Source organism: Emydura macquarii, unplaced genomic scaffold (genome assembly GCF_026122565.2).
Source record: "Emydura macquarii macquarii isolate MOO-44397 ecotype Brisbane River unplaced genomic scaffold, CSIRO-AGI_Emac_v2 contig_1477, whole genome shotgun sequence".
NCBI lineage: Eukaryota > Metazoa > Chordata > Testudines > Chelidae > Emydura > Emydura macquarii.
Window position 1 is genome coordinate 13138801 of NW_027131614.1, and position 257814 is coordinate 13396614.

At 40.9% G+C, this 257814-nt stretch overlaps 5 protein-coding genes, 1 long non-coding RNA gene and 4 other non-coding genes across 24 annotated transcripts; 8 read left to right on the forward strand and 2 right to left on the reverse strand.

Annotated features, from left to right (window-relative positions):
• Positions 1-554: 554 nt before the first annotated feature.
• Positions 555-14449, forward strand: TCF24 (transcription factor 24). Its single transcript, XM_067553848.1, has 4 exons — positions 555-693; positions 5617-5737; positions 8392-8795; positions 13319-14449. Exons 3-4 carry the CDS (start codon positions 8418-8420, stop codon positions 13430-13432), a joined length of 492 nt encoding a protein of 163 aa, XP_067409949.1. The 5' UTR covers positions 555-693; positions 5617-5737; positions 8392-8417; the 3' UTR covers positions 13433-14449.
• Positions 14450-27581: 13132 nt separating this feature from the next.
• On the forward strand, positions 27582-37475 carry LOC137156721 (uncharacterized). 4 transcript variants are annotated; one of them, XR_010920868.1, is made up of 7 exons: positions 27582-27713; positions 31343-31388; positions 33160-33272; positions 34760-34871; positions 35561-35660; positions 36810-36906; positions 37168-37475. It is a non-coding gene; the product is annotated as an uncharacterized lncRNA (long non-coding RNA). The 4 variants fall into 4 exon arrangements; XR_010920870.1 differs by having other exon boundaries at positions 27661-27744; XR_010920869.1 differs by lacking the exon at positions 27582-27713 and adding an exon at positions 27785-27930.
• Positions 32967-33049, forward strand: LOC137156883 (small nucleolar RNA SNORD87). The gene has a single exon (XR_010920939.1). It is a non-coding gene; the product is annotated as a small nucleolar RNA SNORD87 (small nucleolar RNA).
• LOC137156882 (small nucleolar RNA SNORD87) lies at positions 34606-34688 on the forward strand. The gene has a single exon (XR_010920938.1). It is a non-coding gene; the product is annotated as a small nucleolar RNA SNORD87 (small nucleolar RNA).
• Positions 35393-35475, forward strand: LOC137156884 (small nucleolar RNA SNORD87). Its single transcript, XR_010920940.1, has one exon. It is a non-coding gene; the product is annotated as a small nucleolar RNA SNORD87 (small nucleolar RNA).
• A 231-nt stretch (positions 37476-37706) lies between the features above and the next one.
• MCMDC2 (minichromosome maintenance domain containing 2) lies at positions 37707-64807 on the reverse strand. Its single transcript, XM_067553659.1, has 14 exons — positions 64499-64807; positions 64249-64379; positions 64095-64154; positions 63545-63740; positions 55364-55486; positions 55120-55227; positions 53778-53906; positions 52126-52363; positions 49160-49365; positions 47841-48007; positions 47217-47393; positions 40335-40477; positions 39355-39464; positions 37707-38265 (listed from the first exon to the last, which is right to left on the reverse strand). Exons 1-14 carry the CDS (start codon positions 64596-64598, stop codon positions 38099-38101), a joined length of 2055 nt encoding a protein of 684 aa, XP_067409760.1. The 5' UTR covers positions 64599-64807; the 3' UTR covers positions 37707-38098.
• Positions 64808-69820: 5013 nt separating this feature from the next.
• SGK3 (serum/glucocorticoid regulated kinase family member 3) lies at positions 69821-143983 on the reverse strand. 11 transcript variants are annotated; one of them, XM_067553661.1, is made up of 19 exons: positions 143683-143982; positions 107167-107261; positions 101707-101915; positions 98090-98173; positions 97003-97071; positions 95763-95835; positions 93625-93700; positions 88035-88122; positions 85353-85402; positions 83163-83221; positions 82257-82339; positions 82045-82176; positions 77756-77868; positions 77448-77484; positions 77214-77300; positions 75482-75577; positions 74367-74522; positions 73142-73231; positions 69821-71948 (listed from the first exon to the last, which is right to left on the reverse strand). In XM_067553661.1, exons 3-19 carry the CDS (start codon positions 101788-101790, stop codon positions 71778-71780), a joined length of 1548 nt encoding a protein of 515 aa, XP_067409762.1. In that variant the 5' UTR covers positions 101791-101915; positions 107167-107261; positions 143683-143982; the 3' UTR covers positions 69821-71777. The 11 variants fall into 11 exon arrangements, with proteins under 11 accessions (XP_067409762.1, XP_067409761.1, XP_067409766.1 ...); XM_067553660.1 differs by lacking the exon at positions 143683-143982 and adding an exon at positions 143403-143553; XM_067553665.1 differs by lacking the exon at positions 107167-107261 and having other exon boundaries at positions 143683-143983.
• Positions 143984-173133: 29150 nt separating this feature from the next.
• On the forward strand, positions 173134-192498 carry VCPIP1 (valosin containing protein interacting protein 1). 2 transcript variants are annotated; one of them, XM_067553674.1, is made up of 4 exons: positions 173134-175980; positions 184885-184971; positions 191023-191064; positions 191577-191811. In XM_067553674.1, the coding sequence occupies exons 1-4, from the start codon at positions 173307-173309 to the stop codon at positions 191672-191674; spliced, it is 2901 nt and encodes a 966-aa protein (XP_067409775.1). In that variant the 5' UTR covers positions 173134-173306; the 3' UTR covers positions 191675-191811. The 2 variants fall into 2 exon arrangements, with proteins under 2 accessions (XP_067409775.1, XP_067409773.1); XM_067553672.1 differs by having other exon boundaries at positions 191023-192498.
• Positions 192499-211072: 18574 nt separating this feature from the next.
• On the forward strand, positions 211073-211156 carry TRNAY-GUA (transfer RNA tyrosine (anticodon GUA)). Its single transcript is given in 2 exon segments — positions 211073-211109; positions 211121-211156. It is a non-coding gene; the product is annotated as a tRNA-Tyr (tRNA).
• Positions 211157-211794: 638 nt separating this feature from the next.
• Positions 211795-247368, forward strand: MYBL1 (MYB proto-oncogene like 1). The gene is made up of 16 exons (XM_067553849.1): positions 211795-212200; positions 218164-218269; positions 218347-218418; positions 227133-227225; positions 228371-228591; positions 229922-230105; positions 230798-230872; positions 237631-237735; positions 239835-240047; positions 240758-241123; positions 241636-241778; positions 242111-242225; positions 244241-244357; positions 244462-244566; positions 245713-245892; positions 247083-247368. The coding sequence occupies exons 1-16, from the start codon at positions 212181-212183 to the stop codon at positions 247209-247211; spliced, it is 2244 nt and encodes a 747-aa protein (XP_067409950.1). The 5' UTR covers positions 211795-212180; the 3' UTR covers positions 247212-247368.
• The last annotated feature ends 10446 nt before the right edge of the window (positions 247369-257814 follow it).

Consider the following 257814-nt stretch of genomic DNA (forward strand, 5'->3'; position numbering starts at 1 on the left):
TGGGGCTGGGAAGAAGCTGCCCAGCGATCCGGCCGGCTGCGCTCAAATCCTCCAGCGGGCTCCCCGGGGGAAGGGAGAGGATCTCGGCTGCTGTGCTGGGCTCGAGGGTGCCCCCAACTTCCAGCTCGTACCGAAACTCCCCCTACCCCCCATTGCAGCCCCGGAAGAAGCGAAGCAGCGCCCTTGGCCGAGATTTCCCAGGCAAAAAGCCCCTTTCCGTTCAAATGGCCACTCCTCTCAGGTCACACTGTCGTTCGTGGGTAGTGGGGGGAGGGCGGCTGCCCCCCGGAGGGGAGGAGGGTGCGGTATGGTAGGAGAGGACAGGCACCCCCGCCCCACTCCACTGGTGCTGGGACAGCAGCTTGATTAATGACTGTCCCGCGGGGCAGTGGACTGCCGTTCCCGTAAGCGGCGGGCTGCGGAGGGAAGGAGACGGACGCTCAGGTGAGCCGCTGGTTCCCCACTCCGGACAGCCACACCCGCCTAGCAGCATCACCACGCCCCGCGCCTTATAAAAGGCTCAGCCGGCAGCTGCCACCCGGAGAGTCCGGCGCCGCGGGCGGGACAATGAGAGCGGAGAAGGAGGAAGGCAGCTCGCTCCGCGCAGAGTAGGCAGAGCTCCGCTCCTCCCAGCCCGGACTAGATCGGCCCAGCTCTGCTCAGCTGTGCCCCGAGCAGCACCAGGAGGAAAAAGTAAGTCACCCTTCAGCAGCGTGCTGAGATTACCCTCTCAGCACTGGCTCTGTGATCAAGCTCCACGAGGGGGTTTGCTTTACGAATCCCAGCTATTGTATTATATAATGTAGTACACCGAATATCCTGTTCCATTTAAAAGAGTTAGACCTAATTTACCAGTCACTCCCGTTCAGACAATTCCGTGAGGCTCCCAAAGGCTTCCATCCTTGGACTCTCCTCGAAGTTTCTGTTCTTGAGAGTCTGAAATAAAGAGAAAGAGGAAAATACTTTGTTTAAAGTTTCACTGCTGAAAATCCTGTACAATAAGAAACAGTGCAAGTTCTGAAAATAGCACAATTTGCTATCAAAGTCTTTCTATTTAGTGCAAGGGACAGGGAATGATGCCGTGGGCCGGCCCAACTTTGATGAAAAGGGAAATATATAAACGTTTTTGGGGGTCTCTCTTACTTGAACGAACTAAAAATAAAAGCCAAGCTTTTCAGAAGGGAAAGTGGCATTGAGGAAAGCGGATCTCTTTAGTGGAATGCAATCAGTCCAATAAAAATATCACTCTCCATTTTGTTTTTTATATAACACTTTATATTAAATTAAATAGACTTTCCGGCAAGAGTAAATGTAAAACCAAAACATTCCTCTAGTAAAACTCTTCCTAATTCATACATTCAATGGAAGTCTACCTTTAATCAACTTAAATTCTATAGCATTTATTGTAACAGAACAGATAAAACTGTATTAAACAGTAAAATCGCACGTTTTTTAGTCAGTTTAAATAGCCCGCTTTAATATATATTTGATTCTTTGATGACTAACGGACACTCCCGAGAAGGGGTAAAGCTGTTGGGCAGAAGTTTGGGGTGGAGGTAGATAATACAGAGAAAGATCCCAATTATTTAACATTGAATAGAATCCCTTCTTATTACTTTACCATTTTCCATTTGTAACCCTCTCCCCCCCTCAAGGTTCAAATCAATGTCCAAAGCTAGAAAAAAATTGCCACAGCTGTCCATCCAAGAATTTGTTGTGTGTAACACTTTTGAATACTTGTATGTCATTTTGTTTGATGATGAACCAGAAATAAATGAAATCATTAGCATCTGAAACATAAAATTCCCACAGAAATGGAGTTGTCAAAAGTGAACTTGTCTAAAATGTTGATTTAAATAGAAAATACTTGGTATGTAGAACTGGGACACATCTATTTGCACACACAGAGAGAGAGATTTTGAAAGGAAAGAATTGAGATATAATGATAACACATTAGACACAATTTGTATTTTTTTAAAGACATAATTTTTTTTTAAATATTTAACTTTTTTTCTGAATATGCAGTAAACGTCATTGCTAAATATTTTACATATATTGCTGTTTGTGTGTATTTCTTTGTATACTTAATGTGCAAGACATATGTGTTTATATATATATGTGTGTGTGTAACATTTCATTCACACATGCAAGTACTTCATGTTTCATTGTGTAAGAGTAAAATATTTCCATGTAAATGGTCACAGCCAGTTGAAAGGGACACTGTCAATTTTAAAAAAAAAAAAATCAATCTGATATTTTTGTACCTATTGTTGCAAAGAACACCTACAAATTGTATAAATCAATTACCAAAATGTTCTCTCTATATTTTTTCAGTTTGTTTACTTTGTACACTCATTTTTACTGTTTTTCTTGTACAGTTAACTTGATAATCAGATTTCCTTGATGTCTCTGTTTCTCTCGAACAGGAAGAAGGGAGAGAAATATTTTACAAATAAGAAAAACACACACACACACACACACACACACACACACACACAAAAAGTGGGCAAGGGGATTTAGGGATGGTGTAATACCTGAAACTACTTTTAAATCTTTGTTTTTGTAAATTGACTAGATTTCAATTGATGATGTCCATGTAACATCATATTTTAAAAATATATATTTCTCTGCATATGTTACAAGTAACACCTTAGACTATTAAAACAGAAAGATTTTTTTCTAATTTACTTTCACTTATGCCATTTTCAGATCCTTCAGTACACAATGCTGTAATGTTTGGGTTTGCAAATACCTGTATGGCAAAGGAATGTTTTATTTGTTTAAAACTAAAAAAAACAAAAAAAATGCTGTTTCCAGTGGAATTTTAAAAACAAATTAAACTGAATTTTTTTGCTAGCCATTGGCTTTATACATTTTTGTTTTCAAAACAACTGTATTTTTGGAACATGTCTCTTTAAGAGGCCCATTAAGGAAGTCAATATGCAAAGTGCTGGGTGCGCAGAAAATGCAGGATCAGGTTCAAAATATGAAATTTGAGCACACATATTTGAACCTCTTTGGAAACAATTAATCTACTGAGCAACACTTCATAACAAATACAATACTAGTTCAGGGTTCAGAAAGATCTAACTCACTGATTGTGGATGCTACCATAAACAAATATTTTATATTTTATTTTATATTCCCATTTACACTTTTTTGGATCTACAAGGTACTGTGTTACGCATTTGATCTAAAATCTAGAATCAGTGCACAGGTAAAATCCTGACCCCATTGAAGTCAATGGGAGTTCTGCCATTGACTCTGATGGAGTCAGGATTTCATCCAATGTACTTTGTGGAACTTCTAAACAATAAACTCAGAGCATGCCCTATGTCAGAGAGGCGTATGAGGAAACAAGGTCTGTAGATATAAGCTCCATTACAACTCTGTCTATGCTATGGGGTTGTACTGCTATGTCTGTTTCTAGATAAAGCGGTATAAAAACTATGGAGACCAGACCAGCCCTTATTCACATGAGTAGTCCCATTCAAGTTAAAGGGACTATGTACATGCCTCAGTATTATTCATGTGATTAGGATCTTCCAGTTATTGGGCCCTAAACAAGCTATCCAATACCCACTTGAAGTAAATGGAAAGACTCCCCTTGTTTAAAAAGGGATTTGGATTGGATCCTAAATTAGAAATTCTATTGATAATGAATTAACCAGAAAAAAATCAATCTCCCTCTCCTACTCCTCCCCCCATAGTTCAATGACTCTGCAGTTCCAACAGAGACGAAGATAGCACAAAAATTATTTTTATGACTGAAATCAGCTGATCTGATTCATAGAATCATAGAATATTAGAGTTGGAAGGTACCTCAGGAGGTCATTTAGTCCAACCCCCTGCTCAAAGCAGGACTAACCTCAACTATATCATCCCAACCAGGGTTTTGTCAAGCCTCAGCTTAAAAACCTCTAAGGATGGAGATTCTACTACCTCCCTAGGTAACCCATTCCAGTGCTTCACCACCCTCCTAGTAAAAAACTTTTTCCTAATGTCCAACCTAGACCTCCCGCCCTGCAACTTGAGACCGTTGCTCCTTGTTCTGTCATCTGCCACCACCGAGAACAGCCTAGCTCCATCCTCTGTGGAACCCCCTTTCAGGTAGTTAAAGGCTGCTATCAAATCCCGCCTCACTCTTCTCTTTTGCAGACTAAACAAGCCCAGTTCCCTCAGCCTCTCCTCATAAGTCCTGTGCTCCAGCCCCCTAATCATTTTTGTTGCCCTCCGCTGGACTCTCTCCAACTTGTCCACATCCTTTTTGTAGTGGGGGGCCCAAAACTGGACACAATATTATAAATGCGGCATCACCAACGCCGAATAGAGGGGAATAATCACTTCCCGTAACCTGCTGGCAATGCCCCTCCTAATGCAGCCCAATATGCTATTAGCCTTCTTGACAACCAGGGCACACTGCTGACTCATATCCAGCCTTTTATCCACTGTTACCCCCAGGACCTTTTCTGCAGAGCTGCTGCCCAGCTCGTCGGTCCCCAGTCTATAGCTGTACATGGGATTCTTCCTTCCTAAGTGGAGGACTCTGCACTTTTCTTTGTTGAACCTCATTAGATTTCTTTTGGCCCAATCCTCCAGTTTGTTTAGGTCACTCTGTATTCTATCCCTACCTTGCAGGGTATCTACCACTCTCCCCAGCTTAGTGTCGTCCGCAAACTTGCTGAGGGTGCAATCTACCCCATCCTCCAGATCATTAATAAAGATGTTGAACAAAACCGGCCCCAGGACCGACCCCTGGGGAACTCCGCTTGTGACTGTTTGCCAGCTAGACATGGAGCCATTGATCACTACTCATTGAGCCCTATGCTCTAGCCATTGATTCTGAATATACAGGAGAAAGATTGTTGAGAATGTGTCATTTTTGTGTGTCACTCTTCTGATAATTACTGCATTTTAAGTTCAAAGAAAATAGAATTAATTTAGACATCAATCCTCAAGTCTTTACTCAGGAAAAGATCACAGACTCTATTTTACATAATTAAAATTTTATTAATTTTCACAATGAAAGATCAACACCTAAAGAGAGATTTTCCTCTGGATTATAAACAAATTACAACACAAGGAAAAGTATTTTGTAATTAATAAATATTATCACACTTTAAATAAAAATGTAAATGAACAAGTATATTCAAACATATTAGTTGATATATTCTTTTGAGCCAAACTAATTCCAAATCAGTCACAGCAAAATAAAAAAAATAACATTCACGTGTGCATGCACAGACACCATCATCAAATTAGAGAGGACAATGTAAAAGCAATTAATCATAAACCTCATTCTTCTCTTTCCACCCCTTTTTTTTCTTTTCTGCCTTTTTCTCTGCCTCTTCCCTCCCACCTTTTTAACTTTGTTCAATACTCTCATCTCCATCCTATAATATGATGATTTCAATGGGATTTAAGCACATGCTTAAATGCTTTGCAGAATCAGGGCCTAAATAATTTTCCTTATCCTATGTGTCTATTAGAAACCTTCATCATTCATTGGATATATTATATTTATTTTGTTTCCAGAACTTCATTATAGTATTTGTGGCTTTAATTAAAATAAGGTTTATTAACTTTTTGTTTGTTTGTTTGTTTTTGTTTACCCAGGAGAGCACTAATGACAGCAGATCTCCAACTTGGGTGAACCAGCCCCTGACATATATGAACTATTTGGCATACATTCAGTGTTTTGGCTGAGCAAAGACTGCAGGATCAGGTTCTTCAGGAGGTATTAACTTACAGAGAGAGTGATAAATGGTGACAAGGACTGCCAGCTGAGATGGTGACATCAAATATAGTAGTAATGTAGTTAAGCAAAACTTGGGTTACTACATGGAATTGAATAAATTAAAGGACTATTAGTCAGTTTTGTGATTGGGATTAGTTGACAGTCCTTTCTGAAAGTCAGGAAGGAATTTTTCAATGGTGGTTCTCAGCTTTTCTCCTAATGTTTTTTGTTGCTCTCTAAGGAAGGTTTTATGTTGTCCTCCGGTACAAAGAGAAAAAAACCTAACTGGAATAAAGTTTACATTTAAAAAAAAATTAAAATGTAGAGGACAGAACTAGCATAATGATCCTTAAACAGTTCCAGAGGGGTAGCCATGTTAGTCTGTATACAGCAAAAACAACAAGAGTTCTGTGGCACTTTAAAGACTAACAAATTTAATTTTTGTAGGCATAAGCTTTCGTGAGACTCATCTCACTTCGTCAGATGCAGAGGTAGAATGAAACAGTAAATAGGAAACATAGATATACAAATGCATAAAGAATAATGGGGGAGGTGGATGAAAGCCGGGTATTTGAGGGCTAATGACAGTCATTGAGTAGGAGGTGAGAATGGGTGAGCAAAGCAATTTACCTCTTGTAATGAGAGAGCCATTCCAAATCTCTGTTTAAACCCAGTTTGAATGTGTTTCTATGAAACATTCCTAAAACTACAATACCCACCTGGAGAAGTAAAGAAACAAATTGACAGAGCCAGACCAGTATCCAGAAGTCACCTACTACAGGACAGACGCAACAAAGAAAACAACAAAACCCCACTGGTCATCACCTACAGTCCCCAACTAAAATCTCTCCAACACATCATTAAAGATCTACAACCTATCCTAGCAGATGATCCGTCTCTCACCGAGGCAGTGGGCGACAGACCCATCCTAGCTTACAGACAGCCCCCCAACCTGAAGCAAATACTCACCAGCAATCATACACCCTACAAAAAGTCCAACCCAGGAACCTATCCCTGCAACAAACCCCGTTCTCAGCTCTGCCCACACATTGACTCTAGTGACAACATTACTGGTCCTAACCACATCAATCACACGCTAAGGGGCTCATTCACCTGCATATCCACTAATGTTATATATGCCATCATGTGCCAGCAATGCCCCTCTGCCATGTACATTGGCCAAACTGGACTATCACTACACAAAAGCATAAATGAACACAAATCAGACATAAAAAATAACATCCATAAACCAGTGGGAGAACACTTTAATCTCCCAGGGCACACTGTCACTGACCTGAAAGTCGCAGTATTTCTACAAAAAAACTCCAAAAACAGACTTCAAAGAGAAACTGCTGAGCTACAAATGATCTGCAAACTTGACACATTCAAACTGGGTTTAAACGGAGATTTGGAATGGCTCTCTCATTACAAGAGGTAAATTGCTTTGCTCACCCATTCTCACCTCCTACTCAATGACTGTCATTAGCCCTCAAATACCCAGCTTTCATCCACCTCCCCCATTATTCTTTATGCATTTGTATATCTATGTTTCCTATTTACTGTTTCATTCTACCTCTGCATCTGACGAAATGAGATGAGTCTCACGAAAGCTTATGCCTACAAAAATTAAATTTGTTAGTCTTTAAAGTGCCACAGAACTCTCGTTGTTTTTGATCCTTAAACAGTTTCAGACATGAAAAGATTCATGGCGTGCTTCTGATCTTACACAATAATGGATCAATTTCTGCCCTCAGATGAATCCATTGCTTTCTGTTGGCTCTCTACCATTACACTGAAAACAGAGTATGTCCCTATGAGGTTATAAAATAGATTAGAAATGGAATCTTTCATGAGATGTGTTTTTTAAATATCAGTGTTGCTGTAGCCATGTCCGTCCCAGGATATTAGAGACAAGGTGGGTGAGGTAATATCTTTTATTGGCCCAACTTGCCTCTCTCACAAACAGAAGTTGGTCCAATAAAAGATATTACCTCATCCCTCTTGTCTCTCTAATAACTATAACAACACTGCATACTACAGCAGTGATCCAGAGTTCTGTGGGTAGGAATCCTGATGTTTGCTCTTGCTGACAACTTTGGGGGTTTCTATTCTATTCTATTCCTTATACAGCAACCAAGTAAACACCTTCCAATAGTACAAGTGACATTATTGGCATCAGTCAAATGTGGTCTTTTCTTCTTTCTGTCTTCCCTTCCTCAGGGAGAAAATTGTATGAGAATTTATATAATATATCATGTGTTTATATTAGCAATGACAAGGCTGAAGAAGTGAATCTTCCAGGTGAATGGAAGGTGTCGAGGTTTTTAGTAGTTCTTTGACCCTGTAGAAGTTGTTTCCACAATCTTGGACTGGTTCCTAAGAAAGCTCTCTTGTCTACACAAAGAGTAAAGTTTATGTACAGTTCCATTGTGCTAGAGGAATGATGTTGTCATCCACAGTTCTTGTCCCAGCATTTTAGGCGACTTATGTTATGCTTGAGTATATGCATGTGGGTTTGGGACAGAAAGGTGTTGCACCTCAGGTGAAGAAGGTCTATTTGTTCTCTTGCTGACCTTTTGAGCTTTATCGTGGGTTGCAGCATTGTGACTGTTGGAGAGGTTGGATGGTTTCAGAGCTGCTCTTGTTGATTGCAGGTCCCTGCCCACCTGGGAAGTCACCAATGGACTGTCGAAACATATCTGAGAACAGCAAGGAGATCTCCAGCTCTTCTTTGGAGCCTGACTCACTGCTGCCCTCAGCATCTGGACGTGATTCCTGCTCCTCAACTGGACAACGGGCTGGGGCAACTGCTGGAAGACCAGCAGCTGCAAATGCTGCCCGGGAGCGCAGTCGGGTGCAGACCCTGCGCCATGCCTTCCTGGAGTTGCAGAGGACCCTGCCCTCTGTGCCACCTGACACCAAGCTCTCCAAATTGGATGTGCTGCTCCTGGCCACCACCTACATTGCACACCTCACCCGTAGCCTACAGGATGAGGAAGAGTTGCCTGGGGAGGGCTTGGGCACCCTGAGAGGGGATGGCTACTTGCACCCTGTCAAGGTAAGGCAGCTGAGGGACAGCCAGTATCTTATTTACCTTGCTAAATAAAAAATTGTGTCTAATCTGAGTATTTCCAGAGTGCCTTTCACCACAGTATTTAGGCACCAATGCCCAGATCCTCAAAAGCTATTTAGGTACCCAACTCCCATTGATTTCAATAGGCTTGATCCAAAACACATTGGAGGTAAAGAGAGTCTTTCCACTAACTTCAAAGGGCTTTGGATTAGGGTTTAAAATATGAAAGCCCAAGCTCTGTTGCATGGTTAGAGCTGGCACAACTGAACGAGATGGGCAGCAGTAGAACACTGGAGCCTAGCACAAAGGCTCACTATTAAGGTAGGAATGGAAGCCCAGAGTATGGCTCACAAAATCCTTTAGTACCAATTCTACTGAATATACCTGGGGATGAGATGATCCAGTTTTAAAACAATGATTCCAAACAGTATAGTGCTTGGAACTATAGGTAAGGTTGTTCCCTTTCTCTCTCTGATCCAGTTGCAGCTTTAGGTCAAGATGTTAGGTGAGGCATTAATTCTTGTTGGCTGCAAATGCATTTATTATATAAGGGCACTTTAAGATCTCTTTGTTAAGCATTCACTCTAGTTTGAAGCCATAGTATTAGTTCTCCTTCAGAAAAAACTTGTGAGGATGCAGGTGGGGGAAAAGCACTACCAGGAAAGAGTAGTTTGGGATAAAAATGTTCTCAAATGCATTGAACAGATGAATTTGTTATATATCTTTAGATATTTTCCTTCAACTCTATTTTCATGCCTTTTATTATTTTTTTAAAGAATACTTTGGTTTTGTTTTACATGTAAAATTCAGCTGAATTCACGATGATTCAATTAGGATTAATCTTGAAATGTTCTCTGATTTCCCACAAGTTGTTTGAATATTGGTTCCCAATACAATCAAGGAGAGTTCATTGTTCATAGTTCATTGTTCATAGTACTGAAATAGTGATTGGTGTGATTAGTGATTAAAGTAAATGTACATTTTCAGAGATGCAGGTTACCTGTTCACATGACATTATAAGCACAAGAGATTCCCTTAAATCAGTTAGAAAAAGTAGAGACTCGTTAAGAAAACAAAACATCTAATATTTCATCTATTAAATCAAGTTTTAGCTTGAAGTTGGCTGTATTCATTGAACAGGCAATATTTTTTATGTATTTCAGGACAAATTCTGCCCCTTACTCACATAACTCACCCCACAGACTTCAATGGGACTATTTGACTGAGCGCAGTGAGCAGGTTTGGCCCCTGTAATAACTGGAAACCGTTAAAAAAGAGACAGAAGCCAGGGAAGTATTTAACTAGTAAATATAGGGAGTCAAACTATGCAGATGAACAATTCTCTGGCTACTGGAATAAACTGAATAGATGGCTCATTTTGCAATTATTTTTTCTAATCTTAATCATGTGTCATTTACTTGTCTTTAGGTTTGACAAATTACAGGTTGAATTTAAGATACTAGCAGTCAAGTTAATGTTTTTAATACTCGCAATAGTAATTTTGTTTTTAAATTGGTGTTGGTAATACAAAAAAGTATATTGTGGTCAAATCACAGTATTCACTTTAAATAAAGCTCTAGATGTGAATATTAGAGATTATGAAATGTACAGACAACACAAATATTTACCACACACAAATGTATGAAAGTTCAAATAAAAATGCAAGTATAATTTATGTATACTGAAATATATATATATTTAAGATGCTAACATACATAAATCTCAGATACCTTATTATCCTTTCATATCTCAGAATATCAGATGTGTTGTAATAAAATTTTTGGGACAGATATTTTATTGCCTTTCAAAGTGAGCCAAATATCTGTTTTTATTTTATTATTTTAAAATTAATACACAATTGTAGGCCTGGCTTAACGTAAGTAATTAAACATGGGTAAATCCTCATTTCTTGGCAGACAAGATTAGGAAGGTAAATAAATCAGCAGGCTTAAAAACAAAATATCTGTGCTAACTAAAATAGGTAAATGGGTCAATAAACTAAAAACAAAATGTCTGAACTAACTACAATAAAGGAAAACACCTGCAAAAAATTTACAATAAACAAAATAAGCCTAAAACACAAAATAAGGTAAAGAGTAAGTTATACATGAACAGTGCATCAGCAAAGCATGATGAACAAAAATTGGTTCTTATGAGATAACTAAGCCAGTCCCAAAACATGTAATGCAATGTATAGTAAATGCAATGTAATGTGTGTGTGTGTGTGTGTGTGTGTGTGTGTATATGCATACATAAATACAAACCTATATAAAGGTTTTCTATGTAACTTTGGATTTGTGGTACACACTATACTCACCCCTTACACTTGAGTCTAATTAACTCAGCATATCTTTACTGTATGCCAAATAAAAAATACTTAAGTAACAAATTATCGATTGTAATCAATTGTAACTGCAGACAAAAAAATCTACTTTAAATCATTTAATTATAAACGATATAGTCAAAATCACTAAGGAAAAAGTGGAGGGAGTTTCCACTTAAACATAATTGCCTCCAAAAATACAAGTAAAAAATGTAACCTGGGTATAGTTTTCTAAAAAATAATTAGAGCAACACAAGAGGTATCAAGCAAAATATTTTAAACAAATGTAAAATACATTTGTGTAATTATGCACGGTTTTAAAAACCTAAAACACCATTTGAGATGTTTAAAATTCCACTAAAAATCCATTTAAGTCTTTCATTCAAAGTTACAAAAACTAACCAAAGCACTTTTTAAGCAGCTGCCAATATTTACTGGCAATCTTTGCTGAATTATTGTTTTTCCTTCCAAGCCAAACACAAATAGCTGGTGTTATCTGGCTTTATTACCTCAATGTTTTTATAAAATTCAACATAAAAACTAAAAAGCATAATTATAGCTATATCAAAAACAGACAAAATGAAAATAGTAAAAAATCCCTCTAAATCTTTTTATAATAATAAAACAGCAATTACAAAAGCTGAAGAAAAATAAATTAAAAAAACAATGCACCTCTACAGTAACAAGGGAGAGTTGGGGAGGGAGGTTGCCACAAAAGTAGCAATGTTAAAAATATTAAGTCATAATGTTGCTATAAATAAATATCCCAACAACATGTATCTAAATCCCCTAAACTGCTTTGAAATCTCAATCACTAACTTTTAATATAAAAATAGTATATGGGCATTGTATATGTGACAATGGTAACTCAATTTTGAAGATGAAAATACATACACATTTTAAAATTGTAAGATGAATGGTTAAATGCCCTGCACTACTTTGAAATTTCAATCAGTATGTCTGATATTACAAAAACAGGACATACTGGTATCAGATATGTGACAATAGAAATTCAATTTTGGGATTAAGATATGGGAGTGCTACTCTCACAGTACATTCTCACATCAGAACTCCTCAGTGAAATTAGGCATATATATATATATATACGTTTGTTTATTTTTCCTTTTAGTATAGTGATATTATGGAGACTCTGGTAGCAACTCCATAGTTAAACCTGAGTTCTGTTGTTGGGTTCTGGTGCCATTATAAACCATGGGTAAAATCCTGGGCCTATTGAAGTCAACCTCATGAGAATGGCACTAAAGATACAGGTCTACTCTGTAAAGTGTCATTGTACAAATAGCATTGTGGGATGCCATATTTATCGTGTCTCAGCTATATCAAACGTATTATAAAAGGTTGGCTTTCCTAATTCCCAGCCCTACAGAATCAACCTAGAATCCGTAAGCCAAGCTGAGTTCTTTCCTTCTCATGCATCCTAAATACTGCCCTCATTTGAACCTATGTAATTACAGTACCTCAAGTTATGCTCTCAATGCCAACTGTGCAGCCACAGTGCCGTCAGTGCATTTGTACAATGTAACTGATTTACCTTGTAATTGGAAATAAGTAAACTGTTCTGATAATGAACAAGAAGGAATATATTCCAGTTTCCACTGCTACAACAGTATTGGGTCTGCAAGAGCTAAGAGAAATAAAAAATCATGAGTGATGAGATATGACTCAATATGTGGTCAGTTTTCAGCCCCAATCTGGCAATTGATAAAAACTGAAGTCAATTGGGTTCTGCATGGATGTAGCAGTCCGCCCAAACACAAGCATGATGGCCTAAGTGATTTGTCACCACGAGTTCAAAATAGAATTCCCATTGTCATATACAGGAATGTTCTATTTTTTCCTAATATAAAGCTAGAACATTTGTTTACATGCTGCACATGAATGCAATTTACCATATTTTTTCTGCTGTTTTATTGGAATTTTCAGTAACTCTACCTTATAATACAGTGAGTTTTCATTAGACAGTTTTCAATAATTTGGTTCATTATTATTTAAGCACAGACACGAAAACCAAACATTTTTTGGGATAACCATAGATTTTTGTATCTTATTTTATTGTGACTTCATTACTATTTAAAGTTTTGCATTCATTTATATTTCAGAAATCATATTGCATGTTTTAGAGAGACTCACTTTTTGGAAATCTTGTTTGTATCCTGTCTTTCAGAAATGGCCAATGCGATCCAGATTATACATTGGAGCTACAGGACAGTTTTTGAATCATTCAGTGCAAGCAGAAAATGCAAACCAAGGAGAAACATCAGGAAATTCACAAATATAATCTACCTTGTCCTTTTTGAAAATTATTATATTTATTACACCAGATATATTTAAATTAAAACACATTTTCAGACAAACTATAATTTCTGATATATTGTTAATGGATGAGAGAGAACTGATTATTAAATGTATGTAAAACTGCATCAAGTAAATGTGAAATTTAATTTGTCCCTAACAGTGATGGAGATTACTGATGTCCAAAATGGGTGGGCAAAACTGACATAACAATTGCACTCAGAGCCAACTTAAAGCAGCAGGCAAAGCAGTGATACTCTTAGTGAGTCAATACAGAGTAGGTACTTTATCCTGCTCATAGCAAAGGACCCACAGAATATGGCATGTGGGAACAAATGCAATATAAACTATACAGTGCAATGCAAGTTTCAACTAAAAACTAAAATACAAGGATGTCTAAAGAAATACAAAAAGCAAACACAAGGATGTCTAAAGAAATACAAACAAGTCCAAAGAGAATACACTTTCTATACTGTGGATGAAATCCTGGGCCCACTGAAGGCAATGGCAGAACTTCCACTGATGTCCATACGATCAGGATTTTAACCTAATAATCTCAGATGATCTTCAATTTCTGAATCTTCCAAAAATGTGAATGTATGTTCATTGTCAAGTGAAAGGTGTCCTGTAATCCACGCTCCAACATAAACAAATTCAAACCACTTTGTAGGTTAAATGTAGCAGTAATATATGTTTACAATATAAAATATTGCTTGTACTGGTCTATATTACGGTGTTGCATGTTATATGGTTTAAAATGTGTTTTGGCATTATTTCAAAGCTATAACTTGTTTGCTTAAATAGCAGGAATTATTTACTCTGTCTTTAAGTGATGTAGTCAAGGAATCTGAGTCTTAATGTTAAGATGATTCATAACCCTGTTCAAATAAAACGTTTGCTGTAAATAGGCAATGGTATCAGAAATTAAATGCACAGTGTGATATCATCCAATAGTTTCCATTATGAAAAACTTTGTAAATGGTTTACAGTTTATTGTTGATGCTACAACTAACATATTATTAAATACTATTAATTAGAAACTTCTATATAAATTAATCTGGGCTGCAAACTAATTTTTTTAAATCTGCATCAGCTTAATTTGCCATTGCACAGGAAACAACAAATTTTTACAATAATAATATGTAGCACTTCTATAGCAACTTCCATCTGAGGATTTCTTAATGATTTAGGCCACACAACTCCATTTCACCAATGAATAAAATGAAGCACTGAAGGGTCAAGTTTTGTAAAAGTGCCCACTAATTTTGGTGCTTCAATTTTTGAGTGTCCCACTTAGGACAGTTATGGTCTCACTTTCAGAGGGCTGAGCACTTCAGTGGGAGTTCAGAACGCTCAGCCACTCAGTAAATCAGGTCCTACGTGTCTCAAAGTGGACATCTAAAATCAGTAGATACTGTACATCTGTAATATTGGTCTAACCGACTTGCCCAAGGTCATATAGGAAGCATGCAGCAAACCAGGGACAGAACACAGCTCTCTTGATTCCCAGTTCTGTGCTTTAACTACATGATCACGCTTTTCCTTTAAAATATTTTGTTACAAAATATTTTTTGCAAATGTGTATAATTTAAAGATGGTACATTAAGAAATTAATAACTACTGAACTTGACTGATAATATAACAAAGATGAGAATTTCTCTGCCATAGATGGAAAGTTCTTCCAACAACACAAATCCTGAAAAATGGCCTTTCACATTCAAGTGCTCTCTGAGACGTGTAACTCTTCTCATACTGATGAGAAAAAATAGTGGAACTTCTCTCCATGATACATAACAGAACTTACTAATGATATAGTCCTTTACAAGCATTAACTCTTACAACACTCACATCAGACAGGAAAGTATTATTATTATTATTAATTGGAATTACCAGAATGCCTAGGAGCCCTAGACATAGGCCAAGACCCCACTGTGCTAGGCACTGAACAAACACAGAAAAGATGGTACCTCAGAAATCTTACAATCTAAGTAAAACACAAGGGATAACAAATGAATACAGATAGGCCAACAGGGGAGTACAAGGAAACAATGAGACAATCCTGGTCAGCATTAAAGGCAGTGGTTGCAGCACACAAATGGTCTGTTGTCAAATTTTTATAGGTCTGATGGAAAAGGAGAGCTTTGAGGAGGGACTTGAAGGAGGCTAATGAGGGAGCTTTGCCAATGTTTTTGGGGAGTGCCTCCCAAGCATGAAGGGTAACAGGCGAAAACATGAAGGTTCTTGTTTGAAAATTTAACAAGTGGGAAATGGAGGGTGGCATCATAGGTAGATGGGAGAGGTAGGGTGGTGATAGATCATTAAGAGTGTTGAAAGTGAGGACAAGTATCTTTTGATGGATGCAGTAGAGAAGCGGGAAGCAGCGGAAGGATGCAACAAGAGGAGTGACATGATCAAAGCAATGTAAGGTCTGATTGGTTAAAGGATTGTTTCGTAATGGGCTGGGATTGGTGTTTTGTAGTTCTTTAGTTTAAAATGATTGGTTAAGGTATAGCTAAGTAGGACCCAAGTTTTACCTATATAAACTAAGGTCCAATAGGAAGTTCTTTGGAACCTTAGTCAAGGACATAGTCGAAGAAGAATTTAGAGCTGCCAGACCTCAATACCTTGCCAACCATACTGTGCAGAAGCTGGAGTCCCCAGATGATCTAATCCTGACTGGTCACCAGGAGAAGTTTCTCTGCCTTATTGGGAGTGGTGAGCATTGTATGCTTAGCATATGTATTCTGTTTTGGTAATTGTTAATAAATAGCGAATAAGGATATTACTGTATAATGCTCTTTCACTGGTAAAAGATACTGCAAACCCGCAGAGAATTACACCCGGAGCCCTACAAATTGGAAAAGGGTGGATACTTCAATTAACCAAGTTACACCCAGAGCCCTATGGCCTGGGAATGGGTGACCCTGAGTTCTAGAGTGTGAATTGGATACGGGTAGGTGTCTTTCCCCTGGAGCCCTACAGATTGGGAAAGGGTGGGAGTGCCTTATCTGGTTTATGCTTTGAGTCTTACGGATTGGGGTGAAGATGGGGTGCCCTAGTGTACATGTAACAGCAAAGGACTAGAAAAATTATATTTGTAGCAGCATTCTGAATGGAAATGAGTGGGATATGATTGCATTTGTCAAGGCTAGAGAAAAGGATGCTGCAGTAACTGAAATGTGAGATGATGAGTGGCTGGACTAGAGTTTTAGCTGTGATGGATAGGAAACAGTGTATATTAGAGTTGTTATGCAGAAAGAATCAGCAAGATTTAGACAAAGCCTGGATGTGAACAGACACAAAGAGAATGAAGTGACTTGCCCAGGGCCACACAGCAAATCAGTGACAGAGTTGAGAAGTGGATTCAGGAGCCCTTAGCTCCCAGTCCCACACTCAACTCTCTATAGTAAATTGCCCTTCCAGAATAAGTTAAAAATTTATTTCCAACATGCCTTGTGATAAAAAACACACAAAATGATAGTTTTACATATCTATCTATCCATACAGTAAAAAATATTTATTTTTTATTGTTTTTTATTTGTTTTTTTTTTCAATGAAAATAACAAAGACATCTTCATACTTCTAGAAGAGAAACAAAAGCTCCACAATGAGTGAGTTTCCAAGCAGACATCTACTTCTTAATCCAAGCTAAAGAAAATCAAAGCAGAAGTGCAAAGAAAAATAAAAGACATGAGGGACAAATGGTGGAGTAACAAAGCTGAGGAAATAGAAGCACTAACTGGTAAAAATGACTCCAAGGGGCTTTACGATGCTCTCAAGAAGTGTACAGACCAAGAAGTGACTCCGTCACCCCAATAAAGAGCGCTGATGGAAACCAACTACTGATGGATAAGCAAGACATCCCCAATAGATGGAAAGAACATTTTGCCACCTTGCTGAACCCAAGCAGGAAATGTGGATCCTGATGTAACAAAAACTCTGAACCAACTACCTACCCAATATGACCTCAATTGTCCAGTTAATATGGATGAACTGGAGAAAACTATCAAGAGCATGCGGGGTGGTAAGCCACCAGGACAAGACGGGATTCCTTCCGATGTGTATAGGCATGGAGGACAAGAACTGAAGTCCCAACTACTCAATCTATATAACATGGGTTGGGAGAAAGAAGAATTTCCCCAGGATTTCAAAGACACACTAATTGTCACTATATACAAGTGCAAAGGTGACAGATCAGATTGTGGAAACCATCGTGGTATTGCTCTTCTATCAATAGCAGGAAAAATCCTTGCCAAAATACTACTAAATAGACTCAATATAATATCAGAACAAGGGCTATCTGAGAATCAGTATGATTTCAGAGCAGAAAGATCAACAAATGACATGATTTTCTCTCTAAGACAACTACAGAGAAATATATAGAGCAGCACAATGACCTTTCCGTGGTTTTTGTCGATTTCTCAAAAGCTTTGGACAGGGCTGATAGGAACACTCTCTGGAAAGTTCTAATAGCCTTTGAATGTCCTGAGCACTTTGTTAATATCATCAGGCAGTTTCATGACAACATGACCGGCAGAAGATCAGTGGAAGGAATTGTGACCGAAGCCTTCCCCATCTGCCACGGATTGAAGCTGCGGTGCGTGCTTGCTCCAACCCTCTTCATGTTATTCCTTGCAGCAGTGTTCTCAAACATGAATGCAAATCTCAGCACTGACGTCTACATACGTACAAGACATGATGGCAAGCTATTCAATCTGGCTATTTTACCTGCTAACACCAGGGTGAGAGAAGAGTGTGCTAGGAAGCGTCTCTTTGCAGATGACTCAGCCTTGGCTGCTCAGACCCAAAAAGTTATGCAAAAAATCACAATGTTTTTGCTGATACAGCACGCAAGTTTGGGTTGAAGATCAACATAAGTAAGACTAAATAACTGTTCCAACCAGCCAACAGACAAACTGGTAACAACATTAGACCAGATATTGTCATCAATGGTGAAGCTCTTGAGAGTGTTAACTCCTTCACTTACCTGGGTAGCACAGTGACAAATGATAACTCTGCAGATGCTGAGATAACTTCACGTCTTCAAGCTGCAACCAGGATTTTTGGAAGCATCAAAAAGCAACTTTGGTCTCACCATGGGATCAAACTGGCTACTAAGGTCAAAGTCTACAGAGCAATGTTGATACCGTCTATGGTCTACTTTGTGGAAACACTGATACTGTACAGAAGACATCTGAAAAAACTGACAATCCTCCAACTGAGAAACTTGCAGCAAATTATGAACATCAAGTGGCAAGACCAAATTCCTAACACTGAAGTATTAGCAAGAGCTGAAATGCCCTGTGTAGAAGCAATAGTTACTTCCTCACAGTTGAGGCAGTCAGGACATGTCACCCGTATGCCAGAACACCGGCTTCCGAAAATCCTCTTTTATGGTGAACTGAAGGAAGGTAATCAAGCTACGGGTGGTCAGAAGCTATGCTACAAAGATGTCCTTAAGAGACATATCAAGACAGCAGACACTGATGTGGACACATGGGAGACATTGACAGAAAACCATGTACAATGGAGAAATGCTGTATGTGAGGCCGTTGAAAAGGTAGAAGAAAAACTATTAGTACAACATGGCTCGAAACCAATAGAGAGGTATCTCCTGCCCTCAATGTGGCTGATGTTTCAAGAGCTGGACTTGCATCTCATCAGTATGTGGGAAAGTGCCAGTTGCTCTCTACAGTCATCATTGTTTGCAATGGACAGCCAAAGAATTTGTTTTTTTATCAATTTTCAACACGTCAAAAGGTTAGAAATGTGGAGTGCCACTGATTCTGTACCAAGAGTGGTAGCGGTTAATGTATTTATCAATGATCTAGAAGCAGGATTGAGACTTAAGATGACAAAATTTGCAGATGGCACAACGTTAGTTAGGTTGGTAAAGTCTGTAGAAGATTGTGAGGAACTTCAGAAGTACTTAATCAAACTAGTCAAATGGGTAACACAATGATAGATGAAATTCTATATTCAAAAAAGGCAAGGTAGTGTCCATTGAACAGAATGATTTGAAATACTCACACACTTTATGGGGTTCTAAATTAATGCCATCAACTAAGGAAAAAAACCTAGAGTGAAATCTTGGCCCTATTGAAGTCAATGGCAAAATTCCCATTGATTTCAGTGGACCCAGGATTTCATCTCTGGCCCTCACTGTGAAGAGTCCAATGAAGACCTCTATTCAATATGCAGCAAAGGTCAAAAAAGTAAACAAAACAAGAGGATGCATAAGCAGCAGGATGGAAAATAATATGAAAATATTATAATGTCATTATATAAATCATGGTATGCCCTTATCTTGAATATTGTGTGCAGTATTGGTCCCCCATCTCAAAAAAAAAAAAAAATATATATATATATATATAGCGGAAAAAGGGAATTCAGATAAAGGCAACAAGAATGATTAGGGGCACAGAAAAACTCTCATATAAAAAGCAACTGAAAGGTTTAGACTGTTTATTGTAGAAAGCAGATGAACAAGAGGGCACATGAAAAGATATACAAAATAACGAATGCTTGAGGGGACTAGATTGGGAATTTCTATTCAGCCTTAGAATATAAAAACAAGGAGACAATCAATGAAATTAGAAAGTGGAAAATTCAAAACTGATAAAAGGAAATATTTTTTCAGCACAATGCTCAATAAGCCAGTGGAACTCATTACCACAATATATAATTGAGGTCAAGAGCTTAGCAGGATTTTTAAAAGGATTTGATATTTCTATGGGTAATAAGAATATCCAATGTTATAACAGTAAATATTAAAAAATTAATAGGATTCAGGACATAAGTCCACTTCTGCATATATTGGGGTCAGAAGAAAACTTTTTCCCATGGCAGGTTATTCCATAATTACTTTTTGCAGGGTTTTATGCACCTTTCTATGAAGCAATTGGGGCTGGCCATTGTCAGAGACAAGATGGACCTTGGTCTAATCCAGTATGGCAATTCCTAGGTTCCAGTATTCCTAAATGAAACTTAATGCTTGGATCAGAACAGTTTTGGTAAATATACAAATTTAAAGTCAAAATTAAATGATGGTTTGGTGATTAAAATATATATAACTCAATGAATGCTATTTTACAAAATGGTTTTACAGTTAACTATTTGCTATTTTATTTGCTTTGATTTTTACCATGAATCTCAAAATGTTTAATTTTTAATTAACTCTGTAAGTGTGGAGTAATTTAAAGGTTTTAAAAAACCTTTACTGTCATCATCAGAGTTTCTCATTCAGTACAATATCAAATTTAAACTAATCTTATACACACACACAAATGAGCTGGATATTCAAAACATTCTACATAATCTTTTTTGCCGATACATACAGCTGTAACCACAACACTATGCCCCCCCAGTTAAATGTTTCTCCCTCTTAATATATGTCAATCACCATTTCTTCCTGCAGAGACCACAAAGAAGAACAAAACATTAACTGTATTTGTGTGAACTGAAGAATGGCAAAATTAAAACAAAAAAGATGAATTTGCTATGGTGTTTAATTATATAAGATAAGACTGATGACTCACTGAAAATTGCTCAGTGTTGTTAGTTTGACATAAAAACACAGTCTTGGACTAGATATTACACTGAGTAAACAGAGCAACTTCATAGCTATTCCTCTTACAACTACAGGTTCAGACATCCTTAAATTAGAAGTGTGCAAATAATTAATTTTTTTGTTTGGGGGCCAAACTGAAAAATAAATACATTAATTAAAAATTGGGTCAGTTTGAACAGAAACGGATTTTTTCTTGCCAAAATAAATAAATCAATAAATCATTTCGATTGAATGAAATGTTTTGTTTAATCCAAAATTAAATGTATTTCTTTTTTGGTTTTTCATTTAGTTTTGGGTTGTTTACAGATGATTTTCAACCTTTTTGTTTGGCTATGTTTAAATATTAGCTAAATTTAGAAATTAAATGCTGTTTTGAAATAAAAAGTCTAAACTATCTTTTGAAATGGTCAAGATGAAAAGTCAAAATATTTCTATTTGAATGGCCAAAATGAACGATTTAGATTTTTTTAAATAAAAAAACAAAGCTTTTTTTGGTTGAAATTATTTGCCAAATTTGATCCAAATTCGCAAATAGTTCTCATGCCCGGAAAAATGCATTTTTCAGAGAGTTTACTACTCGCCAAAAAAAATTTCACCCAGCTCTAAAATTACTTTCACTTTCTCAAACTCCTGGATGAATTTTTCAGGGAACCATTGCATTTCCAGCTAAGGCCAATATCCTGCATGTTGTTCCATGCAGGTGGCTCTATCCATTAATAAAAAGCTCCACAGAAGCCAGTGGGGCTGTGCATTGACACATGAGACCACCCACACAGATCAGCTTGCAAGATTCAAGCCTAAAGTCCAATCCTGCAACCCTTATTTACAGTAGTTCCACTGAGTTCAACAGTACTTGTAGCAAGTACCAAATACACACATGAACAAATGTTGCATGCTCAAGCCTGTTTCATGGACTGAATTAGATTTTATCATGGACTGAATCGGATTTTATTAGCCTTAAAGTATTTATTTCACATTAAAATTCAGTTGTCTAAGCTCAACAGCTATTATTACAACAGTTATTATTAAAATCCCCATGGCTATCGATCCAGTTAGTAATAAAATGCCAGTCAGAAATCATCAGTAATTTGATAATTTGCACAGAAATTATTTTAATAAAATACATGTGTTCCTCATTTTGGGGGATTAACTTTCCATTTGATCAGAGTCAAAGTTTCTGGCATATACATGACAGACTTTTCACAGATTTGGAACTTTGATTTTGAACACATTATATGCTATTATTGTTTAAATGTGTGGTAAAATAAATAAAATTCCCATCTGAAGTAAGAAGGATCCAGACACAATGTATTTAAGCTTTGGGTCATTTCTACTGCTCAGGCATTAACTCCATTTTGACATGGACAAGGGATAATTCTACTCCATCATGTCATCATAGGCAACTTCCTTCCTGTTACACCCTAACTTTCTAATATAAGCTCCTTGGACTGGAGACTGTAGCGGCCGGGAGATGTGGACTCCCTCAAAGACTGACAACAAGGGGGGGCTAACCCCCCTCTGGGGGTGGAACCCAGAAGTCCACCCCCACCTGACAGGAAGCAGAGAGGCAGGACAGGAAGGGAAAGTATAAAGGGCAGGCCTTCCAGCTCCATTGGGAGACGGTGGCTGAGGGAGAAAAATGTCTTTCTTTTGGTGTTAGGGCCTGAGCCTGATTGCTGCCCCGAGGAGAGGCTGCCAGGGCTCCAGCCGGTTGGCAGCCCTGAGGACCTCCCAGAGCTGTCTGGGCCCCGCGAACCAGAGGAGATACCTGGGCCCCGTGACCTTGAGGAGCTGCTGGACCTGCCGCTGGTTGATGGCGTTGAGGGGCTGTGGAACCTACACCTGGCTGTATATTCTGAAACCCTCTGAGACTGAGGGTGACTCTGAGAGTCAGGTACTCCACGGAAAGGGGGGGAAGAAAGGAGCCCAGGGAAGCCAGATGACAGTCTGGTTGTGTTGTGGCCTGCAGCCAAGTCAGTGAGTTTTGGCTGGAGCACTGCTGACTCAGTGGTGGGACACCCTGCCAGTGCCAAGGCCCTGGGCTGGGATGCAGTGGAGTTGGCTGGGCCTGCATCCCCGTCTCCTTCCTACCACAACCTTGGAGTGATTGCCCTGCCTAGGTCTTTAGGCTATTTACATTGCTTGTCCTGCTCTGCCTGAGGATCTGGGCCTTAGACTGCTGGCTTGCCCTACATCGGGCTAGAGACAATTTGCTTTGCTGGCCCTGCCCTGCCTTAGACTGTCCTTTACCTTAGACTGTCTTCTTGACCTGCATAGGACTCGAAGCTGGGTACTCTGTCTGCCCTGCCCTGCCTGAGGGACAGGGCTATAGACTGTGTGCTCACCCTGTCTTGGGCTAGAGACTATTTACTTAGCCTGCCTGGCCCTGACTGAGGCCCTGAGCCATAGACTGCTTGATTGCTTCACCTGAGGGTTGGAGCCCAGAGTTGTGGGATTGCTCAACTAGGCAGAAGAGGTTCAGAACCGCTAACAATCCCCCCTCTAGATTAAGTCTCTCCACAGGACATAACGGCCAGGAGGTGTGGCCTCTCTGACACTGACAGCGAGGGAGGGTCACCTCCCCCGCCCCACTGGTAAACATTTACAGAGACCTAGAAGATTTTCAGAAGATCAGAACTATTCACCACTCTTAAAAAGGACTCTTGAATGGGGGGGACAACATATTACTTTAGTAATAAGATTTAAAGGTGTAAGTACTGTTCCTATATCTTGACAGCTCAGAAGAAAAATTATATAATATAAACAAATTAATAAATGTTAAGGTTGCTAAGTCAAACACTAAAAAGCTAGGAAATGTCACAATTAAAACTGCACATGCAATATTAATGCAGCCCACTTGTGTATATTCATTACAACAGTCTTGCCTAACATCCCATAAGAAGCTTATGGCAGAGCTAAAGAATAGAACCCAACACTCCTGTGTCCTGCCCCACTGTCTTAAAACAAGAGTTTGTCCCTTTTTTTCTTGAAGCCCTCTGCCTCATTCATGGTCTAGTCTATGTATTGAATCAGGAACTTAGGAAACTTGTTTTATTCCTGGCTCTGAAAAGGTGTGTGAGCTGCCAACTCTAGTTGGATGCATTCCAGCAGGTTTCTTGATTGACATTGTATTTAATTCCTGGAGACTCCAGGACAATCCTGGAGGGTTGCAACCTTTAGCCATTGCAATTACAGCCATGCACAGATTCAACATTCATTCTGAAAGGCAGTATGCTAAGTGGGTGAGACATGGATCTACCATACTTAAGGCCAGATTCTAGGTCCAGCAGTGAACAAGGCCATAAAGAAAGCAGAACCCCCTTGAGGGGAATTCCCCCAACACAGAGACAGTGTAGGGCCACATTCACATCTGCATGTTTTATGGGCATAATGGTATACAGACAGTGGGATGAAGCACACATCTCTGCAGTAATTCTAGACTGAAGAGAAGCTCATAGGCAGTTATGTAAGTCTGCTATATGTTAGAGCATTTTGGGGGACTGAAAATTTCAGCCTGAATGTTTGGCAAATTTATAAGTAAATGAAAACAGGGGCCTACAATGGAAAGCGGTAGGCAATCTTGACCATAGGTACTGTTACCCCAAAAAATGGGTTTTAGGACGCCTCTACAATAACCTGCCTATCACCCTCTTAGTCTGTTCTTCATGAGGTATAAGTTTCCGAGATTCTTAAGGAAACACTAAAGGACACAGATATAACCTTCTGATAAAGCGTTTGACACAGGCTGTATATCTTCCAAAACAAAGTATCTTTTTATTAAAGTAACTAAAAATCCCTAATACAGAGAAATCTAAATAAGACACACATCCCTTATTGCAAATTAAAAAAGAGAATTCAAACCACAATAGCATACAGTTTAAATGATTCTAAGTGAAACACTTTACTACAAATGGCCAGTTTGTAACAAAATTGCTGACAGCAGTTTTTAAATTATAAGTTTTACATAAGGAAAATACGATTAAAATAAACAGATTTCAAGCATACTAAATACTATGCTATACTACACTACATTAGAATTATATTTAAAAACTGGCAGGCTTACTTTATAAAAAAACATCCTTTTAATTGCTGTTGCTGCTTTATAAATCCTTTAGTATTCATCTTTAATCGCTGTTGCTGCTCAGCTTTGGTCAGTCAGCTCCGTTTTGCTCCAGTCTTCTCTCTTTTCAGTTTTTGATTCTTCTTTAGCAGCTCTTCCTGCTAGCCTCCAATTTCTTCATCCATCTTCTCCTGATTATATTCATCGCCAGCTCCTGACTGTCTGATGGCAGCTGACCTTTTATACTCACAAACACAGATTCCCTCATCTTCAGCTACCTAAAGAAGCAGCCCCAAAGTAGCCCAAGTCAATTCAGGCAGTGCTGCTTGACCTTTGTCACGCCTTTCATTCTGCACATGTTCACTGTTGCTCTTTACTTCAGAGTTATGATTCTGCTGTCCCCCTCATCTACTATGGCCTTTGCCAGGGCACTGTCTTAGCACTTCTGGGCTCTCTGACCTTTTCACCCTACCTCAATATTGAGCATGCTCAGGGCCTGCAACATCCATTTTAGGGCAGACTACTGTGGAGTGACTTCTGCTTATTCAGAATAGTTTAGATCAGACAAAGGGGAGGCTAGAGAATTTCTCTAGTAACAGCATTGCTACCAGCCAACCAGTTTTACCTAATTAGTGGATAAACATAGGGCATTATTTTCCTGGATTTTCAGTCAGGGACTCCTCTCCTCCCCAACTTCATGTTCAATACTTCCTTTAAATTTTACAGTGTAAAAGTTTTAGTGTGAAGGCTCAGTAGTGAACTTGAGGTGGATCTGGGCCATGTTGCTGTAAAGAACTGCTGCACACCAAACTCCAGAAATCAGCAATTCATTTGATGGCTAAACAACTATCTGCATTCTAGGCCTTTCAGAGATACTGCTTACTCCTACAATGCTGAAGTATTGGGATGGCTAAGCAAGAAAATGGGGAACTTCAGGTCAGGAGATACATCCGATAAAGTGGGTTTCTGCCCACGAAAGCTTATGCCCAAATAAATGTTAGTTTTTAAGGTGCCACAGGACTCTAGCTGTTTTGCTAAAAACAGACTAACACGACTACCCCTCTGGAACTTAACTTTTGCATTTCCTAACTTTTTAAAGTACAATCTTAATATTGCATTAACAGTTTTTAATTTAAAAAAGAAAAATAAGGGGGAAGAGAAAAATAAAAGGGGGGAGTGATAGGAAAATGGAATGAATTGTTGAATTCCATTTTTCAAAATTCCACAAAATGCATCCCCACTTTGTTTATCAAAACAGCTTCAGAACTATGAATTCAGTGGTTTTTCTTCAATTCTACATCTGTTGATCAGTAGTTCTCAACCAGTGAGATGCAACCTGAAAGTGGGTTACCCCCAAGTCTGCCGAAGGAGTAAAATCCCCTGAGTATGATGGTAGGGCTCAATGGGGTGACTGATTGGACAGGAAGGAAGTAGTGTGTTTCTTAATCTTTCTTCCTACTGGTCAGGGCTTCCTATCTAGTCCCAGGGCAGCTCTCTCTCTATATAGCCTTGTTTATAGAGCACTCATTGGAGGGCAAGGAAAAGGAGCTGGCTCCCCAGCTTCTTGAATCAGTGCTGCCTCAGAACCAAGTGCTGTGAAGATGTGAGGAGAGACAGGACACCTCACTCACATCTACAAACCACATTGTTCATGTCCATAACCCAAAACTCTCCATCTCCCACAGGTGTGATGAATGGATGTTATGGGATGATTTGGGGCTGCTGGTGGGGTGACAGACCCCCAACGTTTGGGCACCACTGCTATAAATCCCTTTATATGAACAATGGTTAAAGCGATGTGTGGCACAATGCAGGGGAGTGCTAGAAAGGCCTGCAAGCCTTTAGCACCGCCCCACTAATTTGAAGGCTTCTTAAGTGCATGTGTCCGTGTGAATTTTTAATACCCACTTACTTTCTTTGTACATGACTTGCCTGGACAGCTCTCCCAAGGGCCTGGTCCTCTCCGCACCGCAGCCTGAGCAGCCGCTGTGAGGATGGACGCTCCGCTCTTTAGAGCCCGCTTGGCAACAGCGGCCTGGCTGCTCCAAGCTCTATTCCAAACAAGGGGGTAACGGGATTTCCCTTCAAACTTTGGCCCACGTGACGTCCCGAGCCAAACTAGCCAACCCGGGCGCCGCGCCCGAAGGCAGCGGGGCGTCAGGAGCAGGCTGGGCCCGTCCCCCGCGCTGGGGGCTGGCCCAGCTGGGGCGCGTTAGCTTGCCTGAGCGGCTCCTGGGTGGGACTCTCGCGGCCTGCACTGTCCCGGGGATGTCGGTAGGCACGGTGCGAGCCCAGCGCTGCTCTCCACAGACGGGTCTCGCGCGTCGCGCCCGCTCCCGGGTAACCCAAAAGAGGGCGCCTCATGCAGTACACCGCTGCGGCGCGAGCCCGCTCCTGTAACGGTCATCACGCAGCCTGATCCCACCCACCTGGCCGCGCCTATGCACAATAGAGGGGATGTGTGGGAGCGCGCGCCGGCCGTAGAGCAGCGGGGCGGGTGCGCGTGCGTGCGTGCAGAGTACTCTCGAGGGGCGCTGGGAAAGCGGTGAAGCTCGGCACCGCGCAGGCGCATCGATGAGGTCCAGTACTTTCATGGGAGCGGTTGAAGATACCGGTGCCTCGGCTCGAGGATGGACGGTTATTATCAGACAACAGGGTGGAGCCTCAGGTGGCGAGGCTCTGCCAATAATTCTGATTGGGGGGGGGGGGCGAATGGAAGCGCGGCGTTTGTATCACGTGGCCCTGCTTGGTGTCGTTTCATTGGGGCTTTCACTTCCTCCTTTCGTTTCTTTTGTAGGCGCGCGCGCGTGCGTACTGCAAGGCACCGCGAGGTAGCTGGGCAGCGGCCCACGAGGTGCGGGACTGGGGGAGCAGGGACCGGCGGGGCGGGGATCTGTGTCGGGACAGACCGGTGGTCGGGGCTGAGGGGATCCTGTAGGTGGGCGGTAAATGGAGGCGGGTGCCGGCGGGGAGAGGGATTGGAGAAGTGGATGGGCGGGGGTTGGAGGGGCGACGGGGTCTGTGCTGGGGAAGAGGGATTAGAGAAGGAAGGGACTGTGCCTGGGCAAGGGCAGTGTGGAAAGCGAGGTGGGGGTGGGTGGCAGCGTGGGAGGAGGAATTGGGGCTGTGCGGGCGGAAAGAGGGTTTGAAAGCAGGGGTGGGTTGTCTCTGTCGCGGGGGGGGGGTGGGGGAAAGGGCGTGTGAAAGCAGAGATGGCCGGGCGGGTTGGGGAGATCCGCCTGTGCTGTCTGGCTGCGCACTCATTGAAGGCGGTTGGGTGCCTTGGTTAGGCTGCTGACTCGTCACAGCCGCAGCTCTTGGCAGAGCTGCTAATGCTCTATGAGGCGTTGGCTGAACGTGCTGCCACTGAGACCATCTCCATAGGGCTGGAGCGTTGCAGAGCGGAGGGAGCAGTTTCCAGCTCTGGCTGAGGTATACCTGTCCTGGATATACTTCTAAGGTCTCTGACATGGGAAGCACTGTTAGCTGTGAGGGCCTAGAGAGCCTCATAGTGGATGCCAAATAAAAATGTAACTGGATTCATAGTTAGTTGTCCCTGTGCTAATACGGAATTGCGAACTCTTGCAATTCTATTGGGAGTCTTGTGCTATTTGATTTTTTTTCTTAATACCTGGATGCTGGAGGCAAGAAATTACATGAGATTGTCAGCTTCCATTTAGAAAAGGAAGGGTTTGTCTGTAGAGGAGACTTTTCCAGTTATTTCACTATAATGTTCCATTGAGTTTAACTGCTGTAATTACACCGATGTAACTTGCTGTGTGGACCCTAGCCCTCCATAAGGGTTTTTTTTTTTTTTTTGCCTTAGCTTTACTGCTCTCAAAGCAACCTAAGATAAACTACTTAAATGCATTCATGCTGTAATAAGTGTCCACGGACGGGCGGGGGAGAGAGTATATCTGTATAATTAAAGTGGTCTAAATTCACCAACTATATTATACTGGTATAACTTTCTCATGTAGACAAGCCTTTAGTTTCTAGCCCTCATGGTTGCAGAGAAAAGCTAAAAAACAGGCTACAACTGCATCCTAACATCTCAGAAGCTAAAAGGCAAATAAACAAAAGCTGCTGCTGCTGGGAAGTATTGGTACAGTGACAGCTGGCAGACTATTTGGTGATCACAGAGAATTTGTAGTTTCTTAGGCTTGGTCTATATTTAAGCTTTGCTAGCACAAATGTCAGTTGGGAGTGGGTGACTTTTTCACACCCCTAACCAACATAGCTGTGCTGGCAAAATTCTGATGTAGACATAGTTACACTGGTAGAAAGTTCTTTTGCTTGTGTGGTTTCTTTTGCTTAGGGAACTGGCATAAAATAATCTGCAAAAGAATTCTTGCCAGTGTAAACTAGTTCTACACTAGGAGTGTTTTGCCGATATAGTAACAGCAAGAGCTACAATAGCCAAGCTTGCATTAAGAAAATTTCTACTGTAACACTGCTAGTTGCAAAGAGCTTTCATAGGCTTGGTCACATCCCTCACAGATGTAACTATGCTGACATACCCCTCAGTGTAGATGCTGCTATGTAGACAGAAGAGTGCTTCTGTCAATACAGCTAATGTTCAGGGAGGTAGTGTTCTACAGCAACAATGTTCAGAGAGGTGTACCTGTCTCTGCTGTAATTCATTTTAATGGGCTTTTAATCTTGTGGTCACAAGTGTTAACATGCACCTGTTCAGAACTGTTCATACCAGAAATATCCAGCCACAGTTTGTCAAGTGTCATTCCAGTTTTGTCTACACACCCACTTGCACTGATTTAACTGAACATGTTATTTTTAACTGATTCAGCGCTGGTCTACACTACAAAGTTAGGTTTGCTTAACTACATTGCTCAGGGAGCTGTAAAAAATTTCATGGCCTGTGGAATGTAATTAAGCTGACATATGCCCTATTGTAGGCACCACTAGGTTAATGGATGAATTCTTCCATTGAGCTAACTACTGCCCCTCAAGGTGAATTTACTACAGTGACGGAAGAACCCCTTCCGATGCTGTAAAAAGTGTCTACGCTGTAGCACTACATCAGTGCTGCTGTAGCATTTCTAGTGTAGACATACCTTAAAGTGGTGCAAGTTGTGTGTAGATGGGATCTGTATCTTGATCTATTCATTTGGATGATTGTTTGGCAGACATCAAACACAGTCCTAAAACAATCTTTTGATTTTTAAAATGAGGTTTTTTTTCCCCTCAAGGATTTTTTTTGTAGGATTTAAAAAAAAAAAAAATCACACTCCAGATCCGATGGTTATGGTAGCAGCTAAACAAATTGAACTCAGGTTGGATGGATTATTGTTTAGCAAACCAGTCTTGGTGTAGCTGTGCAATATTTTTCAGTGATCCTTATCATTTTTGTAATGCTACCATTTTGTGGTATTTAAAATATGAATAGGGAAAAGCAAAATAGGAAATAAAATTAAAATGTGTGCAAACTTCTGTTGTCTCAGCTCAGGAGTACCAAGCAATTAGAGTAAATATTTCAAGAACAATCCTTTGTTTTATTACTTCCAAATTCGAAATCTAATTTGGGCAAAAAATCAAAACCAACCTGTTAAATCCCTGACTACAAAGGAGGAATCAGTACTATACTATTGCTTTAAGGATAAATTATACAGCAAAAATATCTACAAGCCATAGGGAAGATGAAGGAAATTGGCTTTGGAACTAGCTAGTAAACCGCCCTCAATATTCCACATAAGCGACCAGTGTACTCTTCTATAATGAGAGAACAAATTTTGAGTGAGAAGATCTTCAAATTCCTAAAAAAAAGGATTATAAATGATCATATGGGGTTATTAAAATAACTCTACTCCCTCACATATTGTTTATTATTAATAAATATTTAAGTTGCAGTAGCACCTAAAGACCACAGTGTGGTTGAATCCCATTGTGGTAGGCACAAAAAGTTGACAAAAGTACAATTCCTGAATAGGGCATGGGAGCATATAGCACAAATAGTATTGGCCGCCTTGTTTGTTGGGGATCTGTAGAGTTGGGGAAAGTGCTTGCTAGCACTGGTGGAGAAAGGAACCATCAAGACTAACAAATGTTTTACAGATAACCAACTTCTGTTGTGAAGTGAAGAAAGTTGATGTGATTGTTTTAAAAATTGGAAAAGTATTTTTAAAAACACCATGTTAAAGTTCTGAGAGATGAGCTGCATTTTCATGGTTTCTCTTTGAATGACTAATACCACAAGTATTGACAATTATAATGAAAATGAGAATTTAGAAATGGCTTGATTCTTTCAGATCTCTGGGACCTTGTGAAGTGTCACTCTGGCAGAGAAACCAGGAGGTATGTAATTTTAACTAGAACTTAAATTCTAATGTAAAATCTTAATCTTGATACATTTTTTAAAATGGAGTGAATGTAATTTGCACTTTAGAAATAAAAAACAGGTTAGATGACCTGCTAACATGTTTTTATATACACTGATTTGAAAGGATAGAGTTTCTAGTGGAAATGAACAGAGGTCATTTCCTGTTATGTAATCATCATAACTACATCTTCCATCAAATATGATTATAGTTGCACTAGCACATTATTTTGAACAAACTGCTTTATTTGATTACAAATTAAATCATTAATTTCTTATTTTGAGACTGCTTTAAGACACCTAATTTATTTTGCTACAATTTGCATATGTTTTGTGAAATTGAGCTGGATTTAATTAGGCAATATATAGAAGACGTTTACTATTGGCAAATCATCTTTATTGATTATTTTGAGTTATTTTCAGTCTTTCAAGTCTTTCAAATAATGATAAATTGGACAGCTAAAGAACCTAACTGCTGTTGATATGTCTTCATAAATCATTTTCATCAGCAGCTGAGTGTCCTAATTCTAATGATAAATTGCCTCTTTGTCATTGGGGAGTTTGCCTAGAGAGCTGTCCAGTAGTCCTGACCATGCCCTTTCCATAGAGTAGTGACATAAGAGCAGTTGTCTTGGGACTCCATTGTAGTGGGATCTTGGTTTGGTAATCCAGAGGCAGCATAATCTTGGTAAGAGTTCTGACCCTGAATTGAACCCTCAGGGAATGTGCCATTGTGCTTACATGGAGACCTGTGCTCCCAAAGTGAGATACATATAACCTTTAACCTTAGTTCATCTTTCATACTTGTCAAACCCAACTGGACAAAAAAAGCAATGGCTACTAATTAGGAACATGATACTCTTGTAAAATCAATAATTCTGCATAGTGGAGCATGTGTAGACACTTAGACTTAGCCACACACATTCTTTTTATGAGCAACATAGTGATGCCTTCTGTTTAGCCTCTTTGTCTCTTTAAAAAAAGTGAAATTTTACTAACTTCTCCCAGGACTCTCCTAATGAAAATGGTTTAATATTAAATTGTCACTGGGGGTCAGTGTTGCTTTGCTGATATAATTATCTTTTCAGCCCATTCTCCAGGTGAGTGATGAGAATTCTTGTTACTGAGGTTGCAGTACAATTCTGAATAAGCCAGATAATTTGACTCAGTATCAACTGTTTGAAATGTCTGAAACTTTTTTCTTTAAGGTGATGAGAATCGAGTCAACTGTTGGTATTTGTTTCTGATGGTATTGCAAGTTTCCTGTTTACACTCTACACTATACTGCTTTATAATCGGCAAGGTGTCACACGAACTGTTAAACTATATACTCCACAGCCTTATTTCTTTTTCTTTATCTTACTGTAAATACTCTGCGCTTGGAGAGCTTCTGCAAGCTAGCAACCAGGAAGCTGTTTTTTGTTAAAGCCATGTTGGCAAACTGCCCTGACTAGCTGAGATGCTGGGCAAAGTGCCCAGGTGCATGTGTCTTCATAGCTTGAAGTTAGCCTTCTTCCATGCACTAATAACTCTTATCACAGATGAGAAATTGTTTCACTGGCATAATGATGATTTCCTTTTTGCCGTTTACCCAACTGAATGTTTTGTTGATGTCTATTTCTCGATCTGAGATGTCAGCACATCTGTTAAATAAACCAAATAATGAGGAATTTGTATAGAATCCAGTGGTCTGTGTGGATTTCTGATTTTTTTAATTTTATTTTGTTTTTCTTTTCCCTAACACCACAGGTGACATTGGCCTCAGAGATTTTGTTGCTCTGTCCCAGAGATCCCTATATTGTAAGATGGGCTTTCAAATGCTGCTTACCTGCAACCTGCTGTCTCTTACCTGAACTGCTGAGGTAATTAAAATGTTTATCTTTTGCATTTCAGTATTTCAGCTGTATGATACTAGAGGATTTGTTGAGAAGCTTATTGCAAGTTATAAATTAATCACATAAGAGTTCACTGTGGTTCTCTTAAAGAAAGAGAATACATCCCAGAATACTCAAGTACCAGCTGTTCCCTTGAGAAACCAGAGAGCAAACCACCCACCCATGCATCCCCATCTGATGCCAGTGGAGTCAACTCAGTGGCCAAGTAATAATTACCACACCTCTGACTAAAAATGTGGAGGAAACTCATTTCTTAAATGGTTCTGAAGCCAATAGGCAATCTGAACCTTTTTAATATTCTAATAGAGATTTATGTAATATCTTAATGTGGCTTGTTTTTTGCACTTACAATGAATTGCTGGAAAAAGAGTGATTAATTTTTGTGGATGCAAACTTAAATCCCAGTTTGAAGGCTGGGTTTAATTTAGACAGTTCTAGAATGCTAATTTTATACATCTAAAGAGCCGTGTCATTATATTAATATTTTCTTTGTGATCAAATATTTAGTTTTAGTCTCATAGTATTTAATGTTCATCATCATCGATGGGAAGTTGCTTTGCTGGCATAAGGATTTATTTTTGCCATTTACCTAACTGATTGTTTTGATGTATCTGAAATGCCAGCCAAACACTGAATAAGCCAAAAGGTTCCTGTGGATCAAATTTATTAACGTTTCTGGTAGTAACATTTTCTCTAAAACAGTGAGAATTGAGTCAGCTGTGACGCTTATTTCAAATATTTTTACAAGTCCCATGTACTTCATGTACAGCCAGCAAAATGTCCCTATCAACTTGTAAGGTAATAAGAATGTCTGTTGCTTTTCTCTGATATCAATACCAGAAATCATAATCTAATAAGAGAGCCAAATCTTCAGCTGGTGAAAATCTGCACAGAATAGATTCATGATGTCCCTGGAACTATGTGGATTTAGACAAGCTGAGGATCTGGCTTGGTGGTCAAGGGCTTCTTTAGGCCAACAGTTGGGAAGCTTTTACTATTTTTATCCAGCCCCTGTCATTGTAGTGATCTTACTTATTTTTGTTACAGCAATCTAAAAGAGAAGTTTGGAGAGTGGAAGGGGAGAAGGGGACAAAAAATTACATTAGTTTTGTGCTCTGCTTTTCTATTGCAGTAAATAATTGAAATTTAAGTCCTTTAAAATATATGCATTTCATGGGGCAAAATGACATAATGTAGAAATATAGTTTTTGTCCAGATTATCATGTCATGTGTACTGCAGGAAGAAAATTTCTCATCTTGAAATTAACCACCTTTCATTAAATCAGCATCTTAGATTACAACTGGCATAATGATGATTTCCTTTTGCCGTTTACCCATCTGAATGTAATTTGATGTGTATATGTTCAAATCTGAGATGCCAGTAAAGGTTTGGATAAGCTGCATAACTTAGTTTGTTCAGTTTTGTACATTTTTATTTCTGCAATTTTTTTCAGTGAGAAATATCTGGGTTATGTGATTTGCTGAGCTCAGATACATTCAGAAATGACATTTGTCTGACTTTGTCCTGCTCTTTGCAGCCAGCAAAACGTTGTTTGAATTCTCAAGGTAAGTTGGGTTGGGGGTGAGGGGAGGGAGTCTTTTTTTGTGATGCCTTTGTATATATCTATGCACTGAAAAGAACGAAACCTAGCACAGCTAAACTAGGTAGAAGTCTAGGTTAAAATATGTGAACCAGCTTAACAAATTACTCAGGAAGAGCAGTCCTTCTTTTTAAAAGTTGTGAGGAAGTAGCACTCTGGCTGTTCTGGGTCACAACTGAGTAGTTCGAAAAGCTTATCAATCTTATGATTCAGCCCAATTAAAATTAATTTCAGAAACTTTCATGTGAATATAAAAGGGAAAATATAATGGTTGATTTTTAAAGACAGCCAGACATCTCAAGTTCCAAATGTTTGGGTTATATGTGATCATATTAATAGTTCTTTGAGAACAGAAAGGTTTAAATAATAACAGATCTAATTTTGTGGATCTGAACTTCTTAAATTGTATTGTGATAGCCTCTTGCCCATATTATCCATGAGACAAAGCTCAGTTTTAGTCTTGGATGGATGGCAGACTGTTGCTTTGATGGCCTAATGATGATGATCTTTTGCCGTTTACCCAACTGATTGTCTCTTTTGATGAGAACATCTGAATCTGATGTGCCATCTTAATTTTGAGTTAGATAGATTATATAAACTGTGAATCCAATTTAAATGTATTTCTTATGGTTTTTTTTTTCTTTTTGGAACAAGAATTTACGTCAGCTGTGGTGTTTGAAATGTATTTTGTGTTAAATGCAAGTTTACCACACACTGGACGACCTATAACTACCAAGAAGTTGTACAGTTTAAGGTATTTAGAATGTTTCAGGAACTAATTTTTCTGATATATTATGGTCTGTTTTGATATTTTAACTGTATCCTAAAGTGATTATCTGTCAATTTTCTTTATATCAATTCGATCAGAACATTCTTGAGGGCAGGTTCCTTATTGTAATTAAACAACATTGCTCAGTACTTGTTGTTGAAAGAATTCTTAATATTAGTCTTCACCTCAATACATGGTTACACTGTCTGATTTCTGATTTAAAAGCAGTTACTTTTAATCTGCTGACCCAAGCTTATTAAAACAGTCTTTTAAAGGTAAATTGATAGCTGTAGTGCTTGAAGTCTTTTAATCCAGAGGCCAGGCCTAATGTAGGTCATGGAAATATGAGCTTTCCTGATACCAGCCTGAGTTGAAGGGGACACCACTAGGGATGAGGAGGGTAATTCTGTGTTCAAGCTCATTCAGACTTGTCCTTTGCTTTGCCTGGCAGCAAGGATGTAGCATGTGATGGTGGTTTTGGAATGCAGACTGCTGTCTGCAAGAAAGGATCATGAAAATCAAAATTGTGTGATGCTGACTTTGGATTTGCTTTTGAAATTTTTGTTTACTTTATATCATAACTATCACAAAGAAAATCTTCATTGCAGAACACTTTTTTTCTCTCCAAAGGCATTATATTTACTCAGTTATAGCTACCTTCTTTCATAGTGAGAATAACCTTCTGTGCCCTCCCAAAAAGGCCCAACTTTGACTTTTTATTTAAAAAAATAAAAAAGCTTTTCATTTACACTAACATGCTGGCAACAACTCCACACTTCTATATGAATGAACTTTTTTACATCAAATAAAAAATTCACTAGTCTTAGCTAGTCCCTCAATATTACATCGGTTTCCAGTTTCCTCAACATCATTGTGTCCATCTTTGCATCTCATTTTCTTCAATCTTGCAATATTTCTGGCCACTTGGGCTTCAGCAATGACCATCAAGCTCAGCTGCTTGCTATCACCATCTCTGCAAAGAGTCTATTTCACACAGTATTCTCAGATCTACAGTTCACTTCTTTTATAGTGCATAACTTTTTGTTTCAATTTTTGTTTCATTGTATCTATATAATTCAGTTCTCATTCCTTCTGAGTTTGAAATTGATTCCCTTCACCACATCTATTTCACAGGCATGTTGTGGGAGGCAGCCCTGTGAACCAAGAGAAAAGATGATGTCTTTCTGCACCAGAGAATCTGCTGGAGTATATGCATGTACAGTCCACACAGGCAAGCACTAATCTGAAAAGCATAAATTTAATTAGCTTTTTGTGGTCAAATGTGGAAGTGAGCTTCAGTTTTCATCTAAGTGAAAGTCCTCAATAGACTAATAATTTATCATTTTTGATTATCATAGGCAGCACGGTCTAGTGGCTAAGGCACTGGATAGGGAGTCAGGAGACCTGGCTTCTGTTCCTGCCCTGTTTGACCATAGGCAAGTTACTTCACTCACCTCTGTTTCTCCTCCCATCCTTTGTATCCTCTGTTTAGACTAGAGCAGGGGGGCCAACCTGCAGCTCGCGAGCCACATGCGGCTCTTTGCTCAGACAAATGCGGCCCTCAGGAGAAGAGGGAGTGAAATTGACATGCTGCCCGAGGACAAGGTAACTGCGGCTCTTTGTGTCTCACTGGTTGGCCACCCCGGGACTAGAGTATGAGCTCTTCAGTGCAAGGATTCTCATTATACTAGGTGCTGTACAAACAATGGAGCCCTAATTTCACTTTACAGCCTCTAGCTGCTACTGGAATACAAATAATAAAATAGCTATCATACCTCAAGTGTCTGTCTGAATAAAATGAGTTATTAAACATTTAGTACCTACATCCACATATGCAGTTTTTATGAACTACTTTTGCCATCGTGTGTAGTTGAAAGAACTGCAGCAGCAAAAAAAGCCCTCAGAATACAGACTAAGTTGGTAAAGTTTAATCACTAGACTCCAAATAAATTGTTCTACGAACTATCTTTTAGTTTTTGAAACAATTTTACAGCAGTGAGTTTTTAAAACCATTTTTATTAAAACTTTTGGTTTACTCCATTTCCATTATACTTTACCATCCACTAGTACATTTTTAATATTTGGGGGGGCATGAACATTGCCACCTGCTTGGTATTACCAGCTGCATGAATATGGTACTTCGATTTTCTTCTCTGGGTCATCTTATCTTTAGAGGCCACAGCTTTGAGAGGCCACCAGTCTAGTGGTATGCTCAGACTGAGAAACTTAATGTGCACAATTGTTTAATTTTATGTTGGCAACAATAAACTTATCTATACGAGCAGCAATTTCATTAAAAAAATCAACTTTCATATACACTTTGCAACAGCATCATTGTAAAACTTTAACTTAGATTACATTTTCCAAAAAAATCAAATCTATATTTTGAAATAGGAACAAGTTCTGCTTTCACAGAGGGTTCTTTATTCTTCACTAGTAGTAATGTGTGTTCCAGGGCCATATGTGGCAATAAACTGTAACAGCTGCTGATGGCACTGCATCAGATAAACATCTCTTTGCTGCAGAGAGTTTTCATCATCGAGGTCAAATGGAAACACTGCATTTGGAGCGACACAAAATATAGAGGCACCTACAAAAGAAGAATTCAATTGAAAATGTTAATAGATTCCATGTGCACTACTGGAAAATGCTCTTGACCAACGGTTCTGCTTCATCTGAGTGACATTTGAAAGTGTAAAGTTCATATGCCATACCAAATCCCCTAGAGCATTTTTAGAGACAAATTTTGAGAACAAGGTAGAAATATTATATAATGTGGTTAGTGTTCTTTTCATAAGTCATCCTTTGAAATCTGTTGGAGCAAGGCTGTAGTGTAGACACTCCTATAATTTGGTCAACGTAAGCTGCCTTACGTTGACATAACTGTGCTGTAGATCAGGCTATAGAATTGTAAGACTGGAAGGGACCTCGAGAGATCTTCCAGTCCAGTCCTCTGCACTCGAGGCAGGATTAAGTATTAATGATATCTAAAGTGTCTTTGGGAAATCCACTTTTCTAATAAGGGAAGGAGTAGAAGAAAAGCTGTAAAATGTCTGAGAAGCCAAGTACAGCCTAAATACCTGCTTCTCAGACTGGTGTTTGCACTTCAGCATTCTCTCTCCTATCAAGTTAACTTCGCTACTTTAGTCTTAGCATGGAAACAGGGCTTTAACTAAGGCCTTGTCTGCACTACCACTTCTGTCTGCAAAACTTTTGTCACTTGGAGGGAGTTGCGGGGTGTGGAAAAAGTCACCCCTCTGAGCGACATAAGCTTTTCTGGCATGAGTGCTTGAGTAACCATGTTATGTTGACGGGAGAGAGTTCTGCTGACATCATAAAACTACCTAAATAAGCAGCAGTAGCTATGTTGGCAGGAGAGGGTCTTTTGCCAACATAGTGCTGTCCACACAAGTGCTTATGCTGGCAAAACTTATGTTGCTCAGGAGGATGTTTTTTCACACCCCTGAGTGACAAAAGTTTTGCTGGCATAAGTTCTAGTGGAGACAAGACTAGGTATTTATATCCAAATTTAAGATGCTGTAATTAAAACTTGAGTGTATCTTTCATCTAGTTTTAATTGTTTAAATTTAATGTTAAAATTGACCAAATATAAAGAATCTATTTAGACCGAATACTCACCTAACAAACATCTAGTCGGTTAAAACTTATTTGTTCTTACCCTGTTTTAAAGTGAGAGATGATTCAAATAATAAGACAGCAATCAACACATCTGCCTCAAGTACTTTCCTCCTTAAACTCAGTTTAGCATGTGCTTCAGACAATGAAACCCTAAGACAAAATGTCAGTGTTTCAGAAAAATATATTACACAAAATCCATTGGTGTACACTGCACTGCAATGACTAAATAAAAAGCTAACCATGAGGGCAATCAATAGCACCATTGTAGTTTATTCAAGGTGGCTTTTTCATACAATAGAGTGCTCAAGTTTTACAGGTTTAAATGCTGTGGGGGTACACAAATGATTTCTAGTGGGCAATGTAACACCATTTATTCCATCACAGCCAAATATGTACACAACTATTTTGTGCATCACTTATCACAGTATTCTGAGAATACACATATAACTTCCTCACATATGACACTAGTAGGGGACCATAATTATTGCATTGACATTTGTTTCAATATTAGTTACTTTAATAGCCATTATTTTTAAGGCCTGGCAAATGAACAAAAACATTTCTGGAGCTACTCCAAAACAAATTCAGGAAATACAAACATCCTAGAATTATAAATACTAAGTAAACTACTGTACCAAGGATGGCCAAACTGTGGCTCGTGAGCTGCATGCAGCTCTTTTACACTTACGTGTCTTGCAGAGCCCCCTGTGCCCCTTCACCCCCCCATACCCCACCCACCAGACGGGTTAGGAGCTCAGAGCTTCTGCCTTGAGGCAGGGTGGTGGGGCTAGAGGATTCTGCCCAGTGGGGAAAGAGGTCTCGGTCAGTAAGTTTGGCCACCCCTGACCATGGACTATGAAAACTTGAAGGCCCTGGCATCCAAAGAGCTCCATGTTTTCATATTTAAAAAAACCAAACCTTTATAACCCCAAAGTAGGCAAGTATTATTACCAGTTTTATAGATAGAGAATTTGAGGCATGGAGAAGTTAAACAATTTAATTAGGAAAATTAAAACGTACAGGATTTTCAGTGCAGATGCTGATAGTTTTGATCCATGAACAGAATCTGTTCTGACTCTGCGACTTGCTAGGTAGTAGCCGTGAATGAGTCTTTCTGCTTCTGAACTGAGTTCTACGTGCAAATTCTTAGCAAATACAATAAGCTAAAGACAGCATAAATTTTAAATATTTAAGGAATATTGTTGAAAACATACATCCAAAGCTCATTTTGCTACTCATATAACATCAGTTGCATAGTATTAATATATATATATATATATATATATATATATATAGACAACATTTTCCACATTAACACAATTTTTAGAAAAGATTATGACCATTTACGCATCAATACGATGGCTATGTCTCATGTAGAAACAAGTAATTGTTCACTAATCTATTAATTTTAAATAAAAGTGCTGGACCCTCCCTCAATCATTTTAAATATTCTCTAGTCTACTGAAATATTAATTAGAAATAAGCATGCACTAAACTAATAGGTGCCAATCTTGTTGAAACTGCATATTGGAGATCTACTTTTTTTTAAATTACATTTACCAACACTATTGTGTTTCAGAAATCAGGAGAACAAATGGAGTTTAGTAGGAGAGTATATACATGATTTCAAATGTGTATGAAATAGATTACTTTTAGTATTAAAAGGGTTTAGAACTCTGAACATAATAGGTGTTTTGTGACTGTCAATACTCAGATTTGCATGCTATCCTTATTTTTAATCTATACATGTAATTTAGGACATTACAGTTGGTGCATATTTGTGGAGATTACTGCATTTTTGAGATAGTCGTTTTGTTTGTTAGCCTATAATTATGAAACCCTGGGCCAAATTCAGCTGTAATGGCTGGGGTAAGGTCACTGGAAATGAATTTGCTTGCCCCATACCTGAATTCGGATGACTTTTCAGGATTAAACTTTTAAAATCCAATTTCTGATTTAAAAATTGTTCCTTACATTCACTGTCTTGAGATACGGGTTGGTGATTTCATTGCACTGGACAGTGAGATAACATCTAGTTTAAATTTTAAATACAAGCTGTCAGTCAGATAGTAAGTAACTGTTCAACTGGCCACTGAGCATCTGCTGTCACTGGAACTTCTGCTGCTACTATGAGAATCTGACTCCACAACAAAGGAGCTGGTAGCTCCTTGTGCCAGTGGTAGCCTGTGATATGTCGCTAATGTTTAAAAATTAATGTAGAATCCCAAAAAAGCAACCTCGTGCAGAGAAGATACAAAATGAAGTTGCTTGTTAGAACATCCATTCTTCGAGAGCTTGCTCATGTTGATTCCAAGCAGGTTTGCGCGTGCTGCGTGCACAATTGTCGGAAGGTTCTTCCCCCAGCCATACCTGTTGGGTCGGTGCAGGCATCCCTTGGAATATAGGGCTGAATATAGGGCTCTGTCGCCCCGCCACCCCTTCAGTGCCTTCTTATCGCCAATGACGGTTGTCGAAGCTTCCTCGCCTTGCAAGCGAATTAGTTAAGGGAGTTCATCCCCATTCATGGTATTTCCCTTCCTGGAGCACTGGGGCATGCCGGGGGCCCAAGGTTTTAAGCCCTGCGAAAATCTGTAAAGGGTTCTGGACCTCATGGGTGTACCACCAGGTCCAGGGAACACAGTCAAGAGGCCCTTACTCGGGCGTGTCAGAGATACAGACGTCCCACGTCTTGGAGCGCAGAGCCCCTCCCAGTACTGAGGTCCGTGATCGCAGGAAGAAGGAGCCTGCGGCAAGGGTCAGTGAAGAGCACGGTGCCAGGGAAGGCGCTGGCACTGAGGAGCGCCCTGAAGGGGATGTGGAGGAACCAGACCAGGAGATACTGGAGGCTGGCATCAGGCCAAGAGCCTCATTCTCCTCTTCCCCAGACGAAGCGGTGGCGGGCTCGTCAACCACACGTGTCCCAATGCACAACAGAGCCCATCAGCAGCTGCTAAGACGGATGGCTCAGAACTTGGGGTTGCAAGTGGAGGAGGTTAAAGAGTCAGTGGGACCTGATGGTGAATATCCTGATGCCAGGAGGGCCTTCAAAGGTAGCCTTGCCGCTCATTAAGAAAATTCAGGCCACAACAAAGACCTTGTGGCAGATTCCCACCTTGATTCCCTCAACAGTGAGGGGCATAGAGAGGAAGTATTTCATGCCCTCCAAGGGAAACGAATGCTTGTTTCACACACTCTTAGCTAGCTCATTGGTGGTTTCAGCTGCAAATGAGAAAGAAAGACAAGGGCAGCAGGGTCCAATGCCCAAGTCCAAGGAGCCCAAAGGACAGGACCTGTTTGGAAGAAAGGTCTACCCACCAGGGGGCTCCAGCTGAGGATCGCCAACCAGCAGGCGATCCTCAGCAGGTATAACTTCAACTCATGGGAGGTGATGTTGAAGTTTAAAAACCTTCTCCCACCTGACTCCAAGTCAGAATATGGAGCTATGATAGATGAAGGCAAGGTGGTGGCCCGGACGTCGCTGCAGGCTGTGCTCAATGCGGCGGACTCAGCGACACGCATCATGATGTCAGGGTTAGTGATGAGATGTAGCTCCTGTTTACAGGTGTCGGGCCTCCTGCCGGAAGTTCAGTCCACAATTCAGGACTTATCATTTGAAGGAGGGGGTCTGTTTTCAGAGCAGACGGATTCAAAGCTCCATAGTCTCAAGGACTCCAGGGCAACTCTTAAATCCCCGGGGCTCCACACGCCCTCTACCAAGCAGAAGCATTTTAAGTCTCAGCCGAGCCAAGATTCTACTCCTCACAGCCAAGGCAGGACTTCTCAAGGAGGAGGGGTAGAAATAGCAGACGCAAAACCCCTTAGCTGCATAACCAGGGCAGGGGCTCAGGCAAATAACTCGGTACCGAAGCAGAACATTTGAAGCCATGCCCAAGGGCGACACTCCAGCTCAGTACCTGGATCCTCATCCTCCTTTCCTGGACTGGCTATTCCATTTCTACTGGGCGTGGGCCAGTATAACATTGGACAGATGGGTCCTACACAAAGTGAAGCTGGGATACTCCCTTCAGTTTTCTTCTTCCCCACCTTCCCACTCCCCTTCCCTGTCCCTCTTTAGGGACTCCTCATTAGCAACTTCTCATACAAGATGTGCATCAACTGTTGCCGGGGCAGTGGAGGAAGTCCCTCTGGACATGAGGGGAAAGGGTTTTTACTCCAGATACTTTCTGATCCCCAAAACAAAAGGGGGACTCAGACCTATCCTGGACCTATGGAACCTCAATAAGTTAATAAAGAAGCTAAAATCCCACATGGTTTCCCTTGCCTCCATCGTTCCCTCTCTGGATCCAGGGGACTGGTATGCCACCCTTGACCTAAAAGATGCCTACTTTCATATTTCAATATTCCCCCCTCACAGGAGAGTCCTCAGATTCGTAGTGGGGCACATACATTACCAGTTCACAGCCCTCCCGTTAGGCCTCTCGTCAGCCCCGAGGGTCTTCACCAAGTGCATGGCCATCCTTTCAGCTTTCCTGAGAAGGAACCACGTTCAGGTGTACTCCTACCTGGACAATTGGTTAGTCACGGGGCATTCCAGGGAGCAAGTGCGTGCCCATGTCGTGTTGGTGAGATCGACCTTCGCCAGTTTAGGGCTCCAGCTGAACAAGAGCAAATCCACATGGGAACCGGTACAAAGAATAGAGTTCATTGGGGCAGTTTTGGATTCAGGCCAGGGCGTAGCTCCTGGAGGCTCGTTTCCAGACCATGGAAGCATTGATAAGGGGCTTCAGAAGCTTTCCCACCACCACAGCTCGGAGTTGTCTCATTCTTCCAGGTTGCATGGCCTCATGTACCTTCATGGTTAGACATGCGAGGCTAAGACTCAGACCTTTCCAGTTGTGACTCGCATCAGTCTATCGTCCCCACAGGGACAAACTGAACAAGATGATATTCATTCCACGTCAAGTGCTGGAAGCCCTGGGTTGGTGGCTAGACCCACAGCTGGTTTGCAGGGGAGTCCCATTTGCCGCTCCGCAGCCATCAGTGGTGCTGGTCACAGATGTCTCGGCTCCGGGTTGGGGGGGCACACCTCGGTTCACTCACAATGCAACATCTGTGATCTGCGGATGAGCCATCACTCCATATAAATGTCTGGGAGCTTTGGGTGGTCCGGCTGGCATGTCAGGCTTTTCTGCCTCAGCTTCAGGGGACAGTCATATTGGTGATGACAGACAACACCACAGCAATGTTCTATATAAACAGGCAGAGAGGAGCATACTCCTCTCTCCTGTGCTGAGAAGCCTTCAGCTTGTGGGACTTCTGCATAGCCCACTCCATCCACTTGGAGGCGTCATATCTGCCTGGAGTCCAGAACGAACTAGCGGAACACCTCAGCCACTCCTTCACTCCCCATGAGTGATTTCTCTGCCTGGATATAGTAAAAGACATTTTCTGAAAGTGGGGATTTCCCCAAGTTAACCTCTTTGTGACGCACTCCAACAGGAAGTGTTATCGATTCTGTTCTTATCAGAACCACAACTGAGGTTCCTTAGTGGATGCATTCCTTCTCCCGTGGGGCTTGTTCCTGTCATATGCCTTCCTGCAGTTCCCTCTGATTCACAAGGTCCTCTTGAAAGTGAGGAGAGACAGGGTCTCAGTCATCCTCATAGCTCCAGCTTGGCCCAGGCTCTGCAGTGTCGCTGCAGCTGTCCATAGACACTCGGATCACTCTGCCTTTGGTCCCAGACCTTATCACTGAGAACCACAGACAGCTCTGCTATCCCAACCTGGGCTCACTCCACCTCACAGCGTGGAGGCTGCATGGCTGAGCTCTAGGGAAGCCATGTGCTCACAGCAGGTGCTGGAGGTTCTCCTTGGTAGCCGGAAGCCATCCACCAGGGCGACATACTCGGTGAAATGGAAAAGATTCTCTATCTGGTCGTCTCAAACGGTACTCCTCCAGACCGGGCTCCGTTGCCCCTTATCCTGGACTACCTGCTGCACCTGAAAACAGCTAGGGATAGCTACCTCATCAATTAAGGTGCATCTAGCAGCAATTTCTGCATTCCATCCTGGAGAAGGAGGCAGATCGGTCTTTGCCAACCCCATGGTGTCAGATTTTCTTAAAGGTCTAAAACGACTTTACCCTATGGTTTGTCGCCCCATCCCGGCTTGGGACTTGAATTTGGTGCTTAGTAAGCTAATGGGGCCCCCGTTTGAGCCTCTGGCTATTTGCTCCCTCCTGTACTTGTCCTGAAAGGTAGACTTCCTAGTGGCAATCATCTCAGCAAGGAGAGTGTCAGAACTTAAGGCATTGACCTCGGACCCACCATATACGGTGTTCACAAGGACAAGGTGCAACTGTGCCCTCACCCAGCTTTCCTCCCCAGGGTGGTCTCCCACTTCCATACAAGTCAGGACATCTTTTTGACGGTGTTCTGCCCTAAGCCACGTGCTAGCAGCAGGGAGTGTGCCCTCCATTCGCTTGATGTTAGGCGAGCGTTAGCATTCTATCTGGAGTGTACCAAGCCGTTTCGGAAGTCGAACCAGCTTTTCATCGCAGTGGCAGACAGGGTGAAGGGCAATCCGGTGTCATCCCAACGAATTTCGTCATGGATTACTTCTTGTATCAGAACCTACTATGACTTGTCTAAGATTCCAGCCCAACCCTTGACAGCACATTCAACCAGAGAACAGGCAACTTCGGCAGCATTATTGGTGCAAATTCTCACGCAGGAGATTTGTAGGGCTGCTACGTGGTCCTCCATCCATATGTTCACTTCACATTATGCCATCACCCAGCAGGCTAGGAATGATGCGGGATTCGGTAGGGTTGTGCTGCAGACAGCCATCTCGTGAGCTCTGACCCCGCCTCCTAAGGTCAACTTGGGAGTCACCTGCTTAGGATGGACATGAGCAAGCACTCAAAGAAGAAAAAATGGTTGCTCACCTTTTATAACTTGTTCTTCGAGATGTGTTGCTCATGTCCATTCCAAGACCCACTTGCCTACCCCCTTTGTCGGAGCTGAATGGCAAAAAGGAACTGGCGGGGCGGCAGGGCCCTACATATGGTGCCACTCCAGGGGGCACCTGCACCGACCCGACGGGGACTGCTGGGGGGAAAAAATTTCCAACAATCATGCAAACGGCGCACGCATACCTGCTTGGAATGGACACGAGCAACACATCTCGAAGAACAACAGTTACAAAAGGTAACTGTTTTTTGCACTTTTTGAAAGTGTAAAAGCTATTTTTCTTGCTAACAGACATTTTCTCACTGTGCTTTAGGATGAAATCAGATTAATTCCAAGTCAAAGTTTTACAATTTGAAGTGACTTCAATGGTGGAGGAACATGAATATTGTATTAGTATCAAATGTGCATCAGGCTAGTATGGGATTGGACCATGTTGAATTCAATAACTATATTGTCCATCCTGCACAAATAGGCTGCTGTAAATTTTAGTAAATGAGCCTCTCTTTGATGTGTGGTTTTTTTTTTTTTTGGAAATGTATTAAATGGGAGTAGCTGTTTTGCTTATGCATTATCTTTGTACTCCAATAATATATACCTGCATTCTCCTTCCTGGAAGAGGCACCCTTCTTCCCTCCACTCTCCCAGAAAGTGGATTTTCTGGAAATAACATGATTAAATCTGTTGTATTATAGTAAGTCTGTGCTTTGTGGGACAGATACTGAGAGAGTGCTACCTCCACTAGATAAATGTTCAGAAAACACCCACTATTTTATAGATAGGCAAATTGATTTTATCAACGTAATTAATTGCAAACTCCTACTGACTTCAGTGAGAGCAGAATGGGGCATGGAATAGTAAGTTAATATCTGCATGTCCAGAAGTATACAAGTCATCTCCGGAAAATTGTATCATGCCAAGTATTAGTACTAGATTATCAAATACAATTTTGTTCTGAACTGTAGCCAGTTACCTCTTCATAATCTTGTGTTCTGAACTTCTGGGAGTTGGTATAAGGTAATTCTTTTGGATCAATAGCTGTCTTCAAGATATGATCCAAAAGAGGAAGAGCTGGTTGGCAAGATAATTCGTTGCAGTGTATCAAAATCCCAAAAGCATCTATAAGGTTAGCAGATATTGATCTCAAGTCCTAAACAGAATAAGACACAAAGCAATATGACTGAAAAGCTCAACTCTTTATTTTTCAATCAACTGAAAAAATCAATTTACTTCTGGTTATACTGTATAGAACGTGTCGGGGTCTTGTCCTCTCTTATAGGTGAGCAAATGCAAATGTATTTTGAATGAAATTACTATTTGGGGGAGGGGGAAAATCTAATGTTACAATGGACACATTCTACAATCCTGTTTATTCAGAGGCTGAAGGAACAGCATAAAACCCTTGAATAAATAAAGACTTTGTGTTTAGAAAAGCTGGCCTATTTTAGAGGGTATGGGCTTTAAAGTGACTTCTCTGTGGCTTGTGCTTAGATGCCACCTATTTGTTTTCACCTCTATTGTTTTACATGTAGAATCGTCTGCAACTGCAAACTGTTGTTATAGTGCAATTATTGCCATAACAAAGTATACGTCTTACCAGCTTGCCAATTAGAGTGTTATCCTTTTGTACATATTTTTTGGAAGAAGAATCCACATCTACAAAAGACCAGAAACTGGTCTGAATTGGAAGAATAACTTGTTGGTCAACATCTTCTCCATACTTCTTTCCAGGAATGAATACTGTAGTAGTTCTGCTCTCCAGCACTATCAGGTCAAACAATACATTTATTACTTATTTAAATTAAACTACTGTAGTATTTAACATTATATCTCTAATCCCAATTACAGGATCTGAGGATAATTACAATTATATACTGTACTTTTTTATGGGAAAGTCAGGATCTCGTCAAAGCAACTGATGCAAAAATGTGAAAGTAATCAATGCATTTAGTGTAGGCGGATGAAGAAAATATTCATGCATGCAAGAACCTGTGTACTCTCCAGGTTAAGATTATCATATCCCTGGGGAAAGAACATGCCACAGCGGGAGCTATTTATTTAAAGCCAGCACTTGGTTCCATATTCAAAAACAGAAGATTCAGAATAGCATATAAGTAAGCATACTACACTTAAGTTACATCTGTGTTTCAGAAAAGCAGAGTAATATCAATAGCCAAGGCTATATCTTTTGAAAGCATGTCTAGTCCACTTTGCAAAAACTTTCTCAGATAAAAACCAGTTCAGTTAGATAGGTGTATACAAGGCACTGTAATGTGCTTGCAGTCTGTTGGTAAACTAACTAGCCCTAAGATGCCACCCTTGCTCTGTATGTATGTTAAACAAATACAGATAGGGTTATGTTGTCCTGCTTTGTTCAAATTACTATAGCTGTGATACAGACAAAGGTGTGCCCATTTGAAAAACAGGCTCGTTCTCTACAACAAACATACCACACCATGCAAAAATGTGCTTAGTTTGCATCAACTCCTAAATATAATTTGAGGGCTCTTTGTTGCTGGGGCTTGTATCCTGCATAAGCTAGTTTTCTATCATTTAAATAGTTAATGTAGTAAGTCTGTGTGATCCTGTCATGCCTTTCTTTAAGTTCAATTCATGTAAAAATCTTATTAACCTTCCCCAGTACTATATGGGGACTATATGAGGTTTTCTAAGGATACAGAATGTTATTTTCTCAGCAGTTAGGGAGAAATAACATTTCTGTCAAGAGTGCACAAGAGTAGGATTGCAGTTAGGATTTAAAGAGCCCTGGACAAATTGTAGAAACTAGCTTTCTTAAGACCTGGTGGTCCCAACTCTCCCAATGTCTAGCCATGGTTCTACTTGTCTATCCTCTTGCACTGATTTCTCCCCTCTTCTGATTGCTCAGTATAGGCAAAATGGCTTTATGCTGGTTACCTGACTGCAGAAGTTCAAGTTTATCCTTTTTATGTGACAACAAGTCTCCTATGAAGCAGATACCACCTTTGGACAGCAGAGCACTGCAAGCCTGAATGCTAGCAGTTCCAGTTCCATGCTTATCTTTGGACACAGTAGGAAAAATGTCACTAGATGCTGGGTGCCGTATGCCACGGGCCACAAGACAAACACTGTAATTCAAAAGCCTAGGGAAAAAATAATTGTCAGCAATTTGCAACACCTGCAAAAATATAGTTAAATTATTTCCCTTTACAAAAACTAGTGGTATTTATACAATCAGTATTAAAAGCACACAGGTAGGAACATAATTTAAATAAGGTAGAAAGAAAAAAATTATCAAAATCAAATCCTTTTATAGGAGTATAAAATATTTCTGAATACTAAGGTAAAACCCAGGTTTCTCATAGACAATCACAAAAGGGGCACTATTTGTAAATAGTTGCTCCTTTTATTTTTAATAGTTTCCTTCTAGTACCACTAACTACTTGAAGAAGCATACATTTTCAGCTGTATTCTAATTTAATATTCTTAAATTGGTCTAGCATACAAGGCAAAATTCTGAGTTGGGTCAGAGGAGGGATTGAATTATTGTCCCACATTGCTAATGCATGATTCTGCCCCATTGAAGGCAATGGCCTGGGAGCTTTACCATTGACTTTAAAGGATGTAGGATCAAGCCTTTACTGCAGTAGTCCTGTCATTTTGCCTCCTGTATGGGGACTAGAGAAAGGTCTATTGATCCACACAGTAGTGGACCCAAAGACTCAGACAGGGATGCAGGGACTTCCACTATTGAACTGTGTTCTAGGGCATGCAGATTGGGGAGCCAAATTTTGCTTCCCATATGCAATGGAACCACATTGGTTCCATTGTGGTGAGAGTCCCTCATGCTTGCAAAAGATGGAGGTGGATTTTGTCCCAATATAAATATGGAGGAATATGCCATCATCTTGGCAGTCTAATGGATTCCAAGCCAGTCAAAGCTCAGCCTCCTAAAGCATGAGAGGCAGGAGAGTTTGAGAAGAAGGCTGGTCCAGTGTTAGGGTGTTGTTGGAGACCCAGGTTCAACTTCCTGCTCTGCCAAAAATTTCCTGTGTGATTTTGGACAAGTCACTTAACGGCCTGATTTTAAAGGTATTTAGACACCTAAATACCTTTGGAAATTTAGTCCTTAGTCTTTCTGTGCCTCAATTCTCCATCTGCAAAATGCGGACAAAGGTACTTCCCTACTCACAAGACTGTTGTGAGGATTAAAGACGTTTAAATATTGTGAGATTCTTCAATATTACATGAAGTTGGTAGATTTCCATTTCATACAGCTAAATTTAGTGTCTTCCATGGTGAAACATTCCAAAGGGGTAGCCGTGTAGTCTGCACACAGCAAAAACAACGAGAGTCCTATAGCACTTTAAAGACTAACAAATTTAATTTCTGCAGGCACAAGCTTTCGTGGGCTGTAACCCACTTCATCAGAAATTAAATTTGTTAGTCTTTAAAGTGCAATAGGACTCTCGTTTTTTTCGATATTACAGTAAAGGGAACCATATAAGTACCTTAGATTAGATTTGTAAGTTACTTTGTTATCCTATATATATATTTTTAAGTTACTGTAAATAGTAAAGTCCTCAGCAGGAGATTGTAAAGTGCTATGTGTACTTATAAGATTCTATAGATAACAATAATTAAGCATGTATAGGGTGCAACACATTGTTTTGTTAAGCAGGTGTTTCCATTCTCTCATTTCTCTTCGTTGTTTATAACTTTAAAAAAATTTTTTTTTTGTTTTAATCTTTTCATGCGTGGCTTCAACCCAAGGTAATTTTAAAAAAATCTGAACAAAACATGTTCAGTTAATATTCATTTGTGAAAGGGTGGGATAGTGAGAAAAGCATTTCTCCCATTGCATGTATATTTTTCTGACTTTTGTTACAGTCATAAAACTCAAATGGCCGAAAACAAAGTTCTTTGCCATGTTTATAGTCCTTTTTGAGGAAAGATAATGAAGTCATATTTGTGAAAAAAATTAGAGATTTAAAATTGTATCTAAGCATGCATAGTTGAAAAGTTGTATTTATTTTCTGCATGATTACTATGGTATTATAGGTGTCTCAGAGTCCAATCGTGACTGTGTGAGGGGGTGACTATGCTAAACTTTTTTATCAAAGATTTCCCATAATTGCTATTATCAGTTCAGCTCCACCATCAGTAGCAAGAGTGGGTGCACTGGTGTGGGTGCACAGTCATCAATGTTTTATGACTGCCAATTATCCCTGCTCAGATCAAATAAACACATGGACAAAAATACTAGCAGCCATTCAGACCTTGTTAATCACTGATGGAGCTGAACTGGAGATCACAACCGTGGGACATTTTTGACCAAAAAAACTTAGTTTAGAAAGACTAAAGGGCTATATCAGAGTGACTTAAGGCCTGAGAGGGGCAAATCTTTGCTTTAATAGCCACAAATTGTAGTCCCTTCAATACCAACTTTAGAAGGACTATGATTAGGCATCTGCTAAACTGGACTGAGGTAAAAACTCAGCAAGTTAATTAGAAGATTGTCCATTAAAAGCTTTACTTGTTAAAAGCAAAACCTTAAATTTCACCATGGACATAAGCAACAGGTTAGTTAATGCCACTGGATTGCACCTGCCCGACACGACCATCATGTGGTTTGCTTCCCTCTCAGCAGTATGATAACAAAGACATGGCACACTGGCAACAAAAGAAAGGAGAATTCAGAAATAAAAAAATTATATCCTTTATTTAAAAAAAAAAGAAAAAAAAAAAAAGGTGCTGAATAAAAACCCAGGATATACTTTAAACTCTGAACTCTGTTTTCCTTTATTAAGCCTTTGTATAAAAAAACTTGGCAAATCTTTTATTTAAAGTTGTGTGTGTGTGTGTGTGTGTGAGAGAGAGAGAAAATACAGGTGTCAGTTTACCTTTCTGCTATTAGACTGTCACTGGTCACAATCAAAAGATCCAGGTAATCTGCTGTCTCACTGTCTCTGTCACATGTCTGGACTAGACTCATCAATATGGCCAGTTTGAGAGTATTGTAAGTGCCTGGTGGGACAACTTGAGAAGCAAAGATGTTGGCAAGTATGGCTGTAAACCTCCAACATGAACTTGAAGTCAAAGATAGCAGATACTTAAAATTGTCACTGATACAAGGAATACCTAATATAAACAAAGGATACCTTAATAAACATTTTTTTAACAGAGCTATTCATTAAATTAAAACAAATCAGCATTTTCTGATTATTATCAGAAAAATGAATGAAAAACTAGGTATATTTGGAATTTATCTTAGCCTAACACAAAAATTCAGACTCTGAACAGCTTAAAATTGTAGTTTTGCTATTATTAAACAGGTAAAGGACACTGTGTCCACTAATATGTATTGAGTGAGAGAGACTGCATTAATTGAAATTGTATGCCCACCTAAAATACAATCTAAATATACTTCTGACAAACTGATTATCTGTATCACCCTGGACAAACCTTATGGAATTAAGGTAAACCTTATTGAATTAAGTTATCTCTTACTGAGTTAGGTTTGATATCTTTGGGGTGTGATATTAAAAATGCAATTCTGTATGTGTTATTGTGGAGTTGTATGTAACTCCTTTAGAAGGAGGGGGATGCTAATGTAATTCTTTCAGTTATCAGCCCCTTTGAAGCCACCCTCTGGTAAGTTCCTCGTATACTAGTTCAAACTGGATTCTCCAGAGACCAACAGAAAAAGAAAGGCTTTTTGGTTAAATAGCCTGTTTTAAACAGGCTCAGTGCCTTTTTCCAGATCCAGCAAACAGACAGGCTCTAATCCTTAGGGGAGGATTGGAAGGATGTGGCCTACTGAAGCCCCATTAGACTGTGTGCTTGTTCTTAGATAAAGTTTTGATGAACTTGAAACCACCTTTGGTGGGATACAGAAGGACTGCTACTGCCAGAGGGCATATAAGGGATGGAGTGATCTCTGGTAAGCTTATTAGCATGCATATAGGTTCTTTTATTGTTTTGAATATGTTTTTTCGGTAATGCTTTTTACCTTAAGAATAAAATAGACTAACTTAGAAAGAACTGTGTGGTACTTGTAACTGTGGGCAGTCACACTGTTAACCATCTCTGAAGAGAAAACAAGCAGTCAACCTGTCTCTACTGGGAATAACACAGTGAAGGCAGGGAACTGTGCAGACCGGAAACACCCGTCAGCAGAAGGGAGTGAGACAAAGGTCTTCAACCAAGAAAAGCCAGAGCTGAGAAGCTGGAAGCCTGAGGAGAAATACAGGTGCAGCTGCCCTTAAATAAGATAACTGGAAAAGCACAGCAATAAATAATGTTCTGTAGTTTCCCAAATGGATAGACAGAAGTGATCAATTGTATTGTGTTTGGTTCTTGTGTGACAGCAATATCAGGGGCAAAAAAACAATTAGGACAAGCCCATATTCAGGGTTATTGGAGGGAAAGCACCAACGTAGTTTCCAAACCTGTATCTCCATGTACTAGCAGACTGCACTAACTGTCAAGCCTTTAATCTAACAAGAATATCATTTATTTTTAGTCATTTTAATTTACTATACAGCTTTCTTACCTTCTGGACTACAGAGCTGTATATTGTAGACTTCTATACAAACTGTAGCTTGTGAGCAGGTTTGTACGCAGGCTGGAATTCCTATAAACCTATACCTGTTTCCTATTTTCATTTTGTTTGACAATTCATCTAGAAATAATAAATATACATGGAAATATGGAGATGAGAAAATCCAAAACTTAGATTAGAAGATTTATATGTTAAACCAATGGTACAGATTAGAAAATATAATTTAGGGGAAGCAGCATACAACAGTTTGATTTCAGTGCAGCCTTAAAGATGGGAACTGAACTATGCATGTGGACAATTTTTAACTCTGGGCACCAGGTGAGGGAGGTGGGTGGGATGGGCCATTGGATTATTTTCTATTGAGAAAATGGAGAATGCAGTTAGTTTTTAATTGAAACACAAAAGACAATGCTTGCACTCTCTGCTATCTGCTCTGGCATTTGCAGTGATCTCATGGTCATATATAGTCATCTAATATAAGGTATGTGCAACCTATTATGGGCCTGAGCCTGTGAGATGCTATGTCCTGTCAATGTCCACTGAAGCTAGTGGAAATTGAGGGCATTCATTACCTCATAGTATTCATCAAAAGCTTTGTAATTATACATATACAACATCACTATTTAGATGTGTTGCTCATTATTTTGGAGTACATGGATTAATATACAATTTTCAGTAAGTATAAAGAAATACATGAATGTTATAGGCATATTAGATAAAAAGCATCAAAGCAGAACTAATGAATTTAAAAAATGGAAAAGGGTTAAAGTACTGAAAAAATATTTGGTGATAAAAATAGATTAGTGTTTTGGTGCCTGTAGTTGACGTTTCACATTAGTTATACTTTACTGTTTGCAATGGAAGTTAGAAACCTCAGAAGCCAGAGAGAATCAGGAAAATGGCAAGACTGAGGAAGGATGTTATAAAAACGTCACACTACTGCAAAACAATATGACCAGAGGAAGCAGAAAGGAGGAAGAAAAAAGTTACACAGGAAGTGAGATGCTGAACTGGCTAGGACATTTTAATTAAATACATCAAAATAAATACGAATTAACCCATTTTGTCATGTGTTCTCTAACAGCCTGGCTTACAAGATGTGGGTTCCTATCCAGATAAAAATGACATACACCACCAACTAAATATGAACTATGATTATTTTCACCATTTTGTCCAGAGAAATGAGTATATAATGAAACTGCAAGGATTTGTTCCAATTAAAAAGCTGTTTCACAAGAATACCATTCCATTCTAAAACATTTCTGGTTAAATAGATCTCATTCGGTTTTATCATTTATTTATATGAGGATAGATGAACACACAGCCTACTCACCTCTTAGGAAAACTGTAAAAGACTGAATCCTGAAATGAGGTTTATTGTTGGAATATCCTTGAAAAGCACTCAGAGCTTTTGCATCCATCATTTCAACTAGCTGTTTATCTTACAAAGTAAACAAATATAGAATGTTGTATTTCCTAAGAGTGGTACTTTACTATTTAAAGAATAAGCTAAATAAATAACAGAACAGAAGTAGAAAGATATTTTTATTATAAAAATAAAACTACATAATTCTTACCACCAAGTACTCTAAATTTCATATCTTCTTGCAGTGGTGAAGCACATAAACTGCACATAAAATCATTCCTCACTGTTGTAGACTCTGTAGCTCCAGGTATATGCACTCTTATATAGTTAAACCCTATTAAAAAGCATTACATAGACTATATAGCCAAATATTTCTTCACATTTAGTCATAATTTGTAATGGACTTTAAATTACTTAAAATATATAATTAGTTTCAAATGCAGTTTATTCCAGTTTACTTTCTGGTAAAAAGTACAAGCTCAGAAAACTTCCTAACTTCTTAAAAATAGCATACAGTCTTCATTTTAAATCCCCAATCAGAGTGGTAGAGTGATTAAAACATTGGATTGAGAATCAGGAATTCTCAAGTGTCATATATTTCTGTTCTTAAGGTGAATACCTTTATCACATGTTGTATATTTCTCTTATGACTTGGGAGCTTCTCCCCGTCACCAAATAAAAATAAACAATTATGGTGTACTAAATTTATTAGATTATACTTTTACCACTGGATGGCAGAATTGCTTATTATAGATTCTTAACCTCATGTTAGCCTGGTTTTGTGAGAAGCAGTCAGAGATATCATGTCCCTATGTGCTCCATACAACACTTACATGACATGAGGACTGTGTATTTATTATTATGTCTTCATGATTAAAAACATAATTAAAATGTGTTCCACAATCAATATTCTAATACTGAGATTTAGCTTCTGTTTTACACCTTCACAGTCACTATTATTGTAAAAAACAATTTTAGGGGTTAATCCTGCAAAAGCTTAAGCACTGGAATAATTTTACTCATGGGAGCAGTCCTATAGAAATCAAAGTTATTAAATTTAAGAAGTCCTAGACTGCTGTGAAGGAATCAATCCTAATCTAGTCCTGCTGTATAGGTAGGAGTCTGACATGACCAGGTCTTCACTAGAAACTTTTGCTGGTATAATAATGTTGGTGAGGGTGTGAGTCTTTACAACATTTTTATATAGGCAAAAAAGCCCTAGGGTAAATAGTTTACCAGCAAAAAAAAAAAAATTTCTTTTATCAGTGTATTTTATTTTGTTTGGGGGACTGTTATAAGTAAGATTAAGATTTTCTCATGGGTATTTTTAGTAAATGTCATAGATCACAGGCAATAAACAAAAATTAATGGATGCCTGCAACCTGTGACTTACTAAAACGACAGGGGGGGGTGGAGGGGGAGGAAATAACAATCCGAGCTCCACTGCTGCTCCTGCCATGGGGACTGACAGCCGCTGTTCCAGCCCCTCCACTGCAGTGGGAGCGGCAGAAGCCATGGAGTTTCATTAGTCATTAAATCTGTGACCTCCCTGACAAAATCTTATCCTGAGTTAAAAACTATATAGGCAAAAGAACTCTTGCCAGTATAGGATGTCTCCACTAGGGAGTGTTGCTGGTATACAGGCAAACCTTTTGTAGTATAGATAAGGCGACTGAGAAGAATAAATCAGAAAATTGTGATGCTCTTACTATATCAAAAAGTATCCTGGGAGTGCAGTTCCCTTGTGTAAATTACATAAAAATGTATACAGGAAAATGCCAAATTTGTGTTAGATTTTTAATGAAAAAACAAGGTTACTTACCAGTAACTGTTGTTCTTCGAGATGTGTTGCTCATATCCATTCCATCATAGGTGAGTGCGCGCCCCGTGCACGAGCCTCTGGAAGCTTTTCTGCCCTAGCAACCCCCTGCGGGTCGGCTCCTGCGCCCCCTGGAGTGCCGCGCTCATGTCGCGGTATATAGGGAGCCTGCCGACCCCGTGGCCACCAGTCCCTTCTTTCTGCCGACTCCGACAGCAGGGACGGAGGGTGGGTTTGGAATGGATATGAGCAACACATCTCGAAGAACAACAGTTACTGGTAAGTAACCTTGTTTTCTCTCTTCGAGTGTTTGCTCATATGCATTCCATCATAGGTGATTATGTAGCCATACCATGGAGGCGGGTAGGAGTCACTGTTGAGTAGCCCTTCTTAGGACGGCTCTGCCTACGGCCGCGTCTTCTCTTGCCTGTTGTACAATGGCGTAATGGGAAGAGAAGGTATGGACAGATGACCAGGTTGCTGCCCTGCAAATGTCCGTCAGGGGCACCCGTTCCAGGAAGGCCGCTGACGAGGCCTGGGCTCTGGTCGAGTGTGCCGTCACTGAGCTGGGAAGCGGCACCTTCGCCTGCTCGTAACAAGTGCGGATACATGCGGTAATCCATGTAGAGATGCGTTGAGAAGACACAGGTAAACCCTTCATTCTCTCAGCAACCGCGACGAACAGTTGGGTTGTCTTTCTGAAAGGCCTTGTCCGATCGATGTAAAAGGCCAGGGCCCTCCTGACATCTAAGGAGTGCCATCTCTGCTCCGCCTCCGATCCGTGGGGTTTGGGAAAGAATACGGGGAGGAAAATGTCTTGGTTACAGTGGAACTGGGACACCACCTTGGGTAAGAAGGCTGGGTGGGGTCTCAGTCCCACTTTGTCCTTATAGAAGACAGTGTAAGGGGGCTCCGAGGTCAAGGCTTTTAACTCGGAGACCCGTCTGGCCGAAGTAATGGCTACTAGGAAAGCCACCTTCCAGGACAGGACCAGCAAAGGGCATGTAGCCATGGGTTCGAATGGGTGTCCGGTTAACATGGAGAGAACCAAGTTCAGGTCCCAGAGAGGTACCGGGTCGCGAACTTGCGGGTATAATCTCTCTATCCCCTTCAGGAACCTACAGGACATAGGATGAGAGAAGATAGATCTCCCTTCCATCGGCCGGTGGAAGGCCGAGATGGCCGCCAGGTGCACCCTCAGGGAAGCCAGTGCGAGGCCCTGCATCTTTAGGTGAAGGAGGTATTCTAGGATTGCCTGTATGGGCGATGAACTAGGTAAGATCCCCCGGGACTCTGCCCAAAGGGTAAAGCGCTTCCACTTAGCCTTATACAGCATCTGAGTGGAAGGTTTCCTGCTCCCTAAGAGAACCTGCTGTACTTGTGTTGAGCAGGCTCTCTCCCCTTCAGTTAACCACAAAGCCTCCATGCCGTCAAGTGGAGGGAGTCCAGGTCCGGGTGAAGGAGGCGGCCCCGGTCCTGGGAGAGGAGGTCGTATCGCCTCGGCAGCGGTATCGGCTCGGCAATGGACATGTCCAATAGCATAGTGAACCAGTGCTGCCGGGGCCAGGCTGGTGCAACGAGGATGACATTCGCCTTGTCCCTCTTGAGTTTCAGGAGCACTCTGGGGAGTAATGGAACGGGGGAAACGCATACATCAGGGGCCCCGTCCAGTTGATTAGAAAGGCGTCCGAGAGGGAGCCCTGCTCTCGTCCCCGGAGTGAGCAGAACCTCTGGCACTTCTTGTTCCACGCAGAGGCGAACAGGTCCAGTTGGGGAGTGCCCCACTTGTGGAAGAGAAAAGACACCACCTCCTTGTGGAGTGACCAGTCGTGGCGGGGTACGAACGACCTGCTGAGGCGGTCCGCCTCGTCGTTCCTGACCCCGGGGAGGTGAGAGGCAGAGAGGTGAAAATCGTGCCTCACCGCAAGGTCCCATAGCTGTATGGCTTCCTGGCACAGAGTGGAGGAGCGTGCCCCCCTTGCCTGTTTATATAAAACATGGCTGCTGTATTGTCCGTGAGGACATGTACTGCTCTGCCCGTTATGAACCTGAGGAAGACCTTGCAGGCGAGACGAACTGCACGTAGCTCCCTGACATTGATGTGCAGGTGCCGTTCGTGAGGCGACCATAGACCTTGTGTGCTGAGGTCGTTGCTCATGTGGGCTCCCCAACCCACATCTGAAGCGTCTGTTATCAGCGTCACCGATGGGGTTAAGTCTGCAAAGGGAACCCCCGAAGAACCTCGCTTGGGTCCGTCCACCAGATGAGGGAGGTTAGGACCTGGGCTGGGATGGTGACCACCCTGGAAAGTGAATGTCTGGCTGGGGTGTACACCGAGGTTAGCCAACCTTGTAGGGGCCTGAGTTTGAGGCGAGCTAGTCTCACCACATATGTGCATGCCGCCATGTGACCCAACAGCTGAAGGCAGCGCCTGGCTGTCGTCGTGGGAAAACTGAAGAGTTCCTGAATGATGGCGGTCATGGCCTGGAATCTGGGCAGCGGGAGGAAGGCCCTGGCTTGGACTGCATCCAGGGTGGCCCCTATAAAGTCTATCCGCTGTACTGGAGTAAGTGTGGACTTCTGCTCGTTGACGAGCAGGCCCAGCCTGGTACAGGTTGTGCAGGTCAGGGCTAGACTGTTCTGTACGTGAACCCTGGATCTTCCCCGTATTAACCAATCGTCGAGATAGGGGAAGATCTGGACGCCTCTGCGGCGGAGGTGGGCCGCTACCACCGCCATACACTTCGTGAAGACCCTGGGTGCTGAGGAGAGGCCAAATGGTAGGGCCGAAAATTGGTAGTGGACACCTGCTACCATAAAACGAAGAAAACGTCTGTGCCCAGGGAGGATAGAAATATGGAAGTAAGCATCCTGTAAATCGAGGGCAGCATACCAATCCCCTGGATCTAGTGCGGGAATGATGGAGGCTAGGGAGAGCATCCGGAACTTGAGGCGTCTGATAAATCTGTTCAGACGACGAAGGTCCAGAATAGGTCTGAGGCCTCCCTTTGCCTTGGGGATAAGGAAATAGCGGGAATAGAACCCCCTGCCCCTCTCCGAAGGAGGAACTTCCTCTACCGCCCCAAGGCGGAGAAGAGAGTGAACCTCTTGGACGAGGAGTAGCTCGTGAGATGGGTCCCTGAAGAGGGACGGGGTAGGGGGAGAGTCTGGAGGAAATGCCGAGAGTTGGAGAGCATAGCCTCGTCTCACTATGCTGAGTACCCAGCAGTCCGAGGTTATTCCCTGCCACTCTCGGAGGAAGGGATGTAGTCTGTTCATAAAGGGGGGGGTGGAAACCAGTGGGATGGTGATGGTTACTGGGCTGCCCTCGAGCGTCCCGTCAAAAGGACCGCTTGGTATTTTTCTGCTGGCCCTGCTGGGAGCCCCCTGCAGGGCCTTGGCGGTCTCTTCTGTTCGACTGCCTGAAGCGGTCTCGACCTCGCCTGGATGGAGTTGGTCGAGGAGGCAGTCGAGGGGCAGGCTGCTGTTGTTGCTGCCGTTGGGGTCGTTGTCTGCCCTGGCGCCTCGTGGCCTGTGGCATATAGAGGCCTAAGGACTTAAGGGTGGCTCGAGAGTCCTTGAGGGCGTGTAATTTACTGTCTGTTCTATCCGAGAACAGGCCCACGCCCTCAAAAGGCAGATCCTGGATGGCCTGTTGCACCTCCAATGACAGACCCGAAGACTGCAACCACGCGGCCCGGCGCATCACGATGCCCGATGCCATAGCCCTTCCCGCTGCGTCGGTGGCATCGCTTGAGGATTGGAGGGCCGCTCCGGCGACTGTAGCTCCCTCCTGCAGGATGGTGTTGAAGTCCTCCGCCATGTCAGGTGGCAAGGCGCGGAGGAACCGTTGGAGGGAAGCCCACAGGTTCAAATTGTACCTGCCGAGGAGCGCTTGGTGATTCGCAATGCGGAGTTGTAATGCCGCAGTCGAATAAATTTTTCTACCAAATAAGTCCAGTTTTTTATTTTCTTTGTTCTTTGGTGTACTGGACTGGGCCCCTGTCTGTCCCTCTGATTAACCGCATCTACAACCAACGACCCGGGGGGGGGGTGGTTGTAGAGGTATTCAAACCCTTGGGCGGGAACGTAATATTTGCGTTCCGCAGTCTTAGAAGTGGCCGACACTGACGCTGGGGTCTCCCACAGGGGCTTGACCACCTTTAACACCCTATCGTGGACAGGGAGCGCGACGCGGGAGGGGCCTGCTGAGCTAGAGGTCCCGAAAAGAGGATCCTCCTCCTCCGAAAGTTCTTTTAGGTCGAGCTGCAGATTGTCAGCTAGCCTCCTGAGCAGTTCCTGATGGGTCTTATAATCAGGCAGGGGTGTTCTCTGGTCCCTGGAGGTGGTGTCAGGAGGAGAGGAGGAGGAGGACTGGTGCAGGGGACCCGTAGATGGACCCTCCATCGGGTCGGACTCCTCATCCGAGGAGTCCGGTCTGTCCTGACTAGGAGGTGGGGGAGGGGGCTGGACCGCCACTGAGGGGACCGACGCCGCACCCTGGGTCTGTTGTTGAGGCCATGGTCCCCAATATGGCCATTGCCAGGGCCCATGCATCCATGCTGGCACCGGTCCCGGTGCCGTGGATGTTGCAGGCCTGGAAGGTGCCGGGCTACGGGACTTCGGGCGCTTCCCCTTGTCCTTGCCCCGATCCTGCAGTGATCTGCTCCTGGAGGAGCGGGAGCAGCTACGGCGGTATCTGTGACGCCGGCGGGGCGGGGAGCGGCTATAAGTAGACGAGTGGCCCCGGGACCGTCTGGCTCTACCGTGGTCAGGCGACCTAGAGCGGTCTCTCCCTCGGCTGCGTCTTCTCCGGTGCTCCGGAGAGTCTCCGAGTGGCCGGGCGTGCGGCACCGGGGACCGCCTCGGGGTAACTCTGGGGGCCCTCGCCGACGGCGACCGGTGGTAGGGTTCCGGGGCAGGTGACCCCGACGGCTGCCAGCGGATGGGGAGCGATGGCTGTCCTGGGAACGCTCACGGGCCCGGACCGGAGATCGTGACCGGTGACGAGGGCTGTAGCGGCGCCGAGAGTCCGACCGGTGCCGAGAGTCCGACCGGTGCCGTATAGCTCGGCGCCGAGAGCCCGAACGGTGCCGAGAGGCTGACCGGTGCCGAGAGTCCGACCGGTGCCGTATAGCTCGGTGCCTAGAGCCCGACCGGTGCCGAGAGTCCGACCGGTGCCGGTCATCGCCAGGAGAGGGCGTTCGGTGCCAGGAGCTGCGCACCGGGGAGCGAGAGTGGCGCCCGCGCGGATGTTCAGAGCGCCTCTGCTCCGCTTGTGAACCAGATCGGTGCCGAGAGGTACGCACCGAAGTGCGAGGATGGTCAGTCTCTCTCGGTGCCGGCAGGCTCTCCTGACGATGGAGGGATGCCGAGGATCTGGTGGGCGATGGAGAGTGGCCGCTCTCGGAACCTCGGGACCGCTCCAGTTGCTGCGGTACCGAGGTGCTCAACGACATAAGGTCGGAGCGAGGAGGGGGGGATCCCGCTTCCCCCGTCCTCGACCGTCTGGGGGGAGACGATGGTTCCTGTCTCCGCTGCCCACCGGGGTAACCCAGCACGGATCTACCCCGAGACGCCAACCCTGACTCCCTCGGCCGAGGGGGGGATGGAGGCGTTGGCATGGCCATGAGGGCTCGTGCCGCTACAAACGCCTCCGGGGTCGACGGCCCTTGCAGGAGAGGTCCCCCACCCCCCAGGGTCGGGGGAGGCTCTCTGCGTGGCGACGCCGGTGTCGGCTCTAATCGTACCCCCTGCTGTACCGGTAGCAGGGGGGAGTCCATAGGCACCGGGTCCAGCCGCTTCTTCTTCTTCGGCACCTTTAGCGCCGGTGCCGCTGTCGGTGCCGGGGGCGCGCTGTGCACCGATGAGACGCTCGGTGCCGATGGAGATCCCGAGGGCTCGGAGACCGGGCGAAGCGCCGACTCCATTAGGATCGTCCGAAGGCGGGCATCTCGCTCCTTCTGTGTCCTGGGTTTGAAGGACTTGCAGATGCGGCACTTGTCCTTCCTGTGGAGCTCGCCCAGGCAGCGAAGACAGCGATCGTGCGGGTCGCTGATGGGGAAAGCCTTCGAACATTCTGCGCAGGCTTTAAACCCCGAAGTGCCCGGCATGGCGCCAGGAGCCCGTAAGGGCTAACTAAGTACTTAAACTACTAAAACTACTACTACTTTTTTTTTTTTTAACTATACAGGTTAAAACTATGAACTTTTAACAACTAACTACAACTATAAAACTATAACTAGAACAGGTTGAGGAGATTGCTACTTGCGATAAAGCAAGGGGCAGCGTTCCAAAAGACCGTCACGGGCGGAAAGAAGGAACTGGTGGCCACGGGGTCGGCAGGCTCCCTATATACCGCGACATGAGCGTGGCACTCCAGGGGGCGCAGGAGCCGACCCGCAGGGGGTTGCTAGGGCAGAAAAGCTTCCGGAGGCTCGTGCACGGGGCGCGCACTCACCTATGATGGAATGGATATGAGCAAACACTCGAAGAGAGAATAATGAGTTAGAGTTAATGGGCTAATCAGTCAAAGAACTTTGAGTCTAGAACATTCCTCATTTTTTTTCTTACCTTCAGAAAATGGACAGGTTTCCTCAGAACAAAGGAATCTTGCTCCTTGTGTGTATTTCATAACAGTTCCCATTGCGATCACTATTCCCTCTGACATATAAAATCTCTGTGACATGTAATCAAGTGGAAACTCACAGAGGCTGAGAACATAACTTGGCAGAGGAGGCAAGTGTGTTGGTTTCAGCACTATATTAATCTCATGAGAGAAAAAGGATTACATTAAAACAACACAAAACATTTTTATTTAAAATGTTTAGTATAAATGACAAATACTCATGCACAAAACTCAATGTGGTGCAGTTACAAAAACATTCTAGTGACATGCCAAATAATGTGAAAATAGCTCATAGTCACATTTATCCGCTTTGTCATACCCAGAGTATGTCTGGGTAAAAATGTCCAACTGTTTTTTGTTTAGATTGATAGGAGTATTGAATGAAAATGAAAATGAAAACTGAAAAATTAACACTGAAAAGTTCTCTAACTACAACTTAACATTGCTTGAAAATTACTTTATTTTATCTAAACTGGAAAAAAAGTGTAAACTCACTTGGGCCTCTGTCTGTAATTGTTCAATTAATGACAGTGTTTTAATAGCTATGAAACAGACCTGTAATTAAAAAATAAAATGATTTTGCAAAGAAAATTTTGACTTAAAATGTTGAGTACATTTTGGCCTGCTGTAAACATGCAGATTTAATTACCGCCTGAAAAATCTGTGCAGCTTTCATCGGTTTGTGCAGAATGTGATTTCCAAGAACTGCATCCAACTCAGCAATATCAGAAGGATTTACTGAAATAATGAATCGATAGACAGCATAACTTTGCTTTGAGTCTGTAAGAGCAGAGAGTCAATGAGCAAGTGTCTCTGAGCACACACATTGGAAATAATTATATTTTTGTTTAAACCAAGTTTGTTTGTCAATATTAACATGTTTACTGAACAAACAGTACCATTATATCGTTTGCAATCATCCACAAATTTCTGAAGACCACCACTCCTGTCAAGATAAATAAGAGCAACCTCTTTCATTTTCAGAAGATCTGGTCTCATCGTCCAGTGAAGCTCTTTGCTCTCTCTTATCAAAATGTTAGAATATATTAATATAAACAATAGGTGGTGGAACTAGTGTCAGCACTCAGGAAATCTGTGATAATAAAATAAGTAAGGATAATATATATATCATACACAAAGACATCACATCTATAAAAAGTGAAACCAGGAGCCAGCAAACTAAACTAAGACAAATATTGCCTTCTTCTAGAACATTACAAACAATTCCAGAGGGGTAGCCATGTTAGTCTGTATACAGCAAAAACAACGAGAGTTCTGTGGCACGTTAAAGACTAACAAATTTAATTTTTGTAGGCATAAGCTTACAAAGGTAGGGCATACGGTAGACCTCTGCATCTGACGAAGTGAGCTGAGTCTCATGAAAGCTTATTGCTACAAAAATTAAATTTGTTAGTCTTCGAGAGTTCTGTGGCATTTTAAACAGCTGATTACCATTTAACTGGTGGGGGGCAACTGGGCTCAGCTCTTCCCAAGTGAGAATAGCTGGACAGCTCTTGCTTTTGGGGAGGCGCGAATCCCAGCGTGGCTTCCCCCATACGTGCAGTGGGGTGGGGGCACCACAGCTAGGCTTGACTCCCTGTGAGTGAGAGCTGCCCAGCTGCTCTTGTTCATGGGGAGGCATGGAGCCCAGTGGGGGGAGGGAGCTGCAGCTGGGCTCTGCTCAGCTCCTTGCAAGCGAGCGCTGCCCAGCTACGGCTCTGCATGTGTGGCGGGGAAGCCGCAGCTAAGCACTGCTTGCTTGGCAGTGAGGAGTCAAGCCCAGCATGGCTCCCCACCCCCATGTATTTAACTGTTCTATTTTTAGAATGTTTATTTTTAGTTTATTAAACTAATTTTTATATCCCTAGTCCTGACCTGAAGAGTTAATACTGCTGGAAGCATGTGGTGAGAAACTGTGCTTGAATCTAATATAGTTTGGTAAAGTAGGCACTAGAAAGTGTTTTATCTTTATTTTTCTTGTAACCATTTCTGACGTTTATGCCTCATTACTTGTACTCACTTAACATCTCTCTTTGTAGTTAATAAACTTGTTTTATCTAATCCAGTCTGTTTAAATCAGAGTGTCTGGGTAACTCTATTTAAGGTAATAAGATGTTGTATATTTATTTCCTTAAAGGAATAATGGATTTAATATGTTTGGACTGTCCAGGAGAGGGCTGGGCAGTACAAGACATACATTGCTGGGGGAAAAATCCAGGAGTAGGAGTGTGTTGGGATCATACTACAGCATAACCAAGACTGGTGACACCCAGAGAATGACGGGCAGGCTGTAGTTACACAAATACAGCTGGGAGTGACCTGTATGCTAGTGACTGTGAGTGAGCAGTCCAGGTGGGAGTCTGCAGCAACAAAGCATTGCCAAGGACCCCAGGTTACAGTGTGGGGATGACACAGCCCTCCCTGGTCTGGATAGCACTTGGGTATATCACATTCACCCTGTGCAGATAGCCAACACAAGACACCACCTAAGTCTTCAAAAATAATTCTGGCCATCCACTGCAGTTGAGGAGGCAGAATTGATGGGCTTTTCAGGAAGATCCTCCTTAGTATCTGTGGACTTGAATGTGAAGGAAAAATGCCGTTACATAAACATCTCAATGAAATAACTCTATACTTATGGAGAACTGTCTGTAAGCTGGGATAAGGCAAAACTATATATTCTTTGTGTGTCTTGTGGGCATAAGGGATTGGAAATAAGGACCAGAAGTGTTAATATGAGAAACTGTAACCGCAACATGAGGAATGATTATATTAGAGCTTTCTCTGACTCCAGGGAATTGCTCCCACATGTGCTGGAGATTCTTTCATAAATGCTGCTCTGTTCCTTAAAAACCTCAAGGAAAACAGATCACATTCAATTAAATTCAAAGCCAGGCACATCCAACGTAACCACACCGGCACAGCCGGACAGTCACCACACACAGACCGATCCAGCTCCCCGGAGTTTCTGCCCTCCCTCACCCCACCTGACACTACACTACCGCAGAGAGAAAAGATAGGCCTGCTGCGGCTTACAACGCTGTTCATGCTGTTCCTAGGTACACATGGCTCGAACACTAGCTGTGCCCCGCACACGGAGCCATCTAGCCAGGCAGACCCACACTAGCCCCTTCTGCCGGCACCACTGCAAACCCCACCTTCGCTGACCCACTATCCCCCCCACCTGCCGGCACCACTACAGCCCCCCATCACCCACTAGCCCCACGGCACAGTCCCACTGACACCCCCCGCTGACACACCGCCCACTCGCGGCCAGGCGTGGGCAGCTCCTGCTGCGGCCGCTCCGGGCACTGTAAGTCGGGGCCGGGGAAGCCGCCCCGAGCAGGCGAGTGGCTGGGAGGGGGAAATCTGGAGCAGCCTCAGGCAGGGGGAGCCCTCCACGCGGCAGGCGCTGAGGCGCGGGCTCCGCGAGGCTAGGAGCAGCGGGCCGGAGAGAGGCGGCGCGAGCGGGCTCCGCAGTCCGGGCTCAGCAGCGGCCCCAAGCGGCCGAGGGGTGTCATTGCTCCTGACACGTTCCTAGCACGCCGGGTGGGGGGGAGGCGTGAGCCCCGCTCCCCGCCTGCAGGGGGCACCCGGCTCGTGCCTTACCTCGCCGCACGCGGACACCTGCTGGGTTCCGGGCAGGAGACGCCCAAGCCACCGCCCGTCTGGACCCAGGCCCAGCAGGAGCCAACTGACCCCGCTCTGCCTGGGTGGGGACGGGGCCTACCTGCCCCAGCGCGGCCACGCTGATGGACACCCCCCCACACGCAGAGAAGCACCTGCTCTGGGAAGCCCTAGCCCTCCACCATGGGCAGGGGTCTGCAAACTCATACTCCTTCCTCCCGGCCCTACCTAGGGGAACATGCAGCCCAAAGTGTGCCGGGTGCAGGCTACTTGCTCCAGTGCTGCCTCTCCCCCCCACCCCCAGAGGCATTCCTGTCTGGACCCCCGAGATTGATGCATGAGGCACATGCACTGTGACCGCCCCCCCAAGGCTTTTCTGTCCCCCAACATGGAGCCCCCCTCTCCCCCTACTCTGGCACGACTCTGCTATCCTCCCTATCACCCATGGAGGTATTCCCACCCCAAAGTGGGGATACCTCCTGACCTTAAGACACCCAGCCCAACCAGCCCTATACACTGGTTCATGGGCTACATGCTGAGTAAGCACATGGGAGGACTCCCAGTTTCTAAAAACTAACTTGGCTCTTTATTAAGAGCACTCTTTGCAGAGGTGCTGCAAGTGCAGCCAGTGTTCCAGCCATGGGCACACAGACAGACTTTCTGGTGCTTCCTCTAAACCAGTGTTTCTCAATTAAATTTGGGCAAGGAACCCTTTTGAACTCGATAAATAATTGCAGAACCCCCTAAACTCTTAACAGTATTTTTACATATGGGGCCAAAAAAAATGTTAAAATAAGCAAATTATATACAAACAACTAGGTCAGCATTTCTCAATTAAATTACACTTACACTCTACTGGAGTGTAGCAGATTATCCCTCATGAAAAAGCAGAATCTTGATTTTCCAGCCCATTTTCCTGAACTGGGCTACTATCTAGTCTACGGGAAGGTGTTTTGTACTGTGGCCCATTGTCTGAGCACAGCATATCACGTATGATAGGACTTGCAAAATATGCCTTTAGTCTCCTGATCACAGTTCTTGCCTGAGTGTCCTCTAGCTAGTCCACCTCCCAGAAATTGTAGTCTCTACAGTGACCCTCTAGTTCCTGTCATTAAAAGTGAACAGGTCTCTGCAGACCTTTTCCCAGGGCCAGGTTGGGATTTCATGAAGCTGTAGTTTCAGAGTACTTCGACACAGCAAACACCCAGAGGTAGGCCAGCTCAGCTAACTCAAGCTCGCAGGGCTGTAAAATCCAGCCCAAGCCTCGTGAGCCTGAGTCTGTTGACTTGGGCCAGCTGTGGCCATGCCAGGGTCCTTTATTCCAATGCAGATTTACCCTGTCTGTTGTTGGTCACCTCATGCTGTTCCATACACTTTCTCAACAGGTCATTCACACCTGGCCAGTAAAGAGGCTACCTGGCTCATCTCAGCATGAAGCATGTATCAGTCTCATGTCATGAGCTCTTAAATGTGTCTGCTTTCCCCCTTGATAGTTCAGCTACCCTTGCAATTTAGATATATTTCTCTAGGGTGAGAGTTGTTTCTCTAAACCATCTCATCTGGAATGTATCCCACAAGTGATCGTGTGTCTAATTAGGAAATAATTTACATAGCCAAAGTTACATGTGGATACCAGAATTCTCAGGTCTGTAATTCTCATCTCTATTCCCTCTTCTGCTTCTTGGTTTTCAGTAAAACAAAACAGTGTATCTATAACATAGCACATAGTGCTCCCCATCATTACTCAGGCCTTTGGGCAATACAAATAAATAAGAGTCCCTCTGCCCCACATCACATTCAGTGTAGCTGAGGGAACAAAACCAATCCAACTATCACATTGGCAAAGTAGGGCAAATATCTAAACAGTTTTTCTGGACCAACCTATTTAAAAAAAAAAAAAAAAAAAGCCAACTGGAGCACAGAACCATGAATGGTTGGCTGTATTGTCACTACTGCCACCATCACTACCCTCCATCCCTTAGTTACACTAAAGGAGATTCTGTTATGAAAACTTTACAAAAAGGGTAGGCAGCAAGCCAGCAGTACCCTCCTTTAGTAGCAGTAACTGCTAGTATTACTGCTAACGTTGTCATTCTAAGTATTTTCCTCTTATAAATCAGTCCTTTAGCTAGGAAAATGTTCAGAGGCAAGCTACAGCAACCAACTGGACTATCCCCCCCCATATATTCTTACAAAACAACCAAAAAAACACCCCACATCTGATTGGCCCTACAAAAGGAAGTATCCAAATTCTGTCCTTGGGTATTTGTTTGAAATTCAGATTTTAAATCAATGAAAAAGCTACTTGAGAGTTAGAGGATAGCATTTGGGCAGCAGTAAGGCGTGCATAATGGTTTTTGTGTTCTGCTAATGCTTTCATAAGATGTGGCACTTTATATAGTGAATTACATATTAAATTCAGTAAATGAATTAGTTTTAAAAGCGGTGAAGAAATTCTGGTGGAGGGGGAGTAGCTTTCTGTCTTATGGTGTAGAGAAGAGGTGCAAAAAGCAGGAATGAATTCGTTACTATTGGGTTCAGCCATAGATGCTGGATACTAAGAAAGTTCAGTCTCAGCAAAAACCTGAGTGGCTATATAATTTTTGACATTTCACTGCTTTGAAAAGGGCTTAAACTGGCAAATTCCTCTCCCAGGTAAAGCAATGCTATCACAACCCATTTAAAATTAGAACATTTATGATACAAGTAACCAAGGAGAGAATCTTTACAAAGCCAACTTTATTGAAAAGAGGCCAATGGAGGTTGAAGCTAGCAGAATTATGTCCCTTTCATTCTCTCTCTCTTTTTATTATGACTTTAGCAGAGACAGATGAGCAAACTAAGTGATATCTTGGGTCAATTCTTCCATGTTACATTTAATCATTGGGCAGGTGAGATACAGAGGATGATTGCATTCACATGAGAAAGTTGTTTTGCTCCAAACGTCTGAGAGAATATTCAACTGATGTACAACTTTCTAGCCATATTTTTTTTTCAAACTTACAGCTGTCCTATTAGAAATGCTACTTTTCCTACTCTTCACAATGGATTCTATTCTGCTGCAATAAGATCAGTCTACAGCTTAGTGTTTATTTTAATTACTTGTTTTGTTTTATATGATACAAAAGATGCATTTTTGTGGAAACTTTTGTGTTTTGTGGAAACAGAAACTTAAATGCTTTAAATTGCTGATATTGCTTGTTGCCCTTTTTTTTTTTGGCGCATTTCCTTCAAGGAGTTAAGTTCTCATGGTGATTTAGATAAAGGCACTGAAATGCATGTGCCTGCTCGCCCACTAATGAAGTGCCAGACAAACCTGTTATTTATAGGCACAGTGGATCACAAGCATTATTACGGCTATAGGGAAGTCACATTAAAACTGCAGCCAACTTTCAGGATGACATTTTGGTTATGTGTCTGTTACAAGAGGCACATCTTATGTCCAGTCTCTCTCTTCATATTCTTAAAAAGAATTGAAAGGTAGTTTAATAGTTATTTTTCCTAACCAACAAGTGAAGATGATTTACCAGCTGATACATTAGAATACAGAAAGACAAGAAACTATGAATTTTGATATAATTAATTTAGAATATATTAGTATTGCACACACAATCATATGAAATAACCCTAACTTTTGGCACCATCTCCCCTTTATAGGGCCACAGCAAAATTGCCTTTAAAAGTAGCAATGATTATTGCCCTCCAAATCTTTGGAAAAATAGAGTTTTAATGCAAGAATTTTTAGTGCAGTTGAGATTGCGATAAACTTGTCAACAGATATTTCTCCATCAGAAAAGAAAATTATAGACAATGTGATTAGTAGTGTTACCAAGTCTTTTGGGCTAGTTTGTGCTACCCTTACTCACTTTGAGTAGTACTTTATTTCTCAAATTGGCCAGTGGAAATCAAAAGGAATACCTCAGGAGTAAGGTACTTATGAAGAGGAGTAAGGATAGCAATCTGGTCCTAAATGAGGAACTTTTCAGCTTGCAGTTCCTTAAAGCATCTACTTATTCTTAAATGAGGAATTAAATTTTAGAGTAAGCACTGTCAAGTAATTACCTTGTATTTCAAAAGGTAATATAACAGAGAAAAAACACATTTATCTTTCTTTAAACAATGATATACAAAAGACAATTGCATAGTTACAATTCAAGCACAAAGTCACTGTAAATAGTTACAAAAGCATTTATAAATGTGCTAAATTTGCTGCTGCTGAAAGACAGCCAAATCCTGGATAGGTATTAATGTAAACCTGGAGGAAAAACAGTCAGTGTTTGCGCTAAAAAACAGATTAATGTAAATGAATAGCTTTTAAAGATCTTCATTTTAAAAATATTTTTATGCAGCAGGAATAACAGTTTAAATCCCCAAGAAAGCCATCTGAAATGCCCAATTTCCTCATATACAGCAGAAAAAAGTTTGTTCATTGGTTTCCACCCTATATATAAAATGAGGCACTAGTTATACATATTCTGGACTATGTTCACACTCTTGTTTCAGTCCATCTTCAGATTTGTGGTTGTGCAGCATTTGTTGGCTCCTAACCTCCTAGGGAAACAAGTCTTCAGAAGGTGGTGCATAAGAAAATCCGACAAATGCATCATCTGCCTCCAGTACACTGGCATTTACAATGTTATAATCAGAGGAAATGCAAACTGAATAAGGAACCATTTCTTCTGTAAAAGCTGCATCAAAATTCCTTATATCATCTGGGCCAACCTAAGAAAGACACAAACTATCATTAATCATATTTTGTCTGTTAACTTTTGAGTTAAATGAAAAATATTTATCTATGTTAGGAAGTTCTCCCTTTCATAAGGACAGCAGTTAAGAAAATCCCATCACTCTGTCCCTGAAAACAGCAACTGAAGCTGTTTGTTATGGGATGTAATTCAGGCCAAAAGATAAAAAATGGAGGAAGTAAATTTGCCAAATCCATGTATGCTGTGCAGTATTTCCAGAAGGAAAAAGACAAAAGTGTTTCTTCTTAAGAGATGATGAAAAGAGATACAAAACCAAGAAACCAACACCTCCTTTTTCTTCTCTTCACCCTCCTTCCTAGTCATGCATTCTTCCCTTAATTCTTTTTTAATGTCTCCTATCCTCCAGTCACCCTTCTTTTCATATTCCTATTTGTTTTTCTCCCCAATTTCTCTTTCTGCCTCCCCTCCCCTGAGGTTTCGACTGTATTAGTATTGTTCTAACAGCAACTGAAACTCAACTATCTGTATGTTGAATGGCAGCTCTCCTGGAATCAGCTTAGTGACTGACACTAAGCACTGCTTCCACTAGGACAATTCTGACAGCAGTTGGATAGGATACCACCCTCATGCACTTAACCAGCAATTTCAATATGCAAACAACTAGGCAAATGGTACCTCTTGCACCTCTTAGTGGGGCCTCAAATTTAAAGAATGAAACTCAGAGGAGTGCCACCCTCACTGCCTAAGCACACACAAGGCATCAGACCTACTGTGTAGGAGCTGCCCATCCCCCAGACAGTTGGAGGTGTAGGGGAAAAGAAAGATCTCCCCTTCCCAGTAGCCAGGAGTGGAAGAACAGGAGGAGGAGGAAGGTCTCAGAGATTTCTAAAACACATCTCAGTGCAGTATTCTGATGCTGTGCCATGACATGCAAATGACGAAAGCACAACTTTACCACATTTTGATCCAACACTATGCCAAAATCACAATGCACTGTCAGGATGGCACATTGCTGACTTCATTCAATAACAAAATGGCTCTAGCTCTTCTAATTTAAGTACCACTGCTCTACATAGCTCAGAAATGGTCACCAACACTGTTTGAGAGGTGCTGGGGTTGCCATTCTCTGCAGTATTTAGATATAGATGTTCTCACCCCATAGATGAAGAGATCTGGGAGATATAATCTAAACGGACATATTGAACCTACCACATTAGGATTAAATGGTGGTGGAATCTTCTTCTGGAGAAGGTCAGCCCAGCTGAGTGATTCAAAGAAAGGATGCCTTTGAATTTCAAGCTGCAACAGGGAGCAAAGATAACTTATTTCCATGACATACCCTACAGAGCACTGGAACACAATGTTGTTTCAGAGATTCCAGATGATAGAGTAAAAAAGTTTCCTGGATTTGGTACAGTAACAAGGCAGCAATAAAAATTTCAAGCCCATTATTTGATTAGTTTGTTTCGCAATTTATATCACTGATGGAAGGAGTGGCTAACATTAAATGGGAAACATTTTTGAAAAGGCTGGTCATTACATTTTATTTTCTCCTTAAATCAACATCTTAAGCAAAACACCAAGTATCAAGAGAGTTTTCCAGTAGTATTTATCCTGCTCCAGCTAACAAAACTTGCTAATTATGAGCATTATCCCAGATGGAACAGCTCCCAGAACTCTGCAATATGTTTTCTGTTTATGTCTATAGTAAAGTTATGTCCTCCTGGACATAACTATCTTTCATTTACTGTGTGCTGGAAAAACGTAACTATATTGTAGCAATCTAACAGAACTTTTAAGTTTGCTTGACTAGATCAAAACATTACAGAACATTAATAAGATACACGTCCTCAAGACATCAGTTGGGGGTAAAACTGCAAGATCATTTGATATCCCATCTGCACAATTCTGTGACAACTTCTCTATGTATCTTTACAGAAACTTAAGGAACACTGTCAAAATGTTATTTGATAGAAAATTTGCAAAACACTTGCTATTATTTGTAAAGTCATTTTGAAAGCCTGAACAAATAATTATTTCCTTGCCTTTTTCCCATTTGACAAATAGTATTTTTCTCACTGTTGAAGCTGAAGTTACCAAACTGTAGTTCTTTTTGTTCTGGTAACTTCCTTGTTTAAGTACTAGCATCATCAATTATATCAGCAGAGCTCAGGGAATATGATGTTAGGAAATGTGTTTCCTTTGCTGGCAGTCAAGTTCAACATATTGTAAGTTCTACATCATAAATGTGTCTTCACCTGCCCTTCAGGGTTTCGGTGATAACTAGGGTATTTTGTTTTAAAGTTGCTATTTAGAATTCAGAGGACATTCTCTACCTGTTTCTTACAAATAACGTTGAATTGTGATCTTAAATTTGACAAGATCCCTTTAATAACTTAGTGCCAGATTAATTCATTGTCAGGAAATTACATACAAAGTCTTCCCTTGCTCCAAGTCTGTTTTGCCTGTCTTTCTCCAAGAGTTCTTCCAGAATAGACCAGGCTGTAAGACTAACTCCTGGGCGCACATATAGAGGTTTGTGAAGAATGTTTTCATACATCTCAGCAACATCACGGCAGTAAAATGGAGGCTGAACAAAAACAAAACGAAGAATTGAAATGTGATAGTGAAACTACTGTTCTGAAAAAACTTTTTTCAGATGTGAGAGTAAAGCTGTTCCATCACAAATGCCAATGACCAACAGTGAAAAATAGATTTATTCAGTGGCAGTCTGATCTCTGGATAGATTAGATAGAAATTTCATTTTTTAACCTGATTCCCACCCCATCTCCTCCTCCTCCCCCAAAATAACCTGCCATATTTTCATTAATGGACCAACTCCTTTAACCCCACATAAGACATGCAGTGACACCAGTTCTGTATTCCTCTATTAGCTCTTTCCTACATCTCCTGTTCTCTGGTCAGGTTCTCTCTAATTCACTGGCAGCTGTAGAAGCTATCCACATTTTAAAATCCTATTGAATGTGAGCAAAAGAGCACAAGTGGGTGAATTGCACATCTTCCCAGCTGATGTGAGGAAGCTCATTTGCATGTGAGAAGGGAATGTAGAGTGTGAAAACACAAAACAAGCTGTTTTTAGGAAGCTTACAAAATAATAAACCCTAGCTGAAGCATGGTAAAAAAAAATTTTATTGCTGTATTAATCTGGGGGAAACTGGAAATGTTAAGGTTAAAAATATTTTGCTAACATTTTTGGTACCACTTTTGGCTGGCAGCAGTTTACTTTTTTTTTTTTTTTTTTTTAATTGGGCAGCACCACTGCTGCTTCAATAGACTCTTGCATTTATTCTGGATTATATCTTCTTATCTTCACTGGATAAGGATTATTAACGTCACCTCAGTTTGGAGAGCAGAATTTTAGATGTCAAAAAGCAAAACAAAATACAAGAGACAAAACCAGATGATACGTTGAGAGTTACAAAACAAGTTATTCACCCGTTAAAGTGTGTTTTAACAGTTTTGAAAAGTTATATATTACTAACTATAGTATTCAAGTAGCGTTTGAAAGGAAAAAAGTAGAATACTTACCAACCCATAAAGCATTTCATACAGAACTGCACCAAGGCACCACCAGTCTACTGTGTTGTCATAGGGCTGTTTTCTGATCACTTCTGGTGCAAGATACTAAGGAATAAAAATTAGGCTCGGTTATGTTAAAATCTAGCCTTTATTCAAGAAGTATTTTACAATACATCTTTAGGAAAGTTACTGTATAGATTGCTAAAGATTTCTCTTGTCCTTTAACAAACTTGGTAAATATCTATGACATCTGGCTGTTTAAATGGACAGCTGTTGTTTCCCAGCTCAAATGATCTTTTATGCCCATTGATAATTTGCCAAATTACTGTGCCACCTCTAATCTGACAATTCTTTCAAGTTTCAGGGAAAGGTCACTGCACTGTAGCTTCACAGACAATTAAGTGGCAGCTTTGACTTAAACCTGAAACTAGTGTGGGAATCTGTAAAGAAGCAGCTTCCCTCTGCCAATGTGGCATCTCTTTCTCTCAAGGGCAAGTTGTTCATTAGCCAGTCCAGCTACCCTTTTGGTCTTGAATACTGCATGAGGGCTTTAAAAAGGAGGAAATAAGTGCAAGCATCTCATTCTACCTCAAACCGAGAAAATGCTTCTTACTCTTCCCTACTGTTAAAATATATAGATCTTTTAACTATGCAATAAGTTTGAATAAAGCTTCAGACAAATAATAAATTATCAGTTGTGAAATTATCCAGAGATTTTCTGCCACAACACAGTCAGGGGACACAGATTTGAGGGACACATTACATACTATGGTTTATGCCATCCTTTTACATCAATTACTGGATGCGGAGACAACACTAACTGGTTTCTGCGCGCCTCGCAAAAAGTTTATTCAGGATTTAGGCACTCAGATGGTTTCCAGCACCATAATATCTGAGTAGATACATTTGATACAGAGTCTTCTAAGCTCACCAAGCTATTCTGTACAGATACACAGTCATTTAGAATTTTAATGCTATGGCTGGGTCATTGCTGTTCTCACAGCCCTGATCTGCAAGGGTTTTGCTCCTTCAGTCCTTGCGTCTCCTCCCTCTTGAGCAGAGATTGCTGACTGTGCTTTATAGTCGGTTAGGTTTTTGTGATATGGACAAATATAGGAAACAGAGATCCCACTAGGCACGCAGATACCATTATAAGAGTGGAGTTTAAAATATTAAGCTATATCTTGAATAGCAGCTCTTGAATGATTTGAATCCAAGTCCCAGAGCAGACAGACTAGTACACAACCCACAAGACTCAAACTTAGTATTTTAAAAGTTTTTTATTAGCGGTGTGGGGCCTCAGGCCATAGTGTTGTGATCCTCTTGTGTAAATCTAATATGAATTGCAACGACGGTGTACAAAAACTTGCTCTTAGCACTAGACTACGTTTTTTCTTCCTAATCCATTTCTCAAGTGGTCATAACAAATATTTAACCACAGAAATGCTTTATATTTTGGCATTCAAATTTTCCAACAATGTTCAACAGACACCATTTCTTTTCAGGCTTGATTACTACATACTTGATTTTATGGACTCATTGATAGATTATAGTAAATCATCACCACAAGAGTTTTGCCTGACACTTCACCATTTGTACAATCCTCGTCAACAACAAAATGATGCTAACCCACGCAAGATTATCTATCCATCCATCAAAACCCCTCAAAAATGAAACCCTCTCTTCCAGTTTGTTGTAGCAATTTGATGGCGCTGGCTAAAACTCAAGGAAGTTAGCTTACTTCTGGTGTCCCACAAAAGGTTGCGGTGGTGTCAGAGATAGCAATCCCTTCTTTACAAAGTCCAAAATCTGTTAAAACAACATGTCCCTGTAGAGAGAGAAGAGAAAACAAAACAAAACAGATCCTATTGTAAAATAAAATCAATTTTAGACTGTATTGTAATATTTTGCATTTACACAAAAGTAAGTGGTCATGTAAAGAGACAGTTCTGGACATCAGATAGGATATGCTTACCAGTGAGTCTAAGAGAATGTTTTCTGGTTTCAAATCCCTATTAAAAAAAAAGTCTTATGTTAATCCTCCTAGGAGTGTAATCAAAAAATGCTGAGATATAGTTTTATACTAATGAGTAGTCACTTATTTTTACACAAACTTTAAAAAAGTTGGGTCAGGCTTCTATTTATAAAACAAAAAAATTGTAAGATTAGAGTCATAAGTCTACATATGTAAATAGGCAGAATAAAAAACAGCTAATACAGTTTTTCTTTATTTGCTACTTTTATATTTATGCAGAATAAAAGTAAGTTTTAGGAAATGGTTACCTGTATACAATATTTATGGAGTGCAAGTAGCCCAATGCACTGGCTATTTCAGCAGCATAAAATCTGGCTCTGTGTTCAGAAAAGGAACGTTCTCTTTGTAAATGAAAGAACAGCTGTAAATATGTGAAGATGCAAATGATAAGATGAACCGGCAAAAAACATCAGTTACCAGGTGTAATTCTTTTCAGTAACATGAAAGTCACTTTCAGTTAGCTTTTCTATGACAAGCTATCAAAACTGTGAAACGAATTAAAATTTTCCCTTTTACATAACCATTTATATCCTTCTTTTAGTCACTTCTCTCTTACTTGTGTAGCCCCAGTAACCCTCAGAGTGTGATGCGTTAATAGGTAGGAGTACTGGATGTTTCCCAGAAACTCAAGTTCAGCCAGTACAAACTATTACACTGATGACAAATAGCAAACTGGGCTGTATCCTGTAGTCAGCTCTCTAGCCTCTTCTATTTTGGAAGATAAATAGCATAATACTAATTTGACAATTGTCTATGTGCAGGGAGCTTCAATACAAGAACTCGCATGACAGTCTAATGATATTACAGTCCATTCTGAGACCACTTTGAGGAATTTTATATTAAGAGACTACATTCTTCAATCCTACAAGTTACTTGGTGCAGGTGGAGCACTGTGTCCACAGGCTTCCACTGGTGTCTGAACGGGTACTGGAGCCTACTCACATGGAGTTACTTGTAGGGCTGGAGATGATGTTGCCATGCACAGAACTGAAAAATTTACTACTGAAATATTTTCTTTTCACTTACATGCTTTTTCTAAAGTCCTCTATTTGAAATAAATAAATAAATAAGCAAGATTCCAAGCATTCCAACTTGACTGCAAGGAAAAGTTTTATATTGTATTTATTTCTATTAGTTTTAGTGTTAGATTTGCATACTTCCTAATGAGTCTAAGTTGTTGTACAGAGTTCAGAATCCAGCATTGTCTGGCCACGCCGGGGGCAGGGGAGACACACACCAGGAGGCAATGGACATGGTTTAATTAGGCCCCAACTATTCATTTAAAAAATATCTGGAAGTACCCAGCAACAAGTTGAACAGTTCAAGTCATCATCCTTTCCTTAATCGTTTCTAAATAATCCTCATCCAGGTCCCAACTGTTCCACTGCTGGGACCTGCAACCCTCCCCTCACATGAAAAGAAAGGGGCTATGCAAGGAGAGAGGAGTCAGCTCCCCACTGTACAAGACATTGGAGTCCCAACTCCCCCTTACTCAGCCCCTTTAAGGAATGCTTTTCTTTAAATCCTCTTCTAATTCATTTTATCTGATAACTATACCCTTCCACATTGAGTACCTGCACTGGACACCTGCCACAAGTTTTACATATTAAGTTGTAACATTATAACCTAACCCCCCCTACTCTACCCCATCTGGTCCCAGCATCAGCATGGGGGAATGTGAAAAAAAATCACTCTACATTGGCCAATCTGGTGATGAGGGAAAAATTCCTCCCCAGCCCCCCAAGGAAAAGGGCAACTAGTGTAATGCCCACAGCAAGTCAAGAGGGAACCCAGTTCTTTTGCTAAGTTAATGGGTGAGTGGGTGGTTGCTGCCAGTCCTGGTAAAAGAGGGCCTACTCACATGGAGTTACTTGTAGGGTTGGAGATGACATTGCCATGCACAGAACTGACAAGAGGGGATGCATGGGGTATAAATCCCTCCCCACTGTTCAAGTCAAGGAGGAAGGGCAGTGCAGTGACCTTCTCCTGATCTTGCTCCAACTGCTTCCTGCCTTTCCTGTCCATCCCGGTCATCTTTTCCCCATCTTCCCACCAGTTATAAGGCAGCCCTTAAAGGGGCAGCATCCATTTTCTTCCAGATTTTCTACCACCCCCACATGAAAGCTCTCCTGCGCACACTGAATAGGAAGGGGACAAACGCTAAACAAAAATAGAAGAACATAGGACATAGGAACTACCATCCTGGATCAGGCCAAGCTCCATCTAGGCCAATATCCCATCTCCAACGATGGCCAGCACTAGATGCTTCAGAGGAAGGCATAAGAACCCAGGAATAGGCAGATGCGAGATAATTTTCCCCCAACACTAAGTCTCATCCTGATCTCTTAACAGTTAGAGATTAAACTTCATGCTTTTGGGCTAAGCCAAAGTACATTCCACTCAAAATTTTGCTCTCATTAATTACAACTCTAGATACTGCTATACATATAAATTACCAGTCCTTTTTTATGGAAGTTTTTGGCCTCAATGACTTCCTATAGCACGGAGTTCCAGAGTTTACATGTTATGTGAAACAGTATTTCCTTTTATCAATTTCCCACATTTTAATTTAATTGAATGTCCCCTTGTTTGTGTGTTATGGGACAGGTGGAACAAAAGTTCCTCATCTACCTACTCTATACCATTATTTTATACATGCTTGTATTATGTCCCCTTACTCATTTGAAGAGAGGCTGAAAGGATTGGGATTGTTTACCATAGAAAGGAAATGAGTGAGTGTTTTCATGCCTTTGATTATTCTTACCACCTTGCTCTGGGCCCCTCTTTATTTCTGCAGTATTCTTTTAGAGACGGGGTAACCAGTACTGCACATCATAAAAACTGATCTACATAAAAACGTATTGTTATATTTCCTTTTTATTTGCCATCCCATTCTTTATTAAACGTAATATCGTTTGCTTTTCTGCCTGCAGCTGCACACTGAGCAGAGGTTTTCACTGAGCTGTTTACAGCGACGCCCAGGTCCCCTTCTTGAGTTGATGGTAAATTCAAAACTACGGAAGGTGTATGAGTAGCTTTAATATTCCCCCCTAAAGTGCATTAGTTTGCATTTGTCAACATGAAATTCAGTTTTCCATCACACTGCCCAGTCACTGAGCTTGTCTGGGTTTCTCTAGTCATAACTAACCTAAATAACTTTGTCTCACCTGCAAGTTTTGCAACCTCACTCTCCATCACTTTCTAAATTATTAATATATTGACTTATACAGGATCTAGAACAGAACCTTGAGGCACCCCATTGCTAACTTTCTGCCGCATAATGAAAATCAACCATTTAAACTCAACTCTTCTCCTAATCCTCTCTCCTCCCATCCCAAGCCAGTTTTTTGATCCATAATGATCTTTTGTCTCTCAACCCATGACTACTTAGCTTCTTTAGTAGCCTCGTGGGGAATCTTGTCAAAGGCCTTTTGGAAATCTAAATTATGTCAGCTGGTTCTTTTTCATCTAGTACTTTACTGCTATGTTCAAAGAATTCTAAGAGATTAGTGAGACATGATTTTCCTTTGCAAGAAGTGCATTGGTCAGATGTTATGCTATCATGATTTTCCAGGTGTTCTGTATTTTTTAAATAATAATTTCAACCACATTTCCAGGGAAAGATGTAAAGCATAATGGTCTATAATTCCCCATATTACTCCTACAGCCTCCTAAAAATAAATTATATATATATATAAATATAAATAAATATTTGCTATCCTCAATCCTCTGGATCAGTGGCTGCTAATAAAATACTATGTACATTTATTAGCAGCTCAGCCTTGTCATACTTGAGCTCCTCCAGAACTCTTGGGGGTATACGTTATCTGGGCCTGGTGACATACTGCTCACTAAATAATCAGTTTATTCCAGCAAGTCTTATTAAAATGTACAGACTTCATCCATCTCTTGCACCAGTTCTTTCCCAAGTTACTTATGGCTTCCTCAGCTTCAGTGTTGGTGCTCAGAGTAAAGAATGCTGCAGATAAGGCTATTTTAGCAAGAAGTAACTATGGCATTTGATGCTATAATATAGAAACAGAAGCACAGTAACTCTAAAGAAGTCAATTCAATTGTCTAAGTCTGCCAAAAAACACCTTCTTCCTACTGCTTCTAGAGCTTGGCATCTAGGCTCTTGTTTACATCACAGAAAAGGGAGAAACAGCTTTAAGTGCTAACGGCAACATCAGTATACAATGAATTCATATTAGAGGTATGCTTTATTTACAGCCATGTCCAGGAAAACAGGATATATAAGGCTGGTGAGAATTTCTGCATTACAACTGGGTATTAAGGTTTATATTAAGAGTTTAATCAAATTATTTTTTATAAGAAAGGAAGAAACTCTTCAATAGCTGCAAAGAAGTTATTGAATATAAGTCTACAGCAACATCTTCAAAACTCTAATCAGTAAGGAAAGTCAATAGGATTTTAATTTACAGAAATATTAAAATTAGCACATTTTACAGAGGATAATTTTCTCTGTAAATTAGCAGAACAGGAGACAAAAAGCTAAGCAGATATGAAAACTACTTACCTCCCCTCCATTAACAAAATCCAGAACAAAGTAAAGCTTTTCTGTTGTTTGGAATGAGTAATGTAATCCAACCAAAAATGGATGTTTCACATTTTTCAACAGTACATTACGTTCAGCCATAATATGTTTTTGCTGCAAGGAAGTAAAGGTCAGTAAGTAAATAGGAACAATTTTGTAATTTAAGGGGAAGAGAAAGATGTATTTCCCCTCACCTCTTTCCTGTTGAGAACAACTTTTTTCTGCAGTACTTTGACAGCATAAAATTTCCCATCCAGTTTTCGTTTTGCAAGAAGAACCTGTGAAATTTAAGATGAGAGAGGAGACATGATCAGTGTAGCTCTCATTAAAATACTGGTAATGGTGGTGAACTGTCATCAGCAAAAGGAGAATGTTACCAGAATATGGAATCTAAAGATCTTGCAGCTTCTGCTGAATTATAATGTCACTATGGAGAGCTCATGCAAGGCCAAATTATGGCAGAGGCACTATAGGTCCCGGCCTAGGACCTGAGCTCCTGGAATCACATGATGAGGGTGGAATCTTGGTTCTTTTTAAAATATACATTCCTAGTTTTCATGGTTGTGGAGAAATGCTTGGAAATACAACTAAAGAGCCTCAAACAATAATGCCGAGATAGGTGAACTGCTCCATCTATCTTAATAGGATGTTGCCACAAAGACCCACTGATTTGGAGAATCCAGCCAACACCACCTCAACAGAGAACTGGATGCGTGGCAGGAGGTGTTGAGTAAGCCCAGCACACCCACTCAGCGAATAACGCAGCAGCAGGAGTGCAAGTACTGAGGTGCCTCCCTGTTGCCACCTCTGCCTCTCCGTGGGGAAGAGGGGGGGGCCCCCACTACCCCAATGATAGAGAAACCCTTGCTGCTGCTCTTGGTCAGAAGTTGAGGGGATTGAGCCACTGCTACTCCAGGTGAAAAGGACAGCGCATGGCATGAAAGTGGGGCTGTAGTGGTGGAGCCACAGGAGGCCTTGTGTGCTGTGGGCCCCAGGTTGCCTTAATCCAGCCCTGAATTTGTGTGCACCACTTCCCAGTATTCACCAAATCTAGTGGCACTGTGGAGTTCAGTCAGGATGAGAAAGGATAAGAAAGCTCCCCTTGCCAAAGCTGCCTTTCCCAATAACTTTCAAGAAGTCAAAGTCTGTTGGTTTAGCGCTGAAAGTGATTCAGAAAGGAGGAAGGTTATTTGGAGTAGAAAATATCAACTTTACAATTTTACATAGTGACGAGCATTACATTTAAACAAGTGCTTGAACTGCAAACAAAGAGCACTGATGTGTGCCACTATTTCCCTGCACACCATGTCCCACTTAAGGCCTACCATTAGCTTGAAGGCTCTCCACCCCAGCTCCTCTTTTATGGCCCCGAATCAAACCCTTCCTTCTTTTCACTTCCTATTTTCTGCCAGGTAAATACAATATAAGTGTTAGAATTTAAATAAAACAACACTGACGAAACAGACTCAACTTGAAGGTTATTTTCCACATTTCTCTGCTCTTTGTTCTCTTTTCCTCCTCCCCACATCTCATGTTCATTCTAGTCCCTTTTTCTTTTTGTAAGTCTAGATTTCCCCTTCATCTCTCCCTCTTTTCTCCTTGGGCTCCCCCTGCTTGAAAAAGGCCATTTGACTCTTAAAATAGTTTGTTCCTTGTCCTTCCTCCATTCTCAAGTCTATCTCCCCTCTCTCCCATCCTTCCCCCCCATTATGTTCTTTGCCTCCCCTTTTTCGGGCATCTCTTCCTTCGTCTTGTTCTATTGTCTTTTGTCTGCCTCAGCACTGCGCATCCATCTTTCCTCACTGAATTTTCTAGCCCTCAGATTTCTCCTCCTATTCTCTGACCTCTGCATCTCTTTGCCCACCTCACTTTCTCTCTGGGAGGCACATGTATTCAGAACCATTTGGCTTTCACTCTCTCTCTTGCCCTCCAACCCCACAATTACCTTACAAGGACCACCACCGCACTCTATTTGTTGCCCTTTTATTGACTGCACTACCAGAGGGGATCTGGGGTACAATATATAAAGCCCTACACTTTCTCCCAGTGGCGTGGTACAACCAATGAGGAGAGCAGCAAACACGGGGAGCAGTGCCTTACACAGAAAGAGGAAAGGTGAAAAGGATGAGGGAGTTGGAGACACAAGGATGAGAACAGGAGCCACATAGAGTGTGTCAGAAGGAATGGAAAGGCATACTGACTGCATGAGCAAATTTATCGTATCAACATAATATAGCTTATACTATATTGGTACAGAGCTCTATTTAAAAATTTTTCTGTAGAAGTTTGACATTAAGACAAGTTTATACTAATGGAAAATAGGCTCACATAGGGTGACTTGTTTTGATAGTGATTCTACATGCATCTTCAGACCAAAATCTGTTGTTCTTGAAGTAACGAAATAGCCCTATTGCTCTCCAGGCTCTGATAAGTGGGTATTTTTTCCTTTTCAGGGGCCATGGCTCCAATTCTTTTGGGCAATTAGGCAAGCCATGGAGAGACTCCAAAGTGAGTTTTTCCAGTGAAGAAGAATGGGAAGTAGTAACAATTGCAAATCAGGACCTCAAAGAAGGGAAAGGGAGACAGTAGGGCTCCTCATGACTGCATGAAGGTTGCCAAGGACAAATTCTGTCCCCACACCTCTTCCCTCAGCTATATAATAGGGGGATGGGAGAGAGGGAACAAACTGAGATTTTGTACAAGATTGGGGTTTGGTGACCTCAAGAACCTTGTTTGTTGGAGTATGTTTTAAAACGGCTGCCATGGAATTCCAAGGAGGAGGAGTCATCTTGCCTGCATAACCTTATCTGTCCCACCAGTATTTGAAACTTAGCAGGTTACAAAATCGTTAGACAAGAGAACGGGGGCAGAAGAATAAGAAGGAAAAAGATCTGTAAAAGGAGTCTGCCTCTTCAGGATCTCAGCAGCCTTCCTAGTAGTTCCGTGAGGTGGAAGGGGAGAGGCACTTCATTTGCATATTTAAAGATACTCTCTCCCACCCTAAGAACATTTATATATTCCTTCTACTGTTTAAATGGAAACTATTTATATAGACATTGCTACACATTTCTCAGATTTGATTGGTGTACATTATTGGTAAAGATTCCACTGACTACTAAAATCACACAGCATATAACTAATGTGCATGATAATATTTACTTAATGCTGAGTTAGAACCTTTGCTTCCTCTCAAGTTGCACAAAGCAGCAATAAAGGCACGTATCTGGAAGGCATTTCATATAGTTAGCAATTAAAGTCTAACTTTTGGTTTATATTTAACTAAAACCTACTGAGGATTTCCAGATGGTCCCAGGTTGATATTCTGTGAGGTAGAATTTAGCTGTAGGAAGGGGAAAAAAAGCAAGACTTAGATCAGTTTAGATTTGTTTATCCATTAAAAGGAAATCCCATCTCTTATCCTTCAGCTAATACTCATTGCAAAATATTCAGTTCAAACTCTCTCTACATTTATATTTCTCATTATTTTCTGTGTTATTTTTAAATATATTTATAAAGCGCCCAATCACAGTAATATTTTCCTTTTAACGGGAAGGGTTATACAGACAGTGTCAAAATATAAAGGTAATACAAACATGCTCAAATACAAACGGCAGGGTTATGAACAGAATTTTAAGTCTCAGTCCTTTTAAACAACTAACTTACGTCCAAAATTAATCAATTTTGAAATTGTTTTACTGCAAGAGAATTCTGTTGATATTTATTTTTTTTAAATCCACTACACTCTTGCCAATATATTATCAAAATAAACATTGTCTATGCAGGGACAAGTTAAAGACATTGTGTTAAAAAGCTGTTGCCAAACTTTGATAATCTGACACAAAAAGTTAATTATTCCAATTCCAGTAACTACAGGGATGCTGCAAATGCTAGGTACACACCCAGCATACACATTTTGGGGAGAGGAAGAAGCTGTCCCCATTTCAAATCCCCCCCACAATTTGTTTCCTTGGTTTTGAATAAAGGTGAGAGCAAAGTCTGTACCTTGCACACAGTTTGGGTGCTGACCAGAGGAAAATCCTACTTAGTTTGAGATAAGTTTTCAAGGGGTTTGTGGGGATGGGGGAGATAAGAGTCACAAAAATCAGAGGTACTATAGGAATGGAGAAATTCTGAAGACGACTCTGAAAATAACTTCCATCTAGCACCGCATTATACAAATAAAAATAATAATATATTGTACTGAACAACTTTGTATGCCAACTGATGCCATTCGTACAAATTAGTATTTTTTCAAAAAATTGCTACATATATTTTACGTTTTTGAGAGCTTTTTTCTTATTTGTTGGTCAGATTCATCTAGTAGGCAGACTAGATACTGGGGAGCTTTTATTTCTACCACAGGATTGGTCCAAATTGCTCTGAAATATTTGTTTTTTGTTGTGAGCATGACCATTCAACAGGGTCATAAAGCGATTTCAGAGATTTCAACAACATATTGCTTTAAACTAAATTATGATGCCTGAAACTTGCTTCAAGGAAGCAAAGGGAAAATGTTACACGGAATTATGGTATATGATTAAATACATACATATACCGAGACAGTGATGCAGGATATTTTCAGAAAAAGATTAAATGAGTGTTGCAGGAAGTCACACTTTCACTACCAATCTGTTCTGATCAGAAATGTTTCCCAAAATTTTATTTTATTTTAGTTTTTTAAATGCATAGGACATCTGCACCATGACAAAGCAGAATAATGTTAACTAGGAATATGATGAACATTTAAAGAGAAAAAATAAGATATTCTATTTATGGTTAGTGCCCATTACTGTATTTTATGATGGATGAAAAATTAAGTTGAAAACATACATTCATTATTGAGAATTTAATATACATTTGTCTTCACAACTTTTACTGATTTTAAGATTTCTACTGAAGTCTAAAAAATAATTTTTTAAATGGAACCCCTCACTTCTATTGAGAAACACAACGAATGTGAATGAGTGTGTAAATTTAATTCCTCTACCTCCAAAGAAGTGAAAGGTAAAGAGTCTAACTGCAAGGAATAGTGTACAAAGAAAATATTATACAAGGTTTATTTGTAGGTTTAGAAAACTGTCACTTTAAATGTGCAGCACTCAAAACTGCATCAGGAAACTAATCTCATCAATTAGGGCCCAGGAAAGTTTATTTATTAATGAACAGTGTTGTTATTGCACAACAGTAGAATCAGTGCTCAGTGAAGTGCATGGGAACATTGACTTTTGTGGGTATTTGATCAGGCCGCAGGAGTGTTAAATGACTTTTCCATGCCAAGAATCCTTTGCTATTAGTACAGTAGACACACAGAACGGATGAAAATAAATTATTCTATTACTCTACCCAACAAGACAATTTTTTCCCATCAATTCTTAAAGCGGGACATTGTAAGTAGAAGTTCTTAAGACAGAGGCTCCTAAATGGCTTGAGAGACATAGAACAATTCTAAACCCAATATGGTGGCTTTAGTAAAAGACCGAGGTTTGAAACCTCACAATGTTAAAGGTGAGCTGTGAACCAAGTTAATTTTTTTTGCTCTACCATAATATATTAAAATGGCTTCAAACATTTTTGAAGTTTGATTCTCCTTTTTAGTTATTAAACATTTAAATATCTGATCCTCCTATCCCTCTTTCCTCAATGTCTTTGGAGGACCTAAACAATGATGTTACATGAACTGTAACCTAAGCTGCAGCTCTCCCAGCTCCTTAACAAATGGGGAAAAATGAGATTAACACCACTTGTCTTATCTAACAATGACATCAGCTCCCGTCAGTGGTACTTGTCTTTGCAGTTCATATTTTAGGTAAAAACTGAGTAACCTTATTGGAAAGGAACAAGGAGGACCCTGGTGTAGAACAACTTATTTTGTTGAAAGTTATAATACACATGAAGATCACCCTAATGTAGTTACAGTTTGTCCAAAAGTGCATGATTACTGTTCTTCTCTGCATTCTAGCTGGCTTCATTACCTTCTGATTGCTCCTTTCATCCTCATCTTCAGACGGATCTGACTGATGCTTTGGATTGTCCATCTGAAGAAAAGCTCTGACATCCGGACTAGAAATATAATTAAACCTATTAGGACACTAGTAACCTAGATGAATTTGCAACCCATTACTACAGAAGTAGAATTTTCTTCATATTCATCACAAGTTTGTATTATGCATCTGATAAATAAAAAAACCCTTCCAACAAATTGGTTTTATGGGGACTTATAATGCAGGTAGTTCATTCTCTACATCTACACTACAAGTTACGAGAGTGATTCCTAGCTCATACTTGTGCTAGCTCCCATCTGCGCTAGCACACTACGAATAGCAAAGCTGGGGGTAGCATGGAAAGTGGCAGCAGAGGTTAGCTTTGCCAAATACATGCCCACGGGATTCAGGCAGGTTTGTACTCAGCACAGCTAGCCCCATGCTGCTGCTGCCCATGCTATCATTGCTATGATATTATTTTAGCACACAGGCTCAGATGAGTGGTAGCACAGGTATGTCTATGCAAACAGGGAAATGCACCCCTAGCTCATAGTGTAAATGTAGCTGCTGCGTAACTAAGCATATACCTCAACATATGCAGGGTATACAAGTTTTCCACTTGCAATGACTTGTCATATTAAAATATAGGTGAACGTGAAGAGATTGCAGGAGGTGTTCAGTGAGATTATTTCAACAATGCTAATTGGAATTAAACTTTCCACTTCCTCCACCAGTATTTGTAATTGGTTTTCCGGTGGTGTTTCACAGGATAACAACCAATTTCCTTTCTAACACCTTCAGTATCAGTGAGAGACATTTTCAGTTTTAATAAAATTAATGAGAACTTGTTACCTAATATAGAATGAACTGACATTATCTGTATTCTAAAGCACATCCTGAGCGATAAGTGGTATACAATTTCCAACCTCCTTCCCCCTGCTTCATGCATAGTGGTAGAATCATGCATTTTAACTGCATTTGTTCTTTGGTACTGGCAAGCCTCAATGAAAATAAATCCTTTTGCTAAGCAGTAGAATGGGAATGCTATTTTCATACACTGTCAAGGCAGATCCAATACTCCTCTCAACAGTCTGTACTGAATGCAGATAGTCACATGTACACAGTGTTGAATGCATTACATCTGCACCAAGATACCAGCAGCATTTCCATTTAGTTTATAGATAGATTATAAATTCTACCGCATATATGTTAGGATGCATTTTATGTATTCTGATCAGTCCAGGAAAAATTAGTGCATATGTATGTGTATATGTGGGGTGTCATTTTCATTTTAAAAAGTGACAAATAAGTTACTGCACATTCTATCTATTTGATGTGAGCTTGTTTTAATATGAAGTCTCAGAACTCTTTCATTATTGATTTTATGCCACCCAAAAGTGTGCTTGGCATTTCATACAGATATGGAATGATGAAGTCCCCACTTGAAAAAAATGCATCTTAATGTGCCAATACTATAATGTCCTTTACTGTTTTAGACAACTGAAAGCTTGTTACAATGCATTGTGAGCAATTCATATTAACATTATCTACGTATGAACACATAGCAAATAGTGCATTCTCTTATGTCACAGTGAATCCATATTATGCACTTCTGTAGTTCCATGGTATTTCACAATTGCTCCACAGTAATAGTGTGTGTTGGTGACCAGAGGTTTAATGGACCCACGTTATATAGTCACGAGACCGTAACAACTCCAGAACTGTTACTGCATGTTATTTATTAGTTGTATTCCAGCAGCACCTACAGTCCCCAAGCAAGACTGAGGCCCATTGTGCTAGGTACTGTACAAACATGCAGTAAGTCTTCTACAATACATGAATTCATAGACGGTCACAAAATAAATACACAAGCTGCTCCTACAATATGCTCAGACACCTAGATTGATAAAAAAAATAAACACTGTATTTAAAAAGGGGACACTGAATATATTTAACATATGATACACCAGCAGAATTTCTCTCTGGACTTTAAAAGAGGTTAAGGTAAAAATAACTTCATCCAAAGATGGCTCCCTTATGCTAGTGGTTCTGGAGAGGTTCCATACACTATCTCTATCTCCTCTGCTTGTTTTGCATCAGTCTTCTGCCTAAATTCATTACGTCTCCCTAGTCACTGGCCTTCTGCTACTTAAGTGTCAAGTGCAATACCTATGAAAAAGTGTCTTGCAGAAAAAACATTACTTTTACGGCCAATGATGAGATTCCACAGCTTGAAATAAACCCTATTTGAATATGAAGCACAGTGAAAAAGTGGTATGCCACCTTGTGGTGTTCCAGAAAGCACAGGCCTGAAGCAATAAGACTTAGAGGCGTAGAAGATGACGACAGACCACAATTACGTGAGCGCAGGGAAAAACCCAAAGACTGGGATCCTGTGATCTAGTGGTGTTATATTTGTCTCTCTCTCAGCTGGTTTTGGAACCATGAGGACCCAATGATTCATTTCTTTTCTAGAATTACTGTTGTTCATGCCGCTCACTGCAGAAATTGGTAGCTTATTTCACATAGAGGACACTGCCATCATAAAGTCATCTAGTGGAGTTATGCTGTGTTCTAGTTTTCCTGGAGGAGCTACTAGAATTATTTTTAAATTATGCTAAACCTTTAATGCATTCTATTTTATGCACCTGGTTTTAAAACTGCTTCTTAAAAGAGTATTTTCTGATAGACAATTGAACATATTATCTTTTCAGTAAAGGTCGAAAGCTGAGGGGGAGGACAGCCTAATTTAAAAAGCTGCTCAACAGATTAGGGCTCAAGTATATTAACATGAGAAGAATTCCTAGCCTCCTATTCTAGATTAGGAATCAGCAAAGCAGAAATGTTAGTTCATATTCTCCATCTTTTCTGAAGCTTTTTTGCAAGGTACCTATAGTCTATGGATGAAAGAAAACTCTCTCTAAAATAAAGCGAACAGTAAAAATTGGAAGGCTGAAGCTAATCCACATAGGGACTACCATACTGGCTCAACTCAATGGTCCATCTAGCTAGGTATCCCATCTTTGACAGTGGTGGCCAGTACCTGATATTTCAGAGGAAGATCCATAATTGACCACTATGAAATTTCTTGCAAATATCCTTCAAACCCACTTTAGAGTAGTTGGTTGGCACCTATGCTGAAGCATGAGGGTTTGCTTTTTGTACAAGAGTCAAAGGACTAACTACAGACCCAAGATAAGCAGCCACTGAAACAGACATAATTCTCTGTATTTCCCAGCAACACCAGTAATATTGTTTCCTAATATGTATATTCATCCCTTGAACATATCAAGACTGCTAGTGGCAAAGAAGCTAAGGCCAGCATTTGGACTGCCTTGCTTCCCCAGAAGTAAGTGGGCAATCCACGTATGCACACACATATGCTTGTAGTATAGAGGTTTGTCAAAGCAGGATAGGAAGTAGAATACCCTGGTACTTGTCTTAATGCATAATGTGGTGTAAGAGATAAGAGCTACAGAAAGTTTATTGGAGTGCACACGCAGTACTCAACATTTTTCTATATTCCCTCTCCCATACTAATTCAATTAACGTTACTAATCTACTTAGTTCAGTGTACACGTAGCAGGTTAAGGTAAAATTTTCTAGAAAATAAATGTGCATGTTTAGTAATCCATTTACAAGGAGACAGTGGTCTTTCTTCCTTTTAATAGTCAGTTAGTTCTAATGGGAATGGATTTTACAAGAATGTCATTAAAGGCTTGATTTTTGTCTCTTACTAACTTTGACTGGTAGACAAAAAACTAAAGGCTGTGGGCTTTTATATAAATCAGTATGATTTGTCATGGTCATTCACAAAGAGGATGCTGGCTTCTTAAAGTGTATTTTAAAATCACAACAAATAGTGATATAGTGAAATATTTTAAAATTAAATATTTTAATAATCAAAGCATTGCAAGAAAAAAAAAAAACCTGGAACAAATGCATTTCAATCCCATTCTATACTTAACTACAAAGTCAAAGGCTTGATCCTTTTCCTCACAGAAGTTGTCATTTATTTTAATGAGAGCAGGACTCTGCCTTTATTCTTTGTTTGCTCGTTAAATAAGAAGCTTCTAATTAGACAAAACTCTAACTATTAGGGGAGGAGAGGAATAGCAAACCTTAAAATTCTCAGTTTCTAATACTGGTTTACACTGGTCTTCATGGGACTAGAATGGTTAAGCACTAGATTAAAGTATTTAAAATAGATTAAAAATCTAATTTATGTACTGTTAAATCTTCTTGAGCTTTTCAGATCAGATTCAAGGAAAAAAGTCTGTTCCTGTACTCAAAGAAAAGTATATGACCTCATGTTCAAATATTCAGTGTTTGGCTTTGGAAAAAGGTACATATAAACAGCTATGAATTGAAATGTTTCAAGATGAGGGTTTAAAGAACCAAGAGTAGGAAAAGTCTGTGGATTATTAAAAATAATTTAAAGAACTTGTCCCATTAAATACATTAGAAAGACAGATTATGTTCCAACAATTGGTTATTTGAAAACTGCTCTTCACTGTTTCACAGCTGAAATACAGTGGTACAATCACTATTCCAAAACTATTTCCTTTACTGGAAAATTGTACCATCACAAAGATTTTCTGTTACGTTTAAAAGATTTTTCCATTTGTCACTAGGAAGCATATACAGAATGCTTTTGATAAAAGGAAGTATGTGTTTCAGGGTTATGAGGCTTCATAAAGTAGTTCAACTAAGCAGAAAGGGCTTCTGATGCATGCTGCAAATTGTGGCAATGTTCCCTATTTAAGAACGTTCTGCTTTTAGCTAGGAAACAAACAATACCACTGGTATTGCGATTGGCAAATTAAGTAGAGTAAGTGACAAAGCATAAGTCTAAATGTACTCAATACTAAGGGTTTGTTTACATTCGGATTTGCATCATCATTTTGCCTAAAGGTATGATTTTACACAAACTTAATTAAAGCAACACAAAAGGCTGGGTGGACACATTTATTTTGGTTTAACTTAAATTGATGAGGAGTAGGTTTAAGCTAAACTGAAATGCCACTCTTAAACCAAAGTAAGTGTTCTCATGGGGTTTGCATTGGTTTAAATAAATCCCATTTTTAATTAAAAGGGGGCAAATCAGTAGATAGAAAAGGCTTAAGAAAGCAAGCCAAGAGTTTACATTACAATTGCATCTTCCTGGATCTTTCTTAAAAAGAAAAATATTGTCATCTTAGAGATAATTTAGTACTATAGTATTTGTTTGCCATGTAGTTGTTTGTTCCCAGAAATAAGAGACACAAGGTGGGTGAGGTAATAGCTTTTAATGGACCACCTTCTGGTTGGGAAGAGACCAGCTTTCAAGCTGCACAGAACTGTTCTTCAGGTGACTTCTGTTCAGCTCAAAAGCTTGTCTCCCTCTCCCCCCAACCAGAAGGTGGTTCATTAAAAGCTATTATCTCACCCACTGTGTCTCTATTATAACATTTTACATTTACCATGGATAACACATTTTGTACCCAACTAAAGAGTATTTAACATCAATCAATCAGATATTTTTGGAATGTATCCCATGTCATTTAAATAGCCCTTACAAAACAGAAGAGAAACTACTTACTGGTTGCATAGTTCTGACTGCCTAACTAAATTTTGAATGAATTCATTCAGTCCTGCTCTTCTCTGTTTAATAAAATCTGGGGGGAAAAAAGAATAGTTAGAAAGAATCATTCAATGAATTCATGACAAAACAAGTTTTTAATTTTGCATTGTTTTACATTACTTTAATGGACGTTAGTTAACAGAAGAAAGTGTCTGAATATAATTAGTCTTTCACATGAGGATTTTATATAGAAAAAGATGAGCTGAGAAAGAACAGGCACTCCATTTTCTATATAACTTTTTCAATATTTCATGTATTTTAAAAAGCAAAAATGTACTCAGCCAGATAGATCTGAACTGTACCTGTGCATGCTTCAAGAATGCAAAGTGTGCAGTCACAATGGGCTAGATTGTGCATCCTTACTCATATTGGAGAGCACACAGGCCCTCAAGTCAGTGACATTCTTACGGACTTCAATTATGCAGGATCAAGTCCTTAATCCCCAGAGTTGTCTACCCATTCAGATTAGAAGGACCATGCTAGTGAGCCCTCACCCACGTGAATAAAGGTTGCATAATCCAACCCAAACAGCTACAGAGCTACTCTATCAGCAGGCACCAAAACATGTAACCACTACCAAAGTTATTTTAAAAATCTTTATTTCTCTCTCCACTTTCATTGTAGTTTGTCTTGTAAAAAAGAGCTAACCTAACTGGAAACGTAACAAATTTTAACTTTGGTTCAACAGCCAGGAAAGACCCTTATGGGGTCCTTGTTAGATCTGTTTAAATTTAATATAATCGCAAAAACTGAAAGGTGTTTGAATACTTCACTGTTACACTCATAAGGAACCTCTTCTGTCCTGAAGGGGATTGATGTCACCATTGTCAGGTTTAAGATATTTATAACAGGTAGTTATTTTTAAAATTATGTTTTCAAATATTGGAAAGTGTAAGTAAAAGTTATTTCAGGGATATTGCGTCCAAATTCCTACTATGATATTAGGAACGTACCCTGAATTACTGATATTAAACAGAGAAACAAGTCAATTTAGAATCCTTGTGACAGCTGCCAATAATGGTATCTCAGCATTATGGCTGCAAAAACCCATACCCAACTATCAGAAGTGTAGGTGACAAGAATGTAGAGAACCAAAGTAAAAAAGCCTGTAGCTTAACAACTGAATTTTGAGGAAAGATGCAAGTAGTGAGATGAACTGAAAAAGTATCCATGGTGTTTAAGTTAAACCATAATTTGTCACCTCAACTCTGCTGGGTTCCCTAAGCCTCCAATTCTAATTCCATTAAGATCTAATTTTCTTTATAATTTAAGCATAATCACTGAAACCCACCAATACTGTTTATAATACAATTATTTCAGAATTCTGTGTTAGTAACCTATTGATGCTGTATATATTTTTAGCAATTCTCTCAGCATAGACAATAGCCGTGGCACTTCATATTATGGAGATTCTGGGCCACACTACTACAGGGCAGCCCAAGATAGGCAACTTTGAGTTAGATCAATGCTGGGAATGGCTTCATACTTATGTGGGAGGCCATGTTGGCCCCTACACCAGTCTAGACTCCAGGCAGCACAATAGAAGTGGCATAAAATCACCTTTGTCCCAGGTCCGTGCCTTCCATACTGCATCTCTCAGAAGCAGCAGCTCAGAATATACCCCAGAACATTTATAAAGCTTGCATGGCACACAAGAGATACATTTCCATAGCATGAAGTGATCTGTGTGCCCATTACATTAACTGCTGGCCGTTTGTAGAACAGCATGGCAAGAAGAAAAGAACTCAAACATTATCCTCACTAAAAACTAGTATTAAAAGAAAGAGAAAGAAAAAAGCTTCTTTAGGTCAAGATGAAGCAGTGCATTGCATTCTAGCACCTGTATCCCCTGTGACCCTTTCTCCATACTCAAGATCAAGTGAGCAATAAGCCATTACCCTTTCATGCAATTAAATGCAGCCCACATGGCTGCGGGCAAGTTGCCAACATGGTCTTTTTTTGAGCAAAGTTTGGCTACACTTTGGAGTATGCAATATCTGATATGTTGTAATCCTTTTATAAAGGCAGCTTTGTATTCTGTGCAAGCAAAATAAATTAAATCCCAAATAAAGAATAATAACCAAGTCATAGTTTACCTGGATCAAAATTGTCCCCAAATATTCTTTTAGCTGGAATCTTCAGGTTCATAGTGGGAAATTGTTTCTTCAGCTAAAAAACATTAACACCGTATGCATACTTAGATATTTGGACGCCAAAGCAAAACTCAAACAACTGTTTGATGTAGGTGTATTTTACTCTCAATTTGCATAAAATTTGGACTCCAGCTTACTAGTATCACTTTTTCTGCCCTCAGTATTGTCTTTGCTGCGATTAGTACAAAGAGGAATGTGGAGGCAGAAGGCTGATCTGCATATACACAAAAAGTGTCTAGGCCTCATTTACCCATATGTTACAATTTGTAACCTGGCTAGGAGACAAGTTCTACCCTGCTGTAAGCAAGGCTTTTAGCTTCTATTGTTATTAGAAATGTTCTTTATTACACTGCCTCCTCTCGTCCAGTTTGCTTTTGACTCTCCGCACTTTTCCCCCGCAGCTGTCTTCTGGCTAGGAAAATAGGTGTTGACAAACTCAGTGCATAAGTCTATTATGATAGAAGCCATTGGAGTCTAATGCATTTTCAAACACCTACAGCCTTCCATGGCTTAGATGTTGTTACTGCAGTAGACAGACACTACTGAAAGAAGAGACTGACTTGTGAGAGTGAATCCTTGTTCCTCAATTAAAACTACAATGACCTAAAAAACAAAGCAAAAACCTCCACCCACTCAATGTTGCAGAATAACCCGCAGAAGAAAATTCCATGTTTCTCAATCACTCCTCCTTGTATATGTATAGCCTGAAAGCCAGCAGATCCAGGTTTACACCAAAGCAAAGCAATTTCCCTAGCTGCTCTTAAGCTTTAGAGAAAGTAGCCTCTAGGCATGATGGCTGCAAGAGCAAACTAACCCACCAGTAAAGGACACACAATGGTAACATGCCCCTGAGAGGCACTGAATGAACTTAGTTGAAAAGTGCATCCAGAAAGGATTGCAGACACAGAATTTATTCAGACTACATAGAACATAGTTTCTCAACCTGTGGTACACATATCCCTTGGGGTATGCGAGACACAGGCAGGGGGTATGCGGCGAAAAACCCAGTGAAGGGAGGTGAGCAGCAGCTGCCAACTTCTAGGGAAGCCAGCTAGGGGCTGGGAGGCAGGCGGCCCACAGTGTGATTTGCCCCAGGCCCGCACCCCCCTCAGACGGCCATGGGGAGTGCTGCTATCCACTCTGGTGGGTCGCTTGTGCCTGCTCATACCTCACAAGTTCCCACCTGTGCGAGGAGAACACCATGTGACCCCGCCATCAGGCCATAGTGATTGGCTGGCGTTGACCTTTTCTCCTATATGGAGGAAGAGGAGGAGGAAGGAGGAGAGAAACAGCAGGGGGTTTTGTGATCTGCCACAGCCACACAGCACTGCAGAACTCAGAACTCTCCTGTTTTACGAGAAATACAGTCATCCAGTGGTAAAGGGGAAAGACTATTTCTCAGAGTGGAAAATTCAGTGTTCGGGTACTTATTAAAATTTTCAGAAGTTAGGGGGTACTTGGTACCTAAAAGGTTGAGAAACACTGACCTAGGCAAAACAAGATGTGTAGACAGAGAGGAAAAGAGTGCTTGTCACTGTGGGTGCCAGAGAGGATGGTTTCAGCAGCTGATCAGGGATTTGGCTCAGAACAGTTGTCTTTGACGGGCCATGAAGGGTTAGTTCATCTTATATGATCAGGAGGCAGTGACTGTACGTGTGTACACACTAGGAAGGAGTGCAGACAGTAGGGGCCCCAGAAGCGCAGGGCCATGGATGACAACAAAATTGGCACATGCCTAGGACTGGCCTTGCTTGCTCTTCCCTAAGCAGGTATAGTAGCAGACTCTGCCAGCAATGAACTTAAGAGGTCCACTGAACTTCCACAAGTCTGCAACTGCAAAGGCTTATTTTAGCTGGATCAAGTCTTCCCCTCCATGAAATCATGACAACTCCTAACTGACCTTCCAGGTATTTGAAGAAAAGTTTTTCTAGGAAGCAATACACTAGTTTCCTTTATTTTCTCACAACATAAATTCTGAAGTGATTACTTTTTTTTAAACCAAGACTGATACAAAATACCCCCCCCACACACACACACACACCCACCTACCCCTATTTAATAGTATCCCTCCCCCTCCTCAAAAACAAACAAATAAACCCCACATCTCTAAAACCTATTAAAGTGGAAAATATTGAAAAACTGTCTTTTGACAGTTTGGTGTTGAACAAGTTGTACCTACACTGTGAAGGAATGAATTCAAGCCTCAATATAGCAAACAATCATTCTGTTTTGTGCTTTCATTGTGACTCTTTAGCATGCATCTTACTCACTGTGTTGTACAGTTTATCAAACTCAGCATATCGCCTGAAGACAAACCATTCATGTCTACCAACAGAGACCAATACTTTGTAAACCTGTGGGGACACAAAGGCAGAGTAAATGCCAAAAATCAGTTAAAGAAAAGCCATCTGATTTGTTTCTGAGGAAGCTTATAAAAAACCAGAATTAGACAACTCCCAAAAGGAGACGACATGATGCACCCAGTTACTATTTATAGTTAAGTGATTATTCTTCTAAAGTATTATCTATGGATTCGCACTTACAGTGCCATGACTAATGAAAGCATATGAGCTAGTGTAATGGGGTATAAATACTCCCCTGTAAGTCAGGTAGGGAGGAGGTAGTTACTTTCCAAAAGGAGCCAGGCAATGCACCTACTCAAGTCCAGAGAAGCTGGCTGGCCTGCCAGCTGGAAAAGGGAGGATCCCCATATACACTCACCAAAGCACAGAAAAACAGGAAGGGAAAATAGAGAGAGAGTTCTGAGAGAGATGGAGGAAACGCACAGTCTCATTCCTCCCAGATGTGGTACTGCTGTTGGAGCCTGAAGATTCTAGAAAGCAGCTGCTCTATCCAAACCCAGGACTGCTCTTTTCTCTGCCAACTGCAGGAACGTAATCAAGTCAAGAGACTCTCAGATCAAGGTATAACCAGGAGATCCAAATAAACATGCATGAAGAACTATTCCCTCCCTCCCCAGATTAAGGGTAGAGAGCGCAGAGCCAGTGACTCCTGCATTCAGCCTAGGGTGGTGGCATGAACCTTGGAAACAGACTGATTTAATCATGTCAGCTAGAACTATTTTTTTCCTTTGATTTCCTACAGCTGATGTGAGCCTGGTTGGGCTCAGACAGACTCGTCCTGGGGAACCAAGCTGAGACAAGTCTTGGTTTACACATCTATAAATGGGCCAAAGCTGGGAGGCCGGTGTTTTAAAGGGACAGTATTCTTTTTCTTTTGTTTGCTGGCATCTGCCACTACAGACAGGGCTACCTTCTTACAGCAAAGCACAAAAATAATGGCTGCGCAAATGGATTATCCAGGTCTCTTCCCAGGAATCCAAATAATTTTTTTTTTTTTTTAAATAAATAGGAGCATATGCAGATCTCTGTTCCCACTGGGATGAAGTCAGAAGCTGACTTGAACATTACTCTTAAAATGAAAAGTCAAAGCCCTTTTTAAGAATTATTAATCATGGTAGAGAACACACACCAGGACCCTCATATACAAAGGACCCTGTTTTAGATTACTCCACCATGCAATTCCCAGACATCAGTTCTGGAGTGGAGGCCTCACATGGGATTATGACTATCAACTGTAGGCTGTTTCTTTTTCTTCTGAATAGACATCTCCTGCCTTCCCTACTAAGGAGACAACTCCTGTATCTTACCACAAAAGCCAAAACACTCAAACTACAAATATGTGGTAGTTTAGTGTAGCGTTAAGCATTACCAATTGGTACAGCCTTCTTACTTGAGAGGACACTTCCACCATATTCTGCAGACATCCACTTTTGTCCACAGTATTGGCAACTCCACTATTCAACTCTTGTGGGATGGATGAGAATAGAATGGAGGTGACATCCCTCAAGGTTAAGAGTCCGAGACATTGTCCTCTGACCTGCTGGGTGTTCAGGCAGTTCAAGAGAAGTGACACATCTAAAATGCAAGAATCCTCCACATCTTTCCTATGATTTTTGCAATAACGCTAGTCTCATGTGGGTCTGTCTCTCCTTTTAGCAATACCCTCCTGCAGGCTCAAGGAGCAGTGCCCTTGGGCTCCAGAGAGTCATTACAATATGAGTTCACAAGAAGAGAAAATAAATGCAGTGTAATACCCATAAAAATGCTCTGGAGGATGCAAGTCTACTATTGAAAGTAGTGTGCCCATCACTTCTTGGCTATAGTGTTATTAAATCCTAAAATATACATGACAAGCCCACAAGTTTTTCTGTGAAAAAGTGTAATTTGTCAGGCTGCTAATTATTCCTTGATATAAAGTGCAAGAGGCCAAAACTGAGTAATGTGATTCCATAGGGAACATTCACCTGGTTAGACTGTGCCTACTGTCACCTCTTCTCTAAAATTTCTATTGCTAATGTTGATGCAGCTCCACACGTAGAAGTGCCCAGGGAGACAGAACTCTAGGCTACAGCTGGCTGTCTGATTAAAAAGATCTACATGACCTGGTACTTAAAACTCTGGGGCTGCCATTGCCTTGTCTGCTCTAGTGCTCCCACGATTGCTGCTGTCACTGGTGAACTTATCACAGCAAGAAATTTCAGGAGAAATATCCAACCACTGACAAGGCTGTAAAGAATTAACATTTAGGCTATACAATGTGCTGTTTTTGTTGTAGGAAGATCAGAGACTTTCGAGAGAGCAACTTCTCACAAACTTGTATGAAATACCCTTTCAGCATATATCCACCCCCACGCATTCTCAAATGTTAGTTTTCAATCTGCAAATTAAGCAAACACTCTTTTTCTTCTGCCCATTTCCTCACACTCCCTCCCCCCCACAAAAAAAATAGTGGCTTCATGATATACTTGAATATTTACATTGCCTACATCAAGTAGTATTATTTTCATTCCAAATATAAAGAGAGCAACCAACGCAACTGTAGCCTGAAAACAGACCTAAACCTTGCACTGGTTTTCATCAGTGGAATGTAAACACCCTTGGATTTACTAATTCTCTAGAAAAATAGAACAAGCTAGTCAGCATCTTTCAGCTTCAGGAGGAAATTGCACAAGAGAGCAATGAATCAGATCACATTTTTGAAAGGAAACATTAGGATTCATTCTTTATACCCTGACATAGAAGCAAAGACAAAACTCCTTTACTTCCTGTTTTAAGAAAGCTTCTTTGCACCATTAACCAAAAAACAAATAAGTACTGACTGATACCAAAGTTAAAACAAAAGAAGCCTGCATGATGCACAAAATATGTCAATCAGGAGGCCATAAGGGAACAAAATGGGGGAAAAATAAAGCCCTCCAAGAGCATGAGTCAGAGAAAATGAGAGAGAGGGAATAAGTAGTGATGAGGTATTTTTTAAAAACATATAAAAATATTAAGAAAATAACTGTAAAGATGTAGAATAAAATGTGGAATGTCTATACTAATAAGCTCACCTTTTCCCTTCTCTTTTAAAAAGACACTTCACTTTTGGGGGATTTTATATTTTTTACATAAAAGATATGACTATCAACATTTGGATCCGATATGCTAGGGCAAAAAAAAAAAAAAATTCTCCCTCCTACTTACATACTAAATGCCAAGTATGAAAAAAAAATGCTGCAACTGTGTTTAAAGGGGTATTAAGAATTTATAAAACTAGACCTATATCTATAAAAAGTGACAAATCTTAGAATAAAAATCCTCTGAGGTACACAGCTAGAAACTATTCTGCATGAAGATTCACTGAGTAAAGTTCTTTGTTCATTATGTCCAGTACATATCATTTGCATTTGAGCAAACACTGATTTGTGTAATCAGTCTTGTGGAGAGCACAATACTCAAATATGTAAGATGTGTGCTAAAGTACAAAACAAAACACAGTAGTAACCAAAGTAGTCTGTCTAGTGACATGCTTACATACTTACAGTAAACCTCTTTTTCTTCTCTCTATGTTCATCGGAGCTGGGAATGCTAACACTTGGGCAGCTTTCTTTGAGATCCATTTTCATGTGCTCTTTGGGCAAGCTTATGTCACGAGAGTCCACTCAGTGTATAGCAAACAGGAGACAGCCTCAGCGATACTGATCCAAAATGTGCAGCTTTTCTTGGGAAAATTTAAATTCCATCATGCAACCTTGAAATGTAATTAAAAGGCAAGATTAAGACAGGAACCTTATTGATTTGCATGTGTAGAACTAGGTTGTGAGCCCCTTCTCTGGGCAGGGATCATTGTTTCCTATGAATGTACACACGGCAAAAGGGCCTGATCCTGACTGGGGCCTTTGGACAGTGGGGACAACAGACACTGCTCATCTCTGCAACATATACTCAGGCCCTGATCCTACAAACTGTTCCATGCTGGTGGGCTTTGCCCCCTCACAGTGCACCACTGACTTCAAAGGGGACTCTGTGGGGGATCAAGGCCCCGCCGCACAAACTAGCTTGCAGGATCAGGGCCACAGCATATAATGCACAATTAGGGACAACAGGGCTACAGGCAGATATTTAACATCAGAGTCAAGTCAGTTTCACAGTCACATCTGAGTCAAGTCAAGTCAGTTACTCAGCCAACAGAGGTTTTATTTAGGTAGAAATAGTTTATTCAAGAAGATTTCTAAATGTTTTCAGGTGTGTAAGTCTGCACCCGAGGGCACTGAATACCTGTGTGAGCACAGCATATTTAACTATATCACATCACAGGTAGAAAAGGAAAGATGAAATGAGAAAAAGCTTTCAAGTGAAGTTTAAAGGGACACAGCTAATTTTAAATGGTTATTTTTGCCTGAACATTTACCTGCTGTTATTACAAGTGAAGCATATAATGACAGTAACTGACAGATTAGGGAGATTTTCCCCCGTTTTGCTTACTTTGTGCTTTTGACAGCACATTGTCTAGAGAGTTTCACCATTTCCCCTGCAGAAACTGTTAGTCAACTTCTGTTTGTGTAGGCCTTTCACACAAAAGGGGCACATTTTAAAAGACAAGAAAATGAAAATGTAAATGCACCAAAATAGGTAGGGGGCAGTTTAGTATTTAACTCGTTTTCTGACATTTATATTTCAAGTTGACAGTGTCTCCCTTCACTCACCATCTCTGGGGCAGGGACAATCTTTTTGCTGTGCGTGTGTCTAGCACAAAGGAGCCTAATCGCCAACTGGGGCCTCTAAATGTTGCCACAATATAAATATGAACTTTTAAGTAGCACACAACGGCCATAAATAGATGCTCAAATTTAACAAGACTCCTGTTCAGGAATATATGGATATTTCAGTTCATGGATCTGTTTTTAAACCAAACAATTCAACCCTAAGACAATCAGAAAAGTAGGTAACACTAAAATATTAGATATCTAGCTTGTTTCATGTTTAGCTCTAAGGAGAGAAAACTTTTGGGATTGCACAGCTCAATATTAACTGCCATTTTTCGAAATAGGGAAGTTGAATATGAACTGCATATTTCAGGGCAAGAATTTTTTTTTTAAAGCACCAACTAATTTGACGTAATTCTGCTGTTACAAAGACACCCATGTTTGTGTTGGCAGAAGTGACAAAGCCCCTGGAACCCAATTGAAGAGATTCATTTTTAATACCCAACTAATCCATCTTAGGTGGTTCTAGTTTACTTCTTGTGCTCAAAATCCAAATCAACTTGGTCTCTTCCAAATCTCTAGTTTCTCCTCAGATTTAAAGAAATTGGTCATTCATTTAATTGTAAATTATATAATTAAAAATAAATATTAATATGGTGAAATTATTAAAAATTGCAGAAACAGCTATAATCACAATGAAATGAAGATCATTCACTCATCAGCTATATAGTCAGTCAAATTTTATTTTATTTTAAAAATTTGACTCCCATTTGCCTTAATGTTTGATTATCTCTTACTTACTGGTTACCCACAGAGTAATAGTTTCCTAGTTTAATTCATATATGTTAATAAGTTACATATTAGAATGTTATCTTATACACACCAAATCAGCCAGGAACTTATGCCTTTGATGAGCCATTGTTAAAATTTGTGTTATACGGTGAACTATAACTACTACTATTTTATAAATATTTGGGCATGTAACCAGTAAGAAAACTGCTCACCTTCTCTCCACACCTAGTTTAAAAAAAAAAAAAAAAAAGAACTGCAATATTTTTAGTTTAAATATTATATGCCAGTCCTTCCCCATTACGCCAAATATGTATTATTTGTACAGGAGGCCCCTTAAAGTCAAAGTGGTATAATATTTTCAGTCATTTGTTTTACTAGCTACATGATTTATAAAACATTTATGCCCATTTATGGAGCTAGAAGTTACACATATACTGCATTTTTTTCATATGGTTTACTTATTTTCATGGGCATCACATGACACACATTAGAATGGCAAGCTTTTTCTGTCTTTCCTTCCCTCACTAACACCATCCTCTGAGCACCGTCCACCTCTCACAGATTGACAAGGTGTCTAATCTGACAGTCTAATCTGGAGTTTTTGCATTTACCCTCGTGTCAATTCCACTTAATGTATGCAGGGTAAAGATACAGGCCATCCCCTCTCACATTCTTTAGATTTCAGAGCCGCAGCAGAATGTCAGAACACTAAGAGTTGCAGTTCTACTGGAGAAAAGGCACAGATTAAAAGAAGTCGTAGTCCAAAGGGCAGTACAGTGTAGATTTGATATACAGCTCATTCTCAAGAGTAGAAAGTCCCAGAAAGTTAAAGAGTAAAATCACCAGGTATGAGACAGGATAAATTTACTCATCCTGAAGTAGTGGAAAAGAATGAGCAGCTGCTGAAGACTTGAAAAACAGGAAACAAAAACATTTATACTCTAAGTTTCTTGGGAGTTTTGCATGATGCAGTTTGCGTTTGTTTCCCTGAGGATTATACTTACAGTGTTCTTGCACCACAATGCTAAAATTAGGTGGCAATTGCAGCTTGCCTATGAAACTCCTGAAGGTGAAAGCCTTCTTCATGCAGTTTCCATTTATTGGCAGCACTCAACTATCATGGGAATGCCTCAGCTGTCACATATAGAACTTCATTTCAAAAAAAGTTTCTCAATTTTTTTTGATTTCTCCATCACTACAACAGTGCAGGTTATCAGGATTATTTACTAATTTCAGCAGTGCCTGGCACCATGGCAGCTAGGTGATGCAATAAGGAACACAGGTTGGATGGATCACTCACAATAAAATAAAATAAAAAAGAGAGAGAGAGACAGACAGACAGACTAACCGACCAACAAGACAAAACAAGCATTGCATTTTGTGTATAAGGTTGCCAGGCTCTGGCAGATCATCAGAGAGGAATTTTAAAGAGGAGCTGTCAGCTGAGAAAACTCTAGAGTGCTCCCCTATTAGAAACAAGCACCTTCCTGCTGGCCTCAACTCCCGTGACAGGTAGAGGGAAAGAGTAAAGACTCAGATAACCAGGCCATACACCTTGAATTGCACCCAAGTACATACAGGAATCCACTGCAGAGACTTCAAGATACATGTCTCTACAGGTGGCAGCCCTCAGCAGTCAAGAGACATTCAGCATCAACTGGAGCTTCCAAAGTTATTACAGCATTCAAGTCTGAAGGGATGAAAGGTGCAAATGATTGTTGCACAGAGCTCGGCAATGCTTTTCCAGACAAAAAACTTTTTTCACTGAAAAATACAGATTTGAGTTGACCAAATGTTTTGTGAACTAGTATTGATTTCAGCAAATTGGTTTAAATGAAAAACAAAAAAGTTCAGAGGGGGGTGGAAGTTTCCCCCTTATAAACTTTAGCCCAGTGGTTAGGGGACTCATCTGGGATGTGGGAGACCCAGGTTTGAATCCCCCCTCTGTAGCAGGGACTTGAACCTATGTTTCTCCTTTCCTAAGTGACTGCCCTAGCCACCCGGCTATAGGGTATTACAGAGTGGGGAAAATCTCAGTCTCTCCTGTTGAAGCTGTTCCATCTTGTATAAAGTACTGAAATAGCCATTGGACCAGACAGTGAGAGAGAAAATGACTCTAAAGCCCTCTGCTTAGGGCTCTCCTTTGGGAGGGGGAACACCTGGGTTCCAGTCCCTGCTCCAGTGACAATGTAATTATTTATACAAAGTGGAACAGCCTCAACAGGAGAGACAGAGCAATCCATGACTGAATACCCTATCCCCTGATGATTAGGACACTCACCTGGTTTAAGTCCCTGCTCCAGAGCAAGGATTCAAACCTGGGTCTCCCATATCTCAGCTGAGTGCTTCAACCACCAGGATAAGAGTTATAAGAGGTGGCACCCACCACCATCACCTTGGTTTTGTGAATCAAGCCTTTCATTTTCTTTGCTAAAACAGAATACAAAACAAAAGTTTAGTGTGACCTGAAACGAAAAATTACCCCACTTTTCCCTGCTGAAATTCCCCCAAAAATTTGATTATGGTACAACCTAAATTTGAAAAAGGAAAAAAAAAAGTTTAGGAACTGCCACTGAAATAAAAACAGTTATTTGTACAGGTTTGAATTAGAAAAAAAATGGGGCACAGTTTCCCTGAAAAAATCATCAAAAGCAAATGCCCATATCTGTCACAAGAGCAGCAATGGATCCAAAGAGACCATAGACCATTAATCATTTTGACACCCTCTTTCGACAGTGAAACACCCGTTGTCCCCTACTGTTGTCTTTTGCCAAAAAGCATGCCTTTTGTTCTTTTCTGGGTTGAACTACAGCCATTTTAATTTTATCCAGATCCCTGTCTCTCTCAGGAACTGTGAATGCAAAAACAGAACGTGGATGTTACAAAAAGCAGACACACCGCTAACAAACTCCATACTAATACAACACATCTGACAATCTCCTCAAGCAACCTATTATAAAAACTAAGCAAGATCACTCAGTAACCAAACACCATCAGCATACCCATATGATTTTAATTCCATATTTGGATCTGAATCCTGACTGACAGGAATCCAAGAAATCTTTTCAATCCACCGCTGAAGTTGGCTCATCTCCACCTTCTTGAGAAACCTCCCCAAAACTGGAAGATTTGTGAGAGGATAGTAACTAGTGAAGTTTTAATGTCCAAATATAACTCCATAAGCGAAGTCCTAAACACTTGTCAACCATGGCTAGCTGCTAGCACTTTTGGAGGGAGGAATTAAAAAAGCTTCATCAGTGCCACCTGCCCAATGATTCTCCCACTGACTTTTATCCTTCACCATGGACAGGGTCCCTCTGGAGAGCAGCTGGATGATACTCCAAGCATCCCCAAAATGCTCTGTAAATGAAGAGTGGGAGTATTTGGAATGTATTTGGAAAAAAGAGAGCAGCAGGAAAAGAATCTGATATTACCTTTTAAGACAGTGATCTAAACAAACGACCACAAGGAGAAAGATATTTGATGGATACACTATCCTTTTACCTCTGGAGAGCTAAATCCAAATCCAGGGCTGGGTCACAAGAGAAATCAAGAGCTATCAAGCTCCAGCTGAGATTGATTCTGGCTGCAGAAGGGACCTGCAAGAAATAATGCTGGTTAAATAGGAGATATTTCAATTATTTGTTGTGGTTAAGAGCTAAAAATAGGCTTCACATTCTCACTTTAAATTTGTCCATAGTATCTGTTTCAGTACATCAAGATAGGATATTCACAGGAAGAAGAGAGCCAGGGACTATCAGAGGATCATGAGGCTTATAAAAATGTATTAGTTTGTCCATCACTAGCCTAATCCTAACACAGCTACCTGAATTTCAAAAGGGACCCAAGTCAACTTGGATTTGTTGAATGATTAACTTCAAAATAATTCAAGTTTCAAACAGACCACCCTTTAACAGCATGTACATATTGGTTTTATGCACTTTTTTTTTTTTTTTTTAAGTTTTAAAAGGAGTTCTCAATTCCCCTGCTGATGTTTACAAATGTTTGTCCGGCAAAGGAGCCTGAGAAGACTTCCCTACACTCCTCGGGCCCACCCCTCCTCAGCTCTCCACACATTCCTGCTGGTTACCACTAATAGCAGCAGAATTGAAATGGTAAATACTCTAAGGAACAGCTTGCACTTGGAGTGCCTTCAGGTAAGAGATGATGGAAGCAATGCTAGTTCATGAAACAGGAAGTGCAACATTAGCTCTCTGCAAAATAGTAAAACCGAATTAAGACAAACTGGAAAAAAGAAAATGTGTGGATTGTGTCTCCCCCTCCACAAGCACACACACACTCCTACGTTAACTTGTAAGAGTGCTACTGTAAAAACCAAATAAAAAACACCTACCCCCACCAGAGGGGAAACCATCACTCTGCAATAATATGGTCAAGGTACAATTTAACTCTTTCATCATTCTCCCTACTGTGAAAGGAAGAGGTTAGAGGTGAGTGAGAAAGGTTAAAAGAGAAAGAAGAACAGGAAAAACAGACAATTGCCTACTCTGCATTCACTGGCTTAGTCTCCTTGGGAGAAAGAGGAAGGGGAAAATATACTATTTATAATCCCACTGGCACTGGAGAGTATGCCTCCCCTAGGACAGCAACACTTAATGCTTGTCCCAGGACAGATAAAGTAACTGCAATATGTGAAATTTCAACATTTGTAGCTCAGGTTGGATCAGTCAGGATTCTTGTTTATTGCAAGATAGAATGCTGAGAACTGAAGGCTCCACCACTATCATGAATGACTGTTGTGTGGATCATTATTAAAAGCTGAGCATGCACTTAGCAAGCTCCTAGATCTGCCTTAAGAGCAGCCCTCTAGAATTGCTAGTGAAGACTTATTTCCCCACATCTAGTCCTTAATGATTAATCTCTAGCTGTATCCAGAGAATCTAGAAGAAGGGATACAACAACTGCAAGTGCATTAAGTGATGATTAGTTTCAGTGATGAACAATGAGCAGTTAAGTCAGTTGGCATTGGCCATATGCCAACGTTTGTTTTCTGGCTTGCTTCCTCAACCTTCCTGTGCAGCAGCTCCAATTAATTTAGGCAAAAGTTTTCAAAATGTGGGTGCCTAAGCCCAAGCTCACAAATATGGATTGAAACTTTTGGCCATAGTGCCTTGTGCTGCCTCTGACAGGACTAGATGTGGGTAAATAAGAAGTCTCCACTAGCAATTCTAGAGGGCTGCTTTTATGATAAAGCCTATCCCATTTCCTTTTCTCCAGTCACTTAATGTGTGCCCAATTATGCTTCAGAAGGCAGTCAGGCTTTTGTAAACATAGACCAGAAGGCTGTGATCCCCTTTTTACTCCCTTAACACACACCCAGTCTATCCAGTCACATCATCTGGAAAAGAAGGATCATCTAGAATAATGAGTATGGGATTAGGAGTCAAATAATCCCAAACTCCAATTCTGGCTGTGCTACTGACTTCTTTGTGGCTTTGGACAAGTCACTTTACCTACATTTCCCATTCGTAAAATCATAGAAATGTAAGGCTGCAAGGGACGTCAAGAGGCCATCTAGCTCAGCCCCTGCACTGAGGAAGGACCAGGTATACCTCCTACACAATTGAGAACACTGATCTATTTCAGGGGGGTGTTGTGATTAGTCAATATTTGCAGAGCATTCCTTATAAAGTATACACCAAAATGTAATAACCAACAAGGCAAGAGGTCTAGGAAATGGAATGTCTCCAGAACAAAAAGCTGATGGGATATGCAACACCGAATCTAAGCATATTCTTCAAATTTAGGTATCCCTCGTTCTGCAGAAGTCAATGGAAAGTTAACACTGTCAAATTCCAACAATGACAAGGTGGGTGAGATAATATCTTTTATTGGACCAAAGCTTGTCTCTTTCTTCAACAGAAGTTGATCCAATAAAAATATATTACCTTACCCATCTTGGCTCTCTCATATCCTGGGACCAACATGGCTACAACAAAATTCTAAGAATGTAGCACGGTTAAGTGTAACAGATTCCAAGGCAAACTAAGAAGAGAATTAAGAAACTTGCACTAAAAACCAGCTAGTGAAGGGCCCAGTTCACCCACACTCCACCCTTTGTGTAGTCATTTACACCAGTGCAAAGTATTAATAACCTCAGAATGGTAGCATTTTACACCCACTCTGCACCGATCCAAATGACTACATGGCAATGGTGAATCAATAATCTTACCTCACAGACAAAGTCACAATAGATAGCATTATTTTATGCCTATACCACAAATTGGTGTTGCAATTTCAAATGTGGCAAGATTGTGATTCATAGTCAAAGGTGCTAAAAGAAGCTAGGCAACAATTAGACACCACACATTAAAGGTACCATCAAACAAGATATAGCTGAAGGTAATGTATACAGCTTTAAAGAGTAGTAAAAATAGCAATCCTTTACTGCTGTATACAAATTAAACTTAACAAAATACTGATCTAACACTTCTCTATTGCTTTCTTTTTTAAAAAGCAATACAAAAAACAATTTTGAAAAACACTACAAACACAAGAAGCTAATATAAAAAAAAATACTGAAAACATTAAGGTTGGAATAAGCCTACAAGAAAAGTTCCAGTTAAAGAGTTAATGGTATTTCTTCGTTAGTCCCAAAAGGATCTTCGAGAAAAGTTACAGGGAATTATGATCTTCCCTAAATTTCAATTTTCTTGTTTTTATTAACTCCTGTTACAAGCTTATAAGAAGTATTTTATTAAAATATCTCATTTAAGAGTAGTAAATCACGGTCATCTGAAAGATCAGATTAGTGCTCCAGTCAACACTATTTAAACAACCACCACCAACCAACCCCCCCCATATATTTAGGTACTCCTAAGACCAGAACAGTTTATTTGGAGTTTTTCTAGTCTATTAAGTAAATGGCATTTTCAGTTTAAACAACTGAAACATATCGGGTCTGCATAACACAACAGTCTCTGTAAACCCAAACTTAGGTGTCTCAGTGTATAATCATGTTACGTGTACATCAACTGAAAGCTCTAAAGCACCTGGCTGCATGAAAAATGCAGCTAGGTGATTTACCTGTGAAATTCCTGGGAATGTGGTGGTGGCTGAAAGAAGCACAAAGGTCTTGAAACTACAGACAGAAGTAAACAGTGTGTTGTAATAAGTTGAGCAAATGATAACACAAACCTCAAAAATAGAGAAGTGAGTGACAACCACATTCCATGTTGAGAAGTTACCACATGTTTAGAACCAGAGAACAGAAGGGTATCTTTTGGAGGAGTAGCGGGAGAATTTCCAGCTTCTCCTGACATTTACATGAAAATAAATTTAAAAAGCCCTCACGTTCACTGCAGCAAATCTTCAAACATTAATACCTTACAATTTTGTATTATTGTACATAAGTTACATTCCCACAGGAAACCCAAATTCATATCATGCAGTAAAGGGATGGGGGTGTGTGCAAAGAATTTTTTTTTTTTGAGGGAGCCTTAATGGAGTTCAAACACATCAACTCCTGTACAACTGTTGGTTTTCCCCTATATTTGTAAGTTTTCCACAAAATTAATAGTTCAGACATAAGCAATTTTGTACAACAAGACACAAAGAAATCTCCTGAAGATAAGAGTTTTATATCATTACACAGCAGGTGGCTGCACCTTTTCCCCATCCCAGGGAGTTTGCACAGAAGAGAAGTGTACCTACTGAGTGGCAGGCCCCATTCCCACCCTCAAAACCTTGTAGCAGGGGCTAGGAAAATCACTGCATCTTGCTACAAGGTGATGAAATGACACTGATCTGTTCACCTTAACAGGAAAAAAATCTAGATACTATTCAGAAAATACTTTAGTTTGTCTCTTTCATTTTAGGAGGGGAGTGCCTCTTCCACCTCCATCCCCCTTAACCCTGGCAGCCCCATAGCAGCACCAAAGCAGAGTACATGGCTCCAAAACCCATTCCCAAGCTGTATCAAAGACACAGATACCTGACAGCTTGCAAGAAAGTGCTCAGCTTCCTCTCCCTAGGCATGCCCATCTGGAGAGCTCTGTAAGAAGCAAGTTGTGTGTGCACACTGGAACCCTTCCAACAACGACTGCAGAGAAAGAAGAGGAACCGTCCCCATTCTGATCATCACACAAAACAAAAACAGAAGAATGTTCCGCTCTCGGGGCTCTCAGCCACAGCAGCTCACACTTCCCGTATCACAGGACACTACAGGACCAAAACCAGACGCCCAAACAATGAAAAGCACGATCCAGTCCTACCTAGCGTCTGTCCCAGGCCTCAACAATACTAACCTCAAGGAACAAACCACCATATTCAGAGCGGCACCAGTACAAGACCTTGGACCAACCCTAAAGAGACAAGACACCGCCCACCGGGGACAGCAGAGCAGAACTGAACCACAGCGAGCTAGAGCCTCGGCAACAGCGGCTCCCTGTCCCCGAGTCCCCCGTCCGGCCCGTCCCCCCCGGGATCACAGCGAGGCAAACCAGGCAGCAGAGCAGCGGACTGGCGCGGACCCCGCCAGCTGGAGCGCGAGGCCAGGACCAGCCCGGAGCCGGAGGAGCTGCTCCCAGCACCGCGGCGGCTGGGTCAGGCGCATCCTCGGCTCCGAAAGCCGAGCACACCTGCTGCGAGAAACACGGGCTCGGCTCCAGAAGAGCCTCGCGGCGGCAGGCCGCCCGCGGGAGCGGAGAAGGCTGGCGATCCTGGGGCGGGCTGGGGTGTCTCAATGATATTTTAAAGGGGAAAAGAAAAACTGGGCGCGACCCCGCCCCCGCGTGACTCAAAGCCCTCCGCCCGCTATGGCTGAACCCCACCCTGCTGTCTGTGCAGCGTGTCGGGCCCCTGCAGCGCTGGGCGGGCACCCAATTAACCCCCCACCTCCACCTCCGCCGGGCGCGGCAGCCCCCAGGCCAGGGCAGCGCTCCTCCACGCACCTGGTTCCCCCGCGGGTCCCGGCCCTCGGGGAGGCAGCGCGACCCGCCCGAGCCACCTCGCGGCCCGCCGCTTTCCCGGCCCACACATGCCGCCCGCAGCCGCGGCCCCGCCAATCAGGGCCCGCGGCGCCAGGTGGCCCCCGCCAGGTGGAGGGCGGGGCCGGTCGCCGGCAGAGCTGTCGGGGAGGGGCGGGACGGCTCGGCTCGGCTCGGCTGGGCTGGGCGGGCGGTAGCTGCCTGCTAGCCGGGGATGTGCTGGGCCGGCCCTACCCTTCACAGCCTGCCTGAGCCGCCCTTCCCGGCTGCTTCCCAGCAGGCACCGCTAGGCGGGGCGGCCTCTCTCCCGGGAGAGCTCGGAGCAGCACGCTTCCACCACCTCCAGCCCCGTCTCTCGTCCCCCCTGGAGCGATGCCTTCCCTTACGGTGGCAGCTGTAGCGAAAGGCTCACCCTCCAGGGCAGGACCAGCCCCGCCAGCGGCAGGCAGCCCTGCAGTTGTCCTCTCTCTAGAGCAGGTGGCATAGGAGCAGCACGAGCGGGGCTCCCACGACTTTGTGGAGCAAAGGGAGAGGAGCTCTTCGGGGAGACTGTACTCGTTGCGCGTGGAGAGCCTTGTTTGCATTCAAGTATAAAAGCAGGAAACATAACCTATAGCTACAGGGAAATCGATAGGAAAAAGCCTATAGCCTAAACTGAGCCTCCCATTTTGCTGTGTGATGATCCCCAAAATCCAGATAGTAGGTGCGAACTTTTACACACACACACACACACACACACACACACACACACACACACACACACGCCAAGACAACTAGGCAAACAAATATAGATGGAAAATGACATTTTTTCAGTTTAATCTTTTGTATGCTTTTGTGTACACACCTACTTTTACCAACACAAGTTGTGCGATTTAATATCTAGGATAGCAGGCAGGATAATCATCCATCCTATTAATTATTTTAAACTAAACAGTCTTCTGTGACAGTGTTAACAAAGAACTAATGTAGGAAAATCAGAGTTTGATGTAAATCTGGCAGCAGTTTAGGGCCCGCTGTTTCTTGTCCTTCTGGTTCTTTACATCTTCCATGCCAAACAACCCAAGAAGCATGGCTGAAGACAATGTACTCAGACACAATTTTATACCTCCCCCACTTAAGGAACAGATTCCAATATCCTACTCAAAATAAGTTGCACTAAAATCAAAGTGTCACTCATGAATAAGGATATCAGAATCTGGGCCTAAGGGTACATCTGCTTTAAATCAGATTCAATGCAGACCTTCACTTTAGCAATACCAACCATTATTCTGATTTATTTTGTTTGCTAGATCTAGAAATGCAAGTGAGGATAGGCTAAAACCAGAAATTGTAATTTTACAAATTTACAAAAGATTACAATTATAAAAGGGAATAAGAATTAGGAAGGGACTGAGCCATGTATGTAGCCAACATAAACAATGAGGACTGGTCTATATGAGAAAGTTGTAGGAGAATGTTACCAATTTAACTATGATTATTGACTTAAGCTAAATTGCTATAAGAGAAACACATCTGAGATATAGTCTACACTTACCTGGAAATTCGGCGGCAGTTGCCGGGAGTTATGCAAGCTATTCTGCGTAGCTTGCATAACTCCCGTCTACTTCATAACTTTCCTTTAGCACGCCGTCTCCACAGTGCTGCGCTGACGGGAAATGCGTTCCCATCAATGCAGCACTATGCCTTTTGGAGGAGGTGGTTTAATTTAATCGACTTCCGGATCCATTGAGCAGGTCTTCACTTCTGCTCAATTGATCCGGATAGATCGATCTGATGGCAGCGAATCTGCCGCCATCACTGTGTACATACCCTAAATGTAGTTTCAGCCAATTGAGTTAAATCGGTACAGTTAGTTTCCTCGCCAGTGTAAATACCTCAGAGTGCTCAATTAATAAATCAGCTGTTATTCTTTATAATTTATACGGTAATATACTCTTTACATTATACTTGGCTTGGATGTGAAAATAATCTCATCTATTTCACTTTCTGTATCTCACACACTAAACAGAATGATGCAATATTTGAGTTCCAGAAACACTTCAGGGAAATAGTTAACTACCAAACAAAACTTTCCATCAGAACTTAAGTCTCAAATGTTTCTCTTGATCCTAGCCTTTTTTTTTTTTTTTTTTAAACAAAAACAAAAACACCTTTGTTTTTAAGCAAACCTAGATTTTGGGTCTGACTAGACATGACATTCCTTTAACTGGAGTCAACATAATCTTATCATTGAGTACATAGCAAATATGTCAATTTATGAGATCCTGTTTTTGAATCTGTCTGCTGTCAGTATTTCTCTAATCTGTCATTCATTGACAGCCATCCAAAAATCATCCAAAACACAGAGAAACAGTCTGGCATTGTTTAAATACAACATGTTAATCAAAACACTGAAGTAAATGCATGCACACAAAAGCTACAAATCGACTCATTAGACAACTGTTTCTCTACCCTTGTTAGATGCAGTGTAGTAAACAATTATGGAACAACTTTTTTTTTTCCCCTTTCTTTTCTCAATGTTAAATTTTAAAGTGGACATTACTATATATATATTGATTCTACTCCTTAGAAACTGTTTTTTGTTTATTCTTAACTGGCAAGGTTTTAATTCCATGTCACATGTTCATAAAGAATACCTACACAAACTGGGCTATCATCATTCTAATTCTGAAGTCCTTTTGCCAAAAAGGACTTTTGAATTTAAGTCAGTTAAAATAAACTTGTTACTTGGCAATCCCAAGGGTGTAATTCAGTTGGATTAGACAGGGTTATCAGACATAACATAGTTTAGTAGTACTGCTCTTCTAGCTGGCCAGTGTTTTTTAAGTTAATTATTTACTGGCTAGCAAAAACAGGATCATGGGGCTGACCTACAGCTCAGGAAGTCTGGTACTACAACATAACTGGGGTGGGGAGAGGCAGAAGACCCTGGGTTGCACAGGACTGGAAACTATTTGCTCCCTCAATTGCAGTAATGAAAACAGGCTCTAACATCTCTTCCAAGATACATCAAAAATGCAGTCTACAGAGGGCCATTGCACCAGCCAGAGCGACCATGGTTGATAGCGTCACACCAGGCATTGTGTAGTGAAGTTTCTACATCTGGCTCAATCCTGCAAAGCCATGAATCTGTGAGGCGGCCCCATAGGGAGTGCCACGTATAATCAGGGTGCATACACCCTGTGAATAAATGATTAAGGCTAAGATTTTGTCACAATTATTTTTAATAAAAAGGCATGGACAGGTCACAGGCAATACACAAAAATTCATGGAAGCCTGTGACATGTCTGTGCCTTTTACGAAAAAAAACAGGAGTGGGATGAAGGCATGACTGAAGCTTGAGGGGGGGATGAAAGCCCTAGCCCCACTGCGGAAGGGGGAAGGTCCAGAAATCACTGCCAGCCCAGTCTCCCCAGCCAGAGCTGTCCTTAGGATAGGGTGGATTGGGGTGACTACCCCAGGCCCTGCGCTTTGGTGGGCCCCACTCCACACCTGTGGGAGGCGGGCGGCTGCAGCCCTCCCGTCTGGGAACAGGAACCAGGCAGGAGGCTGCAGTCCGCCTCCCGGCTGCGCACTGAACAGGGCGGGAGCTGGGCAGTGGTGTACCAAGGGGGCCAGGCCCCCCCGAGGCCGGGAGATGAGGCCGCCCCATTCAAGCTGGCCGCAGGCTGTGGGACTGGAGTGGAAGAGGCAGGCACCGCTGCCCCATGCAGGAGGAGGTAAGCGGTGTATTCTCCCCCACTCGCAGCTACAGACACTCTCCCTTCCTGGGACAGCGCTGTCTTGTGGGAGCCGGGAAACCCTCCAGCCCTGCACGGGGCGGGGGTGGCCTGAGGGGGCCCAAATGCAGGTGTGGCCCCCAGGCACTGGAGACCCAGGGTATGCCACTGGAGCCGGGCAGGGTGCCCCATACAGTGTGGATGGTCCTGCCCCCAGCACTGGGGCTGAGCTCCCTCTTGGTGTCTTGGGGCTCTGGGGTCCATTCCTGCCCGTGGCTAGAGGCTGCAGGGTCCACCAGGTGAGGCTGGACACTGCAGGGTTGTCCAAATCAGCTGAAGGCTGTAGGGTCCCGTCATCTGTGGTGGGTCTGGGCTGCAGAGTCTCCCTGGAGCTGGCAGGGCCCCTGTTGGCAGCGGCTCAGAGCTGCAGGCTCCTCACTGTGGCTGAATGCAGCCCCCCCTCATTGTGAGCTCTGGGACTCTCCCAGTCTGTGACAGCTGAGAGCTCCCAGATCCCTGCAGCCTCCAGAAGCAGACAGTTTCAGCCCCATTGCCCCAGGGGACAGAACAGAAGCTGGAGAAGATAATTTCACAGAGGTCTCTGGAAGTCACAGTATATGTGACTTCCACGACCTCCGTGACAGACTTGCAGGCTTATGTATGATTAAAATATGACCATGCATATAAAATTGTGGCTACCACTGTTCTATAATTGCAATAAATAAATCTTACACAAAGTAGGTCCTGTAACTTTTCCATTGGTACCTTACAATACACCAAATAGGATTATCCTGTTTACATGCATGTATCATCTTTGCATCTGAAGTATAAATATGACTATCCATCTGGATTTCAAATGTGTTTGCTCATGGGGTAATGGCCTGTTTGTATTCAGTCTAGCTACGCTGTGAATGAACAATGCCAGTTCATGGCTCATCAAAGGACGCTTAACTCTCACAATGAGCCATAGAAGGATCTTATCCCCATCCGGTGAGCCTTCCCTATGGACCTTTTAGCCAGAATGTGGATAATGGCTGCTCCTCTGACTCAACAAAGTACTCAAGGACATGTGACTTGCTCATGTGACCCTGGATTCCATCTTGTGCCTGTAAATTTCCACAAGTTAGAACAAAGAGCATCCACCCACAGGGCAGAAGTGACTTAAAGAAGGCCAGAACTCTGCAAGATTATAATATTTGGCACAAGGTGAAACTATTTTGGTGCTGACAGCCCATATGGAATGTCTCTAGCCACTTCAAGTCTGCCTATAAGAGAATCCAGGTTTCTGACTCATATGGCAATACAGGTAGTACACAGGTCTGATAGATCCTGAACTTTGTCTCAACATAAAGATGTTTTTGCATCCATAAACAGTACATGAACTTCATGCAGGAGGTGGTGCGACCTATTCGGCAAAGAACAGCCAGTTTGCTGCAACCGTTTAAACTCTGCTTGCAGCCTAGGTCGGTGAGCTTGTCAATATTCTTCACGGTACTCGAATCTACATGCACTAGAGGTTCTGGTGACCCAGCTCCAAGGTTCTGGACCTTGGTCTTCTTCAATGAGATGTTCAACTCCATAATGTGAGCAGCATCCTGGAGCCCTTGGAGGGGGAACTGAAGTTCTTCGACTTCTTCACGAACAGGTCAGCATCATTGTTCTAGTGGTGGTTGGTGAACACTTCTTGACCATCCTTGATTCCGATATGTGGAGTGGAAAGTTCAAATATCCAGTCAATAGCTTGACAAAAATAGTACCAGGGCAAGAACACATCCTTGCCACACCTGAGGGTATATAGAAATGCAGCAAAAACCATGAGCCAGCACATATTCTCACACTGATACCAGTGTGAAGATCATACATCAGATTAAGCAGAACATCTGGGAATGTCAATGCATTTCAGCATGAGCTAAAGTGCTGACTTGTTGAACAAATCAAAAGTCACTTTGATGTCATTACAGCATATGGCATGTGAAGTGGACAGTGTTGGACTGTCCAACAGTGAAACATGATTGCTGTGGACAATGATGTCTGTTAAGGAGCAGTTGCATCTTACCAAGCAGATGATGAATGAAGACCTTTCCAGGGACAGATAACAAGATTAGCCTGCAGGTGCCACGCTCAGTTTGAGACCCTTTGCCCTTTCACATGGATGCTTTCTTTTCTGCTAGTATTTGCCAGATGCCCACACTTTTAAGAACAGTTTATGCAGGCTGATGCTCGCTCGCTCCACAAACACCTTTCAGCAGTTCAGGTGGAACACCATCAGGTCCAGCCGCATGTCCATTCTGTAACTTTTGGATTGCATTTTGTACTTCCTCAAGCGATGAAGGATGGGTGTTTGTCACTAGGTCTGCAGCTGCGTGATGTGCCAGGTTACGTCGCTATTAATCATCAGCAGGTGCATGGTTCAACATACCTTCATAATGTGTTTTTCCATCTATTCAGAACCTTGTTCGTTAACGAGCAGGGAGAGGTGTCTGTTTTCATGATGGGATGTTGGCTGTTTTTGGCTGCCAGCCTGGTGATTGACGGCTCAGTAGACAGGACGCAGATTGTCGTACTTTAGGCCGTTCTCTACTTCGTCATCCAAGGAGGTGATGCATCTCTCGTGGTCACATTTTGCCATGGCCCAGAAACTACTTTTCAGCCACTTGCGTTCTTGGATGTCTCCCTGCTTGCGTGCTTCTGTCTGTTTTGCTAATAGATCAAAGTTCTCTTTAAAACGTCAAGGTTTCGTGCGTGACGGTGTGAAGTTGCTTGTTCCAGTGGCAGCATGTAATACTGCATTATTTATACCACTCCAGGCGATCTCCACATCATTCAGTAGCAAACCAATGTTACGTATGTGATCCATGCCAGCCTGTGCTTATTTCACAGCTTCAGCAGGACCTTCGTCTAGATACTGAACATTATATTGTTGGTGGTTATCTGGCATGCACTTGTCCTATGCCTTCAGAATGTGCTGCTCCTCCTGGAGTCAGTAATAGTAGGGGCTTTAGCCATGGTGCTATTGTCATGGCGGGTTCCTGCCTCATTTCACTCTGCCTTCTTGGAACTGGAGAGGGAGATGTAGAGAGGTCTTATTTTGGGAGACACCATCCCCTTTCCCAAGAGCTCTTCTGCCAGATGCTGCTGGTTCCTAAGGGCATGGATGACCATTACAAAGATCTAGTTCTTCTTCTGCCCTATGCAGTCCACGCATCCACAGTTGTGGCTCACGTTTACTACCATTGGGGAACTTGGCCCTCATCCACTGGTCTGTTGTTGGTCTTCACTTCTTACCCTAAGTGAGGGCCCTTATTGGGTACCACCTACTCAGTCCATTTGGACACAAGGCTTGCATAAGCGTGGACAGCCACACTCTGAATTAGAGCAGTTCGCACCACAAGTACCCACTTCTCATATAAGGCAGCGTCAATCTTATTTTAAGTAGACCCTCTCTCATCATACTGAAACCATATTTCTGTGCTAGATAGTTTAGCATTGGCACTTCACATGTCTGTACAATTAAATTTGCCCAAAGTGAATTACATAGAATATTTAGCTATCTGTTGTAGGATACTGTGCAGCAACACTCCTGGGAATTTTCCAGTTAAAATTTTTACTTATGGACATTATTCAACAAGCTCTTTCAGAGGGAGTACTGTGATTTTAAGTCTATTCAGGATATCTGTAACAGTTTCAGGATATCTGTAACAGATCCAGACATACGTAAAGCTGAATTTGACTTTTTAATGTGGATTAGATTTCAGCACTCATTTGTCTTTGTCCATAGTAACTCCCTCAAACTTTTTGTGAGCTCCCTATTTATGTTTCCCTACTTACCCAGTTAGATACTCTGTAATATATACCAACAATGACTGGTGTATATTCTAGACTGCACTGCAGCCATGAACCCTCTACAATGTACTAAAAACCCACTATCAGGGATTATCTCTCATTTTCAGTTTTTGCCTAGTTTTACATGTTGCCAGAAGGAAAATCAGTATACAAGAAAAAAAAAAGTAAAATGAAACTACTTCCATGATACGTCTCCAACCCCAGCAAGAAAGTAATAGTTTAAATATTATTTCTCCTTCACATTTACTTTTTAGACAATATGTGCTTAAATTAGTCCCAAAAGGCTGCTGCTATTGACTGAGCTAAAACAAGCAGCAGAGGAACTAAATGGCAGCAATACATTTTTAAGAGTATCTCAGAAGCAGAAATTAGAGATGCAGAGGATTTAGGACATAATTCATCCTTTTCTCAATGAAAAGTTATTCCCCATATGTTTTCTAATATTTTATGGTATTGTCAAAAATCAGCAACTAAAAAACCCCACATGTAACCTAAATTTTTTTAGTTTATATGGACGCAAACTGCTTTTTGGACTGAATGACAGTCTTGAGATCATTATCCCATCTGTCAGTCATTTTCAACGGTCAGTACAGTACCTTTCCTTTTAACCCCCATCTTTGGTGTACATGTGTTTTATTGCTACATCACATATTGAGTACAAAGGATTTCTATGTTTATCCTATGTTCTAAGTATGTTTCACACTTATTAATTTACCCTGCCCCCCACAAAAAATCAAGTTTCACCTTAAAACAACAGGCTTTCAAAGATCACTGAAGCCTCCCAAAAAAAGCATATTATCCTATCCTTTCCCACACTGACTCAGTCTCCAACCTCAGCTCTTCCCCAGGAAAAATGGAAGACAAGACAGTCTTGCCTTACTGATATGGGCCCAGATTAACAAGTGAGAATTATGGCCCTCTCTGAGAATACCCTATGTACCAGCTTCTTTCTGATTATGCCAGAGGGACGGTTACATTTGAGAGCCTCAAAAGATCACAACTGCTGCTGTATCACACAGAGGCAAACTCTCAAGCAGCGAGAACTAAATTATTTAGGGCTTTATAAATCAAGACTGACATCTTACTTTATTTGGAAAGCAGCTGGTAGCCATTATAGTTTGTTCAGTATTACACTAGATCATCTTGGGAACACCACTAAATAAGCAAGGCTATGCATCCCATGCTAGCTGCAATTTCTGACTTGTTTGAAAGCACATTCCCAGGTAGAGCATAAATGTTGCAATAATCTATCCTCGTGGTGACAAAGGCATGGATAATCAAGGTGAAGTCTGCATCTGATGAGAAAGAGCACAACCCTTTTCTCAAACAACAGATAAAAACCCCACCACTTGGCAACCACAGATACATGGACATCTAGGAACAAGTGGGAAATCCAACAAACCCCCAGATTGTACAGGAACAAACCCCATAAATCAATAGTGCCAAATGAGTGCCACCATTTCTTCTGGGTGCCTCTTGTAAGTCCCCACGGTCTTGTCTGGCTTGGGCTTCAACTGGCTAGCCCAAATATAAGGCCAGTCTCTGCTAGACACTGCATAAGCCACTCCAAATTCTGGAAGGATCAGAAAAGATGGAAAAACAAAAACTCAGTGTCTCTCATGCTGAAGGTATCCCAAATTGTGTACACAGAGAAGCAGCTACAACTCTACTTTGAGACTGCTCTCAAGGAGATGATCAGTTGCCCAATACTACCCCATTTGGAATACCCCCCCGAAACAACAGATCAGGGCACTCAGAATAATCAATGATTAAGATAAATAAATCTTCATTGTCACTCTGACTCAAGTGAGTAAACATTTGCTTTCCCTAGCTTCCAACAGCAGATAATTAGAACAGATTTGCCCTGACAAGAAAAGAGCACATGGAGAAGATAATGGTCAGTCTGTGACAAAGACATAATTTTCCCTCCTGTTACGTCTAATCTCATCCAAAACAAGGTCCAAAATGTGGCCAGCTATGTAAAAAGGTGCTAAGTCACCTGTCTCAGTCCCATGGATGTCATGACGGCCACAAGATCTTGAGCAGGCCCATAGGAGATATCATCCACATGGGAATTAAGTCCTCCAAAATTAATCTAGACAGGGTCAATACCACTGTAGAGAATAGCTCCATGAGTTTAAGCAGCTACTCTAAAATGCAATGAAATGATCTGTACTCATCTTTCACATTCCCGCACACACCTATAAAATCAATGAGATAGCAAATCTAATTTTGACTGGAGTACTGAGTCAATAATGGGCCCACAGCTTCCTCTAGCCAGGTCTATGTCAAGCATGCCAATTCAAGTGTCTCATCCTAAACCAAATAATGGATAGTAGATACAAGGTCAGAGGTTAGTAAAGTATTTAACAACACAAATCAAAGAGCACAGTCATTTGCCAACATGCCAAACCCCCGAGATGAGATCCTAGATATGGCCTGTGGGCCGTACATTAAAATGCTGCACAATTTGCTGATGTCGCCTCTATAGGCACCCTCCCTCCCACTGTATCCACCATAGAGGCCAAGGGGCCCAGTCCTCCAAAGCCTGTCCTTGGATCACCATGTTCCTCAGCTCACAGCAGCAATGTTCCACAGTCTCAGCTACCTGAAAATGGCCATTTAAATGTCACAAATGGCATAACTGAATACCCTAACAGGAGGGTTCAGAACAGGCTGCCCACCCATCCACCTACCCTTGTTCCAAGCCTCCTTGTATCACAACCAAGACAACACCACTCTGACCACTCCAATATACGCTGTATAACCCCATAGCTTAGTTCCTCACTCTCTCCTGTCCCTCCAGTCTCTTGGAGATCTTTAAACCTCTCCTCCCCAAGAATGGGTAAATTTACCACTTGTCGGCCAATCCCACCCTAATCCAGCCTCCAGAGCACTCAGTCACCACCTAAAAATAGATGTGCTGACTAGGACTCAGCCGTCCTCTCACTAATATGCCTTTCATACATCGAACACTGTTTTTTCCCCACAGAACTTTTATATCCTAAAATGGAGTGATCACTATATTTCAAACTGTTCTCTTACAAGGTCAGGTGATTGTACTTCATACACTACTTCTTTCATAGAGGCAGCTTTCCCAATAAGAGTTACAGGCAATGACCTTTTCAGGAGAAAGATTATAAAATCTGTAACTATCTGTTTATATATCCATGCATACGAAGAGTCATACTATGTAGAGACAGGCACATGGAAACAATGGTGTGAGCACAGGAAAACCCTAGAAAACTGAAGTAAAATGTAAGTTTGTGATTACATGCACAAAATATAGCAGATGTACCTGATTACCTTAATTCTGGACTAGAGAAAGCTGAGAAGACGGTTTCCTAAATGGTTACAGTTCTTTCAAATGGCGTAATAGTAAATTGGCTATTTTATTCAAAATTAATAACATTTGAAAAAGAGCTAGAGAGAAGAAAACAATTTGCTATCAAAAGCATTAAATAGGTCTTGATTTTCATACATTAAAAAGTTAAACAAGAACAGTAGTTTATGTGGCTTCCATTTCTTGTAATGTAATTGTTCTAGTTCCTTGATTTTGCAATATTTATGCATAATCTCAGTACATTTTTGTACACTCATTTAGGGAAGCTATTATAGCTTTTGCATACCTCACATGTTATAATTGAGGAACTTTCCAGTAGTTTGATATATGCAGTTAGTGCCAAAAATTCATATCCATAAGTACTATGTGACAAAGACAAAAATATCCCAGATTGTGCAATATCTCACTATTGACCGTCATATTTTGCATTTAAACATATGCATCTCAATGTATTTCCTCACTTAAAAACCTGTTTTAGTGCAATTATCGACCTTTAAACAGTACCCTAAAAATCTCTCTCTCTCTCTCTCGTCTAGTTTCTATGAATAAAAAAAAGTGTTAAGATTAGGTTCCAATATGATCTGTTAAAACAAGGTGTTTACAGTGAATGCTGAGACAAGATAATAGAAGCAGTGTTTCACAAAGCTCATTGCTGGTCAATAACCAGTCTTTCAGTGCATCCTCCCATTTTCATCATCACTGCAACGGCATAGGGTCATTTGGTTATATATGGGCATTAGAAACAATGAGCCCAGTTCTTCCCTGCCTTGCACCTTACATATTCATTTACACCCATGTAATCTGAACGTCAAAGTCTCCACCCATGTGCATTGTTGGTAGCATCTTATACCTTCTTTGCTCAGGTATAAAAGTACCACACAGGGTTTCAGGCAGAAGATAATCAGGCCCAATGCATTTTATAAAGTGCTAAAACACCTTTTATAGGCTCTACATAGATGGACACATGGTGGGTATACACATTGCAAAACAAAAATCAGATTTATTTTAGCCATAAAATAAAATGTAATTGAATGATAAGTTATACAAAACAAAAATTTTGTACCATACACTGGGCCTGCTTCACTACACAGGTACAAGACAGTGCTAATTTACTTCTGGACAGAGTGGTCTTTTTTTTGCCACTATTGATGCAAATGAGTGGAGATCTCAGTGGAGCTGTGGCCCCTCATTTATATTAGCCCAGTGAACACACATATGCTGTAGTAATTATTACTTTATTAATCCCTTGAAATTTGAAATTGAAAATTGAAACCAACAAACAGAAAAGTGCTGCTATGCCAGTGTATTATCTTGACTTTGGAATATGATCTGCTATTCATTCTCATAACTGAAAGACTCTCTCTCCTTAGTATTCATTTCATAAACACACTTTAACTCAGTTTGAAGATCTGAGCAGGGCAGAACACAGCTAGGTCTACTCAGATTAAACATATATATATGACAGAGCTTGTTCAATTAGACTTTGCTCTTAAGGTAAATATTTCAACTTCTGCTCAGAACGTTATGAACTCTGCTCCCAAGATCTCAGCTGTATTGTCGTTTTAACAGAACTGCAAATCTGGACTGGATAAACCTATACCCTTTCACATTGCTGTTTTACATTATGGAGGGAGAGCCCACCCCAAAATGCCTACCAGGCCTCAGTGCAGAGGAAATGTGTGGTTCTCCACTCCCTTAGGAAAAAAACCCAACCCTTTGTGTATATTTTTGAAGTAAACTAACAGACTTTATTGTGCATCATTTGCATAGATGCTGTACCTATAAACAAATCTATGGTGCACTGGTGTCTACTGGCAGTACTTACAGGGTTTACAGGGTCAGAGATGTGGATCTGCTTATCAGTCCAGGTTTCTTCTTTCTCTGGACTAGTAGAGTCTTGGCGTGTGGTAGCAGCATGCTTAGCCCCTCGAGAGAAGGAATTATTTTGTGGTGGCCAGTTAAAGCATGGCTCTACCAAAAGAAAGGAACTGCAAAGTCCCAAGTTTATCAATTATCTTAATATCAAATTCGCTCCATTACAAAAACCCTTTTTCCCCCCAAGCTATCACATCTGCAAATTCAGCTTGCAAACTCAGTGTGAGATAGTCACACTATGTTCTGGTCTCGCCAGCAGCAAACACATGTGTAATCGTAACTCCATTAACAATTTGGCTAAACAGTCGAAGCCAGAAAAGAATCCAGATCGTTCTCCTATAGCTCTGCAGAATCCATATACCTAATGGGAGTAAACAGCAGTGATTTTAAAAAAAAAATCCATCACTAAAGCAAACAACTATGTCTCTGAAGACACTGGGCAGCGAGGAGCAGATCTTTTGATTAAGACGATACCATTTTTATATTTTATATTATAGGCACTTTACCCACCATACTTATGTAATCTAATGGTCAGTGCAAGTTATCCTCTGTGTCCAGTCCATGGAAGATGTAAATGTACTACCTCTCAGTTTCAGAGTCTGGCTCTTTAACTCAAGTTATAGAGACTCGTGCATTTAACTCTGGAAGGTCCTGGTTCAACCACTAGTGTTGGCCAACATGGTGACCATCATAACTACGTTTTAAGGAACTTCAGAGACAGATTTTAAAGATACTCCCCATACAATCCTCCTAAACGAAAAAGGAGACAGATATGATGCAGGACCTTTGAGAACAGGAGGGGATAAAGGAAAGAAATGAGATCTGACGGAGATGACAGGCATTCCCCATTGTATTAAGAGCATATACTAAGATTAAAATACAGCCTTATCAAAAGATCCTTGGTGATCATAGAAAAACCAAGAAAACTGAACTTGGTTTTAACATATCGCTATTTTCCTTTTGTTACATAGTTGTATTTTTATTTCTTAATATAAAAAGTTAGAATGTTCCCTTTAGCATTATATATATTATTTAGCATTATATATATATTCCATATTCTACAAAGTGATAACTCAATAGTTAAACACTACTATGAGCAAAATAACTACCATTTTGTTGTCCGGTGCTTTCTTATGAAATTTTCAGCAAGTGGGACACAAAGAAACATACTGTACATGTGGATGTGTGTGTTAATGTTTTGACAGACATGTTTGTGTTTCATAATTGACATACAATTTCAGAAGCGAAGGAGTGCTAGCATACTTTAAAAAAAAAAGGGATAGGAATATTTTTTTTTCTAGTCAACACCACTTGTCCTGCTTCCAAATATTGTATCACAAAACGTCTCTCTCAGCTACTTTTAGTTTTGGTGTAAATGCATACAAATAATTTGAGAGAGAGACTTAAGCTGAATAGATTTTTTCTTTTAGCAAAATCATTTAACATTATTATACCCTCCTACAGTCAATAGTCAAGTCAATTTTGCAAATCCCTGGTTCATCTCAAGATCCCGCTGCATGCAAATCAGACAAGCTATTCAGTTTTCCTTCAATAAGTAGTGAGAACAAGAATTTTCCTATATTCCAGCTAGAATTTTCTTCAACAAATAGGTACAGATTAAAGCAATTTGTGTGTGTGATAGAGCAATTGTTCTTGTGTTTTTACACAAACAATTTCAATGCTTCATAACTTCAAGGCAATCTTTTAGTCTGGATCAAATTGATCACTCTTCAAAATTTACAATCCAAACATCCTCAGCATTTTATGAAAACAATTAAACATTTTTGTTTGAAAAGCAAAACAGTACATCTGTTTTTCATGAATTTTGCATATTGTACTTTAGCTCTTATGAGCTGAGAAACTGAACTAGCCATATTTTGTGTTTTATTAATATATCCTTATTACATTAATTGGACAATATGGGAGCTCTCCAGTGGCTTGTGGAATGTCCAGAGAAATATAGGTTATTAACCAAAGACTGTGTAACCTAATGGAGAGGGTATATGTTTCACATTTAAACTGCTGAGGGTTCAAATTCTAGTAAGGTGGGACTACTGAAGTGCTATCTTTTCCCAGTAATGGAATTAATTACCCCAGATTGCTAAAGCAACCAACTACCAATCGAAGACATTTGATGCATATAAAAAAAAACCTCTACAAGATCCTATGAAATAGCCATGTCAGAACGTTAGTCATTTCAATGGTAAAATTAAATAAGACACAGACAACGTTCTCCTAGCCTTTCCATCACTGTAGTAAGTGTCTACACAATGGCATAGCTGTAGTGTTTATAGTGAAGACATACCCTCTGTTCCTTCCCCCTTCTTAACCCCCCTCCCCCCACACAATACCCTTCTCTCCCCCCTCACACCTATCCCTTACCATTCTTTTCCAAACAATCAATTCTTGTGTATTAACCCTCCGGAGAAACAACCAGCTTCCTCCAGGTTAAGAGGAGTCATTTACGCATAGCACCTCTTCTAACCTGGGTTGGTGTACAGGAATTTTTAAAACTATAAAAAGTTTATAGTCAGAAAGTACAAACACTTCCTTTTTGCTCTTACAAGAATGGTTCCTTTAACTTTGGGACAACAACTGCTTAAGTACTGAGAAATAAAGAGGTGCTTGGAATGATCCATAGTGCTCACATACAGCAAGACAGTATGACAGTTTGGAGGTTGGTCTTGTCTTTACCACTTCTGAACTGTGGATGATTTTATTAAATTGATTCATGAAATTACTGCCAGGGAAAGCCGATATGGATCCACCAAGAGTTGGGAGGATAGTGTTACATCTTTGCCAGGTCAGAGACGATGATGAGCAACCTGCACTCAACAATAAGCTTGTATCTTCCACCAACAGAAGTTGGTCCAATGAAAGATATTACCCCTCACCTACCTGGTCTCTCTCATTCAAAATAAAACACCTTGGGACAATGGGTTTGCTGTAGCTGGGAGAAGACATTTCATCCTCTTGTCTGAAAGGAGGAGGGTTTGAGAGTAATGGAAAGTTACCAAGAGAAGAACAAAAGAAGCAGGCGACCCCAGCAGGAATCTATAAAAGGACCGGGGGGGGGCAGAGAAGACTGGGAGGAGAGCCATTTTGTTTCTGACTAAGATGAGGGAGGCTGCTGCAGGGCCAGGATAGGCAGAGGACCCTGACTGCCTACCTGCTGGAACACAGGTGGTCCCTAGGGTTGCCAACCCTCCAGGATTATCCTGGCATCTCAAGGAATTAAAGATTAATCTTTAATTAAAGATTGTCATGTGATGAAACTCCAGGAATACCTCCAACAAAAACTGGCAACCTTACCGGTCTCCCAAGCGAAAGGTGAGCTAGTGAGAGACATGGTGTTTAGTATGTTTTATGGTTTTGTATGATCAGTACTCTGCTGTATATGATACAGGATAAACGAGCATAACGATGTTAAACTGTACAAAGTATATGCATGCTGATTGCTTCACAACCACTGTATGATCCTGGGAGAATTAAAATGTAAGCCAGAAGTGTCACATCTTCTGGGTGGAGTTCTGGGAGAGGGATGTGTTTAAGTATTGGGGAGTCTGAAGGGTCAGTGCTGTGCCCAGAGGGGCTAGGCAGCTGGACTGGGGGCTCTAGCACTCAGAGGAAGGTGCCAGACAAGTGGTCTATGTCCTGAGAGTGTATATAGGGAACCTGAGATTGGGGCAGTGGCTGGACTCCATCCAGGGTCCAAAGCTTAACACACCCCAAGGGATTCAGAGCAGAGAAGCTTGGATTCCCCTCACAGCAGTTTTAGTAGGTGGCCAAGAAGGGACACTTGCTAGGAGCTGTGAAAGACAATCCTTATACTTTATGAAATTAAAAAGAACATTAAGAAAAGTAAACAGAAGGAAAGGAATAGATACCTTAACAAACAAGAAAAAAAAACCACCAACCACCACCACTTGACTCAATTTTCCCTAAACAATTCTGTAAGAATTTTCTCACCTGTTTTTCCTGTTGATTCATGCCCTACTCTGCACCTTTGCTACAAAAAAGCAGATTGCCTGAGGATAAGCTTTTTAGTGTGACGTTTGCAGTATAATTATTAGACTTCAATGGTATACTTGTCAAATTTAAAATTAAATGTGTGGCTTTTGGAGGCAGTTCACTTAAAAAAAATAAATAAATAAAATAAAAACACCTCAGGCATGTAACTAACTCAGCTGCAACCTTGACCATGCAACGACTAGTATCATTCCATTATCCTACAGAGATGCCTATTAAAAAGCAGGATAGGAGTCTGAGCTATAATGACCAGACCAACACTACATCAACTGATCTGTGTTCATGAGGGCTCCTGTTCAACGTGTTGAAATCAAATGAAGTCATATTTAACTTCAAATTTGATCTCAAAAGTGCTGATGGGACCAACTAGGGTGCTGAACTTAACTATGAAAGTAATGGTTAACACAGTATCTACAGAACAATGTAATAATCTTGGACACAGATGAGGCCCATTCAGCAAAGTTGATGGCTCATTTTAGAGATGAATATACAAGTTGCTGTAAAATGGTTACTGATCCACACTTTGTGTGAGGAATGAAGTTTTTGGTGTGTGTGTGTTGGGGGGTTGTATTTCTACAGGGGGAGGAAGGGAAGAGATCCCATAATCAGAAACATTTCTGATTCATAGGAAAACCTGGATCCTGTACAGCACAAAGAAAGCCCCTTTTTAAAGAATCCTTATTATAGCAAAAGGCCTCAGTCTACAAAGAGGGGATGAAAGTAATGAGTAATTGAGAGCAAAAGAAATTTTGCAGCTTCTAGGAAAGATTTCAAATAGAACTGTAGAATCTTAATCAGCCCAGACTTGAACTCGAGAAGGCAAACAGTCATTTACTGAAGAGAATGCAGAAACAGCAATCCTATATCCTGCTAAACTTGTGATGTTCAATGGCAAAACTGATCTTTCTGGATGCATCAATGGCACCTGCTTCACATTTAATAAGCATCCTGGTGGAGAATACAGATGTAGAACCAGTCACATTTCAGAAGGATAACTGGCTATTATATGCTTGGGGGAATTATGGCTAGTGAATGAAACAAGGTCTAATTTTACTCTGTTGAAGAGAATTAGGAGTAATTGGTGAAGCAGGAAAAAAGTACTCAAAGCTTAAATAGCAATTTCTTGTGCTTCAGCAGTGGAATAGTGTGTTAGAAAGTCAGGACAGAAGAAGAGTTATTAATTTGTATTATAGTAGCTCCGACAGACCCCAACTAAGATCAGAGCCCCCCCTGCTAGGTACTTACGGAAACATAGCAAGAGAATTCCTGCCTTAAAATGCAATCAATTTAGATAGACAAATCAGACAAACAAACAGAGTATCATCCTCCTTTTACAAATTAGGGAAGTGAAGCACAGAGAGACTAAGGGCTGGTCTACATGTAAAATTTAGATTGACCTAGTGACCTTGCTCAATGTTTTGAAAAATTCACACCTGAGTCATGTAATTAAGCCAATCAAATCCCCCCATTTCTAGTTCTGTTGACCTAGCTACTGTTTCTTGGAGAGGTGGATTAACTACAGCAATGGAAAAAACCCTTCTGTGATTGTAGGAAATGTCATCTCTATGACACTATAGCAGCACAGCTGCAGAGCTGTAGCTGTGCTGCTGTAACACTTGTAGATATAGCCTAAGTGATTTAAATCAAGCCACACAGGTAGTTTGCAGCATAGCTGGGAATGGATCCAACATCACCCAGTCCTAGTCCAATGCTATAATCACAGACCCACTTAAATAAAGGTAAGACTTTGCCCTCACACACCAATCAAAAGTTTAAAGTAAGCAAAAACCAAGTATTTTGTTCCAAGCAAGGAACCAAGCCTGCCATTTCCATTTAAAAGCACCACAGTGCTAACCCCCTGTAGTGACGCCTCATCATTTTTGGCTATCCTACTCTCATATGGAAGAGCAAGACTAGAAGTGCAACAAACAAAAGAACCACAGTTGATGTATGGATGACGGGTGATATCACAGCAGGTGTGCCTGCATGGTCACCAAATTTATTCTATATCATCTACAGTATGAGCGAGGGCAGTGATTCTTCAGCTTGCACACACACTCAAGCTAGCTCTTATCGAGCTAGCACAAGTATAAAACAGCAGTGCAGCCATGACAGCATGGGTAGCAGCAGCAGCAAACCTGCCTAAAATCAATGGCTACAAAGCCTACTTAGCCTAGCTAAGCTGTGCCTGCACTGTCACCACTCATGCTACCTACTGTGGCTATGCTGCTATTTATATCATGCTAGCTCAAAGAGAGCTAGCACCAAGCATACGTTATGTGAGCAGGGTAATCACACCCTTCGCTTGTAGTGTAGATACAGGCTTAGATCCAGCCTGCTTGGTTGACAGTGAATGTGCACCTATTTATATATCAAACATTTTTTAAATCAGCCTCGTACAAGTCAGGTGGACATGAAGTACCTGCAACCTTAGATAAACAGTTTTCTCATCTTTGCACCCACATTCCTCTCTCCCCCGCCCCCAAATAATAAGATCAACTCAAATTATACATAGAAGTGCAGTAACATGACTTCTGCTATATTTTGTTTTATTGTTACCTCATCTTCCCAACTCACTTGCACCCAGTTTGTTTTGTCCACGTGCTGCACCCTGCCTTTCAAGTAGATTGAGAGCTTCCTGGCGCAGGGATGATCCTCTTTATTACTTTTACTATTAATGCTGCTGCTAAAGAAGGCCCTGATCCTTGATTGGATTGCTAGATTCTACCATATAAACAAAACATGGACATTATGGTACTACTTCAGTACTTTTTTTGGTCATTTGTTTTAAATGGGGGAATTGCCTTAAAACATTTTATGACTAAATATTTAGAAAGATAGTCAGTGTGGAAGTTTTTGGTGGAAGAAACTTTGGAAGTTTACCATTTCATTATGAATTTTTTCAATTCCAGTTTATTGGATTCAACTCAAGAAAACCAGTCCCCTTTTAGGAAGGTGGCATTTGTTACAGCTTACATTCAAAGGGGAACGTGGAACAAAAAACCAACCTGACTTTCCAAGCTGAAAGAATGAAAAAATCCTCAGTGTTTGCTTGACTCATTTTGGATTCAAACAACAATTTTAGTGTCATCACCTTCCTTCAGGCTGAATTTACAAGAGGCCAGTTTGATTTTGGGATTGGAATGCAGCACAGTGTTCTCTTTTGAACAGGAGCAGTGTAAAGTACTTAAGTTAATTGCTAAGGTCACCTAAACCAAAGAACAGTTGATTCTAATAAAGTGCTTTTGTAAATCTTTTGCCTTTTTATGCAGCCACGAGTATTGGAGCTAGGTCTGAACCAAAACCCCAGAGCTCAGACACTGTGACTTTGGAAAAGGCTGAAGGCTGTACCCAACCTTTAACTCATGTCTATCTATGGTTGTTAGCAATTACATCAACTTGTCGTAAGACATAGCACAAGTACTACAGGGGATATGCCTACAATATTAAGTATGTGTCTACACGGGTTTTTTTTTGGATTAATCTCCCACCGTGGCAGATCTACTAGTACTAGCAACAGTGGCGAGCGCAGGTGCCGACAGGCAGTCCAAGTTGGCACATCAGGAACTAGCACAGCATTTTGAGGAATGATGCATTATTATTTGCCTAGAAACACACTCAGTGCCTCACAAAGATGTGGGCCCTGTCATGAAGGGTTAACTTAAAACTTAGACAAAACACAACAAGGGGTATATAAAGAAGGGGTAGGATAAGGGGAACCCATGGAGCAGCTTTATTAGGCCATATACACATCTGGAAGGTGCAGGAGGCTTGTTTTTTATTAAATGGTTATAGGTAAAGTTACAGTTGATGGCAATTTTATTTTCCATTTAGAATGACGATGGTGGTGGCAGACAAGGAGTAGGCAATAGAGGACAGAGGTGGTGGTGTGGTAGAAAAGTATGTGGGCGTGAAGGCAGTGGGAGAGGCCAAGCAGGTGGGCGGGAAGGTAGAGGGAGATGAAAAATAAAAAATGTTCATAAAGAGCACATGACACCTGGTGGAAGTATTGCCAGCCAGCTTACAAAGTTCTCGTTAGGGAGTTCTGATGACATACATCCTGTAGAACCTGAAGTGAGGGTGGGAGAAAAGTGTCTAAGGCTCTTGCGTGGCTCTTGATAGAACTTCTGGAGAGCCAAAGGCTGCTACAACTGCTCCAGATCAATTCTGGGCCTAGTAGCGAGATCCATGTGGGAAGGGAAGGAGGACCCAAAGCAGGCTGGGTAAGCTACAATATTATGTGGAGAAACACTGCTACCTTGTCAGAATAGATGTTGCTATGCATGAGTGGATCAGCAACTAGAACCAACCTCTGAAATGTACCGTGCACTAGACATTGACCTTGTTAGTCTACATATTGACATTTCCAATTAGCAGCCTTTTGTGTAAACTATCTCTTAGGCCTATCAGATAATGTATGGGTTTTTAAAGAGGTCCTTAATATATGCATCCACAACAAACTATCATGACACACAACCATCATACAACAGCGACATTTGTTTTAAATAAAATTGTTTAAAATAACATTGTTACATATTTTGTTTTCTTTTAATCTGGAACTTTAAAAAGAGTCAGAAAGATTGTTTACTATAAACACACTGTGTATGCAAACAAAACAAAAAAACCAAAGACTCCTCACCCCATAAATTTTGCTCCTATTCTGACACATACCAAAAATCCAGATTAGGCAGTTCCCTTCAGCTCCCCTTATGTAGTGTAGCTCATGAGGTCTTCTGTCTAGAGGCCTCAGAGTATTTTACATAATATGAGCTGAAATATCTAAATGGCTATAGTCAAGAACAACGGGTCAACTTGATTTCAAGGATAATGATTCTATCTGGCTTTTATAGTTTATATCAAGCCTTTACATTTATATTCAGCATAGTAGTTGTGTGTCTAAAGTTTTGCATGTAACCTAGCATTCAAATAGCAATCACACAGAGTGCGTTTTAAGGACTTAGGAGAGCTCAAGTTCACTCCTTTTTTGTCTAGCCTCAGATTTTAGTAAAAAACAAAGCTATTGTGGGGCTCTTAAATTACCGTAGATATCAAATATATAGATAATGTTTCTAAATGTTATATTTCACATACTCACACACTAAGATATTGCTCACCCCCTCCATATAGCACCTTAGACACCCTAGAACAACACTGAATATAAGCTCATAGTCTGAATGCTGTAGTTATGGTTTTAGCTGAGAAAGTGTTCTCTTGGCTTCTGTACTTAATCACAAATTGCAGGGATCAACTTGCAAATCCCTAACAGCTTGGCAATTTCTAGCATAGGTTAGTACAATTTATAGCATCTTCCAGGCTTGCTTTTCATTACCTACCTATTGTGAGAAGAGTAGACTTGGAAACTTTTTGCAAGCGAATTTAGAGAGACTTGCCCACTAGAGCTTGAAATCTCTCTCTGGTGAACAGTTCTCTGCAGCACTAAAAGTAAGTACAAGTACATCACTGTTCTCTCATTTAAATGTAGAATAATTCTAGGATTCATGGCAATGCCAGCCTAAACTTTGCTCTAAAGAACTCTTTGTTTTCAAATAAATCAATGCCTGTCTTTAGATAATTCTATAAAGAATCCTATTCATCCAGCACACAGCATACCAGTTAACATGAGAACAACCTCCCGCCCGCCGGAAAAAAAAAATTAATCTACCTTAATTTTTCTTCTACATAGCTGGTATAAACACTTATGAGATGTAGGATATCACTATAGCTAGAATACAGTTTGCTTTCGACACATAAAGCCTTTATACAAGGCATCTGTACACTGATTAATTAGCCAATGTAATTTACCATTTTCTTCATTACTATTGCAAGTATTGTTGTGGCAATACATGCCATTATCACCATCTGATTTTGCAGTCTCTTGTGCATAGAGGTCCCATCAGTTTTCATTGGAAACTCTGAACATAGAAGAACTGCAGGAGGAAGTCATTTAGGCCCAAGTCTAGGTTCTGTAAAACCCAGTATGTTAAGAAGTGTTTTCATGAATTGTTTTTGTACATTGAAATTTAAACTTTTAATATTAAATGTTCAAACATCTCCCTGGTGTCCTGAGAACCCAAGTCACATGGTAGTGTTGAATTAGTCTGGTCAGTTTCACTTTGTGGTTTTAATTTAACTACTCACAGGGGAGTAAAATGCAAAAACAATCCAGCCAGTGAAAGTAAATTAGATTAACGATTTTTAAAGAAATCGATGGTGTTTTAGTGAGACTGCACTATTTAGTAGTTAGCATTAACAAAGGGAGTCAGGAGAATCAACTTTGATTATAGAGTGCCAGTATCTCACTATGTGGCTTCGGGCAAACCACTTAATCTCTGTGCCTTATTTCTTAAAGCACCTTTACCCCACCTGCCATAAAATGGTACCACCTAGTTATTTAAGTTTATTAAAGAAAACCCACATAATTTATACATGAGATGCTCAAATGGAAACATTTCTCTCAAGTGCTTCTCTTTCTTTTGCTACCTCTTCTTTTAAACTTCAGTCCCTTTCCTTATTTATATTCAACTATACAATTACTACTTTTCAACCAAAATGGTAGAAAAACAAGCTCCTTACAGGTTTGCTTTACTGATCTTCAGGCATTCAGCTGCCCTGCTATTTTTTGTCATTTAGTTTTTTCTTCTGAACCACTCTCATTTTGTCCTGAGAAGTAGTTTTGGTAGTGATACAAACTTCTGTGCTTTAATCTGACCTTGTGAAAGCAATATAAATTTTAAATCCCATCTGTAAACCCAGTACAGCAGTTATATAGATGTTTGGTAGCTAATGTTGAGAGAGGGAAAAAAAAATCTAAGACAAAACACAGACCATAAAATGGAAGCTCCAGAGGCTGTTTATGTAACAGCATTCATTTTCTGGAAGTTCAGTCCCTAATTTACTAAAGAGAATAAAATAATTAAGGGCTTGATTATGATCCCAGAACCCTACATGTGTAATACCAAGAAGCTAAACAGACTACATTTGAAGCACTAACAACAGTCTCTGAATACAACTGTTGCTCTGTCTGGCTACTGCAGACTAAGACTGCATTAGGACAGATACGTATGTTCAAGGTGCCTATGCTTGAAGAGAATGAAAACAAGGCATGAGGGGATCAAAAGGATGAGGTCTTAGGCCCAAACAGCTGTTATTCATTAGACCATTCACCTCTCTGAATCCAGAAGCACATTTCAGTGCATTACTACTACAAAGTCTGGGATATAAACAGTGCTTATGAGGCTCCTTTGCTGTTTACAGCCAAGTTTTCAGAAGTGTTCACAATTTTTGTTTGCCCACCTGACACCGGTGCCTAATTTTTAGAGATACTAAGGATGCAGATCAGCTATTGATAGCAAATTGGGGAGCAGGGGGAGAGAGGGAGGCAGGAGGACACCAGTTGGTCACCCAAAAATAAAGTGGCTCAGTAGTGAAGCAGTGGCTCTTCCTCGGTTTCCCTCTGGGCCTTTCAGCTGATCCGCACAGCCTCCAACACCTTCTGGGTTGAGGTGACTCAGTCCTCTGGCTAGATCACATAGAAGTTCAACGCCTTACAGGGTACCCAAAGCCCAAACCAAAAATGAATGAATGAATGAATGAATGAATGAACGAACGAACGAACACACAAAAAAACCCTTTTCCCTCCTTCCAGGGAAGCACCAACAGGCATAGATTTTCCCTGGTTCATGGTGCCAGCCAGCCTTGTCCCCCCACAAGGGAAACTCAAGGTCTTTTCTCTCTCCTAGCCAGGCTGCCAGGCAGCAACTGAACTGATTCTCCTTTTTTTAAAACTTCTCCCTCAAATTGTAAGGCTTGCTTCAGGCATCACAAGACAGAGCTGATTTTGGGCCCCCCCCAGCTGACCATTAGCCTTTCCTGACTCATGTTGAATTTGTACTCACAAAGGGAACACAAAATTAGGGAACACTTCTGAAAAATCTGAACTTAATCTGTAGGAAGCCATTTATATTTATTTACATAACATATGTAAAACCTGGTATGCAAAACCAAAATCCAACAACAGGATTTTACGCTCTTGGTAGCTACCTGATTATGCCTATCTACATGAAGCTGTCTCCCCTCTGTTATACCTCACATTCTTCAGTTATAATTTAATACAAGTTAAAAAATAATGACTATTATTCAGCTGTTTCAGAGCAATAAATGATAGATGAAGAACACAACAGAATGGAAATTGATTATACCAATGGTTCTCAACCTTTCTAGACTACTGTGCCCCTTTAAGGAGGCTGATTTGTCTTGTGTACTCCGAGTTTCACCTCACTTAAAAACTACTTGCTTACAAAAATCAGACATAAAAATGCAAAAAAGTGTCTCTGCACACCATTACTGAAAAATTGCTTACTTTCTCATTTTTACCCCAAGGTTGAGAAACACGGATATAGTATATAGAGCAGTATTAAGCCATTGTCTGTATGAAATTTTAGTTTGTACTGACTTTGTTAGCGCTTTTCATGTACCCTGTTGTAAAACTAGGCAAATATCTAAATGAGCTGATGTACCCTGCGGAAGACCTCTGCACACCCCTGGATTACACACAATGGGAGAGAGGACTGCAACACTGTGGCATGCAGAATGCCTCATGGGCCGAGAGATGGGTCACTCCTGCTTCTTAGCTGAGGCTTGCAGTAGCCTCGGTGGCCCATCATATCCAGAGAACCAGATTCTGATATCCCTTTCACTTTTCCGAGAGGAATGCAGTATTCCCAGAAATTATGCAATTTTTGAAACAGCCAATTTTCCACTACAGTTTGGCCAGGCATATAGTACTGCTGGATTATCTGAAATTGCAAAGGTGAACTCCTACATGGGGGAGATGGAGCACAATTTTATCCTTTAATGTTCCTTTATTCAAATGAACATAAACGCCAATTCCTCCTCACCTTCCCTGTCCCACCCCTTTAAAAAAAGATTTCTCTGCTTTTTAAAAAATATTTAAAATATCAGGACTATCAGGTGTCCTTTTTGTTAGAGGATCTTGTCACCATGTTTGGAGGACATGAATACTTTCAGGTTGTAACCTGAGTGGCAGCTTTTCTTGCTCCCCAGGAGTGGTGGGAAGTGGATGATCGGTTTAGACAGTCTAAAGATGGGGAGAGGTACTACTCAGGTTACAGTCTCTTGTGATGAAATATCATAGGCAAAATGAGGACCTGAAGGGAGCTTATTTAAAATAAATTAAGCACTAAGATATTATTTAACCCTTAACTACTACTTTATGATGAATAAAGAGTTTTTGTTTTGCAGGCCATTTTCACATACCAAGATAAGCAAGCATCCTGCATTTTAACTGAAAAAAAATCATTATGTGCTATAACTTTCAGATTTAAGGATAGGTAACCCTACATATATGTAAACAAAAAGTTCTTTGTTTAGATCATCTGCACCAGTTCTACTAGCCTATAAACAAAATTCACAGTGGTCAAGATTTTTAGAGTTATTCATGATTTTGGGTGCTCCAGTTTTTGGATGTTCTGTTTTTGGTTTTCAGAAAGTGCTGAGCTTCTGCCCTTTGAAAAGTCAGGCTCCTGTAACGGCATCTCAGATTGGGCACCCAAAAATCAAGACATCCCAGAATCACTAATCACTTTTGAAAATCTTGGCCAGTAATTGTTAACTAGAGCTCTGCCCTCCATGAGCTGTAACTTGATATCATTTCACATGCAGAGCTCCCGTTGACATCAGAGCTCCATGGAGAAATCAAGGACGCAACAGACCCCAAGAAAATGTAAACTACAGTATCAGGCCTTCAATTTGATCCATGTGGGTAGACTCATGCACCCACACACAAGTATGTCTAACTGAGCAGTCAGTGCACAACAAACTGGGGTGTAAATCTACAGCACTCCAACACGCCACAGTCCCTTGCTACTGTGCGCTAAAAGTTTTCTAGTGTGTTTTGACACACTGCAGTTAGTATGTCAATATGTGCTACTGAACTCTAGTGTGAGGTAACAAGATCCATATGAACAGTACATACATGGCACACTACAGCGCTCTAGATTTACACCCCAGCATTAAATGAGCAGCTATTACTGTGTGTCAACAAGTCATGCTAAAAAGGGCCACCTATGTGGATCAGATTGCAGGATCATGGTCTATGTTAAAAGCTAGTATAAATAGAAAATAAGGTTTGAGGTGTTCCCTTATAAAGTAATTCTGAACATGAACCTGCAATTAGTCTGCTTTGGAATCTTAAAATTAGAGACGACAAGTTATTCATGTCTTAAGTCCTAGATCCTAAGGGAGACAGGAGACACCATGCATCTTTTTTTTTTTTTTTAAACCAATACCTTATATTTTCAGTTAAATATACTTTACTTCATTGTGCTAAACCTGTGCTAGTAAAAGCCTCTTTGTCAGGTCAGACCAATTGTGGAGGTTGGCCTGGATAGTTACACTAGTTACCTACAAGGTCACAGAAAATCCGCATATTAAAACCCAGGAGTCACTGACTAAAATAATGGTGGAAATTAACACATACCATCATATTCAAATTATCCACCCACCTATAGTTTGACTTTAAACAAGCTGAAAATGAACAGATTCAGTAATTTTAAAGTGTTCACATTCATACTTTAAATAAACTAGCTCTTAAAATATGGCTTACTAGTAAATAACTTGCAGCAGATTTCACCAATGGACTGTCAAACTGATTTACCCAGATACATACACAGACTGGGATTTTCACAGGACCTAAAGTAGTTCAGTAGTATTTGGGCACTTAACTTCTTTAGACTCCTTTGAAAACTATCTATACATCCAACTATAGCACTTGCATACCACAATGACAGATAGATGCCTTAGGAAAAACCTGAAGTATGGAATAGACTACTTTTGATTACTGACCGCATTCTTCAACATTCTGAAAATAATCAGGGCTCAGATTCAGCCAGTATGAACTGGTACAGCCTACCAGCACCTCTTTCATGCTGTCCTCTTTATTCTCCAGAATCTAAGCTTTCATTTTTTAAAATTAAATCTCTAGCTGTTCTAGTTGCTGAGAAGGCCTCAAAAACATGAACTAAGTGTAACCGAGACAGTGATGTCTGCCTTTGTTCGCAAAAATTGAAATGAGTGAACAGCCACATTCATCTCAGTGGGGGCCAACTCAGATGCCCAATGAGAACAGTGTTGACATTTAAAGGATTAGTTAGTCCACAGCTCAAAGCATGCAAGAAAGAAAAGTGAGGATTTTACTACAAAGAGGCACACAGTCTACTGAGTGACAGGTCATTCTGGTAGCACAAATGAATGGGCTTGGCAGAGTACCTCCACTTTTCCCCATATCCCCCAAATCAAGGAGTCAAACCCAAGGAGCTTAGCAGAGTCCAGTCAGCCACCTGAGGCCCATCAAAGGGGAGCCAAGCTCAAAAAGCGCAGTGGGTCGTAGGAGCCTCATTGAGGGGAAGCCAAGCGTGAGAAGCTCAGCAAGACCCATGGGCATATTCAGACCACACTGAGGGGGAGCTGAGCCATTGTACCCCAGAATGTGCATGGTTATATTTTGAATAGCTGCACTATCTGCTCTGAGCAGCATCTCATGTGAGTGAGGCTTGTTTTGTGGATGGAGTTTGGAAGAGTATCACCACTCCCACTATTTCCCCAATCTGACCCCTAGACAATGTTAATCTCAATGTTCATCTTCGATAATTCCCTACCACATCTGCACAGAAAGGAATCCCCCGCATGTGGATTTCCCCTTCTGTACAGAAGGGAGGCTTAGCCATCTCAGTAGTACTGTCTTGTCTCCACTCCTCCCCAACCTGGTGCAGCCAAGGTCTTCATGGGGGAAAAAAAGGAGCTGTAGAGAGCCAGAGAGATATAAAGACTTCTCCCTCTAGCCCTGTGGTTACCTAAGAAAGATAATACAGCCCGAGTTGTATTAACTTGCTTAGTATCTTTGAGAGGGAAGGTAATGAAAGCGAGGTAGCGGCCCACTCTTCTCTTATGGATTTGAGGAAATCCTTGGTCAGTCCCTTTCAATTGCCCTAAATTTAGTCACTCCCTACCTCCCAAATGTCTGTTGCTTTCACTAGGCACCAGTATTTATTTAGGATCATGTAGTGGAATCATAACACTGGAGTTGTCTACAGTTGCAATTCACACCCCAAAATCCTCCCAACCAGCCAAGCTAAACATTGGATATATGGGACAAAGATCCACTAAAGTACATAAATAGTAGGCCAAGAAATGTAAAGGGAGCAAAAGACACTGTCAGCTGGGGGAGGGAGGGATGGGGAAAGTTTACACTCTCTGAAAGGTACCTACTATTATTACAACAAAAACCATCTAAAATTACACTAACTGAAAGAATAAGCAGAAAATGTCTCCATTTTTTGTTTACTCTAAGCATTTGACAGCACTTTGGCCCCAATCTTGTAAGCAGATCCTTTATAAAGATACTTCCAGTTTCTCCCTTGGTAACAGAGTATGCAGAGTAGGAGGAACTGAAACTTTCCATACACACACTTTGATCCTGCAAGACTCTGCCTTCATGGATCTGATTACAAGATTGGGGCCAAAGTGCTGTCAAATGCACAGAGTAAATGAAGAGAAAAATGGCGACCATTTTCTGCTCATTAACTTCTTTCAGTTAGTATAACTTTAGGTGGGTTTTGTAATAATAGTAGGTACATTTCAAAGAAATTAGGCTTCCCCCACCTCCAAGATGACAGTGTCCTTGCTCCCTTTAAGTTTCTTGTCCTACTAGAGACCATTAAGGGATTTAACAATTCAGGACAAACTGTTTTAAAAAAAAAATAGATTTTTTTTTCCTGTTACTGAATTTTGTTAAAGTTGACAGTCTTCTTTTAAAATGCATGTCTCTTCCTTTAAGCATACTATATGAATTATAGATGCCATATCACAGATGGCGGACTTTCATCTGGGAACCAATCATCTTATATTTAAGGCAGTGCCAGAACACCCACTGGCTATAAGAACAGGATCAGGCCCTGAAGAGACTCAGTCTGGTTTTAAAAAAGTTATTAAACAAAAATGCTTTAGTTGCCTCATTAAAACTGAAATAATTTTAGAAGCATACTTTCCTTTTCACTGTATAGTTTACTTTTTTGCATTCCTTTCACTTTCAATCAGCTTTTAACTGATTTATCTTAAGCAAAGTGCTGCAGCCTTTAGACTACAAACGCTGCAAGAGAATTTTAATAAAAGTGCAAGTAACAAAACAAAACCTACTTTTCCTAAAGCTGTGCCCCTGTCAAGAATCAGATTAACTGTTGCTTGCAAACAACCATAGCACTGAAGAATAAGAACAGGACAGCCTCACGTTTATACTCCGGAGGAAAAATATCTGAGATTTTCTCCTCCTTGTTCCCTCCCTTCACCCATCAACTTATTTCTTCAACAGGCGCAGACACGCGAGGAACCTGCAGACAAGCTCATCTGACCAGTCACTACAACTCCTCGAAATAACCCAAAGCCAGACATGGGAAGCTGAGCGCAAGCATTGCTTTCCAATGCTGGGGACAGACCACGGTACACACCACACTGCTGTACAGGGCGTTTCTCCCCGGCAACTTCCTCCTCGCAATATTCTTTGCAAAGATTAAATAACCGAGGCAACTTCCCCCCATATCCAGGCACGCTCAGCAAGTTCCTTGACCCAGACGCGAGCGTTATTATTTATTGTGCATCCGAGCAGCTCGGGCTTCCTGCGGAAGAGGGAGGCAGGATTTTTTAAAAGCCTAATTATTTCTGAGCACTGCCAAAGAACCCCGAGCAGGGTGTGGAAGGCCCGGCCCGGCCCGGCCCGGCCCGGCTTCCCTCCCCCCACCCCGGCACCTCCCGTCCCGGGCGGCAGGTTAGTTAGTGCCGCGCCGAGCAGAGTCCCAGCGGCAAGCTTCAGTTCCGCGGCCAGAGCCACAGGTCCAGCCTTGCAACGCGCCACGTGCGGCTGGATCACACAAGCCCCCGCCCGGCTTCCCCCGCCGCCGCGGCTGCACCTACCCCAGAGCCTCGCGCCGCGCTGAGCGAGCCTCCGCCACTTTCTCTTCCTTTTTCCTGGAGCCCGCTGCCTGCCGGGGTTAAATGCTTCTTCCCTGACGTGTCAGCAGCGGAGCTCCTCCCGGAGCCCCCGCCCGCCAGACACGCACGCAGCCGGCCAGCGCTGCCCCCTTCCCCGCCCTAACCTCCCAGTCCCAGTCCCGGCCCCGCCCGAGGCTCGTGCCGCGGAGCGCTTACATGCCTCCGGAGCGCTCGCCGCCCGCCCGCGCTCCCAGCCACCCACCGGCCGGTGCGGGCTGCAGGTTGCTGGCCCCGCGGGATCCTCACTGGTCTCCGCACAGCCGCCCCGAGCCGCCTCCCAGGGCGGCAGGAGCCGTGGCCAGGTGCAGTTGAGCCGCTACTGGCCCTGCCTCGGCCGGCCAAGCCCACCCCCCCTGCTAACCCCGGCTCTTCCTGACGCGCCTCCGCCCAGAGGCCAGGCCAGGCCAGTCACCCGCTTGGCTGAGGCGCCCGGCCGCTCTCCGGGGAGGGTCATTTGAGGACTCGCTGAAATGTGAGTTTCATGTGACACCGAGCGGGGCGCCGCGGCCTCTAGCGGGCCCAGGGGCAACTGCAGGCCGCTGCCGCGTTGCGCGAGCCAATGAAAGCAGCCGGCGGAACATTCCGAACCCTTCTCTCCCCAGAGAGCTGCTAGGCCCCCTTGGGGGAGTCCGATTTAACTCACTCGAGGTCCGTTCTGCTGGGCGGGGAGACTGTCTTGTAATTGGGAGACAAGGTGGTGGGTGAGGTATTGTGCTTGATTGGACCAGCTTCGGTGAGTGAGAGAGAAAAGCTCACAGACCAACACTACTTCAAGAACACTGCAAACAGCAACTGAAATGGAAAGTAAGACTTAAAACTGTGTGTGTAGGGAGACCCCACCTATGCCAAACATGAACCAGCAGAGCCATGAATCACACTGACAGCTCATCTCTACATAAATCTCTTCAGCTATCAGGGTTGTGAAAAATTAAGTCAAAATTAAGTATTAACATGACATTTGCAGCTTTGTATAAATTTGAGAGTGGGAAATAGGGCCCGCCCTTAATCAAATGACACACCAGGCAAGGAGCATCTTAGGTGCCCTCTCCCTCCATTTGTTAAATTTTTTAATACTTTTTTCATGATTTTGATGCACGATTTGCATGCATGATTTATCCCTGTCATATAAGATGAGAAGTTTGCATGTGAGGATCTGTAAATCTGTATTCAACAACAAAAACAGCACCCTGAGATTGGTGCCCCCCAAGCTTGGCACCTCAGATAGTCGCCAGCGTCGCCTGCCCATAAATTTGGCCCTGGTGGGAAACAATCTACCAGAATATGAGAAATATGCTTTTATTTAGCAAGATGAGAGGAGCCACTTGTTTTGTGCCATTTTTAAGCTTATTAAAATTAGTGTATGTTCTATGTCCTGTGGAACTGCCATGTTTAAGAGCATTAAGGTTTTTATCCTCTGAAAGCTGCAGCCACTTAATATGATATACTATATTTGTGTTTGTTTTCTACAAAGCTTTAGAACTACTATCTTTAACAGCCAAGAAAAATCTAAAGTGTACTGATGGTTTAGATACAGCTTGTGTATAAAGACTAGTGTAGTAGCCAGTCTAAGAAGCATGAATAAGACATTTCTATAGAGAGATTCTTTGTAAACTAATACCATTCTGACAAACCTATCGAAATATATGTTGGCCTGTATGGAGTGATCAAACACCAAGGACCTAGGTAAATTCTGAGACCCAACTGCAAATCTACTGGAAACTACCATTTGAGTACCATGTAGTATAATCTTCAGCTCCCGATAGCCTAGGAGGAGTTCAGCTCTCTCTCTTCAATATATTTAAACATAAGTAAAATGTAACTGACTCATCAATTGTGTACTTGCCAGCCTATACAACAACATGAGCATATCACTAGCACCCTTCTCTTGTTTATTAAACCTACTTGTTTAGTTCCTGTCTTCAGGCTGGATTGTAAACTCTTCAGAACAGGAACTATTCTGTATGTTTGTACTGCACTTAGTATAGGGGGCCACCGTGTAGACTGGGGCTGCTAGACCCTACCATGATATTAATAAGTAATTCAGAATGCTCATATTGTTTCACCTGTGCCTGCAGACTGACATCAGCCATGTTTACACCTAAATCCCAGTGTGATGCATGTACCAGGGGAAGAAAGCTGTTCCTCTGCCTAATTTACCTGTGGGGCCCAATCTGGCAAGCATGTGATCAGAGCCCACCTATCAGATCAGCACTCTATAGGCAAGCTTACACAAACTAGCCCAAAGAGAGGAGGGGGAAGGAATAGCTTCAACAGGACAGACTGAGGTATTCCCCACATCAGACTATCCCAAAGCCCAGATGGCTAGGGTACTCACCTGAGAGGTGTCAGATCCCTGTTTAAATCCCATCTCTTCTTCAGAGAGAGGGGGGATTTGAATCAGAGACCTGCTACATCCCCTGTTAGCACCATAACCACTAGGCTACAAGTTATGAGGGAGTGCTTTCTCACTCTTCCTCCCTTCTTGCAAAGAGAGCATATGTGCCTAAGCCCAAGAGAGGGTTTGTAGCTGAGAACCCCAAGCAGAGGGCGGCACCTCACTACAGTTTGGTGCCAAACTCCCTAAGAAGGGTGGGACTTAGCACACACCCTTGCCTTGGTATTTTCCATTGGTTAGTTTAGGCAAAGAGTCATCTAGCATTCTGGCTTTGGAGAAGTGCATTCCGAGGTGCCTATCTCTCCCTATTCATTGTATAAGGTGCCTAACTCAAGCTTTGTGAATCCCAATGATCTTCTAGGCACCTGCAAGTTAAGGGTGATGATGCTCAGTGTCACCAGGCTTAAGTTTCTATGTGACTCTAGCCTTAGTGATCTTTTTCTCCCCCCTTAGGTGCTGGATATTTGCTCCTATTGACTTCATTGGGAGCTGTAAGTATTCGGCATCTTTGGAAATAAACAACCAACCCCCCTCACCCCACCCCAAAACAGGCCACTTATTACTTAGATATCTAACTTAAGGCTCTGAAGTTTGAAAAAATTTGGCCTGGTAGGTCTCAGTGAGGACCCATGAAAGGTTATATTTCCCCCTCTCTTTTCCAGGCATTGCTTTACCTTTTGGTCTTTGCTAGCCATTTTCTGTGGGAGTGTTTTTTTTTGGGTTTTTTTTTGGGGGGGGAGGGGGAGGGGGGCAGAATGATGAATGTGTCTCAAAACAATGTTGCTGTTCTGTGCTCTTGTTTTCTATTGATCAGCACACTGCAATTCCCCTTTCTCTTTTGTTATCTCAGCATACAGCAACACACACACACATACACTCTACAAAGACCCTGCCTTGAGAAGCATGCAATCTAATTCACAGAGCCATACTGAGAACATCAAATCACATACACACAAGCTAAGACAGTGATACTCAGACTGAGGCTCTCGAGCCGCAAGTGGCTCTTTAATGTCTCTCCTGCAGCTCTTTACAGCACATGATATTAAAACACCATGTGATTGAATATATAGCACTATAGTAAATGAAACAATGGGTTCCTACTGCTATGGCTTTTTTGGGTAATGTCAAAAGCTAATTTGGCTCTTGAACCACTGAGGTCTGAGTATTGCTGAGCTAAGAAAACACATTGGTGAGGAGATAAAAGTTTTGAGACTTCACAAAATAATTAGGTTTTAAGGAGGTGGAAGAGGGCACTTGACATACAAGATGTAAGAATTTGATCTGAGCAGAGGGCTGGCACAAGAGAAGGTGCAAAAATGAGTGTCAGAAAGGTGAAGGGAACAGTTAAGAGATGATTGAGATCTGGTTTACACTTGAAAATTATATTGGCTGAGCTACATTGTTCAGGGCTGTAAGAAACTTAAGCAATTTAATAGGCTTGTTTGTTGGTGTCCTCTTATTTCCTCATTGTCTTGCTACTCCTTTGCTCTTACTCTTTCTGCCTGTATGTGTCTTTAAAAAGAGGGAGGAAAGTTCAAGCAATAACACAACCCTTTACAGGGAACTGAGCCAGTCCTCAGTTTGCCAACTCTGTGTCTAATACTTTCTAATTTAAGAAATGGAGTGAATTTAGTACTGGCAAATGAAGCAGGAGCAATGGAGACTGAAATTCTTCATTCATCCACAGAACAGGCAAAATATAAGTAGTAGCAATGCAAGATACTGCCTTAGTGACGTGCCACACCCCTGACCTGAAAAGGACTATACCTATCCGTAAGAGAGTACCTTTTCTCTATACTCATGAATTCTTGGCATCTCTGCTGAGAATACTGGTGGTTAATTCAGTAGCTAGTCACACCACGTAAAATAAACCTGTAAAAGTTTAGCCCTAATGGTTCAAAAGGCCAAAGGCTAGGATATATGCACATTAAGCCTACTACCTGTCTATCAAACACACTCCAACCACTGGAGAATCAAGTGCCTACTGAAGAAGAGCTCTCTGTAAGCTCAAAATCTTGTTTCTCTCACCTACAGACATTGATTAGTCTACTAAAAGATATCACCCACTTTGTCTTGCCAATCAGTTAGGCATTTAAAGTCCTCTTCTCTCTTCATTAGCTTAATTGATACATTGTTGTCAGCCAACCTGGCCTGAGGTGATTGCTTCTCTCTGTAACACCAAGGGTAGCTGCAAAGCCTTCTAGCTACATGTGGAAGGATTTAAGTGGTGAAATATGAGCGTCCTATATAACAGGGTTGCAAACTATTGATTTGACAACCCTCTCTTGTCGTCAACCCCTTCTTGATAACCTGCAGGATTTAAACCCATTTTTCTAAAGGAGTTTAGATATTTTGAGGGCTGGGGGGGGAACCTTCCCCTTACATTTGATTTGTATCAGAAATAGGCCCAAGCAACCCCAAAGCAACACTGATATGACTGGGTACTTTTTATGTAGTGTATATATATTCTATTTTTGTCCCCACCCAAACACCTTTGTACGCTCATTGCTCCTTTTTCACATTCTTTCTTTCATGTAGAATTTAACAGTTATGACAGTCACATTAATGTTGAACTTTTAAATCTAGGATATCAAGTGTGGGTTCAAAGTTAGGCAACGGGGTTTAACCCACCCCTAATTTAATTCCTTCCTTGTCAGGTGCTCTGTAGATTTCATCCAGTCTCATTACAAGCCCATTCAATATTTACATTTAGAAACAAAATTTATTTTCCATTCAGATTATGGTACTCGTACTCAGGACTGATTACTTATAGTCTAAGATATTATTCAATAAGAATGCTTGTAGAATAAGATACCACTCAGTGTGATACAAGTATAGCAATCTGACCCTCAGTAAGTTGAATCCTAAGGAAATAATGGAAAACTACATATTTTACTTCTGTGGTAAGATTGTTGCATTATTTAAAACCATGCACCTTTAAATATGTTAAATATTTTCTTAAATACCCAGGCAAGGTTCAAAGCTTCTTTCCGTAAAATATTTATGGTGGTGGAGATGGTGGGGAGGTGTTACTGTGGCAGGTGTTACTATTTCTGTTGATAGAATCATGTCCATAGCTGACTACACCCTAATTTAGAAGACACAGGATTACAAGATAGGGAGAGTATTAAGGACTTCCTGGGGACTCTGTGAAGTTAAGACTATTATCCTATCTACCAGGAAGTATAATATTTGAAGGACCTAGTAAATTACAGGCTCTAAGTGAAAGACAAATTCCCTCTTTGTTCCCTGGAATATCTATACAAGGGGAAAGAGATTAGATACTACAGGCAAGGAAAACCTAAATTTACCTGGCACAGTGGTGGAAATCTCTAAGAATGCTCAGGAATTGACTTAGTTTATCAGGGGTCCAGAATAAAAGAACATCTCCATTAGGGAAAACATTTCATCCAGTGCCACAGAGACTTTTTCGTCCTATCAATTTTAGTGCAACTGCGGCAGCCAGTTGGGATGGGGGTGGAGGAAAGAAGAACTCAGGTCATGTCTACACTACAGAGTGAAGTTGACTTAAGTTACGTTGACAATCATAAGCCGCTTTAATTACATGGGTTGTGCACATCCACACAACGCTCCTTGTGTTGGTGGGGCACGTCCACAGTCGTTGCTCTTGCATTGACAGAGAGCACTGCATTGTGGGTAGCTATTCCACTGTGCAACTCACCACCCTCTATCACTCTCTGCTCCTGATTGGGATTGAGAGATGTTAAATGGTCTGTTGGGAGAGATTTAGGTTGTGAACAGATCCTTTTCTCTGTAATTGGTTTATATGCTGTTGCAATGTATGGTTTTGGACTCCATATTGAAGCAGGCCTAAGTTAGCAGTGCACCAGGACTTAAACTCTGCCCAGCAACGCAGTGAGCAGGGCTAAGGTGGGAAAATCATAGTCGACTGATTGGCAGAGTTTAGGCTCGGACAGGCTATTTAAGACAGCACGCCTTGAGGCTCAGTGCTGTCTGTACGAGTGACAGTGTGGCACGGTTACGTCTATTTGCATGGGCTTCAGGACCATGACGAGAAGCAGACAGACAAGCCAGAGGACGCCTTACCCACGTGCAAGAGAAAAGGAGGAAGGACCACTTATCTGTGTGGGATCCAGTCATCGGCTCCGGGCAATCCAGATCGTGAACAGCATTCCCTGGGAGGGAAAGAAGAACAACTGTGACGTACTATCACTGACTTGGGACCTAGGGTTATGTTAAGGTAGTGGGGCCTGGAGTACATCTCCCATACCATCTTAACCTGAGTGATTTTGGGCATATGGTAATGTTATTTATTCTCTAATTATCCCACATGTTAATCAGTTCATAAATAAATTCGTTACTGGTTCACTTATAACTGTCATTGGTCATTTCAAACCACACTGGTGATAGATATGGATTCAGGAGTGGACAATTGCACACAGTTTTTTGTGAAATGGGAGAGGTTGAGTGTGCCTATCGAGATTAGATCAATTACCCTTTTTAACAGGTCAAAGCAACTGGATACATACAAATGACTTTAAAGTCCATATATATCAGATTCTCAGCAGAATTGTGAAGTTTGTAGGCTTGTACAGTTCCTCTGGTGTACATCTAGTACCTGGATGAGTCTCAGTCCTTTGTTTCACAGCTTCAGTTTTAGATTAGTTGATCCAGAAGGAGGAAGCAGGAATGAAGACAAGATGGAGATGGAGCAGTTGCCTTTTGTGTCCCTTTGCCACGTGGCTTGTCCCAGACACAGCCACACAGCACATAGCATGGAAAAGCCTCAGAGTCCCCATCCATAGGCAAGTTCTTACATGTGCTGGTGACTCATAAAGTGCAGCCCCTTGTTCCTTTCACTGGTTTCATTGAACATTTGAGTTACCTTGATGGGCCATTAAGCAGGCCTAGTTTTGCTGCCAGCCTGTCTGAGGGTGTCACCCAGAAACATTGCACAAGTTTGAAATACAGATATATCATACATATTTAGAACTCATAATACAAAACTAATACATACATATAAACATGCTTATCAATCTTAGCAAATCATGATTTTTCCATTGGTACTTTACATGGCATATCCTATATGATATTTATTGCAGTTCTGTAATATTGGTTTCAGTAATAATATTTCTGGTCATTCATAGCCCACCCGGCATCACACCAGGAACCTAGACAGCAGCAAGGAGTGCTTCAGCAACAGGCTCAGCAGGTGCTGAATGACTGTTGAATGTGCCTTCGGCTGATTAAAAAGTTACTGGCTCTGCCTTTTTGGCCGGTTAGACCTCAACGAGGAAAATATTCCAATGGTCATTTCGGCCTGCTGTACTCTGCATAATGTTTGTGAAGCGAAGGGGAAAAAGTTTCCCCAGGGGTGGAGCACTGAAGTTGATTGGCTGGCTGCTGATTTTGAGTAGCCAGATACAGGGCAATTAGAGGGGCATAGTGGGTGACTATTTGAATCAGGGAGGCTTTGAAGGAGCATTTTGACAATGATTCCCAGTAATTTGTCCTTATATGATGCATTCGACCAGGCAATGTTTACTTGCCACCTTGAATGACCCCTTTAGTGCTTGCTTCCTCAGATTAATTGTACTGAGCAAATATTCCTGCCTGTAGCCACTGTGTTTGAATGTTAGCACTGGCCAACGTGTGTGACACACATAAAGACTCATTTTAATTCAAAGACTCAAGTTTAATAACAGGACAAAACACACATTTTCGGTTAAACAGAGGACATTGCAATGAGGAACAGTCTCTCAGTTAGGGCTCTCACAGATGTGTGTTAACTCCAGTGTTCATTGTGAAACCAGTCCTTAGGTGTGGAGTGCATGCGGTATGGTGAGGAACCGGGAACACACGAGGAATGTGATAATCGCAGTTTGGGAGTTTGGGGAGGGCATAGAGCAGAGTTCTATATTGGCTGCAGGGGGAGTCTTGCACGGATGTGCTCAGACTGCAGCGTAATGAGGGACTTCAGCATCTTTGTCTGGGCCGCCAGGAGCTTTATCATCTGCTTCTGCATCCTGCTTGTGTCTTTCATTAATTGTCTCCCTCCACACTCTTGTTTCACTATGTGCTGTATCTGTTGACTGCAGCACTTCGCGAAACATATTCTCCTTACTCTTCCTGGTTCGCTCCCTTGTCTGATGGTGGTGCTCCACTGGTGTGGAGGAGTGGGTCCTCAAGGGCACATCTACAGAAGCCAAAGAAACAATGAACAGAGACAATATTGTGAGTGCACTCACAGCCATGAATCACAAAACTTACACACCTCTTTCTGACTGTCCCTTGGCTAGCCCACAGCTTGGCGCGAGTCCCAAATATGCTGAGTTCATCGGGGGGTTAGGCGAGGGTGAGAAGGCGGAATTGGCAAGAAAGGACAAAGGTTCTGGGTGGTTTGTGAAGGGGGGTACTACAAGCGCCTAGGGAGACTATTCTGATTATTGGTAGCCTTTTTCACAAACTAGGGTAATCGAACCCAATATCTCACTCCTAAGGGTAACTCAGGATCCAAAGGTGCATCTCCTGCATGCGTGTGGTTTCAGTCTGGCTCTGTATGCTGCTTGCCTATGTGCCGCTCTGGTTCCTGCAGAAATAATTGCTGGGCGACACAGCAGAGTTTCCTACAGTAGGGGGAGAAACAAGGCAGCTCTGCCAAGGAACCTTCAGCAGAGGATTGCAGAATACCTATAGGAAAGTTTTCTAGAGAACTCTATAGAGGATTCCCAGGACATTCCCTAGTGTACATTAACAAACTTTTCTTCCAGGCCCTGCATAGATGTACAGGCTCTGTTGTTAATTTCTGTCCCTCACCTCTCTACTATATAACATTCCCCTTTCCTCACCATACTCCTATTCCCCTCTTCCCCAAATGCCAGGGCTCTGTCTGCCCCCCATTTCTCTTTCTGCCCCATGCCAGGGACTCTGTGTGTTCCCCTGACTTCCTCTTCCATTTTCTTTCTTTTTGTTTGGGAGCAAGTCTTTCAGGGTGTCAGCATTTTAAACTTTATTGAATGATGGGCAGAGCTGAGATGGGGTGGTTCTTCTGCTGGAAAATATTAATGGCTATCATCCACCAGTTCTTTGATCTAGACCATTACAGAAGTGGCTGAAGCTGGTAGCACTGCCAACCAGATGCCAGGGGGCTACATGTACTCCCCCTTTCCCTCTTTCATTTTTTTTCTGATTTTCACTATAATCAGTGGGGTTCTACTCATTGTTGCCTTGAACATTATTAGTATGCAGCTTGATAGCATTCATCATCATGTATTTTTGACAGGTTTCCATGCCCCATAGTGCCTTATATCCTGCCCTCTGCTTCTCGTTTTTGGTCTCGTATACATGTGGTGCCATTGGCCATTTTAAAAAATATGCACATTTTAAACTCACGACAATTTGTACAATTTTCTAATTTTGCCTCCTTTTTGTCTAGAAATATGGGACCAGATTTTGTAACTTACTAAGGTAAAATTAGAAAATTGTACAAATGATTTACCAGATAATGACCATATGGCGAGGCAAAAGGAAAAAGGTCAGGCATGTCCAGACTTGTCCCAAACATGTTTCAGCATGTCCAGACATGCCTGTCTTGTCGTGAGTTTAAAATGCACATCAATAAAGCACTCACTGGTTTTTGTTCAAGTCTTTTCTTTTTCACCTTTAATCAGTCAGGCCTTGGTTTTTAGCAGGTGCATTTCTAAGAAGGAAAGATTAAAAAGCGATTATCCTTGTTTATTTTGTTGCTTATAGTTGTAGCCTGCAAGGTACCTTTTATCATATAACATGTTTTAATTTGGGTTTTATTCCTGTAAGAGAACCAACTCGGGCAAATAAGGTATAAAAATAATACAAAACTAAAGGTGAAATAGTGCCCATCCTCCTAACCCTTTAAATAAAAGTTCCTCCTTGCTTAGGGAGGGAGACCAACAGCCTTCTGAAACATTAGCCCGACATTACTGGCTAAAAGTATCACGTAGCTGTTGTATGAAGGAGGATGAACTGCTTAAACAGAGCTGAAAAGATCCAGAGGGGTAGCTGTGTTAGTCTGTATACAGCAAAAACGAGAGTCCTATAGCACTTTAAAGACTAACAAATTTAATTTCTGCAGACATAAGCTTTCGTGGGCTGTAACCCACTTTGTCAGATGCAAGACGTCAGATGCATCTGACGAAGTGGGTTGCAGCCCACGAAAGCTTATGCCTGCAGAAATTAAATTTGTTAGTCTTTAAAGTGCTACAGGACTCTAGTTGTTTAAACAGGGCTGTTGATTAAAGATGGCAACACCTAGAAGTCCCCAGCCAACATCAGCAGCCAAGTGGCTCATGAAGAGGTGTTATATGGGCGATGTTGTGGGAGCTAAAGAATCAAGCTCACCCTGACACAAATGGCGTTTGAGACCGGTCATGGGAGCAGGGAAATGGGGATAGCTGACGATGACTGTGACCACAAGAATGATGTGGAGGAGAAACACAAGGTCATACCACTGAGCCAAGTTTTCTTTGAGACACCGGACCCCGACCAGTAGAACCCAAATGATTCAAACAAAGGGTTGTACAAAGACAAGGCACAGGTACTTTGTATGTATGACTGTTCAGGGGGTTGGGAGCCAGCCACAGGAGCTCAGTGGGCTAGAGCCTTTTGGATCAAACCTGTACGCGGACAATTTATTTTGATTTTTTGCTTTTTTAAGCTGCTGGCTGATGTCTCTTGACACACAATATAAAAGGTTTTAAAAGCACATATGAAAAGGTACAAAGCTGTCTTCCATGTATTTCTTACTGATATTTTTTCAGCAGATGAGTGATGGTTCTTCAGAGGATTTTGAGATTCTGGACTCCAATAGTTCTGAAGGGGCAAAGAGACTGGGCCTGATCTGCTTTTGCCCAGATCCAAAACCAGATGCTCAACAGGATGCTGAAAGAGAGGGAGATCCTTATTCTATAGGCCTGTGCTATCTAACATTGAAGGTGGAAGAAATATGGTATTGAGCCTGTGCGAGTTCATAATCGTAAAACTGTCATGTGTGCAATTGTATGAGCTGCTGTGCATGGAATCATCCAGCATTGCCTGAGAGAGAAACAATTTGAGGATTGCCTGGTGTGGGGTATAGATGCCTCTGATAAGAGGAGTCACAACTGCTTGAACTGGTCTGAAGATGATGTGATCTGTAAAATTAAAGAAGTTAGTGGTAGTTTGTGTATGGAGAGTGTTTTAAATATCATCATCACATTGGGATATGCACTGCAATGCCTCTGTTTAACCCAGGAACATCTAGCTCTTGGGGCAGCGCTGGTGAACAAAGTGATGGAGGCAGAGGACCCAGATAGATCATTAAATGAAATAATCAAACCAATGGATAAATGTTTAATGCGAAATGTTGATGTCCTCTTGGTTCAACAAATTGCAAAATCCTGCAGAGAAAAAACACTAAATGTTAGAGCATGGTTTGGGGACAAAACAGGATGTGTTGTAAAAATAATAATAATAATAATAATAATAAATGCGTATTTTAAATAAAATGTCATTTGACAATGATGGTCTGGAGCGTGCTTTTATGGAGTTTGAGGAGTGGATGGGTAGGTTCATAGACCCATAGCCTTTAAGGTCAGAAGGGACCATTATGATCAGAAGGGAAATAGATTGGACCCCGTAGTGTACTTGTAGTTAGGTTACAGATTGTCAACAACAACAACAACAAGAGGTATGTGGACAGCTTTTTCCTCAAACATGGGCCCCCTGGATTCTTGTGCATGCAGTATAAAGGCTGTTGGGACATCTGGGTCATTGCAAAGTAGCCCCAGAACTCTTCTTAAATCATACCATCTTTCGCTTCAGCTGTGCCTTTTAATTTTCCCCAAGCCCTCTGCATTAGGACTTTAATGATCGTGACACTTCTGTTTTCAGCACTATTTCAGGTCTCTGTCTACCGGTTCATATTATTTAATGCTGTAAAATACCTAAGGTTACAGTTTGTATAAAAGTATTATATAAAAACAAACAAAAAATCTCTAGAGTCTCTCTAAACAAGGTAATAATAAACAAAATGGTAATTGTTGCTTTGCATTCCCTGCTATAAAACATCTCCAAGTATGTAATCCTGAAATGTTTTGTTAATCTATTTATTGTTTCTGACAGCCTGTTGGATGTGGGGAGATTATACCTCATAAAGTGGGAAAGTGTTTATGAATGACAAATGCCTGCCTGTGCTAAAGCATAACCACTAACAAAGAACAGCTGCCTACACCAAAAAAGATTTCAGACAGTTAGCAATATTCTCCTGAAACTCAGGACAGCTCTCTCCCAGTGTCCTGTTCTCTAGGTCCACGGCTTTTGTCTTTTTTATTTTTTAACTGTAAAACCTATCACTTGTGATTGTTTTAACTGTACCCTGGACTTTTAAAATTTTCTTTACAATTTACACTCCTGTAAACAGGTTTTGATCTTGCTAGATAAGTTATTTAGACTAAAATCTTTGTGTAATTATTTAGTTTTGAAAATTAAGTCGACTTAACATCTCTTTAAGCTTACACGGGGTGTGTGTGTCTGCGGGCCCATTTCCCACTCTCCCCCATTTCTCCCCCCGGCTCTGGGGGTGGCGGGTGCGGCAGGGAGCGGGAGTGACAGGGACAGATGCCCCTGGGCCACCAGGCGATGGCGGGGGGAAGCAGCGTGATGGGCTCTGCCCCGGATCCCCGCCTTTGGCTGCCTGGCCCGTGTGGCTGGGGTCCCCGTGGCTTCCTCCTTGCGTCCAGCATGGGGGCGGAGGGGCCATTCCGCTTGTTTCTCCTGCACTAGGAGCCCTCGGCCGCTGACAGGCCTGTGCTGGGACTGGTGCGGCCGACGGGGATGTTAAAGCCCGGCGGCCCCTGGCTGCCTATGACAGCGGGGGATGGTATCTCTGAGGAAGGCCCAACCCTTATTTTTTCTCATTAAGTCCCAGGCTCTGTAACACAGGCTTTCTTGCTGCTTTCTTTCAAACTAACCTCTTTTTTCTCTAATTTTTCCTCTTTTCTTTAATTTCATTTTCTTCTCTCCAAACACAAGCTTCAGATCTCCAAACATAAGCACCCCTCACAGGACCCAACACACAAAATTTTTAAAAAAATGTTCAAAATGGTCAACAGTGCTAAATGTGTACAAGTCCAGAAATGGGAAGTGTAGGGCAGGATATAAGGCACTATGGGGCGTGGAAACCTATAAAAATACTTGGTGATGAATGCTATCAAGCTGTATACAACTAACATTACTTTACATTTTTTAATTGATTGGATGTGGCACTCCAAAATTATTATGTTACATACAGACAGAAATATCACCGAGTTGAGTGTCAGTCTCCTTTCATGTTCCCTCCTATCTTACCACTGATTTGATGCCAGCCTCAGTTCTCCCCTTTTTTGATCATACGAAGTTATGACTATGTCAGAAACATTAGCAAGTGTAGTATAGGCTTTTGAAGGCAAGGACAAGAAATTTTGAATTTGACTCCTGTCACCCTCTTCAACCACTAAACAAACTCCTCCTGGCTAGCTGGAATAGGTAGATTATTCCCAGGAGAACTGAACTTGGATTTTTCACATGGTATCATTGGACCAAACTTTAGTACAATGCTTGAAAATCTTAGCAGTCACCTGTTAGCCAGAAGACTTGATTTACCAACAACACACCAATACAAACGTTTAGAGAGAGAGCACCAGTGTGGGCTAGCGGAAACAGCTGCAGAGCCATGGGCGTTTCCCTTATTTTTCCCAAGGAGAAGCAATGGTTGCAAGCACACAAACTTTTTTCTCTTTCTGTGATTATACTGTCGGATTTGCTCTTATACAAACTTGTCATTAATCAGACACATTTGTTGTGAAATAGATTAGGAAGTCTGTATCAAGGCTATTTCTAGAATCTGAAATAATCAGCGTTAAGATTTAATTGGCTGGATTCTGCTGACACCTAGCGCTGTTGCTAAAGTCTTGCCAAATGTTACAAGATAAGCTTTTCCTATTGTAATATCTTATGTCCCAAATAACTATCCATGCAGTGCTTTGGAGTCAAATTAGAGAGTTAACTAAATACTTAACAACTGCTGAGATCACTGATTCTGTGTCCAGTATGAACATACAAAGCCACATGGGAATGGGTGTGCCAGTGATTCAAGCTATTTTCATTTTAGGAGTGAATCTCACAGTATATTGACAATGCACCAGTCCCTCACTCTGCATATAGGAGAGCAATATGGATGTCAGATAACATTTACTGTGAATATTTACTGGGGCTTTATACCTGATCATTCTACACATTGCAAATCCCTAACATTTATATTGATTTTAAAAAGTAACTGTCAAGGTTGATAGCCTTAGAAAGTTATTTACCTTGACATTTGTATCATACCGAAAACCTTGAGGAGTCCATATTATCAATTGCTTTTTTATAGTGCCTTTCACAAGCCCCATAGGACATTTCAGGATTAAAAACTATGGCCCTAACTTTGCAAAGGGATCTCTTATGTCCATTCTAGTAGCTGAAAGCTAGTGCTGTCTCACGGGTATAATTCATACAATCATGTGTAAAAGAGCCAAAAATGGGGAGCTCTTAATTCTGTGTGCTGTGTTGTAGTGAGCAATGTCCCTGTTTGTATGTGTTCCCCCCCCAAGTTTGTGCACAATGGCTACCTGTCTGGATACCTCTTTGTTACCCCATGTAGCTGTTCCTCCCACCTTCTCTGATTCACTGTCATATTCTAGCCAGCACTGACCCTTTGGGCCCCAGCATTTCATCTGGTTCTCACATGGCCAGTGACAATTGAACCTGGTGAGATTCTGAACAAAAAGAGCTCTCAACCATGTTGTAGCTGCTACCATCACTTCACGCAGACTCAACAGATATTCTAGGCTTCAGAGCGACACAGACATTCACAGTCCTGGAAGTTTTGTGTGGATGGTAAATAAGGGGTTGTGTGTGTTTTGGGTTATTGTGTACACTGCTTGTGTTGTGTGTGGGTTGTGTTGATTTGCATCTGGGGATATTGCGCTAGAAGTTTTGTATTGATTTGTGGAGGTGGCAGTTGTGCACATGAGTGGGGCAGTTGGGCCAAGTAATCTACCATCTGTGCAGTCTCCCTCATACAATCAATGAAATTGTTACATGCAAATTAGCTGCAAAATAAGGGTGGTAATTGGTTGAGTAACCTCTGATATCACAATGGTCTAGGATCCTTGGCATGACATCCACACATGCCTTACTGTAGCTGTACACTGCACAGGTGTAACTTTTAAAGGCCAAATGGCTGAGAATGTAAAAATCGGACAGTAACGGACTGTGAATCCCAGTGATGATTGAACCTGGTGATATTCTGAACAAAAAGCACTCTCAGCCACTCTTGTAGCCGCTTCCACTGCTTCAACTGATGCTACAGACATTTTAGGCTTCAGTGATACACAGCATGAAATTCCTGGAATCTTTTTATATAGATTTTTATGGTGTTCAACTGAAGCCAATGGAACTCTGTTGGAGCATCAGGGCCTATGAACTAACTTTTGGCCTAGCACATAAATGGTCCCAGAACAGGTTAAATTAATACTTGCTGTGTTCCCCATCCACAGCCCTCTTCCATCTTAAATACAGAGTTTATCCCTGTTCTAAGCAGGAATAATCTGTGGAGATGGGGATTGGAGGCTAGGGATGCATGTGCACCAGTATACAGTCAGTTTCCTCCACAGCTGTAACCCTCTGAATAGGTTCTTCTGGGGATTCAGATTCAGAGTGTGAAATCCCATCTACCCTTCCATTCCCCTTCTGTATGTTATTTTTCTGACATGCACATATATAAAGCATTCAAAATTTGGCCCTTGATACCTACAGGGATCAGATCCATTGTCACCAAAATGTCATTGCCACTGGTGTGGAATGCAGCAGCCATTATAATGGCAACAGTGGCACATAGTGCTTTTGGAGAGGAACTGAAGAAAGAAACCTTATCCTTTGGAAATTATTGGAGATGGGGAATTTGACCAAGATACTGAGGTTAACATTGAACCTCTTAATAAAAGTGCCAGGTGATTTTTACTGATTGCAAGTGGTCATCTTTGGTATTAATTGTCCCATGACTTTATTAACACTGAGTTAAGGCTGCCTGGTGATGTCTTGTGTCCTTTCAGAATGTTGGATTCAGCTATAGTCAAACCTCAGAAAACCAGGAAATTAAGAATTAAGGTATATGCCTTCCCTGCAATGCACCATAGTAAACATAATTATCATTCATAATCATAATAAGGGCCCAAACCAACTCCTATCAAAGTCAATGGCATTCTTTCCTAAAACCCTTAACAACTAAAGTTAAAGTTAAAAGTTGGAGGTTAATGGCATTACTGCATTCACAGCACAATTCACATGAGTGTTCTGAAGAATATTTTAAAATCGCAGAAAAGTATTGTTCAGGAGCATGATTACAAGCAGAGGAAAAAATAGGAATTATTTTGGTTTTTGTCCCATTGTGATGATTTTTTTTTTAACTTTTTATCTGCCTCTTAGTGCTCGGAGTTGATATATGATTTGAATATTGACTAATACTTACTGCTAGCACCTTTGGGTTAGTAAATTAATAGCCCAAATAAGCTGTACAAATTAGCTTTTTAATGACAGGAAAAGAATGCTTAATTATTCAGAATGGGCTAAAATGACATGGGAGCTATATAGAAACATTTTTTTGAGACTGCTGTTGAGATTTAAAAATTCAAAGGTAATCATCTAGGTTCAGTACATAACCTGGGAATTCAATCCAGGTTCCAGAGTACTTGATGGTGTCATCTCAGGAAGTTAAATCACTGAAGATTGCGGTCTTGAATGTTTGCAATGCAGTGAATTTGTCAATCCATTTAAATGTAAGGAGACCAAAGAAACTGGAATGCTCTGGCCCAAAATGCTTGGGTTATTTTGTTTACTGTCATTTCTAAACTCCCTACATTTGTATGATTTATTGATAGGAAAATAGATAGCATGTCAGAGGCTACTAGATTCTTGTGGAAATAACAGACTTCTCTTGCAAATAATAATATTGCTGCTGAACTGTGCTCCTCAAATATTAAAATCTGGTTCCCACAGGTAGATCATGTATTGCAACAAACATTCAGTCTGACTTGTTGATTATCATTTTGCATGTACATAGCCTTCATTCACAGGTCTCAAAGTACTTCTACAAATCTTAAAGGTGAACCATTTTCTTATGGTAAGAGCCATGCTAGGTGATGGAGTGGAGTGACACATTAATTACAAGAGCCAACATTACACAGGGCTGGCAGCTACACCACATGGTAGGATACACACTACTAGTCCTTTGTAAAGAAACAGTGTACCCCTGGCTATTCCTTGTGGCAAATGGCACTGTCACAGTTCAGGGCAACTGCACCTGTATTCCCCCTCTATGGTCCAGGTAGGGCACCCATTCTCAGGCTCCCGGCTCTTCAGCTGTCATCTTTCTTTGGCAGAGATCTGTGTCTCTCTCCCTCCTGAGTGGGTTATTTCCAGACTGCACTGTTCCTTGCCTATACTGTGGCTGCCTAAGATGGCCTGTCTTGCTTTTCTCCTCTGAGATGATAAACAGTGTAGTTGTCACAGTTAAGTTACCACCCACCTCTTTCTAAGCAAGCACATTTATTCTTAAGGTAAAAACATTACAGAGAAAATATATTAAAAACAAAGAACCTACATGCATGCTAATAAGCTTACCAGCAGTCATTCTCCAACTCCAACAAGGGCTCTGGTTGATGATTAGGCCTTCAAGCCCCACAAAAGGATTTTTCCTGTGGTCACAAGTTCATCACAGCTTCAGCTCAGAACAAGCATACTCATGAATTAGTCCCTCCTTTATCCAGTTTGGGTCTTTGAAATGACTGTGAATAGTCAATCAGCCAGAAAATGGGTTTCCCCCTCAGGGCAAAGCTTCAAAAAGCCAAATTCTTGCATAATTGGAGCAGGTGCATTTGCATACTCCTTAAAAGAAGTTACATACAGTCCCACAGTAGTATATCAACATTTGCATTTTTAATACAATGAATTCCTAAAATACTTAAACTTAATTCAATAAGGTTTGCCCAGGATATTGTCATATCTGTCATAGGCACCATCTGTGTTAGCCAGTCAGGATCCTAGTTATGCTCCTTTTAGACACTCAAACACCATGATGATGAGACATTATAAATACCTAGACAGCCTGATATGGTAGAGTTCAGGGTGACAATGTACCCTCCTACTGCTCTCTCAGGTTCTAAACTGGAATCTACCCTGCTGCTATGGCCAATTCAGACAACGCTGCCAAACCTTCAGGCCATATAGGACCACAACCCTACCAGAGATTGGGAGAAAAACTTTATTCATCATGTTTCCATGCTGCATGGTGTAGAGTACATTTTGTTTGTGCACACAAATATCTCTAGGGTGGTGATAACTTGCACCTCCTGGCAAATCAGGACATCTCCCTATCCTTCACAGCTTGCTCTGTGGCACGCTGCAGGTTCCCCCTGCTATTTTTTAACAGAAAACCTCTATCCATTATTCCCCTAACTCTTTCCAAAGATACACAAATCTCTTTCAAGTACTACTGTATTTCCTGGAATTAACCCTTCCCCCAGTTTGCATGACATAATAGTTTGGGAAAGGTGATGAACAGATCAGACTTTGATTCTTAGGTCTTGCAGCCAGGCCATGAAATTAAAGATTTTGTGGAGGTGTATGCAGATTTACTTAAACCACCACTGCCTGATGCTGCTCAAAGAGCAAAATGCTCCTTAAATTCTCTTCTCCCATGTAGCACAGGATAGAATTTATCCTGCTGCTGATAATTAACTACTTTTTTGAGCTGTCAAGAAAAGAATTAATTTATATAAGCGTCATATTCAAGTATATGGTACATTTGAAAGTAACATTAAATTTCCTAGCTGTAATGTTCCTGTTAACCATTGAGAATGGTGAGGCTATTGCTATGATCTCTTCTAGGACTTGTCTTTTCATTTATGTAAGCACTCTAATAATAAGTGAGGTAATGTGTTGCTATAGAGTTTGCCTCTAAGAAATCTATCAGATTTTGTTACTCACAGGACCATTTAATCAGTGCTGTTACACAGAATTTTCTCATCCTGGGTTTCCAACTATACTGTATAAAGCCTATATATAAATATGCATCTCAATTAACTTGCTAGAAAGTTGCCATTGTTATCAAGGACTCTGTGATTACAGTTTAATGTTGCAGAAATTGTCTGGGTAATTATTTATGATGGGAAGTCTGCATGCAGTTGGAATACTTATAAATGTCATTCATTTACAGCCTTCATGTTAATTAGGTTTAAGTTGCCAGAAAAGTAAAGTTCTTGCATTGAATATAAATTATAATTGAAAACAACAATCCTGCAGCCCTATCTCTATGGGCCTGATTCTGCAGCCCTAGCTCATGTGGACACCTATTCACTAGGCACTGGACTGAAACAATTAATTCATTTTTCATAGGGCACCATACACTCATTGCTATGGCCCTAGACTGGATTTAAATCCCTGACTCAAAATATGTTGTTTAGCCTTTTACTGACTTTCTAAGCCAGTAATTCTTAACTTTTCACTCCAAGAACCTCATGTTACAACAGAAAAAAATGTCAGCATTGCCTCCACCTAGGATGCCCAGATTGAGAATTCCTGATCTAATTAATTCAGTCCCTTGTATATGTACTTTTCTTTTCAGCTAATATGCGGCAGTGCAAACTATAGGTTTGATCCAATACCCATTGAAATTAATAGAAGGGCTCCCATTTGACTTCAGTAGTCATTTTATAAGGCCCCGTGGACCAGATCCTGCAATGAAATGCACCCAGCTGGTGCCCTGGAGCTCAATGTGGGCACAAGATCTGCCTATGTTTTACTGCAAGATTGGGGCCATAGTTTACATTGCTGCATATCAGCTCAAAACAAAAACACATAGTAGAAAGAACTGAATAGCTTAGGTGACTGACAAAGGGCTATTCAAACTTTCGCATCTTGTTGCTGACACAAATCCAATCCAGGGCCACTGTCATCAGTTTTTGTTTGCACTATGAAAAGTGAAAAAATGAATATGAAAAAAAATGGTGGTCTCAGTCCAATTTTTAGTGAACAGGTGCCCATGTTACATGCGCTATCACATAAGTAGACCTACAGAACTGCTCATGAGGTATGACTGCAAGACTGGGCCCATCGACTACCCCTCAGTCTGTGCACACTACTTGATTCCATTGGCCTTTGCCTTGATGGTAAAGGCTGCTGGTGGTTACTTTGAAAATCACATGACAGTTTCATGCCTGTGGTAGGAAATATGCCTCTTAATTAAATAGTCTATAGCCCCAAATTTATCTGAACCACTTAAAAAATAGTTATTTCACCTTTACCATTGCATATTATTTACATCCGAAATGTAAAACTGTGGACTACAGTTTACAGAGAATAATTCTTCTTCGCCTTGTCCCATCAATTGGGGTTGGTGGCTCTTGTTCCTCATCTCCAAATGTTCCTGTCAAGTGCATCTTGCTGATACCTATCTTCTTCATGTCCTTCTTCAGCATCTTGAACCCCCTTTTTCTAGGTCTTCCTTGTGGTCTTTGTCCTGTAACTACTAGCTCTTGTATTCTCTGGTCAACATATCCCACATCTTGTGGTTTCTGAAAATACTATACTAAAGAAATTGACCCTACATCGTTAATCTGTTATTATCCCCATTTTACAGTTAGAGAAACTAAGACATGGTGAGTAAGGCTTTGTCTACACTAGCACTTTTGTTGGTCAGGGGTGTGAAAAAAACACACCTTTGACCGACATAACTTTCACCGACAAAAGTGCTGGTGTGGACAGTGCCATGTTGGCGGTAGATGCTCTCCCACCAACATAGCTACCACTGCACATTGGGGGTGGTTTAATTATGCTGTAGGAAGAGTTCTCTCCCGCTGGCACAAAGTGGCTACATGGAGAACTGACAGTGGTACAGCTGTGCTGCTGTAAGGTCTGTAGTGTAGACACATCCTAAGGCCTTGTTTATACTACAAAGTTTTGGTGAGACAAGCCAGCTTTCGTCAACAAACAGTGTACACACTACAATGCTCCTTCTCCAACAAAACTCTCCTGTTTTGCCGACAAAATAAAACCACCTTGATGAGAGGCGCAGAGCTTTTTGCAGCAAAGTTATATTGTACAGTGCAGACACTGTGCTTGGTTATGTTTCCGTAAATGGCCTCCAGAAGGTGACCAATAATGCCCATCTTGTCTGCTCAGGTCAGCAGCTCAAACTGCACTGCCCTGCACCCAGGTACACAGGCATTCGCCCTTCCTCCTTTTAAAGGCCCAGGAATTTTTGAAATTCCACTTCCTGTTTGCTTGGCATGGAGAACTCACATCGCATCTTCCCAGCTAACCATGGCAGCTCCTGCGGCAAACACTCTCCTGCTTGCAACACACCAGAGATGTTGGATTTACTGAGTATATGAGGAGAAGAGGGTGTGCAGTCCAAGCTTTGTTCCAGCTGTAGGAACTTAAATACCTACGGTCAGATTTCTCAAGGCATGTTGGAGAAAGGCTATGAACAGGACATGCATCAGTGTAGTGCAAAGAAAAAGGAGCTGAGGTAGGCATATCAGAAGGCAAGGGAGTCAAACTGTTGCTCTGGTGCTGTGCCGAAGACCTGCTGTTTCTATAAGGAGCTGGAAACCATCCTTGGTGGTGACCCAACCTCCACCGCCAAGAGCTCCATGGATACTTCAGTGGGGATGGAGACAGTGGACTCAAACCCAATAAAGAAGTCATGAATGAGGAGGTCGAGTTGGAGGATGAGATGGGACAGGCAGCAGGATTGTCTGGTATCGTGGAAAGCCAGGACCTCTTCTCAATCCCAGAGGATTTGAGTCAGTCCCAGCACTCTGTCTCTGGTGCACAGGATGCAGGAGAAGGGAGCTCTGGTAAGTGATCTTTTTGAGTTGATGCTGCCTGGTTATATGAGAGAGAGCTGTCCTTTGCTTTGTTATATTCTACAAGTGGGTGAAGGGATAGAAATGTACAAGACTAGCTGTGTTTGTGTGCTTTACATTTCCCTGTTCAGCTAAGCAGTGTGGCAGAAAAGTGTGTTAATGCACACCAAGATTTCCTGGGAATCCTCCAGAGAGATCTTTAGAAAACTTTCCTGGAAGTACTCACCAATCCTCTGCTGAAGGTTCCTTAGCAGAGCTATTTTATTCCTTCCCCCATTGTAGGAAACTTTCCTGCAACAATTTGCAATCACATGTGCAGGAACCAAAGCAGCACAGAGGCGAGCAGCACATGGGCCTGGTCTGAAGCCCCTTGCATGCAGGAGATGCACCCTTGCATACACTCAGGAGTGAGATATCGACTTCTATGACCCTCACCTGTGGAAAATGGTGGCAGAATTTACAATTTTATCCATAGCTGCCTGCAGTGATCTCCTTAGAAAACCATCAAGACCCTTTAGCCCATCTTGAGTGCACCCGTCCCCCTGTCCCCACCAGGCTGAACTCATCATGTGTGGGGCATTCACCAAGCTGTGTGCTTGCCTGAGGACAGTGAGAAAGTGGTGTATTTTACTATAATGATTTCAAGCTGTGAGTGCACTAACAATCATGCTTTTGTTTCTTGTTTCTGCAAATCTGGCCTTTAGGGGAATCCCCCTCACAGTGGTGCCGCACCTTCGCCAGATAAGGAAGCAACCAAGGAGAAGCAAGGAGAACATGTTTCAAGAGGTGCTCCAATTCTCAGAGGAAAAGAAACAAGAATATAGGGTGTTGAGAGAGACTTTAAATGAAAATTATAAATTAGACAGGCAGGACAGAAAGGAGAGCCAGGAGTGAATTTTAATGGACCAGGAGCAGATGACAAAAGTGATGGAGAACCAGATGGAGATGTTGAAGTCCCTAATCACACTGTAGACAGAATTCATGTGTGCTCAACCTCCCACCCCCTACAGCTGATACAGAACTGCTTACCATGCCCTCCTCAAACTCCTCCCACACATTCCTTCCAACCTCCTGGCTTGTCTCGGTACCCCATTCACTCCACCCCCTCGGACAGCTTCCAAAATGATAGCTGGATTTACACACATTTATGAGAGTCCACACTGCCCTTCTCTGTTATCTCCCTTCCCACCAAGAGTTTTGTGTGTGTTGTTAATTGGTATTTAATAAAAATATACTCTCTGAAAGATAATCCATCTTTATTTGTCTCCTACGCACAGTGGTTGCTACTGCAATTAATACACAGCGGCAACTGGATGATTTGCAGGCTACAAATCATGGTCAGGAATTATCAAAATTTTCATGCAAGGTGGAAAGTTAACAAACCATGGCCCAGTGCTGTATAGAAAGACACATTACTGGTGCTCATTGTCAGAAAGTTGCCTCAAGGCCTCCCTGATTTGAATAGCCCCCAGTTGTGCCCCTCTAATAGTCCTGATATTTGGCTACTCAAAATCAGCTGTCAGGCGGTTCATCTCTGTGCTCAACCCTGAGGGAAACTTTTCACCCTTGGCCTCTCAAATGTTATGGAGCGCACAACAGGCTGCTATGACCATGGGAATATTTTCCTCATTTAGGTCTATCCTGCCATAAAGGCAGCACCAACGTGTTTTAATCTGCCAAACACACATACTATGGTCATTCAGCACCTGCTTAGCCTGTTATTGAAGCTCTCCTTGCTGCTGTCCAGGTTTCCCATATAAGGGTTCATGAGCCATGGAAGTAAGGGGAAAGCTGGGTCTCCCAGGATCATTATGGGCATTTCAACATCCCCCCCTTTGGAATCTTCTTATCTGGAAAGAAAGTCCCAGCATGTAGCTTTCTATACAGCCCTGTGTTCCAAAAGATGCGTGTGTCATGCACCTTCCCTGACTACCCTGCACTGATGTCAGTGAAATGACTCTGGTGATCCACAAGCACTTTCAATACCAAAGAGAAGTATCCCTTTCTACTGATGTACTCCACTGTAAAATGATCAAGGGCCAAAATTAGGATATGCGTAGCATCTATCGCATCGTTGCAGTTAGGAAATCCCATTGCTGCAAAGCCATCCGCTATTTCATGCACATTTTCAAGAGTCACAGTTCTTCATAGCAGAATGCAATTAATGGCCCTGCACACTTGCATTAAGGCAGCCCCAACAGTGGACATCCCGAACTCCAAACTGATTCACGACCGACTAGTAGCAGTCTGGAGTTGCCAGCTTCCACACAGAGATTGCCAGGCACTTCTCCACTGAGAGGGCAGGTCTCATTTTGGTGTCCTTGTGCTATAGTGCTGGGGCAAGCTCTGCACACAGTTCCAGGAAGGTGGCTTTCCACATTCAAAAATTCTGCAGCCACTGCTCTTTATCTCAGACCAACATAAAAACGTGATCCCACCACTTAGTGCTTATTTCCTGCACCCAAAACGATGGTCCACCGTGTGCATCTGCTCCGTGAATGCCAAAAGTAATCTGGTGTTGTTTCTTTCCATGGCACAGAAAAGGTTAGGCACCTCTGATTCCTGTTCAGATTGGGAGTTCATGTTATGATATACTGCATGACCATCTGCAATCTGTTCATAATAGTGACCACCACAGTGAAGAGCAATGCAGGATCCATCCTTTCAGACAGAGATGGTGGGCGCACACTAAACAGGTGCCATTAAAAATGACATGAAATGCATTCGGAAACCCAGGGAATGATGGGATGGAAAAAACTGCCTCACGGGACATTGAGCCCGCACCCATGATGCCGCTGTCTGTTTTTTTTGCCTCTGTCTTCAGAGACGAGGTCAGCTCCCAGACTACTGGACTGGGCAGCACAGAATGGGGAGGAGATGAGCAGCCCTCAGTGTTGAAAGAACAGGTTCAGGACTATTTAGAAAGGTTGGACATGCACAAGGCCATGGGGCCAGATGCAATACATCCAAGGGTGCTGAGAGAGTTGGCTGAGGTGATTGCAGAGCTATTGGCCATTATCTTTTAAATCCTTAGGCCCGGCTTCAAAAAGCCCTAGCTGGGATGGTTTAGTTGGGGGTGGTCCTGCTTTAAGCAGGGGGTTGGATTAAATGACATCCTGAGGTCCCTTCCAAACCTAATCTTCCGTGATTCTATGATGCACTGTGATCAGCTCCGCCTTGCTACAATTTCTAGCTTCAGAAGGTGGCGAATTGCACAATGAGATAGCTACCCACAGTGCACTGCTCTCACTGTCGATGCTAGAGCACCAACTCTGGATGTGCTCCGCTGATAGAAGGAGTATTGTGTAAACATGCCCAAGCAATGTAATTATAGCGCTTTTTGAACGTTGGCGTAACTTGCATCAACAAAACTCTGTAGTGTAGACAAGGCCTTAGTGACTTCCTGAAGTCACATATTGAGTCAGTGTTAGAGTCAGGATTAAAACTCAGGAATTTCTGGATAAACTGCTGTGCAAACATTAAATAATTAATTGAATAATTAATCCAATTAATTTGTTGTGAGAATTAATGTAGCAAGTTATATAAATGCTAAGTATTAATTATTAATTGAGCTTCCTTCTTGTGCCAATTATTTTGTCCCATATTTGAGCTTTGAGAAATTGGAAGTTATAACAGGAATCATTTAAAAAATGGGAGTTTCACCTTCCCCTGCATCTAGGATAGTTTACTTCTAAAAGTTAGGATGTAATCCTGAGAGCAGCTGGCTTCTCATTGACTTCAATGGGAATTGGAAAAGTTCAGCACTTCCAAGGATCAGAATTGAAGCCAGCTCTATAAAGTTTTTGGGGTTTTTTTGGTGTTTTTTTTCTGGTCCCAGTTTGTTTTTCAAAAGACTGTGATAAAACACATATTAAGAAATCCTGCTTATGAATTAATCATCTAAGTCTTTATCATTTAAACATCAGCTGCATGCATTGTTTTTATCAAAATCTGAAATACATTTCATAGACTCTTAGAAATGAAATCAGCTAGCCTATTTGCCCTGGGAAATCTGAGGAGAGTTTTGTACTTTTTCTATTATTTTGTCTTGTCCGGTTTTAAATGTGAAGATTACTAGGGGAATACCTATCACAGTTTCAGGGGAACTGCATCTGTATTCTCCCTCTGTGGTCCACTCCAGGAGCTTTCACACAGGTTTCTAAGTAGGAACCCTTGTTCCACTCCTTTCTGAACAGAGGTTTTTAAGGCTGCACCAGCTTTCTTCCTGCCTTACATTGTGATATCCCCAGCAAGCCAGTCTGCCTAATGACCAGTGCCTGTGCGTTGCTTTCTCTCCAAGGCCATGAACAGTGCATTGCCAGCCATTACAAGTTCCCACACAGCTCTTTCTCAGCTGAATATATTTATTTTAAAGGACAAAAACATCTAAGTAAACATATAAAAAGTAATAAAAGTTCCTACATGGTTACTGATAAATAGGAATCACCCATCTTCTTTATGGGGCCCTGGTAGGTCAGTGTCCCTTCCAACCTTTCTGAAAGGGTTGAGGCTGCCCTTGGACAGGAGGTCCTGTCCATTTGCTGAATCCAAATGAAGGCACTGTGTCAGTTCAAGCTCAGCTTTTTATACCAAAAGCCCTTTCTTTGTCTGGGTCTCTTAGAAAATCCAGTCTGAATCAGAATACGCAAACACCCCAAGGGATGCTGCTACTCTGGAATTGTTTTAGTTCCTGGAGGAGCTGTGGTAACCCTCCTCCAAGGAGCAGGACACCATCATACAGAAAACATCCATAAATTTAATACAATAATCCCCAAAGGTACTGCATAGAGTTGCAATATCTGTCACAATACCAAACTGAGTGAGATAATAGGAAATGAATCAAGTGGACCAAGGAGGGACTGACACCAGTTGTTTATGCTGGAGAGTCGGGGAAGAGTAGTAATGGTGGAGGCAGGATGGGGGACAGGTGTAGATCAGTGGGAAAGATGGACACTTTTGCCCACTCATGAGTAGAACTTGGGCTGGGCTGGTACGCAGCAGTCAGGGTTGGCAATTTCCTGGAAAAATCTAGTTTAGGACAGGGCCCTGGCTTAAACTGTTTAAATTGGGAAACTGGGAAAAATAATTGCATCAGTGTCCAGCAAGTTCAGCAAGCATAGAACACATTTTTTCAAACTTTGGATACATCCCTTCAAAACAGAAGAATAGGCTCAGTCTATCCAATACATCAAAATTGCCCTTCTGCTACAGAATGCGGAATGGTCAAATAGATCTGGACTGGCAATCTACATCTCTGCATGCTTGATTGTTTAATGCTTCAAGCCTGCATTATTGTCATTTTCATATAATCAAATGTTTTCAACTTCTGTTTATATAATATTGAAAACTGAAATGAGTCGTGACATGCATAACTTCCTTGAGAAAACACCAAACCAAAATGTACAGACATTCCGATGTTCAGCATTATAGTTACATATATAAGTATTATGCCCACTGCAGTTTTACTTTTTATTTATACAACCCTACATTAATCTCTGAATCTACTGCCTTATGTAACAATGTGAACATGTAACTAAGTGTAATGTGGTGTGAATTAATGAAACAGTTTTTAAAATAGAAAAGGCCTTAAATTAGGACTAACTAGTTTTTCCCAGGGCAGTAAAAAACATGATTTTACATGGAAAAACTACTTCCGGTAAATACCATGCTATCCCTGACAGCAGTACCATGTAATACTACCTCACTTAAACTGTTATCTTGATCATCAAAATCTCAACTTTCATTTAAAAAAAAATAGATCTCTAGCTTTTTATGAAGAAAATTAAAAAAATGTGAACCAATCAAGTGTAACTCTTGCAGAGAAGTACACATGAATCTGCAGAAAGCCAATAACAATAGCTCAGAGAGGGCTGAACTACCCCTTTCATCTCAGTGGTATTATATCAGATGTCCAGTGATGATAATTTAAATGTCAGTACTGTTAACTATTTCATTTCTCATGTAAGAATGCAGAGAGAGAATCACAGATCTGAATTATTTACTGTGATATCTTATTTTGGTGCCACAAGTAAGTGGCATTTGGGAGATACCACCTTTTATTTGTTAACCCCTCACCCCTAGTCAAAAAGAAGCTAAGCCCAAGGAGTCCATCATGACACTTGATGCGGTTTGAATATGCCTGAAGGGGAGACAACCTACAGGAGCCCAGTGGATCTCACAAAACATGCACCATTATATTTTGAATATCTGCCCAATCTACTATGAGCAGATTCTCATTTTGGTGACTCGCGTGACTAGAACTCCTCTCAGTGTGTGGGAGAGCACAATTTGGAAGAGTACAAACCATTTCCCTCTCCCCCACCCCCCATATAAGTCCTGCCTGTGAGGCCACATCTATCCTTTTAAAATACTAATTGTAGCTTTTACTAGCATCCAGAAAACTCTGCCCCAGCTCTAAGCCTGAAGTGACTCTCATCTCCTGCCAAACCAGTTCACCTGCCTGTCCTCTGCCATACCATGTCTGGATTGTGGGGGTGCCCTGTACACCTCCTGAGATTCTTGGCCATTTCTCAGTCTAGCTCCTTATCTCTCTGGCTCACCTTGTTCCCTCCCTTGCCTTGTCCCTCAAGTATTGCATTAAGTCCCCATGATGCCCAGTGGCTTACTGGGGCGTGTGGAAGGACAAGTACTGAGGATTCAGTCCAGTTTCTTCCAAGTGCACCTCCTTTTTAGTGTCTTCTCCCCTGCTCCACATCTATCATTACTGCACCAGGCTTTAGAACATTGGCCCTACAGTGCCTTTATCTCTTCATGGCTCAGCTTCGCTGGGGCTCATCAGCGCCAGACAGGCAGAGGCAGAAAGAAAGCGAGCCAGACACTCCTGGGTGTCAGCGATAAGGAGCTGCCAATTGGGAGCACCACGCCCCACTACCTTTGCTGCTACTTACACATGGGGGACGTGCATCATCATGGATGTGTCACCTTAAGGGCAGCACCGACCCTTGCCCCACTCACTGAAAACAGGAAGCAAACAGGATGCCGCGAAGCATTCTGGGAATCGTGTACTCTTCCGCTAGCCTCCTCCCGGGCCGACCCAGTAACCAAAAAAAGAAAAGACTCAATCTCCCAGAAACCATTGGGAGCTAACCCCGCCTTCCTCCCCTCTCTCCCGTCCCCCCTTCCAACGCATTGCATGACGGCACTCGTAGTTCTGGAACCGCCCAATCTCCAATTCCCGACAGGCTGGCCCCGGTCGTGGAGAAGACTACAATTCCCGGCTGGCGGAGCAGCGTCGCGCCTGCGCCGTCTGCGTGGAGGAAGGCCGTTGCGTTGCGGGCAACGGCCGGGGCAGTGAAGAAGCAGTAAGCGGCCGTGCCGGTGGCTTCCGCGTTCCGTGGCGGTGGGGGGGTTGGTGCGCCGCGGTTGGGGAAGGGGGCGGAATCCGTCGGGCTCCGGCCGTTACCCGAGCGAGGGGATGAGCCTGTGAGGGGAGAGAAGCGAGGGGGGGAGACTGGCCACTGCGGAGCGATGTCCCAACCGCCGCCGCCTCCTCCGCCTCTTCAGCAGCAGCCGCCGCCGCCGGTCTCGAAGAAGCGGGACCGGCGCATCTTCTCGGGAACCTGTCCGGACCCCAGCTGCCAGGCCCGCCTGTTCTTCCCAGCCCACGGGCCGCTGAGCAGCGGCAGCATCGAGTGCACGGACTGCGGGCAGCGCCACGAGCAGCGGCAGCTGCTGGGGGTGGAGGAGGTGACGGACCCGGACCTGGTGCTGCACAACCTGCTGCGGAACGCGCTGTTGGGGGTGAGCGGCGGGGGGCCTCCCAGGAAGAACACGGAGCTGGTCAAAGTCATGGGCCTGTCCAACTACCACTGCAAGCTGCTCTCCCCCATCCTGGCCCGCTACGGCATGGACAAGCAAACGGGCAAGGCCAAGCTTCTCACCGAGATGAACCAGGGGGACGTCTTTGACTGCGCCCTCCTGGGCGACCGTGCCTTCCTCATCGAGCCTGAGCATGTCGATACGATGGGCTATGGCAAGGACCGCTCCGGCAGCCTCCTCTACCTGCACGACACCCTGGAGGACATCAAGAAAGCCAACAATAGCCAGGAGTGCCTGATCCCTGTTCACGTGGATGGTGATGGCCACTGCCTGGTCCACGCTGTCTCACGGGCGCTGGTGGGAAGGGAGCTGTTCTGGCATGCGCTCCGGGAGAACCTGAAGAAGCACTTCAAGGAGAACCTGAGCCGCTACAAGGCTCTCTTCCATGATTTCATTGATGCAGTAGAGTGGGAGGACATAATCAGTGAGTGTGACCCTTTGTTTGTCCCTCCAGAAGGTGTGCCACTGGGCCTGCGAAACATTCACATCTTTGGTTTGGCCAATGTGCTTCACCGGCCGATCATCCTGCTGGATTCTTTGAGTGGAATGCGTAGTTCTGGAGATTACTCAGCCACTTTCCTGCCTGGGTTGATACCCGTAGAGAAATGCATGGGAAAAGATGGCATGTTGAACAAACCTATCTGTATTGCGTGGAGTAGTTCTGGACGTAACCATTATATTCCTCTGGTTGGAATAAAAGGTGCTGCTTTACCTAAACTGCCTCTGAAATTACTTCCTAAAGCTTGGGGAGTTCCTCAGGATCTCATAAAAAAATACATCAAACTGGAGGAGGATGGTTGTGTGATTGGAGGAGATAGAAGTTTGCAAGACAAATACTTACTGAGGCTAGTTGCTGCAATGGAGGAAGTTTTCATGAGTAAACATGGTATTCACCCCAGTTTAGTAGCTGATGTACATCAGTATTTCTATAGAAGGACTGGTGTAATAGGAGTTCAGCCTGAAGATGTTACTGCAGCTGCCAAAAAAGCAGTAATGGACAACCGCCTTCACAAGTGTCTAATCTGTGGTGCTCTTTCAGAACTTCATGTTCCTCCAGAGTGGCTGGCTCCAGGAGGGAAACTCTATAACCTGGCCAAAAGTACCCATGGCCAACTGAGGCCTGATAAAAATTATAGCTTCCCTCTGAACAGTTTAGTGTGCTCTTATAATTCTGCGAAAGATGTCCTGGTACCGGACTACATTCTGAGTAGTTTGACTGCTTGTAACTGGTGTCATGGTACCTTGGTGCGTCGTGTCAGAGGAGATGGATCTGTTGTGTATCTGGATGGGGACAGAACTAATACTAGATCCACTGGTGGCAAATGTGGCTGTGGATTCAAGCACTATTGGGATGGTAAAGAGTATGACAATCTCCCTGAAGCCTTTCCTATTACTTTAGAATGGGGTGGAAGAGTGGTGAGAGAGACGGTATATTGGTTCCAGTATGAAAGCGATACAACTCTTAACAGTAACGTGTATGATGTTGCAATGAAACTTGTTACCAAACATTTTCCTGGTGAATTTGGTAGTGAGATTCTTGTTCAAAAAGTTGTCAATACAATATTGCATCAGACTGCTAAAAAGAACCCTGATGATTATACTCCTGTGAATATTGATGGTGCTCATGCACAAAGAGTTGATGATATACAACAAGGACAAGACTTAGATTCGCAACTTCCAACCAAAATTATTCTTACTGGACAGAAGATGAAAACTTTGCACAAGGAAGAGTTAAATATGAGTAAAACTGAAAGAACTATTCAACAGAACATTGCAGACCAGGCTTCTGTAATGCAGAAACGGAAAACTGAAAAATTAAAACAAGAACAAAAGAGGCAACCTAGGACAACTTCCCCTGGCGCAGTTCATGATGGGCCGTCATCTGCTCCTGCTACGCCTACAAAAACCCCTTATTCTCCAACTTCTACAAAAGAAAAGAAGATCCGAATAACAACAAATGATGGGCGACAGTCTATGCTTACATTGAAGTCCACAACCACATTCGTGGAGCTGCAGGAAAGTATAGCCAGGGAATTTAATATTCCTCCATACTTGCAATGTATTCGCTATGGCTTTCCTCCCAAAGAGCTTCTGCCACCCAAGGAAGGAATGGAAAATGAACCTGTTCCCTTGCAGCATGGTGACAAAATAACTATAGAGATCTTCAAAGGTAAGGAAGAAGGCAGTCAGCCTACTTCAGCACCCTCAGCACATGCTGTGAAACATGAAGATGTTGCAGTAACCAGTAAAATATCATCTAAAGAGTTGCAAGAGCAGGTTGATAAAGAAATGTACTCCTTGTGTCTTCTAGCAACATTAATGGGTAAGACTAACTTTAATTTGTATTTAATTTGTCTTGTGAGGTATCGCTACCTCAACTTTTTTAACACAATACAGAAAATACCTTCTACTCTGTCTTTGTGGAGCCCTCTTAGTTCATTCTGTTTTTTCCCCCAGTCCCTCCTGAAATAAGATATAGTGTGTGCACAAGTTACACTCTTCCTGCCCCCACCCTGATTGCAGAGGATGCAGAGTAAAGAGATCAGAAGAAAATAATTATATAGTTTTTGTTTAATTGGCAGTTTGGATGCTACCTAACTCTTAATTTTGTACAGAGATAAAGCCTTAAGGCTTGTCACACACAAGCATTGGTTAGTTAACTCAATGCAACATTGCACTTTGGCTAAGTTGCTTTAACTTTATATGTAAATCTCAGGCATAGTGAGGAACAGTAGTTCGGTATTGCAATTGGCTTAGTGTAAGCAAAGGAGAAGCAGTAGATACCAAAGATACCAATTGCTGTTTGCCAGAATCTGGGAATGAGCAATGAGATGGATCACTTGATGATTGTTCATTCCCTCTGAAGCACCTGGCATTGGCCACTGTTGGAAGACAGGATACTGGGCCAGATGGACCATTAGTCTGACCCAGTATGGCTGTTCTTATGTAAAGGAAGAAGCTGAATATATTTGAGTCCCAAATCAACAGGTTGGAGAAGCTTCACTTGAAAACAATTGAAAAATGTGAATTTGAAGTAGTTGTAATACCGAAACAAGGGACTCTTCTTAGCTTCCTTTTTTCTTTTAATTTTTCCTACCTTGGCTCAGCTGACTCAAGCTTTTTTCAGTGCTTCTTTCACTTCCTGAGGTCTAAATTTACTCCTCTGGTGGCTAACGAGACTATTCTAGTACTGTTGGTTTTTATTTTTCCTTTTTTTTTTTTCTGTTTTTCTCTTCTGTTCTGTCTCTCTTTCCCATTTGTCTCTGCTCTGTTTCTGTCTCACTAATATACTGGTGTGCTAAACTGAAATGGCTTTGCATTACTCAGTACAACAATTCCTTTCCCTTATTGTCAGGAAGTACAACATTCATTGTAGTACATTAGCTGGACAAGCATGCTGAATAATAATATTTAGATTGTTTTGTTGGACTGGGCCTTCTCCTTTGCCTGAAGGAATTAGTATGGTTAAAACAAACTAAAATGTGATATTTAAAAACAAAACAATTTCATAAGCAGAGAGTGCAATGTCAGAGGCTCATAACTTCTTATTTTGATTTCTTATGAGTCTGTCTCCACCCAGGTTCTCCTGTATGATAAACATTTTGAACTACCAGTCAAGACATTAGCTTGGCATATGTGCTACAGTCTCAAGGGCCCATTTTGGAATAATCTAGGTTTAAAATTTCCTTTCCTTTAAGATGAATCCCTAAAATACACACTCAGAATGTATAACAGGATCCGCAGAAAATACTTGCGAAAATGCAGTGGTAACTGATACTGAAAAAGCATGCTGGGGTTCTGTATGGTTTTTTCAATGATTTCTGTATCAAACTTACTTTGTTTAGAAGTAAATATTGTTAAATTTGAACACTGCAAAATCAGCCTGAGATCTGAGACTCATTATGCTTTGACTCTTGCATCACTAGTTTAAGATTCTGCATTTGGAGCTTGGTTAACAATTTTGGTGATGTACAAGCTAGAAAAAGAGTCTAACTCATGTTCATATGGCTGTATCAGCTCTTCGGTGTTAATAGGAATAAATGGTACCACGCACTTTTATTTTTTCTCTAAAACAAAGCAGCTATGACAGATTACATAAAACAGAACCATTGAGTAAGATGCTATTTTTACATAGTCACTCTTCTGATCAAAACCATACTTCGGTCTAATTACTTGCGGAGAAAACTTATGCTGACAACTGGCTTCTTACTACTGTATTATTACAGCTGAGTTTAGTTCCATTCATTAATTGATCAAGCAGCCAAGATTTCAAACAATTTTATGAAAATTCTTTTAATTTCTTTTAATGATACTTTCAGCCATCATGCTGCATGAGGCTATATAGACTCATAGACTTGAAAGTCAGAAAGGACCATCGTGATCATGTAGTCTGACCTCCTGCACATTGCAAGCCACAGAACCTCATTAACTCCTGAAATAGACCTCTAACCTCTGGCTGAGTTACTGAAGTCCTCAAAGACTTCAAGTTACAGAGAATTCACCATTTACACTAGTTTAAACCTGCAAGTGATCCGGACCCCGTGCTGCAGAGGAAGGCGAAAATTCCCCAGAATCTCAGCCAATCTGACCTGGGGAAAAATGCCTTCCTGACTCCGAATATGGCAATCAGTTAGAACTTGAGCATGTGGGCAAGAGCCACCAGACAGATACCTGGAAAAGAATTATCTGTAGCAATGCAGAGTCCTCCCCAGATGTGTCCCTTCTCCAGAAGTTGGAGATTTTTGCTACTGGAAGTAACTGATGGGCCATATAAGTGATTCTCAGTTGCCACCTAGCTACTGACCCAAGAACAGTGTTACTAAGTCTGAAGAGTCTATGTGCCTCTTATTTCAGAGTGAGAGAATAGCATAGTATTTGCTATTGCCAATAAAACCATAAACTTGGATTAGAAGAGGTAGAGAGAAAAGACATATCTGAATATCGTTTAACCTTTTTATGCCTACAACGAAAATCCATCTTTGAAAATTTGTTGCTGGTAATTCTGGATGCTGGAAAACTTTTCTTTGACACTGGGGAAAACCGTGTCCGGGCTTTTTAATTGAAGGAACACCAGTTCAGCCTATTTGACTGACTAAAAGCTCTCTTTCTGGTACAAATATTTCTAGATCAACAAGCTAACTAAAGATCTTGATAAGTTCTCTCCTGACCATTTATGCCATGTTCCTCTAACTTCTAAATGATGTTGTTTTTACAGAGCTTTAAGATGGACACTTCACGTTTTGTTTTTGGACTTTTGCTTTACGCTTTAGATCTGACCTGTGTAAAATTGACTCTATCTCCCCAGTTTTTGCTGTGCTCAAAATTTAGTCCCCCATCCCCCCCAAGGATCTACTTTCCATTCCTTAAGACCTATTCTAAACACAGGGTTGGACGAGTTTAACTAAAGGTGTTTTTTTTAAACCAATTTAGTTAAACCAGTGCAAAACCCTTTGTGGACACTCACCAGCCAGGTCTAAAACTGTTCAAATCAGTTTGGCATGTGCTGGTAAATTAGCAGGTGTAGGATAAACTGATATAACCAGATTTAAACTGCTGTGTGTGTCAAAATAGGGACTTGCACTGGTTTAACTAAACTGATTTTAAAACTGATTTTAGTTAAAACAGTACAACAGACCTAAACTGAAAGCTCAGATATCTGATTTTGTTTAGTGTCTCTTCTCTCCTCCTCCTCCCGCCAAATTCATGATCTGACCGTGTAGGGTTGTAATTGAAATATACATAAAATAAATACAGGTTAGGCTGTTTCATTCATGTTGTTGAAAGAAAGCAGGTGCGTATGCTTCCTGTGAATACAACACTGCCCCTCTTTTAGCCATATCTGAAGTTAAAGTGCACAAGCCTGCTCTTAAGGAATCCATGACCATTGTGTAATCAACATAGTCAACCATATTATTAAGAGTATCATCTCTGACTTGTGGAGTCCTGAGGTGGTTGCTAAATCCTACTGCATGATCTACCAGATTAATAGACCAACAGTCTTATTAAATCTATCTTCTGAGCATTTAAGAAAACCCAATCCAGCAACACAGGACAAATTTGTAGACCCCAAAGGTAACTTACTAATACTTGAGTTGCACACAGCATTACAGTGCCACTAAAAGAAATCTGACTGTCCAGATATGATTCCCCCCCCCTCTATTTTCTCATCTGAGATCTCTTCATTAAAACATCACAATCCATTCATATGTTTTTCAATGGCTGACATTACTATGTTGTGTGCTCTCATCTTCATTCTTGTTTTACATAAAAGAGCATATAAGTTAGGATGCTCCTCTGTTGCAGTGCTTGAAAAATCCACTTGCTTGGGGCAAACAGGAATCTGTCCTAGGTAAATGTCATTTCATTCTGCAAAATCAAAGCTTTTAGTTCAAAAAGTTTCTAGTCCTTTTGGCTTGAGAGACTGTGGAAATAAGAGAACCTTCCATATATGAACAGGATGTAAAATGATGCAGTACCATCTGTCTGAAGCCTTACACAGCTCCAATGCCTTCATTGATGCTGGTCATAGATTTCCCAAGCTGCAGCAGAGTCAAAATGATATTTCATTAGTTATCAGTGTATTGGTTACTTAGAACCCCGTGAGCAGTGGTGAAACTTCAGCTTGCTGTTGCTTGGGGAAGCTCTGAGCAGCAGAAGGGTGCTCTGGAGCCATAAAGGGTATGTCTACACTGCAATTGAATATCCATAGCTGGCCCATTTCTGCTGACTTGGGCTCTCAGAACTAGGGCTTAAGGGGCTGTTTAATGGTAGTGTAGGTGTTTGGGCTCGGGCTGGAGTCCAAGCTCTGTGCTCCACCCCTTCAAAGAACCCTAGAGCCTGGGCTCTAGCCTGAGCCTGGATGTCTATACTGTACTTAAACAGTCTGTAAGCCTAACCCCTGCGAGTCCGTGTCACCTGACATGGGCCAGCTGCAGGTGTTCAATTGCAGGGTAGGCAATACCCTAAGAGGGGAGGAGGACACAAAAAATGTAGGCTGGTGTGGGAGGTAAGATAGCACAAAGAACCCCTCTGAAATAGCCAGAAAGCTGAGAGAGAAGAGTAGCATAGATTAGTAGAGAAACCTCCTGCCCATGAGCCGTATGTGTGGTAGTGATGGTTGGACAGTGGGAGAACGGAGAGAAGGCTTTTTGACTTGTTCAGTAGCCAAAGGGTGTTGGCAGGGCAACTTGAAATTTATCAGACATCTACTAGTTGAAGGCTGATAAGAATAAATTCAGGAATAAGTTCCTGGTAAGAATTGCAGTACTTTCCTCTTCTCCAACAAGTTTGGATATAGGAGAAGAATGATTGGTTTGTCACTTGGGCATTGCTGCTGGACAGTGATCTCCTCTTCATGTTGATCTGTGACTATTAGGTTTAGTCCCCTGTCAGTTGGTTATCTGGTCAGATTTTCAAACTCTCTAGGTAAGTGAATAGGAGTGGACAGGTTTGTGTATGGAAGGGCAAATGGGATAAATTTTAAAAAGAAGCATGGTATGAGTATCTATAAAGATTTTAAGGGAGATGAAAGCGACAGAAAACAGAGAGGAAAAGAAGAAACAATACTAAAGATAAACTAGTCTCTACTGCACAAAAGAGGGGTCAGGAAAGAATAAATCAGAAAAATATAACAAAAGGAAGAGGTATTGTAGTAATTGGTTGCTTGAATAGTATTTGATAAAGGACAAATTTTACCAGTTTTGGAGTAACTTTTTCAAAAAACACTTAGATATTTGACCCAGGTCTATGGAATAAAGTATATGTCAACAGATACCAGTGAAATTAATTTGACTTGTTAACTAAGCCCTCTCTCTACTGTTGACCAACATTAGAAGTAGGCTGTATTTTAAGATAATGAAACAAAGTTGATTGTATATAATTGTGTCAGAGCCAATTAGGCTTGCAAGAGTTGGATTATTTTATCAGTAAATGTTGATTTCATCATACATACACAAATCAATGGAAAAAAAAGATCTAGATCTTTTAAAAAAGAAATAAAAAGGTTGCTAAGTTTAACAAGAGCAGAATTGCTAGGACCACATCTTAATTAGATGGAAACAAGTTTTATTTCCTGGTAGTGTTGTGAACTCACCAAGAGTGCTATAGTGTGTAACAGCTGAGAAATGAAACTCATGAGAAACAAAGTGAAACTGTTGGGAGTTTTTTGCTGACAAAGATGATTAATATGCTGCTTTTACTGTTTGCATATCATAAGGGCGAAAAGTAAATTAAAACATTAGTTTTCTCTTTTAATAATGAATTACTGTTAGTAACACAGTTAAAGGAACACTTAAATGTCCCTGTAATATGCTTTTTATAACGCAAAGAGCACCTATCTCAATTTATTTTTGCTTTTTTTTATAAAGCTGTGTTAGGTAAAACACTAGTCTGTAGCTTAATGCTTGGTGATTTTCAAAGGCACTTATGGGAATTACATTCAAATCCTTTCAATGGGATTTGGGTTTCAAACTCCCTTATTTTCCTTTAAAAATCCCAGCCTAAATGAAAATAAGTATATATAAAACAAGAATGTTCACTCTTTTTTTTAAACCTTTCCAAGATTTGGGGTGTACTTAGAGAGGTGACCAACCATCTATGAGATGGGTCCATGTTCTTTTATGATTGTCAATGGGCCCAAAGTCTCTTTGGCTGTTTTTTTACCAATCTCCATCAGTACTCCACTTGTGGAAGACTAGATACTTGCTGGCTTTGAACAGGTATTTAGAATCAAGAAACAATCTTCTTTAATTGGAAACCTCTTCAACTACCAGCTCTTCTTAAACTTCCTCTTGCCTTTTTTTAGGGGAAGCTTTTTATAGATGGAATATACTAAGACCTATAGTTAAGGTTACATAAGTATTTTAATTGTAAATGGCAATTTACAATTGTGGGTTGCATATAGCTTTTGCCTACCAGGTTGAAATTTGTGAGTCCTGGTCTCAGCCAGAGGATGAATGTTTTGGAAAGTTTGTGCAAAAAAACACAGTTTAGTCTTTGATTACAAAAAGTGTGGAAAATACACTTTTTTTTAGTGAGCTTGTTTGAGAAGTGCAGTGGAATTTGTTGAAGTGTGAAAACTACTTGATTCCAAACCATCATAAAAGCTGATGAATATGGAAGTGTGGTATTAATGCCATTTTAGCTGGTCACAGTCTATATTAGTTCATATACATTTTGCAACATTATTTGTTAAAATTTGGAACTTTGTCTTTAGAATATCTTTATAGTTTATTTGTATCATCATAGCATCTAGGAGTCTGTCGTGGACCAGGACCCCAGTGTGCTAGGTGCTGTACAAACAGAATAAAAAGACAGTACCTATCCCAAAGAGCTTACAGTGTCATGTTGCATGATCATAGCAAAGCTGTGAGTTGTAAATATCAGATGATCTTTTTTTCTACTAGCTGTTAGCATTTTTGTTAGGATAATTTAAGACGCACCTAGATCTGGCTATATATTGTGTTAGCACTTAAGTGTGGCAGATATATGGAGCTTGCATTGCAGGAAACGTGAATCTTATCATATGACTGCTTTTGAAAGGGTAGTGGCAGCTTCTCTGATTGAAGTGATTGAAAGTATTTTTTTAAGAAGTGGGGGAGAAAATATTTGAATAGAAGCAACAGTATGTTGTCCTATTTGTTGGATGGGAGAAACCAGGCTTTCTGCTCTATTCAATGGCATTTCTATCTGTTTGTAACTTGATAACTTTTGATCAGTACATTTGTTTAATTCCAAAATTTCAGGGAATATTCTAGGCATCAATCAGCAGACATAGCCATTTGATTATTGTTAAAATTAGAAAAACTCAATGCGGGACACATTGAGCCTCTGGCATCAGCTTCAACCACCTCTATAATGGATCTATAGATCAAAAATCTGGTTGATGACAGCCATTAACACTTTCCAGCATAACATTACCTCCCCATCTCAATTCTGCCTACCTTGCCAATACAATTTTAAAATGCTGATGTCCTGAATGACTTCTCTCCCAGACAGAAAGAAAAAAATAAAAATTGGAGTGGGGGAGAAAATGGGAACATGCGTGGAGACCCTGGCTTGGGGGGTGGGATAGTGGGGGATATAGAGAACACCTGCCATGTGGTGAAAAGGGGAACCCCTAGCATGGGTAGGTTGGGAGGGAGTTGCAGGAAGTCTCTGAAATTAAGGGAGATGGGAGAGTGGCACAAATAGAGCTTGTGGAGAAGGGGGGAAATGGAGGGATGCAATGAAGCCCCTGGTGTGTGTAATGAGCTCAGCCTATAGAAGCTATGAAGTGTGCGACTCTCTAGTTTACCTTACTTGGTGTTTTAACTCTTATCTCACACTGACTGAAAAAATACAGAAGGGTGATATTTTATGGCATCCTTCGTACAAACAGCAAATACAGTTAACTTATTTCCTTTGTGCTACTTATAGATTTTTTCAATTGACAAGTTGAGTGTTAAACAGCCATCTATTTCTCAGTCTTAGGTTGCAAGATCTGCAGAAGGCTCTTAAAATACTTCCTTTTTAAGTCTGGAATACTTTTCCATTTCACTTTTTCAGAATGTTCAGTACCAAATGAAAAAGTAAATTAGTTCTCTTAAAAAAAAAAAAAAAAAAATTGTCCAGTAAAGTTTGTTTCTGGGCCAGAAGATTGGGTTCAAGTTCCACTCCAGAACTGGAGCTGATACTAAATGTTGATAGTGCCGTAATGTCTGTTGACCCAATTGGTCACAATACAATGTTAAATAAATTGCTTCTCACTCCTGTGAGGCAGGTAAATGATTAGCATTTTCCTTATTTTGCCGATGGGAAATAGAAGCAGAGATATTAACTGACTTGCCAGGTCCTCATAGTAAATCATTGGCACAGCTGGGGCCAAAAGCTAGGTTTCTGAGATTCCAGACCCTGGCATGATTCATGCTGCGTCTCTGTAGCACTATGAGGTGCTGCACTGTCAAAGATGGCATCCTTTGAATGAGATATGAAATCATGCCACCTGAATAGAAGATGGCTGGGACATCAGGGTTAATGTTTCCTTTCTATTTGTGTTCTAAGTGTGAAGAGTACTTGTGTCTGGACTGTAGGTAAAATTTTTCAAAAGTCAAAAATGACTTGGGGTCCTAAATCCTATCATCTTTCAATAAGCCTTAAGTTCCTAAGTCACATAGGGTAAAATTTTCAAGTGTCTGTCATTAAATATGACTGCTTGCTTTTAACTATTACTTTGTTTTTTGTCTTACAGGAGAAGATGTTTGGTCATATGCAAAGGGGCTTCCTCACTTATTTCAGCAGGGTGGGGTGTTCCACAGCATAATGAAGAAAACTACAGGTACAATTTGTTTCTAACTTTATTGAGGTTAAATTTTTTAAATCTTGGAGTGTATTTTCTCAAATCTTTAAGATTGAGAAAATTGATCCTGGGATGTTTTGCACTTCAAGCATCCCAATTTTTTTTTAAGTATAGCTAAGCCTTTAGGTTGTACTACCATAACACATTCTTTCAATTTAATAATGCCATACCAACTTCCAGTGCTCCCTCATTTCAGAGAATAAATTAAATGGAAAAAATTAGTAAAGAACCAACATGGGGGAAAATGAAGTAAAAAGCATACTACATGAGAAAACAACATTTTAAAAAACATATTGAGATTAAAATTGTTAAAATCTGTAGGACTTCACGCATCAAAACTGTAGAGCTGTGACTACTGAATCACGGAAATCCTATAGGCTTGGAACTTGTGTGGCTAGTTGCTGATTCAGTGTCCAACATACTTAGGTTTTGCAAGAGTCTCTTTCTTTGCTCTATTTTTAAAACACTATTAAAATGCACCAGGTACATATTAACTTTCTTTCACGCACTTTAACGCGGGAACCACAATCACATTAAGTGAACTGATGGGTAGTTGGTTTTCATGGTAGCTTGTGTAAATGCTTTTGTTTCTTTAAATACTATTTTGTAACTTTTTAGAGTAGTGGTTCTTAACATGTGGATTGTGATTCACAAAGGGGATCAGCAACAGTTGTCTGTGGGATTGCAAACTGGCTCCCATTCTTTTTAGTCATGTGAAACAGATTTGCTTAGCCACTTGTAACCAATCCTTCTCAGTCATGGAAAAGAACCTTTTGAATTTCTGCAAGAAACTTTCTTCTTAAAAATGGCATGGAACTTGAAATGCTTATGAGGGAAATAGCTGTGAGTTTAGTGTTAAGAGTATGAAAATTCCATAGAATGAGAATCCTTTCTTAGAATCATTCTCAGTTTACAGAAGAAATTACTGGATCTCTGAACTGCACATCTGAGCTGCTGGAATTGGAACCTGTGTAGTGGAAGAACACTGCCTTCTCATGCAGTTTTGCTGAATTGGTTCACTGACCTTTTCTATACAGATATCATAATTGCAGTTAACTACTTCATTGGTGCCTCAGGTGCATGGAATCTGGAGGAAAACACACCTCCATTGTGCCCACCCATCCTTCCTCCTCAAAGTACTGATTGACTGGAACATCAGCACTTCAGAGTCTCCAGCGGCATTTTATACTGCTTCTTAGGCTTTGTGTATACTTGCAGTTATGCTGACAAAACGTTGTCGCTCTGGGGTGTGAAAAATCCTCTCCCCTCCCCCCGGGCAATATAAATGTTGCTGGCATAAGTGTGAGTTTAGCCGCATTATGTCCTGCCGACATAATAAAGCCCCCTAAATAATCGGCAGTTGCTATGTCGGTGGAGAGTGTCTCCCGCCGACATAGCACTGTTCACACTCGTGCTCATGCCGGCAAAACTCATATAGCTCAGGAGCTGTTTTTCACACCCCAGAGCAACAAAACTTTGCTGGCATAACCGTGAGTATAGACAAGGCCTTAGGTTGCCAAAGAAGCCAGCAGTGAACAGACAAACCCCAACATTAATGGCTAACACAATACAGTTTTTGGCTTTTTGTGTAACTTCCCTACATTCTTACTAATAGGGGTACTGTGCTCAGATGCTATAGTGATGGGGCACAATGTTAGGAACCTAAATATAGTCTACATGACTAGATAATATTTATTTTAAAACTTAATCTGGGTATAATAAAGTAACTATGTATGAGATACTTTATAATAGCAGTAAGCCTGGTAGTTGTGTAAAACATTCTGAGGTTATGAATTGTTGGCAGGTGTTTCAAGGCAAAGTTACACATAGTTATGAAGGAAAATTACCCAGAATTCAGTTTTCTTTCGAAAATTGTCTCTGTTCAGCCATGTATCTTCAATTAAGCTTTCTGAGCTGCATAAACAAGGAAAATAGCTTCTATATGTTAGCTGCTCTTTTTTGCTGAAGGCTTCAAGAGAACTGGGTTTAAGTGCCATGATTTTCATAGCTTTGCATGGCATGAGGCTGCAGACTGAAGATATAGTGATTTTTTTGCTTTTTGATATCTGGAGGCTTTCAAAGTTCTGTTCTTCTTTGTGCTCTAAAATGCATAGGTGACATTGTTAAATCATTTTCATATATGAAGTGGATGTTCTTGTATTGTTGGAAAATACCAGTAATTTGACATGCACTAAAGACCAAAGCAAGCAGATAGAATAGACCTTGTTATACTCTTCAGAAACTAATTTAAGAATCTTGGAAAACAATTGTCTACAAATGAAATAATGGTTCTTTCTGAGAAGTTGTGCTATTAATTGTACCTGCTTCTCTTTAAGTTCCTTCACTGTAATACTAGGCTTTTCTTACCCAAGTCTCTGCACTCACAGTACAACTTAGTTCTTATGGCTTCATCTAGATTGACACTCATTGCACTGCTTTCTCATCACTTGATTTATTTCTAGATACCGTCTTACCAATCTCAACTAGACTCTTGATTCTGGCTTGAGACAACTGTACTGCATCAATCCTCTTTTCATTTTATGTTAAATACATTTTTAATTATAGTGTATAGAAAAATGTTTTTCTCTTGGAGGCAGCCTTGCACTAATATGAGCATGATTCATCATTGATCTAGATTGTCCACAATTCACTCCATTTTCTTCTACAGAAATCTGTAAAGTTAATTAATACTTAAGTGATATTTCATGCCCACAATTTTCCACTTAATGCTTAGTCTTGGCAATAATGCCTGCCAGACAAGTATCTTATGACAATCTTTCTTTCTGATTTTCCATCTTTCTGCATGTTTAATCCATGCTGTGAAGAATGGTATATTATGTGTAGCTAGTGAATTTGTTTTAACAATGGCTGATAGAGAGGACATTTCTGGGCAGTTAATAACCAGCTGGAATTGAGGGCCTGGGTTAAAGCCAAACACCAGCTGGTCATTAAGTGACGGGAAATGCTTGACCCAGAAGTCACTATTGCCAAGTGAGGAAACATAAAAAGAAAGTGTGGGGAGAGGCACCTTTTGTATTTGAATTGAATGTTGCTGCATTGCCATGGATTATTTTTCCAGTATTAGTGTCTAAGAAGGTAGGCAAATAGGATAAGTGTCAACATTAAATTGCAAATGATGCTTTGAAGTGGTATGGGTATTTTAAATTGCCATGGTCATCTTATTAGTAATAATATACAGAAGAAGAATTTGCTCCTTTGTGCTCGCTAGGGAAGTTAAATATGAAACTTTTGTATCATTAGTTCAAATGAGAAACAGGAGTGCAAGTCTGTTTATGTTCTGTAAGGGATAGTAATACAGAATCAAGTTTTATACTGGAGTATAGATACCATTACACTCTCAAGTCCTGTCCATCTATTCAGAGAAAATAGTCTGTTATGGAAACATTCTTAAAACCAGCTGAAAGTTGCAGTGCCAGTGAAGATAGAACTCAACCATATGAGCTGTTTCGTGTGAAGATAGAACTCAACCATATGAGCTGTTTTGTGTGTGTGTGTGTAAATAAATAAATAAATCCAGATGTGTTAAATCTGACTGTGCTGTAGGAAAGACAGATGTTTTATTCCTGAAGCACTTAGTGGCCACTGAGGAAAGTAGCAATTTGAGGCCAAATTCTGCTCTTGAATGTATGTGAAGGAGTGTATCTCCCATTGGCATCATGGAAGCTGTGGGCATGTAACTCTTCTGATGTGGTTTTCTGTATTTTTCTACCCTTGAATAATTTCTGCTATTTTTTTTCAAGAATTGTAAGAGAATATAAAGAAAATGCCACTAATACGCTCATTTTTGCCATTTTCTGATACTGAAAATTTTGTAGGTATATTATGAGAATTGCGGTGAACAGAGCTGGCTCAGGCAGTGCTGCAAAGTCTTTATTGGCAGATGGCCTCTAAGCCACAGGGCCCTACCAGCACTGAAGTGCTGCTTTACTGCTCTCACTCCAGCACTGCATGTGACAGACTTGCATGAGCTATTATGTGTTCTGTGGTGACAGCTGGAAACCACTGAGGAATCGGGACATATCTACACAACAGCTTGGGAGCTTAGTCAAAATGACTGCGTGGCACTCCAACCTTGCTTGAACCAGCCTGGGCAGGAAAGTTGCAGAATCAGATGGGCAATGGAGTAGTAGATCACCACCCGTAGTTTTATAACACGAATCATGTTTCTTTAAAACAAACAACAAAAAGAACCCCCACAACTTCGTAGACTCACTACGTGTAGTGGACTGAGACATCATTCTGTGACTCATTGACCTTTCTTTTTCTGAGAAGAAGATATTTAAGTATCAAAATCCGTATTCTTAAGACCTAAATGCTGTAAGGTACATAGCTTACCAAAATCCTCCCACAATCTCCGTAATATAGAAACCTTCTTGATACTGCACTCTTCCCCCTCCCCCTCCACTTCTAGTGACTATGGGTATGTCTGCACTGCAGTTAAAAACCTGTGGTTGGTCTGTGCCTGCCGACTCAAGCTAAGGGTCTGTTTAATTGCAGTGTAGCTGGTCTGGCTTGGACTGAAGCCCAGGCTCTAGGACCCTGCAAGGTGAGAAGGTCCCAGAGCTTGGGTAGTAGCCCGAGTCGGAATGTCTATATTGCAGTTAAACAATGCCTTAGCCCAAGCCCTGTGAGCCTGAGTCAGGTGGCACAGGCCAGCCACAGGTGTCTAACTGCAGTGTAGACATACAAAATCTAGCAATTGAGAGTATCTATTACAGGTCTCGCTGACTGGAAAAATTTGACAAAACTTTTTGACGTTTTACCTGTCTGGCCTGAGTTTATAGTTAATCTTATTTCAAATTGCTACTTCCTTGTAGTACTCATCTGGAAATGTGTCCAATTCTTGTGGGTCACTGCCATTCTATGCTGAATGCCTGTCTTTTTTAGACAAATGGTCTTTTTTAGACAAATGGTCTTTTTGGGATCAGGACCTGTTTGTAAACGTTGATGGTCAATCCCAACCCAATAAATAGCTTACATAGAAAACACAAGTATTTTGGCCCCAAAATACTTACTATCCACTACATGTATTTATAATAATAATAACAACAACAATAATAATAAATTAAAGCCACTACCAGCAGCAGCGCAGAAGCAAGGGTGGCAATACCATACCATGCGACCCTTACTTCTGTGCTGCTGCTGGTGGCAGCACTGCCCTAGGAGCTGGGCTTCCAGTGGGGAGTGGGGAGCTGAGAGCTTTGGGGCAGTACCTGGGTTCCTGGTGCGGGGCTGAGAACATTGGGGCTGCACCCAGGCTCCCTGTGGGGAGCCAGGAGCCTCGGGGCAGTAGCTTGACTCCCAGCAAGAAGCTGTGTGCGGAGCTGAGAGCCCAGGCGCTCAGGCCCCCGTCCCCCACTGCCTCTCTTAAGTTGGTGGAAGTGCTCCTGGTGAGGACGCGCACCACCGACAGAAAAAGGGCAGTGTGGATATGAACCACCTCAGTAATTACTGTATGGCTGTAAGTCAACCTAACATAGGTCAACTTAAGTTTTTAGTGTAAAGACATGCCCCAAATCAGAGAGCTTCTTAAAATGTAGAACTTGTATTCAAAAGCAGCATTATTTAAAAATGAAGTCATTTCTGAAAAATTCCGTTTTGAAATCAGCTATCTTCAGCCTATCCATTAGTTGTCTCGGCTCTTAAGAATTATTGGAATCCTGGAAACATATACTGCAGCTTTCAGCTTCATACCTCTCCACCTGTGTGGAGTAAGCAAACAAAACATCACAATTGCATATTTTGCCATGTATTCTTTATTCCAACCTGTAGTGGTGCATCTTTGTATGTTTGCTGTAGATTAGCACAGAATATACATCTAATGTGGTGGTCACTGCATGAAGAGCCTGCATAAATCATCTGATTGTGCTTGAATAGGTCTACTATAATCGCTTTACAGCTTTCTGATACAGTAACTAATATTTTGAATTTGACTGTATAATATAAGTACGTTTTTACAAAAAATTGATTAATAACTGTTGATTTTTCCTCCCTTCATCTTTTCTATAGGTCTGGCTGATGGCAAGCACTGTAGTTTTCCCTATCTACCAGGTAAAAACTTTGTGTACAATGCAGCAGAAGATAGATTAGAGCTGTGTGTGGATGCTGCTGGGCACTTCCCTATTGGTCCTGATGTTGAAGACTTGGTTAAAGAGGCATTAAGTCAAGTACGAGCAGAGGCTATTTCAAGAAGCAGGGAAGCGAGTCCTTCACATGGACTTCTGAAATTAGGTAGCGGTGGAGTAGTAAAAAAGAAGTCTGAGCAACTGCATAACATAACTGCATTTCAAGGAAAGGGCCACTCACTAGGATCTGCATCTAGTAGCCACCAACTTGATCAAAGAACCAGGGAAAAACCACTTTTAAGAAAGCATAGCACAGAAACAGACTTTAGTCCCAGTCCCACTACAATAGAGCCTCCTATATTCACAACTGCTCCTGCTAACAGTGAGCTTATCCGCATAGCTCCTGGAGTAGTGACAATGAGAGACAGCAGGCAGCTTGACCCTACCTTGATTGAGGCACAACGAAAAAAGTTACAGGAAATGGTTTCTTCTATTCAGGCATCAATGGACAGACACTTGCGGGATCAGAATGCAGAGCAGTCAGCATCAATCGATCTGTCACAAAGGAAAGTAGAAGTGGTGAGTTCATCACCTAAAACTGGGAGCATTCAGGCTGGTTTGCCCGAATCTTTTTCCATAACAGGTGGCACCGAACATTCGAATACAGAAACAACTGCTGGTAACGTGGCAAATTCAGTGGGAGCAACATTCCCCACAAGGCCTAAAGCACAAAAAGGAAATTCTGTTGAGGAGGCTGAGGAGATGGATAGTCAAGATGCAGGGATTGTTAATACAGCTGAGCCGATGGATCATTCTTGATTGGTTGAAAGCTGTTAAGGATAGAGATTACTGTTCAAATGTAATGTTTGTTGGCTGGGCCACATAAAATGATTAGTCATTAAATCTTGTATGTTTAAAAGATTATATCTTCTTATTCAGTGCATGATAACAAGTGTGTGATTGGCAATAGCTTTTAATATTCCATGCTGTGCCCAGGCTGGCTCTCAGTTACCTGTAAATTAGCTATTAGAAAATGCACTGAGATGAATATCTGCTGTAGATGTGGGTTATTGAAAGTTCTTTGTAATTTTATTTCCATGAAAGTCTTAAAATTTAAGCCAATGTGAGGTTCTTAGTGATAATTTAAGATTACCAAAAAGGCTAGAAACACAGCAAAAGTACAAAACTGACGAAGTTAATGTGTTATCCCAGATGTCTGTGTCCACTCAAAATTATAGTGTAAACTGACATTTACATTAATTTCAAAAGAGCAACTGAAATTAAATTGTATGTTAAAATTCATAAAACAATATATACAGCACTTTAATTACATGATGCTGCCATTCCCTTATATTTAAACACTTTTGTATCCATATTCCTGTATGTGCTTGTCAAAACATTGGAATAAATGTAACTATAATTAAGGTGTCTTTAACTTCTGCATATTGTCAGTTTGAGCAAGATTAGAAAGATTACTTAGTGTAAGAAGAATGCGGTGCAGTTACGCATGGTTGTCTGAGCCAACACAGCCATTTCACTTCTCTGTTAGTAAGTGATAGCATGCACTTTTTTGCCATGCAATTTTTTTGATACTGGGTGTGTGGGAGAGAGGTTGGAAAGTATCGTAAGAAGTTACAACAGATCAATAACAAATCAGTTCTTAAAGATTTTGATTATTAGCACTGGTAAATGGTGGCTATAGTTAAGTAATGGCTAATGTTTTCAGAGCATGTGGAATTAACAGAATTTACTAAAAAGAAATAGCTCTTGAATGAGTTACATTGTTCTAAAATGTTCTCCAGTGATAGTCGAGCTTCTAGTAGCTCATTTTTTAAATTCCATGGAAACAGAAAATATGTACTGTTTCCGTGCCCATAAAGACTACTGTTTCTATTGGCATCGCTTCAGTTTGTGATGCAAATTTCCCTGCATCAGTTCATGATAAAGCTGGTATCCACTTAAGTAGCATATTCATCAGGTCTACAGTACTAGTTCTTAAGAAGCAGCCGCTGTGCGTGCTCCATAAAGATGGAATGTTTATCCTTGTATTGATATTTCACTTTGCCTTCTACTTGTATATTCATATTTTAAGTGCATTATTGCTGCTTTCTCTGACTTAAGCTAAATTTGATTAGGCAAAAGATGTTAATACAGCCTCAAAGGAATTTAGAACATTTAGATTTGAAGTCTGTGTTTGTGTACACATGGGTTTTTACTAGTTCCACAGATATTAAGTTTGTATTATAAACATGTTTGCATTCAGAAAAATATCACTTCACTTTTTACATTTATAGTCACATCAACAGAAACAAATTCTAAGCACCGTTATGATAAAATGTCCCAATTAACCGAGGACATATTTTTATATGAAAAAGTACCTGAAGCAAGTCACTTAAAATATAATAGTCCCAATTTCGTTAAATTACTAGTATGTTAAAACATTGTGTGTTGGCTTCCTCTTTTCATTCAGGGAATAAATATTTAATAAGGTAGTTCACTACTTACATGTAAAATATAAAAATCACCTTTTCATGAATAAATGCTAATTTAAAAGATATCCTTTTGCTAATTTAGTCATTTGGTTGAGAATTGCAATACATGCAGTAAACTTGGCACCAAAATTGACCTTTCTGGTGCATTGATTAACTGACGGTGCTTATCCAAAGAGAAATAGGATGCACACGCAGCAGCTGGAAGCTTGCCATAACCTCAGATGTTGAGCTAGTGTCCATTGCTGCAGCCTGGACAGAAATGGTACGTGGAGACAGAAGGCACAATCTCCACATGGCGAGAGGTGTTATAAAAAGGGACTAGCAGCAGTATAGTGTTCCCTGAAATTTACTATAAATGAGCAGGGGTTGAGAGAGAAGGTTCCTGGGTGATTTTGCAGTGAGTCTAGCTGATATAAGAATTTGTTAAACACACACTAAAATCTCTTCAATGGAAAGGAGAGAGAAACCTTCCCCATAAATAAAGTATGTGTAGGAGGTGTGGGAGAGTCTGTTATTTCCATGCATTTTAAAATTTATCATATCCCATTTTTTCTTAGTCCTATTCAGAGGGATGGTGTGTACCTGTTAGCTACCTATTGCATTTTCAGAGGGACTGCTTAAGTGTGTATGCACACACACATCTTATTGCTTGAAGAGGAAGGCTCAGAGCAGTTTTGACTTTGATTTTGTTTGATTTATTCTGTTAAACCATTTCACACACTCTATAGGAACAGAAATTAAATAGATGCAGATTATTCACTCATTGTTTTTTGGTCCAGCATTAGTGTCAGATGTCTGGAACCCATCACAAATCATGTCTCTCAGAACCCTTCATTTTGTGAAATAAAGAAATATGAAGAAATGTTCATAAAGCTCCAGGATACCTGAGAACTGTAATTGAAGCTTGTTTTTTAGCTTGATGTGAGCTCCCCTAGTTTCATGCAAGCTTGCAATAAATGTACATGTTTCTTTGCAGTTTTCTTTATTTCACTTAACTTTCTGATGCATTTAAACATCAGTGTTTTTCATGAGATGACCTTCCAACATATATCCTAAGTTAGATTTTATCTGTGCCCTGGAGAGGGGTGTATCTGTATGAAAGAAATTAAATAAAGAGGCCTGATACTTGTAAGTTTGGGCGAATGTTTCATTTGAATGCTAATGGGCCTAAATAGTTTGAGGTATATGTATGTGCCTGTCTTTCTACCACCTGTGTGCTTGTCATCTTTCCCAAATAGGGTCAGAAAAATGCTGGGGAATGGGGCGTGCTGGTAGGAGGAGAGCTTTAGTAACATAATAGTGGTTAATAAAGCTGTGTGAGTAGGGCTTCTCTCAAAAGGTGCAGAGAACAGTCAGTATTGTTTATCATCAGGCCTACTAATACTTGCTGCAGAGTCACCAGTGTGAAACACAGTAGCAGTATCCAACATTTTTGGGCAACTGTACTAGTTACTAACCCAGCCAGGGTCTGCCAACTTTTACTCAGTGTGCATGACAAATGAGACTAAGTTTTGGAGTAGCCCAAGCTCCATTGCTGGTTAGTCTATGTAATTTGAATGGGAGGCAGGCAGTGGCAATATGCTAGGGCCCAGTGCAAAGATTTGCTTATGTAGGGAGTGAAACCCAGATTATTGGACAAATGCTTTTGAATCAGTATTGGTATGCATACTGGAAACCACTGGAGTACAGCATGCAGTTAGCTTTCCAGCCAAATGCAAGGTTTTAACAGTATTGTTATAATGGTTGGCTATGAATATGTACTGTTTTATATTTCTCTGGGAATTAAAATTTGAATTTCATTGCTTGAGTGAAGTATAGATTGATGTACCTTAAAATGCTGCATTGATTACTATAATATACTCTTTGGGACGACTTCTCTTTTGCAATCACAAAGACACTCATTCATACAGTTGGATTTTTTTGGAGCCTTTCACATTTAAATAGTCTCTCATCAGATGTAAAACATATAGCAGAGCTTAAAGGATTCTGATCATCTTTGAAATTAAAGGCAGTCCTTTATTTTACATATCTATTTATTGTGTGGTTTAATACTTATGTGGAATTTTTAAAACCACAGATCAAGCATGTGAACATAAAACAGCTTTTTGTAAGGTCGATATTTAGGTATGGCTGTGTTAATGTCTAAACAAGGTTTCTGTAGCCTCCAAGAGAATACTCTAGCAAACTTCACAGAAGTACACCGGCCTGAAGCTGTGCGCTAACTCCATACATAGGGCATATTTTTAAAACCAATCTGTTTAATTTAAAACCTTCAAAATATGTTTTTTAAAAAAAGGTGGGGGAACTAGACCACCACCATAAGATTAGCAGAGTTGCTCACTAATTCTGCCTTTTCTTTGGAACACACTGAAATGCTGGGTATTACCGTTCAGAATTCGATATTTGGAAGTGTAGGAGTTTCAGCACTATGCTCCAGCAGAACTGAACAAAATGTGAGTGAGTGAGGAAAATGCCATTATCGTTTGTACATTTGTTTGGCACCTGACAATTTTTTAAAATTATGGCGTCTACATACATTTGTAGTACAATATTAACATGAAGTTGAGCCTCCTGTTTAAGAACACCAATAGTGGTTTGTTTAATGTTGTTTTGCTTGTGAATATCAGTTACTGAGTATTTTCAATTTTAAGATGTTGCATAAAATCTGTAGAATGCAGAATTCCCTCTGAGCCCTTATGCCTGTGGTAGAGCAATAAAAGATTGAAACATGATTGGTATTTTCAGATTTATTTTATTTTTAATTAGGATTATTGCCAAGAAATTAAAAAGAGTGCACTATTGGAGGTAATGCTATTTAAAATATGTATAAATAAGCATTAATAGTGTATATATTTAGAAAACAAATATTTTTAAACAGTAAGTGCTTTACATGTTGAATTAAAAATAAATTAGCATAGACATTGTACCATCTTTACAGCACTAGCTGTTATCCAGCACATTTTGGTTTGTTTTATTTGTGATTGCTGTACTAATTACATTTGGTTTTTATCTGTAATGTAACAATAGTGTATTATAACAGTATATAGTGTACGATACTACACTTCACTGTACAGTATTTGGAATTTTACTTTGATTGCTATATTAAAATTATAAGTTAAAATGTCTGTTTCTACTTTATGAAGTACAACTTTTTGTCTAGCCTTTCACATCTCACAGATTTTTGTTAATTATTTTTTAAAATTAAAATTACTTGCCCTCTTTAAAAATTAAAAAAGTTAACGGGGTGATGGTTGGGTCTTCATTAATGCCGTTAACTATTAGCACACCTAAATTTAAATCACATGCTACTTGCACACTATAGTAGTAATACATAAGTGGAAAAATAACTTCTCAGGTGTCATTATGTATTAGTTTGTTTATTAACACTTTTGCTTTAAGGAAATGTTTTTCTTTAGAATGAAAGAACCTTATTTGAAAGTAGAACCTTTCAACCTCACACCTGTTTTGAATAATGAAGTAAGTATTTAATGCAGCTACATTTTGAAAGCTGTCAAAGGTGCTTTAGAGAGAGGATTTAATATGCACTAAAGCTGAACTCTGAAGAGTTAGTGATTTGAACATTAGAAGATGTCACTTGGGGAAGAAAGTAAAGAAATCAACATGAGACCTAGTAAGACATACAAGTAAACATGCAACATGGGATATGAAGTAGTGAACTAAAATACTTAAAATTCAAAGCAAAATTTTACAAATGATGTGTGTCTATAGGTAAATATAAAAATGGCAATGGTTTATTTTGGTGGGTGGGGGAAGGAAAATCTAAACTTAAGAAATCTTAAAATATAACTTGGGCAATACCATGTTTGTTATATCTCTGATGCTTAAAATATCTCCGTTAGTTCCATTTTCTGTAAGTGAAATTTTCCTATGAAAATGGGCTTGGTAAATATGGCATTGTAAGGTTCCATGTGTGTCTGAATTAAAGCTGGTGCACATAGCTGGTTTTTTTTTTGTTTGTTTGTTTGTTTCACTGGAAATTCTGAAAGATCTTTAAATAAAATAAATAAATAAACCTGATCTGAAAATCCAAAATATTTGGTGAATCAAAAAAACCCCAACATTTTCATTTTGTATCGAATGAAAAATTTTTTTTTTTTTACCTGAAACAAACCATTTTGCTTTTGAACACTCTTTAATGTAAAAGCAAAGAAAATGAAGGGCTACATTCACAAAACTGCCAGAGGAGGAGTTTGTGTCTGTGACAAAATAGTTTGAGATGATGATTCAGGGTTTTCAAAAGTTTGTACCTTCCTGGAAAAATTAATCTTTGAGGTTGAAACTTTCCATTCTTGGTCCCTGACCAAAGATGCATTATTTGGGAAACTGGAAAAATCTCTTCAGCCATTTTCAAATTTTGTATGAGTGGAAAAAGTGGTCACACAGGTAACTCAAAGAACTCTAAAGAATGACATGTACATATTTATTTTTGAATAGGTCCAGAATTAAATTTGAATGGAAATTAATTGCATGTTAAAGCTATGAACAACTGAAAACTATGCCCTTTTGTGGTGGTGTATTTCACAGATGGATGCACTTAATGTATGTTAGTGGTTTAGGCAGCTTCATTAGTTTCTGCAACACTGAGCTGGAGGGGGGTGGAGAGCTGGGTTATGCCACTAACAGGCTGGATAACCCAAACACCACCTTTGGGGACATTTAGAAGAAGATACAAATGGTAATTAGGGCCATTCACTGTAAATAAATAAATGCTAAACTTGCATTGTTAAGAGTTTGGAAGTAGATAGAAATCTGTAATTACCTATTATCTTGCTAGTGATGATCAATGTAACCAAATAATTCCTGTCTATCACTATGTTCTGTTTTTTTAGAAATCAAAAGAAGATATTAACATTTAGATGGAACTTGACTGTAGCAATGCCTTTGTTTTTATTTCTCTTTGTAGTTTAAGTAGCAAATAGCTGTGAATGGTTGTAGATTGCCAATTGCCTTGTGCTAATGTAGCTAGTTATAAAGCCACAAGTAATCACCTATTAATTGTTCAAGGAGGTACCTGCTATGAAGAAGATATCAATAAACCTACTAGGGAGGGATCTATAAAAAGTCTATATGGCCCCAATTCTGTCATTTTAGACCTTTTTGGATTCCATCAGGGGGAATTCAAGTCATAAGGTTAAGATCTCCATGAATGCTCTGGATTATCCTGTTAATTCTCATGAGAAAACTGGAACATTCTACAATTGGACTATCTATTGGACTAATTCTAAAAGAACTTTTACAACCCAACAATTTATCATTTTTGCTGCGAAACTGACCTAAGAACTTTATTTTCATCTGTGTATGTATAATGATTTTTTAACCATTACTCTTTCCTTTTTAAAAAAAATGAATTAGTTTAGTTAAAAGTATTGGATATAAGCATGTATTTGGGTAAGATCTGAAATATTCAATGACCTGGTGGGTAATGTGTGCAGTCCTCTGGGATTGGTAGAACTTTTTAATATATGGTGGAAAAAGATTTTCAGTAATCTCCAACATATTTGACTTGGCTGTCTGGGTGAGAGCCTAAGGCTGGATTGTTTCAAGGGAACTGCGTTTCTTATTTCTAAGTGACCAGTAAGGTGCTGTAGAAACTGTTTGTTGCTGGCTTGGTGAATCTAATTTTTGGAATTAACCAACCAGTTTATGGGAATTGCCTGTCCAATTCTTTTGCAGTTCACCCTAATAGAGCAATCTCAGTGTGGCTCCCCTATGGGCCAACATCATAGTTTCACTAGTGCAATGTTCAAGGGTGCACAGTTAATAAAGAGAAAATGTGAAAGCTAAGCTTCCTTTGTTAACTTGTCTACATTGTACATATGGTACCCTTTTGGTTCAACTAAATCTAGTCTAAATTTTGGCTTTTGACTGGAATTGGAGGAGTAGGGCAGTGAAGGCACAGTTTTTTTACCTTGCTTTTTTACCATTAACAAACATTGAAACACCAACCAACCAAAGAACCTTCCAAAAACAAAGCAGAAACATCCTACCAAAGCAAAAATATCCTACCAAAACAAACTCAATTATGTACACTTCTTTTGCTGGAGAGAAGATGAGAGAACAAACTGTAACAGATATTTGTACTGTTCAATGCATTCCTAGAAAATGCTCAGATACTACATGATATACGAGCCTATATAAATTAGAAAGGGTATGTGCTTGTCGTGGATCTCACCTTATCTTTTCTTTAAGGTCAGGGCTCATATTTACTCCTGGGCTATTTATTTATGTATTGCCAGTTTTCTTGCAGAAGCTAATAGAAGTAGTGAGCTTTCCAAAAAATGTTTGGTGGGGTTTGTGTAATTCTGCTTCCGTTAGTTACATACATACAATGACTTGATTTACGTATTGTGTTGATGATTGTAATATGTTACAAATAAGTCTAGAACTTGATAGCTGCATTTTATAAATGGAAGAAATGAATATGTAATATTTGGAAGTATATGTCTTACAAGAAAAATTGGAACAGAAAATACTATATAGATATATGGGCCTCAAGGCCAAGTTGCAATAAGTTAAGAGCTCCAACAATGTCCTGACTTCTACTGATTTTCTTTATTATTCTGACTCTAAATGACTTATTTAATCTACATTAATTTATTTGCTAATTTACTGATATGATCTGTCTTTTACTTTGACTAAAAATGACTTCCTTATTGTGGTAACTGGCAAAAATGCTGAGACAACTGTCGACTCAACTGAGATCTCTTAAATTTCCATTCAGATTAAACAGAGGGTATATGCATTAGCAATAGCATAGTCCCATGAGGTTGTATGGTAATTTCACATACTTCCTATATTTAAAAAAAAAAAAAAAGAGAGAGAGAGAATCCGATGAACTCACACAAATTTGCTCCAGCACTGAAACTGTTACTTCCCTGTGGTCCTCACTTCAGAGAGCCAATAAGACAATTTTACCTCAAAAATCAATGTTAATCAGTTTGAAGGTCAAAAGTGAATACTATGTAACTAATTTAACAGAAGTCAGCTGTGCCACACCAGAAGCATTTATTCAACAAAGTAAAGAGATTAAAAATTAACTTTTTTGGTAACTGCTTCTCTCAACCAACAGTGACTGGAGTTGTTAGTTATTTTGTGCTCTGCTTTCAGTAAGAGTATCTGTTAAACTTTGAGCTGTGTCTCAAAAAAACTTTTCTTTAGATTGTTTTGAAACTCAGGTGTATATGCTATATTGTCAACTCAACATGCAGAGATTTATTTAACATCAGGGCCCTATGCATATTGCAGTAACATAGTTGTAGAAATTAAGGCATAATTTACTTTTCTGCCATGACCTCCTTCCAAACTTTGGCAGCAAATCCCAAAGAGGTTCATTAAATGTTTTTAAAATTCAAGTTTTCCTGTCATCTTTCTGCTTGTCTGCCTGCCTGCCATTTGCATTTCTTCTGTGTCTGTGTGGATTTTATTGTGCCTTCATAATGGAATTTTTAGTCAATATTTTGTGTCTCTCCCCATGCTACTGTTCTGAAGACACAAGGGGAGGCAGTGACAAAGAGATTCTCCGAGATTCAGGTCAACAGCAATTAGGTTGTGCAGTTTATTAGCTGTGGTGGAGTGGTATTTCCCTGCTGAGATGCAAACACATTTGTAGTGGTTACATACTCACCTGGTGCCTTTTTAGAATCCTTTTGATAAAAGTGAAAGCATCAAATGATTTTTGTAATCTGTTAATGCTACAAGACTGTTTTCACAAAATTCAGTGTGGTTCTTCCACAGAAATTTGGAAGGGGAAGCTTAGGGATGAATGTAAGTCTGTGTAGTATAGTACATGATAAACGATTTATCACTTACATATTGCTGGACAAACATCATCTAATCCCAACAACAATCCTGTGAGGTGAGAACTCACTTGAGAGAAGGGAAAAAGAGTATAGAAAGGCTAAGGGCTTAATTTTCAAAACTATTAACACAACTGCATTCCTAATGTGTGCATTAAATTACTGCTATGTTATCACTAAAATGGATATAACTGTTGGCATGTCCAAATAATCTGTGTGGGCAATGCAGCTATTGTGCACATATACCAGTCATACGGCTGCATACACTTTTGAAACTAGGCCCTAAGGGGACCTACCCAAGAGCTGTGGTGCTATTTGGGTACTGGGGTGTGGGTGGGCATGTGCCCGCCCATGGCTAAAAGTCCCTCCCTCAGCCTAAGGGGAAGAGCTACTGAGCCCAGGACTCAACTAAATACAGGGGACAGCAAATTAAAAAAAAAAAAAACCAAAAAAACCAGGAACAGGCATGAAGGTCAAAGGGTTAAATGGAGGGAACCTGAAAGGGACACCGAGCAGAGACCCCCCCCCCCCCCAGACAGTGCCCATTGCTCCTCAAAAGCAACCAGGGAGCCAGTGCATGTGGCTCAGAGGAACTCTGCCCAGATGCATGATCGTACAGAGGAATGGAAATAGGCCCCACAGTCACTGAGCACCTCCTCACCAACATCTCCCTGGTGTTGTAAATGGCCGTTTTGGACAATGTAAGGAGGAGGCTTATGAAGAAATCCAGCAACTTTGTGGGGCTATGGAGGGGGTGTGTGTACAGGAGAAGTTGTGAGGAGAAGTGCAGCCAGAACACGAGCTGCAACATGGTGCACTCCAGGTAAAGGTGAGCCAGGATCTCCCTCATGCTGCAGAAAGGACAGGTGTCAGGATGAGTGGTGAACTGTGCTAGGTAAATGCCCATGCTCACAGCTCCATGAAGGAGCCACCAACAAATATCCCTGGCGGACCACAGAACCAAGATGGAATACAGACTGGCCCACCTTCAACAGGTGGCAAAAGATCCCACCATTTTGTATCAAGGCGGGACACGAGGGCTCGGAAATGGAGAGTGTGGAGCACGCATGTGTAGAGATGTGCCTGTTGTGCAGTTTGGAAATGAACTGGCTGCAGATCTTGTAGCCGTCTCAGGATGTGTGGAGGGAGTGTCGGGTGGGGGGAGCTCATGCGGTGGGAGCTCCCAGGATCAGTGGTGGTAGGTAGTGATCCTTATCCCTCTTCTTCTTCCCCGTCCCCATGGTGATTATTAACTGGAATGCTCTTCAGTCTGAGAGGGGTATTGCAAAGAAGTGTGTTTCTGTTGCATGAGGGAGGCTGTTTAGGAAGATAAGAGTGCCCCTCTTCCTTCTCCCCGTCAGAATGGAAAAACTGGGATGCTACAATAAATGGAAGGGTGGCAGAAAACTAGTATTAATTCCTTTGGCTTTGTCGCTGTTCTCTCCTAGTCTCAACTCTCCCCTTCCAATCTAGCTCTTACCCTATCATCAAATCCATCCCATTAATTGACTCTTTCTCCCATCAATTAACCTTGCTAATCCAGCCCATCACCTTTCAGACCTCAGCTTTCCTGAGTCCACACGTATCAGCTCAGAAACAGCCTGTGATTGGGTGTTCTCCCTGCATTTGCCCTGAAAGGGTTAAGGCAGCCCAGAGGGGCCAATTAGGTGGCAAGCTGAGGGGAATTAAGATTGTGTGAGATGCCTTAATTAGAAAAAGTTCACCTGTGCAGGAACAGGCGGGTCCTATATAAGCCAAGAAGACGGAAAGGCTGTAGTCACTTCCTGGGAAGAGGGAGGGAATGTTTGGAGGCTGCAGAGATGTAAAGGTTGTAGTTACTCCCTGGAAGGTAGGAGTGGTGAAGCTGGCAGACCCAGAGAAGGAAGGGAGAACTAGCAGGTTAGGAAAGGACTAAGGATATTCAGCAAGGTACAGGCAGAACACACCTTGACTGCTGATTAGAGGGTCCCTGAGCTGGAACCCAGAGTAGAAGGTGGGTCTGGGTTCCCCAACCAGTCACTGGGGAAGCGGCAATGGTATGGTAGTGCGTTGGAAGACTGCCTGAGCCTGTTTGGGAGAAAAGACCCCCCCCCCCTCGAAGGGAAAACCCCAATAGTGACCTAGCTGGAGAGCTAAGTCATGAAGAGGTTGCAGCCTCTTCTGGAGCGAGAGAGGAGCTGTAGACAAAGGTAGAAAGATAGCTTGCAACTGCAGGCTCAACTAGGTGGACTGTAGCACCCAACTTTTCTGCAACATTGCCTATCAACTGCAGACTGGAAGGAGGCTGTGAAACATCCATTCTTAGAGTTGTGCTTTTCACTTGCTGAAGGCTGCAAGGCACTGTCCTTTGTTTGCCTGTGCTTTCAGGTATCCCCTTTTTTTGTCTGGTTTTTTTCAGTTGCAAACATGGGGGTTTTCCTCTGAATCGCTGTAGTTGCCAAACCGATTCTTTCCACTTCTCACACCATGTAACAATCTTGAGGGTTCATTAAAGAATAAACTATTGAATGAGTAAAGAATAGAACTTTAATAACACCGGTGGGGGTGATTCCCAGTTGTGCAGCTGGAAGTAGCCATGTTAGATCTGATGTAGGACACATCTCCCAATTCACACAACACTGTCCTATGCACTGGGCAGCACAGAATGGGAAGGAGGTGAACATCCCTGAGTGCTGAAGGAACAGGTTCAGGACTACTTAGAAAGATTGAACATATGCAAGTCCATGGGGCCAGATGCAATGCATCTGAGGGTGCTGAGGGAATTGGCTGATGTGATTTCAGAGCCAATGGCTATTATCTTTGAAAGCTTGTGGCAATTGGGGGAGGTCCCTGATGATTGGAAAAAGGCAAATATAGTGCCCATCTTCAAGAAAGGGAAGAAAGAGGATCCAGGGAACTACAGACCGGTCAGCCTCACCTCAATCCCTGGAAAAATCATGGAGCAGGTCGTCAAGGAATCTATTTTAAGGCACTCGGAAGAGAGGAAGCTGATCAGGAACAGTCAACACAGATTCACCAAGGGAAAGTCATGCCTGACCAACTTGATTGCCTTCTATGAAGAGGTGACTGGCTCTGTGGATGTGCGGAAAGCAGTGGACATGATATACCTTGACTTTAGCAAAGCTTTTGATACAGTCTCCCAAAGTATGCTTATCAGCAAATTAAAGAAGTATGGGTTGGATGATTGGACTGTAAAATGGATAGGGAGCTGGGCTAGATCATCGGACTCAAGGGGTAGTGATCAATGATTCGATGTCTAGCTGGCAGCCAGTAACAAGCGGAGTACCCCAGGGGTCAGTCCTGGGGCTGGTTTTGTTCAACATTTTCGTTAATGATCTGGAGGGTGGGGTAGATTGCACTCTCAACAAGTTTGCAGATGACACTAAGCTAGGGGGAGTGGTAGATGCCCTGGAAGGTAGGGATAGGATACAGAGTGACCTAACAAATTGGAGGATTGGGCCAAAAGAAATCTGATGAGGTTCAACAAGGACAAGTGCAGAATCCTGCACTTAGGATGGAAGAATCCCATGCACAGCTACAGATGGGGACCAATGGGCTAGGTAGCAGTTTTGCAGAAAAGAACCAGTGGATAAGAAGCTGGATATGAGTCAGCAGTGTGCCCTGGTTGCCAAGAAGGCTAATAGCATATTGAGCTGCATTAGTAGGAGCATTGCCAGCAGATAGAGGGAAGTGATTATTCCCCTCTATTCGGCATTGGTGAGGCCGCATTTGGAGTATTGTGTCCAGTTTTGGACCCCACATTACAAAAAGGATGTGGACAAATTGGAGAGAGTCCAGCGGAGGACAACAAAAATGATTAGGGGCTGGAGCACAAGACTTATGAGGAGAGACTGAGGGAACTAGGCTTGTTTAGTCTGCAAAAGAGAAGAATGAGGAGGGATTTGATAGCAGCCTTTAACTACCTGAAAGGGGGTTCCAGGGAGGATGGAGCTAGGCTGTTCTCAGTGGTAGTAGATGACAGAACTAGGAGCAATGGTCTCAAATTGCAGTGGGGGAGGTCTAGGTTGGACATTAGGAAAAAGTTTTTCACTAGGAGGGTGGTGAAGCACTGAAATGGGTTACCTAGGGAGGTGGTGGAATCTCCATCCTTAGAGGTTTTTAAGGTGCAGCTTGACAAAGGCCTGGCTGGGATGATTTAGTTGGGGTTGGTCCTGTTTTGAGCAGCGGGGTTGGACTAGATGACCTCCTGAGGTCTCTTCCAACTCTAATCTTCTATGATTCTATGCTAGGGAGCATCTCTAAATCACAACCTTCTACAAGCATATCTCTACACATGGGTTGGTGTCCTGTTCACAAGCAGGCATAAGTACTAGCTTGAGGCAGCTAGTACCAGCAGCACCAGGGTTGTTAGAGCTGAGGTTTCGTGTGGTGAGGACTGCACTAATGTTGAGGCGCTCTGTGTTAACTTTGCTGGCAGCATCCTTTTCACCTTCTTTCAGGTGCTTGATCCTGGAGTGTGATGTGTGCTCAAGGGAGTGCTGGCTTATGCTGCTTTAGCCTCTTCTGGCTGTAACTGCCATTTATGGGCCTGAAGTGACCTGTGTGGACTGCTCCAGCAGTTTGAGCTGCTTATCCCTAGACTTGCAGGTTCCGGAGGAAAAGGACTTGCACACAGAGCTCCTGTCTAAGATATGGCTCTCCTTGAGGCAGAAGAGACATTGGCTGTGCCTGTCCTTGATGGGAAAGACAGAATGGGCAGGGTTTAAACCCTGAAGGTTTGGATTCTGTCATGAGTCCTGGTGGTTGGTGGGAGGCACCTTCCTCTGTTGTACAGGTTGCTCTGCAATCACCAACTCGGTTTCTTAAGGAATGTCCTTTAGATGAAAGTGTGAAGATAAAGTTTCTTCAAATTGGCTGGAAAAAATATTGGTTTAGGATCTCTGAAGAGAGTAGCGGGTCAAATGTTCATCAGATTCTGTTTCACTGCCACAGGCAATGAGAGGGAACCAGGCCCTCAGATGGGAGCATGAGGAAGCACAGGGTGCACGGCCTTGCTAGTTTTAAAAAAAAATAAAAATCTGATCTTTTGTGCATGGGATCTGCACTGAAACATACTTGAAGAACAATATTTACTGCAATAATAATATTTACAGAACTAAATTTTATATATGTGACTTTCAACTCTGAATCTAAGACTAACAACACTTTCAGAATCTCATGTGTATATATTAAAATGTGTGAATATATATGTACTCTAACATATGTACATCTATTAAAAAGACGATAGTTTTAATAATGAAAATGGTTTTTGCCATCCAATAGTATCTATTTCAGGCCCTTTGGACTTTATAACTGTTGATTTTATTAATTAAAGTATTAAGACCGTATGCTGTGTTTGGTGCCAGTGTGCAAGACAGACATAAAGATATGGGAAATGCCTGAAAAAGGCAGTGTTAGTTCCATATTGTTCTTGAATAAACAGCCTGTGTAGTTCAAAGGTTCTTGTCATGGCCATGCTGTGGGGACACATGCTTTGGTATTATCTTTTGGGTACAGCACAACCACATCTATGCAATTTGGCACTGAACAGACACAGTAAATAAGCCAAAGAAAGCATATAAAAATTAGTGTGATAATTTTAAAATGAATTATGGTCTTGTTCTGTGAAAAAGCAATAAAACCATTTCATCTTTACTATTGCACCAGAGCTTTACTTTCGGACATGTGGCACAACCTCTGAGAATTTAGATTCTTACTTGAAAGTGTAGGGGGCGCTACAAGCTAAGATTTCCCATTTCTTTTGGTACCAACCACCCACTCTGTTTATACTAGAGAAGAAAAACTCAGAGATAAGGTTTATCTTCCTTAAGCCTTTCACTTCTGAGCGGAAATTGTAATCTCAGGTGCTTAAAGGCATGATGTTAGGTGAAAATTTCACACAACTATGTTTTCTTTGAGGTTTCCTTGGTAAAATTTATGTGTACACATTTTCCCCACAAACCATGTACAACTTAAAAATATGTTAAAACTATGGTATATATTTCCTTGTATTATTAATGACATGATAGGATACCAAAAAGGTGAAGAACTGAACAACTGAATTTATTTTCAAGTATTTTTGCTGTTTGCTTAACTTTTGCACTAGTCCTGGATAATAAAAGTAGATTACTTTGTTTCATTGGTTTACTGTCAGTTTCTAATCAATTTCACTTCAGTTTTCATAGCTTAGCACAATGTTGCAATGTTTTGCTTGCAAACCTTGAAGGGAAATGTCACTGGCTATACATTTTTGTATATAAAGTAATTGTTTCAGATGGAATTAAGATACAACAAAAATATGGAAAAAATGCTGTTACTTGTACCATTTGTAAAAATGTATATTCTGGGCCAAATGTTACCTGATAGCATCCCCTTAATGATAGCATTGCTCTGTTAATAGCTGATCACATTTCTGGAGAACTTTACCTAAATTCCATCGCAATTCTGCATCCTTGTTAAGAGAGGATATGCTGTAGCTTCTAAATTAGAGATTCAGGACTGCATCACTCATTTTTCTCCATTCAAAATATTTTTCTTGAAGTTGAAGCAACATCCACGACAGCAGCTAAGATTACTTGTTGTTCCCAACCTCTGAGACTGGCGACAGAATAAGTGCCATTGTGTTTTGAAAGCTGTACTGCTTCCAACAGTATGGGGGTTGTACTTTGTGGAGCCACACAATAGGAAGAGGTTAAAGCACTTAATAAATGACAGGTAAGAGGAGGCCAAATGATATTGTGTAGTTGAATATAGTTTCATGTAAATATAAAAAGAGAACTCACTCTCCAAATCCAGAGCTTTAAATGCTGCACTGGAGTCCAGCTGCAGTAGCCTTTGAAAATACCTTTCTACCTGCTGTGTTCACAATTCAGCGACCAATAGTCTTGTTGTTTTGACCCTCACCAACTTCATCCTTGCCCTAATATACCCTTTCTTTTGTCTGTGCACCAAATTGTAGAAATAGCAGTTCTTGGATATGGACCCCCACTCGGAATTGAGCACTGTGCCATAAATCGCTGGAATGGTAACTTTTCCCTAGGTTCATAATAAGACCTCATATTTTGACTTTGTAAGTTATTTGTATGAATAAGTAAAAGACTTCTAAGTAGGGTAAAGAATAAACAAATGTGTAGTCTTTTTGTAAATATGCTGTAACTTGATTTACAAAGTAAATTCTGTCAAACTGTCACTTGTTTACAATGTTTTACCTGTTTCTTGAGCTAGAAGCGCCATTATATTTTTTAACTTATTATAAGTAGATCTATTTTTTTTTAAGTGAAAAATAAACATTTGTCTGTGTATGTCTACACTGCAGCTGGGAGCATGCCTCCCAGTCTGGGTAGACAGACACAAGATACCTGTGCTTGAGCTAGTGACTAAAAATAGCAGTGTGGATGTTGCTGCATTGACTGTGGCATGGCCTAGACACGGAAATACAGACCTAGAAGGTCAGGTGGGCTTGTCTTTGGGTAGCTAGCCCATGCCTTCATTGGTGTTGCAACATCACAGTGCTATTTTTATTGCGCTAGCTTGAGCAGAGCTAGTGCATATTTGTTTACCAGGCAGTGTAGACATATCCTCTAAAATAAAATGCTACTGTAATACAGCATAGAACTTCAAATGAGATCACATTAACTTCTAAATCCCTGATCCTTCAGTGACCCTTCTGCAGAAAGACCCCTGTGTAGATCCTATGGATTTCCAAGGAGGATTGTGTTGGGTAGAGCAGTGACCTAATTTTGTTTTCTATAGAGTATTACAACATTTACCTCTGAGACACATGCGCTACCCTCACACATCATGGTATAATGATACTGTCCTCTTACTTATCCTCTCTTTCCCCTGGGGGTTAGGTGTCTTGTTTCTCTTCAGCCCAGCCCTCCAGTTGCACACTGCTGGGAGTGGGACCTGATCCTTTACTTTTTAAATTTATGGGAGTTTTGCCATTGATAGCAGGAGCAGGATCTGACCCAGGTTACTTTGAGTAGTTCCAGTAAAGTACTGCCAATGGGACTAGTCACAGTATGAGGCACTTTGCTTGAAAGTAAATGTTTGCAGAAGTGGGCCCTTAAAGTGCCTGTCCCTATGAGTTTATAATCTGTCTTTTATCTGTACTGTATTGTAAAGCACCATGGGCATAAATTATGTACACACTCTGCTCTTCTAATTATTGTATAGCTGAGATGAGAATAAATCTCACTAACCATTCTCTTCATACTTTAACAATATTTGGTGTCATAGGTTAAGTGATAAATACATGGAGAACTAAATAGATGGGATGTTCAACACTTAAATGGCATAAATAGAGCATATTATTGATCACAAAGAAAACTAAGGCCCCAGTCCCGAAATGACTTATGGACATGTATAGTACTACACACATTGTGTGTGTGTGTGTGAGTGAGAGTGTGTTTAAACTAAACCATGTGTACAATTTTTTGCAAGATGAAGGTCTAAATGTTTAGGCGATTCCTCTTTTTTTGTTTTAGTTTCCTGTGATCCTGCCCTTTTCCTTTTAAAATAATGTTTTATTTCACTTATTTAATTAGTTAATTGGTACTATTATTTAAAAGGTATAAAAGCACTAAATGCTAAATGCTGTTCCTAAAGGATAAAGTATTTTATTTAGAGACACCACCAGTTAAAATATTTGTAAAAATCCTTACACATGTGATTGAATCACTTCTCTTTATTAAGTGAAACAACTTTTAGGATTTGATCTCTTACTCTTCATTCTGTTTACTACTTTCATTTCTCTCAGGGTAGACAATAATGATAGATTAATTAGTTTTGTTTTGAATTTCTAGTAATTTTCCTTTCAGGCATTTATAGATTATTTTGCTCAGGTTGCAAACGGGGAGGGAGGGAAGATGGTTAGAAAAGCTGTTTCCACTGAATTGCTTATGTTTAGGCTAGGTTGAACACCTGTTATGTTTGATTTGATTTGAAAAAGATAATACCAGTTTGACTTTCATAATTAATCTCACTTCACCCTCCAAACAAAGTACCTTACACCTGAGGAGGCTGATCTTCCTCCTTTCTTTACTCCTAATGATTTTTCACAGGAATAAGGGAGGGAGAATACTCTTTCTTAGGGCTTGTCTAAACTTACAGGACTGTAGCTGCACCGCTATAGTGCTTACTGAAGATGCTACCTACACTGACAGACAAGAGAACTTCTCCCAGCTTAGGTGCTCCAACTTCCCAAGAGGCAGTAGCTATGACAACAAGAGAAGCCCTCTCATTGATATAGAGCTGTCTACTCTGGGGGCTAGGTTGTTATAACTGTCCCTCAGCGTGTGGGTGTAGTTATACCAACATATATTTGTAATGTAGACGAAGCCACAGATTATAATATGGTATGGTATAATGTATAATGTCAGGCAAATATACATGAAAGGAAGGAAAATGTTCTTAGAGAGAATTTACTTGTTTTTATAGGGAAAAGAATTGTATGATTACATAGGATAGTACTGCAGCAATAGTCAACAGGTGTTGTCTTCTCCGAAACCCCATTTCTCTCTCTATTTATTATTGGTACAAAAAGCTGCTTTCCCATAAATGTATAGCTACCCAATACTAATTTCTCTTTTCTTTGATTGCTGTACTCTAATCTATATTAGAATAGATGAATTATGAAAGTGAGAATGCTGTATAGAGAAAACACACACCTTAATATATACTCCCTTCGATAGCTCAGCTGGTAGAGCGGAGGACTGTAGAGTTGGCAGATATCCTTAGGTCACTGGTTCGAATCCGGTTCGACGGAGATATGATTTTGTAAACTTCTCTGTATAGGGCACAGAAGGCGGAAAACGCTTTGCTAGCAACGCTAAAACGTCTTTCCCTCCCGCTGCGGAGTGGGCTGTTCATATACTTTTTATTAGGCCAGAGTCACTGGCAGGTGCTGGTGCTAAGGCATATAGGTAATATGGTGTCACATAGGGCCCCTCCCCCAACCAGTCCGACTGCCTCCCTGCAAGCGCCAGCCCTAGCAGCTAAGGGGGTGAGGGTCGCAGCCCGGAGTGCAAGAGCGGCAGCCCCGAACGCGAGAAAAGGCTGTGGGCTTACTGCGCAGCCTCAGTGGAACTAGCAGAAGCCGCCGTTTCCCACTGAAGGGCTTTGGCGAGAGGAAAAACTCACTCCCCCAGCATGCAGCGCGCTACGCCCCGCCTTCCCGCTCCGGGTCCGCCCCCATGTGGCGCTATGCCCCACCCCCTGCTTTCCCCACTGGTTGCACCCTTTCCTCCTCTGGCTCGGTGCCCCCCTCCGCCTCGATCGCGTGCGGCTCCTGCAGCCAATGGCGTTGCAGTCCGCGTGTGCAGATTCAAACGGTGGCTCGGGAAGGAGGCTGGGCGCGAGATTCGGCGGCACAGACAGAAGTGAACCAGCAGCGAGTGTGGCGGCCGCGGGGGCGGCGCAGCCGAGACGGGCACGGGAGAAGCTGGAGTCGGGGCAGTTGTGACGGGGCCTTGGAACAGCAGCTCGGACCCGGGCAAGAAGCGTCCGCAGCCCCCGATCCTGTCCCCGCAGCTGGGCCGGGCCATGTCCTGTGTGCGGGGAGCCGGGCCAGGGCGGGGCTAGGAGCGGCTGTCCGTGGAGGGGGTGGGGTTGGATGCGCTGGAGTCTCCGGGAGCGGTATAGGGAGCCGTCCCCTGCCCCCCGGTGTGTGACGGGGACGGGCCCCCGAGCCCGTGCGTGAGCCTCGGGGCAGCGTGAGGAGCCCGGGCGGGGGGCCGCGCAGCCCCGCTCTCCAGCCAGCCCCAGCCCCTTCCCTATGGTGCGCCTCGAGGATGGCGAAGAGATCACGCAGGTGAGTAACGCCTCAGGCTGGCCGAGTCCGCCTGGCCCGGCTCCGGTATCTCCGCGCCTTGGTCCCGAATCTTTGCTCCCTTCCCCGGTCTCAGCGCTTTCCATCTTCTGCGCCCAGGTGGCACCTGCCCCCTTCCGCCGTGGGGCAGTTGAGGCCGCCCTGCCACCCTCGTCTCCCTTCGTCTTTCTCCCCAGACTGGAGGTGCAGACTCTCCTCTTACCCAGCTGTCCTTCCCTGGGCTCAGCTGTCACTGCCACAGTCCCTCCCTTCCTCTCCCCGCCCCACAGCCATCCCGATCCCGTCTTCATCACCCCGCTGTTTCCTGTCACCCGCCTTCGCACAAAGGTGTTCCCTGACTTCTCCATCTTCCCTACTTTGTTGGATCCCCCTAGGCGTCGCTGCAAACATCCCTTTCCCATGTTGCCCTGTACCACAGACTTAGAGGTAATCTTATCTTTTCCTGCACCGTAGCTTTTCTTGCCAGTTTTCCCTTTTTCCAACTTCTTCCATCATCTTCCTGCTCCTTTTCCTCTTTGCTTTCACACACACCTGATGGGAGGCTAGAGTTGACCATAACCAACTAACATGCTTCTAATACTCTTTGTCTTCAATAATTCTTAATTTTTAGAAAAACACAGCCTGTCTTCCTAGTCCTGGCGCTCTGGGAAGCTATATGTGAATCTTTTCCCTGTAGCTGGGGATGTTTGGGAGAAAGAATGTGTTTATTGGACTGCAAACATTGAGAGCTGTTCTAGATTTGTGGATACAGTATTAATCCTCAATTCTGCAGGAGCCTGTGTGCCTCATTTTATATTCAAAGTCTGAATGTTTAGGAAACTAAATTTACTAATCTAGTTACTACTGTCTTCAGTCTTTCTGGTGGTGGACTTCCATAGTGCTACTTGTAAAAATAAATGTTTGAAAACTGATAAGGTAATACAGAAGGGGGTTGATAAGGGAAGAGCGGGGTAAATTATTAATATTACTTATGAAAGCTATTAGGTTTTAACCTTCCACAGTATTTGGTGATTGCCATGGATGCATGTTGTACATGGGATTAAAGAAATTATAGTTTGGTGGTTATTTCAGAATCTGCTACTGTATTTTTCTTTCTGAGGAGATGAAGTTTATTACAAATACATTATAAATTCATTGTTCTTGTTGAAAAGCTGTAGTGGGGGAAGAAAGCAATATGTTTGCTCTTTAATGGTTTCAAGGAACATGAAAATATCTGAGAAACTAGAGATGATCAATTATCTTAATGTAGGTGTGCAGGGAACGGTACATAGTCTGTTTTTGTTACTCTCATCTAAATTTCATCCTATAACATCAGAAATTCTATCTGTGATATTGTACCCAGTATACATCTGGAACTTGTCTCTTTCACCAACAGAAGTTTGTCCACTAAAAGTTACCTCACACACCTTGTCTATCTGGAGTTTAGTCTTGTTTAGCTCCTAGTCTTCCTGGAAGTGCTAACATGCTGTCAGTGAATACTGAGTTGTGAAGAATTTACATTTCTTGCTAGGTAATTAAAATAGGTGTGCATGGAGGATGAACTTATCTGTTACAGATTGGTGACCCCAGGAAAAAAATTACTATCTTCCTGCATGTATGCTATATGCCAAGAAGTGCAAACTGTTTTTTGGGATCACTAACTTAGTACAAGGGTAAGGAAGGCATCTTGTTCTTTGAGTTCCAGGTGGTATTATTAGGTATAACATTGTCCTTGATTTTTAAAATGAGAAGTTTTCATTTCTTAATGCAGCTGCCAACTCATTCAACTACATAAGAAAAAGGGACACTGAAGACTAGAATCTTAATAATTTAAAGACTTTTAAAATTAGAATTGAATTATTGAAATTAAATTTATATATTTTGTTTACTCTTTCAAACAGCTTGGTGAAATTAGATGACTTCATTTCATTTTCTGTCTTCCTGCACTAATTCAATACAGTTTGAGTTCACAACATTACGGAGGAGTAAACTGTAATAACTGAAATGTTAAAAAATCCATTCATATTAGGTTTTGTGGTTTTTTTTTTTTTTTAAACACACACAATTCTTGAACCTAACCTGTTAGTGTCCCATTCTAAGCGCAATCTATAGGCTACAATTTGTGTTTGTTTTCAGACTGAGAGGGGTGGGATACAAGAGATTTTTAATATGTGAATCTAGTGTAGATACTCTTCTCTCTTTATGAAATTTAAACACTGGATCTTTAGGAACTTTGGGCTGTATAGAGTGCATTTGTCTTTTTGTAGAACATTCAAGTGAATAGTTCTTAACTGCCATTCTAGGCAAGGCTGTGTGTGTATCTTGCACTACTGTGGAATCCACTCCTGGCTGTTGTATTGTTCTCCATTTCCAGAATCAGAATCTAGATACTAATTTTCAAAAATTGTTCCTAGTACACGGTTGAAAAGAGAGGCTTAAAAATATAAGCCAAATGTAAGAAGATACTGTTATCTTCCCAAGTCTGTAGACAGCCTGAAACAATACTATGTGAACTGCCCCATTCACCTTAATGATGTTAATTCTAAATTTTAATTATGACAGTTTAGATGTAAGCATTGTACATTATTTCAGTGCTAGTTGTTTTAGGAGAAATATCCAACTAATGTTGCATAATTCCATTTTGTCTCCCACATCTGGTGCCAGAAATGTCAAGTGTGCCCTACCCACTTGCCAAAACTTCCAGTTTTACTCCTAGAAACTTCTACAGGGTAAATTTGTTTTTCTTAAAAACAACCCACACTCTCACATCCCTGTGATCTACTGGGAATGTAGGGTAGTGTAAAATATACTGAGTTTAATATCAAGTAATGATTATATTCATTTTCATATTTCATTTAGGAAAAAAAAATTAAAAAATATATCAAAGTTGCTCCAGAGTTTCCTATTCACCATACTAGAGTGCCACAGAGACCAGGTAACTGTGGTGATGCTGCATAATTTTTGTCAAGCTTCCCACAGAGTGTACAGATCCTTGGCTATAATTCAAATACAGATAAGCTTTAGTCTTTTTTATTGCCTTTCAAAATGAGTGTCACATTAAATAGTTTGACCCAGAAACAGTAGTAGTATAGTAGAACCTCAGAGTTACAAACACCAGAATTACAAATTGACCCGTCAACCACACACCTCATTTAGAAATGGAAGTATGCAATTAGGCAAGCAGCAGAGACCAAAAAAACCCCCCAAAAAACCCCAGAACAGTACAGTACTGTGCTAAATGCAAACTACTAAAAGTAAAGGGGAAAGTTTAAAACAAAAGATTTGACTAGGTAAGGAAACTCTCTGTGGTTGTTGCATTTAAATAAAGATGGTTAAAAGCAGCAATTTTCTTCTGCATCGCAAAGTTTCAAAGCTGTATTAACTCAATGTTCAGTTGTAAATTTCTGAAAGAACAACAATAACGTTTTGTTCAGAGTTGCAAACATTTCAGAGTTAAATAGCCTCTGTTCCTGTGGTGTTCTACTGTATGTGAAGATATGGGTTAGTAAGACTAGTGTTTCTGAACCAGTAGATGGGGGGGGGGTTGTGTGTGTGTGTGTGTTGGGTAATAATTAAGATAAGAGGAGATACCTCAGGCTATATGCTTTGTTTACTCTGTCACCAATATGCAGCTGTTGTAAGCACAAAGCATTCTTTTCTCTCAAGTCAGAATAATACTTCAAGGAGTTAATATTAAAGGTTATTCTGAAGTGTTCATCATCAACCATTTTGCTATATAAATGGTTTACAGCTTATGAATGATCAGTATTTAAAAAGTTTGTAAAATAGTCATTCAAACGTGTAAAACATTTGAATGATGCCTTTTTGATGTGGAGAAGTGAAAGTTATCTTAACAGTACTGTAAGATAATTGGGAGAACTATACTAAATGAAACTCTATCTTAGTGTCTGTTTCGTTACCTGATTCAGATGTATTGGCTCTTTTTTGGCAGCCTGCTCATTATAATAGCTTCAGACTCATCTTGCTAATAATAAACTTTAATTCTGGTCCGCTATGCAGTGTTTAAATTACTGAGATCAAGTTGACAGAGTGTAACCATAGGGAGACAACTGAGTTGTAATTTTAATATATTGTGTGGCTTACTTAAGATGAAAAAGGGAAGTACAGCATTAACATGCAATTGCTGAGCCTGAGCGAAGAGATGGAGAGTGTGAGTGGGGGTCGAGGTGTGAGCAAGAGAGAAAAAATGAAGACTTGAGGTACACCTTTCAAAAGCACTTAAGTGACTTAGGAGCCTAAGTCCCATTAAGAGTCAAATGTAGATATGTTGAAAGTCAGTGGGACTTAGGTCCTTTTGAAAGTTGTATCCAAAACTTTAATTTCTTTACAACTTTGGGTACAAATTTCAAGACCTAATTGAGTTAGGTTCCTAAGTTCCATTGACTGAACATATGTACTTTTTATGTACATTTGACTTTTAATGGGACTTAGATGCTTTTGAAAATTTTATCATTTTATCTTTTTTTATAAACTGGATATTTCTTATTTTTGTTTTTCAATTCTTCTATAATAAGAACTGCATAATCATTTTACAGTGATCACTTTACTGAATGCAGTTGACTTTCATAATAAGTGGGAAGGATTTGCTATAGATCATTAAACAAATACATTTGTGATTTAAAAAAAAATCAAAGTACTTATCGATAAATTCAAAGGAGAAAATAACACAGTTGTAAAAGGAGGGGGAGGGAAAGAATGAGTATTATACCACTTATCCAGTAGATGGAACATACTCAACAGGGAGGCACAAAGGTAACTTCATGTTTCTACCATTTCTTTCCTTTGACTACCAGATAAGGATCTCAGCACTGCAGTTTCAGTTCTACCTGCTTTCTTGGCTATATTTTGTCCATATCAAGTTTGTAATTTGTCTTTAGTTCTTGTATTCTTCTTTTATTTTTTAAAGGAACCCCTATTCATGGTCTCAGTTTGACTTTCCAGGATTCCATTGAATTTTTTTCTTTTGCTTAGCTCTTTCCCTTCCTTCAGTTGGCTTCAGGTGGTCTCTTGTACCGCTCATCACTTTTTGCTGCCTCCTACCTTCAGAAGCTGAATTATTCCTCTGGAGCCCTTCCAGCTCTAGGATGCACAGTAAGAAGATTTAGGGCTGGTTCTGAGCTATGATAAGCTGGTTACTGCTTGTAGCAAGCATTTTATCTAGGTTCTGATACTGACATTCTGCTATACAGTGCATTTTTGTGAGTCTGGATTTAGTGAACATGAAAGGGTTTTATAAACAAAAAAAGAATCTAGAAGACATTTCTTCCACTAGAATAATATCCTTGAGTTTAAAAAAAAGAGGGACCTGACGTAACTGATGGTGTGACAGTCCTATATTCTGTTAAATTCCTAAGTATTTTTAAAAATGCACACTCTTTAATTGGTATTTTAACTTAGGACTTGCACTTGTGTACATCAAAGTACGTGTGTGTGTGTGTGTGTGTGTGTGTGTGTGTGTGTGTGTGTGTGTAAATTAAGAAAGTTGAAACATGGCATTAATCTGTGGGTTTTCTAGACTAGAAAACCATGGCCCTAATGCACCTAATGATTTGCAATGCATAGCTGAAACATTGTTGGATGCTGTATTAAAGGAAAACCTAAACAGTGAGATTAAACAAATCTTGAGCTTCAGATTTAAGCTTTTAGGAACATTCTACCTATTCCTCACAAGATACAGCCTTGCAAAATTGACTAGGTTCCTTTTAGGGTTTATTACTTAACTTTGAAGCATAGGTCTGAGCCATTTCTGGAGGAAGAAGATAATGGTCTGACCTTATGTTCCTACAAATTTTATATATCATTCTAAATAGATAGATTGCTTCAAGAGGTGAACCAGATGCATATGCTACAAACAAAAACCTCTCTGGTTTCTTGAGCTATTGATGATCAGTGTTAATATAAAATACATTTCTAGTTTGCTTAAACTGCTCTGTTGTACTCTGCAGTGAGGAAGAAGATGACGACCTTCAGTATGCAGATCATGACTATGAAGTATCACAGCAAAAAGGATTGAAGAAGATATGTAACAGAGTAAAATGGACACGTGATGAGGTAACACTTGACCAGACAGCTTTTACTTTTACATCTTACCAAAATGTTATATTTCTCAGCTGATATTGTCTTTGCAGGATGACAAGCTAAAGAAGCTGGTAGAACAAAATGGTACAGATGATTGGACTTTCATTGCTAGTCATCTACAAGTAAGTGTGAAGTATAACTTTTTAATGAAAGTGTCTATCGTGATCATATGTCCAATTTAGAGATGACTAGCTATGAAACAGTTTATGTGGGGAAGCATACATGACTGCTATATTTTTTACTATTTTATGGATGCCCATAGCTTGACTTTAAAGTCCCAAACCCTCCAGAGTCTTATTGAATTAAAACCAAGACTTCATTCCTGAAATTAATAGGAAGTCAGAAGAGTTTGTGAAGCCCCAGTGTGCTATGCTCATGTCTGCCATTATATCTGAAGTAGGTTGCTGCGTTCTGAATCATTTGCAGTCTTCATTTGGGGTTGCAGTCAACTCTATGTTGTGGATTGAAGTAGTTTAATCAGGAGATTAAAAGTGCAGATCAAGCATAATCCTCCTTTCAGATGTGAAAGGAAAGAAGAGTTAGTTTCTTGACCAGATGAGGATTCCTTACTACTGTGGCAGTCTGTGTCCAGGAGTTATGAGGAAACCAGCACAAACCTAAGGTTTTGCACCAATTTGGCAACCTGTGATCTTACTCCCTCAGTTGATAAGGTTAGAGTAGTGGCCAGTTTCTGGTTTTTTGTCTCCCTCCTCCCTGTCCCCAAAAAAAACCCCATCCATTTTTTGGAGATGAGTTTAAACTAGCAGCTTTATCCATTTGAGATCTGTTCGACGCAGTGGGGTGTGGTGGTGGGCTGCATTAACGGAGAATAACTGCCACATGCATATTGATTGCACTGGATTCCATGGCTTCTCTTATTCTTCCCAAGTTTCCTCATGATAAGGAGAGAGGGAGTATTGAGTCTTATGGGCCTTGGCATGAAGGGTCTGGGTGAGAGCTGGTGTTCATTTTGGTATTGGGATCTGTGTGGTACAGAAATGAATAGAATGAGTTTTTCTGAATTGCTCCTCTATGATATTGCATGTCAAAAGCACCATATTGTCACTGCTGTCAAGTGACAGATCTTCACAGTACTATAAGCTTAGGGTAAGTCTACACTGCAGCTGGAAGTGAGCTCCGAGTCCAGGTAGACAGACTTGCAATAGCAGGGCATGAGCTAATGCATTAAAAATAGCAGTGTGGATGGTTCAGGCTGCTGCTCAGGCTCTGAAGCCTACCCGATCCTGTAGGCTTCAGATTCAGAGCCGCAACATCCACACTGCTATCTTTAACATCCAAGCTTGAGACCCACTAGTGTGAGTCTGTCTATCAGGGCTAGAAGGCTTGCTCCCAGTTGCAATGTAGACCTACCCTTCGGAACTTGTTTCCTACCCAAAGACAGAAGACGGTTGTCCACCACTGCCAGAAGGGTTGTATTTGTACTCTACTCTTCTGGAATCTGATTGTGATGGATCCAGGATGATGATGATGATGACAGTGCCGCTGGAATTTGTGTGCCACTACTTTCTTGGTGACTTTGCCAAGGAATCAAGGGGTTGGAATATATTCAATAAGTGGCAAGGTTATTGGTGCCAAGAGCAGATTTCAAGATTGGCCAATCTTTTCCTTCTAAAGTGACTCTAATAGTTAATCCTTGAAGGCATTGATGCTTTTAGTATCTTGATGTTGGGGAGAGAGAGGAGAGTGGTGTCAGGTGCCCTTTGGTAGCTTTCAGCAATCATGAAGGTTACCTTAACAGGTGATGGTATAGACAATCATTGCTTTCAGAGCTGCTGTCTTGGTGATGAATTCCATCTTGGGTCCTTAACTCAGATAATGACTAGATACAAGGGAAAACCTGTTTTTAAATGTGTTTACAATGTCTGATGTAACAGGGACGTGTGTAAATCACAACTTCATAGAGGGCATGGAAATCATAAAAATGTCTCTAAACCATGATCTCTTAAATATTTTTTTTTAAAAGACAGATATCTACAACAAAGTCTTTAATACAAACAACTACGTTAGCTAGCCCATTTCAAGGACTAAATTTAGTTAGAAAATTCAGTCCATGCAGTCTGAAATTCTATCCTTTGTCATTTACACTGTTGTGAATTTTTAAAAAAAATTGGTGATTTACACATGTCTCTAATTATAAACTGAATGAGGTGTGGACCTCAAAAAACACTTTAGGACGTTCACAGGATAGAAACGTGACAATTTAAAAATATATCAATCAAATTTTTTTAAATACTGGTTAAAATTAAATTTGGGTGCCTAAAATTAATCTCCTAAATGAAAGTGGACTGAAGTTTTCAAAGCTGCTGAACACCTGCAGCTCGCACTGGCTTCAGTTGGATTTGTGAAACCTTAGGGGTTCTGAATTGAAGGCTTCTTATATTCAGGTGGCTAAATATGGATGTTAGGGGATTACCTTAGACACGCAGGTCTGAAAACTTTTGGCTGTTATCTCTTTCCTCCTCTTCCTGCTATTCCTCCATCAGAGACTGTTTTTTGGAGGGGATAGTGAGTGCATGGGTGGGCGGGCGGGGGATTGTGTGTGAGTGGGAGATTTGCTATTCTGTAGGCTGGGAACAATCCCACAAAGAGTGACAGTTGCTTTAGAGGTGTGACCTGCAAATCAGCTTGTCCTTTTTTTGATTTGATGGATAAAGAAGGCCTAAAATGACTGTTGTCCCTGTCCTCCTCCCACTGCCCTTCTTTCTCATGCTGAAATTACCTCAGAGACTGAAAGATAAGCAGTACAGAGCCAGACTTTCAAAATGCTCTCATCCACGTTTGAGAACAATTTAAAAAGAGCTCAGTTCTTTTAGAACTTGACTGCACTGGGAAATGGCATTGTTTTATAACTCATGTTAATGTGATGTTAAATATGTTGTGGCATTCAGTGCAGATAGGTCTGTGTTTTTTAAAATCATGATACCTGATTGTGGTTAACGTTAGGATAGCACAATAAACTAACATGATTTAAATCATGATGGTCCTTGTCTGTGTTGAGTACTAACAAATGTTTAACTTTGTCAGCATGTGTTTATAAAACAATTTCCTAGTGTAGACAAGCACAGTGGCCCCTAAATGAAGGAGCCAGATTACTAGTAAAGCTCAGCAGCTGGTATCTACCATAGCTCTCAGTGGGAGCTGCAAGGTGCTGACCTGACTGCCGCTTAAAGTCTGGCTTCTTGATTTCTGCCCCTCTAGAGTTTTGTGTTTGCACCAACCCCTGATTTGTGTCTACGTTAGTGATTTGCACTGATGTAACTGCATCTTACTGTACGTACACTGTTGCGGTTACATTTCTTCATTCTTAAAAAAAAAAAAAAAATAAAATAAAATAAAATCATAGCCTAAAAGAGAACTGAGCTGTCTTGAAAATCAGGCACTGAGTGTGGAAGAGGTTTGTAGTCAGTCTGTTAAACTATTTAACTTTGCCTTGACCAAAAAAGTGGCAGAGTGTAGCTATCGTTTGCTAGCTAAGCCTGATCTAAATGCAGCTAATTTTTTGGACAAGACAAGTCATTTGGGTTTTTTTAACACATAACTTCACTCTCTAAGAAAGACACCCTCTTTCGAGTATTCAGTAAAGATTTAGCACTTCTGCCTCTTCATTTAAGAGTTCAAAATAAACATGCATTGAACCACCAAGAAAACTGGCAAAAGCAGAGATTATCAGACTTAACACTGATATTTCTGAGAAAAACAAGCAAGCAAAAAACCTGTTTTCTTTATAACAAATATTTCTGGCCTTCTTGTATAGATCATAAATAAACAAAAATGGGAACCTTTTAAAAAAAAAAAATTCTGTAAGTTACCTAAAAATAGAGGGAAATAGAAGTGTTGAGGGCCACCCCCAAATATAAAAGATGAAGGCCTAAATTCATTCTTGGCTGGCATGGGATTGCATGGGGGTAACTATAGCAGAATTTTACTCAAAATGTTCTAAGCTATAAGTGGAAAGGGGGTTCTTTGAGTGGATGCAGATGTATGTTCCTCTCAGGTGTATTTGTGCTTTGCTTTGTGCACTTTGGGTCAGAGACATCTTTGGCATAGCAGTACTCATTGAGGTGGTGTATGTTGGAGGCCCAATGCAATTTGAGTTGCCTGATCACTGTCTTGAGGCCTAGCATAGCTTAAGTTGCTTGCTTGACTATTCTGGTCTCCATGGCCTGACCCGTCAAGTGTTTCTCACTCCCACAGACCCAGACCTTTACATAAGTTGGATGTAAGATTCCCTTACCTGGAGATGGCCCAGGTTGCAGGCCAGCCTATTGCGGAAGCTCAGTATGACATTCTCACCCCTTCCATACTATTCTCTATTGTTAACCTTTTGCCTGAGAACCAACCTGTACCCTGGGATGCACTGTCTGCTCCAGCAGCCCTGTCATTACACACACAAAAAAAAAATGATTTGGTGGCTACAACTTTGCTTTCTCTAGTACTAGAGGACTTCAGGTGAATGGCTGCAGCTCTGTGTAGTCAGGCTGGTACAGAATACCCACAAATTGGTGGACATCCCCCAGGCGGGTTGCCCTCCCTGTTAATAATACCTGGCCAAATCTTTGTGGCACACACCAGCATCAATATATCCAATAGCCAAAGGTATGGAAAAATGATACCATGTCCCTAGTCAGGAGATTGAATGTTTCTACTCGCATCTGGCACCAAACTCCTTATTTATCTGCTAATGAGAGGTTGTGACTCAGAAGATTTAAGTCTACCTCCCAAAAAAAAGAACCAGAAGAACTGGATTTGTTGGGAAGAAAGATTTATTCTACTGCTTCACTCCAGATGAGAAATTAAGCAGTTTTAGTGAAATATGATTTTGTCAGTTGGAAGATGTTTAAATTCAGAGACAAATTGCCAGACTACTCTAGAAAGGAGTTCAAAGCTTTCTTGATGAAGGGCTGGCTCATGGCAAAGACCTCGCTGCATGTTGCTTGTGCTTTCTCCAGAGCAATGGCCTCTGCAGTTATCACAAGGAGGTGGTATCTTGGTTATTTAATTCCAGGATAGCAGAGATATCCAACAATCCATTGATCTATGTTTTGATGGACAGTTTGCATTTTTGGACAAAACAGATGAGGTATTAATCTTTTTTAATTAAAAAGATTCACAAATGACTTTATGTTCCCTGGGCGTTATTATATGGCTTCTAAGAATGTTAGTATATGACCCTAAAACAATATTCTGATCACTTCCGCAGACAACCCTTCTATCCTCCCAGATGATCTGATAGAGTCAGAGACCTCAGAAAATGTCATCTAACTCTCGTGCTAGCCAATCAAGCTGTCAGCATGTAGTAGGGAAACAGCCCTTTTGATTTGTTTTTCAAGGACCACATAGCAACCAACAAAAATCCCTTCTCAGTTTGGAGACATATTATCTCACTTGCTTGGTGCTTGGGAACAAATATCTTAAGGAAAGTGGGTCCTGAGTACTGTGGAATTGGAATATTTGATCCAATTAACTTCCATCCCTTCTCTCCACTCTCCTTCTCTGTCCCCTTTTCAGGGACTTATCTCATGAGTCTGTGCTCCTTCGGGAGGTTCAGCCTCTCCTTGTCCTGGGGGCCATAAAGGAAGTTCTCCTATAGCTTCAAGGATGGGTTTCTACTCCTGCTATTTCTTGATTCTTAGTCCAAAGTGGGCTGAGACCTATTGTGGACTTCTGGGCTCTCAAGTTCTCTAGATCATAACAATCTTTGGGATGTATACTTCCATATAGCTGTGTTACTCAGCCATAGGAAATTTTTCAAATTTGTCACAGGAGGCAGTTATCATCACACAGTACTCTCCTTTGGCCTGTCTTTGCCTCTTTGCGTATTTACCAAATGTATGGTGTAGTTGTGGTGGCCTTCTTAAGGAGAAGTGAAATCCATAGCTTTCCTTACCATAATGATTGGCTGCTCCGCGAGTCCTCTCACAATCAAGACTGTTGCCACATTGACTACATCATCCACCTGTTCAATCGCCTGGATCTTATCCTGAGCCGAGAAGTCAATGCTCATTCCTACCCAGAGACTTGAGTTCATTGGGGCACTGCTTGACTCAACGAGTTCAACTGCTTTTCTTCCCCAACCGAGATTTCAAACTATTCACAAATTATGCATTCAAGTCTCCCGTATCCAATACTGCTTGACCTTGTGCGAAATTGCTATGCCGCATGTGTTTTTACCTACATAACCAGGTATGCAAGATTACACCGCCACACTCTTCAAATGTGGCTAAAATCACTCTTTTGTCTGAGCAAGCACTATTTGGATAAATTAATCTGGTTCCCGCGAACTGTACTATGATCTCTAGAATGGTGGATGATCTGAGACAATGTATGTGTGGACATTTCTTTCTCTCGTCCTCTCCCAACCATGACAGTTGTGATGGATGCCTCTCTAGTAGGCTGTGACATTCAGCTAGAGGAGTTGCAAACTTAAATACTTTGGTTGGAAAGGGGTCCAATTCACATAACTGTGTCCTCGAACTCTAGGCAATCCATGAGCTTTGTCAAGCCTGCCTTCCTTTCTCTCGGGCTTGTCGGTTCAAATAGTCACTGACAATATGATAGGCAGGGAGGGGCTCGTTCCAACTAGATTTGTTTGTCAAGAGGCAATTTTGCACCACAGAAAACATTGCTTCAGTAGCTTCATGCTTACCTGGAGTCCAAAATTAGCTAGCTGACTTCTTCAGTAGGAGGTTCTCCCCCAACTGCAAGTGGTCTCGAAAGAACAGAGAGATGAAGCTCATTTTTCACACATGGGGCATTCCTTCAATAGACCCATTTACTATAAAAGACAACAGGAAATGTCCTTTGTACTGGAGCATGAATAGCAGAGATTGCTGCAAGGTGAACCTTTTAAAAAATTCATTGAAAGGCCAGAGTATTTAAAATGTAGTCTAAAATATCATGGATCCTTGCCTTGACAAGGCAAGTGTCCACATGGAAGTGGACTGGGAATTTAATGTAAATTTTCCCCTTAATTTCTCATTCTTCAAGTCAGCCATAAATTGAAGCAATACCACACCAGCCTAATTCTGATAGCCCTGGTCTGGCCGAGACAATATTGGTTTTTGGACCTCCGACAGTTTCTTGCTTCACCCTACTCTTTCTTTACCTCTCCTCCCAGATCTTGTGTCACAGCAACACAATTGAATGCTACATCCACAGCTGTGCAGTCTCCACCTTGCGGCATAGCTGGTGAATGGCTAGATCAGGAGGAGGAGGAGAATTCCCTGATGGTTCAAGAGAGTTTACTCAGTAGCAAGAAACAATCAACGAGGTCTGCTTACCTGGCCAAGTGAAAAAGGTTCTCTGGGGGATATACAACCTGTTGAAGGAAGGATCCTAGATCTTTTAAACTAAGTTTTACATTTGAAATGCTCCAGCCTCTTGATTCGTTCTTTAATTCACCTTACAGCAATCTTTGTTGTTCATACAACAGTACAAGGATGTTCAGTATTTACCAACCTTATGGTTGCTAAGTTTCTGCAGGGTATAATATGCCTTTACCCATCTGTTAAGAATATGGTGTCACCTTGTGACCTCAACATTGTTTTGGTAATGCTTATGAGCCTGCAATTTGATCCCTTAGCTACTTGCTCTTGGCCTTTTTAAAGTAAAAGATAGCATTCCTCATAGCCACTATGTCAGCCAGGAGGGTATCTGAGATACAGGCTTTGATGGCAAGTCCTCTTTGTATGCTATCTTTTAAGGATACAGTAGCTTTGATTCCTCATTATAAACTTTAACTGAAATTTTTGTGAGCTTTTCATTTAAACCAGACAATATATTTACCTGTGGTCTTCTCAAAACCATACTCTGGTAAAGAAGATCTACGTACCTTTGATGTCAGGAGGAAGTTAACTTTTTACCTTGGCAGAAACAAGTCCTTTGGACAGTCATCTCATTTCTTTGTGTCCTACATAAATTGCATGAAGGGCTAGGCAGTGTCATTACAGATGATCTCTAGGCAGATTACTTCTGTAGTACAAAGGCTCCTTCTCTGCAGAAACTTGCAGCCCATTCCATGAGGGTTCAAGCTAATTCATTTGCTTTTCTGAAAGATTTTTTTTTTCTCTCGTCGATGTAGGGGCACTACTTTGGTTCTCAGCACACACAGTTATTTGATATGTGGTTATCGCTGCATCCAGCTTTGATGCAAACTTTGGCCAAATAGTATTGCAATATTTATTTCCCTAGACCCTGAATCCACCTCTGAATGGTCCTGTTTGTTTTATCTGATTTGAAATACTTTGAGTGGATGCAAACATGTAAAAACAGTTACTTACCTGTTCTGTAACTGTTCTTTGAGATATGGGTGCAGATGTATATTCTACAGTCCACCATCCATCTCCTCTCCATTGGAGTGTTTGTGCCTTCTTTCTGGTGTGAAGGAACTGAGGGGGGGATCAGGGTAGTGCTGCCCTTATATGGTCTCTGGAGGGGTCACGAGGACATAAAGTGCATGTGCACCGCCCTGATGGGTACTGCTGTGGCAAAAAGTCTTTGGCTTGTAGTGCACAAGGCAACAACATACCTGAGTGGAATACACATCTGCATGCACATCTTGAAGAACAAGTATAGAATGGGTAAGTAACTGTTTTTTTTATAACAAAAAGATCTCAACTATAACAGTGAATAGGAAGGTCAGTGATTAAATCTTTTCCACTTTGCAGTAACCTATTTAATACTAATCATCTATAGTTCATTATTTAGTTTTACATTTGATAATTAGTCAAAACTATTGCTGTTTGCTAGGAAAATGGTCTGGAAAACTGTCTACAAAGATGATCTTTAGCAAAATTATTTTTTAAAACTGTTTCAGAATCGTTCGGATTTTCAGTGCCAGCATCGGTGGCAGAAGGTTCTAAACCCAGAATTGATTAAAGGTCCCTGGACTAAAGAAGAGGATCAGAGGGTAATGGAACTTGTGCTTGGTTATTTTTTGACTGCAGCAAAAGAATACCAAGAATGTCTTTCTGTGTTGTCTCCTTTCCACCACCATGGTTTTCATATCTGAGATCCTAGATGACATATACAAGCTAGTTCATGGTGTTACGCTGGGTGTATGCCACTGCCCTTAATGAGATAAACACTTGAGCAGGCCTGACTGTTTATCATTTCCTCTTGCTAGTTGAACAGCTTCTCTAGATCATTGAGTAGAGGGAGACCTCTGTTTTTGAAACTGACATTCAGGACAGACTCTGGACTTTCTTACACCTTGTACTCCTCCAAACCACCAGACTTAACAGGTGATCTGCCATGTTGAGAGGAAAAAGGTTTGTATGCTCTTGTGAAAGAGGCTTCTAAGACTTCTTAGGAAAAAAACAAACAAGACCCTCCCCTTTTTCTGCCTGTTAAATACAGTATTCTTTCACATCTTGTCTAACTGTTTTCTGGGAAAACAGAACAACTGGAAAAGTAGGAGGATTGACGTGACAGATACCAAACAAGTGAAACTTGATTGAAAGTGGAAATGATTTTTATTCAGACTGTTTAAAACCCTTAGGTGTTTAAAAAAACAAAACATAGTTTTAAAAATTGGAATAAAAAATCATTCCCCTCTTATTAGGGCTTTACTTGCTTCATATCTCATATGATGATCCTCTCAATTCTTCATTTAAGTGTAGCCTTCTAGGAAAAACAGTCTAGACCTTTCATTGCTAATGTGTAAAACAAGCAGCGCACACACTCTTCTTCACAAGAAGTAATTTAAGAATTTTCCAGTGCATGAGTTGGCAGATGATACTGAAATCTAACTTAGTCAGCACATATTTTTTTTTACAGCTAGCACTACTTCCACAACATAGGCTCCTTTAACTTTAGAAGCAGGAATTTATACATCATTCTGAAACCTGGACTCCTGCAAATAACTTCTGAAAACACCGTCACTGTTTGGTTCTCTCTTTAGGCCTTTTCTAATCCTTAACTAAGTTTTTAATAAATCAGTTTTATTAATATTTTTGAGATATTAATTTCACACATACGCTGATAGGATTTCAGATCTAATTTTTCAAACAGACTAAATTGTCTACCATTGCTACTGTTTGATTTGTGTTCCAGGTTATTGAATTAGTTCAGAAGTATGGTCCAAAACGCTGGTCTCTGATTGCAAAACACCTAAAAGGGAGAATAGGCAAGCAGTGCAGGGAGAGATGGCATAACCACCTCAATCCTGAGGTAAAGAAATCTTCATGGACAGAAGAAGAGGACAGAATAATCTATGAAGCTCACAAGCGTTTGGGAAACCGATGGGCTGAAATTGCAAAACTTCTTCCTGGAAGGTGCTTTTCAACATTTTTGTATTAAACATCAGATTATGAAAACCAATCATTACAAAGATCTTTCCAAAATCCAAGTCATTTAGTAAAGGTAATCTAAATATGAACCAAAAAAAAAATCCATGGAAACTCTATTGTCTTCCTCTGGATTTTGTGGTGTTTGTCAAAATTTAAGTTCTACTTAAACCAACAACAAAGCTTATGTCTTCTAGTTAAAGATAACTTTTGTGATTAAGCAATGTTTTCTTGTCTGTTGCCAGACCCACAAAAACATTATCAGCTGGAGTAATATGAACTTCCCCTGTTTGTTGTTTAGATGCCAACACTGTTAACTGTTTTATTAAAAAATACAATACCCATCACATCCTGATGTTCCATCTGTTTTCAAGGTTATTCCAAGGCAAAATGTCACTAGAATATGTGCTTATTCTGACATCCAAAGGTGGTTAAATGTGATGGGGATACATTTTGGGTTTTTTTTCACTGATGACACATGCCCCCAAAACACCCAATCCTAAATAAACTTTGAAAAAGATCTTGTGCAAGCTTACTGTAATTAAAATGTTTTAAAAATTGAAGTGCCATTTCTAATCTTCTGTCTAGTTTTTTTATTTAGTTTTATTCACAGGTTAGCTAAACTAACACATTCACAGTGAGATTGTGAGCCCCTTACTCTCATTGCTAAATTAATTTTGAGTAGTTCAGTTGAAGTCAGTGGGACTTCTCATGTAACGTCTCAACAGTGTGAGTAAGTGGCTTCCTAACTATCAATTTTTTTTTTTTTCTTACAAGTTTGAAATGTATTCTACAAAAATCTGTAGATACCCTCTTGGTTTTTTTTATTTAAATCCCACCTAGTTAATCCTTACTCTTACTCTGCAAGTAGTCTAACTTCAGTAGGACTGAAGAGCAGAGTATTCATCTTGAGTAATGGTGGAAGAATCTGGCCCCCATGTGTGATAATTAGATGAGACGGTATATCTAATCAATTTTGGGGGGATTCTAATTTTTTAAAGAACTTTTAAATCCAAAAGTAATTGCCCAAAGCTCTGTAGGAGTTAAATTGTCGTTGGTTCTTTTTTAAAAAAAAACAAAACAACTTTATATTTAATATGTATGTTAAAGAGGTGAAAGTGTGGCCATATAGACTATGGCTGTTGAGGTATCCAATTAAGAAAAAGATGTTCCTTACCAGTTAGTGGAATGGTGAAATATGTGATAGGTTTAAAAAAAAATATTGGTGTAATTTACAAAGTTTGTAAATTACACAGTTAAAAATTGTTCCTGAAATATGGAAGTCAAATTATCTTTCTATAATATGACTTTGTTTTAGGACAGACAATTCAATAAAAAATCATTGGAATTCCACTATGCGAAGAAAAGTGGAACAGGAAGGATACTTACAAGATGGAATTAAGACCGAGCAGCCTAGTTCATCAAAACTTCAACACAAAACTTGTGCCACTGTGGAACACTTACAAACCCAGAATCAGTTTTACATACCTGTTCAGGCACAAGTAAGTTTTAAATGTACATTCAAAAATTCATTCATTGCAGTGTAGTAAAGTATATTTCTTCTAGACTGCAGGCATGTTATAAAATATAATGTGGCCTCTGAAGAGGCCACCTGTCGACTTGATTTTGACCTAAATTTCCTTTTGTAAAAGGAAAAATAAAAACTTAGTACCAGTAGAACTCTTTTCATGATTTGTTTTAAATTCAGTGGAGGCAGTTTTCTAATGAAAAATTTCCTGTAATATTCCCCATTCAAATCCTGCAACTCTAAAAACTTGAAAGTGAAACTGACTCCTTCATTTTTGGTTACATGCTAAGTGAACTGCAAAATAGAACAGATTGGATTTTAAATCTTACCAAGTGTTAGTACCTTAGTACATTTGTTTAAAACATTATTTTTAAATTGAATGTCCCTTTAAAATGTGATCGCAGTGCAAATTTCAGTCTTCTGCTCAAGCTAAAATCAGGCTACATAGTTTGGTAACTTGTTTTTTTCAGTTTCAAAATTAATCAAGTTTGAAAATAGACATTAATCTGTAAAATGAAAGATCATTTAATTGAAGTCAGTTTTCAGCCATTTAGTAATTTGTTTTCAAAGCTATACTGTTTTCTAAAAATTTGAATCTGTTTGGCTCCTAGTTAGTCTATGAAGTTACTTTTTATGATATGAAAAGAATTTTTTGGATTCTTTTAGATTCCAGGTTACCAGTATGTGTCATCAGAAGGCAGCTGTATAGAACATGTTCCAACTTCTTCCAATTATATTCAGGTAATTTTTGCTGGCTATTGTAAATGAAATGAGGTTAGAATTTAAGGGTAGGTCTACACTACTGCTTAAGTCAACATCGCTTGGGTGTGAAAAAGACATTCTTCCCTGAGCGATGCAAGTTACAGCGACCTAAGTGCGGTCCACGCTGGGGCTATCTTCCGCCTCCCGTGGAGGTGGAGTAATTATGCTGACAGGAGAGTGCTTTTTCTTCATTAGATGCGCTACAGCGGCACAGACTTATTCTGTCTCATTTCTTATCCTGATACCACTAGGATTCTGTTACTCATTTTTCAAGTTTTAAAACATCCCTTTTTTTAGATTAAGGCCTTGATCATTCAGCTAAATCTGCATTTGTGGACCTCTGTCGCCATGGTCCACCCTATTGACTTAAGGAGGCTCTGTGCAGGAGCAGGGTTCTTCCTGCATAGATCCAGTTGCAGGATTGGTGCCTAAAATTGTAGCTATGCCTTTTTTCTTGAAAAAGCTGTTGTGACTTTACAGGATCATGGTACTGAAAAATGAAAGTAGTCCATCTCTTTCAAGTTCAGAATGCAGATGCTCATCAAAGAATGCCTATGTTTATTTCTGATATGTGGAAATGTGATAAACTAATTCAGATCTGCCCGCTAATTAAATCTTTTGGTCTAAACTTCTGTCCCTGACTATGTGCATAGCTCCCATTAAATTTAGCCAAAGGCAGAATTTTGCTTTTTTATGTGTGCAGTACATGTATTACTATAGACATAAACAATTGAAATATTAATCTAAAATATGTTAAGCTCATGTAGTAGATAAAATAAGTTTAGTAATTTATTTATGATTTTTGACATCTTTTCTGGGTAATCTAAACCTTTGTCAGTCTTCACAAATATTCAAGTATTCAGGTGAACTGCATAGCAAAAACAAGTTACGTTGGATGTATTGTCATTTAGAACAGAAATAAGTTTAAAATAACTTATTAGAAAAAAAAACTTCCTTTGTGAAATGCTCATTATACTTTGATTTACTTAAGGTATTCAGAATACATTGATAACATCACAAGTACTGTGTGCTGCAAGGAGCCTTCTCTTTGTGAGAAGGCCTTCTGGGATAACATCAGTGGACTAGGAAATGGCAGAAAATGCATAGATTTGGAAAAACGAAGCTAAATAAATAAATTTTTGTATGGCATGCTCCCTCCACAGCCTAGTTAGATAGGCACAGATTTCTGTGCAGAACGCCTGTAACTTAACTTTCATTTTTGCTATGTAGTTCATCTTTAAATAAAATTGTCTGTTCCAACTTCCCTTCCCCCCTCGGTGTGGATGCAAACCATGATTTAATGCCCTAGTATAGCCTTGAAAGAAGCAGGCGACACTTTTAATACCGCTCTAGGTATTACTATATATAGAGAGAGAAATTAAAAATGCCGCTGTCTTTTAAGACCATGTTTAAACTTTGGCTTAGTAACTGTATTTGAAACTTATCATTTACACCCATATTGACCATGATTTTAAAAACTTGTCTAAGCTATGTTTGTTTCTCCGAAAACTTCCCTGTTCTTCTTCAAGTGCTTGCTCTTGTCGATTCCATGTTAAATGTGTGCGTGCCCAAATGCACGGCTGCCATAGATTTTTGCCTTAGTGGTATCGGTAGGGCTGGCTCTGGCCCTCTCTGGAGTCCTGTGCTTATGCGCTGGTATATGAGGCGCTGCCGTCCCTGCATCTTCTCAGTTCCTTCTTTCTGCTCATGACAGTTGCAGGAATGCCTTTCTATCTTGCGATAGCAAGTGCTTCAGTGGTTGTCTTAATAAACTGTTGTATATCGTTCTTGTAACAGTTAACAGTTAGTTAAGTTAGGAATAGTAGTCCCCTCAGGGACATTCTTCCAGGATGGGGCATGCCCTTAAACTGTGTTCTGTGTGTTACAAGCCTTTTACACTTAATGACCCTTGCAGCAGTTGCCTAAAGCGTTTAGGGGAGACTCATGGCAGGGACAAATGCAAAATTTTTAAGAGCTTCCGACCATAGACTAAGAGAGACAGGAATATTTGCATGAAAATCCTGTTGATGGAGGTGGCGCTTAGACTGGCCTCGGAACCACCAGATACAAAAGCACCGGTCATCGGTTGTGCCGTCCTTTGGTGCTGGCTTAGCAGCAGGCATCTGGCCTCAAGATCAGTGGCCCATTCAGTGGCCATACTGGCACCAGTGGGGGATAATGATGATGCCAGGACCCTACTGCCACCAGTCTTCTGTAGCCTGCGTCTGAGAAGTGGTCTGCAGTGCTGGCTGCCCTGGGGTGAGAATCAGATTCAGACTTTCAGGCTGGCACTGAGCCTTGGGACCCAACTGCAGAGGCAGTTCCCCTGGAAGAAGAGGAGGCACCATCCCCTCCCTCTCCAATACTGTCGTTTTGCTGGGCAGATACAATTATAATGTTTGGGATTCCGTGACCAAATTCAAGGACTTGCTGTCACAGGAGGTCAGGCAGGAGTTTGCTTCCATTCTGGAGGAAGGCAAGGCAAGGCTGTGGCTAGAGCCTCCCTCCAAATGGTATTGGACACGGTCGATTCAGCAGCCAGGTTGATGCGCTGATGTTCCTGGCTGCAGTCCTCGGGGCTGTCCAAGGAGGTGCAGCAGTCTATTCAGGATCTCCTCTTTGAGGGCAATGCCCTGTTCTTGGAGCAAACTAATACCAGGCTTTATGGCCTGAAAGACACTGCATTGGCCTTTACACACTGGAGAAACTTCTAGGAGGCAATTCCATCCGCTGCAACCACCTAGATTCTTGGGTCCGGAGTGGCAAGGAACCTACAAACGAAGGGACAGAGACGAGCTATAAATGCCATTGTCCCACTTCAGCTTCCTTCGCTATTCTGTCAGGCGCCGCACGTCACCTCGGTGGCCTGAGGCAGGCATTTTGAGGGTATGCCTGAAGACAGTATCCCAGTCTGGCCCCAACCTCCATTTCCACCATTTATTTTTGAACTGACTGTCCCACTTCCTTTCTGCATGGGCCCAGATAACATCGGCTCATTGGATCCTCAACATCATTTCAACTGGTTACATACTATAGTTCTCCTCCATGCCCCTCTCCTACCTCCCCTTCCACTTCCCTCTTCCAGGACCCTTCTCACAAGCAACTTCTCATGCAGGAGAAACAGCCTCTACCCATAGGAGGGTTTCTAGAGGAAGTCCCTCAAGGCATGAGGGAAAGGGATTTTATTCCCAATACTTTCTGATTCCAAAGGAGCCCTCAGGCCCATCTTAGACCTGTGTTGCCTCAGCAGTTACCTCAAGAAGTTGAAGTTTCGAATGGTCTCCCTAGCCTCCATCATCCCTTCTTTGGATCCAGGCAACTAGTACACCGCTCTTGCCTTAAGGGAAGCCTCTTTCCATATTTCTATTTTCACAGGAGATTGTTCCGGTTTGTGGTGGGCCAACACCATTATCAGTTCACGGCCCTACCCTTTGGCCTTTCATCTGCCCCAAGGGTTTTTACAAAGTGTATGGTGGTAGTGGTTGCTTACCTGAGGCATTGTGGTGGGGGGGAGATCTACCCATACCTTGATGACTGGCTCATCAAGGGCAAAATGCAGGCCCAGGTTCAGCACAGCCTCAGCCTGATACAAACCACCTGCCAGGTTCTGGGCCCACTCATGAACAAGTAGAAATCAACTCTATCCCCTGTTCAATGGATAGAGTTTATAGGTGGGGTCCTTGATTCTATGCAAGCCAGGGCTTTTCTTTCAAAACCCTGATCCAAGCAGTGCCAGACCTCATCACATATGGACAAGTACACCCTCTTATGACTGTCCGTAAATGCCTCAAACTGCTGGTCCACATGGCAGCCTGTACTTACGTAGTCTGGCATGTGCATCTACGTCTCAGACCCCTGCAGTTATGGCTAGTATTGGTTTACGCCCCCGGCACAATATGGGCCTGGTGGTCACAGTTGTCCCCCCATGAGCTATCAATCCCATGTTGGTGGACAGACCCTCACTTAGTATTGGTCTCCGACGCGTTGGATCTGGGAGAGGAGCTCACCTCAATGATCTCAATACACAACGACTTTGGATGCATGAGGATAGATCCCTCCATATAAATGTCAGGGAACTCAAAGCAGTACACCTGACTTGTCAGGCTTTCCTTCCTTAACTGAAAGGCAGGCTAGTTTAGGTTCTAATGGACAATACCATCACAATGTTTTACATCAACAAGCAAGGCGGTGCTCGGTCATCACCCTTGTGCCAAGAAACTCTCCGATTATTGGACTTCTCTGTGCAGAATGGCATTCATATTGTGGTTTTGCATCTCCTGGGAGCCAGAAACGAACTGGTGGATCTCCTCAGCAGATCCATTTAGTCTCACCATGAATGGTCACTCCACCCAGAAGTGGTCAATCTCATCTTCCAGAGGTGGGGAACTCCCCAGGTGGACTTGTTCATGTCCAGACAGAACAGGAAGTGTCACCGTTTCTGCTCCATCCAGGGGCTCGCCAGAGGCACTCTGTCCAACATCTTCCTTCTCCCATGAATGGGAGCGTTGCTGTACGCTTTCCCACCACTACTGCTGGTTCACAAGCTTCTCTTGAAGATCAAGCAAGACAGGGCAAAAGTGATCCTGATTTCTCTGGTATGGCTGCGCCAACACTGGTTCGGCACACTGGTAGAGCTCTCGACAGCAACTCTGTGGGAGCTCCTGCTCAGGCCAGAGCTGGTCTCCCAGAACCATGGCTGCCTGTTGCATCTGCACCTAATGTCCCTGCACCTGATGGCCTGGCGGCTACGTGGCTTGAATGCAGAGGAGAGGGCCTGCTGAATGCAGAGGAGAGGGCCTGCTCAATGCAGTTTCAGCAGGTCCTGATGGGCAGCAAAAGCCCTCTATCAGAGCAACATACTTGGCTAAATGGAAGAGGTTTTCCTGTTGGGCCTCGGACCAGAGACTGTTTCCATACCGAGCATCAATACAGGCCATATTAGACTACCTGTTACATCCCAAGCATCAGGGCCTAGCCCTCTTGTCACTTAAAGTTCACCTGCAAGTGATTTTGGCCTTCCATCCCCTGGTACAAGATTGTCATGTCATGGGAAAAAACTGATCTATCAGGTTCTTAAAAGGCTTGGAGAGACTTTACCCACAGGTTAGGAATCCTATTCCTCCCTGGGACCCGAACCTAATTCTTTCAAGGCTTATGGGCCCTCCCTTTCAAGCCATTAGCTTCCTGTTCTCTGCTGCTCCTCTCCTGGAAGGTCTCCTTCCTGGTGGCAATCACTTCATCACGAAGGGTTTCCGAGATCAAAGCAGTCACCTTGGAACCGCCAAACCCAGTGTTTTATAAAGACGAAGTCCAGCTGTGACTGCATGTAGCCTTCTTACAAAGGTAGTGTCACTGTTTTACAACAACCAGGACATGTTCCTCCCGGTGTTCTTCCTGAAATCACACGGGTCCAGGCAGCGTAGGTTGCAAACCCTGGATCTTAGACGGGCCTTGGCCTTCTACATCGAGAGGACAAAAGCCTTCCAAAGGTCAACACAGCTCTTTTTTGCAGTGGCAGACAGGATGAAAGGTCAGCCTGTTTCCTCCCAGAGAATCTCCTTATGGATAACCGCCTGCATCAAGTTTTGTTATGAACAGGCAAGGATGCCACCACCAATGATTGTAACAGCCCACTCTACCAGGGCATAGGCCTCATCGGCAGCCTTCCTGATGCAGGTGCCGATCCAAGACCTCTGCAGAGCTGCTACCTGGTCTTCAGTCCATGCTTTTGTGTCCCATTATGCTATTACCCAGCAGGTCAGGGACGATGCCAGCTTCGGCAGAGCAGTGTTGCAAGTGGCACATTCATGAACACTGAGCCTACTTCCGGGAATGCTTCTTGTGAGTCACCTACCATGGAATCAATATGAGCAAGCACTCGAAGAAAAAAAAGTTACTAATCTTTCATGACTGTTGCTCTTCGAGATGTGTTGCTCATATCCATTCCATGACCCATCATTTGTCCCCACTATCTGAGTTAATGGCAAGAAGGAACTGATGGGGCGCATAGCGCTTCATATACCTCTGCATGAGCGTGGGGCTCCAGAGAACGCCAGAGCCCGTCCTACAGATACCACTAAGGCAAAATTCCCTGGTTCCCAGGCTAGTGGGTGTGCACACACTTAGCATGGAATGGACATGAGCAACGCATCTTGAAGAATAACAGTTATGAAAGGTTAGTAACCTTTTTTTTGTTTTGTTATTTTGTTATTTTGTTACAACCAGTCCACTAACACTGGTCGGAGCACTAGTAGAGACGGAACACTAGCAACTGTCGGTGTTTGAAACCCATGTCATGCAGACCTATTCTGAGAAAGGTTAACTAAGCAGGTGTTTAAATGCAGGTGGTCATCTGGAGCACAGTCTATACTAGTGTTTCCCCGGGTATTTCCAATAGAGCTAGAACTGGCAAACTTTTGTCATAGAAGTCTAATATAGCATGTTGAATGTTCACAAACAGTACTAAAACTTATTAGAGAGCTAGCATGACTTCTGCATGCATAGACTGAAAATCAAACAAATCTCCTCTCTGTGCTGGGCTCTGAAACCATGCCAAAATCATGCAACTGACAACTTTATTCTAAAATGGTTGTCAAGCATCGCTTTATAGTTTGCATAGTTCAGCTCCCAGCATATGTAGGATGTAAGAAAGTAGAAGTCTAGCTAGTAAAGGGAACCCTTATATTTATTGAGTTCTATGAACAGCTTCTATCCTGTTTTCTAAATACCCATTTCAGCAGCCATTTGTTGATGATGATCCTGATAAAGAAAAGAAAATAAAGGAACTTGAGTTGCTGCTTATGTCTGCTGAGAATGAAATCAGAAGAAAGCGAGTATCATCTGTAAGCACTGTGCATTTGTATAAATATGTGCATTGGCTTTACACTAAGATTGATCTGCAGCTCACTAATGGATGCTGGTATTTCTATAATAGTGCTGTTATCTTTGATACGTTTTGGAACAGAATATTAAACTTGGTGTACATGAAGGACTTTAATTTGGGGAATGTATATTATTTTTCTTTTAACATGCAGTGTTTTTAACTTGAGGTAAATACTGTAGTATAGTCAAGTGCTTTTTTCATAATCTATATCAAGAGATGACTTTTAGAATGGTAACTTCACCTATCTAGTTTCATTCAGCCCTAATTTGAGATCCACTGCAACACTTAATTTCCTGAGAAATCTTGTTACTTTCAAAGGAATAACATGTGAATAAAGGCTGCAATATTTTGTCTGTTTAAGAACAGTCCAGAATTGAAAGTACTTATTTCCTTAGATAAATCATTTGGTTGATCAACATAGATAATGAAAAATGCTTATATTTTGCCATATTTGATTTCTACCATTGACTCAGAGAAGATTGCAAAGGAGACTTACAGTCCAGTAGAACATTAGTTTCCTCTGCAGTTCCTATGTGTGTTTATAATACCAAACACCAGGGTGTTCAGAAAGGGACATTTAGTGTGTGGAGGGGGGGAGTGTTAAATCTCTCCTGCCATGTAAACTTTAATGATCTGGAAAGTGAAAGTGAATAGTGAAGCAGCAAAATTTGCAAATGAGACAGTTATTTAAGTTAGTAAGGACCAACTAGGTTTATGAGAAACTTCAGAAGGACTGAAACAAGTGAATGGGTAACACAATTACATATGAAATTCAGTGTCAATAAATGCAAAGTAATGCACATTGGAGGGGAAAAGAGAAGAGTAAGAAGAATGATCACGGGCCTGGAAACATGGTCATGTGAAAAGATATTGAAAAGTTGGGGTTTGTTTACGTTAGGAGACAGATAAAGAGGGAGGGGACGTTATACAAGTATGTAAAATAATGAATGGTGTATATCTAAAGTTAGATCAGGAACTTCTGTTCTCCATCTCTCAACACAAGAACAAGGGGACATTAAATGAAATTAAAAGATGGCAAATTCATAACTGATAAAAGAAAATACTTTTTTCACACAACATTTATTTAAACTATTGAGCTCACTGCCACAGGATGCTGTTGAGGCCAGGAAATTAGCAAGTTTGCAAAAGGGATTGGACATTGATGTGGATATCAAAAATATACAGAGTTGTTGTTAATAATGAATTTTGGAAGAGCTGTTAAACCTCATGCTTCAGGGCTTAAGCCATTTTCTAACTGAGAACCTGATGATGGCTAACTTGATGGACCTGGGGACATAGCAGACTATCCCACATTTTCCTGCTGTAGGATTCTTCTTTTTTCTCAAACATATGGTACTGGCCACTGTCAGAGATAGGATACTGCATTAGATGGACTGTGGTCCAATCCAATATGATATTCCTATGTTGCTTCATAAACATGGCAGTGTTATGCTAGTTCATGAGATGCCGGCAGTGAAGTAGACTATAAACAAAAATGAAAGTCTCTTTATTGCATAAGCAGTCATCAATGAAACAAAACAGCATAAAAAGTAAGGTCCACTATTAAAGTAGAATTTAAAAACAAATTAAATATTTTAATCTGAAAATGTACCGTGTAACTATTATGCAGATGACTTGATAATGTCTTAATATTCAGGAGAGTGGGGAAGCTTACATCACCAGTGACTTTCATATGAGCAATTGTGAACCATACATAAATGTATATGAAATAAGATTTCAATCATAGTAATGAGTAGAGGATAAAGGAATAAAAGTAAGAGAAGGGGAATGTTGAGTGTGTGTCTTGTAAACTTAAGGGAAATAAGAATGTAATTGAATTACTTCAGAAGCTAACTTGGATGGGAAAAGGTGACCTGAATAACTCTGTTGTAGAGTACCTCCGCTAGAGAATTGTAAAAGTTCCATGTGAATCAGAATATTAATATATAATGTGTCCATAATAATGTGTTTATGAAACTTGCCCCAAAATCATGTTTCTGATTTATTTTCAATTTCTAATCTGAATAAAACATCAACACATTTCTATTATACAATTAGCAAGCTGGAAGTTTCTCTAGCTGGTCTGGAAGCTTCATCATGGAAGATAGCCTTGGGGAGCAAACAAGTGAGTTTTACAGCCTGGATGAGACCCAGGGCACATCTGTTCAACAGAATTCACCAACCAAGTACTTAGCTGTAGAGGCGAATGCAGTGTTGTCATCTCTACAGACCATTCCAGAATTTGCAGAGACACTAGAGCTTATTGAAGCTGTAAGTTGAAACGTGATATTGTCTAGTTTTCAATAAAGATGCAATCAGTTTATATTTGTGTATGTTCATATTTGCCCAATACATATAAACATGTTTGAAATTACTTCATACAGTACCAGATGGGCATAGTTTCACTATTGTTGATTGATTTGCTTTATTGGATGTCATGAGTGAATTGTATTGAAAACAAACTATAAAATTGTCAGAAATTGTATGGTTGTGTAAGAAGGATAGGGGAAATATTTAATCTATAGTGTAATGCCTTAGTTATAAGTTTGATATAACTGAGTTAAATTGACATTTTTATGTTGGAATGCCAGAAACTGAGAAAGCTGGTTGTTCTAGCCAAACAACCAATATTAATTGCATCAAACTATTTCTGTCTGGATTGTAAATGTATACTTAAGTCAGATTGTGTGTGATGGGGGTCAGTAATGAATAACAAAATATATTTTAGTTGGCTTTAAAATGTAAGAATTAATATCGAATATTTAACTATCTGAATGCTTGCAGTGAATTATAACTGATTTCCAAGGCTCATACATAGAATGAATGCAATATAATGTTGAGAGAAACTGTTGTTGACTTCAAATGTTCCTAACAGGACTGTTGTGATATACAACTTCCACTTTGAACACTTCAGATAAGCAAAAATTTAGATAAAACATGAATATGTCTATGCCTGAGTGTCTTGTTTTCTTACATCGTAGGATCCAGTAGCATGGAGTGATGTCACCAGCTTTGACCTTTCTGAAGATGCTAATTCCCCTGTCAAACCTGCTCCAGTAACATTAATGAGAATTCAACACAATGAAGGGGCTATGGAGTGCCAGTTTAATGTCAGCGTTGTGCTTGATGGCAAAAAAAATAATAGTAGCAGTGGAGAAGAAGCGATTCTTTCAACGTCCCCTTCCATAGCCAAGTTCAGCACTCCACCTGCTATCCTAAGGAAGAAAAAAAGATTGCGAGTTGGACAGTCACCAGTCAGTGAGCTGAATGATGGATCATATAACGATGCTGTCAATGTTGCACTAAAACAAACACCAGTGAAAACACTACCCTTTTCCCCATCACAGGTATGAGTTTTTTAATACAGCTAGAAAGCTAGGATTGCAATGAACAGACACAAATTGCAGGATTTCTTTAATATTACATTGTACCATAATTGAATATATTGGGAAACTGCTTAGAACATTTGTTAAAGGATTGGCTGAATTAAAGGGAGCACTTTAACGTGGAAGAAATGGGTTATTTTAAAGATGGGGAAATTTGTTACTTGATTTTCTTTCTTGGACTGACTTCTACTGCAGCTCGACATCTGGGGTGCACTTTTCTTCCTGCACATACTGGAGGTGGTTCGGATTTGGCTATGTAGCTCCAGGCTACGCTGCATTCCATGTATCTTTTAAAAAGAAAATTCAAGTTGAACTTTCACTAGTAAATTCAGCTCATATTGTGGGGCTATAGGCATATAAATTTAAAACAAGTTGTTAGAGATTTTCAGTGGAAATCATGTGGAAATGTTTGTTTTTATTGCTCACCATAATGTAAGAGTTCATGTTTTGTAAGTTGGCTTAATTTTTTTTAGTTTTTCAACACATGCTCTGGAAATGAACAATTTAACCTTGAAAATCCTGCATTTACATCAACTCCAATCTGTGGGCAGAAAGTCCTTATTACAACTCCTCTCCACAAGGAAATGACACCAAAAGATCAAAAGGAAAATGCAGGGTAGGATGACACTAAAGATCTGATGTTGAAATAAAAGCAAGATTCTGAAACTATGCAAAGTCATTTGACTTCCCAAGAAGTGACTTTATTATGTTTAGTTAGAATTTTCCCTTAATCTTTTTAATGTTGAACTTAAATGAACATTAACCTAGATGTACTTGGGGCAAATACACAGTGACTTATTACTAACCTGATTTTTGTGTGTGTCTGTACTCTGTTGTATAAAGAAGTAAACAAAATAGCTAATTTTGATGAATTTGTCATGTAAATTTAACTCTACCAGGAATAGTGAAGTGTTAAAATACATATGAACATTTTCTCTGCTTGGATAGTTTTAGAACTCCTACAATTAGAAGATCTCTACTGGGTACCACACCAAGAACTCCAACTCCATTTAAGAATGCTCTAGCTGCTCAGGAGAAAAAATATGGCCCTCTCAAAATTGTGGTATGTGATCTCTTTGCTTGTTAGTTTCTCTTAAGTGAGCCTGAATGCACTCACCATACAAAATATTGACATAAAGTGAGCCTTAGTGTGAAAATTAAAAAAAAAAAAGTAAAATCATTAGTGCTGTTGGAAGGTGCTGCACTGATCATGCTGGAAGATAAACAGAAGACTATCCACAGGACAGTTACAGCATAGGACAGCAACAGTGCAGGCTTTCTCTTTCTGCCCCACTCTTTCTACCATTGTGCTCCAATCATCTTTTGAAAAGACCAACTCTAGGGATAAAGGGTTCAGACCACATGCTCATTCATTTCATATCCTCTAAGACTACCAACAAGGGTAGACTTAAGCATTTTCTTTCTTTGTTCTTGAGTCACTATACATTAATCAGTTTTCATGTATATAGCTTGGAATTAGGCATATGGTAGTGCCATGATCTAAAAATATTTTAATGCTTATTTATTTTTATTTTGGATTCAAACTACTTTTTTCAGACCAGAGGGTGTGAGCAGGTGCCTGTCTTTCAGTTAGGCTCTATTGTCAGCCAGTTACCTTCCTGAACTGGTACAGATGAAAGTGTGGGTGACTAATTTCGTTATTTTAGGGACTGTCACTTTTTGTTGCTTAAAAATCATGTTAATCCCTGGTGTAAATGGATGCAATTTCTAGTCAGTAGTAATTCAGCCCTTTCATGCTGAGATGAAGTTTGGTCCTTTGACTGTGCTTGGATCAGAGAGCAGAAGCTTATCACAGCACTGTGATGCTCTCAATAAATATTTTTGGTGGTGATTAATATTTAGAAGTGTAGCATCTTTCAACCTTAGTTGTACATTAAAATAAAATTTAGAATATTCTAAATTGTAATAGAGAAAAGGGAGCTTTCATGAAATCTACAACTGAGTCACATATCATTACATAAAACTGTTTGCTTTGATTCTTCTGGTGTCTGTGGGTAATTTTTCGTTGCCCTTATGACCATGTATAACTTTATACCTGTGCATTTTTAATCTCAGTCAGTGTCTGCTCATTTTAGCTTTACCTCTTCCTGCTGAATTGCTTGCTAGTGCACAGGAGTCTTGAATTCAGTGGATTTACGTTTTCTGACCCCTTTCTTTTCCAATCCATTATATTTTGGCTGCTCCTTCGTTTCCACAAATACTAAAGGCAGCTCACAGACTCAGCCATGGGAATTGGCACCACCCTTGCTACCCTCACTCTAGATTCTAATCTCTGCCTCTCACCAAGCAAATAGTAGCCTGGCATTCCTGCCTTCATCCACTACTGTCTTGGCTTTTAAAGCCAAAGTTTTGGGCTGCTTGGAATTCTCTCCCTCTGCTGGTACATGAAAGGATCATCCGTATAGGCATATGTGAAGTTATACACAGTATTTTATAGTTATTAATGCCTTATGTAAAGATCTACTGTTAAAGTATCAGTGCAAATTCCTCCCTAGTAAGGATCACATTTTTGTAGTGTATAAACCATTGTGCTATTTGTAGGGGATGCTTCATCCCTATTGTGCGGGTGTAGTTTGAAAGTATAAAATAAAACTGGACACTTTAATCCAGTAATGTACATGTCTAATTTGAAATATCCCCTGCAAAAAGTAGTTTCCCCAATGAGAATCACATTGTCTGGTAGCACAAACCACTGTGCTATCATTCGTAGTTCCACTGGCTAATAAACACAAGCTGACATGTAGATTATGTAAACTTTCCCTCTTTAGGGTTAAAATACGTTTTTCTACCTGATGGGAAAGCAAGGAAGCTGGCTAAAAATAACTTGGAGTAATACAGTATTGTAAAAATCTGAGCAGCCTTGAAATCCTGAATTGATGTTATCAAATGCAGTTATTTTTATTCCTTAATTTGTTGGTGGATTTTACTGAGGCATTCTACCTCTTATGGAATAGACGATACCTCCTTGTTGTACTGACCAAAATGAATGTAAAATATGGTGAAAACTAGTAACGATACATTTTCTGTGGTCTTCCCCCTCCTCCCCATTTAAATTAGTCACAACCACTTGCCTTCTTGGAAGAAGATATTAGAGAGGTTTTAAAAGAGGAAACTGGAACAGACATATTCCTTAAGGAGGAAGATGACTCTGTCTATAAAAGCTGCAAGCAAGAGGTGATGATGGTGCAGTATATTATTTTACTACAGTAGTGGTAGCAAAAAAGGCCATTCTTGAATTGTAATCTTAAATTTTTTTCTTTATAAAATGTTGATCACAGCATACTTCTGCTAAGAAAGTCAGAAAATCATTGGTCTTGGATCCTTGGGAAAAAGAAGAACTTGGTGCCCAGCTTTTCACAGAAGATAATGTTTTGGATGTACAGGTTGGTACACTGGTAAATAGCAGAGCTGGTGGAAATTTTGATGAAAAATGGAACAAATATTTCCTCATTTTTTTATCAGCTGTAGTAAATAGTCACGTTGGGGGTCTAACTATTGACAAGTAAGAGTAAACCTGTTGCAATTTAAAAATAAGTTGTCTCCAGTACCCACCTGGATAGTGCTCCATGCTATGGTGTGTGGGGTTTTGGGAATGCATGGATTGTATTGCAGGTCTTGATCTTTTGTTTGTTGGACCACTGGGTTCTTAGATTCACATTAAGGGCAGTGGGGAGGAGAAATTTTGCCTCTTTAGTCAGTTCTAAGGAAAGAGGGTGATGAGCAGTCCTGTTCTATCTTTGGGAAGAAAGATGTGGGTATCGAATGGTCATTATAGCATATGCAGCTTTGAAATGAAGGGGAAAAATTAGGATTTTCAAGATCTTAGTATGTGGAGGCTCTGTGGTAGAGGAAAGATGCAAAGATTGCTTGCAGTTCAACACATCTTTTATTTTTTGCAAGCAATCAAGTGAATTTCCTACACAGTGATTTTCCTTTTTGTGTTTGATGGTTCTGTAAAAGTTGGCATAACAGAACTGTGGCCACTGCTGCATGGCAATGATGAAACTGGCTTGTGTATTTATTGCTTTTGAATACAATTTGGGAGACTATACAACCAATTTTTCAATGTCTCCCTTAGTATCTGTGAAGAACACTCTTAAGAACTGGCAGTCAGTATCAAACATGATTTTTGGTAGCAGGCTTCTAGTATAACTTCCTGTGTCAGTGTGGCTAGGGATTTATATTTTATAACTCTTTCTAAAATCATGCCAAATTATCAAGTTTTATAGAACTTAATTTTTAAGAAAATGTAATTGAAGCTGTAGCATGATATTATAACATAAGGGAGATGAAAAACTGATCCACCCTGGGCAAGGAATTAGAATCAGAACTATGCTAGGATCCCAGTATAGTCTAGTACTTATTACTGGATTGACACTAGTTTTCTCAGAAGTGTTTACTCAATGGTTCTACCTGCAACATAGTTGCTTTATTTTCCCATTTTGGTTTCTTTGATGTAACAGTTAAAGGTTATTTTACTAAATACTAACTTTTATTCCTCTTCCCCATTACTCTCTTTTTGCCATTAGTCAGAAAATATCTATACTACATCTTTGCTAATGATACCATTGTTGGAAATACATGACAACAGATGTAACCTGACATTGGAGAAACAGGCTACAACTTCAACAAACAAAACAAATGCAGTAATTAAAAAGAAACTGAATTCTTGCACTTCAAAAAATGTCAAAACGGAAAAGTCTCTTCAGGTCTGGATTCAAGACACTTTTGGTTAATTTAATTACCAATTTTAACTGTTAAATGGTCTTTAATTCCTCCTCCTCCCCCAGTTTGTACCTCAGTTTTCTGATAACTGCTAGAAATCTTGGCCAATATTTTTGCCACCATTACTTAGTTTGGGTCAATGTTCCATGATTCCTGTTTTTTGAGCTAGTAATTCGGCCATGCAAACGTACTCCATCTCTGAACGGGACAATTTTTAAATAAGCTCTTTTTATTCAAATAAGTCAAATTTCAGAATTTAAGTAATCAGTCTATATTACGATTTAAATCCTTGGTAATGTTAAATGGCTAAGTGGTTTTGTGCAGTCACTTTGGGCCAGTTCCGGTTCACGGATACATGGCAGTAAAGTACATGTGTAAATGCCTCACCGCTACTTGTGCTAGCTCTATAATGATCCACCACAAGTCAGGCCTGATCTAGAGACACTGTACAGATTTGCAATTGCTTCCCATGCTTGAATCTCAGTCCACAGGTTTTCTGGGAGGAGGGGAAGGGCTAAGGGATCATTGATCTTCCATAGGTCCCCAATATTAGGTAGCCCTGATGTCTACCACTTCTCTCATTCATCCCAAAATGTCTGTTTGATCCCCTCCTCTTTCACAGCTGCCAAACCTTCCTTTCTATAAAAAGTACCTTACATCCTTTCCAGCAACCACACTCTTCCCAGCTGCCAAAAACGTATTTTCTTGTTGCCTCTGAACAGCAATTATTGCAATGATTATTCTAGTGCATTGTCAATATTGCAGTCTGCTCCCTTTTGAAACTTCAACAGAGTAAAATACATGGGAAAACATCCTAAAAGAGAGGTTTTATTGAATTGGATATTACAGCATCAATTATTACAATGAAGAATTCAATTCAAGAAAGCCTCTCTCTTACTACTTCATTTCTCTTGCCTTAGAACTTTCAGCCTGGCATATATGCACTTCTGATGTGCTGAAAGAAGTCAGTAAGCTTTGTCACAAAATGTATGTACCAAGTATTGTAGAATAAAATGTGATATTACTTGAATTTTTATTATGATATATGCCGTTGTGAAATTTTATTGTGGAACAGGTTTTAATAAAAATCTGAATTAGGATTGTATTTAAATTCTGAAGTATTCCAATAATAGATGTTTACATTTTTTTTTCTTTTTAACTGTTTTTTATATAGTCAAATTGTGAATGGGAAGCAGTTGTTTATGGAAAAACAGAAGATCAGCTTATCATGACTGAACAAGCAAGAAGATATCTGAGCACATATACAGCTTCCAGCAGCACTTCAAGGGCTCTGATACTCTGATGATCATGGCAACTGTCAAAACCATCCCTTCCCCTTATAATTAACACTACACTGAAGAAGATTCCAGTGAAATACATGTGAATGAAGTCTTTTGTTTTTTGAGAGAAATCTTGTAAAGGAAAACTTGTCTCTTCTTAATTGACAAAGGGCAGATATATGAAGCTTTGTCTTTTCAAGTAAGGGATACCACAAACAATCCTGCAGTTAATTTTTCAATATTTAAAAAAAAAAAAAATCTAAAGCAGGGTGAAAAGAAAAATAGTAAAAAGTATTGGAGTAAATGTCAACAAATCTTTTCAGCTCCGATTTTCACATTTATTCTGCATGACATACATTGCTACTCTCCAGTTAATGCATTTTTAATGTAGGGTAGGTTTACAGGTACTTCTGATTTCTCAATAAGCAACATACATAGCTGTATGAAAATGCTTTTGCTTAAGTGCTCAGTTGCTTATGTAGCAATTTTTTCCTACCATATAAAGAAACACAGTGGAAAGGAGTCTAAAGGAAGGATAGAAAGTTGCACTACTAGTTTTTGGTATGCTGCAAAAACAATAAAATTAACTACAGTGTTAAATATATTTATTTGAGAATGGTACTAGAAATAAGATAGGCAAATGGAATGAATTAAGTTTTTCATTAGTGTAAAGCATCAGTATTTTCTTCATAAATCTCAGAAACTGAGACCATTGTTGAATGTATTGTACAGTATGTAGGAGCAGGGAAACTTTTGTAAAATGGAAAGGAGTCTGTTTTTATAATTTATTTTCATTTTAAAGCTTAAATGTAGATATTTATGTGTATGTAGGTTGTCTAGAAGCCAACGTTGTTTCCTGTTATAACAGCTAAAGTGGTAAAGGACAAGTTTTAACCTTGCAGTATGGAATAGCTGCATCATTACAGGCTGTGAAATGTATAAATCTATACTGTATGTTACATCTACCTAAGGATTGCACTATATACCCTTTAAATCATGTTGGTCAGCAAAGTAGTTATAAAGTATCCCTTTATTGTAATATTACAAGTGTTCAATAACTTGTTTTTATATGAGAGCAAGTTTGAGGTCCTATATGTGACCCAATTCTTGAATCCCATTCATGAATTAAAAATTAATGCATTTTATTACATGTTTAAAAAAACTTGGCACCTTGGTTTTTAAAACAGTCTTATCTGCACTTAGAAGTTTGACCATTGTATATTTACTATACTAAATATTTAAAGAGTGAAGAGAACATTTTTATTTATGAAAATCTTTGTCCTTATTTAAACCTCTACAGGTTACAACAGTTGCTTCAGTTGCCTATTTTAGGTATTTGCACTTACTTTGTCTTTTTTGAAGGAATGTTTTGGTTTGCTTTTGTTGTAGAGATTTTATGTAGTTAATTTCTTGCAGATTATAACAGTGTGCTATCAACAAGACTGACAAGTAAATAGAATTGTACACTGTAGTTTTAGCTATTTATAATTCAGACACTCTTCCTCTCCACTCCTGGGTGTGCTGCTATAGATAATAGCAGAATCGGCTTGCTGCTATGAGAGATGGAAAGAGCGGGCATCATATGCACTGTACGTAAAATTTCCAAAAAAATGATGGCAGTTTCTCCAGTTATCTTAATGAGATCAACCATTACTATGCAGGATGTAGCAAAATTCATACCACAGAATTTATACCACATAATACCAAGAATATTAGAAAATGGTATTTCTTACTTTATTTGAACACTTGATATGTGGTATGTGAAAAAGCAATCTACGTGGTTATAAAAATACTTTTTAAAATGGCTCATGGGTTCCAATTTTTTAAAGGAACATTTAAATATTGAATGTTTTGAATGCATAGATTCTGTAGTAGGCTAAAATTTTCAGCAATTTTAAATCAGATTAAAAATAAGAGAAATTCTTGTAGAAAAAAGAACTGAAAATCCCAGCTCTGCCAGGATTATTCCTCATTCCCCATTCATGTCAAATGGGAGGAGTCAATTAGATTCCCTTGGCAGTGGTGGTTTTGGTGTGTTCATTGCTAGCAGTAGATTTCACAAGGAGAATCCAATTTGTGGCACAAAATGAATTCATGAAGATGCTTAAATTGCATAATATTTAGAGATACTCTTGTAATCCTTTCATGCCAGCAGCTGGATTTTCCCCCCCGGATGATGTCTTTATTTTAGTGGAAATGTTTGCACCAAAGACACCAGTACCAAGGTTAAATATTGAGTTATGATAAGTAGTATTTATTTGAGTTGGTATTGGTTGAATCATCTAGTTAACTGCTTCTTTGTTGCTTTAGCAAGAAGGTTTTAATCTTTGATGTCAGGCATCTTTTATCACCTTTTGAATGTTGTGTGCATTTGCATTTCTTTCAGTTCATAAGTAGACTATACATGCAGCAGCCAAACATGCATGGAAACTGACTACATATACAATGCATTTTGTTTTAAGGTTTTGATATAATGTACAACAAATGCCTTGATTAAGTTTAGTTTTTTGTTGTACTACAAACTTTGTTTCATGTAAGAGAATCTTGCATATAATGCAGACCCATATTAACAACAGAAATAAAGCATCTATGTGCAAGGTTACTGGAAAAGTCTCTTGTTTCTTATGAGAAATAATTCCACAGCTATCAGCAGGGAAAGGGGAAAATGTGTGTGGGGAGCATCTTTTTAGTATAAATCTGTGATGATGACTGTCTAGTAGAGGTTGTAATGTGACTTTCATTACCTTGATTTTAGCCTTCCTTTTAATATTAAGAATATTGATGTTGGCATTGCATTTCCTACTTTTTAAAAAAAAAATGTATTTACATGAATTGTGCGGGGCCAGAGTTTTTTTTTTTTTTTTTTTTTTTTTTTTAATTAACATGAAGGGTGGTTTAGGGAATAAAACTTACCTTGGACAAATAACTAGAGTTCATGAAACTGTCAAACTTCATTAGCAGACTGGAAAATGTTTGAGAACTATGGAGTCTAGGGCTCAGAGAATAAAAGCTTCACTGATGCAACCTGTAATTGCAGTGTGTGATGCTTGCAACTTTTAACAGTTGGAAGTGTGTGAGGTCACCATCTCTATGGACACTGTATCCTTTGCCATTGGGTCTCATGCAAGTGTCTGATATTTCAGTTTAAGGCAGGGAACTTCTCATTGATCTTAGCCGAACAGTTCTTCAAGCCACTCCCTGTCAAAAGGAAAACCATCTGATCTTTCCACAGGGGCATGTACCCCAGCCAAACCCTCTTCCTGGATCTTTCAGTCAGAGCAACATGACCCCCTGTTGTCTCTCAGCTTACAAGCCTGGGATGCTTGGCAGCTTTTCTATTGTCCTTCACATTATGTTTTGCTTTTTTCATTAGGTGGCTTCTAGATCACCAGCTGTTCTGCATAATGGGTTTTTTGGTCTGTTGGCTCCTCTACTCTATCTCTCTGTGTTGGCCTGAATGGGGAGGTATGGAAAGCAGTGGAAACAGCAGCCATTAGCTGCATAGAACAGACAGAGGTGTAGTTTGTTACAATTTGTCCTAATTCTAATAAGTTGTCAACCTAGGAGTCATGACCACTTGCCCTCTATTTATGGTTAGACAGCAAGGGGTACTAGCATCTTTCACTTAAAATGGGATCATGGGATGGAAAAGGTTGAGAACTGCTCTTCTAATTTATTATAATTCTACTTATAGTATCTCAGTTCCTCTTATTTTTTCATGGGTGCACTGCTGTATGAGAGGTGGAATTTGGCCCTGTGTTTGATGCATTTAAACGTATTTGCAAGGGTTTGTTTTCTGCATATGTCTATAATCCCAGCAATACCAATTAACTCGATGGGCACTGTTATCCAAAATGTGGGAAGATTATTTTTTGCCTGCCTTTTTGCTGTTTTTTTTATATTGCTGAACCATAGTAGGAAAGTTAAACAACACTTACTTGAGACAACAAATAAATTCAAGCAGCTGGGCATGGGCAGCACATGACTCCTGCCTTTGGGGAGGCTGGGCAGGGGGGCACTGGTGCTTGGACTATGGCACTGCCCCATTCCCCAAGATCTCTCCCTTCCCCCCTCCACTTGCTGCTAATGCCTCTTTGCCTCCTCCCCCAACCACTACTTGCAAAGGAGTGGGACCTGGGGCAGATTGTGCTTGGAGTGTGGGTGGCTCAGAGAGACAGAGGGAACTTCCTGTGGCAGCTGTTTAGAAAGGCTTCCCCAAACCTCTTATACCAGCTGCCCATGCAGTGTGTGTGTGTGGGGGGAGGGGGGTGTTGTTAGTGGGTTATAACAAAGAATAAAAGCTTCACTGATGCAACTTGTAATTCCCATTTTAAAAAAGCTGTGCATGATGCTTACAACTTTTAACAGTCAGTAATTGTGTGTGGTCATGGTCTATGAATACTGTAATCTTTGCTATTGGGTCTCATGTCTCCCCCTCAGGTCCCTTTTCCCCCCTCCCTATGCCTGGAGGAGTGTTAATGGGCCACTTCACCTTGAAATACTGTATGTGTTCATTACTTCGTTAAACAATCTGTTTGGTTTTGTATTTATCTGTGATGTGTACATTTCCCAGAACTGCAGAAGAGCTCTGGAAGCTTGAAAGTTGGTCCAATAAAAGATATTACCTCACCCCCCTTATCTCTCTGAAATCCTTGGACTGGCAGTTACACCAACACTGCATATACAGGTGTAGCTTATTTCTATGCAGGAAGTGAAATAAACCTTATTAGTATAACTGCATCCACATTCGGTGTTGTACCTGTATAACTACCTCCGTTTATATATTTAAAAAGAAAAAAGAAAAAAATCCCATCCCTAGATGAAGTAATTATACCAGTACACAGTCTGGGTGGACCAGGTTTCTTAGAGGACTTGAAAGTGTCAGAAATGTCTAAAGCTTCCAATACTTACTTCTGAAACCTCCAAGGGAAGCTTAAGGTGCTGTAGAAGTAGTAATGGTAGTTCAGTGGATAGCACTTCTGTCATTACCGTGTTGGAAGGACTGTTGCTGATCATGCCATCATTTAGATCAGTGGTTCCCGGCCCATGGGCCAAAAGTGGCTCTCGAGGGCTTTTGAAGTGACCCACTGTTCCCCTCCTGCTGGCTGCATATGGAGCCACTGCCTAAGGACCCTGGCAGAGCGTGTTGCCACGGGGCTACGAGATCGGTGCAGGCTCTTTGTTGCAGCCAAGGGGATGGCAGATCAGCGCTCCCCTCCCCCTGGCTGTAGCAGGGAGCATGGCAAAGTGCTCCGCCTGGGTCCCTAGGTCCTGGGGTCCCTGCTGGAGCCAGAGGAAGGGGAGCAGTGGCTGCAGAAGGGAGCTACTGTCTAGGGAGCCAGGTGGAGCAGATGGGGCTACAGGATAGGTGCGGTTTCCCTGCTGCAGCCAGGAGGAGGGGAGATCAGCGAGGAGGGAGACAGCCTCCTCCATCTGCTGGTGGAGACTGGTGGTCCTTCAGGGTTGCAAAAATATCTGTGGCCCTTGAGCCAAAAAGGTTGGGAACCCCTGCTTTAGATGAACAGGTCCTGAATATTTGTGGTGATTAAGGGCTCTGAGTGAACTTTTCTTAAGAACAGGACTATTAACTTTGGTATATTTCAGTTCTGCTAACCAAAAATTAACCCTATAATTTCACTTAGAGGATTCTCCATGGCCTGCCCTAAAATAGTGTATATAGCTGCTACAGTTCAGAGCAGGAGAGTTTGCATTTCTTCTGTGGTGAAAAGGATTCTTGTTTGTAGTTTCAAAGTGTTTGAGATAAAAAAGAAAGAAATCAGATCATCACAACCAACTAGTATACAAAAGGGGCTTTAGATTGCTCCTAGATGGTCTCGGTCAAATTGCAATCAAATGGCCTGGATCATTTCCCCACACTCTGCTATGTGCCCACACGCATTCAGGAAAGCATGCAATAAGCACATTTGCAACCTTTCTGTCTAGATATCTGCTGTTTTGGGTAGCAAATCAATCAGCTGCTGGAAGTCCTAAGGCCTGGTCTATTCAACAGAGTTAAATTGATGTACACTGCCTTGTCTCGACCTAACTGTGGAAGTGTCTTCACTTTAAATTTGGCTCCTTCCAATGTAAGTGCCTCTATGCCGATTTAGTAACACCATCTCCCAGAGCAGCATAGTGTCACACTTGGTGTAATTAGGTCAACTGTAGACATGATATTGCTTATGTCAACTGTTACTGGTTATCAGGAGCGATCCCACAATGCAAGCGCTCCTGGTAAGGATGCGCATGGTTGATGCAAGGAGCTAAGGGTGCATGCGCACAAATGATTTAATAATTTGCTGCAACTGTATGCTGACATAAGTTAAATTGAGGTAATTTTGTAGTGTAGACATGTCCTTCTCCAGCGTGGTTGTGAGAGATACTTAAATTCTTGACAATCTTTTAAGAATAAATGTGGAAAAGACCTATATCAACTTTAAGTGTAATATCCATACTCAACACTGGAAGTGCTGTGCTTCCCTTTTGAAACTACAGCTAGTCAGAGCACTGTGTTATATAGGAAGTCGCACTAGATGATCAAAATGGTCCCTTGGAATCTATGAATTTATAAAAAGAACCACTTTGAAGAAGAGAAATTCCAACACAGCTGCTATTTGGTATAGGAGTACAAAGGGATCCATTTACGGAAATATTTGTTTGTGCTGCAGTGAATTGACTATAAAACAAATATTTTATTTACTATTTAAACAGCAATAATATGCTCTGTGCTTTACAAAATACAAATTGATGGCAGTGCCTATCTCCCAGGGCTTGCAATCTAAAAGAATGCAAACAGGGTGGAAAAAACAGGAAAGAATAACTAGAACGATTTATATTTATTATACACGTACTAAAAAGTAAGTTTTGAGGAGGGACATGTATCATGATATGGCGGTGGCTTAGTAGAGTGGGATAGCATACATATTCAATAAAGCATGAACATGGCAGGGGGAGGAGACAAATAGCTAGTCTCAGATTCCCTCCACAAAAATATCTTGAGTTAAGGTTGCTCAAATGTATTACCTTGCAACACAAACACTAAAAAGCAAGGAAATCAGAAGTTGTCACACCTGACACTTCTAGTCTCCAAGCATTAGCCTACTATTATTACTACATTTCACTACATCAACACACTAAGCCCCTTTTCTGACACTCAAGTCCCTTTCTACATTAAGGGTGCTTGCCCTGGTGTTAATGGCATTAATACAGTTACACTAGTGCAAACCAGTAATGTAGACATGCCACACTGGCACAACATGGGGCTTGCGCCAGTGCTTGAGTCTATTACTGGATTTAGCTGCATGTTTACACCATGTTTTGCACTGGTGTAGGGCATCTACATTAAGGGCTTGTACTGGTGAAACTACACTAATAGATACACACGTTTCTTCAGTGTAGACAGGACCTCAGTTGTAACTGGGCGATACTCTCATCTCAGTGCCTGAAGATTGGACCAGGGACCTCTAGAGCTAGAAGTCTGAGTCTCTATAGTTTGAGCTAAAGAGTCAGGCTGCGTAACTGGGGCTGTAACAGATTTCTCCCCCGAGAATCAGGCATGGAGGTGAACATGAAAAAGTGGGTTATGAGCTTGAGAGAACTAGAAGTTATACTGCAATACATGTTTTAACTTGAACCTGTTCATTTATTTTGTTATAGAACAGCAAACTAACCATATCTGTCTGGTTTTAGTGAGCAGTATTGTACAGTTGATTTGATTTTAAAGTCATAAGGCAACGCGGGAGAAGTCTGTGTTTAAAAAAAAAATGTGGCGCATACGAAGCACTTTACATTCCTCTGATCTGTGTGGCCTGACTGTCATTTTAAGGTATTTGTTATTAAATGATGACTGTTGGAAGGTCAGAGGTAAAGTTGTGCACTGTAGTGGGACTTTTATTATGGGCAGTATCTTAAAGCCAACTAAGTTAGCACTACACCTGCTAACTCTGTTTTGATATGTTGGAAATATCTACGTACTAGTTTATTGAATGCTGTCCTTGGATGTTGCCCTCTCCTTAGTTCTATGATGAAATATGAATCACAGACTCTAAGGATGGAAAAGACCTATCAGAAATCTCTCGTTCATCTTCGGGCCAATGCAGACTTGTTCCCTACAGCATATTTTCTAGTCATTTGTACCAACTAGCTTTAAATGCCTCAAGCAATAAAGTCTGGCATACAGTGGGTATTTACCCTGATTTCAGCCAGCAGCAGCCATCTGCCAGTGTAAATGCACTGATGCAAACCCCTAGTGTAGATAGACAAAGTTGCTCTCTGCACTGATGGAGCAAATCCCTGCTTGAAACAGGGTTAAGTTGCATGTCCTATATTAGTTTGTTCCTGTTGGTGGTTGGTTGCTGCTGGCTGAAATCAGGGCAAATCTAGGTGTAGCCAAGACCTGGGTTGTTTTAAGCACTTAGATCAGGATTTTTTGTACATATTAACATGTTGATTGTTCAATTGAAGAAAGCAGAGCATAGGGACAGTCCTGATAAACATAATCGCTAATGTCCTACATTTGCTCATGTGGAACTACACAGCAGAGTTTATACATGGCCCAGCCCTTCTATGGAGGAAATGGATTTTAAAGGATTGGCAATGAGAATAAAAATAATGGGCCCAATGTACTGCTGCATCACTCCAATTTTAAACTAGTGTAACTCTGTTGGAGTTGCGCCAACATAAAATGAGTAACGCAGTGAGGAATCACTCTAGTGTTTGTTAAAGTCATATTTGGAATATTTCAGTCAGCACAGTCCCCCTTTAAAAGCTCTGTAGATCAGGAAAATTTGATCTTTGACTTTTAATCTGATTTCTGTTTGGCTCATAACAATATATTTGTCTTCTGCCTTCACTTCACTTCTCCCCTTCATTCTTCACAACAAAGACCACATGTATTTTCAGCAGCAGGCCTGTTTTACCCATCATCCATAGAATCACTTTAACTAAGGCCTGGTCTACATTATAAACTTAAATCAATGGAAGCCACTTTGTGTCTAAACTACTGGGTCCTTTCCGCCGACGTAAATCGCCTGTTAAACCTACTTAAGTACTCCACCTCTGCGAGAGGCATAGTGCTTAGTTCAATGTTGATGGGTCAACACAGAAGTAGTGTAGATGCAGCATTGTGTAAATCGACTGAATTGCCCTCCAGGAGGTGTCTTACAATGCTCCACTGTGACTCTTTTGGTGATCGTTTACAACCCCATTGCACAGCAGCCAGCTACACAGGAAACAGACCCTCCCCTGTTAAAGTCCTGGGACCTTTTGATCAGCATGGAGAGCTCATGAGCCCAGCTGATCATGGTGACTCAACGTTCCAAAAGTGCTCCAGCCTGGAGTAGCCAGGAGATGGTGGATTTGATTGGTCTGTGGGGAGAAGTGTCTGTGTAGGCATAGCTCTGAGCCAGCCAGAGCAAGGTACACATTTATGAGATGATCGTGCGAGGCATGGGGGACAGGGACTATACCTGGGACACACAGCAGTGCTGCATGAAAATCAAAGAACTTCGGCAGGCGTACCGGAAGGCAAGGGAAGCGAACAGTCATTCTGGTTCTGCACCACAGCCATGCTGCTTCTACAGTGAGCTGCGTGCAATGCTCAGCGGCGACCCCACCGCTGCCCCCCAAAAATAGCTACCCATGGTGCACTGTTCTCGGCTTCAGTGCAAGCGCTGCTAGTGAGGACGCGCTCCTCTGGCACAATGAGCGTGGTGTGGATGTGCCCCACCGAATTAGTTACTTTGGATGAAGTCCACTTAACCTTGTAGTATAGACATGCTCCTAGCCACACTGAACAACTCACCACAATCATCCAGCACTAGCAGCCCAGTATGACAGGTAGATCAAAGAAGACCGGAGCATTTATGGAAAGAAATAGCAGTGGTGCTGGGACTGACTCTTGCAGCCAATGTGATGAGCCAATTTATTGATGCAAGCAGAGCTTTGTCTTCTAACACTGGGCCTCACTTTTATTCTGGTGATCTTGTTCTTGTTAAATTGTTCTTAGACAGAAACTCTGCTACTGACTCTGACTCAAACTCAAAGGCCTTGCCTGCACAAGGAAAACTGAGATCATTATTTCTCCACCAGTTATGCCAATATGTCACAACCTCTTGGAGCCATGGTGTACTGGTCTGTGCAGTAACCAGTCCATCTCCCTACATTGTTGGGCTGGAATCTTGCCTTGCTGTTGTATAAGGGTAGAAGGGAATAATAGGCTTCCTGTAGCTTCTTCCCCACACTAAAGCATCTGCACAACACAGGATAAGATTTGGCTCTTTGTACATATTTTTATGTCCTGTATAAAATAAAAAAACTATTCATGTTTCTTCCCACTGCATTTTTTACTCCCCGTTAATTCTCTGTCATACATTTTTTATATTATTAGTTTTATTGTAGGCTACAAAAGAGCTGTTGCCTGCAGCTAGTATAGATGGCATATCCCGTAACAAGAATAAAGCAGCTGCAAAGTGGCTTCTGCCTACCCACTGCCACGTTCCCTATACTACATTTATTTCACCAGCTGTCTGTGTAACCCCAGATTTTGCTCAATTTTATTTTTAAAGCCTTTTCTAGACTCTATATCAATTTTCTGGTTTCCTGTATATGGTAGCCACATGGCCTCTA

Bases quoted from the DNA above. Each gene is read 5' to 3' on its own strand.
- TCF24 (XM_067553848.1), top strand. From the start codon at position 8,418: ATGGACTGTCGAAACATATCTGAGAACAGCAAGGAGATCTCCAGCTCT. The intron at 8,796-13,318 runs GTAAGGCAGCTG...CCTGTCTTTCAG, and splicing joins GCTACTTGCACCCTGTCAAG to AAATGGCCAATGCGATCCAG.
- MCMDC2 (XM_067553659.1), bottom strand. From the start codon at position 64,598: ATGAGACCAGATCTTCTGAAAATGAAAGAGGTTGCTCTTATTTATCTT. The intron at 55,228-55,363 runs GTAAGAATTATG...TTACTTTGTAAG, and splicing joins GAAATTTAGAGTACTTGGTG to ATAAACAGCTAGTTGAAATG. The intron at 47,394-47,840 runs GTAAGACGTATA...TATTCTGTTTAG, and splicing joins ACACTCTAATTGGCAAGCTG to GACTTGAGATCAATATCTGC.
- SGK3 (XM_067553665.1), bottom strand. From the start codon at position 101,790: ATGAAAATGGATCTCAAAGAAAGCTGCCCAAGTGTTAGCATTCCCAGC. The intron at 93,701-95,762 runs GTAAACTATGAC...TTTTCCCCCCAG, and splicing joins TGGGGACAATTTTGATCCAG to ATTTTATTAAACAGAGAAGA. The intron at 85,403-88,034 runs GTAATGAAGCCA...CCCTTCCTACAG, and splicing joins ATGAAAGGAGCAATCAGAAG to CTAAATTCTACCTCACAGAA.
- VCPIP1 (XM_067553672.1), top strand. From the start codon at position 173,307: ATGTCCCAACCGCCGCCGCCTCCTCCGCCTCTTCAGCAGCAGCCGCCG. The intron at 175,981-184,884 runs GTAAGACTAACT...TTTGTCTTACAG, and splicing joins TCTTCTAGCAACATTAATGG to GAGAAGATGTTTGGTCATAT. The intron at 184,972-191,022 runs GTACAATTTGTT...TCTTTTCTATAG, and splicing joins CATAATGAAGAAAACTACAG to GTCTGGCTGATGGCAAGCAC.
- MYBL1 (XM_067553849.1), top strand. From the start codon at position 212,181: ATGGCGAAGAGATCACGCAG. The intron at 230,106-230,797 runs GTAAGTTTTAAA...GGATTCTTTTAG, and splicing joins ACATACCTGTTCAGGCACAA to ATTCCAGGTTACCAGTATGT. The intron at 237,736-239,834 runs GTAAGCACTGTG...TTATACAATTAG, and splicing joins GAAGAAAGCGAGTATCATCT to CAAGCTGGAAGTTTCTCTAG.